The sequence below is a fragment of the Homo sapiens genome, chromosome 17 (genome assembly GCF_000001405.40).
Source record: "Homo sapiens chromosome 17, GRCh38.p14 Primary Assembly".
Lineage (NCBI taxonomy): Eukaryota > Metazoa > Chordata > Mammalia > Primates > Hominidae > Homo > Homo sapiens.
In genome coordinates this window covers 79,894,680-80,131,231 of record NC_000017.11, presented here as the reverse complement: position 1 = coordinate 80,131,231, position 236,552 = coordinate 79,894,680, and the positions used below count along the sequence as shown (strand labels likewise).

Here is a 236,552-nt window from a genome sequence, read left to right as displayed (position 1 = left end):
AGTAACCAAACTTTCAACAAAGGAAAGCCAAGGCTTGTGAATCCTGCCAAACTTTTACAGAATTATCACCATCACAATTTTTTTTTTTTTTTGACGCAGAGTCTCACACTGTTGCCTGGGCTGGTGTGCAGTGGCACAATCTTGGCTTGCTGCAACCTCCGCCTCCTGGGTTCAAGTGATTCCCTTGCCTCAGCCTCCCAGTAGCTAGGATTACAGGTGCCTGCCACCACATCTGGTTAATTTTTTGTATTTTTAGTAGAGACGGCGTTTTACTGTGTTGGCCGGGCTGATCTCAAACTCCTGATCTTGTGATCTGCCCCCGTCAGATTCCCAAAGTGCTGGATCACGAAATCTTTCAAAAAATATAAGGCAGAACATTTCCCAACTCACCCTGAGGCCAGCATTACCTGATACCAAAACAAAGCTACCACAAAAAAAACTAGATCAATATCATATGAATATAGATGTAAAAATCCTCAAAAAACTGGCAAAACAAATCCAGCAACATATAAAAAGGATTGTACACTGACAAAGTGGGATTTATCGCAGGAATGGAAAGTTGGTTTAATATCCAAAAATCTGTCAATGTAATACACCCTATCAATAGAATAAAGGACAAAGTCCACATAATGATTTACAGATGCAGAAAAAGCATTGGACAAAATCCAGCACCTTTTCAAGATAGAAAATAAGAATGGAAGGGGGCTGCTTCAACCTGATAAACAGCATCGATGAAAAACCACAGCATTACCCGCTAAGGTTGGGAACAAAACAAGAATGCTCTTGCCACGTCTATTCCAACATTGTACTGGAAGTTACGAGCCAGGACAATTAAGCAAGAAAAGAAATAAGGCATCCAGATCGGAAAGGAAGAATCAAAACTCTCTAGTCACGGATGACATGATTTATACCTAGAAAATCTTAAGGAATTTACACATTTAAAAAATCACTTATCAGAACTTATAAATGAGGTCAGCAAGGTTGCAGAATATATGTTCAACATAGGAAAGCCAGTGTTTCTGTACACTAGCAGTCTGAACAACCTGAAAATGAAATTAAGAAAATAATTCCATTTACAATTGCATCAAAAAGAGTGAAATATGTAGGAATAAATTTAACAAAAGAAGGGCTATACTTGTTCACCGAAAACTACAAATAGCTTGTTGAAAGGCATTGCAAACCTAAATATATAAATGTCCCAGGTTCATGGATTGGAAGATAACTTTCCCAAACTGATTGATATAGTTAGTTAGGCTTTGTGCCTCCACCCAGATCTCATCTTGAATTGTAATCCCCCTAATCCCCACATGTCAAGGGACAGACAAGGTGGAGGTAATTGAATCATGGGAGCAGTTCCCCCCATGCTATTCTTGTGATAGTGAGTTCTCACAAGATCTGATGGTTTTATAAGGGGCTCTTCCCACTTCACTTGGCACTTCTTGCCACCTTGTGAAAAAGGTTCCTGCTTCGTCTTCGCCTTCCACCATGATTGTAAGTTTCCTGAGGTCTCCCCAGCCACACTGAACTGTGAGTCAATTAAACTTCTTTCCTTTTTAAAGCACCCGGGCTCAGGCAGTTCTTTATAGCAATATGAAAATGGACTAATATACTGCTCTGCAGTGTTTAGGAGAATGTGGAGAAACTGGAACCCCCATACATTGCTAGTGGGATTGTAAACAGGCACAGCCTTTATGGAAAACAGCTTGGCAGTTCCTCAAAATGTTGAACATAGGAGTTGACCTAGCAATTCTCCTCCTAGGTCTATACTCAAGAGAATTAAAAAATCTGCACACATAAACCTAATGTGTTCATAGCATTGTTCATAAGAGCCAAAAAGTGGACACAAGCCAGATGTTCATCAGCTGTAAGCAAAACTGGTGAATCCACACAATATTACTTGGCAATAAAAAGGCATGAAGTGCTGACACACTACAACCTGGATGAACCTCGGCAATATGCTAGGTGGAAGAAGGCAGACACAAAAGGCCACACGTGGTGTGATTCCATTTACATGAAACGTCCTGAACAGGTAGATCCATAGAGAGATTAGCAGGAAACCATTCACAGTGGTTTCAGGAGCTTGAGGGGGGAGGAGGGGGATGGGTGAAACAAGGAGTGGCTGAAAATGAGTATAGGGTTTCTTTTGAAGGTGATTCTAATGTTCTGGAATTAGATAATCGTGATGGTTGTACAAGTGTACTAACAACTGAATTGCATACTTTAAAATGGTAAATGTTATGGCATGTGAATTACATCTCAGCACAAATATCATGAGGAATCTCATGCATCCTCTAAAATTACACTTAAAAAGCAAAAAGCACGAGCAAGGGAAAACAAGCAAATTGCCTACTGCAAAATTAAAAGACAGATATTGTTAGGCTGGATTATAAAGCCATACACAACTATATACTATTGCTTATGAGAAATATAAAGACAAAAGTGAAAAGATGGAGAAAAATACACCATGGTAACGCACACATCAAAATAAACCTGAAGCAGCTCTATTAATATTAGACAAAGGAGATCTCAGAGCAAAGAATATTGCAAGGGACAAAGAGAGTCATTTGATAATGATAAAGGGGTAATTCATTAAAAGGATATAACAATACTAAATACCTATGCACCTAATAACAGCTTCAAAATACAGGAAATATAGGAAGGAAAAATGGATAAAACTGCAAGGGGAAATAGACAAATCCACAGTGGCAATTGGGGCTTTCAGTAACCCTCTCAGGAACAAGGCACAGGTGTCCTCTCCCTTCTGTTCAATATTACACTGTGGATTCTGGCCAGTGCAACAAGGCAAGAGAAAGAAAAGGCCTCCAGGGTGGAAAGGAAGAAGGCTTTCTTCACAGATTATATGTTTCTCTATGTAGAAAATCCTAAGGAGTCTACCACAAAGCTACTGGAACTAATAATTGAGTTTCGGGAAGGTAGCATTCTACAAAGTCAATATAGAAGAGTCAGTTGTATTCCTATATGCCAGGAATGAACACTTGGAATGGGAAATTTGGAAAACACCACCATATACAGTACCATCAAATACATGAAATACTTGGGGGTATATTTGACAAAAGATGAGCAAGCTCTGTAATTGAAAGCTACAAAACGTTGCTGTGAGAATTAAAGATGTAAATAAATGAGAGATACACTGAGCAGATTGGAAGAGTCGATATTGTTAAGACATCAGTTCTCCCCAGGTTGATGTACAGACTCAACACAATTCCAACCAAAATATCAGGAAGCCTTTTTTGGGAGAGTGGGGATAGGGCTAAACATTGACAAGCTAGTTCTAGAAGTTATATGAAAATACAAAGGATCTAGCATAGCCAAAACAACTTTGGAAAAGTGCACCAAGCTACTACTCATACCAAGAAATATTATAAAGCTACAGTAGCAAAGGCAGTGTGGTATAGTCATAAATATAGACCTGTTGTAGATCCAGGGAAAACAGTAGAAAGTTCAGAAAGACTACACATTTATGGTCAATGGATTTCCAACAAAGGCACTTAAGCAGTTTTATGGGGAAAGCATAATGATTTTTGGTTGTGTGTGTGTGTGTGTGTGTGTGTGTGTGTGTGTGTGTGTTTTTGAGATAGTCCAGCTCTGTCACCCACACTGGAGTGCAGTGGCCACAGTTATAGCTTACAGCAGCCTCGACCTCCTGAGATCAAGGAATCCTTCCACCTTAGCCTCCTTAGTAGCTGGAACCACAGGCATGTGCTGCTGCATGCATCTAATTTTTTATTTTTTTATTTTTAGTTTTTAAATTTATTTATTTTGAGACAGAGTCTCACTCTGTCACCCAGGCTGGAGTGCAGTGGCACGATCTCAGCTCACTGCAAGCTCCACCTCCCGGGTTCACACCATTCTCCTGCCCCAGCCTCCCGAGTAGCTGGGACTACAGGCAGCCGCCACCACGCCCGGCTAATTTTTTGTATTTTTAGTAGAGACGGGGTTTCACCGTGTTAGCCAGGACGGTCTCGATCTCCTGACCTCGTGATCCACCCGCCTCGGCCTCCCAAAGTGCTGGGATTACAGGCGTGAGCCACCGCGCCCGGCCTAATTTTTTGCTTTTTGTAGAGATGGGGTCTTGCTGTGTTGCCCAGGCTGGTCTCTAACTCCTGCTCAAGAACTCCTCCTGTCCCGGTCTCCCAGTGTTGGGATTACAGGCAGGAGCCACCACACTGGCCCAATAAAGAAGCTTTATGTGGTAGGTAGAATAACTGTCCTCAAAGATTGCCAGGTCCAAATCTCTGGACCTTGTGAATATGTCACATTACATGACAATAGGGACTTTGCAGAAGTAAGTGCAGGATCTTGGATGGGGGATCCTGGATAATCTAGGTGGACACAATCTAATCTCATGAGCCCTTAAAAGTCAAGACTATTCTTTGGCTATGGTTGGTCAGAGAATGATGTGATGGAAGGAAGGACAGGCATGAGAGGGACTCAAGTCCCTCATTTCTGGGGTTGAAAAAGGCATGAGCCAAGATATGGGGGAAGCCTCTGTAGGCTGAGAAGGACCTCTGACTGACAGAAGGGAAACAGAGACCTCAGTGCTACAACTGCATGAAACAATTCTGCCAGTAGCCCATGTGGGCAAGGAGACGGATTCTCCCCTGGAGCTTCTGGAAAGGAAGGCAGCCCTGCTGACACCCCGATTTCAGCCAGGAGAGCCCTTGTATCAAATTTCTGACCTATGGAACTGTGATGAAATACATTTGTGTTATTTTAATTCCCTCAAACTGTGGTCATGTGTTACGGCAGCACTAGAAAATTGACGTATGTTATAACTCTATAATAAGGAACGACCCAGTTTAACAATGGGCAAAAGAGGCGAACAGACACTTTACCAAAGAAGATTTATGGCTGACAGATAAGTGGGTGAAAAGATGTTCAACATCAGTAGTCATTAGGGGAGTGTAAGAGCCACAGTGAGATACACAGTCACTAGAATGGCTAAAAGGAAACAGACCACGCCAATGCTGGCCCGGATACGCAGCCCCTGCCAACTCCCCTGCACAGTCGGGAGGAATGCAGAATGGTGCAGCGATTTGGAAACAGTTTGGCAGCCTCTTAAACAATGAATAGTTTACCTCCCGTATGAACTGACCACATCATCCTTGCTATTTGCCCAAGAGAAACAAAATAATGTCAAAGACTTGTCCATGACTGCTCATAGCAGCTTTATTCATAATAGCCAAAAATTGCAGAGAGGGGCTGAGGGTGATGGCCCTCGTTTGTAATCCCAGCACTTTCAGAGGCCAAGGCAGGAGGATGACCTGAGGCCAGGAGTTCCAGACAAGCCTGGGAAACACAGTGAGACACCATCTCTACAAAATATTTTAAAAATTAGCCACATGTGTTGGTGCATGCCTGTAGTCCCAGCTGCTCAGGAGGCTGAGGTGGGAGGATCAATTAAACCCATGAGGTTGAGGCTATGGTGAGCTATGATGGTGCCACTGCATTCCTGCTTGGGTGACAGAGCAAGACCCTGTTTTTGTTTTGTTTTGTTTTTTGAGATGGAGTCTCGCTCTGTTGTCCACGCTGGAGTGCAATGGCACGATCTCGGCTCACAGCAAACTCCGCCTCCTGGATTCAAGCAATTCTCCTGCCTCAGCCTCCCAAGTAGCTGGGATTACAGGCGCCCACCACCACGCCCGGCTAATTTTTGTATTTTTAGTAGAGATGGGGTTTCCCCATGTTGGCCAGGCTAGCCGTGAACTCCTGACCTCAGGTGATCTGCCTGCCTCAGCCTCCCAAAGTGCTGGGATTACAGGCGTGAGCCACCACGCGCAGCCAAGACCCTGTCTTTAAACAAACAAACAAAAAAATCAAAAACAATTCTGATATCCATAAAGGACAGATAAAGAAATGGTGGCATTTGCATACAGTGGAAAACTATTTAGCAACCAAAAAGGATGAGTTATTGATGGATAAATCTCAAAGAAATTATGTTGAGTAGTGTGTGACAAAAAAATTCCCCTTTATACAAAATTCTATAAAATACAAAGAAATATATTTTGACAAAAAACATACCAGTGGTTTCCAGTCAGTGGGTAGCTGGAGACTTTGAGGGTGATGGAGATGGTCACCATCTTAACTGTAGAGCTGGTTCACAGACATTCACATGTCAAAACGGATCAATTTGCACATTTTAAATATGTGCGGTGCATTGTCCATTGATTATATTCTCTCACGTGGGCATCACCGACAGGAGTTCTGTCTATTTCAGTCACCGTTTCACCCAACTCCTGGAACAGAGCCTGACGCAGAGCGGGTGCCCAGCACACGTGGGGAAGAACAATGAGTGTCCGGCTGCACGCATGGTTCTGACTGTGCTTCCAGCCCGGATGCTCTGCTCTTCCCACACACCCTCTTCCTTGTGAGGCAGCTGGAATCACTCTGTTGCCTGCATTCCCGGTTCCCGACGTCACACCTGGGTTGTTTGGGAGGCCAAGGGAACAGCTGTAGGTGCCACCGCAGAAGTCCGTCTTCTCTGCTAATGCTGAGCTTTTTTCTCTCTTGTCCCTGGCACGCAAATAACCAGCCTGTTCACATTCCACCCTCTCACCTGGGCCTTCCCTCTGGCCCTCACCCACCATAATCCTGGTCATGTGGCCTTCTGCAGGCACGTATGTGGGGGTGGGGTGGTATAGGGGCACCATCCCTTGTCCTAGCTCCTCTCTGAGCCTCCACCAGATCAGGAAGAGCAGGCATAAGGCCCACAGGGCCCCACAGTGGCCGCCAGAGGGCTTCTCTGCAGGCCATGTAACGGATTATTGATGTCATTGATTTGCAAAAAGGAAAGCTGGGCCTTTGTGGAGACACACCTGGAGGCTGCTGCCAGACAGCACTGATTCTTCCTTGGAGTGGGCTGGGAAGGCAATCGTCTTCCGAACGCTAAGGACCTGTGGGCTCCACGCCGGGCCTTTGACTAATGTCTTACACTTGGAGATTCTCTGCTGGTTTCTATCATCAGCCCTGGCTTTCTGATCCATTCCCCACCAGGCAAGGAAAGAAAGGAAGCGTTTATATTCATCTATACCAACGTAAACGGGAGAGAACGCACCACCCCTTGCAGGACCAGCCGCAGAATTTGCCGAGGGCCCGTCACAAAATGAAAGGCTGTGGGGCCCCTTGTTCAAAAGTTATTCACAATTTCAAGATGGTGACCGTGGAGCATTAAACCCAGCTGCAGCCTGCTGAGCTCGGGGCCTGTGGGCCTGCATGGGTCACACCTGTGAAGCTGGCCCAGCCACACGCAGTGACTCATTGCCCAGAACATGAGCCAAGAGCGTTTTGTCACCAACAGCAGGCCTTGTTTTAGAGGCTGAGCTGGGAGAGATATGAGAGGGCTGAGCCACGAGACCCCCAGGATGTCTTCTCCCAGGGCGGAGGGTGCCAGCTTGAACGCTCCCCGGCACTAAGACGTCTCCGCTACAAGGCTGCCTGGGGTCCACATCCACATTGCTTTATTTTTATTTGAGATGGACTTTCGCTCTTGTTGCCTAGGCTGGAGTGCAGTGGCGTGATCTCGGCTCACCACAACCTCCGCCTCCCGGGTTCAAATGATTCTCCTGTCTCAGCCTCCTGAGTAGCTGGGATTACAGGCATGCACCACCACACCTGGCTAATTTTGTATTTTTAGTAGAGACAGGGTTTCTCCATGTTGGTCAGGCTGGTCTCAAACTCCCAACCTCAGGTGATCCGCCCACCTAGGCCTCCCAAAGTACTGGGATTACAGGCGTGAGCCACCACACCTGGCCTATTGCTTTAAAATTCACCTAAGTTCAATAGGGTCCCACTGAGGCAGGGCCTGTATCAGGCACTGGTGAGAAACAGATGAAGCTGCCTTGAGGTGCCCACAGGCCAGCGTCCCATGTAATGGGCTGTACCGTTTGGACCACCCTGAGGAGACCCCTGGCCTCTCAGAGGATGGAAACAACTCCTCTCCCCCCTCCGACCCTGTCCCTTCCCACACAGGGAGCACTGTCCCACCCCATGCCAACCTCCTCACTCAGGACTCCTGATAGCCCTGTCCTATGGTCTGAAGGTTTGCCCCCGCCCCAAATTCCTGTTGAAACCTAATCCCCAATGACATGGTTTTAAGAGGTGGGGCTGGCCGGACATAGTGCCTCATGCTTGTAATCCCAGCACTTTGAGAGGCTGAGGCAGGCAGATAACCTGAGGTCAGGAGTTCAAGACCAGCCTGGCCAGCATGGTGAAATCCCATCTCAATTAAAATACAAATAAACTAAAATACAAATACAACTAAAGATCCAATTAGCCAGGCATGGTGGCGGATGCCTGTAATCCTAGCTCCTCGGGAGGCTGAGGCAGGAGAATCACTTGAACCTGGGAGGCAGAGGTTGCAATAAGCCAAGATTGCACCATTGCACTACAGCCTGGGTGACAAGAGTGAAACTCGGTCTCAAAAAAAAAAAAAAAAAAAAAGTGGTGGGGCTGTTGGGAGGTGATGAGTCCTGAGGGCCCTCCATCCTCATCAGTGGCATTTAGCGCTCAAGGGAGCTTGTCTTCGCCTTCTACCACGATGATGGAGAGTGCGCCATTTATGATACAGACAGCAGCCCTCACCAGACACAGAACCTGCCTCGATCTTGGACTTCCCAGCCTCCAGCCCTGTGAGAAATCCATTTCTGTTGTTTATAAATTACCCAGTCTTGGGTATTTCGTTACAGCAGCCAAGGAAGGGTCAGATCCTACAAGGGGCTAAGGCTACAGTGGCCCTGCCAGGCTGGGCGGTGGCACAGAAGGTGAGGACGCTGATGGTCGGTCCAGGCTGGCCGAGGCTACCACGCTCCATCAACCCTCCCTGAACGTCTTGGGTGTCAACTGCAGACCTGGCGAGCCTGGCAGAGCGTTAGGGCAGGTCGCCCTCAGCACCGAGACCAGGCACGCTGCTGGCCTCAAGACAAACATTCCTGCTTCTTAACCCCACATGGGACTAGGATGAGGGGAGGAAGTAACATATGTTATTGTCACTACTACGTCCACCTTACAGAGGAACTTTAGGGCGCGAGATGACTTAGTGATGTCAATCTGGATGGTAAAAGTGGCACACGGGGGTCAGGCCCTGGCCTGTGACATGGCAGAAGAGCAGTGTCCGCTTCTACAAAAGCTGACCCAGAAGACAATAGTGCTGGTCACCCAGGTAGACACACTGCCCCCCAGGGATGTCATGCTGCTCCACGGGGAAGTCACTGTACTTTCTGCTCCTGGTTTTCAGGAAGGTGGCAAAAGTAATCCATCGCTCTGCAGAGGACTTCGGGGTTGGCCACTTCTTTTGTTTTTTTTTTGAGATGGAGTCTCACTCTGTCGCCCAGGCTGGACTGCAGTGGCGTGATCTCAGCTCACTGCAGCCTCCGCCTCCCAGATTCAAGCAATTCTCCTTCCTCAGCCTCCTGAGTAGCTAAGATTACAGGCGCGTGCCACCACACCCAGCTAATTTTTGTATTTTTAGTAGAGATGGGGTTTTGCCACGTTGGTCAGGCTGGTCTCGGACTCCTGGCCTCGTGATCCGCCTGCCTTGGCCTACCAAAGTGCTGGAATTGCAGGCATGAGCCACCGCGCCTGGCCTTTTTTTTTTTTTTTTTGAGATGGAGTCTCACTCTGTCGCCCAGGCTGGAGTGCAGTGGCACGATCTTGGCTCACTACAACCTCTGCCTCCCGGGTTCAAGTGATTCTTGTGCCTCAGCCTTCTGAGTAGCTGGGACTACAGGCACACACCACCATGCCTAATTTTTTTTTTTTTTGAGACAGTCTCGCCCTGTCATCAGGCTGGAGTGCAGTGGTGCTATCTCGGCTCACTGCAACCTCCGCCTCCCGGGTTCAAGCGATTCTCCTGCCTCAGCCTTGCGAGACCAAGTAGCTGGGACTACAGGTGTGTGCCACCACACCCAGCTAATTTTTGTATTTTCAGTAGAGACGGGGTTTCACCATGTTAGCCAGGATGGTCTCCATCTCTTGACCTCGTGATCCGCCTGCCTCAGCCTCCCAAAGTGCTGGGATTACAGGCGTGAGCCACTGCGCCTGGCCTTAATTTTGTATTTTTAGTAGAGATGGGGTTTCACCATGTTGGCCAGGCTGCTCTCAAACTCTTGACCTCAAGTGAGCTGCCCGCCTGGACTTCCCAAAGTGCTGGGATTACAGGTGTGAGCCACTGCATTAATTCTAAGTGATAAACTGAAGCGTCTGACTGGCTAAGGGCAGTGATTTCTCCTGCTGTTATTTCAATAAAATGGGCTTCTTTCCCTTTCTCTGGGCTTGCCAGGGAGAACCTGGGCCTGAAATCCTCTCTAACTGCATCACTTGGGGACAGATTTCTGGCCTCTGCCTAAAGTCTTAGGCCCCACTGTTGGAAAGCCCCTTCCTTGCAGGGTCCTGTTGTCTACACAGCCCTGGGGGCCACACTCCCACCACATGCCTAACACCCACTGGACATTCCCCAGTCACCTTAGAGATGGGGGAAGCAGGAGTGTGAGGATGAATGGGGAGAGGAGGAGAGGAGGTGAGGAGGGGAGAGGGGGTGAGGTGGGGTAGGGAGGGGAGGTCAGGTGAGGGGAGGAGGGGAGGGGAGGAGGGGAGGGGAGGTGCGGTGGGAGGGGAGGAGAGATGACATAGGGAGGGGAGGTCAGGTGAGGAGGGGAGGTGAAGTGGGATGGGGACGGGAGGTTGGGAGGGGAGGAGAGGTGACATGGGAAGGGGAGGTCAGGTGAGGAGGGGAGGGGAAGGGAGGTGGGGTGGGAGGGGAGGTGGGGAGGGAAGGGGAGGTGACATGGGGAGGGTAGGTGAGGAGTGGAGGGGAGGGGAGGTGGGGAGGGGAAGGGAGGTGACATGGGAAGGGGAGGGGAGGTGAGGTGGGGTGGGGAGGGGAGGGGAGGGGAGGTGGGGAGGGGAGGTGAGGTGGGGAGGGGAAGGGAGGTGACGTGGGGAGGGGAGGTCAGGTGAGGAGGGGAGGGGAGGAGGGGAGGGGAGGTGAGGTGGGGTGGGGAGGGGAGGTGAGGTGAGATGGGACGTGAAGGTGACATGGGGACATGAGGTAGGCATGTGAGATGGGGGTATGGGACACAAAGGTGACATGGGGCTTTAGGTGATGCGGGGACATGAGGTGACGGGATGTGAGGTGAGATGGGGACAGGACATGAGGTGATGTCAGGCCTCGTGACATGGGAACATGACGTGATGGATGCCGGCTTGAGACAGAGGACGGCGCACACCCACTGTGGGAATGTCTGGGGGCCTGCTGAGGACAAAGGAGCTGCCTCTGTTCCAGGGCCCCTGGATACATCCTCCCTGCCCTGAATCCCAGAGAGACCCGCAGAAGCTGATTCCAAATGCCCCTTTTATTAAAAATAATTGCACTTAAGATTTAGAATCTCCCAAGTCCTGTGAATTTTCCTGAGTTCCCAGGCTTGCTCGGGGACCGGCAGGCATCCAGCCCTCTGGGCAGCCGGGCAGCGGTCGCGTTGGGGCAGAGCAGCAGGCGCGAAGCAGGAGCTCAGGTGCATACCCCACACCTCCACCTGAGCACCCCCTTCTCCGGTGCTGGGAACAGATGGAGGGGGGTGGCTAATACTACCCGCATGCCGGCAACAGGTGAGGAGGGCAAACCTTACAATCTTATTAACACAGAGCAGCCCTCCAGGGCCCCGGCCCACAGTGCGATCTAGGGAGAAAGCTCTCCTAGACACGTTGGGGGCCAGAGCCCCGGCCCAGGAGGTGGAAACAAGCGATGCGGCGGCTTGGAATGGTTAGTGCCCAGCTCCAGGTGACACATGCAACCCCCAGGCCCGCACACAGCTGCTGCCCGCACACAGGCTCTGCTTCCCTGGGGAACCAGCCTCCCTCTGGAGAGACTAACACACTCCGCCCGGCTAACACCAGCTGACGAGAAACTGCTCTCCCATCAACAGCGAGACACAGATGTCCAGGACCTGGAAAAGAGAGAGCACAAATGGAGCAGCCCGAGATCCCAGCAGCAGTGAGACCCCAGCGCTCAGAAGGCGGCTCCATCTGGCCCCGAGATCCCAGCAGCAGCGAGGCCCGGCGCTCAGGGGGCAGCTCCGTCTGGCCCTGGGATGCTTCGCACCCGGTTCCTCCCCGGCAGGCGCAGGGGGACCCCGGCTCTCAGTGCGGGTCACCTTAACGCACGCCAGAAACGCGGTGCTGCTTCAACACGGCTCAGAGGTCGTCATTGTGGCCCCATCACCCACGTGTAGACACAGGAGGAGGAAAGGCACAGCCTGTGTGGCCTGACCCTTCCCACTCCTCCCCAAAGACCCCCTTGGGAGGTCCCAGCATCCTCTGTTCCTGGCATCGGTCACCAGGACGCCCAGCACCTTCTGCCCCCTGCACCACGGCTGGGGGACGCGATCCCTGTGCCACTCTGGGCCCTCTTGCCTTGGTGTCGGGGCTGTAGGTGAAGTTGGAGACAGGGACACCGTTGGAGAGGACCTGCTGGGGCGCCGTGGCCACGCCCAGGACAGTCACCTTCTGCAGCTGCAGGCCAGCTCCCTCACTGGTCACACGTACCAGCTCATTCACGATCGTGTTCTGGGCCGAGCAGAGAGAGATGAAAAGGCAGAGAATGTGGAGGTGTCAGCAGACAGCTGGGGCAGGAACACCCATGAGAACAGGGACTCATGATGGCATCAGGGAGGTGACCTCCCTCTGTGTACACGAAAGGGCAGAGTGCACGGCCCCACTGCTCACTCTAGGACCCCAGGCCACCTGCTAGAGTGTCCTAGTGGCAGGTAGCCATCGTGGGACCCCCAAGCCCAGGTCCCCTCACCCCTTCTCAACCCCGAGCCGGCCCCTGCCCACCAGCCTGAGCAGCCCCAGGACTCACATTCCTGGCCAGGAAGATGACCTGTGTGTAGGCCCCTCGCTCCAGCACTTCCAGGCTCTCTCCATCGTCCCAGAACAGCTCCCCTCGGGCCTCCCCACCCTTGGTCAGGGCCACAGCCAGGGCCATGGGCTGCTGGCGGGACTCTGTGGTTGTGAGGCCAGGGCCCTGGAAAGGGAAGGACACGTGATGTCATCATCCCCACCCTGGTGGAGGTGGAGGCCTCCAGGGCCCGGGAATGCTAGGCTGGTACAGCACCAGGCTGCCAGTAACTAGGATCTGCAGGAACACCTGCGGCCGCAGGGGCTGGAACCCCGTGGTGATGACCCAAGACCTTCCCCACCTCAAGTGCTATCCCACGGCTGCCCGAGGCCGGGCCCGGCAGAACCTCCACCATGCAGACCACTGAGCTCCTGCCGGCCATGCTCCACGCCTTTGTGGGGCTGTGCCCTCCCCACCTCACTGGCCTGGCTGGCTCCTTGATAACCTACACTGCGGGGGGCGGCCCCTCAGAAGCCCCACCTGGGCCTCTCCCCCACCATCTCCCTGTGCCTCCCCCAGCTCTGCAGTGTGCTGTCCACACCCCCACCATAGCCGCCTGGCCCAGGTACCTGCAGGGGGATGATGTACCCAGCCCGGAGGTGGACGTTGATGGTGTCCAGGGGGGCCGGCAGCGTCACCCACTGCCCCTCGCTGTGGATGGCTGGCTCACGGGGAGCTGCAGGTGGGGGTGGGAGGCTGCCAAGGGCCTCTACTGGCACCTGGAGGGAGATGTTGCTTTGAGGATTCTGGGCCGTGCCGAGGCCCCCATGCTGTCCTCAGGAACCACGCTCTCCATCTCCCGGGGCTCCACGTGGAGGCCTAGGAGGCCTGGCACAGACGGGCTGAACTGTGACTTCAGGCGCAGACTCAGGGCTCACTGTAGGTAGGGACCCTCCTGGCTACTGAGTGGGGACAGTGCCTGAGAGGCCTGGGTATGCCAGCTCAGCACAGGCACAGCCTGTGATGGCCGTGGGACTTGGCCAGGTTCTGCAAGCAGGCCTCAGTCTGCTCATCTGGGAAATGGGGATGGTGTGAGGAGCGGAGAGGCTGATGGGTGCGGAGCAGCCGGGTGGGGGCCTGGCACATGGCCGGGACTCAACACATACGTTCCTCTTTCCGCCACCTGGTCACACCAACTGGGTGGAGGGGGCAGGTGGGAGGGCTGCTCTGGTCTCCCGTCTCCCCAGGGCTTAGGGTCCCCAGACTCACCGTCTGCAGGTCGTACCATGTGCCCAAGGGGAAGTAGCCAGTCACTTCGGCCTTCCCGGCCTGGAGCACTGGGGTGATGAGCAGGGCCTCCCCCCACAGGAGCTGGTGGTCCACAGTCCAGGTGCTAGAGTCCTTGGGGAACCTGCAAGGGGGATGGGCACACAGGCATACGGGTGATGAATGGGATGGGGCTGGCTCATATGCCCACCCTGGGGAGGCACAGGAAGAGGCTGAATTCTGCTCTCTGGAGCTCAAGGTGCCGGAGGACTTGGAGGACTCAGGTCAGACGGGCAGGGATGATTCCAGCAGATAGAAGTCAATGCCGGAGCTGGGAGAAGCCTTCTCCCCGGACATGCCGGCAGCTGGGCTCAGGGCAGGAATAGGGGCTTGTGCTTGAGGCACCAGGATGGACACAGCACTGGCCTCACTTTGCTCGCTCACTTATCCTCCGGTAACCAAGGCAGCATGTGCTCATCAGTCAAGTATTTGGAAAGTACGAAAAAGTATCAACAAAGAGAAAAGATCCTCCCAGTCCCACAACCAAAGGCAACTTGAATTAACATCTGACAAAAAGATGAATGTACATGTGCAAGCAGCTCTACGGAGGATTCTCCGTCTAACGGAGACTGTCCTGCCCTGTGACGCAGCTCTGCCCTGTCCTGTTTCCTGCCCCCGGACGTGCAGGGGGCATCCAGTGCTCAGCTATGATCCCTGCATGGATACATTCATGGAGCGTTCATGCCTTTTGAGGTGACTTCTTTAGGCCCTATTTCTATTTGTAAAATTAACGCATCAATGTGAATCTCAAAAACATTGACTGATATGTACTGTTGCTTTCCACAAATGTGCCAATTTATATTCCACCCTACTGTGTCACTGTGTTCTTGCCAGCAAGGGATAGTCTTATTTTCTCTAATGTATTCTAATTCATGGGCAAAATAAATGGTGTCTTTCTGCTTCAAAATATTTCTTGCAAAATACATTTCTTGGAGTGATGTCAGTGAAGATGGTGGAGTAAGCCCCTCTCAAGATCCTCTCCTCTGTGAAAACAGGAACATCGGCAAAAATGGTCAGAGTTGACATTTTTAGGACTCTTGAAACTAACCAAGGGTTTGCAGCCATCTGGGGAGCATGTATTTAACAAAATGGCTGAATCTTTGTAAGAACAGCAAGAATCCTTGGCCTAGCTAAGTGTTGACGGTGCTCCCCACCTCGCCCCAGCAAAGGCTGGGAGACTCACGGATGCCATCTGTGAAGGATATCTGACCAATTATTGGCTGTCCACTAAGCTAGTCAAGCAGAGACTTTGGTGGCCACACACAATGAAGAACACAGACCTTATGGAATTAGCTCAAGAAAGTCACAAAACAATCAGCAATAGCAACGAGACCTGAGGGGGATGGGGAATCTGATGACCACAGCAGCTGCGTTTAAAATGTCCAGTCTGAAACAAAAATGTATGAGACACGCAAAGAAACAAGAAAGTATGGCCCACAGATGGGGGGACAGTAGTTAATAAAAATTGTCCCTAGAGAAGCCCAGACATTGGACTTACTAGACAAAGAGTTTACGTCAGCTACTTTAAATGTGTTCAAAGAGCTCAGCGAAACCGTGTCTGAAGAACTAAAGGAAAGTGTGAGAACATGACTCACCAGATAGGGAATATCCTTAACGAGAGAAACGTAAAGGAATGAAACAGAAATTCTGGAGTTGAAAAGAGAGCAACTAAAATGAGAAGTTCACTAGAGGGGCTCAACAGCAGATGAGAACTGGTGGAAAAAAGAATCAGTGACCTTGAAGACAGGGCAGTCAGACTAAGCAGTCTGAAGAACAGAAAGAAAACACAACGAGGAAGGAGTCAACAGAGCTGCAAAGACCCCTGGGCACCGTCAAGCATACCAATGTGTGGAACGGAAGTCCCAGAGTAGAAGACAGAAAGGGGCAGAAAAAATATTTTATGAAGTAATGGCTGAAAAACCGCCCAAGTTTGATGAAAAACATCAATGCATACGTCCAAGAAGCTCAACAAACTCCCAGTAAGATAAACTCAGAGATCTACACCTAGACACACCATCGGGACTTCAAAGGCCAAAGACAGAGAATCTGGGAAGAGGCAAGACAGAAGCTACTCAGCAGAAACCACGGAGGCCATGGGCTGACAAGTTCAAAGTGTTCAGAGAAACGACCGCCAGTCAAGAACCCTACGTTGAGCAGAACTTTCAAAAAATGAAGGAGAAATTAAGAGACTCTGAAGTCAACAAAAACTGAGAGAATTCATCACTAGCAGAACTGCCCTACAATAAATACTAAAGGGAGTCCTTCTGCTGTAAATGAAAGATGTTAGACAAGAAGTCAAAGCCACATGAAGAAATAAAACCATGGGTAAAGGTAACTACATCAGTAAATATAAAAGGCAGACAGTGTGTATGTACTTTTTGTTTGTAACCCATTTTTCCCTCCTATTTGACTTAAAAGATAATTGAATAAGGCGGTCATTATAAATCTGCGTGGATGGGCTCATCATGGATACAGACGTGTAACAGCACAGAGGAACGAGAGGCAATGGAAACCACATAGAAGCAAAGCTTTTTTATGCTATTGAAAGCAAGTTGGCATCAGTTCCAACGAGGCTAAAATTAAGATGTTAATTGTAATCCCTAGGGCAACCACTAAAAAAAAAAAAAAAAAAGTGTAGTGACAGAAACAACAAGGTCATTAAAATAGTAATTAAAACACAAATTGCGTTTCTTGGATTTCCGGGTGAAGAATGTGTGGATACCATTCGTATCTCCTGTTTTGCAAACAGTGTTCCTCCAATTTGGTTCTTAGTCTTGGTCTTACCAACGTATGAGTTCTCTACCTATTAGGAAGAGTAGCTATTTGCTGTTTTATTGACAATGCCTTCTCTGCTGTTACAGTCCATGTTCAGAGCAGTTTTAATCTTTTTGTGTTTATATTCAGAGATTTACATTTTTTTTTCTGCTATGGTCAAATAAAGTTCACCTTTTTTTTTTTTTTTTCTCTAAATGAAACCTTTCCCCAGAGATACACATTCACTTATCTTTTCCTGTGGAGTCTTTCACAGCTTGGTTTTTTTTTTTTGAGATGGAGTCACACAGGCTGGAGTACAGTGGCGCGATCTCGGCTCACTGCAATCTCCTCCTCCCAGGTTCAAGGGATTCTCTGGCCTCAGCCTCCTGAGTAGCAGGGACTACAGGCGCCCACCACCATGCACGGCTAATTTTTGTATTTTTAGTAGAGATGGGTTTCACCATGTTGGCCAGGCTGGCCTCGAACTCTTGACCTCAGGTGATCCACTCGCCTCAGCCTCCCAAAGTTCTGGGATTACAGGCGTTAGCCACCGTGCCTGGCCTCCACAGCTTGATTTTTGACATTAACTATTTAATTTATCTGGAACTTATGTTTCTATGGTATGCAAGAAAAATAAATTGACTTCTGCAAATAGTTAACTAATCACCTCACTCTCTGGGAATCCTCCCTCAACACACTGATGTGCAGGGCTGTTGTTAGGAACTCCTCGTGTGTACTACGGCCTGTCTGGGGGATATTACTGGGTTTTCTTGCTGCCCTTCCCCCTTAAGCCAGGCCCAAATGTTGTCTCACTCAGCGGCAACCTGCTGGGTCCTGGGGAACACAGCCCACAGCAGGACAGGGCTGCCTGGGAGTTACGTGCCCCTCCCCCAGGGCACACATGGGCCACCGCCCCTGCCTAGGTCACTCACTCCAGGAAGAGGGGCCGGGCCACGGTCTCCCCCGCGACGTGGGCCTGGTGGAACAGTGTGTAGAGGTGGGGGAGGAGTGCGTAGCGCAGGGTGAGGGCCTTCCTCATGGCCTGCTGGGCCGGCTCGCTGAAGCTGTACGGCTCCTGGGGCTGCAGGGCAGGCGGGGGCAAAGGAAGCACTTGGGTGCTGGGGCCGCGGTCCCCTGGAGTCCCCGCCTCGGGAGAGCTGCACTTCTCAGCCACCCAGCATGGGGTGCTTCTCCAGCAGGGGTGGGATTCCCAGGGGAGAGTCTTGGGTGGGTGGGATCGCCCACCTGCCATGCCGCCACCCCCACCCTACCAGACTGAGCAGGCTGTTGTGGTTCCGCATGAAGGGGTAGAAGGCCCCCAGCTGGGTCCAGCGCACACACAGCTCCTCTGAGGTGTTGCCCAGGAAGCCGCAGACGTCGGCCCCGACCAGAGGCACCCCCAGCAGGTTAAACTGCAGGATTTCTGGGAGGGCAGAGTCAGGCTGGTCCTCAGGCTGCTGCAGCAGAGCCAGCTCAGGCCAAGTGACCCAGAGCCCCACCTGCTAAGTGGGTGGGGGGCCCCGGCAAGCCTCCCATAGAGGCCCCCGGCTCTACTCTGCTGAGCAGCCCCTCCTGGTAGGAGCTCACCTGGCACGGAGGAGGCGAGCTGCTCCCAGGAGCTCCACACGTCCCCCGTCCAGTGGCCGGCGTATCGGCCGTGGCCAGCAAAGGTCGAGCGGGAGATCACAAATGGGCGTGTCCCCCGAGCCTTCACCAGCGCCCTGGGGTGGTGGGGGACACCGTGAGGGCTGTGTGGAGCGGGGTCACTCGGGAACCCTGTCACCAGCAGGGCAGAGCTGGGAGCAAGGAGCTTTCTGGGATGAGGCAGAGGCTGGGGAGGAGGACGGCGAGGCTACTGCCCATGTCTGCGGGCACAGTTGCCTCTGTCTGGGCCACCTGATGCCTGTAGGTGAGCCAGGACCCCCCCCAGCCTCACAGGAGTCATGAGGTCCCCGCTGATGCAGACTCCTGTCAGCATCCAGGGTCCTTCCTCTCCAAGCCCCAGGCATGAAGTGGGAAGGAGCGCTCCAGCTTCAGGCTGGGGTGCAGGCAGCGGGTGGGGAGAGCACTCGGGCCGCCAGCGGGCCCCGGGTGGTCTGGGCCTCCGCTTTTCCTCCTCCCTGAGGCCCTGCAGAGGCCCCAACCTTGTAGGACAGGCTGTGAGGGCAGAGCCCAGTGGGGCGGGACGTGGCCCTCACCTGTGGGAGGCGATGGCTTCGGTCAGGCCGTAGAGGTTGTGCAGGTTGTAGTGTGTGGAGAGAAACTGGTGGCTGGAGGCACAGATGGTGGCCGCCTGGAGGGTCCCCCCAACCACCCCTGGAAGAGGCGGGGGCTGGTTTCCAGGGAGCTTCCTCCCGGCAGGCTCCAAGGTGCCCTCCCTGCCCCCCACCTCCCAGGAGCCCCTGTGCAGGTCGCTGCCTCTTCAGGCTGGCCCTGGAGGTGCACCTGCAGCCGCTCCCCACGCCTCTGTGGGGCTGGCGTTACCCGGGAACCTGGGTAATCATCTCCACTGCTTCTAAGACAGGGCTGGGCGGGTGCTGGAGCCTGGGCTCTGCAGACCCCCAGACTTCACATCCACCGTCTCTTGGCCCATTTCAAGCACTCCCCTGCCTGTTTACCTAAGCCCAAAACCCCATCCTCTCACTGATTCTTTGCTGGGCCAAACTATAGCCTCAGGCCCCCAAACCTTCTCCCAGGCCCATCCTTGTACTTCCTTGTAAAACCCAGTTTCTGCCATTCCTGCTAAGACAGTTTGGCGAGAAGCCCCAACCTCCACCACCCCTCAGGCGATGTCTGGTCACCCTGGCCTGCCTTCAGCAAGAATCCTGCTGGGTCAGTTCAGCCAGAATCCCCCTGACCCCCATGCTTCTTCTTGGTAATTCCTGCCTCTGAGCCCACCCTGCTCCCTGGCTAGAAATCCACTTGCCCGTGCTGCATTCGAGTTGGGCCTGACCTCTCCCCACGGGTGGGTAGGTCTCCGCTGCATGGTCCCTGCGCCTATCGAGACGGCTCTGAGTCGAGTCGGCCTCACTGTGCTCTGGCAAGCACCTGTGAGCGGCGTCTCCTCCGGCAGGGCCTGTGCCTCTGCACCCACCCTGTCTGCACTGCTTGGCTGAGTCTCCCAGCCTGAGCCTTTCTCCTGGGGATCCCCCCCCCGCCCCTTTCCCCGCTGGCCCATCTGCTTCTCAGAGATGAGGGTGCTAAGTCTCCCAGGCCAGACAAGGGAGTCTCTGATTTGATTAAGTCCCCAGGGTAGGTGGGGGGCGAGCTGACCAGGCACGTAGGGTGGGTTCTCCAGCTCATTGTTGGGGCAGCCGTCCTCAGAGCCCCTGATGAAGTTGGAAGGCTCGTTCATGTCCTGCAAGAGAAGCGCTGCTGGTAGGTGACTCTGCCCAGAGTGAGGAGGGTGGGGTAGTCCCCAGAGGCCTTGGGGATGCTCAGGAGGGGGCCACACTTACAATCCACATGCCGTCGAAGGGCACCTGGTCATGGAACTCAGCCACCATGTCCTCCCACCAGGCCAGGGCTGTGGGGTTGGTGAAGTCGGGGAAGGCAGTGGACCCGGGCCATACCTGGACAACGAGAGGCTGCAGTGGGGAGACCCGGCCCCACCCAGGGCCTGCATGGAAGCCCCACTGAGCCTCAGCCTGAGCAGAGGGGCAGCCTCACTCTTAGTGGACGCCCACATTTGCAAATCTGAGAGACCTGCACCCTGGAGGTCAATGAGCAGCTCTTTCTCCACAAGGCACTGATGCGGGGCCAAGGGGCCTCAACCCTGGGAAAACGAGGGGTCACCCCCAACACGTCCACCCAGGGGCTGGGCTGCAGAACCAGAGAGCGTCAGGGAGAAGGGCAGCGGAGACGGCCCCGTGCAAGCCCTGCCAGGCAGCCTCACATCCGCACCAGACCCTCCCTAGCTGCTCCCTCAGCGGGGGCCCTGCCTGGAGGCCCCTGGGGGGCTGGGAGGACAAGGAGGACCCTAAGGCCTCACTGAGGGTCTGCAGGGCTTGTGCCTGGGCCAGGCCCAGCTGCCCATGAAGTCAAAGGCCTGCTGATGGAAGAACTCACGGGGCCATTCCTTGTAGGAGCCACCATCGTCACGGGCCACTGTGGCCCATTCCTCTCAGCTGTCCCACTGGGCGTGATGGCTCCTCAAATCCCACCGTCTTCCTGAGCAGCTGCCGGCTCCCCCTGGCTGGAGGCCTCTGCTTTCTAACCCCCGTCCCCTGGACCCTCGCCCTACCTTCCCAATCAGCGGCTGGCCGGTCTCGTTGGTGATGAAAACCCCCCTCCGCAGACCCTCGTCGTAGGGCCTGTAGCTCCCGGCAGGGCCCGAGCTGCTGATGGCAGGATCCTGGGAAGAGGGAAACCTGTCAAGGTGAGGGTGGCCCAGAGCCCTGGCGCCAGCCACGGGGAAAACTGAGACAGTGAGAGGATGAGGCTGGGGATGACATCATGCGTGTGTACAGCATGCCTGCCTGTGTACCTGCACATGCCTGCACACGCCTGCCTGGAGAGGAGCCAGGGCCGGGCGAGTCAGGACCAGCTGGCTGATGAGGGGCGCGCCGGAATGGAAGCTTTACCTTTACCTTTTCTTTAAACCTCTAGAGTTTCCCAAGTGTTCTACAGTAATCACTTTTCTTTTATAATTAAAAAAATGTGAGAAAGAAAAAAGTCTGTGTTTCCACTCCTGCTCTTAAGGGCTACTACTGTTTGCTGCCTGCAGAAGGCAGGGATGGAAACAGGCAGCATCAGCACAGCCCCACATCTCATCTGTGCTTCCTCTGCTGAAGTGGATCTTCCGGGCAGGAACTGTTGGATCTTTTCAGCTCGCCCTGCCTCCCACCTCCTCCTCTGGCCATCGTGCCGGACACCAGACTCGGGCTGGACCAGCCCCCAAACTGCATCCTTCTGGCTGTGGGACTGGCTCAGGGAAGGGCCTCTTTGTGCTGGGTGACTCAAGAGTCCTGCTTTGGGACTTTTCTATGGGAGCTGATGGGAAGAAGTCTCCGCTCTGTGGTGCCAGCATGAGGGCTGGAAGCTGCCCTCACTCACGCCGTCCTTTCCAGGGATTCAGAGCCGGCCAGAAGGAGAGGCACGGCCAGAAGGCACACGGAGCCTCCACAGTTCCAGCGATACCCATGCCCAGGCCCACCGGGCCCTCCACTTTCCAGGACCAGGTGACATCAGTTTATCATGCCCCTGGCCTTTTGCTTTAAGGCAGTTCAAGTAACCTACATCTGACAGAACCCTGAGTAGCACCCGGCCATTTCTGGGGACCCTCAAACCCGACCTCCCTGGACAGCTGGGGCCAAGCCTGCAAACTTCTTGATATTCCCTCGATATCACAAAGACCCTCAGAAAACATCCTCGGCGACCACACAGGCACGAGGATGACGCTGCACAGAGAAGGAGCCACTGGGCACCGGGCGGCCCCCTTCCCAAAGACCCACAGTGTGGGGGCACACACCACGATCATCATGTAGCGCCGGCCGCCCTGGTGCAGCTCCTGCACCATGGCCGGGAAGTCCCGGAAGCCATCCTTGTTGAACGTGAAGTCCCTCCGGGAGTCCATGTAGTCCAGGTCGTTCCACTGGACGTCCTGCAGCCACAACACGGGACCGTCTGCTGGGGCCTGAGGAGACGCGTCCCGGCCAGCCCCTTGCCTCCCCTGCCACCACCCCAACTCACCAGGGGGAAGTGGGCCCTGGTCATGTTCTCCACCACCTGGCGGGTGATAGCGGTGGAGGAGTAGCCCCAGCGGCACAGGTGGAAGCCCAGGCCCCAGTATGGCGGCATGAACGGGTATCCTGCAGGCCAACGCCGACTTCATGAGGGAGGGAGGAGGGAGCCTTGGGGCGGGGGCCGCGGCCAGGGAGCAGGCCCTACCCACAACGTCCAGGTACTGCTGCACCACGCTCTTGGGCTCTGGGCCCAGGAAGATGTAGACATCCAGGATCCCACCTGTCGACCTCCAGCTAAGGGCAGGGCTCGGCTGCAGGACCACATCTGGAAGGGAAGCAGCTCTGGGGTTGGGGGACAGATTCTTCACTTGGAGGGCTCTGCACCCCACAGATGGGCCAATCACAGGCGGAGAGTTGAGGCTCTCTCCCCACGAGGAGCTCAGAGTGGCCTGGGGAAGCCGTGCTAAGCCTGACTCAGGAGGAACCTGGCATGGGACGGAAAGATATGTGGTGCCAGCCCACCTCCAGGCAGGGCCCCAGAACCCTCCTTAGGAGCACAGAAGGCCAGAGTTGGGAGAGGCATCAGCCCATAGGACTCATTTCCCAGAAAACACAAGGCCCAGCACCGTGCCCAGGGCCCCTCATGCGGACCTCCAGTCTCCAGGGCAGGCAGCACGGAGGAGACCCCGGCCCGGGCGCTGGGCGGCGGGCAGCTTACCCATGGCATTGCTGTTTAGCAGGAACACCCCGTGTGCCGACCCGCCGTCCTCCAGCGCCAGGTAGAAAGGGTGAGACCCGTAGAGGTTCGCACCGGGCTGGGACATGCAGGAGACGGCGCTTCAGCACCTGCGCTCCCCAGCTCAGTGCCCCCGCCCGCCGCCCGCCGCTGTACCGTGGGCGCAAGGTCCCGGTTCCACAGGGTGATCCTGGTCCAGCTGGTGCTGAGCATCAGGGGACTGAGGTGCTCGGCGAGGCCTGTGATATACTGCGAGGGCAGCGAGGTGGACAGCTGAAGGAACTGGTCCGCAAAGAACAGGGGCGCCACCGTCGTGTTCAGCCTGCGGGACAGAGGCCAGCCAGGCTTGCTCACACCCAAGGGGCCACACGAGCCTGAGAGCACCCAGAGAGCACCCCCGGGCCCTGGTGCCCTGGGAGGGCGGAGTGGCCTGGCCAGCCCTGCAGCACACTGACCCTGGGACAGGCGGCCGTGCCGAGCCCTGCAGCCCTTGGCACCCTGGCACCAGCGTGATCAACTCTCAGGGCATATCAGAAGAGGCGCACCGCCTGGCTGGGCCCACACCACCCCTGAGGGGCCCCCAAGGGGCTGACCTCCAGGAACTGGCTGGTACCGGAACTGGCACACATGCCTGTCCCATGACCCCAAGCAAGGCTGGGCAGGGGCTGAACAGAACCTTTCCAGGCCTAGGAGCTTGTGGCCAAAGTCCTCCCAGATCCCAGCCCAGCCATGCCTGAGAAGGACCCCTGAGGTTTGCTGGGGGTCAAGTGCAAGGCAAACAGCACCTCCGAGAAATGAAAGCCGCAGATAAACCCGGTCCACAGGAAGACGCGTCCTCTGTTAACACAGCACAGCTAATTTCGCAGGACGGGCTCACACCGCACCCACCCTCCCCTGGGCAAGACTACGCTGAGTGCTTTCAAGACCGAGATCTGATAAGATGCCTGTTTGTTGTTTGTTTTTTGAGACGGGGTCTTCAGCAAGGCTGAAGTGCAGTGGCAAAATCATGGTTCACTGCAACCTCGAACCCCTGGGCTCAAGGGATCCTCTTGCCTCAGCCTCCTGAGTAGCTGGGACCACAGGCATGTGCCACAATTCCCAGCTAATTTTTTATTTTTATTTTTTAAGAGATGGGGTCTTGCTATGTTGCCCAGGATGGTCTTGAACTCCTGGGCTCAAGTGACCCTCTCGCCTTGGCCTCCCAAAGTGCTGGAATTGCAGACATGAACCACCATACCTAGCTTGATAAGATGCTTTGAGAAACTTCTCTTGGGTCTCTCTACTCAGAGGTCAGCTCAGAGAGGCCACCCCTGTCCCCTGCATCTGCACAGCTGGTTTCCAGAGTGGCCTCCCCACCCCCCACTCCTGCACAGCTGGCTTCCAGAGAGGCCACCCCTGCCCCCAACATCTGCACAGCTGGCTTCCAGAGAGGCCATCCCTGTCCCCTGCGTCTGCACAGCTGGCTTCTAGAGGGGACCTCCCTGCCCCGTGTCTGCACAGCTGGCTTCTAGCGTGCTCTCTGCATGACCACTCCCTGACGCTGTGTCTGCATGGACTTGCTTATGGCTTCCCCTCACTGTGTGTCTGTCCCCGGGAGCAGGATCCAAACCACCCGGCACGGAGGGTCAGTGCGTGGACACTGAGTAAATGAATGAGCAAAAAAAGAAAAACGCATTTCCGAAGGCAACTTCTCTTAAGATTAAGGCAAATCCAAGTGCTGTCGTTCCTGAGAGTTTTCCTGAGTTAAATGACAAGCAGGGGCTTGGTGAGTCCTGAACACGTGTTTACATGGGATTTAGACCTATGTGAGTAAAAGACCCAGGGAGCGCCCTGTGAGAAATGCCCGTCGCCCTCCCCGCCGTGTGAGAAACAAACATGTGTCGCCCTGCCCATCGTGTGAGAAACAAACGCGTGTGGCCCTCCCTGCCGTGTGAGAAATGCGCGTCGCCCTCCCCATCATGCTGGCACAGAGCCCAGAACTCACAGCACGCGGCCGTCCAGCTGCCGGCGCACGATCACCCCGAAGGGCTCCTCGGAGAACTCCACGCTGTAGAGTGGGGACGGTGCCCGGCTGTGGACATGCGGGGTCTCCAAGGGCACCTCGTAGCGCCTGTTAGCTGGATCTTTGATCTAGAAGAGATGGGGGTTTATTGATGTTCCCCACAGCCACCTTACTCTCCAGAGAACAACCCGCACGCCAAGGACAGGTCAGGTCCTGGTGCAGCCACACATGGATGTGGGACCATGGGCAGCACATTCAGCCTCTCTGAGCCTCGGCTCCCTCATCTGCAGAGCCAGGAGGAGGACGCCTCCCCCAGGATGGAGGTAAAATACAGAACACCTGATAACTCTGAATTTCAGATAAACAACAAGCAGCTTTTCTAGTATAAATACATCCCAAATTTTGCATCCTTACACAAAAAAACAAAGTCATGCCTGGGGTATCTGCAATTCGGGTTTACTGGGCATCCTGTTTTCATTCGCAACCTCTGGCAGCCCTACTCTACCTGACCCACCTTTTCATAAAGATGAATGAGCCCCGAGCCCTGCCTTCTGGAGTACCTGTCACCGTGGTGTCCCCACTGCTCCCCGAGGGGCGCTGCCATTGTCTGCTCACACCTCCGCTCCCAGCAAGGGCCCAGCACACAGTGGTGCAACATGCACCCCACCCTTGTGAGGTGCGTGGGTGTCGATGTCCACGCGCACCCTCTGCCCTGGCCGCCGCCCCCGCCCCTGCCCTGCCCACCGTGAAGTGGAGGCGGTTCTCAGTCTCCATCATCACGTCCAGCCGCAGGGTCAGGATGTCCTTGGGGAAGAAGGTGGGGGTGGTACGGGTCAGGGTGGCCGTGTAGCCCATTTCAGAGGAGCTCAGGTTCTCCAGCTTGTAGCTGGGGTAGCTGGGTGGGAAGAAGCACCAGGGCTGCCCCATCTGGGCTCCCTGCAGCCCCTGCTTTGCAGGGATGTAGCAACAGCCGCGGGCCTCGCACTGTTCCTGGGTGATGGCCTTGTCAGGGGCGCAATCGAAGCGGCTGTTGGGGGGGACGTCGCACTGTGTGGGCACTGCTCTGGGACGGCCGGGGTGTGCCTGGGCATCCCGGGGCCCTGGTCTGCTGGCTCCCTGCTGGTGAGCTGGGTGAGTCTCCTCCAGGACTGGGGAGGAGCCACTCAGCTCTCGGGGAACCAGCAGGAAATCATGGAGTAGGATGTGCCCCAGGAGTGCAGCGGTTGCCAAGGACACGAGGGCGCAGACGGCCAGGAGCCGGTGGGAGCAGGGCGGGTGCCTCACTCCCATGGTTGGAGATGGCCTGGACAGCTCCTACAGGCCTGCGGGAGAAGAAAGCGGGCTCAGCAGGGAGGCGGGAGGGGCGGCACTCACGGGGCTCTCAAAGCAGCTCTGAGACATCAACCGCGGCTGGCACTGCAGCACCCAGGCAGGTGGGGTAAGGTGGCCAGGGTGGGTGTTGCCCTGCTGTCTAGACTGGGGAGAGGGCCAGAAGGAAGGGCGAGAAAAGCTCCAGCAGGGGAGTGCAGAGCACTTGCACAGTCTGCTAAAATGTTACAAATCAAACACGCTTAGAATGTCCCCAGGAAGACCAGCAAGGCAGGTAGACACTTGAAACAGGCCAAACAGCTGTCGCCTGGGCCAGAGTGCTGTGGTGAGATCCTGGCTCACTGCAACCTCCACCTCCCAGACTCAAGCAATCCTCCCACTTCAGCCTCCTGAGTAGCTGGGACTGTAGGCACACACCACCGCACCCAGCTAATTTTCTGTATTTTTGTAGAGACGGGATTTTGCCATGTTACCCAGGCTGGTCTCGAACTCCTGAGCTCAAGTGATCCACCCCCCTTGGCCTTCCGAAGTGCTGGGATTTCAGGAGTGACCACGCCTGGCTGGGAGCCCCACTTCTGCATAAAGGTGCGGCTTGGTCCACTGGGTGTCAGCGGAAGTGATTCTGGCAACTCGTATGTCCTTAGGGGGACCCAGTACCTTTCCTTGCTCCCTTTCCTATTGACTGGTGCACGGACATACCACAGTGGGGAATCCTGGGCACCGCAGCTGAGGGTGACACTCCAGGGGTGGCAAAGCCACAAGAGAGAAAGGACTTAACCTCTGGCGACTTTGCAGATCAGAACCCCTCCCGGCCCCCGAGGTACATGGGGAAGAAACACAGTCTCTGTAACAGTGGCTGCACCTGGAGCCTCGGGTACAGACACAACAAGGATGTCGCGTGCAGATGAGATATGGGGGTTCGCTTTCATTATTCTGCTGGTAAGGTTAACAAGTACCAACGACCTTTGTTTCGCTTCTCTGTACATTAATATTTTATGGCAAACATTCTATTAGCCTGGCTCCTCCCAGGAGCAGCCGGAACCCACATGCGATTCAATATGCATGGATTTCAATAGGGGAGTCCCTTTGGTGTGTGTAATACACCATGGGGAGGGCGTGGGGAAGGCTGGGAGAGCCACCGCACCTAGGCAAGTCTGACCCCAGGGAAAGGAGGAAGAAGGTGTCCTAGGAGCAAGGCCATGGGGGAGGGATGCAGAGAGGTCCTCAAACCAAAGTCAGCCATCAGAGGGGTCTGCGTCTCTGAGGAACGGGCCTTGGAGCAGAGGCAGGCAAGGATTTCAGAAAGCAGCCCCTGGCCAGTGAAGCTCCTTGGAGCAGAGGACTGTGCAACCTTCTCTGGTACTGGGAGCTGGTCACATACCAGGAAGAAGTGAACTCAGGGCCCGAGGGAGTCTGACCTGTCATGTCATGTTACAGAAGGCTTGGCTGGGAACGCTCTGCCCCCGGCCGGACGTGGTGTTCCACCGTGGGCCACTGGTAAATTAGGGCTCTCTGGGCTGGAGGGTGAAACATTTTACCCACACTTCTGACATTAAATGTGTAGGGTTTTTCTCACACCCATCAATTCTGCAACTTTCTGGACACGGCTGGGTGTCCTACAATTCAATTCAATCTTGACACTACCTGGAGTCAGCACAGACTCCACAGGTTAAGGGCTCAGTCCCACAACACTGCCTTCACTTCAGAGGCCAATGGCAAATCCCAGGTTGTCACTTGTACTTTCGATCAACTAGTTATAAATTCAGAGGTTCCCAGGACTCCCTCTTCAGGGTCACAGAACTCAGGAAAGTGCGTTTCTTACAGTTGCTGGTTTATTACAAAGGATAAAACTCAGACAGCCGTATGGAAGAGATGCGTAGGGCCTGGTGTGAGGTGGGGGCAGTGATGCTGTGCTCTCTGCTCGCACCACCCTCCAGTGCCTTGGTGTGTTCCACAACCCGGCGGGAAGCCCTCTGATCCCTGTGGTTTCTTACGGGGTTCCATTGTGCAGGCATGGTTGACTAAGCCACTGGTGATTCACTCAATCTCCAGCCCCTCACCCCTTTTCCATCCCAACCCGTCATCAGGCCTTGGTCTTTCTGGCCATCTGCTTCCATCCTGAAGCCACCTGGTGTCCCCGGTCATCAGTCACCTCATGAGCAAAAGGCTCTCTCATCACTCGGTTTCCAAGGGTTTCGGGTGCTATGTGCCAGCAACCAGGGACAAAGACCAGAGACAGTCACCCCTGGCCTGGCCTAAGGGGGTCTTTGTGATTGAGACATTCAGATTTCAGAGCTGGCCCAGGGGCCCCCTCTCAGGCCACGGTGCTCCTCACCCCAGGGATTCAGACCCAGCCATGTGCGTCCTGCAGGAGCAGGAGAGGTGGCTCGGGTCCCGGCCAGGACTGAGCACTGCGTCGATCAAAAGGGGAAAGGAAACCCTAGAAACGGGAAGATGCAGCCTCCAGCCCCAAGCCCAGCACAGGAGGGCGGCTCCCCGTTCATCTCTAAGCTGAACTCAGATAAAGACCGGGAGGACTAGAGGTCTGGGGCTCAAGCTCCGCTCAGGGGAAGAGGCTGGGGGCACGGCTAGGCACGTTCAAACCCGCTTCTGGGATGTTACCGCCGGCAGCGCGGGGCAGACGTCAGGTGTCTCACCCGCTCCGTGCCTCAGTTTCCCCGTCAGCTGCGGCACGCGCAGAGCCTCCCTCGCTGAACAACGGGCGGACGAGGAGAACCTAGAGGTGGCCGGGGTCCTTCGCGTCACCGAGGTCACTGTCCTACCTGCTGCCTCATCCCCGACCTCCACCCGCGGCCCCGGCGACAACCTCAGCTTTCCCAACTGAGAGGCCGCGCGGGCAGCCGACCGCCCCACCGACCCGGCCCGCGCTCAGGGAAGCCCCGCAGCCCCGGCCCGGCTCACCTCCGCGCACGCGCGCCCTGGCCGCCCGCGGAGACTCCGGGGTCGTGCCCGGGGGCGCGCAGAGGCGGGTCACGTGACCGGCGGGAGCTCGTCGCGGGGCGGGGCCGCGGTGGGTCACGTGACGCGGCCTCCCGCGCAGGCGCCCGAGGCAAGGGTGCGCGTCCGCGCTACGCCCCCCAGTGGCGGCTCCGGCAGAGCGGGCCTGGGCGCGTCCTCGCTCTCGGAGGGGGCCTGGGGAGCGCGTCTGGCTGCGCGTCCGGCGTCCCGCGGGGAGAGGCCCACGCGTGCTGCCCGCTGCCGGTTCCTCTGGGGTCAGAGACGGGGCGAGGCCCCCGCTGGCGCAGTCCCGGCCCGGTCCCCGTGGGGTCGGAGATGGGGCGTGGCCCCCGCTGCCCCGGCCTGGGTCCCCGCAGCTCGTAGGGCTTTGTAAGGGGCTGGCCCAGCCGCGCCTTGCGCCCAGGGATTCCTCCTGCCAACGCGTCCCGAGGGCATCATCGGAAAGGCGGCCAAAGGCGCTCAGCGCCAAGTTAGAAACAGCCAACATTTGGAAAGTCCTTAAGTGTGCTCCATAACTCACAGTTATTCCAGAAAGGAATAATCAAAACATTGTGATAACCCATAAAACTGACAATTGAGAAAACATTAAACTGACACAGGGGGAATTTTTTCATAAAATGAGAAAATGCTTACATTAAGAGGAGCACATTTTTACATGTGAGATACAAAAAACACACAGTATAACCTTAACTTGCCTAATAAAATGTATGTGCAGAAAAATACAAAAGGAGCCACACCAAAACACAGAGGTGTTGTTCCTGGGTAGGGGCATAGGGGCATTAAAAGCCCCCTTTCCAGCTTGCAGCGAGCCGAGACCGCGCCACTGCACTCCAGCCTGGGCGACAGAGCGAGACTCCGTCTCAAAAAAAAAAAAACAAAAGCCTCCCTTCCACCTCTGTTGTGGTTTCTGTATTTCTACAATGTTTTAAAATAAGTAAGGCTGACTCAGAAAGGCTTACTAGATATTCAGAAAAAAGATTTTATTCTTCTGCTGAAATGTTTGAAAGTGAAATTATTTTGTAGAGCATTTTCCCTTTAAACTGCAAAGAAGCCCCAAGGTCATTGGTACTTGGAAGTCCAGGGAGAAAGAGCGCTGGGTTAATGATGGAGAAAAGATAGGTGGGCAGACTGGGGCGTAGTCCCTTGGTGTGGACGCCCCAGCGTGCTCTTATTTCAGTGCTCACCCTGTTACGTGTGTCTGGGGCCACTGACTTTCTCCTGCAAGCTGTGGATCTGAATTTAACTCAAATGGGGACATGGGGGCAGGAAAAGGGACCTGAGAGTTCTAAGGGGTGGGGATGGGAAAACTGGTAAAGAAGGTGGTTTGTGGGTTTTCAGATGCACCTAGTAGAGGGAAGTGCTGGGGGGACCAGCCTCCCGGGCCAGGCTGGCTGGAGCTGCCTTAACTTTCCCACCTCTGCTCAGCCCACCAGCTTGTGGACCTGTGGCAGCGTTGTGTTGTGAGAGGCACGTGCAGATTTGGGAGTGCTGCAAACCAAAGTGTTACCTGGACGAGTAAGCCCAGTGTGGGAGTGTGGGTGTGTGGGTCTGCAGTCACAGGCTCTGTCTTTGCGATGGGATGCCATGGGAAACGCTAGGATTTTACCTGGTTTATTAAATTGCTGAGTGGCTAAAAAGATTCCTATGGGTGGGGCTGGCTTATTTCTCTTAAACGATGCCCTTCTGAGGGTACATGTGGTTTTTAGGAACACAAAAGATTCCAAGTCCCTCATGACAAACACAATTCCGGATCTCTTCCTGGAGGCCTTGCAAGGCGGAGTCCAGGCTGCTCCCTAGGAGGGCCCTGGTGACTCGAGCTTGTTGGCGATCATCTGGCTGACCTTGTGCAGGGCCTCCTGGAACTGGGGGTACTCGTCCCGCACGCGGTCCAGGATGGTGGCGATGAGAGCCAGTCGCTTGTCCAGGCGCTGGCGCTCCAGCACTAGGGACTGCTTGGAGCGGAACAGGAACACGTAGCGCCCCTCCTTCACAGCCTGCAGGTGCTTAAGGCGTGTCTGCAGGGCCACGATCTCTGAAAGGTTCTGGGTAGGAAAAGAGACTCCATATAGGGCTATGCAAACCAGAAGAAAGACACCTGCTGGCCCCCCACAAACTCAGATTCCAGGAAATGCCGAAGAGGAGGCGAGACCTACGCCTGAAAAGGGACGGCGTGAAGGTGTTGCGCCCCTGGATCTCAGGGAAGAGGCTGAGAGGCACTGGGTCGGTGCTTTATGGGTCACCCATCATCACCATCTAGGAGGCATTCTTTTTTTTTTTTGAGATGGAGTCTTGCTCTGTCGCCCAGGCTGGAGTGCAGCGGTGCGATCTCGGCTCACTGCAAGCTCCGCCTCCCGGGTTCACGCCATTATCCTGTCTCAGCCTCCTGAGTAGCTGGGACTACAGATGCCCGTCACCAGGCCCGGCTAATTTTTTGTATTTTTTTTTTTTTTAGTAGAGACAGGGTTTCACCGTGTTAGCCAGGATGGTCTCGATCTCCTGACCTCGTGATCCGCCTGCCTCGGCTTCCCAAAGTGCTGGGATTACAGGTGTGAGCCACTGTGACCCGCCGGCATTTTTTTTTTTTTTTTTTGAGGCTGTCTCGCTCTGTTACCTAGGCTGGAGTGCAATGGCACAATCTTGGCACACTGCAACCTCTGGCTCCCGGCTTCAAGCGATTCACCTGCCTCAGCCTCCCAACTAGCTGGAATTACAGGCACCCACCCCCACCACCACGCCCGGGTAGCTGAGATTACAGGCGCCCGCCACCATGCCTGGCTAATATTTGTATTTTTAGTTGAGATGGGGTTTCGCCATGTTGGCCAGGCTGGTCTCGAACTCCTGACCTCAAGTGATCCACCTGCTGCGGCCTCCCAAAGTGCTGGGATTACAGGCATGAGCCACCGTGCCCGGCTTAGGCAACCTTCTTGACACCTGCCGTGTGTCAGGCCCAGTGCCAGGCACGTTCCCCTCATCATCTCAGTTGGCCAGGCCAGAACCTTGGAGCCATTCTCCACCTCCGTCTCTGCTCACACCACAGCCAACCCAGCAGGAATCCCATCGGGCGATGTTGGCATAACGCATATGCAGAGCCTGATGGCTTCTCGCCAGCCCCACAGGGGCCGCCCTGAAGCACTGCAAATAGCCCCAGGTGCCCCCCGCATCCATGCTTCATCCACATGCAATCTTAGAGCGCGCGGGAGCCCGCTAAAGCCCAAGTCACCTCTCAGACCCAACGCCCTCCTCTGTGTGCCCACCTCCCCAAGAGAAAAGTCCAAAGTCATGATTGTGCTCTCCCTAAGGCCGCACACAGTCTGGGCCGCCCCTCTCTGCCTGGGTCTTACATACCCTAACCTCCCCAGCCTGCCCCACTGGCCTCTAGTAGCCCTTGCGCAGTCTCAGGCTTCTGCCTTGCCGGGCTGTCCTGTCCACCTGGGGTGGTTTTGTGGGCTGTCCCCTCCTTCAGGTCTGGACTCCAATGTCTGCTCCGCAGGGCCTTCCCGCATCACCCTAACTCAAAATGTCAATCCCTCAGTTCACCCCAATGACCCTGACGCTTCTTTCTCTGGTTTATCTTCCTTCAAAGCATTTACCACCACCTAACACACCATTTCCCTTTTTCTTTTCTTTTCTTTTCTTTTCTTTTCTTTTCTTTTCTTTTCTTTTCTTTTTGAGACAGGATCTCCCTCTGTCACCCAGGCTGGAGTGCAGTGGTACAACCTTGGCTCACTGCAGTCTCGACCTCCCAGGCTCAAGCGATCCTCCCACCTCAGCCTCCTGAGTAGCTGGCACCACAGGTGTGTACCACCATGCCTAGCTACAACACACTGTATCTTTTAAAATTATTTTGCTCATCATCTGTCCTCCTGCCCCAGGAGGTAACCTCTAAGAGCACAGGAATGTTTGTTTTTTGTGTTCTATTTTGTAACCCTCGCACGCTGAACATGAGCCCAGCCCATAACAGATACTCCATCAACATTTGTCAGTGGAACAAATCACAAAGCCACAAACATGTGAGCAGCCGGTGGTGCTATTACTGGCCTGGGATCAGGAGAGGCCGTGACCTGATCAGGAGAGGCCGTGACTCGCACAGAGGGGACGCAGGACCTCTGTGTGAGTGGCATGTTCCATGGCCGTCATCCCCAGGGACCTCCTGGGACACGTTTACCTGTCGTTTGAGGGCCCCAAGCCGGGTGAGGTCGGCCTCGAGTGTGTCGAAGTCTGCCTGAATCACCGACAGCTTTTCCTGCTTCTCTAGGAGGGAGCTGCTCACATTTCTTTGTGTTTCTTCCAGTTCCAGGACGGTTTTGGTGCACTCATCGGTGGCCTAGGAGAATCACAGGACCATGCTGGGCCCCTGCAGCCCGGCTACTTGGCGGACAGGGAAGAGTCAGGCTGGGAGGACCTGCCAGGCACCTTCCACACACTCCATCCAGGGAGGCTCCCAAAGAGGAATGGGAGGGCTGGAGAGGCGAGGCCTGGGAGATGCCAGGCCCAGCCAGCCCACACTGCACACTGCTCCTTTAAGGCAGGTGTGGCAGAGAGATGGGGGCCTGAGTGGTTCTGGGGCTCCCCGTGCAGTGGGTCTGTCCCCAGGCAGGAGACTGGCACAGTTCAGCAGCCGTGTGCCAAGGGCAGGGCTGAGGCTGTAAGGGCCGAGAGGCAGGCTGGGGAGCCTGGGAGAGAGGAGGGTGGGGGCCTCTGCTGAGGGAGGAGCGAGGCTGGGGCCATCTGTGTGGTGTTCGTTCCGCCTTCGGGGAAAGCAGCACAATTAAGAGAAAGAAAAGCCGGGCAGGCAGTGTTTGGCAGCTGACATGGTCCAGGGGGTGATGCAGGAGACACAGTGACTCTCAGGGCTGGCTGGGGACACGGAAGATCTTTGGGGTGGGGCTGGCAGGGGTGAGGACAAGGACCCATCAGTGATGGCGTCGTGTGGGGCGCAGGGCCTGGGGCTGGAGAACTTGAGTGTGGCTTGGAGCAGACAGGAGGTGAGGGGTGGGCATGGGGTCCTGGCAGGGGACTCAGGGGGTGCCCAGGGCAGCAAGGAGTGGTCAGGGGCCGGGCTAGGAAGCTGAGGGAGGGATGGACATCAGGAGTAGCCAATGTAGTGGAAAAGGACTGAGAAGAGGCCACTCTGCCGCCTCTCTCCAGAAACTTCCAGTTACTTCCAAATGAGCAGCCCATGCATGTCTGCCATTTTTGGCTAGCCTTTCCCTACAGGGATGACTTCAGCACTCTCCAGGGAACCCTCTGGGTGACTCTGAGAGGTGGGCACCCATTTCACAGGTCAGTAAACCAAGGCTCTGGGAGGTCAGACCGTATGCCCCAGTCAGGAATGGTCCAGCGTGGCTCCAAGCCATGCTGTCAGCTGTCCCCAAGGCCACCTCCCCACCCACGGCTGTGGTTGCTGTCACATTTAACTCTGCCCCTCCACCCCCCAGCAGACGAGGCCCTGCAGGTCTGGCAAGGCCCACATACTCCGAGGTCACACAGCGGGTCAGCGGGGCTGTGGGGCCAACCTGGGAAGTGTGAGTGCAGGGCCCCTGGCTGGCAACCGTTGAGGTGGTAAGCACCGGACAGCACCAGCTGGGCCCTCCCAGTGCAGGCCCAGTGGACATGGCCTGGGGTATGCGGATGCAGGCTCTCGAGGCGCCCACCCCGCTCCCATCAGCTGGTCCCCGGTGCCCACTCGGGCTCCCCAGCATGAGCTGGCCTCTTCCCCAGAACTCTATGCCTTCCCAATGCCACCTCCGATATGCAGGGAGGGGCTGAAACACGGCCGTCTCTGGGTGTCAGCAGCTCTGTCCGGTGCGGGCATTCTGCAGTCTCCCAGACAGGCCCCGTAGCAGCAGCAGGTTAGCAGTGCTGAGCACGCCCCTCTAACAGCCTCTGGATCCTCACCCCTGACCCCGAACCCAGCAGCAGGTTAGCAGAACTGGGGATGGTCTCTCTGCATCCTCACCCCAGACCCAGCACCCAGCAGCAGGTTAGCAGTGCTGAGCACGCCCCCACTGCAGCCTCTGCATCCTCACCCCGGACCCAGCAAGACGCCTTCCTGGAGTGTTCCTTGAATCCCAGAGAGAGGAGCAGGCGCCCTGTTTCCTTTCCGCTGCTCCCTACCTTGCGAACGTCCCTGATTTTCCGGCGCAGCTCAAGCTGCTTGTGGTGGAAGTCGGTGCGGGTGAGCGCCTTCCTGTCCATCTTGCGCTGCCCCTCGGCCTGGGTGGTGACGGTCTCTCTGCGGGCAACCGCCAACTCCATGGCACGGATCATCTTCTCCTGCTGCTTCAGCAGCTGCCCGAGCCTGACCTGGGAGACAGGACAGAGGGGCTGGGGCTGGGGCAGGCCTGAGCTGCAGCTGCAGAGAGAGTGGCCGGGGCGCTGGCCTCGCTCATCCTCCGGTGACACGCATGGGGATCGGCGGGGAAACAGTGAGGCCTGTGCCGCCAGGAGGAACAAGGGACATGGAGGCAGCAGCCCTGGGTGGGAACCCGGAATCCACAGGCAGACAGTGCAAGGTGGAGAAATGGCCGAGACCTGAGGCCACCAAGGAGATGTGAGAACTAAAAGCAACTAAGCCAGGGTCAGATCCTGCAGCAGAAAAAAATCTCATTGAGAAAATTGGTGAAATCTGATTAGAGTTTGTAGTTTGGTTAGCAGTATTGCATGAAGGTTAATTTCTTAGTTGTGACAATGCACCTTGGCTTGGGTGGAGGACCTGGGGCTGGGGACTGGGTTGTAGCGTGAGGATTGGCTGCGGGGGTGCACAGGAACTTTCTGGAGTCATAGAAAGGTTCTATGTCTTGATGGCGTCAGTGGCTACGTAGATGTGTGCGCGTGTTAGAACCCACCAAACTGTGCTTTTTTAAAAATTTTTTGAGACGGAGTCTTGCTCTGTCACCAGGCTGGAGTGCAGTGGAGCCATCTAGGCTCACTGCAACCTTCGCCTCCCGGGTTCAAGTGATTCTTCTGCCTCAGCCTCCTGAGTAGCTAGGATTACAGGTATCTGCCCCCAGGCCTGGCTAATTTTTGTATTTTTAGTAGAGATGGGGTTTCACCATGTTGGCCAAGATGGTCTCGATCCGCCCACCTTGGCCTCCCAAAGCTGGGATTGCAGGCATAAGCCACTGCACCCAGCCTTTTTATAAAAAAAATTTTTTGAGACACAGTCTCCTTCTGTTGCCCAGGCTGGAGTGCGATGGCACAATCTCGTCTCACCGCAACTTCCACCTCCCAGATTCAAGCAATTCTCCTGCCTCAGCCTCCCAAGTAGTTAGGATTACAGGCACCTGCCACCACGCCTGGCTATTTTTTTTTTTTTTTTCAGTAGAGACAGGGTTTCACCGTGGTGGCCAGGCTGGTTTTGAACTGACCTCAAGTGATCCACCCGCCTCGGCCTCCCAAAGTGCTAGGATTACAGGCGTGAGCCACCGCACCCAGCCCAAACTCTGCGTTTAAAATAAGCATATTTTATCTTATGAAAGTTATGCCTAAAGTTGATTTAAAAGAAAAAACAGGCAAGAATCCCGAAGATAAGCAGGGTGAAGGGAGACCAAGCTTACTCAGGTTTAAAATGTACCATAAAGTGACTTGGAGCCACACTAAGAAACACTAAAAAGTCTGTGTGGCAAAAGACCCCCTAAACAGAGGGCAAAGACAATGATAGGTCAGAGCCACTATTTTAATAGGTATTGAAGACAGGGGTTAATAACCGAATGTATAAGGAACTCCTAAAAAATGTTAAGAAATAAGAAAACAGGCCGGGTGCGGTGGCTCACGCCTGTAATCCCAGCACTTTGGGAGGCCGAAACCGGTGGATCACCTGAGCTCAGGAGTTTGAGACCAACCTGGCCAACATGGTGAAATCCCGTCTCTACCAAAAATACAAAAATTAGCCAGGCATAGTGGTGCACGCCTGTAATCTCAGCTACTCAGGAGGCTGAGGCGGGAGAATCACTTGAACCCCGGGAGGCAGAGGTTGCAGTGAGCTGAGATCGTGCCACTGCTCTCTAGCCTGGGCAACAGAGCGAGACTGTTTCAAAAAAAAAAAAAAGAGAAATAAGAAAACAGCCTAATATTAAAATCAGCTGGCCGGGCACAGTGGCTCACACCTGTAATCCCAGCACTTTGGGAGGCCGAGGCAGGTGGATCATCTGAGATCAGGAGTTCAAGGCCAGCCTGGCCAACATGGTGAAACCCCATCTCTACTAAAAATACAAAAAATTAGCTGGGTGTGGTGGCACATGCCTGTAGTCTCAGCTACTCAGGAGGCTGAGGCAGGAGAATTGCTCGAACCCAGGAGGTGGAAGTTGCAGCGAGCTGAGATGTGAGTGCCACTGCACTCCAGTCTGGACAACAGAGCAAGACTCTGTCTTAAAAAAAAAGGAAGTCGGAGGAATTTCGTAAGTATAGAGTTACAGAAATCAAGACAGCAGGGCATTGGTGAAGGGACAGAAACAGAAATCAGTAGAACAAAACAGCCCAGAAACGAACCCACACAAACGTGTCAGCTGATTTCAACAAGGACTGGACGGTAGTTCGGTGGAGGAAGGGCAGTCTTTTCAGGAAGCAAGCAGGGCTGACTCCAGTGGACATCCAAATGCAAAAAAAATTAACCCCAGTCCACAACTTGCACCATACACAAAAATTAACTCAAAATACATTATGGACCTAAATGTAAAACCTAAAAGCAGGAAGCTTCTAGAAGAAAACAGAAGAGAAGCTCTTCGTGACCTTCAGCTAGGCAGAGGCTCCTCAGATAAGCTACTGAAACGATCCATGAAAGAACAGACTGAGGGGTGGGTGCCGTGGTGTGTGCCCGTAATCCCAGCACTTTGGGAGGCCCAGGCAGGAGGATCCTTTGAGCCCACAAGGTCAAGGCTGCAGTGAGCCATGATTGCACCACTGCACTCCAGCCCGGGTGACAGAGCGAAACCCTGTCTCTAAAAAAAGAGAACAGACTGGGTAATTGGGCTTCACCACACAGAAGAATCTCAAATGCATGAGGCTAAGCAAGGAAAGTCAGGCTCAATATGTCTCACCCTATTTGATCCATTTATGTGACATTCTGGAAAAGCCAAAACGACAGGCATGGAGAGAGACTGGTGGCTGTCATGGCGGCTGGGGTATGCGGTGAGCTGACTACAGAGGGCATGAGGGAATTCGAGGATGAGGAAATATATCATGATGTGGCAGTGGCTACATGATTGTACGTCTCTATCAAAACTTGTAGGGCTGGCTGGGCACAGTGGCTCACACCTGTAATCCCAGCACTTTGGGAGGCTGAGGTGGGCGAATTGCCTGAGCTCAGAAGTTTGAGACCAGCCTAGGCAAAATGGCGAAACCCCGTCTCTACTGAAAATACAAAAAAATTAGCCAGGCATGGTGGCACACACCTGTAATCCCAGCTACTTGGGAAGCTGAAGCAGGAGAATCGCTTGAACTTGGGAGGCGGAGGTTGCAGCGAGCCGAGATCCCACCACTTCACTCCAGCCTGAATGACAGAGAGTCTGTCTCAAAGACAAAACAAAAAACAAACAGACAAAACAAAACAAAAAAACCCAGAAAATCCTTATAGGGCTGAATGCCCTAAGCTGTGAGCTTCCACTCAGCTGAAAAACCTCAATTAAAAAAAAAAAAAGATAGATAAATAACACCAGAACTGAGAAGAAGGTACAGATATGACTGCCGCCATGTGCTTTTTAGACAAGTAATCTGTCAGGCTGTTACAGTCAGAATTTATACACCCTTTGACCTAGTAATCTCACCTTTGGGAACATAGTCTAGAAGAAAAAAAAAAGAACCAGTAAGGAAGGATGTGATTATAATGCTGTGTGATGGCTGATTTTGGGTTAACCTAACTGGGCTAAGGAATGCCTGGATAGCTGGAAAAACATGATTTCTGTTTTGGGTAGAACTGTGAGGGTGTCCCTGGAAATGATTGGCATTTGAACAGAGTAAAGATCCCTCTTGCCAGGCTGGGTGACATCATCCAATCTGTTGAGGGCCTGAGGAGAAAAGGCAGAAGAAGGTGGTGGGACGGGGTGGGGGTGGGGGAACACTGGGCTGGGATGACACCGTTGCCTCCTTCTCAGGTCTTAGACTTGACTGAATCATGGGCTCTCCTGGGTCTGCAGATTAGATGCCGGATACTAGGACTTCTCGGCCCTCATAATCATAAGAGCCAATTCTCATAGTAAATCTCTCTTTCTTTCTCTCTCTCTCTCTCTGTGTGTGTGTGTGTGTGTGTGTGTGTGTGTGTGTGTGTGTAGTCTACTGGTTCTGTTTCTTTGGAGAACCCTAACACACATTGTGTCTAGGACAAAACAATAACACCAACAACAAATTGGAAACAACCTGAATTTTCACCAACCTGGGACTGGATCAATAAATTGTGAAATATCCATAGTATATATTGTAACTGTTAAAGAATGGGTTAGTAACCATGTAGGGCCAAGGCAAGCCCTGCCTGTGCATTTGTGTGAGATCCGAGAAGGTGAGAGGCCTTATCCCTGCAGCGGCTGACACAGTCGCCCTGGCTGAGGAGGGGGAGCCGGGGAAGAAGGGACAGGGAGGAGCAGCCCGGACCTTCTCTTTGGCCCCCACTCTGTGGAGGAGAGCTTGTCTTGCTCCAGCAAATACATGTGGCTTCTGTAATATGAAAAGTCAATTAAATTTGGTATTTTTAAACACAACATCTTATTAGCATATGCACTTGATCTGAAAAATAACTCAGCAGAGGAATTTCTATTTAGCATGGCATGGTGAAAGTGAGGCCCATTTATTTTATGAACTGCTCTTACTGTTATCCTTAAGGCCCTGAACCTTTAGCTTGATGACCACTTGCAATTTAATTACCAGCCTTTTAAAGGCAATGAAATCTAATTGTGACCATGGAGAGACAACGCGGCTGTGAAGGATGAGATGGGGGTGCTCTCTGAGCCCTTCTGTGGTGTGAGACTGTCTCACAGTGGGATACGTTAGAGGGTCACAAAGTTTGAGGGTTACAACCGGCATTTAAAAATACCAGCGTGCTGTGATTACATGGAGTAGGAATAAAACAGCGTTTTGTGAGATGACATGCACGTGCTTGTGTGTGTCCTGTGTTGTTCATGCACGTGCTTGTGTGTGTCCTGTGTTGTTCATGCACGTGCTGTGTGTGTCCTGTGTTGTTCATGCACGTGCTGTGTGTGTCCTGTGTTCGTGCACGTGCCTGCGCGCGTCCCTTGTTCGTGCACGTGCCTGCGCGCGTCCCGTGTTGTTCGTGCACGTGCCTGCGCGCGTCCCGTGTTGTTCGTGCACGTGCCCGCGCGCGTCCCGTGTTGTTCGTGCACGTGCCTGCGCGCGTCCCGTGTTCTTCGTGCACGTGCCTGCGTGCGTCCCGTGTTGTTCGTGCACGTGCCTGTGTGCGTCCTGTGTTGTTCTGCAATATTTCTGCACATTAAAAGCAAGCGTGTGGTAAAAGCTGGGTCAAGGGGGACGTGCGCTTTGCCAGTGCTCGGCTGGAGTGCAGGTCACTCTGCTGGAGCGGGTCGCTCCCTGGAAATCTCACCCATTGCCACCAGCCAATGTGGCCAGTGTGGTTCCCACAGGAGCCCCGGGAGAGCCGAGGCCTTGGTGTGGCCAGGTCTCCAGAGCCCAAGGGCTGGCACCCAGCAGGCCCTGCCACGCCGCTCTCCTCCCCTCACCTTCATCCTGTGGATCTCGCCCTTCATGGCCCGGATCTCCGTCTGGCCGATCTCGGAATCCACTGAGGAACGCATCTCTTTTGCCAGTTGGATTTTTTTCTCCCAAAGCATAATCTGGTGTCTTTAGAGGTAGGAGAGGCAGTGTAAGAAATTAGGAGTTTTCTTCTGATGCTTCGGTGAGCTCACACTCTAAGGCTTTACAAGGCTCTCAAGCTGCAATGGCAGAGCCAAGCAGCTGCGACAGAAAGCGTGAGGCTCTCAAAGCCTGAAGTGTTCACTACTGGGCTCCTTATGCAAACGTTTGCCAACCTCTGGCATACAGGGGGAGGGAGGGAGATGGGGGTGGGGAAGAAACAGAGAGACAGAGAGAGAGAGAACAGGGATATATAACTGTAGGAGCTGAGAAAGTCAGTATAATTGATAGAAGCTGACTTAAGAAAAAGTAAAAAGCCTGAATACACCAATAGTCTAAAAGCTATTTAAATGTCACCAAAGATACAAGCCCCCCAAAGCATTGGTCCCAGATAATTTTTTGCCTAGATTCTATCAAACCGCAAGGAACAGGCGATCCCTGCGCTATTCATCCCTTCCGGAGCACGCTGAAGAAAGGACGGTGCCTCCACACCACGCCTGCTCCGCACCCTTTCCACAGGGAGATATGGGCCCACGTGTGTGACACGGAAAGATGGCCATGAAAATACTAAAGTGCTTCAAGGGGGAACTTCTGAAACAATCCCATTTGTGTAAAAAACAGAGCAAAACAAGAAAGGAATATAGCTACACATTGGTTTTCTGGGAAGTGAAGGGCGTTGGAATTATATGCAATTTTCCCTGGGTACTTTGCACGCATTGTATAGTTTAAAATGTTTAGAGCTGGGTGTGTGTTACTTTAATAATCAGACACCATAAAATAATGGATACTTAAAAACTTTATCACAAAGGAAACCCTTCAATTTCTAGCAGTAACTCGTTTGGCTCAAGAACTGCCACCAAGGGGGGTAGACAGACTCTGTGGGGAATCTGGGATCCACTAGGGTGGGTTCCAGACCCATGCCCAGGTGGTCTTTTTCTTCTTTTAGAGACAGGGTCTCGCTCTGTCGCCCAGGCTGGAGTGCAGTGGTGCAATCCTAGCTCACTGCAGCCTTGACCTCCTGGGCTCAAGCGATCCTCCCACCTCAGCCTCCCGAGTAGCTGGGACTACCGGCATGCACCACCATGCCTGGCCAATTTAAAACATTTTTGTAGATATGGGGTCTCACTGTGTTGCCCCGTCTTGTCTTGAACTCCTGGCCCCAAAGGAGCCTCCTGCCTTGGCATCCCAAAGCACTGGGATTGCTGGGCACGGTGGCTCATGAATGTAATCCCAGCGCTTTGGGAGGCTGAGGTGGGCAGATCACCTGAGATCAGGAGTTCAAGACCAGCCTGGCCAACAGGGTGAAACCCCATCTCTACTAAAAATACAAAAATTAGTGAGGCATGGTGGCGGGCACCTGTAATCCCAGCTACTCAGGAGGTTGAGGCAGGAAAATCACTTGAAGCTGGGAGGCAGAGGTTGCAGTGAGCTGAGATCGCACGGCTGCACTCCAGCCTGTGGGATAGAGCAAGACTGTCTAAAAACAAAACAAAACAAAACAAAAAACAAAACAACAACAAAAAATGACCAAAGCACTGGGATATGGGTGTGAGCTGCCACACCTGGCCTCCTACATGGTCTTCAACGGACAGAGGCCTGTAGGTGCAGTGACCTTCATGACCCACGTGTGGCTGGAGACTGGGACTCACTCTGCTTCCACCAGTTGATTCAGGAGGGTCGCCTTCTCCTCGCTGAGCTGGTTCAGCTTGTCCTGCATCTTGATGGTCTCCCTCTCAGAGGCCTGCATGGGGGAGGGGGCGGGACAGCTGTGGGGAGGGCCATGGGATTGTGGATGCCGGGGCTGGTGCCCTCTATCCCGGCACCGAGGGCAGGGCTGCAGGCTGGATTTCTAATACCCCTACAAGCATCTTGAACGGGTGTGGAAATTACATCCTGGTGCAGAACGCCCACCGCAAGGACCGTACCCCCGCCCTCCATCGTCCTGAGCCCCGGGACTGCGTGGACACGGCCGGACCTTCAGCGAGCGCACGAACTCATTCTCTGTCACCCGGTTGTTCTGCTCCAGCTCCTCCGAGCTGCACCGGTTTTTATTCATCAACATGTTGAGCTTCTTCAGGTCGTTGTCCAGGTCCTTCATGTGGTGCTCGATCTCCTTCTGCTCCTTCTTCTCCTGCTCAATCTTGCCTATGGCAGAAAACAGAGACTCAGGGAGAGACCCCAGGAGGGTACGGGTCCTCGCCCGCAGGCAGCAGTGTCCGAGAGGTGAGCCAGGTTTTGTCTCTCCCTGTAGCTCCCTTCATCCCCTCCCTCTTGTCGTTCCTGGCGCTCCTGCCTGAATCTCGTCCCTGCCAGGACAGAGGAGAGGAGAGGACAGGGGGTCTCTTTTTGGCTGCTAAGCTCCCAAAGCCTGGTCCTCCAACGGAACTGAGAGGACCTGCCTGTGGGGACAGCCAGCAGGTGTGGGCAGGGCGTGTGGGAGGGCCAGGCTCCCTCCCCCAGACACTTGCAAATCTGTGGAGCACCGGGACCTGGTTGATGCTCAGACACTGTGAGTCTCCAGGAGAGGGAGGCCCTTAGACCCCTGCCCTGCCCCAGCCAAGCTCAGGGGTAGGGGCAGAAAACAACAGCTCTTCTTGATGTTAAGATGGGTGGAGGGCACAAGAGGCCACAGCTGGTTCATCCGCTGGCCACTCCTCACAGGGCTTCTCCAGCTCCTCCTGCTGTCCCCATGGTGTGCCCTGACTACCCCAGGACATGGGCATGTGAGCCCCTCTCTCTGCCCTCTCCATGGGTGATCCTCCCCATCTCACAGCATGGTATTTCGGCAGCTCTTGCCTTGGGACACCGATACTCAGCTGACAGCTCCATAGGGTCTTTTGGGACTTGCTACTCACCAACAGACGGGTTTGGGCAACCCAAGAAGGGCAGGGCGAGAGGCAGCAGGACCTCCGAGAAGGGCACATGATGTGTCTGGGCAGCATTTCCCATGGGGGCTCTGCTGCAGGCCTGACCAGCATGGATCCCCGACCCAAGACCGGGCAGGACCCGGGATGTCTCGGCAGGTGGACATGTGGGTGGAGAGTGGTCCAGGAAGGATGCCCGCCTCCATCATTCCAGGCACCCTGGTGCTTTGGCAGCCCCTTGGGCCTCAGAAGGGTTGGGGAGCCCCGGTGGAATGGTTTTCTAAGCCCAACTGGAGGTGATGTGGGGACAGCACCAGGAGCCTGCCTGGCAGGACCCTGGCTTTTCCCGTGCCAGTGTTTCCACCTGAGTGCCCTGGCTTGGCGGGGATGATAACCTTCCATGCTCCTCTCTCAAGGAGAGCTCTGAAGTCCGTGAGCTTGGAGCCATTTCGTGACATTTCTCAACCCTCCCGCTGTGACTGCGAACTGGGCAGCTGGGCAGGCAGTGGTTCACATTTACAAAATACAGGGAGCATGCGCGTTTGTTATTTGCTTTTAAGGCTGCGTGCAAATCCAGCGACGTGCCCCACTGAGTGCCCCTCCCCTGGGAGGTGCCCACGTCCCAGAGCTCGTCTCAGCATCACTGCAGGGCCGGGCACGGCGGCTCTTACTTTCTACTCGTAGTTTCTTCTGCTCCATGATGTGGAGCTCCTTCTTGGATGCGTCCAGGGAGGCCAGCTGCTCCTCCTGCTCCTGTGTCACCTTGACCATCTCCTGCTGCAGGCGCAGCCAGGTCACCTGGGCCTGGACCGCCTTGCCATCGTGCTCGTCGATCAGCTTGCTCAGCCTTTTGATTTCAAGCTCCAGGGGCCCCACTTCTTCCCCCTAGACCGGATATTCATCAAAAAGCAAAATTAGGGCTGGGCGCAGTGACTCACGCCTGTAATTCCAGCACTTTGGGAGGCTGAGGCGGGTGGATCACCCGAGGTCAGGAGTTCAAGACCAGCCTGGCCAACAGGGTGAAACCCCGTCTCTACCCAAAATACAAAAATTAGCCAGGTGTGCTGGTGCACACCTGTGGTCCCAGCTACTTGGAAGGCTGAGGCAGGAGAATCGCTTGAACTCAGGAGGCAGATGTGCAGTGAGCAAGATGGCACCACTGCACTCCAGCCTGGGCAATAGAGCAAGACTCCGTCTCAGAAAAAAAAAAAAAAAAAAAAAGCAAAATTAGCCTTCTTGGGCTCAAAGGTCTTTGTGAGTGGGCTGCAGAGGGCCTGGAACCCTGAGGTCATGAAACTGGACGAAGGCCGAGGGGCTCAAGTTAGCTCTCAGCAGGGCCGCAAGCCACAGACCCCGCTGGAGGAAATATGGCTAAGGGGCTCTGGAGCCCCCTCTAGCTTCCCCATGGTGGGTGCGCTGGCAGGGTGGGTGGGGCCTCTGGAACCCAAAGGGGCTTTGAGAGTACAGGGACCTGGATGACGTATATGGCATCAGGCCTCAAACGCATTAGGCCACTTTTCTTAGAGCAGCAGAATATTTCGTGCTGGGTGAAAATTATTTGGAATTCAGACTTCAGTGGCCTTGAATAACATCTGATTGGACACAGCCGTGCCCATTCCTTTACGTTTTACCTATGCTCCTTCTCGCTATGGAGGCAGAGCCGTGTCACTGCCAGAGAGACCAACTGGCCACAAAGCCGGAATACTCTCTGGCCTTGTGCAGAAAAATGTGACTTAGAGCGCTTGGCACACGTGCCATTTTGTCTGTAAAGCAGGTAGGGAAAGAGGCAGTTCTGTGCCTTCCAGGAGTTCATGTCTGACCGTGGGGGATCTGAGGGGGCTCTGCCCCACCAGGCACCACAGTCAGCCGGGGACCACGTCTCCCTGCCTGGGACCTCACCCCCAGCTCGGAGACCATCCGCTCCAGCTGCTTGTTGAGGAAGTTGATGAGCCCTTGCTTCCTCTCGATCAGGATCGTGCGCCGGGAGATCTCGCTCTGGCTGTTGGTGATGAGCTCGTTGACTTTCTTCACGTCCTGGTCCAGCTCCACCAGGGTCTTCTGGTGTGCGTCCAGCCTGCTGCTGGTGTGTGTGATGTCCAGGGTGGTCTGGGCAATGTCACCGTTGATTTTGGAAAGATGTGTCATCTGAATTGATGAAAAGAAATACCTGTGAATATTGCCCCCACCCAAGGCCCGGGACGAGTTTGCTGATCCACCGTTCCCTGACGGTCGGGATGTTCCTCTGGAGATATTCCAAACGCACAGTCACGAGTGCAGGAGGCTGGATTTCCCACTGTCTCCAGGACCCAGCAAGGGACCTACTTGTTGGAACCCAGATGTTGGCTTTTTACAGAAAAGAGAGATCATGGTATTAGCTTTTCTTATTGATGTGGTTTGGCTGTGTCCCCACTCACATCTCATCTTGAATTGTGTCCCCATAATCCCACATGTCAAGGGAGGGCCCCTGTGGGAGGTGACTGGACCATGGGGGCCGCTACCCCCATGCTGTTCTCATGATAGTGAGTTCTCATGAGATCTGATGGTTTTGTGTGTTTGACGGTTCCTGCTTCACACACACTCTCTCTCCTGCTGCCTTGTGAAGGAGGTGCCTGTTTCGCCTTTTGCCATGATTGTAAGTTTCCTGAGGCCTCCCCAGCCATGCAGAACTGTCAGTCAATTAAACCTCTTTCCTTTATCAGTTATCCAGTCTTAGGTATTTCCTACAGCAGTGTGAGATCAGACTAACACACTTCTTAAATCGTAGCACACACATTGTGAGGAAATGTGAAAATACAGGCCAGGACAGAGAACACATTCAATTGCCTGCAATTCTGACACAAGTTAGCTACCATTCCCATCTGAATCCATTTTTCCTCCCAGTCTTTTCTATATAATTCTCCAAAATAAAAATAGGATCACACCCTACACACTGGGTGCTAACCTGCTTTTTAATCTGGTAAGTCGGGTCTTATGTTCCTGTGCTCTGTAAGCTGTAATGGCTGTGCTGTACTCTATCACATTTGCAGCATAGTTTATGAAGCAAGAAGCAATTGTTAGACACTGGTTCCTCCATGCGTTCTGACCCCTCCTGCTGTCCGGCAGGTCTGAGCCGCCAGTGCTGGCCTCCTCTGTGGGCTCTTTGGAGGCATTAGACAGACTTTGGATCCCTTCTGGCAACGGGGGGTTTATCGAGAGGACGTTTGTGATAATCAGGAGTGAGGCAGTGGCAGTCACAGCTGCAATGGTGTGGCCAAAGCTGCTCTGGGAACAGGGAGATGCTGTCACCACCAGGACAGGGTCCTCTTCCCCAGGGCATGGTTCTAACAGGTGGCCTCGGGCCCTGTGTCTGCCCTGAGCACCCCTGCCCGTCGGCTCCTGCCACACAAGGCCTTGGCTCTCTCACGACTGTGGCTCCTGCCTACCCCAGCCTCCTCAGGGCCATCTGAGCTTCTCCTCCCGCCACGCCTGTGGGCTCCATGTCTCTCACTGGCCACCACGGGCGGCTTCCCAGGAGACCCAATGTCCCCAGGTGGTGGAACCCAGACCCTGCCCACCTGGAGTGGAAGCTTCCGGCATCTGGAGTTGTGTGGCAATGTCAGCTCGCAGCCTCCTCCTCTGCCAAGTTCACCCTGAGATCTGGGCCCCCCAAGGACTCCCTGCCTCCCCCCTCCCCAACTGCCCTGCAGGGGCTATGGCTCCAAGTCCCCTTCAGTCCCTCCCCGTCACAGCCGGGCCTGCACCCCCGCTCCACTCCTGGCTGTTTGTGGTCTCTGTGGAGCCCACCCTGGCTCCCCCTAGGCATCTACACCATCCCTGGATTAACTGCCTGGACCCCGTGGTTGACCCCAGCTCCGGATGGGTGGTCCCGCCCATCCACACTTTGCTCCTCCTCCCAGATATGCCTCCCCACCCCACCTTCTATCAGCCCATGAGGCTTTGAGCAGTTCAAACATCGTGTCGGGGGTACTCTTTTCAGCAGCTGGACTGGCATCGGTTGGAAAATTGTCGTAATAGACGAATGTGTTGGTCCAAGACTCTTTGCTGCCCTCTTCTGGAAACTGGCAGCAAAACACGTATGACCTATCGGGCTGCCCAGACAGGGGCTCGGCGGGGGCCCGGGGGCCTGGGGATTGGGAACTGGACTTGGCTGGTAGCAGCACGGCTGGATGGGCTCCTTCACACCCACCACGCCCTTCAGCTCTGCCTGGCCAGCTCCTTTCCCACCCCTCAGGAGGGCAAAACCGGCAGAGCTTGGCATCGGGAATCTGTCACCCTCCTCTGAGACTAAAATGGGGACTGTTGGGCAGGCCCCACTGCTAGGATGTGCTCTGGAAATGGTGGAGCCTGTGGTAGCCTCTGGGGGTCCTCCAAAGGGGCCTGCTTGAGGCGGGGTGTTGGGGAGGCGGTCACCCCTCGGGAAGAGGCAAAGAAAAAACAATTCAAGTAAGGAATTGTTTTTTCTAAGGACACAAGTCCCCTCCACCCCCACCACAGGTGATAAAGGATAAAGCAAGATCCCAGGGGATGCGAACATGAGCTCACAATTGGGGGTTCCCTGCCATGGACGTCGAAGTCACACTCCAGGTCCCCCCAGGGAAATCAGCCTTTGGCTGGCAGCTGGCCATGCGGTGGCTCACGCCTGGCCTATTTCTAGGTTTTCTACAGTAAAAATGTATCACCCTTACAACCTGAACACCATGGAAAGGAGTGAGCACAGGAGGGCCCTCTGCTCACACTGACTCCGCCCTCTCCGCCTCCAGGACGGCTTGCCCTCATATGCCCAGGCTGCAGGGGGCTTCGCACAGCCCCTCCCTGGGGCAGGGGCCTACCATGTTGGTCTTCTCCTTCTGCAGCCTCAGGATGAGCTGGTTGAAGTATTTGGTGGTCTTGTTGGAGGTCATGTGCTCCTGCAGCTTCTCCCGGATGGCAGCATCCGTCTTCCTCCTGAGCTCCAGCTCGCCCTGGATGGCTTGGCGGATGGCCTGCAACTCCTCCGTGAGTATCATTTGTTCCTGGAGACAAGGAGCCACAGGGTGCACGTGCCTGAAGAGGCACCACCGTGCGCCAGGTGTGACCTGTGGGGCGGGCCCGGCCTCACCAGCTGGTCCTGGCTGAGGGCATCCTCTGTGTCCTGCAGGGTGAGCCTGTAGGTATTGAACTGGCTCTGCAGGGCCACCTGCTTGGTCAGGCACTGGGTGGTGAGCTTCTGCAGCAGTGTGGCTTCCGTCTCTGTCCGGTTCAGGATGCTCGCCAGCTTCTCGTTCTTTTCTTCCTCCTTCATGATGGATTTCTTATAGGCCTCAATCTCGCCGTCGGTGGATTTGGCTTGATGCTGGCATCCTCTGTAGAAATGCAGCGGGGAGAGCCAGTTACGTGTGAGACATCAGAGAGCCAGTGCACAGAGCTGCGCCCCACACGAGGGAGCTCACTAAGGCGAACTCAATGCACAGAGAAATAAATTAGGAAGCCAACTCTTATTTATTTATTTATTTATTTATTTTTTGAGACAGAGTCTCACTCTGTAACCCAGGCTGAAATACAGTGGTGCGATCTCGGTTCACTGCAACCTCCGCCTGCCGGGTTCAAGCGAGTCTCATGCCTCAACCTCTTGAGTGGCTGGGATTACAGGTGTGCGCCACCATGCCCGGCTAATTTTTAAACTCTATTTGTAGAGATGGGGTTTCACCGTGTTGCCCAGGCTGGTCTCCAACTCCTGAGCTCAAGCAATGTGCCTGCCTTGGCCTCCCAAAGTGCTGGGATTACAGGTGTGAGCCGCTGCACCCAGCAGGAAACCAACTCTTTTAATAGCAGCCAAATCTTTAAAAAATTTTTATGGATAGATTGGCACATATTTGAGAGGTACATGCGATATTTTGACACAAGCATACAGCATGTCATGATCAAATCAGGGGAACCGGCCATCTATCACCTCACACATGATCCTTCCTTCGTGTTGAGAACATTCCAAATCTTTTCCTCTAGCTATTCAGAAATATACACTAACTTACCGTGAACTGTAGTCACTGTGACATGCTATTGAACACTGGGCCTTGTTCCTTCTCCCTCACTGTATTTTTGCAGCCAATAGCCAAATCTTGACTATTATTTTCAAATAGATCAAGAGAACTATTATCTATTGAAAGCCCAAGTTGACAACTCTTTTGTACTGTGATTATGGGGAGAAGGAAAGTGACGCATGGGTCAGACGTTGGGCTAGGGGTTCTCATCTGCCCACCTTCCTTAACCATGACAATAATCCTAGGAAGGAAATAGTCCAGCTTTACAGATGTGGCCATTGAGACTCAGAGCATTTCAATCACTAGCCCAAGGTCTGCAGGAAACAGCGTGGCTGAGGGAACACCAGTGGGCCCACTTCAAATTCTATTGTCTTTCCCCTCGGCATGCTGCGATGAGATACCTGTAATTAACGTCAAGCTCTAAAACACAGATATCGGATAATCAGATCTAAAATACTGATTCAAATGAAATAATCAGATTCAAATCCTGTATTTGTTGGAGTGCAGAGGCACGATCTTGCCTCACTGCAACCTCTGCCTCCTGGGTTCAAGTCATTCTTACGCCTCAGCATGAGGATTTGAATTTTGTGTGTGTGAGGCATGTTTTCCTATTATTCTGAGATGTTCTGCGGTACTTTAAACATTCCTTTCATTCCTTTCTTTCTTTTTTTTTTTTTGAGACAGTCTCTCACTCTGTTACCCAGGCTAGAGTGCAATGGCATGATCTCAGCTCACTGCAGCCTCAAGCCACTCAAGTAGCTGGGATTACAGGTGTGTGCCACCATGCCCAGCTAATTTTTGTATTTTTGTAGAGATGGGGTTTCACCATGTTGGCCAGGCTGGTCTTGAACTCCTGACCTCAAGTGATCCACCTGCCTCGGCCTCCCAAAGTGTTGGAATTACAGGTGTGGGCCACTGCGCCTGGCCATCCAGTATTTTTTTTTTTGAGACAGAGTCTCGCTCTGCCACTCAGGCTGGAGTACAGTGGCGCGATCTCGGCTGACTGCAACCTCCTGGGTTCAAGCGATTCTCATGCCTCAGCTGCCTGAGTAGCTGGGACCACAGGCGTGTGCCACCATGCCTGCCTATTTTTTTTTTTTTTTGTATTTTTAGTAGAGACAGGGTTTCGCCCTGTTGGCCAGGCTGGTCTCGAACTCCTGACCTCAAGTGATCCACCTGCCTCAGCTTCCCAAAGTGATGGGATTACAGGCATGAGCCACCGTGCCTGGTGATCCAGTATCTATTTTTAATGTGTGTGGATATTTATTGATCCACTGATGAGATCAGAAAAAGCCAAAAAACAGGAAAGGGCCTCATTATGGATCGATGAGGATGATTAAATTATGGCACAGGCATCATTTAGAACACAGTGTGAAGAGAACTGCAAAGAACAACGGTGATTTCTATGTGTTCTGACATGGAATAACTCTAAGACACAGCACAAGAAACACCAAGCTGCAGAGCGGGACACACTAAGCGGCCGCGGGTGATTTTTAAGTGGAGAGATAAACACCCGAGAATAATGCATATGTATGAACGAAATCTATCTGGAAAGACCTTTATGAAACAGTAACAGGTTGCTTGGGAAAGAGAATTGAAAGACTGGGGAGAGATGTGAGAAAAATATGGAAGGTATTATTCTAGTCCAAGAAGAAAGTACTTTCTGACTATTTGAATAAAAACTTATTCAAAGGATAAGACACTATCAATAGAGAAAGGAAGCCTGGCCCACATGACAAAACCCCATCTCTACTAAAAATACAAAAAAAATTAGCCGGGCGTGGTGGTGTGTGGCTGTGTTCACAGCTACTTGGTACACTGAGGCATGAGAATCACTTGAACCCAGGAGGCGGATGTTGCAGTAAGCTGAGATTGTTCCGCTGCACTCCAGCCCAGGTGATAGAGCAAGACTCTGACTCAAAAAAAAAAAAAAAAAAAGATACTGATACTGGAGAGATTTGCCATGTCCATGAAGCAGAAGATTTAATATTATTAAGGCCTCAATTCTCTTCAAACTGATCTATGGATTCAATGTAATTTCAGTTACATCCCAGAAGGCATTTTTTCCCCAGAAATTGACAAGCAAGTTTTAAAATTTAAATGGAAACCTAAAGGACCTAGAGTAACCAAAATAATTTTGTAAAACAACATCAAAGACTCAGACTATCTGATTTCAAGATTTTCCATAAAGCTCTAGTTAGAAAGACAATGTGGTATTGGTGAAAGAATGACAAAAAGATCAACGGAACAGAATAGAGAGTCTGGAAACAGACACACACACACAATACATTGATCTTTGACAAAGGTGTCACAGGATTTCAATACGGAAAGGACAGTCTTTTCAACAAGTGGTGCTGGGACAACTAGAGAGAGACACACAAAACCTGAGCCTGGACCCCGCTCATACCACAACAAACGTGAACTTGAAATGGACCAGATGCCTAAAAGCGAGACCTGGAAAACTTTAGTGGAAAACTTGGGAGAAAATCTTCGTGACCCTTAGACATTTCTTTTTCTTTCCTTTTTTTTTTTTTTTTTTTGAGACAGAGTCTCGCTCTGTTGCCCAGGCTGGAGTGCAGTGGCGTGATCTTGGCTCCCTGCAAGCTCCGCCTCCCAGGTTCATGCCATTCTCCTGCCTCACCCTCCCAAGTAGCTGGGACTACAGGCGCCCGCCACCACGCCCGGCTAATTTTTTGTATTTTTAGTAGAGATGGGGTTTCACCGTGTTAGCCAGGATGGTCTCAATCTCCTGACCTCGTGATCCGCCCACCTTGGCCTCCCAAAGTGCTGGGATTAGAGGCATGAGCCACACTGTGCCCGGCCTGACCCTTAGAGATTTCTTAGAGAAGACATAAAAAGCATGAATCAGGAAAGAAAATATTTAATAAGTTGGACTTCACAAAAATTTAAAACTTTTGCTCTTCAAAAGACACTGTAAAGAGGTAAAAAAGACAAAGCCACAGACTGGGACAAAAATATTTTCAAAGCACACGTCTGATAAAAGATGTCTCCAGAAGATATGAAGAACTCTTACAACTCAATGATAAGCCACTCAGCGGAAAAATGAGCAGAAGTTGCTTCACCAGAGAAGGCACAGGAATAGCGAATAAGCCGGGGAAGAGATGCTCACCATCGCTAGTCATTAGGGACACGCAGGCTCAGACCGCAAGGCGATGCACCACACATTTGCTAATGGCTATATTTGATGGCTAAAATTAGATGACTGATAATACCAAATGTTGGCGAGGATGTGGAACAACTGGGACTCTCATAAATTGCTGGAGAAAATGCAAATTGGAACCAGTCACTTGGGAAAACACCGCAGCAGCTGTTTTATTGTTTATTTTTGAGACGGAGTCTCGCTCTGTCACCCAGGCTGGAGTGCAATGGCGCAATCTCGGCTCACTGCAACCTCCACCTACCAGGCTCAAGGGATTCTCCTGCCTCAGCCACCCAAGTAGCTGGGATTACAGGCATGCACCACCATACCCAGCTAATTTTTGGTATTTTTGGGTAGAGATGGGGTTTTGCCATGCTGCCCAGGCTGGTCTCAAACTCTTGAGCTCAAGTGATCCGCCTCAGCCTCCCAAAGTGCTGGGATTACAGGTGTGAGCCACCACGGCCGGCAAGCATTTGTTATAAAGTAAAATGTATGTTGAGCCGGAACCTTGGAGATACTGCAGGTTCAGTTGCAGGCCACCGCAATTAAGCAAGTATCACAGTAAAGCAAGTCACACAATCTTTTTTGGTTCCCCAGTGCATACAGAAGGTGCATACTTTACTGTAGTCTATCAAGCGTGCAATAGCATCATGTCTAAAGAATGTACTTACTTTAGGCTGGGCGTGGTGGTCCACACCTGTAATCCCAGCACTTAGAGAGGCTGAGGCAGGCAGATTACCTGAGGTCAGAAATTCGAGACCAGCCTGGCCAACATGGTGAAACCCTATTTCTACTAAAAATACCAGGTGTCGTGGTGGGCACCTGTAATCCCAGCTACTGAGGAGGCTGAGATAGGAGAATCCCTTGAACCCAAGAGGCAGAGGTTGCAATGAGCTGAGATCACACCACTGCACTCCAGCCTGGGTAATGGAATGAGACTCTATTTTAAAAAAGAAAAAAAAAACAAACTTTATTGCTAAAAAATGCTAACAATCACCTAAGTGTTTATCAAGTCATACTTGATAAAGTATGCTGGTAGAGGGTCTTGCATTGATGTTGCTGGCTGCTGACTGATGAGGGTGGTGGTTGCTGAAGGCTGGGGTGGCTGTGGCAATTTTTTTTTTTTTTTTTTGAGACAGGCTCTGACTCTGGCTCTGTCACCCAGGCCGGAGTGCAGTGGTGTGATCTTGGCTTATTGCAAATTCAGCCTCCTAGGCTCAAGCCACCACCTCCCTCAGCCTCTCGAGTACCTGGGACTACAAGTGCACACCACCACACCTGGCTAATTTTTGTATTTTTTGTAGAAATGAGGTCTCACCATGTTGCCCAGGCTGGTCTCAAACTCCTGAGCTCAGGTCATCTGCCTGCCTTGGCCTCCCAAAGTGTTGGGATTACAGGTGTGAGTCACCCCACCTGGACGGCAATCTTAAAATAAGACAATGGATTGACTCTTCCTGCCACATCCATTGCCACATGGATCGACTCTTCTTTTATGAAAGATTTCTCTGTAGTATGTGATGCTGTTTGATAGGATTTTACCCACGCAAGACCTTCTTGCAAAATTGGAGTCAGTCCTCTCAAACCCTGCTGCTGCCTCATCAACCAAGTTTATGGAATATTCTAAATTCTTTGTTAATTTCAACAATGCGCATGGCATCTTCACAGGAGCAGATTCCACCTCAAGAAAACGCTCATCCGTAAGAAGCAACTCCTCATCCATTAAAGTTTGATCATATGAACACAGCAATTCCATCCCATCTCAGCTCCACTTCTCATTCTAGTTCTTGTTTCCACCACATCGGGAGTGACTTTCTGCGCTGAAGTCCTGAGCCCTCAAAGCCATCCACAGGCGTTACAATCAACTTCTGTTAATGTTGATATTAGGTTGGTGCAAAAGTAATTGCAGTTTTGCCATTAAAGGTGATATTTTGGGGCCGGGCGCAGTGGCTCAGGCCTGTAATCTCAGCACTTTGGGAGGCCGAGGCAGGCAGATCACCTGAGGTCAGGAGTTCGAGACCAGCCTAGCTAACATGGTGAAAACCCGTCTCTACTAAAAATACAAAAATTAGCTGGACGTCTGGCTTCAGCAGCGACCACCCCTGCCTCCACCCTCTGAGCTTTGCATGTTCCACTAACCCGGGGCGGGCGGCAGATGGAGGTGTCAGGCTGCTGGCACCTCTGCAAGGGCAGAACACTAACCTGACCATGAGCGGGGACTTGCACATCTGTCCCCAATAAAAGCAATTCCAACCTTAAAAAAATAAAATTAGTTGGGCGTAGTGGCAGGTGCCTCTAATCTTAGCCACTTGGGAGACTAAGGCAGGAGAATTGCTTGAACCTGGGAGGTGGAGTTTTCAGTGAGCTGAGATCGTGCCACTGCACTCCAGCCTGGGCGACAAAAGAGAAGCTCCACCTCAAAAAAAAAAAAAAAAAAAGTAATATTTTGGGCCAGGCACGGTGGCTCATGCCTGTAATCCCAGCACTTTGGGAGGCTGAGGTGGCTCATGCCTGTAATCCCAGCACTTTGGGAGGCTGAGGTGAGCATATCACTTGAGGTTAGGAGTTCAAGACCAGCCTGGCCAACACGGTTGAAACCCCATCTCTACTAAAAATATAAAAAATTAGCCAGGTGTGGTGGTAAGGACCTGTAATCCTAGCTACTCAGAAGTCTGAGGCAAGAGAATTACTGGAATCCGGGAGGCAGAGGCTGCAGTGAGCCAAGATCGTACCATAGCACTCCAGCCCGGGCAACAGAGCAAGACTCCACCTCAAAAAAACCAAGAGTAATATTTTGACCTCCTCTCATGAATCACGAATATCCTTAACGTTATCTAGAATGGTGAGTCTGTTCCAGAAGGTTTTCAACTTACTTTGCTCAGATCCATCAGAGTAATCACTATCTATGACAGCTATAGCTTTACAGACTGTATTACTGCAATAGTAAGACTTGAAAGTTGAAATTACTCCTCAACCCATGGGTTGCAGAATAAATGCTGTGTTACAGGTGTGGAAACAACATTCATCTTGCACAGCTCCAGCTCCATCAAAACTCTTGGGTGACCAGGTACATTTTCTTTCTTTCCTTTTTTCGGTTTTAGAGACAGGCTCTTGCTATGTTGCCCAGGCTGGTCTAGAACTCCTGGCCTCAAGCAATTCTCTCACCTTGCCCTCCCAAAGTGCTGAGATTACTTGAGCTAGCATGCCCACCAGGTGCATTCTCTTTTTTGAGACAGAGTCTCGCTCTGTTGCCCAGGCTGGAGTGCAGTGGCGCGATCTCGGCTCACTGCAACCTCCGCCTCCTGGGTTCAAGTGATTCTCCTGCCTCAGCACCTGCCGCCATGCCTGGATAACTTTTTGTATTTTTAGTAGAGACGGGGTTTCACCGTGTTAGCCAGGATGGTCTTGATCTCCTGACCTCGTGATCCGCCTGCCTGGGCCTTCCAAAGTGCTGGGATTACAGGCGTGAGCCACCGCGCCCGGCCGGAAGGTTTGATCTTCTGTCCATACCACCTGAACTTTCTCCAGACGCGCAATTAGGCTGCTTCCCTTTCTTTTGTGTGTTCATTAGAGCAGCACTTTAAATTTTCTTCAAAAACTTTTCCTTTGTGTTCACAACTTGGCTATCCCTTTGGTGCAAGAGGCCTAGCTTTTGGCTTATCTCAGCTTTTGACATGCCTTCCTCATGAAGCTTAATCATTTCTAACTTTTGATTTAAAGTGAGAGGCGGCCAGGAGCGTTGGCTCACACTTGTAATCCCGGCACTTTGGGAGGCCGAGGCAGGCAGATCATTTGACGTCAGGAGTTCGAGACCAACATGGTGAAACCCTGTCTCTACTAACATACAAAAATTAGCCGGGCACGGTGGCAGGCACCTGCAATCTCAGCCACTCGGGAGGCTGGGGCAGGAGAATCGCTTGAACCCGGGAGGTAGAGGTTGCAATGAGCCAAGATCGTGCCACTGCCCTCCAGCCTGGGGGACAGAGTGTCTCAAAAATAAATAAATAAAATAAAAATAAAGTGAGAGGCATGAGACTCTTCCTTTCACTTGAGCACTTAGTGGCCATTGTAGGCCTAATTTCAATACTGTTGAGTCTTGGAGAATAGGGAGGCCCAAGGAGAGGGACAGAAATGGAAGAACGCCAGCCGGCGAGCAGTCAGTACACACACGACATGTCTTGATTCAGTTTGCTGTCTTAAACAAGGGCAGTTCGTGGCTTTGCCAAAAACCAATTACAATAGTTAACATCAAAGGTCACTCATCACAGATCACCATAACGGACGATGACAATGAAAAAGTTTGAAATATTATGAGAACGACCAACATGTGGTGCAGAGGCAGGAAGTGAGCACGCACCGCTGGAGAGATGGTGCCGGTGGACTTGCTCCACACGGAGCTGCCGTCAACCTTCAATTTGTAAAAAATGCGATTCCTGTAATCCCAGCACTTTGGGAGGCTGAGGCGGGTGGATCATGAGGTCAGGAGATCGAGATCATCCTGGCTAACACAGTGAAACCCCGTCTCTACTAAAAAATACAAAAAATTAGCAGGGCATGGTGGCATGTGCCTGTAATCCCAGCTACTCTGGAGGCTGAAGCAGGAGAATTGCTTGAACCCGGGAGGTGGAGGTTGCAGTGAGCCAAGATCGCCCCACTGCACTCCAGCCTGGGTGACAGAGTGAAACTCATCTCAAAAACAAACAAACAAACAAACAAACAAACAAACAAAAGCGATTCCACGCAGTAGGAGAAAGCGAGGCACACTGAAACGAGATGCGCCTGTATTTACCCGGGAGAAACGGAAACACGTCTCCATGCAAAGATCTTTTCAGGACAGCCACAGCAGCTTTCTTCACGGTATTCCAAAGGTAAAAGCCAAATGTCCATCAGTTGGTGGATGGACAAATACATCTGATGTATCCGTGCAAGGGAATACTATTCAACAATAAAAAGGAACAGACTACTGATCTTGCAACATGGGTGGGTCTCAAAAGCATGATGCCAAGTGGAAGAAGCCAGACAAGAAAAGCTACAGACTGCGCGATTCCATTTATATGACATTCTAGAAATGGCAGAGCTATAGGCACAGAAGGCGGCACAGCGGTTGCCAGGGCTGGAGGTATGCAATTTTGTACATAAATTATCCCCAGTCATCCTGACTTCAAGTAAATAAGTTACTCATTTTCTTTTTTTAGGAAGGAGCAGCCTTATAAATGTCTAAATTTGACAATAAAAATAAGATGCCCAATTTAAAAAGATACAGTTACAAACTGTGCAACAGAACTCCTAACACTCGGGGAAATGTGTGCCTGAGAGTGTGCTGACATGCTAATGAGTCTTCTTGTCACAAAAAGAGAAAGTCGATGGTATTTTTAAATCCTTTTCTCTGTTTTTCAAATGTCCTGTAACGCAATCACTTATCCTTGATAAGGATTATTATTTTTTTAAATCGTACTTTAAAAACTCCGTAGATCAGCAGGCACCAATAGAAAGTACAGGTTCTCCTCAGCTTACGGTGGGGATGCAGCCCGGCAAACCCATCGTAAGTTGAAAATATCCTAAGTCCAAAATGCAGGCTGGTGCCGTGGCTCACGCCTGTAATTCCCAGCACTTTCAGAGGCCAAGTGGGGGCAGATCACCTGAGGCCAGGAGTTCAAGACCAGCCTGGCCAACATGGTGAAACCCCGTCTCTTTTAAAAATACAAAATCAGCCGGGCATGGTGGTGGTGCATGTCTGTAATCCCAGCTACCTGAGAGGCTGAGGCAGGAGAATCACTTGAACCCAGGAGGTGGAGGTTGCAGTGAGCTGAGATCGCACCATTGCACTCCAGCCTGGGCGACAAGAGTGAAACTTCATCTCAAAAAAAAAAAAAAAAAAAAAAGCTGAAAAACCCAAAATGCACTTCCTGCAGATTTCCTGCCAGGCACCCCGGCTCAGCCCAGCCTCCCTCAAACGTGCTCAGGACACTCCCATGAGCCTACAGGTGGGCAAAATCATCTCACACGAAGCCTGTTTGATAATAAAGTGTGGGGCATCCATGTAATTTATTGAATACCGTGCTGAAAACCAGGGAGGTTGTGTGGGACTCAAAGCCCAGTTTCTGTTGCCTGCCTGTTGCTTTAATACCATGGTAAAGTCCAAAAATCGTGACGTCGGGGACTGTCTGTAAATGAAACAAAAAGAACGGATGGAATCTGGAATATGGCCCAGGCATTGGGCACCGTGCCTCTGAGGATTAAGGGGGGGACACAGGAGGTGTCCAGCAGCCTGTGGTCAAGGCCGGGTTCTCTCCCAGGACACTGCCCGTGGCTTTTGTCCTTGGGTCGGCCTGCCTGGCTGCCGTGGCCACAGCTGAGGGCCTGGGAGGAGGCTGTGAGGCCGTGTGGCTGACCGAGTCACATCTTGGGGTAAAGGGGCTGTGGCTGCGGGCCAAGACCTGTCTGCCCTCTGTATTTCCCGCCAGGAAATAGGACAAAGGCAGGTAAGAGCACGGGTGCTTTTGGCTCCAAGTCCCAGGCGTGTGTGAATTCTGATTAGGTTATCTGCCTCCAAGTTAAGTGCGGTCCAGGCTTTGTTTTCTGAAAGTGAAAGTGACCCATTTCCCTGCGTATGTGATGGGAAGGGGCTGACCGTGGGCTCCTCGTGGTTATTCACCTAGCTTTGGGACCCACGTTGGATTGCCTGGACCGCTGCGGTCTTTGAAGGGTTGGTGTGGCAGGCCCGGTCTGGTCTTGAGGGTCACACACGGTTCCTTCAGGACTTCTGGCTGCTGGGGAGGGCAGTGTCCAGCTCCCACAGGCAGGCCCAGATGGACAGGGGGTGTGCCCACAGCCACGGTCATTCCCTGGTGGGAAGAAGGGACAGGACACCATGAGCTACCACAGCAGTCCTGACAGGCCTCACCCATGCCCCTGTGTCTGGGGACACTTTTTTATTTTTTTGAGACAGGCTCTGGCTCTGTTGCCCAGGCTGGAGTGCAGTGGCACCATCTCGGCTCACTGCAGCCTCGACCTCCTGGGCTCAAGCAATCCTCCCACCCAGCCTCCCGAGTAGGTGGGACTACAGGTCTACAGGTGCACACCACCATGCCCCGCTAATTAAAAATTTTTTGAGAGACAGGGTCTTGCTCTGTTGCCCAGGCTGGAGTGCATTCGTGCAATCACAGTTCACTGCAGCCTCAAATTCCTGGACTCAAGTGATCATCCTGCTTCTGCCTCCCAAGTAGATGAGACCACAGGCACACACCACCACACCTGGCTATTTTTTATATTTTATTTTAGAGACAAGGTCTTACTTTACTATGTTGCCCGGGCTGGTCTTGAACTCCTGGGCTTAAGGGATCCTCTTGCCTCAGTCTCCCAAAGCACTGTGATTACAGGCAGGAGCCACTATGCCCGCCCATGGGGGCACATTTTTAATGGGGTTGTTACTCTGTCTTTGGTCTGTGGCCTCAGGTCTGCTGGGTCACCAGTGTCCTTGGGTATATGGGGCATTGGTGGTGACTGGGACCCACCTGCCAGATCCCCAGGCTAGAAGGAGGCCTGCTGGGGACACTGTGGCAATGCCCACACCCAACCCATCCCACACTGCCTTCCGCTCCTTCCTCCTCCATCAACTGGGGGCAAGGACAGTGTCCCCTTTGAGGGGCTACACCAGACCGAGCTGAGCCTGGGGCTTGTTACCCAGGAAACAGTGAAATCACCCGCTCGTTGCCTAGCTCTAATTCTGCGTTCAGTGTCTTGCTCCATCCTGTCCTCCCTCCCTAGGGCAGGCTCCAGCACTCCATGCCAAGGGGAAGAGCCTTTGAGGAGTCGTCTCTGCCATCATCAGGACTGAGGGAAAAGGAAGTCTAGGAGATTAGGGCAAGCCCTCAGTTTTCTTTTCTTTTCTTTCTTTCTTTTTTTCTCTCTCTCTCTCTGTCTCTCTCTCTCTCTTTTTTTTCTTTTTCTTTCTTATTTTTTTGAGACGAAGTCTCGCTCTGTCACCCAGGCTGGAGTGCAGTGGCACCATCTTGCTTCACCGCCACCTCCACCTCCCGGGTTCAGGCGATTCTCCTGCCTCAGCCTCCTGAGTAGCTGGGACCACAGGTGCCCGCCACCAGGTCTGGCTGTTTTTTTGTATTTTTAGTAGAGACGGGGTTTCACCATGTTAGCCAAGATGGTTTCAATCTCCAGCTCCTGAGCTCGTGATCTGCCCGCCTCGGCCTCCCAAAGAGCTGGGATTACAGGCGTGAGCCACCGCGCCTGACCCCTTCAGCTTCCTCAGGTCGACTTAAACAGGAAACAGAATAACACGTTTCATGTTTCTCCTGAACTTTTATGACCGTGTGCAAAACTCCTGCAAAAATAGGGAAGACAGCAAGAAAAAGCAGCCAAGACAGGCACAGCTTCTGAGCTAAGCTTGCAGCTTGTGTATGAGACACGGGGGCAAGATTATGGTTACCGCCCCCCCCACGCAGCAGCAACCCCCTGACCAAGGACGGGGAAGTCAGTCTGTCTTCAAAGCATTAGGTTGTAGACTCGACATCAGACGAAGAGAGACACAAAGGCATGGGGAAAGAGAAAGGGTGAGGTTTGGCTGGAACCTAATCAAAGGTATTAACTTATCTGAAAAAATGCCATGGGTGTCAGGAGGGAGGAGGGGTGGGGAATGGAATGGAGAAAGCAGCCAAGGTCAGGGTGAGGGCTGCTCGCGGGACACCTCCCGCCCATGTGGACGGACAGGCCATGAACTTCGGGGAAGAAGCAGGAAGCAGACAGGGCCGGGGCCCAGGCATTCCGCCCTCTAGCCGGTCCCTGAGCAGGGGTCTGTGTCATCCGCTCCTGTGTCCTCCCCCACAGATAAGAATCTGCTAGTCCGAGCGTGGAGCATTCGGTTCTTTGGTGTTTATATTTCATCATGCACATAAATGGGCTATTATACTCAGTTACACGTCAGGCTCTGGTGAGCTCGATTCATGTAAACTAACTCCAGGACAAGTGTGCCTTCTCGGTGTGATGGCAAAACCAAGCTTCTGGGCCAGGGGGTCCTGCCCCATGGGGATCTCGCAGGGTGAAGGCTCCAGAAATGCCCAGACAGCCACCAGGGTACCGGCCTGGTATGCACCATCCTGACCATCAGCCAGGAATGTCACCATTTTCTAAGATGCTCTACAAATCTGAACATCTCAAGGTCAATATTTGAGGTATAGTTCAGTCACTGCACTCCTAGCTTGGAAGTCCTAAGCTATGCAATAATTTATTTCTGTAATAATGGCCCTGATCTATTAAACCTGTCTCCAAGTTGCTTCTTCAAATCTATCTGGGTGCAAACAGCAAATCTCTGTAATTACAGTTTATACTTCTCACAATGTTCTACACGGCCTGCACTTTTAAAAGACTGGCCGGGCGCAGTGGCTCCCGCCTGTAATCCCAGCACTTTGGGAGGCCAAGACGGGTGGATCACCTGAGGTAGGGGTTCAAGATCAGCCTGGCCCACATGGTGAAACCCCGTCTCTACTAAAAATACAAAAATTAGCCAGGCGTGGTGGTGCACGCCTGTAATCCCAGCTACTTGGGAGGCTGAGGCAGGAGAATCGCTTGAACCCAGGAGGCGGAGGTCGCAGTGAGCAGAGATGGTGCCACTGCACTCCAGCCTGGGGGACAGAGCGAGACTCCATTGCAAGAACCACAAAAATATAATAAATAAAAGTTGGGCCTCACTCCTCCCCGGGGCCTTGGTGTGGCAAGCTGCAGGTGAAGTCAGAGGCTCTCTCACTCGTTGTGAAGTGTTTGTGCGTGTACATAGTCCACTAAAATATTCACTCAACATTCTGCGCATGCACGTTTTATAAAACAAGATTATCTATTTTCTTCATCAATCGGATTGGCACAGTCCTGAAGTGTGACAACATGCTGAGCTGTCAGGGGACTTTGAAACACCGCTGCCGGGGGCGTGACTGTCACAATCCTACTTAGCAATACCCGCTAGACCCAGACATTCCGGGCTTGATAGGCAATATAAAAAAGGCTATATAGCATCCTGGTGAGCGTTAGCATTCGCGGATCCGGTTATCTACAGCAGCACCGCCATAACAGACGGACGCGAACGCCCTCGATGCCCCGGGCAGGAAGCTTCCCCGTAGAAGTATCCCAGCGGAATGCCATGTGGTAGAAAGGCGGGAACGAGCGGTGTTTATATTTTGACTTGGGAAGCGCTCTAGGGACACGCTGTTAAATGGAAAAAGCAAAGAGGTGCAGAACAGTGAGTGTGGTGTGCTCCCACGGAGCAAGAGAGGGAAGGAAGACTCCGGGTGAACGCATATGCTTTCTTGCAATTGCACACAAGTTAGGCAGGGGATCCCAGAAAACCAGGTGCCTTTGCTTGTCTTGGGAGGGGGTTCTAGTGACTGCGGGCCGAGGAGGAGGAGACCTGATCGAATACGATTTTTACAATGTTTGCAACCAAAAGGAAGCCATGTCTCTGAGGGCAATGAGGACGGTTTGCAGAGAGGACACTGGTTAGTCTGGGATGCAGGGGAGAGCTGGACAACAGGACCATCTCGGAGGTGACGTCTTCCCTTGGGGACGCTGCAGGGTTCACAGGCCATGAGCCTCGGAGAGCCAGGCCAGGTGCTGGACCCTCAGAGAGAACCTGGCCTTGACTTTTCTTAAGGCCCGTGGCAGCTGAGCCGTGTAATTAAACAGTCAGGTATCAAGTCCTAGCATTGGGGCAGGAGGAAAAAGACACCCAAGTGGGCAGATGGCCAAGTCCTCTCGTCCTGGTGTTCAGGCAACCCTGGTGACACAGGGAGAGGAGCCCTTGCCCGGCCACAGCTGGCTCTGGTTCCTCGACCTGCATCTTTACAGGGGAAACGAAGCTTCAGCCAAACATCGCCTGTATCAAACCACAGTGTTCCCTTTGGCTTTATGTTGTTGACTCAAGGGAGTGAAGGAAATGAGTATTATTATTATTTTTATTTTTTTTGAGACAGAGTCTTGCTCTGTCTCCCAGGCTAGAGTGCAGTGGCGTGATCTCGGCTCACTACAACCTCCGCAATTCAAGCAGTTCTCTGTCTCACCCTCCCGAGTAGCGGGGATTACAGGCGCCCACACCATGCCTGGCTAATTTTTGTATTTTTAGTAGAGACGGGGTTTCACCATCTTGGCCAGGCTGGTCTTGAACTCCTGGCCTCGTGACCCACCCGTCTCAGCCTCCCAAAATGTTGGGATTACAGGTGCGAGCCACTGCGCCTGGCCAGAAATGAGTATGGTTAATCCAATATTATTCATTTGAAAATGTTTTGGTCTAAAAACTTTTAAAAACAAAATGGTTTCATTTTGTTTCTTTAATCACAGCACCCAAAAGGAAAAGCATCTCCTGGTTGTGTGACTGCTGCTGGCTGCCTGGCTGCGGGTGCTGTGGGGCCAGCCAGACCCTCATTCCTTGGTCCAGCCTTTCTTGAGCGCTTGCTGTATGCCAGGCTCTGTGCTGGGCACAAGGGGTGGAGACTACGAAAGGTGGAGGGGAAGTTAAAGCTCAGCGGGTGAGACACGTGCCACCACAGTGCCCGGCTTTTTCTTTCCGCGTCCCGAGACCTGGTCACCCTGGGTGGTTTTAGGAATGAAGGCAGCACCTGTGTCTCCAACGCCCTGCCCTGAGCCACGCATCCATCCCCAGAAGTGAGGGGATGCCCAGAGGAGGCCTCTTCCTCCCCTTCCTTTGGAGATTAAAATAGGATTTCGGTTGGAATGCAGCCCTCAGGCAGAACAATCGAGAAGGGATGGGGTTTCCGCACTCAGGTGGTGATACTGCAAATCAAAGGGACACCTTTACCTCCCAAAGATAGCTTTCTCTTTACCCTGCTCTGTTTCTACTTAATCCTGCCAGGAAATCTGAGCAGAAAAGCCTCTCCCCTCCCAGCGCCGCAGTGTTGGAAAGGATTTAAGAATCGCTGAAATCTTACCAAACAATGAGGGAGCTTTCCGGACGGAAGCCCGGACCCGGGGATCAAGGTGCACCCTCTGTCCCAGAGATCCGGTGGACCCAGAGAGAGGGGGTGTGGGGCGGGCCTGCCACGGACCCCTGGGGTTCCCGCACATCCTCGCTGCCTGTGGCCCTGCAGTACCTGAGCGCCTCCAGCACCGCCCTGTGCGCCTCGTCGCGGTGCTTCATGCCCACCAGGCTGCTGGCCCATTGCTGCATGATGCGCCTCTTCTCCACGCTGATGGCGTCGATCTCGGTGCAGGCCTGCAGCCAACAGGGGAGGGGGCAGGAATGGCTGTCTCATTTCATTTGCGAGCAAAGCCCAAGAACACCAGAGCCTCACATTCCCAAATCTTCCTCTTTTCCTTCTATCACCGGTACTTTCCTTGATCATGCATCTGCAGAGGGGTAAACACGAGCCTGAATGTAGCTTTCAAGATAACCCGTACCCGCTTTGAGCCTTTGCTCAGGGCCTGCGGTGCTCAGTGCTTGGGAATGAGGAGGAGGAGGGAAGGGAGGAGAGGGAGGAAGGGGGAGGGAGGAGGGGGAAGATGAAGGAGGGAGAGGGGAGGAGAGGGAGGAGGGGGAAGATGAAGGAGGGAGAAGGGGGAGAGGGAGGGGGAGGAGATGAAAGAGGGAGGAGGGGGAGAGGGAGGGGGAGGAGATGAAAGAGGGAGGAGGGGGAGAGGGAGGAGGGGGAGGGGGAAGACGGAGAGGAAGAGGGAGAGGAGGAGGGAGAGGAGGAGGGGATCCTGGCCAGCATCCGTGAAACACCTCTGCAGGGTTGGTGGTGTCATTGATTCGGACTGAGGTCCCACAGGACGGGCCCAGCACCGCTTCCTGTAGGGAGGCCATGATGGAAGGAGGTGTTTGTCTCAAGAATGGCCAGGGCTGGATGCTCTCGTCCAGCTGGGGGAAGCAGGGCTGCCTAGACTGGGAATGAGGAGGCACAACTGGACAGCCAGGGGTGGGCAGGTCAGGCAGGCTGAGCGGAGGCTGGAAGTCTAGGGGCATCGTGGGGGGCAGTGAGGGGCCACCTGCAGTAAGGGCTTGGCCCATGCAGGGGAGGGGCTTGAAAACTAGGGGGGTGGTTCAGGAATTTACTCCAAGGGAAAGGGGAGTTCCTTTATGCTTGGGGCACAGAGGTTAAGGCTGGTACGGCTGCCTGGGCTGAATCTCACCCGCTGTGCCTCAGTGTCCCCAGCTGTGACATGGGTACAGGAGCGGCACCTCCATGGGTACAGGAGCGACCCCGGGGCTGCCGGGTCAAGTGAGTTGATGCCTGCATGCCCAGCACGGCCTGGATCGCGGTCTTGTTTTGAGTGGTGTTTGGGATTCTTGATGAGTCATCCCCAATGCAAGCACTGTGACTTGAGCAAGCTGGCGGCCCGAGTCAGCCAACTGGGGCGTCCTGTAGAACGCCAAGTCCCAGAAGTGCCTGCACGCCGTGACACCCAGGCAAGCTTGGTAGACAGTGACTGAACCACAGTGCGCTAGAACATCACGGGGGAGCCGAGGGCAGCGCCGGGCATGAGAGAGGCCATCGCCCTGGAGACACCATGCTTGGCTGTGAGGGTTTCTGAACCATCTATTCATTACGACGTAACCTAAAATGGTGTGAATTAAGTATACCACGATGAGGGGGACTTTTTTTTCCTCTCACAGACGCTTACTTAGGATTATTGGGCAGCCTAGGAAGGGACACTGTGTACATCCCGGGACTGACTTCCCTTTTGTCTGTAGTATTTCCTTTTATTTTAGCTGACATGTTACAGCTGTATATCTCTGGGGTACAGAGTGATATTTCGACACATGTACAATGTGTACTGCTTGAATCAAGGTAATTAGCGTATCAGTCACCTCCAGCAATTGTTATTTCTTTGAGTTGGGAACATTCAAAACCCTCTCTTCTAGCTATCTGAAAATGTACAATAAATTATTGTTGACTGGGCCAGGTGCGGCGGCTCATGCCTGTAACCCCAGCACTTTGGGAGGTCAAGGCGGACGGATCACCTGAGGTCAGGGGTCCGAGACCAGCCTGGCCATGGGGGTGCAGGTGTCTATTGGATGCACGGATTCCCTTTCCTTTGGATAAATGCCCAGTCGTGGGACTGCTGGGTCACAGTTTTGTATGGGGGTAAGTTATTCACTAAGGAGGCTGCTCTGTGCCATTGGGCAGTGGGAGCTGGCCCAGGCAGCAGGTGGGGACCCAAATTCAGCCAGGATGCACCTTAAACTGAGCCTGTGCGAGGCCTCCCCATGGTGCCCCTGAGGCTGCCGGCCACAGCCTGGTTGACTGAGGTGCAGGTCAAGGCATAAGGATGGAAAGATGGCTGCCGGGCTCAGTCACCTGTGCATTTAGACCCCAGTTTTTCACAAAGGCAAGTGTTCAGCCTATGCAAATAGAATGTGCAAATAAGCAAAAAGAAAATGAAAATTCAATAACCCTAACACTTAGAGATAACCATTTCTAACTTCTTACACCTGTGATTGTGTGTGTGTGCGAAATCAAATTCTATATATTGTTTCATAATCTCCTATTAATTTTTTTTTTTGAGACACTTTTACTCTCGTCACCCAGGCTGGAGCAAAATGGCACGATCTTGGCTCACTGCAATTTCCGCCTCCTGAGTTCAAGCAATTCTCCTGTCTCAGTCTCCCGAACAGCTGCGATTATAGGCACTCGCCACCACGCCTGGCTAATTTTTGAATTTTTAGTAGAGACGGGGTTTCACCATGTTGGCCAGGCTGGTCTCGAACTCCTGACCCTCAGGTGATCTGCCGACCTCGGTCTCACAAAGTGCTGGGATTACAGGTGTGAGCCACCATGCCCCGCCATATTAAAAATTAATGTATTGTGCCAGGTGCGGTGGCTCATGCCCGTAATCCCAGCACTTTGGGAGGCTGAGGCGGGGGGATTACTTGAGGCCAGGAGTTCCCAACCAGTCTGGGCAACAAAAAGAAACACCGTCTCTACAAAAAGAATAATCATAATAAAAAAATTAGCACGGTGTGGTGGCATGTGCTTATAGTCCTACCTACTTGAGAGGCTGAGGTGGGAGGATTGCTTGGACCCAGAAGTTTGAGGCTACAGTGAGCCATGAGGGCCCCAGTGCACTCCAGCCTGGGGGACAGAGTGAGACTTAGTCTCTACCATCATTCTCAGCAAACTATTGCAAGGACAAAAACCCAAACACCGCATGTTCTCACTCATAGGTGGGAATTGAACAATGAGAACACATGGACACAGGAAGGGGAACGTCACACAACGGGGCCTGTTGTGGGGTGGGGGGAGGGGGGAGAGATAGCATTAGGAGATATACCTAATGCTAAATGACGAGTTAATGGGTGCAGCACACCAGCATGGCACATGTATACATATGTAACAAACCTGCACATCGTGCACGTGTACCCTAAAACTTAAAGTATAATTTAAAAAAAATTAAAATAAGAAATTAATATCGAGACAGGTTTCCATGTCAGTAGAGCTCTTTTTGGTGTAGTGTATTCTGATGCACAGGTGTATGAAAATGGGTTTCACTAATGTCCTCTTCTTGGGGTCTTTCTTTCTGATGACACAACACGGTGATGAGCGTCATCTCCCCCATGAGTCTCTATTCACTGTATTTATTTCTTTAGAGACGGGGGTTTCACTCTGTCACCCAGGCTGGAGTGCAGTGGTGCAATCATAGCTCACTGCAGCCCTGACTTCCTGGGCACAAGTGCTCCTCCTGCTTCAGCCTCCTGAGTAGCTGGGACTACAGGTGCACCCCACCAAGCCTGGCTTTATCATTTTTAACATACAAAAATGTTATCTGCATAGGTCTTTGCTAGGTTCCTTGGAATGGAGTCTAAGCACTAACAGGGTGCGGGGTTAGGGTTAGGGTTAGGGAGGGAGTGGCTGCATATGATCATATCGCCCTGGATGAAGATCTTGATAAAGATAAAGGCCAATCTGTATTTTCATGGCCGACAGCAGGGAGGGCTCATCTCTCCTTATCTTTGCCAACTCTGTAGGGGACTCCCTGTCCTTTGGTTACTTGTGACTTCGCTCGATGAACAGGGGCCCTGCTGTTGCCCCCGCACTGTTCTGGGTACTGGAAATGAGAAATGAAGGAAGTGCGGGCGGCCCCCTTCCCTGGGGAAGTTGCATCGAGGGGAGGGCGGGAGGTGCAAAAGGAAGCATCTACCAAGTAGCCCACCTGCCTCCAGGGTGTGGAAGCACACAGGGCGAGTCTCCTTGGCTTTCAGCCTCTCTTCACAACCCCGGATTTACTAATGGCTGCGAGTTGTCTTCTCCTGCCTGTCTCCCCGCCTTCATCTGGTTTGTGGCGTCCTTAATCTACAAAGGTTTTATTGAGGGTGTGATTGTCCTCCTAGTCTTTTGTTTTGTTTTGTTTTTTGAGATGGATTCTGGCTCTGTCGCCCAGGCTGAAATGCAATGGCATGATCTCGGCTCACTGCAACTTCTGCCTCCTGGGTTCAAGCGATTCTCCTGCCTCAGCCTCCCAAGTAGCTGGCATTACAGGCGTGTACCACCACGCCCAGCTAATTTTTGTATTTTCAGTAGAGATGGGGTTTTGCCATGCGGGCCAGGCTGGTCTCGAACTCCTGACCTCAGGTGATCCAGCGGCCTCGGCCTCCCAAAGTGCTGGGATTACAGGCGTGAGCCACCTTACCCGGCCCCTCCTAGTCTTTTCCTTTAAGGTTCCTGCTTTTGGTGTTATACTTTGAAAGGCCTCCCCAGCCCAGGATTATATAAATATTTTCATTTGTTTTCGTCTGGCACATTTTCCCCCATTTAAATACTTGATTCCATCTGGAATTTATTTTAGTGTCTGGTATGAGGAAAAGATTTAATTTTTTCCCAAATGATTAACCAAATGTCCCGACATCATTGGATGCATAATTCATTAGCTCTCTGGTAATTTATAATCTACTAGGTTTTTATATAAACTCTGGCTTGCTTTGGGGCTCTCTCATAGGCTTCAATGTCTTGCCTGTCTATCTTGTGACACATTATTTTAGCCTCTAGAACTTTACGGTTTTGTTTTATTTTAGACAGGGTCTTGCTCCGTAGCCCAGGCTGGAGTGCAGTGGTATGATCATATTTCATTGGATCTTTCATAGTTCAAGGATCTTTCATGATCCTTCCTTTTCAAAATTTTCTTGGGTATTCTTGAGCATTTAGTCTTCTAAGTGAACTTTAAAATCAATTCGTTGAGAATAAAGTGTTGTTGTTCTTTTTTTTTTTTTGACCTCCCGGGCTTAAGTGATCCTCCTGCCTCAGCCTCCTGAGTAGCTGGGACCACAGGTGCACACCACCATGGTGGGCTAATGTTTTATTTTTTTTTAATTATTATTTTTTTGTGGAGACAGGGTCTCACCATGTTGCCCAGTCTGGTCTTGAACTTCTGGGCTCAAGCCATCCTCTTGCCTCAGCCTCCCCAAGTGCTGGGATTACAGGTGTGCACCACCTTGCCTGGCCAGAGCTTTACTGTATACTTTAATATTTGGTGCGGCGATGCTAGGGTGATCTGCCATCCTGCTGTGTCCAGGACCCCCTGGGCTTAGCATGGAAAGTCCCTTGTCTTGGGGACCCCTCAGTCCTGAGCAGACTGGGATGGCTGCTTGCCCCGTTTGAATCTTCTCTTCCAAAACCATTCTTGGCTAGCCTTCCTAATTTATTTTTCAGATAAAACTCCAGAATTGTTTTGTTAACTAAGGGATTGTTTGTTCCTGAGATTCTGATTGGGACGTGCTCTACTTTAATTGCATTTGTAGCTGGAGAGACCAGTGCTGAGTAACGCCCAGCCCCGGGCCCTCCCTTTACCCTGGGAGCCCAGCGTGCTCATCCGTTCCTTCAAGTCCTCTTCCTTCTTTTTCATTGGCTGGGCACGGTGGCTCATGACTGTAATCCCAGGACTTTGGGAGGCCGAGGTGGGTGGATCACCTGAGGTCAGGAGTTTGAGACCAACCTGGCCAACATGGTGAAACCCTGTTTTTACTAAAAATACAAAAATTAGCTGGGCATGGAGGTGGGCGCCTGTAGTCCCAGCCACTCTGGAGGCTGAGGCAGGAGAATTGCTTGAATCTGGGAGGCGGAGGTTGCAGTGAGCTGAGATTGTGCCACTGCACTCCAGCCTGGGCGACAGAGCGAGACTCTGTCTCAAAAAAAAAAAAAGTTAATTGTTTCCTCCGTGTCATTCCCGCACCCGTGAATGAAGATGGTGACTCATAGTTTTTTTTTTTTTTTTTTTAAGTTGCAGTAACTTTGGTTTCTGGTGCTACCACTACAGACCTGAATCTGGGGCCAAGAGGGAGCAGCTTTCACCCCCTTCGTTCCCTCCACTCCCTACTCCACGAGGTGCAGAGATGTAGGAGCTACCCGGAAGGCCGGCTGCCCACGGGGGTGAGAATTGTTAGAAAGACTTCAGTCCTCCCCGGAAGAGGTCCCTGCAGGCTAAGGAACTTGCTGAGCATCCCCGCAGCAAGCTGGCCTTGGCGGTCATGAAGCGACTAGAGTACCTGAACCCTGCGAGGCCTTCTGTCACCCACTAGCCAGGGAAGGAATAGGAATCCGGGCTGTCCACCTGTCAGTATCTACTGTGGCCCCACCATGGGGAGGGCCCGATGTTTGCAGATGTAAGCTGGCTGCAGTCACTCATCCAGCAGACGGGCAGGTGCAGTCTAGTAGACCCACCAGCACCCTGTGCGTGGACACTCACTGGAGGGTCGAACACTGAGAGCTGCGGGGACTGCTTTTACCTCACTCACTGCTTTCCTTAAAATCCGGGTGTCCTCAGCTTGGGCCAAGTACTGAGCCTCAAACAGGGCAATGTCTTCTTCCAGTTGCTGGGCTCGAGTGGTGAGCTGGTCCACATACAGGTCCTGGGAAACAGGATGAGAAGCAGCCCCGTCAGGAGGTGCCCGTGGCTGAGGGCCTGTTCTCCACCAACCCTTGATACAAGTTGACGCCACCCAGGCCGGCCGCCACCCCTCCGGCCGGAAGCCTTCACGCAGGAGGCAAAGCTGAGCCCCTTTTTGAAGCTCCACGGTCTGGTGATCATTAAACATGTGTCGAGTTTGCAGAATACCTGCTTTTTCTTCTCGATTTCTGCCCGGATCCTCTCCGTCTCGGCCTTCTTTACCACTTGTGTCATCACGCGGATGTCGTCACGCATGTCCTGGTCGATGTTCTGCATGTAGAAGAGATGCAGGGCCAAGTTCTCCATCTCAGTCTGCAGAGCCGCCACTGCGGGGCGCGGCGGGGGAGAAAGAGAGAGAGAGTGAGTGGGGAGGCTGTCCCAGCGTCCCCCATGCAGAGACCCAGGAGGAAGCAGGGAACAGCCGTTCTGGGCACCCTTCCTGCCATTTTTGGGTAAGACTGGGAAACTGCTTTTAAACTATCAAGACACAGACTTTGTCAGCAAAGAGTTTACAGTCTCTTGGAAGAGACAAAAATATACGGAATCTACATCCACAAATTGCAGCAAGCTGTTCCATTCCCCACCAAGTCTCAGAGATCCTCCTGGTAGTCTAAGGATACACTGAAGTAGTGCCAGGTGGTAAGGCTTCGGGTTGATTGCATAGATGTCTTACCACTGAAAGGCTGGCAACCTTAGGTGGAGTCTTAAGTCCCCTGGGAGGAGACGAGAACATCCAGGGCAGGCTGAGCTCCACAGATGCCCCTGCACTGACACCGCTGCACAGCAGTGCAGGCCAGAGAGGACGAGGCTAGAAGAGGCAGCAGCTTCCATCCTGTCCCAAGTTAAGTGACAGATTTATGTCAGTGCTCTCAGAGGAGGCCAAGGCCCGAGGAACTGATTCCTTTAACAAAACTTGCATGAGATGGATTTCTTTTTTTTTTTTTGAGACGAAATCTCGCTCTGTCGCCCAGGCTGGAGTGCAGTGGCGCGATCTCGACTCACTGCAAGCTCCGCCCCCAGGGTTCACGCCATTCTCCTGCCTCAGCCTCCCGAGTAGCTGGGACTACAGGCGCCCGCCACCACGCCCGGCTAATTTTTTGTATTTTTAGTAGAGACGGGGTTTCACCATGTTAGCCAGGATAATCTCCATCTCCTAACCTCCTGATCCACCCACCTTGGCCTCCCAAAGTGCTGGGATTACAGGCATGAGCCACCGCGCCCGGCCATGAGATGGATTTCTAAAGCTGGAGTGCAAATTTATTGAGGGAGCTACACGTGGGTCAGTACTTGCTTGCTCACTGCACAGAGCACTCCCTTTCAGTGGCTGGATCCAAACAGAAAACTGAATTACAGGCCAAAAGGCTGCTGGACGCATATCATCCTGGAGCCAGGTGTGCTCGAAGGATACAGCTTAAACTTGCAAAGCCATTTTGGCTGGGTGTGGTGGCTCACGCCTGTAACCCCAGCACTTTGAGAGGCCGAGGTGGGCGGATCACTTGAGGCCAGGAGTTCAAGACCAGTCTAGCCAACATGGTGAAACCCTGTCTCTACTCAAAATACAAAAATTAACAGGATGTGTTGGTGCACGTCCGTAATCCCAACTACTCAGGAGGCTGAGGTGGGAGGATCATGCCACTGCACTACAGCCTGGGTGACAAAGTGAGACTCTGTCTCAAAAAAAAAGCAACCTGTGCATTAATATAGCTTGCAGTAGCTAAATTCCAAAGTAATTTCCTCTAAGTTCTCTTTGAGGACTTGCTATTCTTCTTTTTTTTTTTTTTGAGACAGAGTCTCACTCTGTCGCCCAGGCTGGAGTGCAGTGGTGATCTCGGCTCACTGCAAGCTCTGCGTCCCGGGTTCACGCCATTCTTCTGCCTCAGTCTCCTGAGTAGCTGGGACCACAGGTGCCCGCCACCACGCCCGAGTAATTGTATTTTTTTTTTTAGTAGAGATGGGGTTTCACCATGTTAGCCAGGATGGTCTCGATCTCCTGACCTTGTGATCCGCTTGCCTCGGCCTCCCAAAGTGCTGGGATTACAGGCGTGAGCCACCAGGCCTGGCTAAGGACTTGTTATTATTCTTAAATATTTCTTTCATTATCCTTCCTTTTCAAAATTGTCTTGGATATTTTTGTGCATTTAGTCTTCTAAATGAACTTTAAAATCAATTTGTTGAGAATAAAGTGTTGTTGTTCTTGTTGTTTTCTGAGACAGGGTGTCACTTTGTCACCCAGGCTGGAGTGCAGTCGCACAATCATAGCTCACCGCAGCTTCAACCTCCTGGGTTCACCTCAGCCCCCCAAGTAGCTGGGACTCCAGGCACATGCCACCATGCCCGGCCAATTTCTCATTTTTGTATTTTTTGTAGAGATGGGGTTTTGCCGCATTGCCCAGGCTGGTCTTGAACTCCTGAGCTCAAACGATCTGCCAGCCTCAGCCTCCCAAAGTGTCAACACTACAGGCGTGAGCCTCCGCACCTGGCCCGAGGTGCTTTTTGTTTTGAGGTGGAATATCCGCAGCACGTGTTGCTAAGGGACAGCAAGCGAGGAACCGAGCAGTGGGTATAATATGCAGCCATTTAAGTTAAAGAGAGAGAGAGAGATACACATACACACACACCCTTGTGACTTTGCTTAGATATGCAAAAAATCTCCAAAAGACTCCACAAGGGCTGAACACAGTGGCTTATGCCTGTAATCCCAGGACTTTGGGAGGCCGAAGCAAGAGGATCACTTGAGCCCAGGAATTGGAGACCAGCCTGGGCAACACAGTAAGACCCTGTTTCTACCAAAAAAAAAAAAAAATATATATATATATATATATATATATATATATATATGAAAATTAGCCAGGCCTGGTGGTGTGTGTGTAGTCCCAGCTACTTGGGAAGCTGAGGTGTGAGGATCACTTAAGGCTGGGAGTTCGAGGCTACTCTGCCATTGCATTCCAGCCTGGGAAACAGAGCAAGATGCGTCTCGCTGTCTCGAAGAAAACAAAAACAAAAAGAATCCACAAGAATCTACGTTGCCTCTGCGGAGGGCCCTGGTGGCTGGGTGGGGGAAGGGGAAAAGAGACGAAAACTTCCTCTTAGTTGTAGAGCTCTTGCATTTTGAATCATTACTTTTCCAAAATAAGTAAATAATTATGTTGAATAAATTTAAGTTCACCCAAAACATCTCACCACGGAGGGTAACGGGAATTGCAATGGTTTTATTGCTAATTTGGAGGGAAATGGCATTTTTATATCATGCGTCTTCCCAGCTGGTAACGTGGGCACTCCATTTATTTAAATCTGTTTTATGACCTTTCATAACATTTATTGTTTTTTTTCAGACAGGCTCATCATTCCTTGTTGGATTTCTTCCTGGACTTATTTAAAAGTTGTTATAGCTATTATGAATGAGCTTTTTTAAAAATTGTAATTCCTAACTATATTACTGGTGTAGAAGAAAACTACAGAGCTGGTATCCAGCTACTTTATTGATTTCTTACTGTTTCTATTGGCTTTTATTTTTCATTAGTAGAGGTTGAGAATTTCAGTATTTCATTCCCAGATCCATATCTCATTTCTTTCTCTTGTTTTCTTTGCGTTGCTGGAGCCTCCAAAACAGTCTGGGGTAACTGCTATGCTAGCAGGCCTCCTCATCTCATTCCTGATTTTAAGTCTAGTCTTTCCACTGGGTAACATTTTCTTGTTAGTTTCTGATAAATACTTAGAACTCTCCTTCTATCCTACTTTGGGATGGATGATGAGTTTTATTAAATACCCATTTGGCACCCACCCAGGAAGCCTTTTTTTTTTATCCTTGTATTTTGTTTTATTTGATTTATTTATTTTTTTTTTTTGAGACAGTGTCTCACTCTGTTGGCCAGGATGGAGTGCAGTGGCACAGTCTCGGCTCACTGCAACCTCTGTCTCCTGGGCTCAAGCAATTCTCCTGTCTCAACCTCCTGAGTAGCTGGGATTACAGGTGCCTGCCACCACACCTGGCTAATTTTTTGTACTTTTAGTAGAAACAGGGTTTCACCACGTTGGCCAGGCTGGTCTCGAACTCCTGACCTCAGGTAATCTGCCCGCCTCGGCCTCCCAAAGTGCTGGGATTACAGGCGTGAGCCACCACATCCGGCCTCCATTCTTTAATTTATAAATATAATGCACAAAATTAGTAGATTTCCTAATTGTGAATTATTCCTGTGTGAATTCTGGAAGTAAATCCTACTTATTTTTGCTAACATTTTGTTCAGGATTTTCACTCCTCACATGTGGGGCCGCTTTACAGTTTCCTGCTTGTATGCTGTCAGCGTTTGCAGCCAGCCTTTCACTAAGCATTGCAGGACCAGCCTGTGGGGAGTTTCCGGAATCTTCCATGCCCTGGAGCTTTGATAACACAGGAAGTGTTTGTTCCTTGAAAGGTTACTAGAAGCCTTCCATAACATCTTCCAATACTGGTGCATTTAGGGAAAACAGATTTTTGACATTTTCAATTTCTTGCATGATGAAACCAGTACAATGCATAGCTTTCTTGCAATTAAAAACAAAAAACAAAACAAAAAAAACCCTCCCCCAAGTTGTCCTCATTCCCAACACTGTTACTTGCATGATCTCCTTTTTATTGCCAGATAAGCCAGCAGTGTGTAAGGTTTATTGGTCATTTAAAAAAAAAGCAGTTTATTTATCAAGTCAATTCATTTTTTATTTATTTCATCAGCTTCTGCTTTTGATCTTTATTGGTTTATTTTTCTGCTTCTTTCAGTTTATTTCCCTCTTTTTAGCTTCTCGAATAGAATGTCTGTTTTCAGGCTTGTTTGTGGAAATGTAAATAAACTCTGTCATGGGTTTTGTCTGAGCAGATTTGGCTGCAGCCAGAAGTCTTCATGCGTGGACTTCCCGTTGTTGTTAATTTCCAGAGTCTAACTGACATGTAGGTCAAATGCTAACCATCCTTCTCCCTTAGAATTCTGTATGCATTGGGAGGCCAAGGTGGGCGGATCACGAGGTCAGGGGTTCAAGACCAGCCTGACCAACATGGTGAAACCCCGTTATCTACAAAAATACAAAAATTAGCCAGGCATGGTGGCGGGCCCCTGTAGTCCCAGCTACTTGGGAGGCTGAAGCAGGAGAATCGCTTGAACCCGGGAGGTGGAGGTTGCAGTGAGCTGAGATCACGCCACTGCACTCCAGCCTGGGCGACAGAGAGAGACTCCATCTCAACAAACAAACAAACAAACAAAAAACACAAAAAAGAGAATTCTGAATTCTGTATGCATTGACATCCTGCTATTTAAATTTAAGATCTGTGATTCTCAGCCCTGGCTGCAAGTTAGCATCATCTGGAAGCTTAAGGGTCAAAAAGAAAGCCAGAAACAAACAATGCCTGGTCCTTCCCAGAACAAACCAATCTGAAATCTGGGCTGGGATAGGTCCTGGTGGTTTTGAGCTCTCCCTGGTTCCTCCAAGGCGCAGCTGATGGAGGCCTTGATGAAAGCGTAGCCCAGGCCCGGCCTCAAGAGGCCATCTGGGTTTTCCCGCCTGGAAGCCTGCAGCATTTTTTCTTTTGCCGTGGTATTTGGAAATCCCACCAGCTATGTCTGCGGAGGTTTATTTTCTCTTTCAGCTGCATGGCCCGTCACGAGTCTTTCTATCTGCAGATTCGTCTTTCCTGAACTCACGCATCTGTTCTCCTGGACATTGGCTATTGCCTCTCATCTCCTGAAATCTCCCTTTCGGACACTGATTCGATTTCCCTAATCTGTCGTCCATGTCTTTTACCTCCTCCTCAAGATATCAATCATTTGGGGTTTTGCTCTATTTCCAGGGAAGGTTCCTCGAACTGGCTTTTTAGTTAAGAAATTCAGTTTTCAACTGCATTCATTTGTCTAGTTAGTGCCTTTTGGGGGGATGATGATTATATTTTTAAATTTCACGTACCCCTTTTCCTAACACTTTGTTCTCTTTATGGATGCAATGTCCTCTAAAATCTCATGAGACTACCAGTTGGCGCCTCTGCACACTCTGGGATGATGATTATATTTTTAAATTTCACGTACCCCTCTTCCTAACACTTTGTTCTCTTTACGGATACAACGTCCTCTAAAATCTCATGAGACTACCAGTTGGTGCCTCCGCATGCTCTGTTTTTAGAATCAGGGCTGGGTTTGCCTGTCTGTCCGGCTCAGTCTCCTCTCAGGTCTGGGGATCTCGGGTTGGTAACTCATTTTGGTGTGAAGGTTTAGTGTCGGTGATGGTTAATACTGAGTGTCAACTTGATTGGATTGAAGGATACAAAGTATTGATCCTGGGTGTGTCTGTGAGGGTGTTGCCAAAGGAGATTAACATTTGAGTCAGTGGCCTGGGAAAAGGCAGACCCACCCCCAATCTGGGTGGGCACCATCTCATCAGCTGACAGTGCGGCTAGAGTGTAAGCAGGCAGAAAAATGTGAAAAGAGAGACTGGTGTAGCCTCCCAGCCTACATCTTTCTCCTGTGCTGGATGCTTCCTGCCCTTGAACACTGGACTCCAGGTTCTTCATTTTTGGAACTCAGACCGGCTCTCCTTGCTCCTCAGCCTGCAGACGGCCTATTGTGGGACCTTGTGATCCTGTGTCAATACTGAATAAACTCTCCTTTCTCTATATATCTATCCTGTTAGTTCTGTCCCTCTAGACAACCCTAATACAGTCTCCCTCCCAGATGAGGCAGGTGACCGTGGGCTTTCTCCAGGGGCCAGGACCCACGTCTCACCTAAGGGACTGTGCAGTGGTGGCTGCCCCCCGGTCAGGGCCGGGACCGTTGCCCAAATTCTTCAGTTCTGAGAAGGCAGAGACGGTGCTGTTTGACGCAGGCCTTGCTGGGTTGAAGAGCCTCGGCTCTGGCCCTCTCCTAATCTCCAGGAAGCAGAGTCCACCAGAGTGTTTGGATCTTTTTGGAATCCCACCCACTCTTTAAGCCCTAGCAGAGGGGAGCCGGAGGGCGCTCCACACCAGCTCCACGGCTCCAGCCTCACTGCAGGTGTGGGGAGCAGTTAGGGGCACGCGTCCTCCTTCAGGTGGGTGTAAATTTGGTTACTTCTGGAGGATGTGGCTCTTTCAGTTCAGTGTGGATGTCACTTTCTTTCCTTTTACTGTTTTCTGTTCATTTGATGCTAACTGGAGAGAGGTTCTTTTTTCTTTTTTTTTTTTTTTTTTTTTTTTTTGAGACGGAGTCTCGCTCTGTCGCCCAGGCTGGAGTGCAGTGGCGGGATCTCGGCTCACTGCAAGCTCCGACTCCCAGGTTCACGCCATTCTCCTGCCTCAGCCTCCCAAGTAGCTGGGACTACAGGCGCCCGCCACTACGCCCGGCTAATTTTTTGTATTTTTAGTAGAGACGGGGTTTCACCGTTTTAGCCGGGATGGTCTCGATCTCCTGACCTCGTGATCCGCCCGCCTCGGCCTCCCAAAGTGCTAGGATTACAGGCGTGAGCCACTGCGCCCAGCCAAGAGAGGTGCTTGATAAGTGCCCACTTACCCTAACTCTGAAATTTCCAGAACCTCTTCCACTTTTCTCAGGGTTTAAAATGTTTCTTTCCAGAACAGCTGGGATAGCCATGTGCTTCTGTTTTCCTCCAGGTTTGTGTAGGTCATTTCCCCATTATAAGAGTAATACACAGTTGATTGAGAAAGTTGAAAACATCAAAAAGCATAAAGACTGAAATACTCCGTAGTCACAAGAGGAAGCCACTGTCCCCGGTCACCTACATGACCAGCTCTGTGCAAGGACGTTGCTTTATCGGTAATGTTGCATAGCACGTGCTGTAGCCCCCACTGTCTCATCTGATTCAAAGCTACCCACTGACCTGCCGCACACATCCTACGGCGGTCAGGCCCTGGGCCATGGTCTGACCGTCGTGCCGGCCTCACCCTCGCATTCGCATCTATTGAAACCCTCCATCACCCCCGGTCTGCTCTCGCCTCCTGGTCTCATCTATCCTGGGACCTCTGCAGCTCACCCATCTCTCCCAGTTTTGAATCTCTACGCTCTGGCTGTTAGCAGCTTCAGCATTTGCTGCTTTGTCCTGACAGGTGCCATTTAACATATTTATAACCGGGTGCAGTGTCTCATGCCTGTAATCCCAGCATTTTGGGAGGCCGAGGCAGGCGAATCACCTGAGGTCAGGAGTTCGAGACCAGCCTGGCCAACATGGTGAAACCCCGTCTCTACTAAAAATACAAAAAATAGCCAGGCATGGTGGCAGGTGCCTGTAATACCAGCTACTTGGGAGGCTCAGCCAGGAGACTGGCTTGATCCCGGAAGGGGGAGGTTGCAGTGAGCCAAGATCGCGCCATTGCACTCCAGCCTGGGTGACAGAGTGAGACTCCATCTCAAAAAAACAACAACAAAAAGACATTTGATTTATGTGCCTTCCCCTCCTAAAAAGGGTGGGAACCCCTCCAGGATGCACACACATCTTACTTTTCTAGATGCCTGGCCATGGTACATGGAGACACCCCTGGGAAACCCTCCAGGACCGGATGGCGTGTGGGGCTGCCGGGTTGCCTTACACTTTTTGCGCTCCTCGTTGGCGGCTGCGCAGGTCTTGGTGTAGAGAGCGCGGGCGGCCTGCAGCTCCTCCTCCTTCTGCCTGCGCTCGCTCGAGGCCATTGCGTGGCGGTCGTGACTCTTCTCCAGCAGCTTCTGCAGGTGTACCAGGTGCTGCTGCACCTCATAGAGATTCACCCCCAGCTCCTGCCGCTGGGCTCGGCTCTGCTTGGTAGCCACAACCTGGACCAAAGAGAGAAACAGGGTCACCAGGACGCAGGCATCCGACCAGGGTGGGAGACTGGACGGATACACACCAGCTCTTGGAGGTCCAGCTTCAACTTTTCGATCTGTCGGTTCAGGTAGTTCTTCAGGGCAGCCTGGAATCTTACCATCAGGGGCTAGAACAATGGAAAACCACAGGTGGTTACCTTTCTGGTTACCCTCCTGCCCGACCCAGGGCTCAGCCCAGGTGGCCACAGGTCTCCCTCCGGTGGGCCAGAGACGACTTCCGTGTGGAGTGCTCCCTGCTTCTGCTTGGGATTCTTACTCTGGAAGCCACAAATTAAAGGCACCTCATGGTCTCATCTGAGGCACTTGCAGAGAACTGAGTGCATATTTTGGCAAAATGATGGTGAGCTGGGGCCAGAGGGTGGGGTGGAGCAGTGGTCTGGGGAGAGAACCTCCCTGTGCAGCCCCCAGCTCCTTCCGGCAGTTCCTGGAGCTCTGCAGCTGTCCTGATGGGTAAATGAAATCAACATCTGCCTTTTCCCCTTGCCAGTGGGTGGGGCAGGGAGCTGCGATCCAATTGGTGCCCTCAAGGCAGTGGCTGCGAAGATGGGCCCCACACCGCCAACATTTGGCAATGACTGGAGACATTTTTTTTTTTTTTTTTTTGAGACAGAGTTTCGCTCTTATTGCCCAGGCTGGAGTGCACTGGTGCCATCTTGGCTGTCTGCATGCAACCTCCGCCTCTTGGGTTTAAGCGATTCTCCTGCCTCAGCCTCCTGAGTAACAGGGATTACAGGTGCTCACCACCATGCCCAGCTAATTTTTTTTTTTTTTTGTATTTTTAGTAGAGATGGGGTTTCACCATGTTGGCCAGGCTGGTCTCGAACTCCTGACCTCAGGTGATCCACAGACCTTGGCCTCCCAAAGTGCTGGGATTACAGGCATGAGCTACCACGTCCAGCCTGGAGACATTTTTGATGATCACAACCAAGGCGGGGGGGTGGTGCTCCTGGCATGTAGCAGGGGGAGCTCGGGGATGCTGTTCCACACCATGCAAGGCACAGCACAGAATGACCCGGCCCCACGGGGCAGTGGTTCCGGGGTTGAGAAACACAGGCCTCACCTATACCAACCTCAGAGGAGAGTACCCTACGAAGAGGCAGGTCAATCAGTGCCAATAAACGGTGCAGTGAACAGGCGAGATACAAGTACAGCATTTAGGGTCAGGAGTGGGAGACAGTGCAGGCAGAGAAAGGGGCCTGAGTCATTCGCCATCCATGTAGGCAAAAGCAAAACCTGGGAAGGCTTCCTTACGTGGTCTGGGTCCAAAACCACCAGCTGGGACCCTTCGTCTTCTGCTTCCTCGTCACTCCCCTCGGACTCCACTCTCTCTGCCATGGCCCCCTCCTCGGTGCTGGGCTGCTGGATCTGGTCCTGGAACACTGGCAGGTCTCCTTCCCTGGGGTGGGCATCGGGCACCCCTGGGGGGATCACTGGGGGGAGAGACAGCGACACCATTGAGGAGCTGCTGGAGAGAAGCCTCAGTGATTCTATTCTGGGGCATCAATGGCACAGCTGCTGTCATGCCTCATGCAGCATGATGGGAAAGTGACAGCAAAAGCATCCCAACGGTCTGTGGGTCAGAAACATCATTCACCCCATCTTCTATTCCCTGACTCAATGCATCCCAGAGAAAGCGTCCCGTTTTAAAGGTAGGCAGGAAGGAAATTATTTTTGAGAGGCTTTCTTTACACATAAAGAGTGAACAGAAAGGTGGCCACTTAACTAGTGGATTGGATACAATATTTTTTATCCCCAGACAGAGTCTTGCTCTGTTGCCCAGGCTGGAGTGCAGTGGCGTGATCTCGGCTCACTGCAACCTCCACCTCCGGGGTTCAAGCGATTCTCCTGCCTCAGCCTCCCGAGCAGCTGGGGATTACAGGCACCCGCCACCACGCCCGGTAATTTTTGTATTTTTAGTAGAGACAGGGGTTTCACCATGTTGGCCAGACTGGTCTCGAACACCTGACCTCAGGTGATCCACCGGCCTTGGCTGGGATTCCAGGCGTGAGCCACCGCGCCCGGCTTGTTTTTTTACTAATTTAGACACGTGCTGTTTTCATGTCATTTGCAAGTAATGAAAGGTTTGGACCGGCTGCAGGTCGGTACCACAGGGAATTTGCAACTGCCTGATCTGCCCTCCCACGTCCACAACACTGGGATACTGGGACTACGTAAGAAGACAGGGGTTCTGGAAAGCCTTTGAAAGCCAGCAGACAGATTCAGGCCTGGGGTTGCTGTCACGGCACGTCTCGCTCTGAGACCAGGAGCCCGTGAGAAATGGCTGTCAGGGGATGGGGCTGGGCGTCACTGAATCTTGGTGAAGGCCGCGTTCTGTCACTTAATCGGACCAGTTCCTTAATGGCCTTAGGGAACCTGTCTGTTAAATGGAGAAGGATTCCTACTTCATCGGTCACTGTTAGGATTAAATGAGATAAAACAGTAAATGCCCAATAAATGTTATCCATATCTGTTAATAAGATTTTTCTCTTTCAGCTCACAGCCACTCAGGAAACAGGTAACGGATGACAAACGAGTGGCATCCCTTGCACAGAAGGGCCTGTGCAGGTGGCTCATCGCCAGGGCAGGGTGACCTCAGCAGGTGGGTGGCACCTGGCTCCTGCGAGACGAACTCCTCCAGGTCTGAGGACTCGATGTCGCTCCCGTGGCTCAGCCGGAAGCGGTGCTGGACGCCCATTGGGAGCACCTGCCCCTGGGGCTCCTCTGTGGATCCTGTCTATGGCAAGAACAACCAAAACTAAGTCAACAGGGCTTAATTGCCACTGAGAAGTTATTCAATTTTAACTCATTACATTTGTGAAAGTTGTCAGACTCAAAATATAGTCACCTGTGTGTTTTTTAAAAAACCTGGCCGGGCACGTGGCTCATGCCTGTAACTCCCAGCACTTTGGGAGGCCAAGGCGGGTGGATCGCTTGAGGCCAGGAGTTCGAGACCAGCCTGGCCAACATGGCGAAACCCCGTCTCTACCAGAAATACAAAAATTAGCTGGGTGCGGTGGCGGGCACCTGTAATCCCAGCTACTTGGGAGGCTGAGGAGGGAGAATTGCTTGAACCCGGGAGGCAGAGGTTGCAGTGAGCAGAGATCACAGCACTGCACTCCAGCCTGGGCAACAGAGCAAGACCCCTTCTCAAAAATAAATAAATAAATAAAGTTAAAATCGAGCCAGGTGTTTTTATGAAGGGAAGACATTTTCTTATTGAAATTTCCCTAAAGGGGGCTGGTTTGAAAGGAGAGAAGAGGAAACAGTCCTCTTGGGAGACCCTGGCCAGGAGCCGAGGCTTTTCCGCATGCTTTCATGAAGAGGGTGCTCAGAGTTGTGGTTTCCCATCCTCGAGGCGCTCAGCATGTGGGAGCAAAAGATCCCAGGACCCATGCATTCTCGTGCCTGGGTGTTTACACTTAGCTACAGATGCAGACACGCAGAAACCACTCTTTTATTATTATTATTATTATTATTATTGAGTAAGGGTCTCACTCTGCCACCTAGACTGGCGTGCAGTGCTGCAATCATAGCTCACTGCAACCCCCAACTTCTGGGCTCCGGTGATCCTCCCTCCTTAGCCTCCAGAGTAGCTGGGATTACAGGTGCACACCACCACACTGGTCTAATTTTTTAATATTTTACTTAGAGGTAGGGTCTTGCTATGATTCCTAGGCTGGTCTCAAATTCCTGGCCTCATTCAGCCTTTCCGCTTTGGCCTCCCAAAGTGCTGGGATTACAGGTGTGAGCTGGGGGAACCACTTCTGAATTCCCTGGGCGGGGGAGAGTTAGATGTTTTCCATTTTGGACATTTGCAAAAGTCAAATGATGATTTTTATATCCAAGTGATTTCCTATTACTTTAACAATCATGTTAAATTTTGAGCAATGTATCATCCTAAATAACAAACAGAGAGAGGTTCTGTAAAGGAAAATGACATTTATTTGGGGATAGGGCATTGCAATGGGAATACGGGTGTCATAGTAAATTATGTTTGTATTTGGGGAGGTAAAGGAAGATGAAAGTTGACACAGGAAAAATGAGGAGGATTACATAATTGTTTTGCGATAATTCTCCTTGGCTGTAAGGATCAATAACAGGGTGGCATCAGTCCAAGTTTCGACAGGCAGTTGCTGGCAGCTGTCCTAGCAGAAGTGTTTTTTTTTTTTTTGAAAGGTTATGATGATCTTTGTGCAACATTGTGGGGTTTGCAGAGTCTTTTGTGATAGTTTTTGTTATGAGAAGCCCTCCCCTTAATGCCTTTCCCCAGCTCTGTTTTTCAGCGTTTTTTGTAGTTGTTGTTGTTTTTGAGATGGACTCTCGCTCTGTCGCCCAGGCTGGAGTGCAGTGGCACCATCTCGGCTCACTGCAAACTCCGCCTCCTGGGTTCAAGTGATTCTCTTGCCTCAGCCTCCTGAGTAGCTGGGATTACAGGCACCTGCCACCACACCTGGCTAATTTTTGCACTTTTAGTAGAGACGGGGTTTTGCCATGTTACCCAGGCCGGTCTCGAACTCCTGACCTCAAGTGATCCACCCGCCTCGGCCTCGCAAAGTGTTGGGATTACAGCCACTGTGCCCGGCATCCATTTTAGCTTTAAAAGAGACTTTTGCAGTTACGACTATTGACAATAATTATCGCTGATGATGAACTCTTGGATATTAGTAACCCAGACAATGAGTCAGGGTTTTGCTGCCCATAAACAACACATTGTTACAAAGCTCATCTCATGCCACCCTCGCCATAACCCCACAAGTCAGGTTCTAGTCATTTCTGTTCTCCATAGTAAAGCAGCCACATGGAGGCTGAAGGGCTTGCCCCAGTTTGCACGGGCAGCCCCAGGTATGTTCGGCGCCGGCTGTCTCTGTCTCCAGCCCATGCACCGTCTCACGGCACTTCCGCAGATGGTGTTGACTCTGGAAGTTATTTCTGAGGCATCTGGAGCCACAACAACATTAACGGGAGCCCAGGGTCAAAACCCATCTCCAGGGTGCGCAGCAGTGGCTTCTCCTAATGAGAGGTTTCCGGGTGTCCGTGTGCACAACTGGACACAAGCTCCACTCACACTGTCCCAAAGACTGAGAGCCAGTGGGAGGTGGGAAGCAAGGCTCGCTCAGGGGCTGTCCCTGCCCTTTCTTCAATCATATTTGAAAACTACTTCCCAGTGTATTTTCTAGAAACTAGGCCCAAGGATGAAAATCGGGTTTACAGAGCAACAAGTGACCTAGACTTCACTTAAACAAAGGTGAAGACACTGGTTTTGCTGTTGTTGAGATATATATATATATATATATATTTTTTTTTTTGTTTGTTTGTTTTGTTTTGTTTTTGAGATGGGGTCTCGCTCTGTCTCCCAGGCTGGAGTGCAGTGGCATGATCTTGGCTCATGCAATCTCTGACTCCCAAGCTCAAGCGATTCTTGTGCCTCAGCCTCCTAAGTAGCTGGGACTACAGGTGTGCACCAACACACCCGGCTAATTTTTGTATTTTTAGTAGAGATGGGGTCTCGCCATGTTGGTTAAGCTGGTCTCGAACTCCTGGCCTCAAGTGATCCGCCTGCATCGGCCTCCCAAAGTGCTGGGATCACAGCCATGAGCCACTAGGCCTGGCCTGTTGTTGTTGATAAATTCTTAAAATAAGATTTTGGTTTTGGTTTTATATTTGTCACTTGTGATCATAAAACTTAATTAGGGCTCACCAAATACTGAATCATGCTGTTCTCCAAAGTGACTTTTAGAAACTCTTTCGGGTTTCCCAGGGTAGGGGAGTAGGAGGGATGGGTGCCTTGTGGTTCAGAACGGTGGCTTTGAAGCAAGAGCTACCGTTTGCCGCAACAGCTGGGTGACTATGCAATGACCTTGCACCTCTCAGTTTCCTCATCTGTACAATGGGCACAATCATAGTTCCTACCTCGTAGGGTTGTCAGGATTCTAAGACAACACAGAACAGTGTCTATCCCATAGTCAGTGCTAAGAAGTATAAAGCATCCTCTTTCCCTGCCTCCCTTCCATACTCCCATCTCCCCTCGCAGAACAATTGAAACCTAAGGTATGCTGGGAGTAGGGGGCAGCCAAGGCAGTAAAAGTGGGAGACAGGTTACATCCAGGAGGATTGACCACATCAGTGAATACAGTAAGGATCATGGGGCCAGGCTTCTCCCTGTTGGAGAAAGGAGCTACAAATATGGAAGAGGAGGCCGGGCGTGGTGGCTCATGCCTGTAATCCCAGCACTTTGGGAGGTTGAGGAGGGAGGATTGACTGAGCCCAGGAGTTCGAGACCAGCCTGGGTATCATGGTAAGACGCCCCCTTGTACAAAAAATACAAAAATTAGCCGGGCGTGATGGTGAGTGCTTGCAGTCCCAGCTACCTGGGCAAGACTCTGTTTCAAAAAAAAAAAAAAAAAAAAGGAAGAGGAGAAAACCAGGAGGGACTCCTTATGGAGGTGAGATGGAATTAGAGGTTCTGTTGTGAGCCAAGGCCGGCCGCAGGGGTGTGAGCCAAGGCCGGCCGCAGGGGTGTGTTCCAATAAATATAGATGTGAGCGAATGTCTGTGTACATGGTGTATGTATAAATGTGGGGGAAGTACGTACAGTACACGCACACAGGCCCTATCTCCTGCCGCTGAGAGGTCCTGGGGACAGTGACACCCCAGCATCAATGAGGACCCCAGCACCCAAGTGATAACTTCTAAATTCTATTTTCCACTAACAGAAACAGGGCTCCTGGAGAAATGTCTGATTCTAAGGCTGGGCAGTCTATGGCAGAAAGCAAGAAAGCCCTCAAAGAAGGATGGAGGTGCGTCCGATCACACAAAGGCTGGTTTAAATGGGCCCTCACTGGCCAAACTGAGCATCAAAATACATAATGACAGTAATGGGTTATAACCCAGTGAATCACATGGAGAGCCCTGAGTCTATGCAGATGTAAGAATATAAATAAACCAAGAGTTTAAAGAGGAACCGACATTCACATCACTCCAAAGTGGCTCCCTGTGTTTATCTCAGAATGCGGGGTTGCTTGAACATCTGAAAATCAATCAATGTAATCTACCAAATCAACTAACTAAAAAGGAAAATACAGTCTTCTTAACAGACACAGAAAAGGATTTGACAAAACCCAATACCCTTTTATGATTAAAAAAAAAAAAACAACCCAACAACATACAACAAACCGAGAATACAAGGGAACTTCCTTAACCTGATAAAGGGCATCTGCAACACCCACAGCAAACATGGCACTTTACAGTCAAAGACTGATGCTTTTCCTGTAAGATCAGGGCAAGACAAGAGGTCTGCTCTCACCGCTTCTATTCAACATGGTGCTGGCGGTTCTAGCCAATGCAATCAGGCAAGAAAAAGAAAGAAAAGGCATCTGGATGGGAAAGGAAGAAGTTAACTGTCTTTTTTCTCAGATGAGATGATTATCTTTGTGAAAAAGCCTACCGATTCTACAAACAAGCTAGTCTAACTAGTGAGGGACTTTAGCAACGTGGCAGAATATCAGGTGAGTATACAAAAACCAATTGTATTTCTATATGCTAGCCACAGACAATTGGAAACCATTTATAATGGCATCAAAAATGTGAAATACTGGGCAGGAGCGATGGCTCACACCTGTAATCCCAACACTTTGGGAAGCTGCGGCAGGCAGATCATTTGTGGGCAGGAGTTCGAGACCAGCCTGGCCAACATGGTGAAACCCCATCTCTACTAAAAATACCGAATTTTAGCCAGGTGTGGTGGTGTGTGCCTGTAGTCCCAGCTACTTGGGAGGCTGAGGCAGGAGAATTGCTTGAACCCGGGAGGCAGAGGTTGCTGTGAACCAAGATCATGCCACTGCACTCCAGCCTGGGTGACAGAGCGAGACTACATCTCAAAAAAAAGAGAAATACTTAGGGATAAATCTGCCAAAAGTTGTATAACACCTGTATACGTTTGTAAGCAAATATAAGAAGTCCTCAATAACTGGTTGGAATCTGTTGCAATTTTTTTCCCATTCTAAATAGTATTCGCCTTCCTATCTTAAACCAAAAAAGAAAAAAGCACCTTCCCACAAAATCTTCATTAAGTATAAAGGAGTAAAAGGTCGCTTCACAATGAAGAATCTTGGTGCTTTTAAATTTGGTGACAGAAGTGAACATCATCAGGAATGGTGGAAGCTGGAATCCTGCATCCCTGGTGGGACGCACTGAGAGCCCCACGTCGCTTCCGTGATAGTCCCACTAAAGCCTCATGACCCTAACCCCATCATGAGGAAACACGGGGCAAATCCAGGCTGAGGGGCGCTCTACAAGACAGCTGGCCTATGACCTTCACAAGGGTCAAGGTTGTCAAGGAAAGACTGAGGAGACTACAGAAATATGAGCACTCAAGGCAACATTTGATTCTGAACTGAATCTCTTTGCTACAAAAGACATCATTGGGACATTTGGTGAACCCTGAATGAGGCCTGAGCATTCCTTGGAAATGGAGCAAGGCAATTTCCAGAATTTTTTTTTTTTTTTGAGACAGAGTCTCGCTCTGTCGCCCATGCAGGAGTACAGGGGTGCGATCTCGGCTGACGGCAACCCCTGCCTCTCCAGTTCAAGTGATTCTCCTGCCTCAGCCTCCCGAGTAGCTGGGATTACAGGTGTGCACCACCACGTCCAGCTAATTTTTGTATTTTTAGTAGAGATGGGGTTTCACCATGTTGGCCAGGCTGGTATCGAACTCCTGGCCTCAAGTGATCCACCCGCCTTGGCCTCCCGAAGTGCTGGGATTACAGGCGTGCACCACCATGCCCGACCCAATTTCTAGATTTTGATGGTTGTGTCCCAGCTGTTTGTGGGAAACATACAGAAGCGTTCGAAGGCTTTGGTGACCAGATCCGCAACCCACTCTCCAGTGTTTAAGAAAATAAAAGATCCTTTTTATTGTACTCCATTTTTTTCTGTAACTTTGTGATTGTTTAAAGAAAATTGATGAAAAAATATAAGAACGCAGCTATTGTCATTGTTTTTATCTAGAACTGCACTATTCATTATGGCAGCCACTGGCAACAGGTGGCTATTTAAATGGAAATTAGAATCTTAAACAGTTAAAAGCTCCATTCCTCCAGCTCGCTAGTCACATTTGGAGAGCTCTCTGTAGCCACATGTGACTGATGGACCGTATTGGACAATGCTGCTCTGGAAGCCTGGGAACTTGGATGCCCTTACGTGGATGGCGGCTATGGAGGCCCCCAGCCTTGGGCTTGGGCAGACTGAAGCAGAGTCCAGGATCTCTCAGCATTTGACCGTGAATCCTGAGACCTAAGCTTGCTAAGAAATTTCTTTTCTTTTTTTTTTTTTTTTTGAGACAAGGTCTCACTCTGTTGCCCAGGCTATAGTGCAATGGTGGGATCTTGGCTCACTGCAGCCTCCGCCTCTCGGGTTCAAGCAATTCTCCCACCTCAGCCTCCTGAGTAGCTGGGATTACAGGCGTGCGCCACCACGCCTGCCTAATTTTTGCATATTTAGTAGAGACAGGATTTCACCACGTTGGCCAGGCTGGTCTCGAACTCCTGACCTCAGGTGACCCACCCACCTTCGCCTCCCAAAGTGCTGGGATTACAGGCGTGAGCCACCGCACCCAGCCTTGCTAAGACATTTCTAACAGGGATTGCAATTTGTATTTATAATGTATTCCCAAGTTCCTCACATAGGGTGACAAACCCCGTGGGCCGTGCGACACTGGCACAAAACAGAAGTCAGGGCTACTCACCAATCTGCCCACTGCTGGCCCAGAGGTGACCTGGCCCATTTGCTCCGACGGGCCTAAGACTCCGTGGGATGGCTCTGGGGAGGTGACCCTCCTTTCTCTGGATTCTGGTGGACCGGTGGCCTCTTGCTGGAAGCCTTGGAGACCAGCCTCCCCGCTAACACTATCGTATGCCTCCTCTCCAGGCAGTTCCTGAGGAGGACTGAAATACGGGTAAGTCGTATCTGCAGCACTGATTTGCCCTTCCGGGGATGAAGTTTCTGTATAGTAATATTCCTCTTCGCTTTCAGCATCTCCATAGGACACAGCCTCCTCTTCCCCTTCCACTGCTGCTTCCCCTTCTGTCTCCACCTCCCCCTCTTCAATTGCAGCTTCCGCTTGGGTTGTGACTTCCTCAGGATGCTCTGTGCTACCGACAGCTTCTTCACCTTTCTGGCCATCATCCTTCTCTGGTGGTGACACCTGTAAAGGTGTGGCAGGAAAAAAATCAGGAAACAAAGTATAAAGGACCTTGTGAGGTTTTATTCTTTATAGTGTAATTATATCAATGGGAAAACTGCATTTATACCCTTCTCAGCATCACTAAGAGATCATGTTTCACTTTGGGAGGCTGAGGCAGGCAGATCACGAGGTCAGGAGATTGAGACCATCCTGACCAACATGGTGAAACCCCGTCTCTACTAAAAATACAAAAATTAGCTGGGTATGGTGGTGCACACCTGTAATCCCAGCTACTTAGAAGGCTGGGGCAGGAGAATTGCTTAAACTCGGAAGGCAGAGGTTGCAGTGAGCTGAGATCGTGCCACTGAACTTCAGCCTGGAGACAGAGTGAGACTCTGTCTCAAAAAAAAAAAAAATCATGTTTCATGCTTCAGTTTATCTGTTCTTTCTTTTTTTATTTTTTTTTGTGACAGGGGCTCACTCTGCTGCCCAGGCTGGAGTGCGGTGGCGTGATCTCGGCTCACTGCAACTTCCACCTCCTGGGTTCAAGCGATTCTCCTGCTTCAGCCTCCCAAGTAGCTGGGACTACAGGTGTGTACCACCATGCCCAGTTAATTTTTCCATTTTTAGTAGGGATGGGGTTTCACCATGTTGGCCAGGCTGGTCTTGAATTCCTGGCCTCAAGAGATCCATCCGCCTCAGCCTCCCAAAGTGCCGGGACCACAGGCGTGAGCCACCATGCCTGGCCCTCTCTGCTTTTCATAATCATTTTTGCATCCTTTGTTACAGGAAATGAGTTCCGAAAAACTCAGGGCAACCCAAAGTTGGACATCCTTTGCATCCCTGACTAATCACTGACACTGTAGAATGGGGTAGGAAGAAAATGAGTCTCTCTTCAACTGAATTGAGTTTGTTCTGGTGCAAGATAATGTCATCATACAATATACTTGACCAAGTCCTAATTCTCTTTATTTATTTATTTTTAATTTAATTTTATTTATCTATTTTTTGAGATGGAGTCTCGCTCTGTCGCCAGGCTGAGTGCAGTGGCACAATCTCGGCTCACTGCAACCTCCATCTCCCAGGTTCAAGCCATTCTCCTGCCTCAGCCTCCCGAGTAGCTGGGACTACAGGCGTGAACCACCATGCCTGGCAAATTTTTGTATTTTTAGTAGAGACAGGGTTTCACCATGTTGGCCAGGATAGTCTCGATCTTTTGACCTCGTGATCTGCCTGCCTCGGCCTCCCAAAGTGCTGGAATTACAGGCGTGAGTCACCGTGCCCGGCCTATTTATTTATTTTTGAGATAGAGTTTCACTGGTCACCCAGGCTGGAGTGCAATGGTGTGATCTTGGCTCACTGCAACCTCTGTCTCCCGAGTTCAAGCCACTGTCCTGCCTCAGCCTCCCGAGTAGCTGGGACTACATGTGCGCACCACCACGCCCGGCTAATTTTTATATTTTTAGTAGAGATGGGGTTTTACCATGTTGGCCAGGCTTGTCTCAAACTCCTAACCTCATGTGATCCACCTGCCTTGGCCTCCCAAAGTGTTGGGATTACAGGCGTGAGCCACAGTGCCCGTACTCTGATTCTCTTTAATTCCTAGTAAATATAAGCCCGGAATAACTGCCCATAGGGAATTTTACCATGTGGCTTTCATTATTCCCTTCCTTCTCTCCCTCAGAAGCCGATCCATCTTCCGGATGGGACCTGGTTTTAGAGAAACAATTGAACAGTTTCAAGCAACAGCTTTCTTTTTCTTGGTCCTTATCCCCTCCTGAATTCTGCACATCTGTTTATTTACTTGTTACTTCTCTGCCACCCCCAGGCTGTTGTCACGTCTTTGTCCTGTTTGTCAGGAACCATAGCACTATATCATGCCTGTCAGGTGGCGGAGATGCCACAAAAGCAAAGCTCCATGAATGAATGAAAAATATAATTATTAAAACATCGAAGGAACAGCAGGATTAGATCACCCCAGAAAAGTCACCTCAAATATAACTTGTGTCTGGGACAAAACTGGGGAAAAGAAATACAACGTAGAGAAAGTAGCGCGATCAGAGTAAGTGTTCTGGGGACTCTGAGTTTCTCCACGATTTACGTAGCACAGGAATATATATATATATATATATATATGTATATCTTTTTTAAAAAATTAAAGATTCAAGCTATTTTTATCTGTCAAAGGAATATAGATATGTTCAAAGAGACAGACAGTGACAGTTCCCTGTGATCTTCCCTTTCCTTCCCAAGATAATCATTGATAACATTTAGGACCACATTCTTTCAACATTTTTCTATGTTTTAAACACACACACACACCCTGAATTAGAGATCATAGTATACCTACCCTTTTACATTTATGCCTATCGTTTTATTAATAATACCTTTAGTCTTTCCATGTCAATACATACAGACCCACCTTTAAAAAAATGAAACAATACCGATGTGTCTAAGGTAAAAAGGCCAAACTCTTTCCAATCGTTTCTATCCTTTTAAACAGAGCCTAAGCGAGCAGAGGCCCGGTGGCAGGGATCTTCACTCAGCCGCCCTCCCTGTGCGCGCTCAGTGCTTCCACCCAGGCCCCAGGACGGTGACCGCGGACTATCGCGGGCCGCCTAACCGCAGGGACCCCTCCCATCGCGGGTCACCCCCAAGCCTGCGAGAGGGGATCTGTCCTTGCAGGAGGGAGGCGCGGGGCCGGGCTGGTCTCCGGCCACAGCGAGTGGCCCCGGAGCAAGGTCAGGGGCGGTATCCAACAGCCCCGCGCCCTGCAGAGCCCTCTACTCTTAGGAGGACTGCGCGCAGGGACCGCCACGCAGAGTGGTTGCCATGGTGACTGCAGAGTGAGCGGTCCCGGGTTTTAGAGGGAGTCGCGCGCTTGGAGTAGGGGAAAGAGGGAGGCCGAGAGAGGACAAAGGGACAGGAGGGGAGAAGTGAGAAGGGTTGGCGGGGGGGTGAGGGGCTGAACGCAGTGGACGGGAAAGGCCAGCAAAATGGCGAGAGAAGGGACACAGGCGAGAGGAAGGGGGAGTGGAGGCGAAGGGGCGAGGCAGGAGCCGACGCGGGGGCCACCTGGAGCGGTGAACGGAGAGCGCGGCCTGGCGACTCCAAGACCCGCTGCCCCTCGGCCCGGCTTACCGGCCCGCCGCGCCGCCCGGTTCCGCCATTTCCCGTTGCTAGGCGACGCTGTCAACATCCGGCCGGGCCGGGACCACGCGCGCTGCGAGGGCGGGGGCCGCCGGGGGCGGCGCGGCCTTTGTGCCATCTCCACGCACGCAGAGGCGCGCGCCGTCTCGACGTGTCGTCCCTTAGACTGTAATGATTAGAGCACGACCATGCTTTTCCTTTATCGCTCTCTGCGCCCGGGTCCCGCCTCGGCTGCGCTCAATTTCTGTAAAGCGACAGCGGCGTCAGCGTGTGCCCAGCGGGCGGCTCGAGGTCCCGAAGGGACCTGCCGGGCACCTGGGGACCCCGGACTGCTAAGCGCCCGGGAATGGCAGGCGGGCTGGGGGCACCGGGGGCCGGGGACCCCGCGCATGGCGAGCGCTTTTCCATCTCCTGCCCTAGGGGGCTCCGGTGCCCTTCTCCAGGGGTCCTACGGAGACTCCTTGCATGGACGCCCGGGGGGTCTTCCGGAGCGTATCTTCCCTTCCTAGTCCGAAATAGGAGAAATCTCCCTGCAGAGGGCGGCAGCGGAGGGCCAGCGCGCACGCGGAGCGTCCGAGGAGCCCTGCCTTTCCTTTGGGGACGCCAGGCTCGGGACGGGGCACAGTCCCCGAGGCCGGGACGCGGCGAGGCCTGAGGGAGGGCCAGCAGGGAACTAGAGGCTTGGGCCCAGGGCTGGGCCAGAAGGTGGGCGGGGAGACCGGCGGGGGCAGGCAGGGGCCGGGCCGGGGGCGGGCCCGGGGGCGGGCCGGGGGCCGGGCCTCCCCGCGCGTCCCCGCCCCGCCGCGCCTCACTGGCGGCGGCAGCGGCGGAGGCGACGGTGGCGGCTCTCGGAGCCGGCGCGAATCCGGCCCCCGCAGCGGGACCCGGGTGGGTATCGGGGCCCGGACGGGGCCGCGGGGGCGGGGTCCGAGGGGTCCACCGCGCAGCGAGCAGCGCCCCCTCGGCGGAGCTGGGGCGGGGGCGCGCGGGGCGCGTGGGGCGCGTGGGCCTGCAGCCGCGGGACCGGGGAGGGGCCGGGGTCCGGCCGCCGTCCTCGGGGTGCGGGGCGCCAGCAGGAGCGGGAGCGTTGTGGGAGGACCTGGATCACGGAGGGGCACCTGGGGACTTTTCCCCGCGGCGAGTGAGGGCGCCCGGGCCCGGAATGGGCCTAATTCGGGGAGACTGGTCCCCGCCTGTCTGGAGCGGTGGACCGGGGAACTTGCGGTCTTTGTCTGGCTGAATCGGCGGAGCAGACGGATGAGAACTTGTGGGGTGCCGGCGCGCGCCCACACAGCCTCCAAAGTGTGCGTCCCCCCAGCAGCGCGCGCTCAGCTTTCCCGGCCTGTCGGGCTTGGTGGTCTGGGCTGTTTAAGATCCGCGTGTCGGGATACTCACTTCCGTTCCGCCTGGGCTCCCTTGTTCTTTCCTTTGGGAAAAAAAAAAAAAGAAAAAGAAAGAAAGAACGAAAGGAAGGAAAGAAAAAAAGGAAAGGCAACTGAAGATTGCTAAACATAACCTAGGGGATCCTGCCGGAAGCCGCTGAATCCTGAAATCCTGTGATTCCCACACTCGGAAGCTGGTGTCGTATATTGGCCACAAAGTAGTTCAGATTTGATTCAGAAATAGGAAATGAATAGAAAAGACATAACAAAAGTTAGTCTCGCCTTATGGTAAAGTTTGTTTTACTGTCTGGGTCAAGTTCAAATGAGAAGCTGGGCTGATTGGCCAGCCTCTGCGACTTGATCCTGAAGATCTGCTTTCTTTTCTACCAGAAGGCTCCTAATTCTTTTATCTGGAATAAAAAGGGAACTCCGTCTTAAAGATGCTCACGTGAGGCGGCATATTGCCAGAGGGTGGGCGCAAAGACTGGGGGCTGGAGATTCCATTCCAAATCTGTTACTGATTGATCAGAACACTTTTTCAAATCCATGCCTCAGTTTTAGAAAATCCTCATTAGAAACGCTAACAGTAAAATTGGTGAATACTAAACACTTTTAAGAACCATGAAAGCTTTTGTAAATAAAGAATAAAGTGAGGAGTAACTTTTGGTATTAACTACAAAGTTCATTAATGGATGTTGTTTGCATCCTGAGCGTGGTTATTGTGCGCATATTTTTTTGTAAGTGGCATGTTTATGGTGAGACTATGGCTAACGAAAGTTTTTATGGCGAAAGTTTTTATGGCTGGGCGCCGTGGCTCACGGCTGTAATCCCAGCACTTTGGGAGGACGAGGCGAGCGGATCACCTGAGGTCAGGAGTTCGAGACCAGCCTGGCCAATATGGTGAAACCCCCCATATCTACTAAAAATACAAAAATTAGCCCGGTGTGGTGGCGTGAGCCTGTAATCCCAGTACTCAGGAGGCTGAGACAGGGGAATCGCTTGAGCTCGGGAGGCGAAGGTTGCAGTGAGCCAAGATGTGCAACTGCACCCCAGCCCGGGTGATAGAGCAACATTCTATGTCTCAAAAAAAAAAAAAAAAAGGAAAAAAAAAGTTTTTATCTGTGGAATTATTTAATCCTCTAGCAATTTTGGTGATTGCGTTAGTAGTTCCTAATTATCATGCATGAATTCACTTAACCCACAAAACAAGCTCATGAAGTCAGGACTGCAGTTATGCCCATTTACAGATGGGAACACTGACGCTTAGAGAAGTAACTTCCCAAGCTCATGCAGTTAGGAGTGACAGAATTAGGCCTTAGGCCCAGGACGTCCCAGCTCCAGAAAACCGTTGTACAACTTTGCCCTCTGTCTTACAGAGGGTGCCCACCATTCATATACAAACATTCTTCCAAGTGGTTCATAACAGTGCAAGGAGGTGGGACTAATCCCATGTCACCACTAGCTGCTAATCTCAGTTCACTTCAGTATGGAAAGCATCCCCCAGGCTTCAGGATAAAGCCATTGAGTTTGCAGAACCTACCTACAATTGCACTGGTCTCTGTCCACAGTTTTGGGTAATAAGGTGCAGTGGTTAAGAACATGGCGTAGAAAGATGGACTGCTGGCTTCAAATACAAATCCTGGACTGGGCATAGTAGCTCACACCTATAATCCTGTATTTTGGGAGAATCACTTGAGCCCAGAAGTTCAAGACCACCTTAGGCAACCTAGAGAGACCCTATCGCTACAAAAAATGAACAAATTAGCTGGACATGCTGGTGGGCACCTATGGTCCCAGCTATTTGGGTGGCTGAGGTGGGAGGATAGCTTGAGCCCGGGAGGTCAGGGCTGCAGTGAGCCATGACCAGCCTCTGCATTCTAGCCTGGGTGACAGAGTGAGACTCTGCTTAAAAAAAAAACCTAAAAAACCCAAACAACAACAACAACAAAACAACAACAAAAACCCCAACTCCTCTGGCACTTAGTTAATTCTCCAGTGCCTTAATTTCCCCATCTATACTACCTACTTCAGAGACTTTGTGCAAGGATTATGAAAAGCATTGAATTCCTGACACATCCTGAGTTACCATTTAGGATGTGGTAAGTAATGTCAAATGGTAACATTTTAACACTGTTATTAATGACCGTTATTTGGATTTTCCACATTTAACTAGATTGACACAAAACATTTTGTTTTTGTGCTTTGACTCCTCACTCCCCTTTGTGTGGTCCATGAGGTGGAAAGTGATTCCAGGCAGATGTAGGATTTACTATTTGTGCGTATGTGTACCCTTATCTTTACAACTTGACCGGGGGCTGGGTCCCTGCAGGATGCTATGGGGAGCAGAGCTGATCAGGTTGCCTGGCAACACCACCTCCTGTGAAAATTTTAGCTCCCCTTCTTCCCTGGCTGAGGGACCCTGATTTTTGTCACAGGCCTAAATTCTCTTGTAAGATTAGCTACTTTGTTTCATCCAGCATTAAGCACCGGGGGCGGGTGGCTCTGGGATGTGAAGGTGACAGCGCAGAGGATGATTTTATGATCGAATTGTACACCATTTGTATTGCATTTGCATTATATTGCTGTTAATGAGGCCAGTGCACAGGAGAGAGCACACATTTGCACCCTTCCCAAAAATATGGGGCAATGATGTTGGAGGCCTTTTTCCGTTCACCTCAGCGGCAGTGTTTTTTATCCTGTTGGCTTTGTTGGTGTTTTTATCCTATCTGTCCTTTGAGCACCTGATGTTGCATCTCTAATAAATCTGCTTTTATGAGCTGTCTGGTGGCATCTGATTTGAAATACGTTCTTTACTCTGTCTTCGGAACTTACATAACCATCCTCAAAGGATGAGAGAAATCGGGCCACTGTAAGACTAAGTTCGATTTCTGCCCGTGGTGGCTTCTGACACATGAATAACAGAAAGAAAAGAGAAATAATCCAAATCCACTGTCCAGTCGGAATGGCCTGCCCTTCTGTTGCTGAGCCTTGGGCGGTGAGTCTGTGCAGGCGTTGGAAGGTGATACATGTGTCTGCTTGCCTGTATGGGCTGCAGACGCTGAGATGTGGCAGTATTTTCTCCGTGGTCTTTCTGGATTGGTCACTATGAAGCCAACGTACTGCGGGTGCCAAGCCCGCATCCATGCTGGCTTGCACACTTCAGTCGTGTACTGCTTTTTGCATGTTGAGTGAGCCTGAATTCAATGCTCCAATATAGTTCATCATTACTCTAGCCTTCTGGAAGTGGGGGAAAGGGTGAACTTTACAGATGTCATTTGACAGCCTTTTGCCTTTTCTGTAACTAAAATGCTTTCCAAAGCAAGATCAGTTGTGTTGCTTTTGGGTGTTGTTAATATGTCCCCCCAGTTTCAGTTTTGTTTTGCGGTGCATTCACTGCTCCTTCACTGACAGATGCTGAGAAGCTTTAGGCCTCCATGTTTACAGGCACAGCATAGAAGTAGGAGGTACCTGAGCCAGACTCAGGGCAGTTTTTGATTTCCTGGCTGGGTCTGCATCTTCCCTTACCCTTTGTGTTTAGTCTTTCCTTAGTCCCAGATCCAGGCTCACCTCTGAGTTGAGTTTCTTCTCCCAGGCCTGACCTCCTTGGCTCTTTGCGGGGGAAATGGGATTTTACAATCTACTATCAAGGGTGCACAAATGGCAGATGGTCTCTCCTTGGAGGCAGAGGCTTTGGGGTTTTCCAGGGAGTGGGTGCTAATCAGGGTGACCGCTGGACAGTTGCAAAAGGAGAGTCACAGCCACACAGGCCACCAGGTTTTCCCTCACCACCGTTTTGGTGATGGTCCTGCCCCGTTATAGCCTCTCAGGGGTCCTCTTTCCCTATGGTCCAAGATCCCAGCACTGCAGTGAATGCCCTAAGCCCTAGTTTCTTCATTTTAAATACAACTTGATGTCCCGTTCTCGCTTCTGCATAGAGGCTCATCTTTGGGCCCCAGGCTTTCCGGGTGTATCCTGAATGTGGCTTCTGTGTGCAGCCAGTATCTTTATTTTCTCAATTCATCCTGTAACTTGAAGTTCAGCGCAGCTGCGAGGAGAAATCACGGCGGCCCCGCAGGGGATTATCCTCCTGATGAGACTGAAGGAGCTACCTTCCCCAAGCCTGCTGCCCGGGGACTGGGTCCTGATCCTGGCTGCCTACAAGATTCCATATCGCCCTTTGACCCGCAAAGCCAGGGGTTCCCAGGAAGATGGGTAGGGCCCCTGCCTGGCTCTGGGCAGGTGGAGGAAGCTGGGGCCTCATCCAAGGCATGCCAGCAGCAGACGTTCTGCAGCGGGGGCAACGCGATCCTTGTTTGCGTGTGTCTGGCTCGTGTTTAATAAGGTGTCGCTGTTTCCCTGTTCTTTGTTGCTTGGGCTTTGAGGGCAAAGCAGATGAACCAGTTTCTGCCGGCCATGTGCCAGGTGACCGGGCTCAGTGCGTGTTGCTCCTGAGCAGTCTGGCAGTGACATGGCCATGGGAATAATCGGTGGTGGGCTGCGTCCCGTGGCCCCCACACCCTGCCTGCCTCTGCCTCTGCCCCTGCCTGTCACTAGTGGGCATGGGCTGCGTCCCTCTGGTGAGTGGGAACTGCCAGCTCCATGGGTTTCCAGGACCAGGTCTGTCCTGCTGACTGCTGCATCCTGGCCCCTAACCCAAGGTGGCCCTGAGGCCGGTGCACGGCACAGAGTGAGCAAGAGAAGAGGCTGGGGTGATACCTCTCTCCTAGTGGCTCCAGGCTACCTCCAGGAGGGTTCTGGAAGAGACTTTTGCACCTCTGTTCTTTTTGTTTTCCTGTTTGGGAACTGATGAAGCCCTTTAGGCCAGGACAGGAAACTAAGACCTTAGGTGGAGGCAGCCTCCACGGGCAGGTCCTGGTCATGAACCTGTAGCCCACCTGTGTCCATTCTCGCTGCCCTCACAGGGACGTCGGGGCCCAGGCGTGCTCCTCTCCTGGGTTCTAGGCCTCGGTCCTCATCCTACTGCTAAAAGAGTAGTCACTCTGCGTGGGGGGTTCACCGTCAGTGGGTGAGCAGGTCAGAGGCCGCCCTGCGAGTTGGAAATCAGCTCCTTACAGTGTCCTCGGTTTGGTGTGGTTGGCAGAAGAATGGCCCCCAAAGATGCCCATGTCCTAATCCAGGGAATTTGTAAATATGGTATGTTACGTGGCCACGGATTCAAGTTGGGGATGGAATTAAGGTTGCTCAGCAGCTGACCTTGAAATGGGGGATGATCCTGGGTTATATGAGTGGGCCTGATGCAATCGCAGGATCAGGCAGGAGAGTCAGGGTCAGAGAGATGAGGTATGAGAAGGACTCGATCGGCCACTGCTGGCCTTGAAGATGCAGGAAGGGGTCGAGAGCAAGGAGTGTGGGTGACCTCTAGAAGCTGGAAAAAGCAAGAAAACAGACTCTCCCTTAGAGCCTCCAGGAGGAACCAGCCCTGCTGATACCTGGTTTTAGCCCTGTGAGACCCATTCCAGATTTCAGACCTCCAGGACTGTAAGGTTATGCATTTGTGTTGTAGCTGGTAAGTTTGTGTCATTTGTCACAGCAGCCGTAGGAAGCTCATACGCGTGGAATGAGGGCTTTCAAAAGGAGACAAGAGGGGAGACGGTTGTGTCATTTCTTTATCTGTGTTTGCTCATTTCTGGTTTTCTGGTGACTTTGCCACTTTCTACATTGAGGAGGACTCTCTTTTCTAGGGTATAAGTCACCAAATCTTGGGCAGTGAATTTTGGGTAGTAGATGTCCTAACCTCATGCCCTGTGAATATTTGCTAGAGAAGACCCACCCCCACTGCTCACACAGTGAGTCACCAAATCTTTGGCTGTTCCAGGCCAAGTTTCAGTGGCCAAGTGGCTCCTAGGGGACGGGAAGGGAACATGTGTGGTTAACAGCAGGCTCACAGCTGCGCCCTGTGTCAGCTCCAACCCAACAGCCTGGCCAGTTCCCAACAGCATTGTGAAAGAATAGATCTGCTGCCCCTCTCCTCCCCTGCCCGCCCCTCTCTCCTTAGGGCTTCTGAGGTTTCCCACGTCTTCACCTTGCAGGCAGCTCCCCCTACTCCAGCCCCCTCAAAGCGCTCTCGTCCTGGAAGCAGACTTCAGCTACCTTTATCACCAGTTTAACACCCCTGCCAGCTGCAGGTGCTGCGACTCCATGCTTCTCAATGGTGCTCTAATTCTTAAAGAGTTGCAGGTTTCTGGGAAAGAATGACTCTCTGGTGGAGGAGTTTCTGCACAGTTTTTTGTTTTATGAGCCTGTGTATTTTTGTTGAGGAATGGCCAAGTTGTTCTTTCCTTTCGAATTACACAATGGCCTATTTTGCAGAAATCTGGCCCTACCTACTGGTCACCAATGGCTTTGAGCAGCACAGAAATCAACTGGTCGGCTCGGGGCGGTGGCTCACGCGTGTAATCCCGGCGCTTTGGGAGGTCGAGGTAGGCGGATCACGAGGTCAGGAGATTGAAACCATCTTGGCCCACATGGTGAAACCCCGTCTATACTAAAAAAAATACAAAAGTTAGCTGGGTGTGGTGGCGCGCGCCTGTAATTCCAGCTACTCTGGAGAATTGCTTGAACCCAGGAGGCGGAGATTGCAGTGACCTTAGATTGCGCCACTGCACTCCAGCCTGGGCGACAGAGCGAGACTCTGTCTCAAAAAAAAAAAAAATCAACTGGTCATCATGCCCCGGTCTGATGGTTTAGAATCAGCATTGACGCTTTTACTTTTTGCCTTCTAAAATCATTCTTTTTTTTCTTTTTCTTTTTTGAGATAGAGTCTCGCTCTGTCACCCAGGCTGGAGTGCAATGGTGCCATCTTGGCTCACTGTAACCTCTGCCTCCTGGGTTCAAGCGATTCTCCTGCCTCAGCCTCCCGAGCAACTGTGATTACAGGTGTGTGCTACCATGCTCAGCTAATTTTTGTATTTCTAATAGACAGGGTGTTACCATGTTGGCCAGGCTGGTCATGAACTCCCGACTTCAGGTGATGCAACTGCCTCGGCCTTCCAGAGTGCTGGGATTACAGGCGTGAGCCACTGCGCCCGGCTATTCTTTTTTTCTTTTCTTTTTTTTGTACACTCAAGCTGATGCAAATTGTAGATCTTGGCTTCAATCCATCTGTGAATTCTTTGTGCCAACTGCCAAGTTGGCATTGCTATCCTTTCCATCAACAAAAACAAGGCATTTGGAACCTTAACGAAGATGGCATTCTGGGAGGCACATTATAAAAGGAGCGTCTCGGAGGTGTCATGCACTCGGGAGCTTATTATTGAAAACACAAACCAACAAGGACATCACCGTTTCAAAATACAAATGTGAAGTGGATGCATTTGAGGAGAATGGGGGGTTCTTATTGTCAAGGATCTACCCTTAGCTGCTTCTCTTTTTTTTTTTTTTTTTTTTTTGAGTTGGAGTCTTGCCGTGTTGCCCAGGCTGGAGTGCAGTGGTGCGATCTCAGCTCACTGCAACCTCTGCCTCCCGGGTTCAAGCAATTCTCCCGCCTCAGCCTCCCAAGTAGCTGGGATTACAGGCGCCTGCCACCATGCCCAGCTAGTTTTTGTATTTCTAGTAGAGACGGGGTTTCGCCATGTTGGCCAGGCTGGTCTCAAACTCCTGACCTCAAGCGATCTGCCGCCTCAGCCTCCCAAAGTGCTGGGATTACAGGCATGAGCTACTGCACCCGGCCTCTTTTTTTTTTTGAGACAGGGTCTTGCTCTGTCACCCAGGCTGCAGTGCAGTGGCGCAAGTACAGCTCATTGCAGCCTCAACTCCCAGGGTCGAGCGATCCTCCCACCTCAGCCTCCTGAGTAGCTGAGACTATAGGCACAGGCCACCAAGCCTGGCTAATTTTTAAAGTTTTTTTGTAGAGACAAGGTTTCTCCATGTCCCCCAGGCTGATCTCGAACTCCTGGGCTCAAGCGATTCTCTTGACTCAGCCTTCTGAGTATCTGGGACTATAGGCACATGCCACCATGCCCAGCTAATTTTTGCTTTTTTGTAGAGACGGGGTTTCACCATGTTGCCCAAGCTGGTCTCAAACTCCTGGACTCAGGCGATCCGCCCACCTCGGACTCCCGAAACTGTTAGGATTGCAGACATGAGCTACCGTGCCCAGCCTCCTCAGCTTCTCTATCCATCTTCATCTCTCAGGATTTGGGGAGGGGATTTGTAATAATTGCCACAAGGTGCTTTGAGCATCTTGCATTGCTATTTTGATTTTGATGAACTCTGAGTCCTTCCTATAGATTGGAAAAGCCTGGTGTCTGTTCTTTGCTGCAGGCCTGTCTCAGCTCCCTTTCCAGTGTTCACTCATTTTGTGTCTTAGGAGTTCTGCTGGCTGCCCCCGCCTCTGTTCGTGTACTGATGAGAAGGCATCTGGCCCCTAGGAAGAGCCCCAGGCCCGCAGAAGGGAACCTGGATGTCCCCCTTGCTCTGAGTTCCATACTGGGGCAGCCTTCCTGACATCCAGCTTCCTTGCCTCCCAGGACGAATGGTTTTCTTTGCCCCCCTCAAACCCCGCAGGACTCCAGGTCCCTAAGGTCATGGGCATCAACTGCTCCACACTGCTGTGGGCAAGGGCCATTCAAAGTCTTGCATCTTGCAGATTCAAGGACATTAGGAAACTCTCCCATCAGACAACTTGGGCTGCCGGCAGCTGGGTTCTCAGTCCAGGAACCAAACGTTGTCTTTGACTCTGCTCTGTTCAGCCTGCCTCTAGTGCCTGCCTGTTCTCGGCATTGGTCCACACAACTCCACCCTCGTCCACGCCTCCTCCACACCTCTTTGGATGCAAGCTTCCTGATCTCAAGCCTCTTTTTATTTTAAACTAATAGATTCCCCCCTCCCCCAGAAGATGATGTTTGTTTGTTTTGGAGAGAGAGTCTCCCTCTGTCACCCAGGCTGGAGTGCAGTGGCACAATCTTGGCTCACTGCCACCTCTGCCTCCCGGGTTCAAGTGATTCTCGTGCCTCAGCCTCCTGAGTAGCTGGGATTACAGGCGTGCGCCACCATGCCTGGCTAATTTTTGTATTTTTAAATTAGCGATGGGGTTTTGCCATATTGACCAGGCTGGTCGTGAACTCTTGACCTCAGGTGATCCACCCGCCTTGGCCTCCCTAAGTGCTAGGATTACTGGCGTGAGCCACCATGCCCGGCCGCCCCTTTCTTTTTAGTATTAAATAATCCTCCATTATTTAGGTGTATCACAGTTTATTTATTTATTCAGCTGTTGGAGAACATCTCGGTTGCTTCTGAGTGTTGGCAGTTATGAGTAAAGCTGCTCTCAACATCCGTGTGCAGTTTCTGCGTGGCGGACTTCATTGTTTAGAGCAGTTTTAGGTTTACAGAAAAATGAGCAGAAGGTACAGAGTGCTGTATGTGAGGAGATAGGGGGCGGGGGGCCACTGCTTCCCTGTGGGGCTTCCTGTCTCATGGATTGAGAGTCCTTAAGGAGGCCTGGACGCCATTCTCTGTACCTCTGTTCCTGCTGTGTGAAGAAGGAACCGTGTGACACCGACAGGTGAACCTTCCAGGGTCCCTGGGTCTTAGGGACACAACCAAGGGACAGAAGTGGACCAGAAGTCACTGCCCTGGGCAAGCTCCTGGCCATTAGGCAGCAGTGTCTCCCTGGCACTCTAGCAGGAGGGTGCTCCTGGGTGGGGGTGGGGGGCTCCTGGCAGGGGGGTGCTTCCAGCAAGGAGGTGCTCCCAGCAGGCGGCTGCTCCCAGCAGGCGGGCCCCGAAGCCCAGGTGCCAGGACTGCTGCAAAACTCTCCAGGGCTCTCCGGGGGCATTTGCCAGGCCCCTTATTCAGCCCTCAGAGCCTAGGCGCCCCCTCCTCCAGCTCACAGAGCCTGCACTTCCTGCCGCCCGGTGACAGGTGGCTGACTTGTGTTTATGGACCCAAGACAGACCAGCATGGGGGCTGGGTAGGGAGGCTCCTGCGGCCCCGGATCCGCCTGGGGCTTCCCTAATCCTGGAGACAGCTGGGAAGGAGTGGGGCCCAGGCAGCCTCTGGCGTGTCAACACTGGCGCTGTCGGAGAACAGAGGCAAAGCTGGTAGAGCAGAGGGTGGCTGTGTGTGGTGTGTGTCATGGGGTGCGTGTGTGTCATGGTATGTGTGTGTCTATGGTGTGTGTGTCCTGGTGTGTTTGTGTGTGCCTATGGTGTGTGTGTGTCTGTGGTGTTTGTGTGTATATGGTGTGTGTGTGTCATGGTATGTGTGTGTGTGTCATAGTGTGTGTGCCTGGTTGTGTCATGGTATGTGTGCATCTGTGGTGTGTGTGTGTGTCTATGGTGTGTGTGTAGAGTGTGGTGTGTGCCTACGGGGTTGTGTGTGTGGTGTGTCTATGGTGTGTGTGGTGTGTGTGTCTATGGTGTGTGGTGTGTGTGTGATGTTTATGCAGTGTGCCTATGGTATGTGGTGTGTGATGTATGTATCTGTGGTGTGTGTCTACGGTGTGTATGTAGTGCGTGTGTCTATGGTGTATGTGCCTATGGTTTGTAGTGTGTGGTAGGTATGTGTGTCTATGGTGTGTATGTAGTGTGTGTGTCTTGGTGTCTGGTGTATGTGTGGTGTGACTATGGTGTGTCGTGTGTGGCATGTGTGTCTATGGCATGTGTGTCTGTGTGTCTATGGTGTGTATGTCTATGGTGTGTGTGGTGTGTGTGCTTATGGTGTGTGGTGTGTGTGTCTATGGTGTGTGGTGTGTGGTGTGTGTGCCTATGGTGTGTCGTGTGTGGTGTGTGTGTATATGGTGTGTGGTGTGTGCATGGTGTGCGTGGTTTGTCTATGGTGCGTGTGGTGTGTGTCTATGGTGTGTGGTGTGTGTGTCTATGGTGTGTGTGGTGTGTGTGTCTATGATGTGTAGTGTGTGTGTCTATGGTGTGTGTGGTATGTGTGTCTATGGTGTATGGTGTGTGTGTCTGTGGTGTGTGTTGTGTGTGGTATGGTGTGTGGTGTGTGGTATGTGTGTCTATGGTGTGCGTGGTGTGGGGTCTATGGTGTGTGTGCTTCTCGGCCTCTGACTCCTCCGGGGTGGGAGCAGCAGGCATGGGGTTTGGGATCTCCAAGGGGCTGGGGTCCGTGGGGCGTGCCCCGCTGCAGTCCTGCCTGGTGGGCTGAAGTGGGGCCTCTGGTTGGGGCCGGGGCTGCGGGTAGGGCCGGGCAGGACCGTCTGGCCCGGAGCTGCGCTTTGTCGCGGAAAGCCAAAAGCCGCTTCTGCTTAGCCGGCCGGCGAGGGATTTGGGCCCCGCCCGCACTCGCCGAGGGCTGCGTCCTTACCTTCTGCGCTTGGTCCTCCAACCTCGTCCTGGAGGGGCCTGGGAGCCCTGTCCGCCGGAGCTCTTTCCTCCCGCTCTTCTGACAGGATCGGGTTAAACTCAGATTTCTCTTCTCTGGCTGGAGGGCTCCGTGGAGCTGCAGAATGAGGGCGCTGCCAAGGTGGATTTTGGACCCTGAATGGAAATTCACACCAGGGCTGGAGGCGCCAGCTGGGCCTGGGAGGTGGGAGATGAGGGCGGCCTGACACAACCCGCTGTGACTGTGGCCGGGGTGGTGGGAGGGAAGCCCACAGCGGGGCCAGGCGGGCCACCGAGGAGCAGGGCCACCCCAGCCACGCCCTGAGCCGGTGGGGGGGGGCCCGGCAGCAGTTCTCGCTCCTGGCCTGCACCGAGGTGAGGAATGCCTGGAAGGGTCCCTGGGTGTGCACAGCCTGGACCAGTGGGCTGTGCGCTCTAAGTGGCACTGAGCGTCTCTTTCAGCAGTGGCCACACGAAGCAGGATTGAGATTCGGGGAAGAAGTGGCCGCAGGGGCTGTGGGCCTCCGCAGGGAAGGGTCTCTGACGAGCTTGCCCTGGGCTCATGGGGAACTGTGGCTTCATGCTGGGACTGCGGGGCGGAAGGAGGGCATGGAGGGCTGTGGCTGCCCGGGTACTGTCCCATGGTAGCCTCCGAGCAGCTGTCGCTGGAGCCCGTTCGCAATACCCCTGGAGGGCCGCCTGCCCATAAAGGGGAGGGGAGCAGCTGGGCTTGATCTTTGGAAGGGACATCTGGTGAATTTCTGAAAACGTATTTTATTGCAGGTGCTTTCAGCAGGGTGGAGGGGGTGGCCTGGGGAGGAAGTTAAAATGACCCCGCCTGTCCCATTTCGCGGTAAATCTTGCCTGTGATGAGCCATTACTCTCACCAGAGCGTGTGATAGTATGAGAACCGTGGATCTCACACACGTGTTTGTCACATGTGCAGCGTTGCGGCAGCTGAGAGGGTGTGGACCATGAGGTGGGCCAAACCACATAGGCCTCCGGGTCACGGCCAAGGCACCTCTTAAAATTGTCCATAAAGTTTTATATAATAAATGTCCCCGGCCAGTCATGGTGGCTCACGCCTGTAATCCCAGCACTTTGGGAGGTTGAGGCGGGCGGATCACCTGAGGTCAGGAGTTTGACACCAGCCTGGCCAACATGGCAAAACCGTCTCTACTAAAAATACAAAAATTAGCCAGGTGTAATGGCAGGTGCCTGTAATCCTAGCTACATGGGAGGCTGAGGCAGGAGAATTGCTTGAACCTGGGAGGCGGAGGTTGCAGTGAGCCAAGATTGTGCCATTTCACTCCAGCCTGGGCGACAGTGTGAGACTCCACCTCAAAAAAATAAAAACAGGGCCGGACGTGGTGGCTCACGCCTGTAATCCCAGCACTTTTGGAGGCCAAGGCAGGTGGATCACCTGAGGGCAGGAGTTCGAGACCAGCCTGGCCAACGTGGTGAACTCTGGTGTCTACTAAAAAAATACAAAAATTAGCCAGGCGTGGTGGTGGGCACCTGTAATCCCAGCTACTCGGGAGTCTGAGGCAGGAGAATCACTTGAACCTGGCAGGAAGAGGTTGCAGTGAGCCAAGATAGCACCACTGCACTCCACTAGCCTGGGCAACAAGAGAGAAACTCTGTCTCTAAATAAATAAATAAATAAAAATAAACGTCCCAGCTTTATTAATTTATCATAGATTTCAGTGTTTTTGTCAGATAACTGAGTAAGCAATAAAAACAGGGCCTAGCAATAAAAACAACATAAACACTCAATGAACTGCTCGATACTTTAGTTAACATGTGAGTCCCTTTCAGGTAAATATATGCTTTGAATTAGGCTTTTGAAACATTAAAAGTAGTTCATTGAACATAGAAGAAAATATAGACCAATGTTTAACGATCTTTAGCTTGGAAAGGATTATATTAAGTATAAAAGTAATAAAGGAAGTTACTAAGAAAAAGTTACCATCAATTTACATAAAAGTTTTAAACCTCCGTATGTCAAAATAGGTAATATAAATAAAAGGCAAACAACAAATTAGGAGAAATACATGTGTGTCATGGTATGTGTTTGTGTGTGTCATGGTGTGTGTCATGGTGTGTGTTTGTGTGTCATGGTGTGTGTGTGTCATAGTGTGTGTGCCTGGGTGTGTCATGGTATGTGTGCATCTGTGGTGGATGTGTGTGTCTATGGTGTGTGTGTAGAGTGTGGTGTGTGCCTATGGGGTTGTGTGTGTGATGTGTCTATGGTGTGTGCAGTGTGTGTGTCTGTGGTGTGTGGTGTGTGTGTCTGTGATGTTTATGCAGTGTGCCTATGGTGTGTGCCTATGGTATGTGGTGCGTGATGTATGTATCTATGGTGTGTGTCTATGGTGTGTATGTAGTGATCTTTACTATATAAAGAGTTCTTACATATCAATGAAAATTCCATCTCAGCTTAATCTCTGTATTAAAAATAATAAGAATTCCACCACGCCAGCAGAAAAATTGTCAAAGCACACCAACAGATAATTCACAAGTGAACACAAATGTCTAATAAATATAGGATAATCTGTCACCCAGGGTGGGGTGCAGTGGTGCAATCATGGCTCAATGCAGCCTCGACGTCCTGGGCTCAAGTGATCCACCTTAGCCTCCCGAGTAGCTGGGATTACAGGCACACACCACCACCCCCAGCTAATTTTTTAGAAGTGGGATCTTGTTATGTTGCCCAGGCTGGTTTGTTTGTTTGTTTTTGTTTTTTGAGATGGAGTTTCACTCTTGTTTCCAGGCTGGAGTGCAATGGCACGATCTCGGCTCACTGCAACCTCCACCACCTGAGTTCAAGCGATTCTCATGCTTCAGCCTCCCGAGTAGCTGGGATTACAGGCATGCACCACCATGCCTGTCTAATTTTGTATTTTTAGTAGACACGGGGTTTCTCCATGTTGGTCAGGCTGGTGTCGAACTCCCGACCTCAGGTGATCCACCCGCCTTGGCCTCCCAAAGTGCTGGGATTACAGGCGTGAGCCACCGTGCCCGGCCCTGCCCAGGCTGGTTTTGAGCTCCTGGGCTTGAGCAATCCTCCCACGTCAGCCTCCCAAATTGTTGGAATTACAAGTGTGAACCACTGTGCCCAGTCAGAAAACCATTTTTCAGTTCCCAGCCTGGTGGAGATTTAAATCCCTGGCAGCACTCTTACATTTCGGGGAACCCACTGGGCAATACGAGTTGGGGTCCAGTTTATCCTCCTGGGGAAACAGTAATCCTGGAAATAATGAGGATACAGATGAAGATTTATGTATTAAAATGTGGAGTTTATTATTTCAGTAGCCACTAGTTGGAAGCCAGATGCCTAGCAATGGCGGCTGATTCTATGAAGATGGAGGGTTGGCATTTATAATTTTTATTTTTATTTATTTATTTGTTTTGAGATGGAGTCTCGCTCTGTCTCCCAGGCTGGAGTGCAGTGGCGCCATCTCAGCTCACTGCAACCTCCACCTCCTGAGTACAAGCAGTTCTCCTGCCTCAGCCTCCTGAGTAGCTGGGACTACAGGCACCCGCCCCTACGCTTGGCTAATTTTTGTATTTTTTAGTAGAGACAGGATTTCACCATGTTGGCCAGGCTGGTCTTGAACTCCTGATCTCAGGTGATCCGCCCGCCTCAGTCTTCCAAAGTGCTGGGATTACAGGCGTGAGCCACCACACCTGGCCTTATACTTTTTAAATGTGTTAATAATGTGGTATATTTGTTTGCTAGGGCTGCCCTAACAAAGTACCAGGGTCCAGGTGGCTTGAGCAATAGAAATCTCTCTGACAGCCCTGGAGGCAGGAAGTCTAAGATCAAGGTGTCGGCAGGATTGTTTCCTTAGGAGGCTGTGAGGGAGGGGCTGCTCCAGGCCTGCTCCTTGCTGGTAGGTGGCATCATTGTATTCACACAGCACTCTCCTTGTATATAGGCACCTGCTACCAACTTCCTCTTTTTATAAAGACACCAGTCATATTGACCTCAAGGTAACTTGATCACCTCTATAAAGATGCTGTCTTCAAAAACAGTTTCATTCTTGGGTACTGGGGTTTAAGACTTCAACACAGGAATTTTAGGGGATGTACTTCAACCCTAAAGTTTGTTATATCATAAGTATACTTCACCTGGGAAAATATATTTATGATCCAACTGAAAGCAAGATATGATATAATTCCAAGGAGTGGGTTTTTCATTAACTCATTCATTATAGGGCACAAAATATAGTAGAGAATACATAAATGTCTTAGGATTATGTGATTTAAGGGACACGTATTCTTCCTTTTCCTTCTCTGAGTGTGTTTCATAACTAAAAAAAAGTTTTAAAAAATGGGCCAAGGATTCTCCACTTCTAGTTTGCTGGTGACCAGAGGTTGGGAACTAGGTTGGATTTCGATGAAATAGCCTCTTGCGAAACAGCAAATGCACTTTACAAATAAGGAGAATTGTTTTTAGAGAGCAAACAGTCCTGTCTAATGTTTAATAGACATGCTCCATTTCTCCAAAAAGAGCCCAGTCTCTCCAGAACAATCTGGGAGGGGCGGGGGGGGGTTGTCCTGGTGTCCCAGGTGGCGGGTGATGGAGGAGCCGGAGTTCTGCACGTGGGGGACGAAGGTCTCACGCTGCAGGGTTTCCCGCTCACGAAATGACCCTGAGTGGTCAGAACCTGTCTTCTCCTCCGTAAAGCTGCACTGTTGGGACGCACCTCGCAGAGCCACAGTGAGGTTCTGCCTGTCATGGTATGGGAGAAAATGCTGTATTTTGAACACTTGTATTTCGGAATCTCCTTTAAAGCTTCCAGCACATTCTTTTGATTATCCTCAGTGCTGGCAAAACATTTTCACTTAAAGAGGGTTTTGATTTGGGGAAGCAGCTGAGAGCTGTGTGCAGCCAGCTCTGGCAACTGGAGCGATCACACTGAGTAGAGCCATTTGAAACACAGAAGGAGGTGGGCTCCAGCCCCGCTGCGGCCTTGTCCAGTGTGGACACCGCGCAGGCTACAGAGCACCCAAAACGTGGCTGAGCAGAACTTTGACGTGCTTAAGTGCAAAATGCACAGCAGACTTTGGAGACTTTAAGGACATAAAATAGGCCAGGTGCGGTGGCTCCCGCCTGTAATCCTAACACTTTGGAAGGCTGAGGCAGGAGGATCACTTGAGGCCAGAAGTTCAAGACCAGCCTGGGCAAAAAAGTGAAACCTCATCTCTACAAAAAATAAAAAAATTAGCGGGACCTGGTGGCATGTGCCTTTAGTCCAGGCTATTTGGGAGACTGGGCAGGAGGATTCCTTGAGCCCAGGAGTTTCAGAATACAGTGAGCTGTGATCACACCACTGCACTCTAGCCTGGGTGACAACCTGTCTCTAAAAAAAAAAAAAGAATGTAAAAGATTTCATTAATAATTTTTTCAGGCTGGGCACGGTGGCTCACGCCTGTAATCCCAGCACTTTGGGAGGCCGAGGCAGGCGGATCACGAGGTCAGGAGATCGAGACCATCCTGGCTAACATGGTGAAACCCCATCTCTACTAAAAATACAAAAAAATTAGCCGGGCATGGTGGCGGGCGCCTGTAGTCCCAGCTACTCGGGAGGCTGAAGCAGGAGAATGGCGTGAACCTGGGAGGCGGAGCTTGCAGTGAGCCGAGATTGCACCGTTGCACTCCAGCCTGGGCTACAGAGTGAGACTCCGTCTCAAAAAATAAAAAAAAAATAAAGAAATAATGTTTTCATATTGACTATATGCTGAAATAATAATATTTTGGATATATTATGCTAAAAATTATTAAAATTAATTTCACTTTTTTTTTTTTTTTTGCTTACCAGAAAATTTAAAATTGTATCTATGTCTCCTGCAGTGTTTCTGTTGGACATGGCTGGTCTAGAGGACGGCGAGCAATTTTCTTGCAGGGCTTATTAACTGACCTTGCAATTCTTGAAGAATTCTTGAATTCTTAAACTATTCTGGATAACATTAGAACAGAACATAGCTTTTCCATGTGATTATTGGGAAGGACAATATGTTTTTTGATTTGTAGTTTGCAGTGTGATTTTTTTAATTAAGTTTCGTCACTTGGTTGTCATATGCCCCTGTGTGGGATGAAGTGTTTAGGCCAAGAGTGGCCAGAAGGCTTCCTGGAGAGGTTGGCAGAGAGCTGGTTTGGATAGGTGGAGAAGAATCCCCTGGATTTGGTCAGATGGTCTATGCCAGGGCACTGCCATCTGCAACCCACAGGCCAAAGCCAGCCTTCCACCTGTTTTGTACAGCCTGTGAGCTAAGGATGGTTTTTACTTTTTTTTTTTTTTTTTTTTTTTGAGATGGAGTCTTGCTCTGTCGCCCAGGCTGGAGTGCAATGGAGCGATCTAGGCTCACCACAACCTCTGCCCCCTGGGTTCAAGCGATTCTCCCGCTTGAGCCTCCCGAGTAGCTGGGATCACAGGCATGCACCATCACGCCCGGCTAATTTTGTATTTTTAGTAGAGATGGAATTTCTCCATGTTGGTCAGGCTGGTGTCGAGCTCCCGACCTCAGGTGATCCGCCCACCTAGGCCTCCCAAAGTACCAAGATTACAGGCGTGAGCCACCGCGCCTGGCCGGTTTTTACGTTTTTTAAGGGGGTTGAAAAATGGAAAGAATTCTTTTTGAGACACGTGAAAAATGATCTAGAATTTAAGCTTGAGTGTCTGTCAGTAAAGCTTCACTGTCACAGTCATGCCCATCATTTACTGTCTGTGGCTGCTCCTGCACTCCAAGGGCCGAGTTGAGTGGTCACGACAGAGACTCTCCGGCCCAGAGAGTCCAAAGCATTTACTCTCTGGCCTTTTGCAGAACAAGTTTGCTGACCCCTGCACCAAGGGGTCGACTTTCTTCTGCAGCCTTCATTGGACATGTTGAGGGAGCCTAAAAAGGGGTGGGCTAGGGAGAGCTGAGTGGATGAGGGCCCTGGAGACGGTTGAGATCAGGCAGAGGGCGTCTGTGGCTCAAGGCTGAGGAGGTGAGGATCTGAGCTGGGTCCCCACCCCCAGAACTGGTGATTTTCACAAGTGATGTTGACGTCGGGATCTCTGAGATGGGGAGATGGGGGTGATGGATCTGTCAGAGGAAAGACATGGGAATGGGAAGGCCACTCCTGGGCTGGCTGGAACATCTTTGGAATATTGTGCTTGGGAAGTCAGCAGCCATGGAGACAATTGGAAATACACAAACAGGGCTGGGGGAGGCTGAAGCATGGAGGGGGTCAGAGGAGAGGAACCCAGAGAGGCAGAGAGCGCTGAGCCGCCTGGTCCTGGGATGGTGGCCATCACCACTGACATCTGCCCCCTGCCTCCTGCCAGGCTGGGAGCCAGTTCTGCTGAGCCAGTGGGGACCCCTCCACCCACCCACCCACCCTCTGTCCCAGAGCCTAGCCAAGTGCTGGAGGTGAAAGGGACTTGATTTAGGGACCACCCTCAACCAGCTCTGGATCTTTGGAGAAATGTAAAAAATGCAGAAAGTTCAAAGAACAAGATCATATACCCGGAGACCCTCCACTAATAGATAATTTTTAACTTTTTTATTGTGGTAAAATACATATAACATAAAACTTACCACTTTAACCATTTTTAAGTATCAGGTTCAGCGGCATTGAGTACGATCATGTTGTAGAGCCGCCGCCACTGTCCACCTCCAGGACGCTTTCATCCTCCCAAGCTGAAGCTCTGTCCCCCTTAAACATGACCTCCCTATTCCCCCCACCTCACCCCCTGGCACCCACCATTCCACTTCCTGTCTCTGTGAACCTAACTGCTCTAGGGACCTCACACGAGTAGAATCCTACAGTGCTTGTCTCTTGTGACTGATTTGTTTCACTTAGCGCAATGTTTTCGGGGTTCATCCATGCTGTAGCAGGCGTCAGACTTTCTTTTCAAGGCCAAATAATATTCCATTATACTACATTTGGTTTATCCACTCCCAGTTACTAATTCTTTTTTTTTTTTTTTTTTTTGAGATGGAGTCTCGCTCTGTCACCCAGGCTGGAGTGCAGTGGCGTGATCTCGGCTCACTGAAACCTCCACCTCCTGGATTTAAGCGATTCTCCTGCTTCAGCCTCCCATGTAGCTGGGACTACAGGCACATGCCACCACACCTGGCTAATTTTTGTATTTTTAGTAGAGGCGGGGTTTTGCTATGTTGACCAGGCTGATCTCGAACTCCTGACCTCAGGTGATCCGCCCATCTCGGCCTCCCAAAGTGCTGGGATTACAGGTGTGAGCCACCGCTCCCAGTCAGAATTTCCTTTCTTTTAAGGCCAAATAATATTCCACTGTACCACATTTGGTTTATTCACTCCCAGTTGCTAATTCTTATCATGTTGGCTTCAAGTCTTTTCTTCCTTCAAAGAGGTGAAGGTGAAGCCCCTCTGTGGCTGTCGTCTCCCAGCCCCCTGACCTCTGCAGACTTTTGTGAAGCCGGCCTGCACGCAGCCCAGCTGTGGTCAGAGTCCTGGACATCCCCCATCAGTGATCAGGATGCAGCGTGGCTCTGTGCCTGTCTTTTATTTTTTTTATTTATTTTATTTTTTTGAGACGGAGTCTCACTCTGTCGCCCAGGCTGGAGTGCAGTGACTCAATCCCAGCTCACTGCAACCTCCACCTCCCGGGTTCAAGCAATTCTCCTGCCTCACCCTCCCGAGTAGCTGGGATTATAGGCTCGTGCCACCACACCCGGCTAACTTTTTTTTCTATTTTTAGTCAAGACGGGGTTTTGCCATGTTGGCCAGGCTGGTCTCGAACTCCTGACCTCAGGTGATCCACCTGCCTCGGCCCCCCAAAGTGCTTGGATTACAGGCATGAGTCATTGTGCCCAGCTGTGCCTGCCTCTTCACTGACACGGTCGTTCCTTGGCGTGGCTTGGTGTGTGTGTTTGTGAGCTCCATGTGTGTATAGAAGTCTAGTTGGTTCTCATCTGCTATCTAGAGGTTTGGTGGTTTCATTTTTGTTGGTAGAAACTGGCTGCAAAGCATTTGATTAGGTGTTTCCTTGGGTTCCTCCAGGCAGAGTCATCACATGTTTCAGGTCACAGCGCATTATATATACATTTCATACGTCCCAGGTCGTCTTACCCACATGAATGTGTCCTCACGGGGCAGAAGTTCTCTGACCCAGTGCTGAGCCTACCTATGGCCAGGGTTCAAGGGCATTTTCTATTTTTTTTTTCTTTTTTTCTTCTTATGCTGGTGTTGACCCACTAAATTGATTTCAGGATCTATGATAGGGCTGCAAATTGCAGTTTGAAGAACCACCCTCAGGTATTTCCTAAGGGAGGAATTTCAGGGGGCTTTGGGCCTTCTCAGTGGTGCCAGATTCTGCCATGTTGCTCCCGCATTGGAGGAGACAGGACTGGTGACAGCTCCCCTTTCCCTCATCCTCAGTATTTTTTGACTTAAAATTGCTTTTTGCTGGTTTGTTGGGTGTTGAATTTTTGTTTGGAACTGAGAATCTCTTTACATATTTATCAGTTCTTTGGTTTTCCTCTTGTGTGGAGCACCCATTTTTTTCTGTTGAGATGTTGCTCCTTTTCACCATGAATTTATAGGAGTTCTTTATATATTCTGTATACTAATCCTTTAGTTTATAAATTTTCCTTCTTTCTTTTTTTTTGAGACAGAGTCTCGCTCTGTTGCCCAGGCTGGAGTGCAGTGATGTGATCTCAGCTCACTGCACCCTCCGCCTCTTGGGTTCAAGCGATTCACCTGCCTTAGCCTCCCGAGTAGCTGGGACTGTAGGCGCCCGCCACCGCACCTGGCTCATTTTTGTATTTTTGGTAGAGATGATGTTTCACCATGTTGGCCAGGCTGGTCTCGAACCCCTTACCTCAAGTGATCTGTCTGCCTCAGCCTCCCAGAGTACTGGGATTACAGGCGTGAGCCAGTGCGCCTTGCCTGTTTATTTCTTTTTAATGAATTAGAAGGGCTCATTTGTGCTGATGCAGGTGGGAAACTGAGAAAAGAAAACGTTTTTTTTTGTGAAAAAAACGTTTTTGTGGAGGTTTTTGTGAAATTGCTAAGGTGGGAACAGAGTTTCTGTAGCTTAGTGGTTCTCCTTGGGAGGGATTTTGCCCTCCAGGGCACATTTGGCAAAGCCTGGAGATGTTCTAGTTTTCGTACTGGGAAGGGAGGTGCTGGTGGCATCCACAGGTTGAGGCGAGGGACGCTGCTCAGCCTCCTGCGATGGACAGGGTGGCCTGGCCAAGATGGAGAACGTGGCCTACCCTGTACAGAGCTGTTCACCAGCAGGACACGCTCCTGTGGTTAACCAGAACCCACCGGGTGCCGAGGCGACACGTACTGCTGTGAGACAGAACGCAAGTCCACAACCTTGACCATCTCCTCTCTCTTCCTCCCCCAGGCAGGTCTTGACGAGCCCTGCCCGGGCCGACGCATGCGGAGGATGGAAACACTTGCCCGGCAATGTCTCTGGGCCGCCTCCTTCGCAGGGCCTCCTCCAAAGCCTCGGACCTCCTGACCCTCACCCCCGGTGGCAGCGGCAGCGGGTCCCCCTCTGTCCTGGATGGAGAGATCATCTACTCCAAGAACAATGTCTGCGTGCACCCGCCGGAGGGGCTGCAGGGGCTGGGGGAGCACCACCCAGGTGAGCCAGGGCAGGCGAGGCTCCAGGGTCGCACAGCCCAGGTTATTTTCCGAGCCAGGGCTCTAAAGGCCCTGGGCCACAGCACGTGAGAGTGCATTTGGTTCCTCTTCCAGAACGTGTAACTAACAGCAGCTGTCCTCCCGGAAGGAGGGTCTGGGGGGTGTTAAGTCTGGCTCATGGCAGGCTGGGTGAGTCCCTCAGCCCTGCTGCTTCCAAAGGGAGGGACAAAAGATGGGTTAGTGATCCCTCAGGCCTGCCTGGCCCCTTGTCATTCGTGTGAATGACTTGCAACAAATAAATGCATTGCTTTGTTCATCTGTTGCTTTATTTAATTTGCACAACAACCTCATGGGAGTGGCCAGGGCCCCAGCAGGCCTCTTAGGTGGGTAAGGACGCTGGTGTTCAGAGAGGCTGAGCGACTCTCGGCTGCACAGTGCCAGTGTGTGGTGGAGGTGGGGCTGCAGGGCAGTCTCTGGACTCTCTCTTCTCATTTCTTCCTGTTGCCGTCCCCTTCCCTGGCTGCTAAAAGGATGTTTCAGGGCCCCAGTGTCCTGCAGCCTGGCTGTGGCCTGCCCCGGCACACCCTAACATTTGCTTGGCTTGGGCAAGAGTACAGACAGAAGTCCCAGACAAGATGGCAAAATAGTAAAGTTGTCATCTGGGCGAGGTGGTTCACACCTATAATCCCAGCACTTTGGGAGGCTGAGGTGGGAGGATTGCTTGAACCCAGGAGTTTGAGACCAGCCTGGGCAACAGAGTTAGATTTCATCTCTATTAAAAAAAAAAAAGTTATAAATTACAGTGAGATCTGGGCACTTTATGCAGATTATGTTTCAATCGAATACTGAATAAATAAATTTTTAAACAAGACAAAAGTTTAAATTATGCCAATGAAACATTTAAAGAGAGTGTTCTGTCCCCCTGCCTTGATAAGTGTATCTTTATAGCCACCGGCTGGTTGGCTGCGGCTGTGTGGGCAGGGGCTTCCCTGGAGTGCCCTAGAAAGGGGTGCAGGTTCTGGGCGATGCGGCCCCTCGACCCGGAGGTTGCCTGGCCTGAGGGTGTTCTAGAGAGAGAGACCAGGGAGTAGCCACCTCGGACCCTCTTGCCGATCTCAAAGGATGTGGAAACACTTCTCAGCCTCAGGCTCATGTTATCCTAATGCCCAGCTGGCTGACATTCCCCAAATTTCCCAGCCTGTTTTGGCAACAGGAGCAGTGCTTAGGAGATTCTAGGGGTCTGAGTTGTAGAGGCCTGGAGAGTGGGTGGGGGAGGCCCAGGAATCAGGATATCCTGAAACTGCGTGGTGCTGGGTTAGGAAATGCCACCTCCCCCCAGAACTGAGCACCCACCCACTTGCTCTGGCCCAGGAGAAATCCCTCCTCCCATGTCACCAGCAACCCCGTGTGTGACATCAATGCTCATCTGCAAAGGTGGCCCCTTCCTCAAACAATCTGCATTAAAAAAATGCCATGAGTGCCACTGATGATTGGAAAAGGCCCAAATACCACCCAGCTTGGATGAATTTTTTTTTTTTTTTTGAGACGGAGTCTCGCTCTGTCATCCAGGCTGGAGTGCAGTGGTGCAATCTCGGCTCACTGCAAGCTCCGTCTCCTGGGTTCACGCCATTCTCCTGCCTCAGCCTCCCAAGTAGCTGGGACTACAGGCGCCCACCATCACGCCCGGCTAATTTTTTGTACATTTAGTAGAGACAGGGTTTCACCATGTTAGCCACGATGGTCTCGATCTCCTGACCTCGTGATCCACCCGCCTTGGCCTCCCAAAGTGCTGGGATTACAGGCGTGAGCCATCACGCCTGGCTGTATGAATTCTTTTTGTGAAACAGAATGAAGTCTCCAGCCTCCATCCCTCCTAACAGTGCTGTAAAGCCATGAAGCTGGGCACCTGGGCCGCTGGGCTCACACAGACAGGGAGGCTGCAGGCAGGTGAGCCCTGGGGCCAGGGTCAGGGCTCTGAACACAGGGAGAGCCCCTGGTGTACTTGGAAAGGTGCATGGCAAGCCTGAGTTCGTGGCTCATCGCCTGTAATCCTAGCACTTTGGGAGGCTGAGGTGGGCGGTTCGCTTGAGCTCAGGCGTTTGAGACTAGCCTGGGCAACATAGTGAAACCTTATTTCTACCAAAAAAAAAAAAAAAAAAATTAGCTGGGTGTGGTGGTGTGCACCTGTAGTCCCAGCTACTCGGGAGCTGAGGTGGGAGGATTGCTTGAGCCTAGGAGGTGGGGGTTGCAGTAAGCTGAGATTGTGCCACTGCACTCCAGCTTGAGACACAGAGCGAGACCCTGTCTCAAAGAAAAAAGAAACAAACCCAAAAACCAAAAAGAAAGGCGCATGGCAGGCCGGTGCTTGGGGACCAGTGCCCCCTGGATCTGCCGGAAGTGTGTGTTCTTAAAAAACACGCATAGCTGGAATTCATTTCAAGCTCCACAGTTTCCCTCTAGTGTTTTTGCTCAGGGCCAGGCTGTATCTGAGGCCGGACTGGCACTTTACTAAAGGGCAGTGGCCTCTCCGAGCAGCTCGCCAAAGGTACCACAAGGGCCTCATCCACAGCCTCCTGGCCTCTAACGTGCCATCCCCCTGGCTCCTCACAGGTTACCTGTGCTTGTACATGGAGAAGGATGAGATGCTGGGAGCCACCCTCATCCTGGCATGGGTCCCCAACTCTCGCATCCAGAGGCAGGACGAGGAGGCCCTGCGCTACATCACACCCGAGAGCTCCCCCGTTCGCAAGGCACCCCGCCCTCGGGGCCGGCGCACCCGGAGCTCAGGAGCCTCCCACCAGCCCTCCCCGACGGAGCTGCGGCCTACCCTGACCCCCAAAGATGAGGACATCCTGGTGGTGGCCCAGAGTGTTCCAGACCGCATGCTCGCCAGCCCTGCGCCAGAGGATGAGGAGAAGCTGGCGCAGGGCTTGGGGGTGGATGGTGCCCAGCCAGCCTCGCAGCCTGCTTGCAGCCCCTCCGGGATCTTGTCGACGGTCAGTCCGCAGGATGTCACCGAGGAGGGGCGGGAGCCGCGGCCCGAGGCCGGGGAGGAGGATGGCTCTTTGGAACTGTCAGCCGAGGGCGTGAGCAGAGACAGCTCCTTTGACTCAGACTCAGACACCTTCTCCTCGCCCTTCTGCCTCTCGCCCATCAGCGCGGCGCTGGCCGAGAGCCGCGGCTCCGTGTTTCTGGAAAGTGACAGCAGGTGAGTTCCTGGTTCTGGGCGTGGGCTCTCGGGAGGCCCCCAAGGCCTGACCTGGGCAGGAAGCACTCACCTGCGTCACCTGTGATGCCAGGTGAGCGCTGGAGGCATCTGCCCGACCTGCCCGCGGCTGTGGCCGTGGCTGTGGCAGGAGCCCCTCCCTGAGGCAAGGGCTTCAGCAGGGAGTCCCCACTTTACACCCCACTGAGAGGACTGTGAAGGGTGCGTCGGGGTGTCCACATTCTTCTCTCTCCTTGAGACTCACTAGGACTAAACAGGCCCTACCAGGTCTGATGGGCCCATGACCAAGGCTAAGCCCCCGGGAGTCCTGGTCCCTTCTGTTCCCATCACCGGAGGGGCAGGAGATTTTCAGTCCCCAAGCGAGTGCCCAAGAGGCCCGGGTGGCATCATTAGGCTCACGCACAGGGCTGGCCCAAGCCCAGATGTGCTGGTCTCCAGCTCCCCGCTCTGCCCTGCAGCCCACTGGGCACGTGACCTGGCCCCCTGTGGTCCCCGGAGGCTTCAGCCTCCCTCTTTCTCATAGCTGTGGAGGATGGATGTAGTCCCGGGGCAGTGTTGACCATATTCACCCGACTTGGCAGCCGCTATGCACCCTGGGGAGTCCAGCCAGAGTATCTGGACTCCTTGCTGGCCACACTTGCAGGAGCTAGAGTTGGGCCCGTGCCCTGCGGTGGGTTCCCTGGGCCTTGGAACCCAAAGAGACCTTCCTGAGTGGGGAGGGTTGCATGGTGCCACGAGGGCCCTCATGGCCTTGGGGTGAGTGCCCGTGTGGTCGCATAAGCCCGGAGCCCCAGAGCCAGCACAGGGGGCCTGCATCCGACTTCCACAGCCCCTTCCTATGCCCCGGCTGTGGTCCTTACGCTCATTAGATTTCTGGGCAAATAATGGTGGTGACCACAGACAACAGTAAGAGCCGACATCAGTCAGCGAGCAGGTCATTAACTGTTGAGCTCGTGGTGTGAGCCGGGCGCATGCTGGACGTGGGTGGTCTGGGTCTCGCCTGGGCGCTGGACACCGTGGGCTATGGATGGTACGTGTGTGCTTTCCACAGCCCCACGCCCCGTGAGGTGGGCCCTCCTATTATCCCCTGCTATCGAAGGGGAAAGGGCGGCTCGGAGAAGGTCAGCAGCTTGCCAGGGGTCTCCCAGCCAGTGCCCGGGCCAAGCTGGGATGTGAACCCAGCTGGGTCTGCCCCAGGGCTGCAGCATAAAAGGTCACCCCAGGCCGATTAAGCCGGGGAGTGGTGGGGCATGAAGTAAGGACACAGGCTTTGCTGGCCTCAGCAGGGGTGACTGTGGGACGGGTTCTTCCCTGATTTTATCCCTCCAGTAAAGATGCAGTCCATTAGAGCCCCAGGGTGAACCGATAACATTCATCTCAGTTATTGGAGAGTGCAGATAAAAGGAAGCCGTGAGCCGTAACTGAGGACTCCAGGTGCCAGGAGGCTTGCTGAGCTGGGTGGCGTCAGGCGCCAGGGAACCCGAGGAGGTGTGGGGGAGGCGGGGCCCGAACTCTGGTCCTGGCCTGGGTCCCGCAGGCCGGACTCAGTCGGAGCTCCCCCTGGTGGTGCCAGGCCAACAGTGCAGCAGAACCTGCAGGCGTCCCCGTGTCCCTGCATCCCCAGGGCCCAGGCGAGGGGAAGGTCCCAGTTGTGTCTCAGAGAGGTGGTGGGGTTGGCCCACGGTCTTGGGGCTGAGGATTCTGTGGCAGAACCACAACCAGAAGCTGGCCGGTCAGCTCTCTGTCCCGCAGCCCCATCTCGTAGGGAGCTCAAGTTTAGGAGTTAGGGAGTTGAGTGCCGGTTGAGTCCTGGCATCACTGGTTAGTGTGAACCTGGGAAATTCTTTCTTTTCTTGGAGCCTCGGTTTCCCTGTTTGTAAGATGAGGCTGGTAATATCCACTTTCTGGGGGTATTGTGAGAATGCACCCCGGTTCGCTTTTCCCCGCCCTTCGCCTTGCTGGTTCTTCAACCTGGCTGCATGTGGGGGTTCCTGGGGGAGCCTTTAGACGCTGATGCCCAGGTCCCTCCAGGTTCTTCTAGAGCAGTGATTCTCACCCGGGGCCGAGTCTGTGCCCAGGGGGTGTATGGCAATGCCAGGAGACACTTTTTTTTTTTTTTTATCACAACTGAGGGTGGGGATGTATTGGCATCAGTGGGCAGCGGACAGGCGTGCTGTGCACTCACTCTGGAAGCCAGGCTGTCCCTCTGCCTGGGACCCACCGGGGGCCGCCCATCATTTTCAGGATGAAGCACCATCTCCTTCACTCGGGGTCCAAGGCCCATCACCATCTGGCCCTGCTGAGCGATGCTGCCTGCCTCCCCACCCCCCACTGTGCACACCTCCAAGTTCGTCGTCCTCTCTGCCTCTAGATCTTGTGGGGCTCTCTCTGCCTCATGCCTTTGGCTAGGGATCCCCTCTACCTAGGCTTCCTCCTTCCCCTCTCTCCTAACCGGCCAGCTTATATGTTTGAGACTCAGCTCCTGGGGCGAGGCACCTTCATGTCAGCTTTTGGGGGAGGCTTCTCTATTCCCCCGAACCCTGGGCTGAGGAGGGCCCTCCCCATGGCCCCCTTCTCTGCTCTGACACTCGAGTCCCCACTGAGACACCCTGTCCGCCTGTCCGTCCCCAGCTGCTGGGAGGCAGATGGTGGTGAAGGAGTAAATTTTGGGGTCCGACAGATCTGTTTCCAGTCCTGGCATCATCCTGAGTTATGTGTGATCTTGTGGCCATTACCTCCCACATCCAAAACGCAGATGCCTCACGGGTGTGAAGTGCGGCCAAGAACCCCCTTGTAGGGCAGAGTCGGCGTGAGGGTTGAGCACCAGCCTGGGGTATGGGGTCAGCGAGCCTGGCCTGGGACTCGTCCCCACCCGGAGACCGTGCTGGGGGGTGCTTACCACAGCCCGGCCCTGCTCCTGATGAAGGCTCAGAAAATGCCTCTTGGCCACATGGCCGCGGGCTCGGTGTGGCTCGCACCTCAGGCCTGTGTCAGCCCGGTCCAGGGGAGGCTCGCTGAACGTGGCGAGTTGCAGCTTTGTGCTGGGACGAGGTGGATGTGGATGGGACTCTCCCCACCCCGCCAGAAGCGTGTGCTTCAGTGCAAGGCTGGAGTGAAAACAGCCTGTCTCCAAGACAGACTGCTGAGAGCTTTCTTTTTATTTTTAAAAAGTAGATATGGAGGCCGGGCACTGTGACTCACGCCTGTAATCCCAGCACTTTGGGAGGCCAAGGTGGGTGGATTGCTTGAGCCTAGGAGTTCAAGACCAGCCTGGGGAAAATGGCAAAACCTCATCTCTATAAAAAATACATAAAAATTAGCTGGGCATAGTGGTGCATGCCTATGGTCCCAGCTACTCAGGAGGCTGAGGCAGGAGGATGGCTTAAGCCTGGGAGGTGAAGGCTGCAGTGAGCTGTGATCATGCCACTGCACTCCAGCCTGGGTGACAGAGAGATACTCTGTCTGGAAAAAAAAAAAGAAAGAAAGAAAAAGAAAAGCAGACATGGATTCTGAAAGGGGCTGGGCGAGCCCTGGAATCTGCATTTCCCTGGTCTTTCCTTGCTCCTGTGCGCTTCTGGCCCCCACCACATGGTAGACCCAGGAAGCAGAGGTGGTGCTCCTTGCCCCATCCCCATCCCCCGGGGCCTTCGTATGATGGGACTGGAGATCCTTGGCTAAGGTGGTTAATTGTCCTAGACGCTGTAGAGCAGGCGTCCCCAGCCCGGCTGCCCATGAGAATGCCCTGGGCAGCTTTAAAAATCCTGATGCCCAGGCTGCACCCAGACCAATTAAACTAGGATCGCTGGGGTGGCGCCCAGGCATGGGAATGTTTTGAACTTCCTGGGGGTTTCTGAAGTGCACGTAGCGTTGAGAACCCCTGCTGTGAAGGGGCTGAGAGAGAGAGAGAGAGAGAGAAAGAAAGAGAGAAAGAGAGCGAGAGAGCGAGAGAGAGCGAGAGCGCTCCTGGTGCTCTGGGGTGGGGAGGGGTGTCAGGGCCGAGGACCCCAGATGACTGGCCATCCCGCCAGGCAGGGGTGTTGGTGAGGACTCGGGTGCACCCATCGCCACTCTGAGCGGTGGGGCGTCTATTAATAATTAACCCGGAGTTGAGTCCCCCCGGAGGGCAGAGCAGGTAGGCTGGCTCGAGGGTCCCCTCTAGTGGTGGATCTGAAGAACTGCATGTGCAGGCTGCGTGTCTGGCTGAGATTGGCCAGGAGGGACAACTCCCCCACCCCACCCCGGGGGCCTAGGGTCCCCCAGGTATATGGTTATTTGGCAAGTAGTTCACAGAAGAGCTTAGGGGTTAGAAATGGCAGTATCCCCCGGGCTGCCCACATTCGTGTGCTACCTGTAGAGTATGGCCAGGTGGGGTCTGCATGCTGGAAGGTGAGCCCACCTACTAAACCCAGAGGTCTCCTTTGGAAGCCCCAGGCCCCAGGCCCCAGTCCAGCGACGGCCTGGAAATCCTTGACCAAGTGAGTATTCGAGGCTGACTTGGGGGATGGGGTGATACGGAGAGCTGCTGTCGCCAATGCGTCGTCCTGCCTCCCCGCCCTGAGACCCCAAGACCCTGAGCTTCCCCGAGCCGGGGGTGAGCCCTGGGCTATCTTGGTCCTGTGCCCTCCTCAGTGTCAGAAAGCAAGGCTCTCGGGTGTGCTGGGGAGGGTGACCACCAAGCGCGACTGGTCATCCTGCCCTTGGTTTCTGTGCTGGAAGCTACCGTCCAGCCTAAAAGGCCAGTTGGGCGAGGGTGTGGAATAACGGGGCGCCATGGGGCTGGTACCGTGTCCACTGACCCTGCCCCGGGGATGTGCATTGGTGACCTGGATAAAGAACTGAAACAAGCCTGGGCAACATAGCGAGACCCCGTCTCTACCAAAAAGAAAAAAAAATTAGCTGGGTGTGGTGGTGCACACCTTTAATCCAAGCTGCTACTCCGGAGGCTGAGGCAGGAGGACTGCTTGAGCCTGGGAGGTGGAGGCTGCAGTGAGCCATGATCGCACCAGTGCACTCAAGCCTGGGTGACAGAGTGAGACCTTGTCAAAAACAAAAACAACAACAACAAAAACAAGAACAACAAAAACACCAGATTCTGCTCCCTAAGTGAAAATGTCTCCTCTGGACCTCATCCTAAGAAAGAATCCAAATTACAGATAGAAAGGCCAAAGTGGCCGGCACGTGGCTTAAGCCTGTAATTCCAGCGCTTTGGGAGGCTAAGGTGGGCAGATCACTTGAGGTTGGCAGTTGGAGGCCAGCGTGGTCAACACCGTAAAACCCCATCTCAACTAAAAATACAAAAATTAGTTCAGCATGGTGGCACATGCCTGTAATCCCAGCTACTTGGGAAGCTCAGGCACGAGAATCGCTTGAACTTGGGAGGCAGAGGTTGCAGTGAGCCGAGATGGTGCCCCTGCACTCCAGCCTGGGTGACAGAGCTAGACCTTGTCTCAAAAGAAAATAAAAGTAGAAAGACAAACGCTTCTGCATGAAGATGTTCATCGTGGTATTCCTTACAGTGGGGAAAAAGGAGCAGAACATAAGAATCCAACGGCAGAGGAGGTGGACCGACTAAGGTCCCTCTAAGGTCCCTCTGTTGGATCAGGGAGTTTTCAAACCTGGGCTCACGAACCCCTGAGATCTTACCCCACTTTTTTTTATATGAGGAGGAGGCACCATCTGACTTCCCAGAAGGTCTGTGACCTGTAAAACGTTCAGAAGCTCGGTGCTGCCAGATAGGAGAAGATGTGGTATTGACAAGGACTGTCAAATGGTCCATGCAGTGTTGCAGTGTGGAAATTTAGAGTGAATCAGACGCAAAGCAGGAAACGGGTTATGATTCTGCCCGTTGCAGTTAAACTCTGTGAAGAGGCCTGAGGTGCAGATGAGGCTCTCAGGGCAGGGCTGCCCAGCAGAGCTTCTGCCAGGGCAGACAGAACCCAGGTCTGCGCCGTCCCGCACTGCGGCCACTGGCTTCATGCAGCTCTTGAACCCTTGAAATGGCGCAAGTGCAACTGAATTTTTAATTTTACATAATACGGATTAATAAAATTGTTTTTAATTTTAAAATGTTTTTAAGTTTCGTTTTTAGAGACAGAGTCTCACCGTATTGCTCAGGCCGGCATACGGTGGCGGCAGCACAATCACAGCTCACTGCAGCCTCCACCTCCCGGGCTCGAGCGATCCTCCCACCTCAGCCTCTCAAGTAGCTGGGATTGCAGACATGCACCACCATGCCCCGTTCATTTATTTTATTTTTTAGAGACAGACTCTTGCTCTGTTGCCTAGGCTGGTCTCAAACTCCTAGGCTCAAGTGACCCTCCTGCCTGGACCTCCCAAAGTGCTGGGATTACAGGCATGAGCCGCGTGCCCGGCCCTGATGAATATAAATGTGGATAGCGCCTGTGGTCAGTGGCCACGGCAGTGGATGGCAGAGGTTGAGAGGAAGGTGTGCCCACGTGTTAGCCTAGTGTGATTATGAGCACTTTTTTTTTTTTTTTACTTTTCTGTTTTCAAAAATGTTATTCTGTGATTATATTAAGCTTAGAATGAAAACCAATGTATAAAAATAGACAGAAGGGGAGAACCTGCACATTTGGGGACGCTAAGCATCTCCCACTGCGCTGCACGCTGCTAACTAGTGAAGAGGCCTCCAGGGCGAGCTGGTCACTGAGGTCCTTCCAGTGACACCAGTGCCGCCGGCCTGCCACCTTGGGTCCCGTGCCGCCAGCGGGGCCTCCCCCTGGGGAAGTGAGTGTTTCGTTCTCTCTCTCCCTGGGTCCTCTTGTCATTCCCGGCATGCGTTCCCGGGGTGGCCAGCCTAGGCAAGATGGTGTTTGGGTGTTGGGATGGGCTGGGTGGCCTGGCCTCAGAGTTTGGCCACTTGTTACTGTGGTTTCTGTCATGCAGTTCCTGCCAGGTCAGACTCAGTCCAAGCGGGTTGGCGCGGCCACAGGTGGGCAAGGGCCAGGAGCAATGTGCTGCCCACCTGGGGGTGCTGCCGGGACCCCCTGCCCTCCCACTTTCCTCTTGCCCTTTCCTGCACACACACTGGGCACTTCACCCCAAGCATAGCCGCTTCCCACCTTGCTGCCCGCAGCTGGAATGTTCTCCTCTCTCCTGCTGAATCCCCAGCCCACCTGCAGGTGGAAGAGACTTTCTTCTCCGTGACCCCTGCTGGGACCTGAGCTTTCTCTCTGGAGAGCTCCTATCAAGGCCGCGTGGTGTTCCCTACGTGCGCCACCGTTCCCGGGTGCTTCCTCACAGGGTCCTCCCAGTGCCTGGGCCAGCGCCGTCAGCAGAGCGTCCTGCAGTGCACGCGGTCCTGTGCCTGTGCCCCACTGTGTGTGGCCACCACGCCCTAGAAATGCAGCAGATGTGGCCAAGCAACTGGACTTTGGTCTTTCTTTATCTTCAATGAATGTGAAGTTTGGTGGTCACAGCGGGAGGCCTCCATGCCTGACAGCACAGGTCTGGACGGAATGTTCCTGGGAGGATGGAAGGTGGACCCTAGAAACGTAGCGACCCTCCCAGCAGGACAGGCCCGAAAAACTCTCTGTCCAAAGTAATGGGGGAAAGACGAGATGATAAGACAAGGCCCCTCTACTCCCTCAGGGTGGCCCCTGTCATGGGGGCGATGGCACAAGGGTTCACCTGGAGCTGGCCAGTGCTTGGACAGCAGACCCCATGGGGCGGCCGCTCCCCACCTCACATGGCTTCCCTGGCAGGTGCCAGCCCACCCCGCAGGGCGTGCGAGGCAGTAATAAACGGCATCTAAGTGCTTTCTGCCTTTAGGAGGAAAAGGCTCCTTGTCGACCGAGTATCAGCGGCAGCGGCTGAATTATTAACGGCGTTATCGTTCATCGTTGGTGTAATGGCCCCTGTCCTCCTACACGGCACAGAGGACAGAAATGAGGCTCTCGGGGAAGAGTCCAGTCTCTGAGAATGAGCTAGAGCCAGTGCGCTTGGTGGGCCAGGACCCAGTGCTGGGAAGCATCCTTGCAGGAGCTCCCACGGAAGGCCCTGGGGGTGTCGCCCTGGACTCACAAAGCTCTGCTCGTTCCGGATCCCTTCTGCGTTTCCTGCCGTTCCTTTTCTGCCCAACCCTCCAGGCAAGCCCGAGGAGGATTAGAAACTCCTGGAGGTGGGCGAAGAAGTGAGCGGTGGCACACGAATCAGGACACACTTTGCCCTTCCCGTCTTTGTTCCGGGGCGCAGCAGCTGCCCAGCAAATCAGAGCCTGGAGCAGGAGACGGGGACACAAAGCAGGGGATGAGGAAGGGAGCAGGAGGCGGGGGGTGGAGGGAAGGGCATGTGAGAGGGTCCAGGGCAAGAGACAGCAGGGAAGGGGGCAAGGGGTGAGTGGGGAGGGTGGGCCGTGCGTGTCTTAGGGGCCACTCCAGCAGCAGCAGGGACCAGGGGCAGGTGCAGCACAGATATCCAGGAGCTGCCGCCACCCAGGGGAGGGACAACTGGGTCCCAGAGAGACCTCGGAGGTGGGATGGCCAGGAGCTGGGAGGGCTGCATCCTCCATTCCTCCCAAATTTCAGGATCAAACCCCTGATCCCGGTCGTGGGCCAACCAGGGCGCCCGGGGATACCCCGAGAGCGCCCGCCGCCCCCTGAGGATGCTCCAGGAACCCCCGCCCACCCCTCCGGGCCCAGCGCAGCCTGGCAGCCGGGAAGCCAGCAGCTCCTGAAGGTCTGTTGTTTGGGTTTGTTTGTGCTTCTGTAACCGGGAGCTGAGATTTATTTCTTTAAAACATCCCATTGCCCGACACCCTGCAATCTGTTCTGTGTGTCGTTCAGACTAATCTCGTCTTGTTTCTGTAGCACTTGGCAGGCTCTGTGTGGCGTTCCTCCCTCCCCCAGACTCCCCCCTGCCCAAGCCAAGGTGGCCACCACCAGCTGCTCCGCCTGCACCCAGAGAGTGGCCGATGCCAGGGGTCTGAGGGAAGCTGTTACGGGAAGGGCAGCTGGCTGGTCAGAGCCCCATGAACTGGCATGTGGCCATAGTCAGTCTAGAAATGGCCACAGGACATAGCCTCGCCCCAGCAGTCTCACTGTCAGGCGGAGAAGCCAAGCAGGCGCCCAGCCGAGCACTGGTCCCCTCCCTGGCTGCCCCTCAGCTCTGGGAGCTTGGAGGGGCTGCCAAAGAATTCGACTGGGATGCCACCGTGCCCAGCCCTCTGGTGTGCAACTGTGGCATGGCTGTTTGGCTCACACATGATGTCTAGGCAGAGAAGGGGCTGGCGGGCTTGGTTGGGTGAGGCCTGTAAGTGAGCTTTGGTCAGAGACCCAGCTGTGAATCCAAGCTCCACTCAAGACCCGCAGGGGGTGGCCTTGGACGGTGTTGAACCACTCTGTACCTCAGTTTACTCCTCTGTGAAGTGGGGGCATTGTGGGGGTTCAGGAAGGCCGTGCGTGTAAAGCTCTGCACAGAGGGCTCAGTACAGGGCAGATAGACAGTCATCATCACTGTGTACCTGACTGAGTTGCCAGCCCCGTTGGACGTGCTCGTATCAGTGTCCTGGGGCTGCTGTGACAAAGGACCACAAACCGGGTGCTTGAAACAAGAGAAATGTATTCTCTCACAGTCCTGGAGCCAGAGGTCCAAAATCAAGGTGTCTGCAGAGCCACGCTCCCTCTGGAAGGTCTAGGGGAGGGTCCTTCCTGGTCTCTTCCGGTTTGAGTGGCTGCAGGCATTCCTTGGCTTGTGGCCACATCATTCCGACCCCTGCCTCTGTTGCCACATGGACAGGGTGTGTCCCTTTGTGTGCCCTCTCTTCTTCTCATACGGATGCCAGTCATTAGATAGGGCCTACTCAAATCTAGGGTGACCTCATCTTAGCTTGGTGACATCTGCTGAGACCCTATTTCTGAATAAGGTCACATTGGGAGCTTCTGTGTGGACATGAATCTTGGGGGAGCACTGTTCACCGCGGCATATGCTCTATGGGTGCCAACCTGAATCCCAGAAACAGCTCCCGACATCAGTGTGGTCATCACCCCGTTTTAGGAAAGGGTGACGCAGAGCTCAAGCCTTCAGCACAAGTGATGGCTGAGCAGTGACTCTGGTTAAAAACAAAAAGCAAAAAACCAAACACAATCAGGGCCCTGAGAAACTCCTTGTTTCTGTCATGTCAGTTGCTCCTCATGGCCCAGCCTCGTCGACCCCTAGAGCTGAGCGAGTGAGTCTGGTCAGGAGTCCCAGACAGGTTGCTGGGGCCCCGGCAAAGACACTATAGAAATGGGCTTCCAAAGAGACAAAAGAGATTGTGTTCATTTTAGAAATTCGAGGGTGGCCAGGCCTGGTGGCTCAGGTCTGTAATCCCAGCACTTTGAGAGCCCAAGGCGGGCGGATCACCTGAGGTCAGGAGTTCGAGACCAGCCTGGCCAACATAGTGAAACCCCGTCTCTACTAAAAAGTACTAAAATTAGCCAGGCGTGGTGGTGGATGCCTGTAATTCCAGCTACTCGGGAGGCTGAGGCAGGAGAATCACTTGAACCCAGGAAGCGGAGGTTGCAGTGAGCCGAGATCACGCCACTGCACTCCAGCCTGGGCAACAGAGTGAGACTCCATCTCAAAAAAAAAAAAAAAAAAAAAAAAAAAGAAATTTGGGGGAAAGGCAGAAGGGAAATATTTGTGATCTTTGATCCCTCTGGTGTTGCCGTTATCATTTTGGTTGGTTTTCTTCCTGGACTTTCAAAGTTGGGAATTGTAATTGTCTATTCCAGGGGTTGGCAGGTGGGCCAGACAGCAAGTATTTTCTGCTTTGGGGGCCAGATGGTTTTGGCTGCAGCTTTTCAATTCTGCCCTTGTAGCATGGAAGCCACCACACAATGTATGTTAATTGGCATGGCTGTGTTCCATTAATTTTTTTTTTTTTTGAGACAGTGTCTCACTCTCTCGCCCAGGCTGGAGTGCAGTGGTGTGATCTTGGCTCACTGCAACCTCCACCTCCTGAGTTAAAGCAATTCTCCTGCCTCAGCCTCCCGAGTAGCTGGGACTACAGGTGCCCACCACCACACACGGCTAATTTTTGTATTTTTACTAGAGATGGGGTTTCGCCGTGTTGGCCGGGCTGGTCTCAAATTCCTGACCTCAGGTAATCCCCCCGCCTCGGCCTCCCAGAGTGCTGGGGTTACAGGCGTGAGCCACCGCGCCCAGCCCCATTCACGTTTTATTAAGGATACTGAAAGTGGAATTTCATATAATTTTCATGTGTTGTGAAATATTCTCCTCTGGATTTTTTTCAACATTTAAAAATGTTCAAAACCATCCTTCACATGAAACCTGCACGCAGGTGTTTGTAACCACTTCATTCATACGGGCGCGGTGGAAGCAGTCAGGATACCCTGTGGTGGTGGGTGGATGTGCGAACGGTGGCGCTTCCCTGCAAGGGAATATTGTTTATGGATAAAAGGAAATGAGCTGTCAAGCCTTGAGCAGATGTGGAGGATGCTGAAATGTACATTGCTACGTGGAAGAAGCCAATCTGGGCCGGGTGCGGTGGCTCACACCTGTAATCCCAGCGCTTTGGGAGGCCGAGGTGGGTGATCACTTGAGCTCAGGAGACCAGCCTGGGCAACATGGTGAAACCTTGTCTCTACAAAAAAAAAAAAAAAAAATTATAATAATAATACAAAAATTAGCCGGGCATGGTGGCTCACACATGTAGTCCCAGCTACTTGGGGGGCTGAGGCAGGAGGATTGCTTGAGCCCAGAATGCGGAGGTTGCAGTGAGCTTAGATTGCACCACTGCCCTCCAACCTGGGTCACAGAGTGAGACCCTATCTCAAAAAAAACAAAAAACACCAGTCTGAAAAGGCTGCAAGCTGCATGATTCCAGCTCTAGGACATTCTGGAAAAGGCAAAATTGTGAAGACAGTAAACAGATCAACACCTGCTGGGGGCTCAAGAGGAGAAAAAGATAAATGGGCAGATACTGGATTCCAAAGGCAGCGACACTATTCTTTTTCCTTTTCTTTTCTTGTCTTTTTTTTTTTTTTTTTTTTTTGAGACAGAGTTTTGCTCTTTGTGCCCAAGCTGAAGTGCAATGGCACAATCTTAGCTCACTGCAACCTCCACCTCCTGGGTTCAAGCGATTTTCCTGCCTCAGCCTCTTGAGTAGCTGGGATTCCAGGCTCCCGCCACCACACCCAGCTAATTTTTGTATTTTCAGTAGAGACGGGGTTTCACCACGTTGGCCAGGCTGATCTTGAACTCCTGACCTCAGGTGATGCACCCTCCTTGGCCTCCCACAGTGCTGGGATTACAGGCGTGAGCCACCGCGCCCGGCTGCAGTGACACTATTCTGTGTGAGGCTGCAATGATGGACGCCTGCCACTGTGTCTCTGAAACCCCATAGACTGTACAACACCAAGAGTGAACCTAGTAGAAGCCCTGAACGTCAGTTATTACTGATAATGTATCAATATTGGCTCATCAGTTACAGCAAATGTACCACGCAAATGCAAGACATTAATGGTATGGGAAAGTGTGTACATTGAGGGGAAACTCGCTGTACTCTGCTCAGTTTTTCTGTGAACCTAAAATCGCTCTAAAAAAGAAAGTCTATTCATTTAAAAAAGTCTTCGTTCATGGGCTGTACAGAGGCAGAGGGCAGCCTCAATTTGGCCCTCGGGCCATGGTTTGTGGATCCCCCGGTTTAGGCTAACAGTGCCCAATAGAAATGTAACGTGAGCCACCTCTGTGATTTAAAATTTTCCATTAGCCACGTTTAAAAGTTTTTATTTCGAAGTAACTACAGGAAGTTGCAAAAAAAAAAAAAGTACCGGGAGGCCCTATACACCCTTCACCCACTTCCCCCCATGGTGACATCCTGCATAGAAGCATAGTACACTCTCCAAACCAGGAAATTGAGGTTGGTACAGTCCACAGGTCTCACGGGTATTACAGGCACCCATCTGTGCTTGTGTGTTTAGAATCCTGTGCCACTGGGATACATGTAGCTTCCGGCAACTACTACCACTAGCTAGACGCAGAACCACTCCCCCACCGCAGGGTTCCTCCACGCTGCCCTGGCACAGGGCAACCACTCCTCTGTAAGAATTTTACGTAACTGGAACCCTGCATGATGTCAGCTTTGAGATGGACTTTTTTTGGTTCAGCATCATCCTGTGAAGCTCTATCCAAGCTGTCCTGTGTGTCAAGAACTTGTTCCTTTCTACTGCTGAGTAGCAGCACCCCACGGTCCACGCGCTCACGGACTGATGGACATGAACCATGGCTTCCCATTCAGGGGCGACTGTGAATAAAGCTACTAGGAACATTCATGTGTGGGGTTTTGTTGGAACCTAAGTTTTCGTTTCTCTAGGATAAATTCCCACAAATGCACTTGCCGAGTCATATGTGGATTGATTGTGTGATTAGTTTTTTAAAATACGTTTTTTATCTAGTAAAAATAGAGACAGGGTTTTTGCCATGTTGCTCAGGCTGGTCTCGAACTCCTGGGCTCAAGCAATCCTCCCGCCTCGGCCTCCCAAAGTGCTGGGATTGCAAGCGTGAGCCACCGTTCCCGGCCTATGTGCTTAGTTTTTAAAGCAATTGCTAAACTGTTGCATAGAGTGGCTGGGCCGTTTTACACTCCCACCAGAAATTTACGAGTGCCTTGTTTCTCCACATCCTCATCAGTATTTGAGGTTGTCACTATTATTTTTTTTAAGCATCCTGATGGGTGTGTAGTGACATCTCATTGTGGTTTTAATCAGCATTTCCCTAATGGCTCGTGATGTCGAATATCGTTTTGTGTGTTTATTTGCCATCCAGGTATCTGATTCTTTGGCGGAAGATCTCTTTGTCTCTTAAGCATCTTCTTATATCTTAATAATATATATCGAAAGGCTTATGGGGACAACCTTTGGTTGGAGGATTTTGGAAAAAGTCATAATATGATTTATTGTGGCAACCAGAAGCGATAATATTGTTCTAGTGACAGGTAACAACCTGCTTTTTTATTCCTGTTAATACATGATTTCTTTTGTGACTGTAATAAAACAATGTATACAAACGATTCACTGCAATGAAGACAGATACCCAAAGAGACAAAGAGACATCGTCTAATCCATTTTTTGTTTGTTGACTACTGAGTTTTGAGAGTTGATTATACACTCTAGAAACTAGTCCTTTGCTAGATATGAGGATTGCAAATATTTCTCCCAGTCTGTAGTTCTTTTTTTCATCCTCTTAACAGGATCTTGCACAAAGCAAAAGACTTTAATGTTGATGAAGTCCAGGTTATGAGTTGTGCCTTTTATGAATCATACTTTTCATGTCAAGCTCAAGAACTCCTGACCTAGTCCTAGATCCTGAAAGTTTTTTTCTTTTTTTTTGTTTTTGAGACAGAGTTTCGCTCTGTCGCCCAGGTTGGAGTGCAGGGGCGCGATCTCGGCTCACTGCAAACTCCGCCTCCCAGATTCACGCCATTCTCCTGCCTCAGCCTCCCGAGTAGCTGGGACTACAGGCGCCCACCACCACGCCCGGCTAATTTTTTGTATTTTTAGTAGAGACGGGGTTTCACTGTGTTAGCCAGGATGATCTTGATCTCCTGACCTCGTGATCTGCCCACCTCAGCCTCCCAAAGTGCTGGGATTACAGGCGTGAGCCACCGCGCCCGGCCGATCCTGAAGGTTTTCTCCTGTTATTTTCCTAAAAGTTTTACGGGGTCGAGGTTTATTTATTTATTTATTGCCTATGGATGTGCAATGACTCCCGCGTCGTTTGTTGAAGAGGCTGCTCTTCCTTCATTGAGACGCTTTGCTCTTTTGTCCAATATCAGTTGGGCATATTTGTGTGGGTCTTATAGGTACAATTTTTTTTTTTTGAAACGGAGTCTCAGTTTGTCACCCAAACTGGAGTGCCGTGGTGCGATCTCAGCTCACTGCAACCTCCGCCTCCTGGGTTCAAGCAATTCTCCTACCTCAGCCTCCGGAGTAGCTGGAATTACAGGAGTGCCTCACCACACTCAGCTAATTTTTGTATTTTTAGTAGAGATGGGGTTTCACCATGTTGGCCAGGCTGGTCTTGAACTCCTGACCTCAGGTGATCCGCCTGCCTTGGCCTCCCAATGTGCTGGGATTACAGGCTATGAGCCACGGTGCCCGGCCATAGCTACATTTTTACAAGTCAAAAAACAAAAAGAAAACAAACAAAAAGGTGAAAATTTTTGTAAATTACCCAGCTTGTTCAAAATAGTATCATTCCAATGTGGGATCAGTATACACGGCCGCCGATGGGAAGTGTTTTACATTCTCTCTGTTTACCAAGTCCTGGGAATTTCGCGTGTACTTTACACCTAGACCACGTCTCAAGTGTGATGCCACATGTGGCTTGGGGTCACTGCCTTGGCCAGCACGAGTCTACACAGATTGGCGACCTGCTTTTTTGAAAAAACATTCTCGGCCGGGCGCAATGGCTCACGCCTGTAATCCCAGCACTTTGGGATGCCGAGGCTGGTGGATCACCTGAGGTCAGGAGTTCAAGACAAGCCTGGCCAACATGGTGAAACCCTGTCTCTATTAAAAATACAAAAATTAGCCGGGCGTGGTGGCAGACACCTGTAATCCCAGCTACTTGGGAGGCTGAGACAGGAGAATTGCTTGAACCCAGGAGGCAGAGGTTGCAGTGAGCTGTGATCACGCCATTGCACTCCAGCCTGGGGGACAAGAGTGAGACTTCGTCTCAATAAAAAAATAAACAAAACAAAACAAAACAAAATATTCTCTGGCCAGCCCTTCTTCATGGACTCCCTCTTCCTTTGTCCTTGATGGTTGGGCAGCCTCTAGGAGGAGGGGGTTTCATTGCCTCTTGTCGGGGGTTCACAGCCCTGGCACCCCCCCGGCCCTGAGCTGGGATTCTAGAAGTCACCAGCCAGGTATGTCCCCCAAGGGAGCTGGATTCTAAAGAGATGGGGGCGGAGCCAGTGCATCTGGTGGGCCGTCTTAAACCATGCTGTTATTGACTGTCTTCCGAAGGACTGACAGCTCTTTAAAAAGCTGACCTTTCTAGTAAAACTGTCAGGACAGGGAGGAAATAAGTGCCTCAAACCTCCTGAACCAAAAAGAAGGAAGTTCAGGCTCCTGGAGAGGCAGTGCTCCCCAGGGATGGGCGCTCCCTGCATCAGGAGGGCTGTCCAAGGTCAGGGAAATGAAACTTGTCAGCCTTTTCCACCGCAGCTCAGAAACCATTGACAGCTGCTCCGGGAGGCCTTGACGCAACCCCGGCCGGTGGTTGCATGGGGGCTGGGGGCTCCTGGTGCTCTCGAGGGGCTGAGCTGCTCTGAATACACAGAGCTGCCCTTGGGAGGCTCCCGAGCCCCAGCTCTTGCATCAACAGCCCTGGCAGGGGCCTCACAGGCCACGTGAGCTTCTGAGAGCTCTGAGCATGAGGTCACGGGCTCCCAGAGGCAGTGATGTGGCAGCGCCTGTCTCCCGGTGAGTTGGGGAGCTCACACCGTACCTCTGGGGAACCACGCCTGGCTGTTGCAATGTAACCCAGCACCTGATGAAATCTTCCCTGAAAGTTGCAGGTAGTGGGGGCAAAGGACCTTTTGTCTTGCGGTCGAAAGACTCCCGTAGCTGGTTCTGTTTGGCTTCATATCCTTCCCAGCAGAGTAAACAGAAAGGGCATTTTCACGTGGCTCTTCCTTCCAGTCTGAACAATGTTCCCTAAACACCTGCAAGGCAGAGGACACAGGGCTCCTGGTGCCCGTCCACCTAAGTGCCTCCTGGCCTCAGGGAATCTGCTTTGGGGACCTGAAAGTAAGGTTCCCTGACCATCAAGAACAGACAGACACTCAGCCACACTTCTGGAAACCTCCGCCCTTTGAAAGGGACTGGCTGGTGGAAGCAGGCGGCCTGGGGCATATCCCTGACCTTATTACCCCCAGGTGGTGACAGAGATGATCTTTAAGTGTGGGAGCCTGGAGCCAAGTCCTTGGCCACATCCCAGCTCTGCCTGGCTGTGTGCTGGTGGGTTATTACCCTCATTGCCTCAGTTTCCCCTCTGCACAATGGGGCTGGCGCTAGTGCTCCCCACCCCATAGACTGTCATGAGAAGTAGCATCTGGACAGGCCCTGAGAGCAGTGCCCATCTCTGTGCCATCCGCTGGGACTGGTGTTGGCCTGGTACTGTACCGTCTCACCCTTGTGTCCCCAGGAGGGGAGTGGGGTCGAGACCAGCCCCAGGGGTTACATGGACAATGGGGTTACATGGACAAATGCCTCTTGTTACATTTTGTTCACTGGTTCCCAAAATGAGGTGCAGGCTCTGCAGAGAAAGCAGGCTTTCCCCGAGGGGCTCTGGAGCAGAAAGAGCTGTCTCAAGGTAGGTGCTGGGGCTGGGGTGATGTGAGAGCAGAGTTGGAAGTGGGAATGTTCTGGAAGGAGGGAGAGGGCTAGTGGCAGATATGTGGTCACCGGAGGAGGAGCCCTGCGATATATATCAGGCAGGGACAGGGAGAGGAGAGGCGACCTGGGACCCCGAAAACCGGGTGGGTGGTCGCTGTGGCCTCTCCTGGGAGCCTCGGACTGGCGGTTAGGGCAGACTCCAGTAGATTGTAAAGGCATCAGGATCTGTCTTGCTTCTGTAAATATTTAAACACTGGGAGGATTATTTTTGGTAGCTACGGTCTCTCTCCGAGCCTGGCGGGCTGCCGGGACGGGTGTCAAGTGACATCGGGTGCAAGGATACCCCACCCCCTGGCCCCACCGGCCCCAGGCTCCGTGTGTTCACCTTTCCAACGGCCACAGTTTGATGTGGGTCACGGTTTCCCCTTCTAGGAGACGCAGAGAGATGGTCTCGGGCGCGACCAGCAGGGATTCCTCGTCCACACAGTTTCCTGACAGCGGTTGAAAGGGACGGGTCTACGCAGGCCAAGAACAGCAGCGGAGTGTGGGGTCAGGGGCCCAGCGGGGGGCACCCCGGGGAGGGGCCGCCTCCGCCAGACCCACCCCGGGTGAAAGGACGCATTGTGTGCCCGCAGCATGAGGGGAGCCTGCAGAGAGGCGTCTTTGTAGGGTCCACGAGGGGGAAAGCGCTTCCCGGCAGGCGGAGCACACAAGCCAGCCGGTGGCCACGGCCGGGACAGGCTTGTACGCAGGACATTGAGGTCCGGCGAGGATGGGGGGGCCACCAGGCCCCCGGCCCTTTGCAGAGTGTTGCTCGTTTTCTCCCACCCCAGAATTGGGCTTGGCCAACACGGCCCCCCCAACCATCCCCCCACCCCCGCCAGCTGCCCGGAGCCTCTGTGAAGATGGCGGCACCGCCCCTTGCAAACTCCATCTGCGTGGAGGTGGCACTCCTGCTCCGGGAGGGATCCCGGTGCCCAGCAGATGGCAGGCTTCCCCTAGATCAGCCCAGGGCTGGCCGCTGCCTGCGGTGCACGCCCCCGCCCTCCCCCTCCCCGCCCCGCCCCGCCCCACCCCCACCTGCCTGTGGCTGGAGGGCAGCACTGCCTGCGCGCCTCCCCACCTGACCTCCCTCTTGCCTCCCTGCCTCCTTCCAAGCAGATTTTGGTGAATCCTAAATCACGTGGATATTAACTCGCAAGTGCCTGCAAGCAGTTCTGAGGGCCGGGCTGGGGTGCACACTCACTTGGGCCAGGTCCCCCTGGTCAGGGTCAGCCAGACGCCACTCCTGCATCCTGTCCACTCTTAGCAGCCTTCTGCCTTCCCTGCTGACTTTCCGCCTCTTCTCTGGGTGTCTGGTGGGTGGAGAGGTGGAGAGCCTCCAGCACAACCTCACCCCACCCCACCTCGCGTCAGCCTCAGCCTCCCCTGAGACTACACGGAACCCAGACACGTTTGACCTCTGGCCCCAAAGCAGAGATGCCTGGCTGATGGGATGGGTGGGAGGCCTGACACAGCCAGATGCAGCCTGCTTTGTGTCATTCCTGCTCTCCCGGCGTGGACGCAGGGACCGCCCCCGGGACAGCCCAGCTGGGTCTCCAGGGTGGCTTTGTCTGGAATTTACTTTGTGAACCTCTTGCTTGTCAAAATTATTTCATAGATGATTCATGGTTATATAGAAGTGTCAGAAATAAAGAGAAGGAGCTCAGATACATGACCACCCCTGCCCATAGCAGCACCGTCCACAGTAGCCCATGGTGAAAGCGTCCAAGTTCCCCCGACGGGTGACTAGAGAAACGCGGTGTGTTCACACACATGTTCCACACACACCCAGCGGAACGTTCAGCCTTGGGAAGGCAATTCTGACACGCGCCGCAACACGGATGAGTTGAGGACGTTACGCCGAGTGAAATGAGCCAGACATAAGGGGCCAAATCTGTGTGATTCCACTTGTGTGCGACCCCTGGAGTTGTCAGGCTCAGAGAGGGAAAGATTGGGGTGCCAGGGGCTGAGGGAGGGGACGTTGGGGAGCTGGTGTTTCATGGAGACAAAGCTTCAGTTTGGGAAGAAGGAGAGTTCTGGAGATGGGTGGTGTCATGGTTGCACAAAAATAGGAATGGTATAATGCCACTGGGCTCGACGTTGAAAACGGTTAAGGTGGTGAATTTTATGTTATGGACATTTTACCACAATAAACAGAGAGAAGGAAAAATCAGTTAAGACCTTTTAAGGTGACTGGGACTGTGAGACTGGTGCACGTTTTCCCATCCTTTTGAGAACTGCCTTCTTGGATTAGGTCTGTAAGCCTGTGTAGGTTGTCCCCACCCCAGCAATTGGTCGTGAACTTCAAGCATTGGGAAATCACGTGGGAGGTGGCTGCCCAGGCTCACCTCTGCCCGGGCTGCAACAGGAGGCTCTCATGGGGCAGGTGCTGCGCTGTGGCCAGAGTGCTGGCCGGGGGCGTGGGCTCCCACCACCTGGAGCCGGCCCCTCGCTGGCTGGGCGCCCGAGACCCGTCACCGCACACGCCTTGTGAGGGCTACGGCTGCTGTCCACGCGGCTAGTTCAGGCTGAGTTGAAGCCTCCGTCCGAGCAGCTGAAAGTCAAATCTAGTCGTTAGACTCTGAAAGCTGGTTCATGTCAGAGACCTGACATGGAGTGTGGGAAAACCTTGACGGAAGCTTCCAGAGCCTGGCAAGATTAGATCAGGAAGTAACACTTTACCTAGTGAGCTTAGAAAAATAGACTCTCCCTGTTGTCTTCTGGGAACTGGGAAATCTGAGCGCAGGTTTCTGGGCATGGATGCTGCACACAGGCCTGCCCCTGGGGGTGGGCAGCAACACCCCAGCCACCCCAGGAGGGTGGGGACCCCTCGGCTGACTTTTGGGAATCCAGAGGGGGTCATTACAGAAGGGCTGGCGCTAGAGTGGCCATGAGGGTACAGTGGGTCCCTCTCCGCACCCCTTGACCCCAGTCATCTTTTCAATACCGTTCTCTGGTGGGACTTGCGAGGGCCGATGCTGAGGCTGCTCTGCTTGTGCAGAGAGGACATTCGTGTATTTGAGGATGTTCGTGTATTTGAACAAAGGTTGTAGTGTCTTGGCCTCTCGGCCTTTGGCATTGCCAGGTATCTGGGCAGAACCAGCTAGAGCTGCTGGAGAATACATGAGCAGTATCTAGAACAATTCCGAACTCCACAAGGCCAGTTTGCCATGCCAGACTGTTGGGAAGAGGCAACGACAACTCGTATTTATGACTCTGTCCATGGCAGGCAAAGCGAACCGTGGCTTTTCATCCTGGAAATACCCCAGCACAGTGTTTTTGTGGGAGCCTGTTACTCAAAGCAGGCACAGAGTGGAAAAGGGCCCGATCAAGGCCACAGTGTGGGAGCTGTCAGAGCAGGGCAGGCCCGAGGCCCAGGGCTCTGCTGAACCAACCACCAGTGAGAGGGGCTTTGATGCGTCCAGTGATAAAACCCGTCGGGCAGGTCCTGGGAGGGATTCTGGCTTTGGGGACTTTGCTGTGCTTAAGTCATGGGCAAAAGTTCCTGCGCTGGCCAATTTTGTTTTCATCGAATGTGGGGATCCCTGTTCAGGGGGCACACGGTGCTGCATTTGAGGGTCTTGAGTGGTCCTCCACATTTGGGGTGTCCTTTGGGCCATGTGGAGCCCTGAGAAGGATTGACAGGTGTTTGGGAGTTTGTGTTTGTATCTTGGACGATGGAGGAGTTTCCCTAATCATGGTGTTTTTTCAAGTTAAGAAACTTCCTTTGGAGAAGCCGTTTTCTCTTTTACTGATGAAAGGCTTCTTCTCGGCAGGAGGACTGAAGGTGCTGGGTCCTGAGGGAGGGCCTGGGGCCGGCGGGCAGGTGCGGGTTGGGGAGGGTGGCACCGTCCAGCCCAGCAGAGCCCAGAAGACGGGACCAGGCTGAGGACTTCCACGGGGCTGGCCGGGCTACACAGCACCATGCTTAGCGGGATTGGACTTTGATTTTCTGTGGCTCTAACTGATAAAACAAGCAGGGGCCTTCTAAGTTTTGCTTTGAGGTTGACTGCCAATTAAAGAGCCAACATCTGGTGCATAGGACCCTCCAGAAAAAGTCTTTTTGCCCTTAATGTTAATTTTTTCCCCTTTGTTGGAGTTGATTTGTTAAGTTGCTGGTGTGTGTTGACAACTGTTTGGTACAGAACGCAGGCACGTGCGTTCACCAGGACCCTGGCTTGCCGAGCGGGAGGTGGTCGACTGTGGACTCTGGGCGCGTTTGACTTTCAGCCATGGTCTTATGATTGGGCAGCTTCCGTCCGGTTGCTGCCCCCTCTGCCCCTTGGGCATACGCCCAGTGGAGCTTGGACCTGACTCATAGCTCTCTACAGTCGACAAAAGGAAAATGTTTCAGTTTGGGTAAATCAGCCACAGCTGGAGCCAGGGAGAGGCCCATGGGCTGGTGACTTTTCAGGGTGGTGGTGTTTGTTCAGCGTGTTGTTTTGCTCTGTGACTTTGGAGAGTGCATCAAAGGCTCGGCGGACGCCCACTTGCCGAGGAGCCACGGCCCTGGCTGGTGGCCAGGCAAGCACCTCCCAGGTAGGCGTCAGGGGAAGCATCCAAACTAGTAAATAAAACGGCTTCTGGCAGGACGTGCTATCATCCCCCTCTCCCTTCTAAACACACACACGCTTTCACAGAGAAGAACTTAGAAGTATTTCGTTTGAATCAGAAGGAAATATTGAATATCGTCTCATTCTCCCCCACCTAATTTTTTTTTTAAACCACATTCAGAATTGCTGGGCAACCTCATTTCCCCACATTTAGGATTCTTCCCTCGAAATCTCATGCAGGCGTAAAATCCGAGAGCCTCGGAGGGTTTTTCTGAGCCTCTGCATCTCCCAGCACCCCGCCCCCACCCAGCACTCATGTGTTTGTCTGCTTTAAAAGCTTCAGGATGGGAAATTCCTCACCAGCCCGTAAGCCGCTGTTTGTAGGAGCCCCTAAACTCTGTGGAACCCAAATCTCCCAGTACTGACTTAATTCCCTTTTCCCTGAGAACCAGCTCCCTGCAGCACCCAGGGTTCTGCCCGCAGAGGGAGGCTGTGGCTGGGAGTGGAAAATGCCCAGCCAGGGGCTACCTTCATGGGGACATTCCCTACCCCCATCCCCACCTTCATTCGGAAAGAGTCATGACTCCTGGTCACCAGGCAAACTTCTGTACCTGCTTATTCTGGTTTAAAAATAGGTCAGGCATGATGACTCATGCCTGTAATCCTAGCACTTTGGGAGGCCGAGGCAGGAGGAGCGCTTGAGCCCAGGAGTTCAAGATCAGCCTGGACAACATAGCGAGACCCCATCTCTATAAAAAATAAAAAATTTAGCTGGGCGTGATGGCGTGCACCTGTGGTCCCAGCTACTCGGGAGGCTGAAGTGGGAGGATCGCTTGAGCCCAAGAGGTGGAAGCGGAGGTTGCAGTGAGCTGTGATGTCACCACAGCACTCCAGCCTGGGTGACAGAGCAAGACCCAGTCTGAAAAAAAAGTAAAAAAAAAATTCCTTAAAGAAATGCTTATTCCCCGCTCCCACCCAGACCGAGACGCTCTGGAACAATTTTCTCCAGTGCTTGAGTTTGGGATGAGGGCCTGGAAAGACCATCCAGTCTCCTGCCCCTGGTGGGCAGCCAGTTCTGCCTTGGGCAGCGACACTGGGCACAGCCCGTGACCCATCCTGGCCCTGATCTCTTCTGGCTCTCAAGGGAGGTTCTGTGGCCCCACCTCAAAATTCAGGGTCCCTCTGTGGAAACAAAACATATCCCAGATGGATTTGCTACAAGGCCATCCCGGGAAGGGAGCCAAGTAAACACAGCAGCAGAGACCGGAGGGCGCGAGGGGACGGCTGACCGCAGTCCAGCTCCTCCCATGCATCACGCCCTCCCACCGGCCCGGCCTCAGGCTTCTCGTTCACCCCCATCTTCCCGTGGACCTGATCGGAGGTGTCATCTCCCGCTGCGGGCTGAGGCTCTGAGGAGGGCCGGGTGTGTAGAGCCTTCCTTGGAAGGGAAAACCCAACCAGGATGTTGGTTTCCGAGAGGAAGCCCGTTCACCCACCATGGTGGCTCTGCCCTTTAATAAGAGGCAAAGAACTCGGGTGCTGCGGGTACTGGTCACTCTGTCAGGGCAGACATACCCCTTGCCGTTCATCCTTCAAAGGCCAGGCTTCGGCAGGGGGCGGCACGTGTGGTCTCTCTTTGGCCTTTTCTGGTGGAAGGTCCTGGGGTAGGGAGTCCTCACGTGGTTGCTCTGCAGGGAGGGGCCCTCCAAAAATAATCCCGGGGCCTCTTACCCACCACTGCAACGCTGACGATACTGCACTGAGGAATCCACTCTTGAGCTTTGCTTTGAAACGCTGCACATTTGCGTCTGCCCAGACTTCTGTCTAAGAGGTGCTCAGAGATCACCTTGCGTTTATGAAGCGAACGTGGCCTTGGGATATAGACCTGGGGCCCCAAGTCCAAGACCAGTGAATAAAGTGAGAGATGGCTTTGCCCCAAGTGGGTGAGGTGGACCCAGCACCCATGCTTGCCGCCTCCTGCCCTCCCTCCCGCACTTTGGGACCACGAGGAAATTGGCACTGCAGTGATTCATGCAGCTGCTAATCAAAAGCTTTTATTTCCTGATTATCTCTCCGTTTGAGGGATGGCAGATGCCAGTGCAGTCAAAATATAAACAGATTCTAGTCAGGACCTTTCAAAGCAGACACCAGCCGTTCTGAAGAGCGGAGGGCCGCGCCCCTTATGCCGCCTGGCAGAAGAGTTTCGTTGGGAAAAATGGTTTTTCATAACCTTTCTGCTTTCTTATTTAAATTAAGCTTTGCCGGGAGAGTTTGGTAGTAGCAGAGGGCCCCTGATTTGGTCCCCTTTGACCTCCACAGCCTTGATTGGCAGTTTGTTGTGGGCATTGAAGTTGTGGCTGCGAGGTGGGAGCCAGCAGAACAAATACTCTAGGACAGCTGGGCATCCCCGAGGACCCAGCCGAGGGGGGAGTGTGCGCAATTAGAGAGGTCTTCACACAGAAAGTTAATTAGCTACTAAATGGCATTTAGCACAGTTTATGAGAATTGCATGTTTGAAAAGCAAATGGAGATCAATGCGGAATGGCTGCCACCGGATGGGGACCCTTGGACCCAGCACCAGTCTCAGGGCCTGGGATGCCCCCCACCCCGAGCGTGAGTGCCAGGCCAGTGCCCGCTGAGACTGGACTGGGAGATGCTCCTCGAGGACCTGCCTGGCCTTGGGGGGCAGTCCTGCTTCGCACCCACAGCCGAGCTTCCCTGTCCAAAAAAAGTGAGTAAACACGTCTTCAGTTTCGGGGAACTGTGTCTGCCGTGGCCTGGATAGTGACTCCCTTCCCCGCAAATTCATGGCCACTCAGAACCTCAGAATGTGACTTTATTTGGAAATAGGGTCTTTGCTGATGGGATCAAGGGAAGGATCCAGTTGAGGTCTTCCTGGATTAGGGTGGCCCTAAATCCAACGGATGTCTTTAAAAGACACGGACGGACACACAGACACAGGAGGGGCAGGGAGATGGAGGCAGAGATGGGAGTGATGCTGCTGCAGGCTTGGGGGCTTCCAGGATCCAGGACGAGCACCTCCAGCTGGAAGAGGCAGGAAAGACTCTTGCCTGGAGCCTTCAGAGGGGGCGCGGCCCGACTAGCACCTTGACTTTGACCTCCAGAACTGCCAGACAATACATTTCTGTTGTTTTCAAGCTTCTGGTCTGTGGTCCTTCATTACAGCAGCCCTGGGAAATGCTGTGTCACCACCAAAACGCAGCCCCCAAAACATAGCCCCAGCTCCATCGCAGGGCTGTGTCCGAAGCTGGAGGATGGTGGGGTGGGTGGGGGGGAGCCAGAGGGAGGCCTTAGGACCTGCTTTTTGTTTCTGTTATGATCTGAGGTCTGACTTCAGTGTGGTCTTTTCACCTGCTTGTCTTAGTTCCCTGTTGATCCTATGGAGGGATTGCTTGGGGCTATTTTTGTTTTGGGGAGGGTGGTTTTTGCTCTTTTTAACTGTTTTTTTTTTTTTTGCCTTTACTGTTTTCCATGTTTTGGAGGGCTTTTGTTTGTCTCCTTTCCTTCCTTCCTTCCTTCCTTCCTTCCTTCCTTCCTTCACTCCCTCCCTCCCTCTTTTCTTTCTCTTTCTTTCTTTTTCTTTCTTTCTCTCTCTCTCTTTCTTTCTTTTTAATTATAAAAGTAGCACCTGCTCCTAAGGAAATTCTGGGAGATAGGGAAAAGACAAAAGAAGGGTGTGAAGCCCCACCATACCCAGCTCACCACCGTTAACTTTTTGGTGTATTTCCTTCAGCCTTGTGTTTACTTTTATTTTTTATTTTTGCTTCCGATGCCTAAGTTATTTTACAGAGTTGTAGACAGGCAGGCTGTATATAAAATTCACTTTCTTGGTTTAAAATTTTTTTTGATTTTAGGCCAGGCACAGTGGTTCACACCTGTAATCCCAGTGCTTTGGGAGACTGAGGTGGGAGCATCACTTCAGGCCTGGGCAACATTGTGAGATCCCATCTTTACAAAAAAGTATTGAAAAATTGGCTGGGCGTGCTGGCAGATGCCTGTGGTCCCAGCTACTTGGGAGGCTGAGGCAAGAGGATGGGCTTGAGTCTGGGAGTTCAAGGTCAGCCTGGGCAACAAATGAGACCCCCGCCCCCCCACCCCGCCATCTCTGTAAAAAATACAAAATAAATAGTCAGGTGCTGTGGTGCCTGCCTGTAGTCCCAGCTACTCAGGGAGGCTGAGGAGGGAGGATCCCTTAAGCCTGGGAGATCAAGGCTGCAGTAAGCCGAGATCATACCCCTGCACTCCAGCATGGGTGACAGAGCATGACCCTGTCTCTAAATAAATTTAAATTTTTTTTAAATTTTGTCATATTTGATACATGCCAAAGAATATTTGTAGCATGTAAACCATGAAACACAATCATAAATGAACCCCGTGACCCAGCGCCCCCTGTGTCTGAACTAGAGCTTCCTAGGAGGCCAGTGCTCCACTCCTTCCTCCCCAGTCTGGTCGTTCCGTGCCCCGGTCTCCAGAAGGAACCACCTTCCGGAATGCCGTGGGCGGCACTTCCTTGCTCTCCTAAAGCAGGCTTTGCACACATGTGCACTTCTCAACATTCTGCCTTGCTTTGAGCCCTAGGAAAGCGTCCCCGTCTTTGTAGCCGTCGGTGGCTCAGCTCCCCGTGCCTGAGGTGCTGCGGGTGCTCACTCCAATAGGGGGACACTGTCTCCATGGCTGTTCCCCAGGTTGTCCACACTCCTGTTGATGACCATGTGGTTTAGTTTGGGTTTTTCTCTGTGAATGATGTCACCTTGACAGCTTCTGTGCACACCTTTGGTGCAGAGGGACAGGAGCCCCTCCGAGGGGCCCCTGGGCCCTGCAATGTGCACTCAACCTCCTAAGACACACCGACTGCATTTCCTGGGGTGGGGCCAGCTGAGAGTCCCTGAGATTACATGGTCTGTCTTGCCATTCTCAATTCATGCCCTGCCATAAACCCCTCCCGCGCTGCCACGTCTTCTGAACCGCCACTGGGTTTCACGCCTGCACAGCGGCCTGTTGGTGAGGGACGTAGCATTTCACTTGCCCATGCCCCTTCCATGGACATGGAGCTGTTCCCGGCTTCCCGCTTGTCCTTGATGAACACGTCTGTGCTTGGAGCTCTGCACACAGAGGCTCGGGGTGGATGCGTGTGCACACACACAGGGATTCCGCACAAACGTGGATGACGCAGGTTCAGTATTTACGTGTACACACATATGCATGCACAAAGAAGTTCAATGTCATATTATTTATTTTACAAAAAAGTGGAATGAGTAACATCCCAATTCTTGCCTACAGGGAATTTTTTTGTTTTGTTTTGAGACAGAGTCTTGCTCTGTCGCCCAGGCTGGAGTGCAGTGACGTGATCTCGGCTCACTGCAATCTCCGCCCCCTGGGTTCAAGTCATTCTCCTGTCTCAGCCTCCCGAGTAGCTGGGATTACAGGCACCGGCCGTTACACCCGGCTAATTTTTGTATTTTTTTTTTTAGTAGATGCGGAGTTTCCCCATGTTGGCCAGGCTGGTCTCAAAGTCCTGACCTCAGGTGATCCACCTGCCTCAGCCTCCCAAAGTGCTGGGATTACAGGCCTGAGCCACCACCACGCCAAGCCTCAGGGAATGTTTAAAGAGATGCACGGTACCTGTACACACGTGCACACACAGGTTCGGTGTATTGTGTGCAGACGTGAACACACAAAAGTTCAATGTGATATTATTGACTTTACAGAAAAATGAAGCTGGGCACAGTGGCTCAGGCCTGTAATCCCCCTACTTTGGGAGGCTGAGGTGGGTGGATCACGAGGTCAGGAGTTCAAGACCAGCCTGGCCAACATGGTGAAACCCCGTCTCTACCAAAAATACAAAATTAGCTGGGCTTGATGGCGGGCGCATGTAATTCCAGCTACTCAGGAGGCTGAGGCAGGAGAATTGCTTGAATCTGGGAGGCAGAGGTTGTGGTGAGCCGAGATCGTGTCACTGCACTCCAGCCTGGGTGATAGAGTGAGACTCGGTCTCAAAAAAAAAAAAAGAAAAAAAAACCACACAAAGAAAAACGACAATGGAAACAACCCAAGTCTTTGTCTATAAGGAATGTTTAGAGAAAACGTGGAAGCGGCCCTCAAAAAGAGGTGCAGCTTATCCCTGCATACCGACAGGGCTAAGGCCCTGGATATAGTAACTGAAAAATTCCAGGCGTAACACAATGTTGACAGCACAATCTCACTTTTGCTTTAATACATGTGCATGTGTGTGTGTGTGCGTGTGTGTGTGCGCACAGGGAAGCCCCGGAGGGCCGCGTCCTGCTGTTCCCTGGCGCGCCCTTGGAGGAGTGGGATTGAGGTTGGGCCGAGGCTGCTGCTGCAGGGACGGATGTGGGTCTGCTTCGTGCCCGTGGCAGGTTCAGCGTTATGTGCAGTGAGCACGTTCTTGCTGAGATTACAGAAGAGCCGAGGGAGCCGCTCCGAGGGTGGCGCGTCCCTTGCCTCCGGTGTGGGAGGTGCTTCTTTGACTGTAGCCCTCCCAGCTTTGGAGGTTTGGCCTCCCCGCTTTGGAAAACGAAGTGTTGCTGGTAGGATGGCTTAAAAATCATGTTCATGCGCATTTCTTTATCACCGACGATCTTGAATATGTCTCTGCGTGCTTGTTCACCTGGTGTCTTCTTTTGTGAAGTGTGTGCCAAAGAAGGAAGGGGTTAAACTTGTCGGGGGCACCCAGAGCTTCCCTGGCTTCCTCCCTTCTCTCCGGAAAGCTCTGAGGAGGTATTAGAGGATTGCTGGAGGTGGAGGCCCGAGGCCTTCTCCCAGCAGGGCCCGGGCAGATGGAGGGTCTAAGAACATACCCGCCGCTGGTGAACAGCCATTTTGCTCTAAGAATTTTCTGTCGGCCAGGGCCCCAGTCCTGGTTTGCGTCAAATCCTCTGAGCCGGGCCAAGCAGTGCATTGGTGCGGAAGATGCTGGCTCCCCTGAAACTAGGCCCAGGGGATGGGAAAAGCCGAGTGGAGATTAAGGAGGGAGCGAGGAAACGATGCCTAAACAAGTTCTGTCCTTCCGTCACTGCTGCCACGAGGGGCTAGATACAGAATTCAGCTTTGCTGTGACAAGTGTGTGGATGGAATTTAAATGAATATAAATGAGTAGCCAAGGTCTTATCAAAGGATGTTGGTGATTGGTATCATGACTGTTTGCCCTTTGGGGTTGGGGTGCTGGAGAGTACCCACCAGTTCCCTCAGGGCCTCCCGGGGCCCAGGTCACGTCACAACCCCTAGCCATGGTCCCAGCAGCTCCCGGTCAGCTCTGGCTCAACTCACAGGCTCCCCTTCCAGCCTGCAGGAACAGTAACGGGGACCAGGGCACAGATTCGGGCAGTCCCAGGTGTGCCACTGAGTCCGAGAAGATTTTTGGGAAGCACCAGTCAGTCCTGCACGTTACGTCTCTGCTGTTGGGGTGCGCGGAGGCGGTTCGAGTGAACCCTGGGGGGCTGAAAGGCGGGACCAAGCCATGTGGGATGTCACAAAGCCCAGCAGCTCAGAATCTAGAAGGTTCTGGCTTTCTGTTCCCCGTTCCTGCCACCCACTGTGTCTCTTCGCCAGTCCCTACACTGTCTGCACCACAGTGTCCTGGTTAGGGAGAGGAACAGACTGGGCCTGGTGATCTTCAGGGTCCTCCAGGGCCTGCGGGTTCTGTGTCTTTTTCTGGACAAACCCTGGTTACACCACCCCACAACGTAGCGGCCCAGACTCCCACTGCATGTTCCCCTGGGAACCTCTTCTTAGTGTCTTGTTCCTCCGGGAAGGAAGGAAAGCTCCGGCTTGTTAGGCGGAATTTGCTGACCCTACATGGTGGTCAAGAAGCCCGTGCCGTGAAGCCAAGAGAGAAGGGGAATTTGGGCTGCAAGCCTGAAAAAGAGTTCATGAAATTTAATCAGATGCCTAAGGGGAACACCTAAATTTAGTCAAATTATTATCAGTATTCACTCCATTTTTAAATTGCCTAGGGGAACGTCACGGAAAAGTTGGGAAGCCACCAGCCTGGGTGGTGATTATTCTGTTTCTGCAGAGCAGTGGGATGCGCTGGGAGGCTCGGAGGCCCAGATGAACCTCGCGGCCACCCTCCACGGCACGGTGAGCTGCTCCTCCAGGTGCAAGGATGGGCTGCCCAGAGGGTCTGGGGAGGCACCGGTGCCCACAGCCGTGTTGGGCAGGCCTGAGGGCTTCTTGTGTTTGGCCATAATGGATGTGTCTGGGACCTGGACCTTGGCCTCCTGCGCCCCAAGCTCTGGCCCGCAGAGCCCACCACCTGGAAGCCAGAGCCCACCCATAGCAAGGCCTCTGTCTGTGAAGACCCCTCCCCTCCTTGCTACTTGGTTATTCTCTGGCCTCAGTCTCTGCTTGGTTCTCTAGTCAGGGTGAGCTTTTGGTGGATGTGAAGGGAGACCAGGGTCCTTTCCTGCTCCTAGTGAGAACCGTGGGATTTGCGGCCTGACAGGTTACATTCCTTTCCGGGCTGATGTCCCAGCTGTGTTTGCAGGAAACAGTGAAGGTCGACGTGTGCCTTTTTATGGCACCGAATAACCTGGACCTGCGACAGGAACCGTGAGCGTCTTTCTGTCCCCTAAAAGTATTTGGATACTAATTGACTGTTTGGTCCTGCAGAGATGACACAGGGACGTCTTCACGCCCAGATGCATTTGCAGCTATGCGGTCCTCCCGCCTCCCGCTTCAGGCCTCTCCCATCTCCCCTGGGTTTCCACACAGTGTCGCAGCTTCACCTCGAGAGGGCCACGTGATTGGCGGCACTGGGGATGCCTGAGCCCTTGATCCCTCTGCTGGGGTCCAGGGCGTGGGTGTGCATCCCTGGAGCGTGTGTGCTCTGGGCGTGGGTGTGCGTCCCCGGAGCGCGTGTGCTCTGGGCGTGGGTGTGCATCCCCGGAGCGTGTGTGCTCTAGGCGTGGGTGTGCGTCCCCGGAGCGTGTGTGCTCTGGCCTTCCCTGCCCAGCTCCTATGGCTCCTCCTTTCCCTAGGTTGGGCAGAATCTCCCAGGTGTGCTGCTGATGGACAGGCTGAGAGCGTGGAGCCCACGAGGGCGCTTTGGTTTAGAATCATCTCATTGGTTTGCCCACGTTAAGCTCCTATAAAATCTAGGGGAAAAAAAATAAACATTCTTTTTGGGTTCAGAAAAATCTCTTGGCTGTTTTCTTCCCAGTAATGTGTATTTCAAGGACGAAGTCGAGAGGGAATGAAAACAGAACGATTGGCTCTCAAAAGCCTGGTTCAGGAGCAACTGGGAGTGGTCTCTAGACTGCTTGAGCTATTAATTATTTTGCTTTATTTATTAGATGTACCCAGCGTCCCTTTGCCTCCAAGCATATTTGCAAATGCCTTAAGGGAAAAAGAAAAACAAATGATTCCTGCCATCAGAGTCTCCAGCCCTTAATGAATAACACCGTGTAATCACGCTGAATGGAAAAAGCCCAGTACGGCATCACGTGCACGTCCTGAGTCTAAGTCGTCACAGTCGTAAATGCACGGGACCCACGGAAGCTCAGAAACTCGTAACAGCTGTGAGATCTGTTCAGTGGAATTTTTCTTAATTTCCCTGGGAAATCCACAAGGTCACTCCATATGACTAAGAAAAAATTAAAACAGAAACAGCACTCAAAGGCCTGGTACATTCTCTCCTCCTACCTGCCGCGGATTGTTGCCCGCCCGCCACGGCCCCCACCCCGCCCCCACGGCTGGCAAAGGAACAGAAGAAAGGCCGGGCCTGGTTATCTTTTCCTAAACCGTGCTGGTAATCAACCTGAAGGATGTGCCTGCCCGCTTCCTCCCAGTGATTTACACCTTCCCTAATTAGCCGTGATGTTGCAGATCGGCAGAGTTAATCGCCGGAGCGGAGACCCTGCCTTCCCAGTTCCCAGCAGCTCTGGCTCTGGGAGTGTGCCGCCCATGCCGCGAGGAGCTGCGATTCATCCCCGCCCCGCTTGGCCCTGTATTTTCCGGCCTTGCTGCTCCCAGTCCCTCTGGCTGGAAAAGCCAGGCTGTCTCGGTGCATGCGGGATGTCGGCGCTCCCGAGCTCGACCGTGACCATGGGGCAGGTTCTAGGCCTGGGATGGCAGAATCCGGCCGGCTGTGCGCCCATCACTTAACATTGCCACTTATGTCAGAAATGGCAGCTTGAGCCTAATAGAGCCAGCTTCCCGTGGGCCCCCCTCAGCATCCAGGCCTCTGAAAAGCTTAGGGGTCCCACCCCGGCAGCAGAAGGCACCGCAGTCGCCGAGGCTTTATTGCTCTGCCTCTTCGAACTGGCAGCCGCATCAATCGCCCTCCCGTGCACAGCCGGCTGGGCTCTGCGAGCAGACTCCAGAGCTGGGTCTGGCTGCCTCTGTGGTCAGCGGGAAGCTGGCAGAGTCCAGCCTCTCGGCTGGATGAGTCCAGTACCGCCGTGTGCACATGTGTGTGTGATGCTAATTATGCCAGACGTGCTTCAGTTTTGCTGGGAACAGTTAGCTTACTGTGCATTTTAGAAACTGCCAGGATTTTAGAGCCTAATGGGGTTCCTAGAGATCGTAGCGTCCAGCCAACTCATCGCCGTCTCACAGGTGGGGGAAGGAAGGTGCGGAGAGCTCTCTCTCCTCCGTCACCCCCATCCTGCTGCGTGCCAGGCCCTGTGGGGCAAGGGTTGCAGAGATGGCTGAGACATCACCCTTGCCTGGGGGACCAAGACACACCAGTGGGTTGCAGATGCTGGGAAGGGGCCAGGTGGAGGGATGAGGCGTCAGGGAAGGTGGTCTCTGCCTCGTTGGAGTCAGAGACCCGGAGGTGGAGGCTGCTGCTCCACACGGACCCCTTCCCATCCCATCCCCTCCTCAGCCTTGTAATCTGTGTGACCTGCACGTCCCTGTGCACCGGGCCGTCTCTGGGATGGGGCGGGGCTCCATGCATCTTCCCTTCTCTTCGCTTACTGAGGGTGGTGGAGGCAGTGGGGCTTCAGGAAAGCTTTGGACGTTGGGCTGGGGTTCGCCTCGTTGGGGAAGGCGTGAAATGACCCAGGCAAAGTAGGATATTCTGGTGGACGGATCACTGAAAAGGATGAATTCATGGGCAACAGAGATGCTTGGGTTGAATGCTGGATTTTATTCCTCCCTTCCTCCTGCCAGAGGCTCCTGACACTTTTGTTTTAAGTCACCAGAGCAGCTCAGCAGGCAGGTAGAAACTGCCCCATCCCGTGTTCCCTGTAGCCTTCTGCAGGGCAGGCCTCACCTGGGCTGCGTGAAGCAGGAGAGGATGGGATGAGAGGGGCTGGGATGGAGCAGCAGCCTCCACCTCTGGGGACCGATTCCATAGAGAGGAGTCCTTCAGAGTTTGTTTCAGATGAATGGAAAGGCACTGTCAACGGAAGAGGCTTCAGAAAAATCTCAAGCTTGCTGTTCCCTTTGGCTCCTGCCTCGGGGGACTTAAACCCTCCAGGATAATGACGTGGAGAAGACCCCAGGGCCCAGTGTATCAGGGCCAGTTTGCATCCAGCATCCCTGCTGAGTCAGGAGCGGCGGGGGTCTTGCTGTTTGGATCTCTGGACATTCACCAGAATCCCCTAAGCTGGTCTTTGCACGGTGTGTTTCCCTCACGCTTTTGAGCTCATCTTTGTTGGGAAGGATGTGGGCACACCGCACATGTGACCGACGCAGTCATTCGTTTCAGGCGTGTAAACACACACACGTGCACACACAATACCGTGACTCTAGCCTTCCTCCATCCTCTTCTCTCTAAAACTCCTCTTCCCAAATGTCCAGTGGGCTTCTTGTCTGTGGGCCAACATTGGAAAGCCCTGCGTGAGAAAATGCCTTATGGTTAAAACATAACAGAGGCTAAAGAGCCATTTTCCCTTGCTGCAAGAGAGACAGCCTGGGACAGTGCAGGGGCCGGTGTGAGCAATGACCAGACCTCTCTGAGCCTCAGTCTCGGCATCGACATGTAGGGTACCAACAGAGGAGCAGGGCTCTTGCATAAGCTTTTAGAGTAATCACTGCCCAGTATAGGTTGGTTCTTATTTGATTCCATCTCGCTCCCAGGTTTGCCTAGACAAGGGTTAGTAAGGCCGAGGTCACAGGTTGACCTGGATGTGCACCTGTTCTGCCTGGCGGGGACAAGAGAGAACTTGGCAATGGCCAAGTCTGACACTGCTGCCTGGCGTCCCCATGCCCTGACTGGCTCCGTTGCCTGGGGAGCCGCAGAAGCTGTGAGGGTGCAGGAAGGTCTGTGCCCATCTCGTGGCCTGGAGAGCCGCCTGCCGGAGCTGCTGCTGCCATCCTGAAGCCCAGAGCTCTGCCCGGTCTCTGCACAGACCCCGTCATTCCAAAGTGGGGCTCATGCTCTGCAGGTGTGGGCAGACGCAGGCATTGCCTGAATTTGTATTGTACTAAGGGCTGCTGGGAGCGTTAGTGGGCAGCCAGCGACAGGTTTGGGCTGGCTGGGGGTCCCGAAGCTGTGCACAGTTGGTTGCAAACTGGAGGAAAAATGATATTTGTCTTTTCACTTCAGGGTGGACCTGTTGTGGGCGGTGGCTGTCTTCATGCACGACCCCCCCAGTCCCCAACCCTCTGTCACTCGTTGATCCTTTGAAATCAGGAGCTGGGTCTCCAGAGGGCATTGCGGTTGCTCCCGGTCCCATTCTTTTGAGCAAGCTTTTTGTGTAACTGATCAAGGAATCTTCACAGGGGCTTAAAGAACACCTGGCTGGCTCTCAGCAGCCTTTTAAGTAGGCCATGTAGGAGGCAAGGGTTCCCAGGAAACCTCACAGCCAGCTGGGGCCAAGGGTGTGAATAGGACCTGGCAGAAATTCCAGTCGGCCAGAGCTCAGGCTGTACAAAGCTGGGCGTTCCAATCCAGGTAGATTACAGGAGATCGGGTTTGTTTTGTTCTTCCTTGAATCCCAAAGACTAGCTTTCCTGACACGGAGTTCACCAAATGCAAAGGGAAAAACAAAACAAAATGAAACAGAACTCGCTGTCCAAAAATCCAAAGCCCTGCTGGAGGGTGAGGAGTGACGCGGCCTGGCGGATTGTTCCGGGTGTTTGTGGCCTTGCAAGTAACGTTGCGCCCACTGGCAGTGGGGACGGCATGGCGAGGAGGTGACGGAGCAGAGGGCTTCTTCCTTGGGCCTTCTTACCTATAGAGGGCGCAGTGGCTGCGGGGGTGGCCCCAACCCCAGGTCAAAGGCAAAAACCGAGGCCAAATCAGGAATCGGACAGGGAGGTAGCCACAAAGTCACTCTGAAAGCAAGGCGCCCAGGCTTCTCCCTCTTTCAACGTTTTTGAACCTATTCCACAAACTCCTCAGCATCATAAGATAAACCTGAGCGTGAACCCAGCCTCCTACCAGCCCCACCTGTGAGTTGGTGCAGCCTTTGCTGGGTCCCCAGGGTTAGCTAGCCCTACTGTGTGGGTGCCACGCCTGAGAAGAGCCTGGGAGAGCCAGGGAAGATAAGGGAATGTGCTTTAGGGTGGAGGAAGCCAAGAAACTCTATGGTTCACCTGTTTTTTGGTTTTTAGTTGCAATAAAATACATATAGTCCCCCCTCACTGCAGCTTTGCTTTTTGCAGTTTCAGTTACCCTCGGCCAACCATAATCCAAAAGTATTAAATGGGGCTGGGCACAGTGGCTCACACCTGTAATTCCAGCACTTGGGGAGGCCAAGGCAGGTGGATCACCTGAGGTCAGGAGTTCGAGACCAGCCTGGGCAGCATGGGGAAACCCTGTCTCTCTAAAAATACAAAAATTAGCCAGGCGTGGTGGTGTATGTCTGTAATCCCAGCTACTTGGGAGGCTGAGGCAGGAGAATCGCTTGAACCCGGGAGGCGGAAGTTGCAGTGAACCGAGATTGCACCACTGCACTCCAGCCTGGGCAACAGATGAGACTCCGTCTCAAAAAAGAGAAAAAAAAAATTAAATGGAAAATTCCAGAAATAAACAATTCATGAGCTTTAAATTGCATGCCATTCTGGTAGAGTAATGAAGTCTCCTACCCTCCCCCTCCATCCCGCCAGCTGTCTGGGTGATCAGATCGGCTGCCCTAGGATCTCAGTGCTTGTGTTCAAGTCACCTTTATTTGACTGAATAATGGCCCCACAGCACCAGAGCAGTGATGCTGACAATTTGGATATGCCAAAGAGAAGCCATAAAGCGCTTCCTTTTAGCGAGAAGGCGGAAGTTCTCAACTGAATAAGGAAAGAACAGAATTCTGTGCTGAGGTTGCTACGACCTCTGGTAAGAATGAACTTTTATTACAGTATATTGTTTTGGGGGAGGGTTTTGGTTTTGTTTTTGTTTGAGACAGGGTCTTGCTCTGTTGCCCAGGGTGGAGTGCAGTAGTGTGATCATGGCTCACTGTAGCCTCCCAAGTAGCTGGGATGATGGCATGCACCACCATGCCTGGATAATTTTTTGTTGTAATTTTTTTTTCTTTTTTTTTTTTGAGACAGAGTCTCGCTCTGTCGCCTGGGCTGGAGTGCAGTGGCGTGATCTTGGCTCACTGCAAGCTCCGCCTCTGGGGTTCATGCCATTCTTCTGCCTCAGCCTCCTGAGTAGCTGGGACTACAGGCGCCCGCCGCCACACCTGGCTATTTTTTTTGTATTTTTAGTAGAAACGGGGTTTCACCATGTTAGACAGGATGGTCTTGATCTCCTGACCTTGTGATCCGCCCGCCTTGGCCTTCCAAAGTGCTGGGATTACAGGCGTAAGCCACTGCGCCCAGACTTTGTTTTAATTTTTTTTATAAAGACGGGGTCTAACTGTGTTACCCAGGCTGGTTTTGAACTCCTGGGCTCAAGTGACCTACCCGTCTCAGCCTCCCAAAGTGCTGGGATTACAGGCATGAGCCACCGCGCCCAGCCACTTCTATTTTATTATTATTGTTGTTCATCTCTTACTGTGCCTAATTTGTAGATTAAACTTTATCATAGGTGTGTATGTATAGGGAAAACATAGTATTTATAGGTTTTGGCACTATCCAAGGTTTCAGGCACCAACGGGGGTATTGGGTTGTATTCCCCTTGGATAAGGAGGTACCACTATAACATAAAATTTACCATTTTTGTGTTTTGAGACGAAGTCTCGCTCTGTTGCCCAGGCTGGAATGTAGCAGGACGATCTCGGCTCACTGCAACCTCTGCCTCCCAGGTTCAAGTGATTCTCCCGCTTCAGCCTCCTGAGCAGCTGGGATTACAGGTAGGCACCACCATGCCTGGCTAATTTTTTGTATTTTAGTAGAGACGGGGTTTCATCATGTTACCCAGGCTGGTCCCGAACTCCTAAGCTCAGGCGATCCACTCCTGCCTCGGCCTTCCAAAGTACTAGAATTACAGGTGTGAGCCACCGCACCCAGCCTTAATCATTTGTAAGTGCACAGTTGAGTGGCAGTGGGTATATTCACATTGTTATGCAGCCATCACCATACTCTCCACCTCCAGAACTTTTTCATCTTCCCAACCGAAACTCTGTTCCCGTTAAACAACTCCCCATCTCCTCTCCCCCAAGCCCCTGGCAGCCTCTATTCTACTTTCTGCCTCTGAGATTGACTGCTCTGGGGACCTGATAGGAGTGGAATCATGCAGGGTTTGACCTTCTGTGTCTGGCGTCTTTCACTTAGCGTAACGTCAGGTGTCATTCATGCTGTAGCCTGTGTCAGAATCTCCTTCCTTTTTAGCAGGGCGCAGTGGCTCACACCTGCAATCCCAGCACTTTTTTTTTGGGAGGCCAAGGCGGGTGGACCACGAGGTCAGGAGTTCGAGACCAGCGTGGCCAACATGGTGAAACCCTGTCTCTACTAAAAATACAAAAATTAGCCAGGTGTGGTAGTACACGCCTGTGATCCCAGCTACTCAGGAGGCTGAAGCAGGAGAATCGCTTGAATCCGGGAGGCGGAGGTTGCAGTGAGCCAAGATTGAGCCACTGCACTCCAGCCTGGGTGACAAAGCAAGACTCCCTCTCAGGGGGAAGAAAAAAAAAGAATTTCCTTCCTTTTTATAGCTAAATAACCTGCCATTGCATGCAGGGACAACACTTTCTTTCTCCATTCACCCATCGATGGACACTGGGCTGCTTCAGCCTCTGGCCATCATGAATGATGCTGCTGTGAACACGGGGTACACATACCTGTTCGAGTCCCTGCTTTCAGTTCTTTTGAGCGACCCTTTTTAAAAATCAATGCCAGGGCCGTTTTCAGAGCACTCCGACCTGTCCTCCGCAGACCTTCCTTGTCCCTGCACCCACTCAGGCTCTTTCTTCCCCACAAAGACCCCCACAGCCAGCCCCCATGCCACCTGCTCCGAGAGGAAGCCTTCCAGAGCCCCCATCCCTACCCCGTGGGATGCTCCTGTCTGACACCTCCCAGCAGCTCACAGTCCAAGTGGTGTCCAAATTATCCACATCCTCAGCTCACCTCCTATGAGGTCCATGTCTCCTGGTGGGTCGGGCACCAGCTTCCTCAGGTCTTCCTTGAGAGAAGTTGACTGTTGTAGAGAAGAGTGATTGACTCTACTTTTATGAGTCAAGTTGAAGAATACGTTAAAGACTCTTCTTTTCTAATTGCCCCTGAGCCATTATTCCAAAATGGTGTCTACCAGCAACATGGGAAGATACCTTCAAGTGTGTGTAAACCTGCAGAACGAACTTTGGAAGAAGAGTCACTCAACTGCTGACCAGGATGACCTGGGGGACAGGGCTTCCAGACCAGGATGACCTGGGGGACAGGCTTCCAATGCCGATTCTGCACACTTCAGTCTTTTTAAAATTTTTAACCACAACGTGAATTTATTTACCACTTGCAAATGTTAAGCAACTTAAAAAATACTGGGAGTGTGGGCCGGGTGCGGTGCCTCACACCTGTAATGCCAGCACTTTGGGAGGCCGAAGTGGGTGGATCACCTGAGGCCAGGAGTTTGAGACCAGCCTGGCCAACATGGTGAAACCCCATCTCTACTAAAAATACACAAATTAGCCGGGCTTGGTGGTGCACGCCTGTAATCCCAGCTACTCAGGAGGCTGAGGCAGGAGAATGCCTTGAACCCGAGAGGTGGAGGTTGCAGTGAGCCGAGATAGCGCCACTGCACTCCAGCCTGGGCAATGGAGACAGACTCCATCTCAAAAAAAAATAAAAAATAAAAATACAGGGAGTGTATATTAATGTAAAATTATTTACAATATGAGATCACTTCCATTCCCACACTGGGAGGAACGTAAAACTCAACAATGCAAGAGCAAACTGCATCTCTGTTTCCAGAGGGTGGCGCTGTTTTTGCACCGGGCTGACTCTCCGTTTCCAGGGTGGCGCTGTTTTTGCACTGGGACTCGTACAAGGACTGGTGCTTTCTCTGATGTGCTTAGCTTATTTCAGGCATGCATTTCCCCTGGGCTCTCTGCTAGCTCTTCACCTTTCTGCAGGCTTCACTGAGGACCCCCAGGTCCACCTCTCTAGAGTGGCCGTGCCCAGCCCCTCCACCTCCCACCCTGTGCTCATTCCCTTAGAGCACCCCATGACCCGTTTACCGTTTGCTGCCTGACTTCCCACCACAATGAAGCTCTACACAGGTGGCAACCTTGTCTCGTTGTCTGCAGGTTGAGAGGGTGGGGGACACCCAGAACTTTTTATTGCAGAACAAATATTTTCTGAGGCCATGCTTTGTACAAGACCCTTTGGTGGGAGATGTACAAGATAAATCAGACGGGAGAGAGCGGGTGCATAGTGACCTTTTATTCACATAGCATAAAAGTCACCCTTTTAAAGTGTACAATGCAGTGGCAGTTAGTACATTCATGAAGCTGTGTAATCACAACCTGATTCCAGAACATTTTCATCCCCCCAAAAAGAAACCTCATACTCTAGCAGTCACAGCCCAGCCCTTCCTTCCCCAGCCCTGGCAGCCACTAACCTGCTGTCTGTCTCTATGGATTTACCTATTCTGGATATTTCATATAAATGAAATCATAGAACACGTGGCCTTTTGTGACTGGCTTCTTTCGCTTAGCATCGTGTTTTCAGGATTCATCCGTGTTGTAACAGGCCGGTACTTCATTCCTATTTATAGCTGAACAGTATTCCATTGTATGGATGCCACGATTTCCTTATCTGGTCATCAGTTGATGGGCATTTTTCTCTTTTTGGATATGATGAATAATGCTACTATGAACATGTGTGTACATGTTTTTATATAGACATCTATTTTCTTTTCTTTTCTTTTCTTTGAGATGGAGTCTCGTTCTGTTGCCTAGGCTGCAGTGCAATGGCGTGATCTCGGCTCACTGCAACCTCCGCCTCCCGGGTTCAAGCGATTCTCCTGCCTCGGCCTCCCAAGTAGCTGGGATTACAGGCATGCACCACCACACCTGGCTAATTTTTGTATTTTTAGTAGAGATGGGGTTTCACCATATTGGGCAGGCTGGTCTCGAACTCCTGACCTCAAGTGATCCACCTGCCTTGGCCTCCCAAAGTGCTGGGATTACAGGCATGAGCCACCGTGCCCGGCCCTATTTTCTATTATCTAGGATATCTACCTACGAGTGGAATTACTTGGTCAAATGTTAACACTGTGTTTAATTTTTGAGGACCTACCAAACTGTTTTCCACAATTGGCTGCTCCATTTTATATTCCCATCACCATGGAATGAGGGTTCCGATTTCTCTAGGACCTCCTCACCAACACTTATTATTTCCCATTTTTTTATTATAGCCATCCCAGTGGGTGTGGAGTGGTATCTCAACGTTGTTTTTGACTTGTATTTCTTTTTGTTTGTTTGTTTTGAGATGGAGTCTCACTCTGTTGCCCAGGCAGTAGTGCAGTGGTGCAGTGTTGGCTCACTGCAACCTCCACTTCCTAGGTTCAAGCGATTCTCCTGCCTCAGCCTCCCGAGTAGCTGGGATTATAGGTGTGCACCACCACACCCGGCTAATTTTTGTATTTTTAGAGAGATGGGGTTTCACCATGTTGGCCAGGCTGGTCTCGAACTCCTGACCTCAGGTGACCTGCCCACCTTGGCCTCCCAAAGTACTGGGATTACAGGCGTGAGCCACCACGCTCGGCCTTGATTTGCATTTCTCCAGGGAATAATGATGTGGAGAATTTTTCATGTGCTTATTGGCCATTTATATCTTCATTGGAGATATGTCTATTTAAATTATTTGCCCATTTTTAAATTGAGTCATTTGTCTTTTTATTCTTACATCTTAAGTGTTTTTAAAAAATATTTGGGTACTAGTCCCTTGTCAGATATATGATTTGCAACTATTTTCCTCCCATTCTATGAGTTGTATTTTCACTCTTTTTTTTTTTTTTTTTTTTTTTTTGAGACGGCATCTGGCTCTGTGGAGTGCAGTGGTGCGATCTCAGCTCACTGCAAGCTCCACCTCCCAGGTTCCTGCCATTCTCCTGCCTCAGCCTCCCGATTAGCTGGGACTACAGGCGCCCGCCACAATGCCCGGCTAATTTTTTGTATTTTTAGTAGAGACAAGATTTCACTATGTTAGCCAGGATGGTCTTAATCTCCTGACCTCGTGATCCACCTGCCTCGGCCTCCCAAAGTGCTGGGATTACAGGCGTGAGCCACCGTGCCCGGCCTCACTCTCTTGATAGTGTTGAGTTTTAAATTTTTATGAAATCAGATTTATCTATTTTTTTCTTTGGTTGATTGTCTTTTTGGTGTCATATCAAAGTATCTATGTTTTCTTCTAAGAGATTTATAGTTCTAGCTCTTACACTTAAGTCTTTGATCCATTTTAAGTTAATTGTTGTAGACAGTGTGAGGTTATGGTCTGACTTCATTCTTTGTATGTGGCTATCCAGTTGTCTCTGTGCCATTTGCTGAAAAGACTATTCTTTCACCCGGTTGGGTGCAGCGGCTCATGCCTCGAATCCCAGCATGCCTATAATCCCTTTGGGAGGCTGAAGCAGGCAGATCACTTGAGCTCAGGAGTTTGAGACCAGCCTGGCCAACATGGTGAAATCCTGTCTCTACCAAAAAATACAAAAATTAACTGGGTATGGTGGCGCACGCCTGTAATCCCAGCTACTCAGGTGGCTGAGGCATGAGGATCCCTTGAACTCAGGAGGCGGAGGTTGCAGTGAGCCGAGATCTCGCCACTGCACTGTAGCCTGAGTGACAGAGTGAGACCCTGTCTCAAAAAAATTTTTTAAAGATTATTCTTTTATCAATTGAATTGTTTTACCAAGCTTGTTGGAAACAATTGACCATAAACTTGTGGATTTATTTCTGGACTCTCAATTCTATTCCATTGATCAATATGTCTATCCTTATGCCATTATCACACCATATTGATTACCGTAGCTTTGTAGTTAAGTTTTGAAATTAGGAAGTGTGAGTCCTAATTTTTCAATGTTGTTTTGGCTATTCTGGGTCCTCTGTATTTCCGTATGAATTTTAGGGTCAACCTGTCAATATCTGCAAAAACGGTAGCTGGGATTTTGATAGGAACTGTGTTGAATCTGTGTATCAATTTGGAGAGTATTGCCATCATAACAATATTAAGTCTTCCAATCCATGAACGTGGGATGCCTTTCTGATTATTTAGGTCTTTAATTTGTTTCAACTTTTATAGTCTTAAGTACACAAGTCTTGTACTTGTGTGTGTACGTGTATTGTGAAGAGAATTGTTTTATTAATTTTATTTTTGTGTCGTTCATTGCCAGTGTATAGAAATACAATTAATTTTTAGACATTGATCTTATATAATGCAAACTTACTGACTTCATTTATTGGTTTCAGTGGGTTTTCTGTGTGTGTATGTGTGTAGATTCCTAATGATATTCTATATGCTAGATCATGTCATCTGTTAATAGAGATAGTTTTACTCCTTTTTTTCCAATCTTCTTCCTTTTCCTTTTTAAAATTTTATTTCTTTTAAAGATTTTATTTTTAAAATCTTTTTGCATTTTATTTCTTTATCTTGCCTAATTTCCCAGGTAGACCTTCCAGCACAAGGTTGACTAGAAGTGGTGAGAGTGAATATCTTTGTCTTGTCCCAGTTATATGGGGGAAAACTTTTAGTCTTTCACACTTAAATTTGTGGGGTTTTTTTTATAGTTGTTGGTTTTTCATAGATAACATTTATTAGATTGAGGAAGTTCCTTTCCGTTTTTAGTTTAGTGAATGTTTTTATTTTGAAATGCTGTTGGATTTGTCAAATGTTTTTCTGCATCTGTTGAGATGATCTTGTGTTTCCTGTCTTTTCTTTTACTAATCTAGTGTCTTACATCCATCTATTTTCATATGTTGAACCAGTCATGCATTCCTGAGATAAACCGCACTTGGTCATGGTGTACAACTCTTCTTATATGTTGTTGGGTTCAGCTTGCTAGTATTTTGTTGAAGATTTTTGGGTCTATTCAAATGGATCTAAAGTTTTATATTCTTGTAATGTCTTCGTCTGGTTTTTGTATCAACAAATGACTTTTATACAAAGTCAAAAGCAAAACACATGAAAAAAAAGACTGATAAGTTTCTAAGGATTTTCCAAGGGATAAAGGGAAATTAGCATATGTTGGACCTGCTGTATGTTTCAGACACTTTGCTTAGTGGCTTCCCTGGGGATTGAAGGGAAGCAACCTGGAGGAAGTAGTGTTTGAGCGGGGCCTTGGAGAGTGGGAAGAATTAGAAGAGAGAGAGAGGCAGAGCAGGCCGACCAGAGAGAGGGACCCACATAAGCAAATCCTGGGGAGAGGAGGTCCTGGGGTATGGAAAGGAAGTGAGCTGTCATGTTTGCCTGTGATCTAGTGGGGGCATGGTAAGGGGTATACTGGATTGAAGAGTGTTCCCTCAAATTCATGTCCACCTGGAACCTCAGATTGCAATCTTACTTGGAAATAGGGTCTTTGCAATTAGTTAAGATGAGGCCATTCTGGATTAGGGTGGTCTCTAATCCAGTGAGTGGTGTCCTTCTAAGTAGAGAAAACAGAGACACAGTAGACCCATATACAGAGGGAAGAAGGCCACGTGATGATGGAGCAGAGACTGGAGTGATACAGCTGCAAGCCACGGAAGGCCACAGATTGCCAGGAACTGCCCGAAGCTGGGGGGACTCAAAGGAGGAGTCTCCTAGACTTTCAGAGGGAGTGTGGCCTGCTGGCACCTTGGCTTCAGGCTTCTGTCATCCAGAAGTGTGAGAGAGCACATTCGTGTTGCTTTAAGCCATGCAGCTGTGGTGTTTCCTGCAGCAGCCCTAGGAAACTCATGCCAGGGAAAACAAGGAAAGAGGCGACCAGGCCAATGTGTGGGGCGGGCTCAGTGCCCATCTATGGATGGGAGCTTGACTGGCAGACAAAGCTGACTGTTGATAGTTTCTGAGCCAGGAGCAGGGGTGAAGGGGAGAAGTGGACACAGTTTCAGAGGCATTCTTTCATAGATGTTGTTTTTAGAGTGTTGTCTTCTTTTCCAGTTGATGTGACTGCTGTCTCTGGAAGGCATATGCCAAAAGAGTCAGGAATGTGAGCTTCCCATAGGTCACGCCTAGCTGTCCATCCTGCCCTGCTGTGGGCCATTCTGAAACCCGGGGACATGATTCCTGGCCTCGGTCTCCTTAGCTATAAAATGGAGTGCTGTCTCACCCACAAGGTTTATGTAAGGAAGTCTTCAAAGCAATTAGGAGAGCTCCTGGCACACAGGAAGCTCCAATAAATGGTAGCCATGACGATAATTGGTTATTTTGCCTCACCTTTTTCTTTTCTAAATTATTATTTTTTTGTTTTATAATATTAAAAGAAACACAGGCTTCTTTTTTTAAAAATTAGTACAGGCCAGGCGCGGTGGCTCACACCTGTAATCCCAGCACTTTGGGAGGCCGAGGCAGGCGGATCATTTGAGGTCAGGAGTTAAAGACCAGCCTGGCCAACATGGTGAAACCCTGTCTCTACTAAAAATTCAAAAAAATTAGCCGGGCGTGGTGGCACATGTCTGTAATCCCAGCTACTTGGGAGGCTGAGGCAGGAGAATCGCTTGAACCTGGGAGGCGGAGGCTGCAGTGAGCCACCAAGATCACGCCACTGTACTCTAGCCTGGGCGACAGAGCAAGACTCCGCCTCAAAAAAAAATTAATACAGAAAATTAGCTTATTATTTCTGATTATCAGAATGATACATTATGCCTTTTAGAAAATTCTTTTAATGCGGTGAAAGTATATTATAGACATGCCATCTAGATATGATCACATTATAGTTTTAGTATTATTTTCTACTTCTACACTTGCATAGGTATAAAATACCTGTCAATATATATTATATATAAAACAGTATTGATAGTATATTTTTATATAGTTTTGCAACCTACTTTCCTCATTCAGCATAACAGTGTGAGGATTTCTCTGGTCATCACATACTTTTATTAAATATTTTATAAGTGCTTAATGGCGTTGTATCATATGAATGTGCCACAATATATTCAAATATTCTCCTATGGTTGAAAATTTAGCAATAGTACTGAGAGTTGAATATTGGTGGTATTTTTTACAAGTTTATTGAAGTATAACTGTACAATCAACTGCACGTGTTTAAAGTGCACAATTTGATCAGTTTGGACATAATATACACTCATGGAGCCGTCATCACAATCAAGATAATGAACAGATCCATCACCCCCAGAAGTTTCTTCGTGTCCCCCCAATGTCTTATCTGCAATTTGGCAATGATTTCTTGGCTATGACACCAATAGCACAGGCAATAAAAAAAATAAACTGGACCTCATGAAAAATTTAAAAATGTGCGCATCAAAATATACTATCAGCAGAGTATAAAGATCACTCACAGAATGCGGGAAAATATTTGCAGATCATGTATGTTTAATAAGGAATAATTGTCCAGGATTTATAGAGAACTCCTAAAACTCAACAACAACAAAAAACAACTGGCCGGATATGGTGGCTCACGCCTGTAACCCAGCACTTTGGGAGGCTGAGGCAGGCGAAATCACCTGAGGTCAGGAGTTCGAGATCAGCCTGGCCAACATGGTGAAACCCCGTCTCTACCAAAAATACAAAAATTAGCTGGGCGTGGTGGTGCATGTCTGTAATCCCAGCTACTTGGGAGGCTGAGGCAGGAGAATAGCTTGAACCTGGAAAACAGAGGTTGCTGTCAGCCAAGATCATGCCACTGTACTCCAGCCTGGACGACAGAGCAAGACTCTGTCTCCAAAACAAACAAACAGACACACACAAAAAACAACCAAACAACCAAACAAACAAAAACAAACCCCAAACAACCCAATTCAAAAATGGTCAAAGGATTTGAAAAGACGTGTCTCCAAAGAAGAGACACGAATGCCCGATAAGCACATGAAGGTACTCAATATCATTAATCATCGGGGAAATGCAAAATCAAAACTCCAATGAAATACGACCTCCCACCCATAAGGATGGCTACTATCAAAAAATAAAAACTAACAAGTGTCGGTGAGGATGTGGAGGGATTGAAATCCCTATGCATTGCTGGCGGGAATGTAAGGTGGTACAGCTGCTGTGGAAAACAGTATGGCAGTTCCTCAAAAAATTAAAAATAGAATGACCATATCATCCAGCAATTCCATTTCTGGGTATATACCCAAAAGAATTGAAAGCAGAGACACAGAGATATCTGGACACCATGGCTTCACAGCATTATTCACATAAGAACATAGAGCAACCCGTCAATTGGTGGATGAAAAGATAAACAAAACGCGGTCCATCCGTACAATGGAATATTATTCAGCCATAAAAGGGAAGGAAATTCTGACCCACGCTACGGCATGGATGAACCTGGAGGACATTGTGCTAAGTGACATAAGCCAGTCACAAAAAGACAATACTGTATAATTTCACTGAGATTAGGTGCTAGGAGTAGTCAGATTCATTGAGACAGACAGTTGATGTTGCTTGGAGTGTGAGGGGGGAATGGGAAGTTATCGGGCTTTTTTTTTTGCTTTTTTTTTTTGAGATGGAGTCCCACTCTGTCACCCAGGCGGCAGTGCAGTGGCACAATCTCGGCTGACAGCAACCTCCAACTCCTGGGTTCAAGCACTTCTCCTGCCTCAGTCTCCCCCAAGTAGCTGGGATTATAGGCGCCCACCACCACACCTGGCTAATTTTTTTTTTTTTTTGAGATGGAGTTTTGCTCTTGTTGCCCAGGCTGGAGTGCAATGGCGCGATCTCGGCTCACTGCAACCTCTGCCTCCTGGATTCAAGCGATTCTCCTGTCTCAGCTGGGATTACAGGCTCATGCCACCACACCTGGCTAATTTCTGTATTTTTAGTAGAGATGGGGTTTCATCATATTGGTCAGGCTGGTCTCGAACTCCTGACCTCAGGTGATCCGCCCACCTCGGCCTCCCAAAGTGCTGGGGTTACAGGCATGAGCCACCATTAATTTTTGTATTTTTAGTAGAGATGGGATTTCATCATGTTGGTCAGGCTGGTCACAAACTCCTGACCTCAAGTGACCTGCCCACCTCAGCCTCCCAAAGTGCTGGAATTACAGGCATGAGCCACCGCGCCTGGCCTGGAAGCTATTGTTTAATAGGTATAGAGCTTTTGTTTTACAAGATGAAAAGAGTTCTGGAAATGGAAGGTGATGATCATTGTACAATATTAGAAATATATTTAATACCTGAACTGTACATTTAAAAATGGTTGAGATGGGGCCGGGTGTGGTGGGTCACACCTGTAATCCCAGCACTTTGGGAGGCAAGGTGGGCGGATCACCTGAGGTCAGGAGTTTGAGGCCAGCTGGCCAACATGGTGAAACCCCATCTCTACTAAAAATACAAAAATTAGCCAGGCGTGGTGGCGGGTACCTGTAATCCCAGATACTTGGGAGGCTGAGGCAGGAGAATTGCTTGAGTCCGGGAGGTGGAGGTTGCAGTGAGCCAAGATCTTGCCACTGCACTGTAGCCTGGCCAACAGAGTGAGATGACTCTGTCTCAAAAAAAAAAAAAAAAAAAAAAAAAAAATAGGTTGAGATGGTAAATTTGATGATAAGTATTTTTTAACACAATAAAATAATTGGAAAAAGGAAAAAAGTTGCATCTGCTTTGCATCACTCTAGATTTGTTTGCCTTTTCTAGAATTTTATGTAAATGGGATCATGCAGTATGTGCTTGTTTTTTGTCCTGCTTCTTTCAATCAGCATAATAATTTTGTCATGCGTCCATGCTACTGCGTGTTACAGCTGAGTAGTATGCCATGGTATGTACAGACCACGATTCATTACTGCATTGGCTGTTGATAAACCCTGGGTTGTTTTCAGTTCTTATCTATTTTATTTTATTATTTTTATTTTTATTTTTTTGAGATGGAGTTTTGCTCTTCTTGCCTAGGCTGGAGCGCAGTCTCGTGATCTTGGCTCACTGCAACCTCTGCCTCCAGGGTTCAAGCAAGTCTCCTGCCTGAGCCTCCCGAGTAGCTGGGATTATAGGCGCCCGCCACCACGTCTGGCTGATTTTTTGTATTTTTGGTAGATACAGTGTTTCACCATGTTGGTCACACTGGTCTCAAACTCCTGACCTCAGGTGATCCACCAGCCTCGGCCTCCCAAAGTGCTGGGATTATAGGCGTGAGCCACTGTGCCTGGCCAGTTCTTAGCTATTTTAGATAAAGCTGTTACACACATTTATGTGCAAGTCTTTGCACGTGGACATATGTTTTTATTTCTCTTGGTAAATACTTGGGAATGGAATAACTGGAAACAGGCATGTGTTTAATTTTTAAGAAATTACTGAACTGCTTTCCTAAAGTGGTTTGCCGTGTTGCATTCCCACCAGCAGTCCGTGAGAGTTCCAGTTCCTCCATGTCCTCAGCAACACTTGCTATGATCAGTCTTGTCCACTGTAGCCATTCTAATAGGTGAGTAGGAGTATCTCATTGTGGTTTTAATTTGCATTTTCCTGACTACAGAGGATGCTGAGTATCTTCTCATGTAGCCTTTTGTGTCTGGCTTCTTTCACTTAACATAATACAACTGAGATGCTTCCATATCGTCATGCATATCAGCAGTTTGCTCCTTTTTATTGCTGAGGCGTATGTATTCCCTTGTTAAGATGTACCATTGTTTGTTTAGCCATTCACCAGCTGAAAGACGTTTGTGTCATTTCCTGTTTTCTGCAATGATGAATAAAACTGCTATAAACATTCACACACAGATTTCGTGTGAACATTTTCCATGTATTTTGGGTAAATACCTAGGGGGCATTGCTGAGTCATATGGTAGGGGTGTGTGTGACTTTATAAGACACTGCCAAACAGTTCTCCAGAGTGGTTCTGTCATTTGACTTCCCGTCACATTGTAGGAGAGTTCTGTTGCTCGCCTCCTGGCCAGCACTCACAGTGTCAGTTTCATTCCTTCGTTTTTTTTTTTTTTTTTTTTTTTTTTTTTTGGGTTTTTGTTTTTTGGGTTTTTTTGAGACAGAGTCTCACTCTGTCGCTCGGGCTGAAGTGCAGTGGCATGATGTTGGCTCACTGCAACCTCGCCTCCAGGGTTCAAGTGATTCTCCTGCCTCAGCCTCTGGAGTAGCTGGGATAACAGAGGTGCACTGCGATGCCTACTAATTTTTTGTATTTTTAGCAGAAACGGGATTTCGCCATGTTGCCCAGGCTAGTCTTGAACTCCTGAGCTCAGGTGACCCACCCGCCTCAGCTTCCCAAAATGCTGGGATTACAAGCTTGAACTGCCTTGCTCGTGGCCTCATTCATTTGTTTTTTAGTCATTCCAATAGATGTGTAGTGGATCACATCATGTTCCTTTAGATTGCATTGAGGTTTCTTTCTATTTGCATTTCTCTAATAATGAATGCTGTCGAGCACCTTTTCATAGGCTTCTTGGCCATCTGAATATCCTCTTTGGTGAAATGTCTTTTCAAATCTTTTGCCCATGTTTGGATTGTGTTTTCTTATTACTGTTTTGAGGACCTTTTCTATATTCTGTATAGAATGATGATTTAAAGCATATTACTGACTTATATGATAAGCCCTTTATCATATAAGCATTTGGCAAATATCTTTTTCCCAGTCTGTGGCTTATCTTTTTATTTTCTTAACAATATCTCTTAAAGAGTAGAAGGTTTTCATTTTAATGAAGATTAATTTTTTTTTTCACTTATGGTCATATGTTGGTGTCTGGTCTAAGAAACCTTTGTGTAACAATAGTATTTCATTTTAACAGTTTCTTATACATACTCTGGATACAAGTTTTTTGTTGACTATATGTTTTGTGAATATTTTCTCCCAGTCTGTGACTTGCATTTTTGTTTCCTTTAATGGAGTATTTTGATGAAAAAAAAAAGTCTTTAATTTTCCAATTTATTATTTCTTTTACAGTTTGTATTTTTTGTGTTCTATCTAAGAAACCTGGGCCTATTCTAAGGTTACACAGGTTTTCTCTTACGGATTCTTCTGGAAGTTTCCTAGTTAAGGTTTCACATCTAGGTCCGTGATCCGTTTTGAGTTAATTTGGGGGAGTGATGGGAGAAAAGAGTTGATGTTAATTTTTTTCATGCAGATATCCTGTTGATCCAGTATCGTTTATTGAAAAGCCATCCTTTCTCCACTGAATTGTCTTTGCACTTTTGTAAATAATCAATTGATATTTTTGGACTCTGTTATGTTCCATTGATTATTTGCCTATTTCACCATAGTTATCTTTTCACCAATACCAAACTTTCTTGATGATAGCTATGTAGGTCTCAAAGTCAGATGCATCCTCCAACTTTGTTCTTCTTTTTTATAGTCGCTCTGGTTATACTAGCTCCAAATTTTAGGGTCAACTTATCAATTTTCACTAAAAATTCCTGTTGGAATTTTGATTGGGCTTGTGTTGAATCTGTAGATCAGTTTGGCAAGATTGTCATCTTAACCAAGTTGACGGTTTTATTCTATGGACATGGTGCATTTCTGCATTTCTTAAGATCCTATTTGACTTATCTCAGCAATTTTTGTGTTTTTCAGTATGACGTTCTTGAATGTCTTTTGTCAGGCTTATTCCGAAGTATTTTATGTGGGGATTTTTTTGCTACTATAAATTTAATGTTTTATTTATTTCATGTTCCAATTGTGCATTGTTACTGTTTAAGAATACAATTAATTTTTCTCTATTAACCTTTTATCCTGCAGTTTTATGAAATCCAGTTATTAGTTCTAAAGATTGTTTTATAAATTCCATGAGGTTTTTCAGATGAACAGTTGTATCAACTGAAAATAGGGGCAGTTCTGTTCCTTCTTTTCCAGTCTTTATGCCTTTTATTTCCTTTTCTTGCCTGATGCAGAGGCCAGGGCCTCTGTGAGAGCATGGACTAGAAGTGGTGGGAGCAGAGGCATTCTTACCTTGTTCCTGCTCTTGGGGGAAAACAATTCCATCTTTTACCATTCAGTATGACGCTAACGGTGGAATATCTGTGGGTGCCTTTATCAGCTTGAGGAGCTTCTCTTCCATTCCTAGTTTGTAGACAGGTTTGTCATAAATGAGCATTGGATTTTTGTCGAATGCTTTTCTGCATCTGTGCATGTATGCCTTTATTGTGGGCACCTCTGGCTATGTCCTTAGGATTCATTCCTAGGAATGGAAGTGAAAAGTCAAAATGTATAAACATTTTTAAGCCTTTGGCATCTTGTTTCCAAATTGCCATTCAGAAATATTTGGTCAGGGCTGGGCGCGGTGGCTCACGCCTGTGATCCCAGCACTTTGGGAGACTGAGGCAGGCGGATCACGAGGTCAGGAGTTCCAGACGAGACTGGCCAACATGGCGAAACCCCATCTCTACTAAAAATACAAAAATTAGCCAGGCATGGTGGCAGGCGCCTGTAATCCCAGCTACTCGGGAGGCTGAGGCAGGAGAATCGCTTGAACCCGGGAGGTGGAGGTTGCAGTGAGCCGAGATCTTGCCATTGCATTTCAGCCTGGGCAACAAGAGCAAAAAACTCCATCTCAAAAAAAAAAAAAAAAAATTGGTCAGTTTATATTCTTTCTCCCCCTGAGCTGAATGAGAATGTCTGTTTCCCCAAATCCTTTACCACACTAGATTTTATAATTTGTTAATTGATGCCAATTTCATAAACCATCCCCCCACCATGTTATCCCGTTTCTATTTCCATTTATTTCATTACCCTGGGCCTGGAAATTTTATTCATTATTTGTATTTATTCTCTACTAAATTTTTTTATTTTCCTTTTGCCAGTTTTCTGTTGGGCATTTATATTTTTCTTTTTAATTTACATACTTTTTTACATACTAAAGATGTTAATCTTTATCATATATGTGTCCCAGTTTCTTTGGCTATTCATTTGTTTTGTTGGTTTTTTTTTTTTAATAGATGTTATTTTTTGAAGCTGTTTTAGTTTCACAGCAAAACTGAGTGAAGGGTACAGAGAATTCTCATCCACCCCCTCCCCCACCACACGCACAGCCTCCCCCACCAGAGTGGGACACATGTTACGACTCATGAGCCCACACGTCATTGTCACCCAGAGTCTATAGTTTGTCGGCATTCACACTCGGTCTTGTACATCCTATGGGTCTGGACAAATGTATAAAGACACCTGTCACCGTGACCACTCTGGTGTCATGCCGGTGTGTCACTGCCCTAAAAGTTCTCCGTGCTTCACCTTCCTACCTCCCCGCCAGCTCCTGGCAACCACTGGTCTTGTCACTGTCTCCATGGTTTTGCCTTTTCCAGAGTGTCCTAGAATTGGAATCCCACAGGGTGCAGCCTTGTCACAGTGGGTCCCTTCACTTAGTAAACCCCTTCGTAAGACGCACTGAAGTTCCCTCCGTGTTGTTCCACAGCTCGACAGCTCATTTCTTTTTAATGATGAGTAATATATTCCCTTGTCTGGCTGCACCACAGTTATTTAAACTTATTTATCCATTCACTACCAAAGGACATCTTGGTGGCTTCCAGGTTTTGGCAATTATGGGGGACCACCAAAGGGTGTCATTCTTTCCAGCCTCCTCTCCCATCACAGCCTCCTCTCCCAACCCAGCACACCGAACACGCCCTGCTCACTCCTCCAATACCTACACATCCCTCCCAGCATACTGTGTCCCACCCACCCTACAGGGCAGGGCAAGGTTTCCAGAAACCAGACAGAACACAGAGACTCGCTTTGGCAGTCACGGGTGGAGGGCCCCCTCCCTGCTGCTGTGGCCACAGAAGACTGGTCCCCTGGAGGGCCAGTGCCAGTTTCTATCTAGGCAAGAGTCCTGGACCCAGGAGCCACCGCACACCTCCCCCAGCAACGTGCCTCCAGGCAGAAGTTGGCTTAAACCCTCTCACAACCCCTTAGGGGCAAATTATTTGCATTAATTAATGGATTGATTCATTAATTCAGGACACTGTGCTTGGGACCTACAGCTGGGTTCTCATCGACTTTTTTCAGCAAACTTAAAAGGCTCAGGATGAAGAAAAGCAAGAGGAAATTTAGCAGTTTAGGTATTTTAAATAATGCTAAAATCTGGCCCTGGTAACCTTGAGAACCACAGCTCAATATGTTTGAAGGTTTCTTCCTCCCCTTCAAGCTTTTTCTGAGAGCTGGCTTGTCCTGCGTGTGTCAGTGATCCGTTGCTGTGAAACAAACCGCCCTCAAACTCAGCAACTTAAAGCGACCACCGGGCCCAGCGTGGTGGCTCACGCCTGTAGTCCCAGCACTTTGGGAGGCCAAGGCAGACAGATCGCTTGAGCTCAGGAGTTTGAGACCAGCCTGGGCAACATGGCAAAACCCCATCTCTATAAAAAATACAAAAATTAGCCAAATGTGGTGGTGAGTGCCTGTAGTCCCAGCTACTTGGGAGACTGAGGCTGGAGGATCGCTTGAGCCCCGGAGGCTGAGGCTGCGGTGAGTTGTGTTTGCACCACCGCACTTCAGCCAGGGGGATAGAGGGAGACCTTGTCTTTAAAAAACAAACAAACAAACAAAAAACCGCTTCTTTGCTCACAGACCTTTGGTTTGGGCTGGGCTGGGACAGGCTGTTGCGCTGGGCTCCCTGGAGTTCACTCAGGTCGCTGCAGCCACCAGGAGGCTTGGGTGGGCGGAGGGTCTGGAACGGCCTCCATTGACAGGTGTCGGGGCTCTGGTGCTGACTGCCAGTTGCGTGTCTCTCTCATGAGCTCTCGTCTGTCTGTCTTGCCTGCACTGTGCCAAGAGGAAGAGTGAGGGGCTGCCTAGGCCCCAGAACTCACCTAACACCATGTTTGCCACATTCTATTGGTCAAAAAAGGCCCACCTAGATTCAGGGGTGGAGAGACAGGTGCTATCCTTGATAAGATGAGCTGTGAAGAATTTGAGGCCCTTTTAAATCTCTATCTCTGTATCTGACATGGCATAGTTTACTGTGGTGGAGGGAGAACCCAGTGTTTGTGTTTGTTTTCCAGTGATAGTGCTGACTTTTTTTCATTACTGCTTTTACATTTGGGTGATCTTCAGAAAATGATAGAAATGAAGAACTGCTACATTTCTTAAAGTTTAGCGTCTTCTAGTTTTATGTGTGAGATCTTTCTAATGTAATAGCATCTTGGGAGTTATCGCCTGCAAAACCCATCCTTTTAGTTCCAATGCATCACATAATTTTATGAACAAGCTAAATTATTTGCAGCATATATGAATATTCTTAAAACTAAATTGCTTTACGTGTGTAGAAAGATAAGCAAAAATAAAACACTGTACATATTTCGTTTTCCCTGTAGTTTATTTTCTTTAAACATTTTTTTCTGTGACTTCAAAATTCCCAGACACTTTACATTTTCACTTCAGGCATGAGTATTAAATGTCTGTGTGTTCTGCGCCAAGCCAGGGCTGGGAGCTGAAGATGAAGAGACACGATGCAACCCCCACCCCACAGCAGCCGGCCTCGAGGGGCACCAGACCTCGTCCTCCATGACCACACAGGGCCTGGGGTACCTGCCAGACGTACCCCAATGAAAGCGAACTGAGGTCTCCATCACCTTCGCTCTAGTTTGAGCTTATGGAACCCCAGCTGTAGGTCCCAAGCACAGTATCTTGAATTAATGAATCAATCCATTAATTAATGCAAATAATTTGCCCCTAAGGGGTTGCGAGAGGGTTTAAGCCAACTCCTGCCTGGAGGCACGTTGCTGGGGGAGGTGTGTGGTGGCCCCTGTGTCCTGGACTCTTGCCTGGTTTGAAATCGGCTCCGGCCCTCCAGGGGACCAGTCTTCTGTGGCCACGGCAGCAGGGAGGGGGCCCTCCATCCGTGACTGCCAAAGCGAGTCTCTGTGTTCTGTCTGGTTTCTGGAAACCTTGGCCTGCCCTGTAGGGTGAGTGGGCCACAGTGTGCTGGGAGGAACAAGCAGGTTTGGGGGATTCTGCTGTTGGGTGTGGTAAGAAGGCTGGGGGAGGAGGCGGGAAAGGATACCACCCTCTGATGGCCCCACTGGGTGGGCCGGGCCAGCAGGCAGCACACGGGGCAGCAGCTCTCACAGTCACAGCAGCCCCGCGGTTCAATGAGCAGATGACAGAAGGGGGCACCCATGGGTGCGGTGGGGCCTCAGACTCGAGACCTGCCCTGTGTTGTGAGCAACGATTCTGAAGCGCAGCTCCCGCAGGGTCCACTTGGGAAGATGTCAGGAGCCCTCGGTCTTCTGGGCCCGTCCGCGGCGCAGCCACGGCAGTTCAGGTGATGGCCCCACATGCCCATCTCTGATCTAGTTTTACCTGACTCAGTTTCCTTGAGAGCCCAGGGGCCCCAGCAGTGGGAGGACCTGTTCGGCTGACTTCCTTAGGCAGGTGGGGAAGAAAGGCCACCTGCCACTCACCAGGCCCAGGGCTATGCCTGACGCAGTAGAGGGCTCTAGAAAGGCCAGTCAGGTTTCTCTGTGTGAAGTTCCCAGTGGGGAGGGATTGTGCTGGAACCCTCCAAAGGAGCTTTATTTACTTAGACCTGGTGCTTCTTGGAGGAGGAAGTGCCTCTGGATTGATTGCCTCTAATAGTTTATGTTCTGAGCTCAAACGGGAAGGCAGGTGCGGTGAATGCGGCTGAGTCTCTGTGGGGTGCTGCAGTTGGGGTCCAGAGCTGAGTCTTGCCTGTACTCCGGTTTTATTTTAGCAGACATTTGCTAGACATTAAATCTCAAGAGAGTGTCAGGCGCGATGGCTCACGCCTGTAATCCCAACACTTTTGGAGGCTGAGGCGGGTGGATCACCTGAGGTCAGGAGGTCAAGACTAGCCTGGTCAACATGGTGAAACCTCGTCTCTACTAAATATATAGAATTAGCTGGTCATGGTGGTGGACGTCTGTAATCTCAGCTACTCAGGAGGCTGAGGCAGGAGAATCGCTTGAACCCGGAAGGCAGAAGTGGCAGTGAGCCGAGATCGCACACTGCACTCCAGCCTGGGTGACAGAGCGAGACTCCGTCTCAAAAAAAGAAAAAAAAAAGAAAAAAGAAAAAAAGAAAAAATCTCAAGAGACAAGATTTAACCTGTGAGGTGGCTGAATCCATATAATAAGATATTTTGCAATTTGGAATGTAACAAACTCATAAAAAATAACAGAATAAATGGGGTTGTACTGCTGAACTGCAGACAGCTGCACAGTATGCTGGTGAGAACATGGGCCACAAAGCTTGGGTTCTAATCTCAGCTCTACCACTTGCCAGCTGTGTGACCTTGGGCAAATTACTTAACCTCTCTGGGCCCCAGTTGCCTCTTCTTTACAATGGGGTAATACCACTATTCATTTCAGAGGATTTTTGTGAAGATTAATTGCAATAAAAGCACCTGAGAAGCATTAGCTCAGGGCCAGGCCCATAGTCAGTGTTTTAATAAATGCTGATGATGTTATTAATAGTACTGAGAACCCAAATGTTTCCTAACCAAAAGCATAAACTGAACCAGTACTTTTCAGGAATACAGTGAGCTGGTTTAAACCACGCGGAAGCCCCATGCTATCTAAAATCATCCCAAAACAACCAGTTTTAGTAAAGCCCAGCCCCACGCTGTAGGGAAACCCAGCCTTGTTATTCTCCTGCCTTCTTTATCCATGGGAAAACGAAGGCTGAGAGAGGCTTGGTGGCTTGGCCAAGGTCACACAGCGAGGAACCCCAGTCAGTGTGACCTTGGCTGTCAGGACGATGATGACTTACTGCCTCTATTGAAGTGGAATGGAATTTGATCATGAAAATGCTTTCCCATCCAAGTGGAAGTAGAACTGTGCAGTGGGGTTCATACATTCATTTATTCACAGGTGTTTACAGGGCATATTCAGCCGTGCCTGTATGTGTGTTTAAGCTTGGTGCGTAGGTTTAAATGACTCCCCCATGACCCCCGTCCCCCTCTGGGTAGTGTGGGCAGGGAGAAGTGTGGCGATCATCACATAACCTGTTCCACCAGCCCCCCGTCCAGCTCCGACGCCGGCCTGCGGTTCCCGGACAGCAACGGCCTCCTGCAGACCCCACGCTGGGACGAGCCGCAGCGGGTGTGCGCCCTGGAGCAGATTTGCGGCGTGTTCCGCGTGGACCTGGGCCACATGCGCTCCCTCCGCCTTTTCTTCAGGTAGGAAGCATCTCTGGGCGCCTCCTGGGAGTTGGCCTGTGTGTGTTTTCCCTGGCAGCCTGGGCTTTGCAGCCGGTGCAGTGCACGGCTTGGGGACACAGGGCCCTGGATGGAGTCTTCCCAAGCGTCTGCTTTCCTCCCTCGCTGATCTTGTGGGCAGTGATTCCCCACTGCAGCTCCCTGACAGTTCTCAGGCTGGGTGAGCTACCGAACTCACTCCCCTACCTTCAGCGTGATGGTAGCCAGCGGTTGCTTGCAACTCTGGCTTGGGAGAAGAAACCAAACCAGGGCAGAGGGTAGCAGCTGCCGGCGGCTCTGATCGCCGGGGGATGCTCTGGAGCTCGGCCACCTGTGCGGGACGGGCCGCAGCTTTCCGGATGGAGGCTCCCTTCCTTTCGTGATGGGTGGGCGATGCCTAGTTTCCTGCAGTCATTCCCCACACCAGATCCTCCTCCTTATAGTCAGGGCTGCCCAGCCGCAGACATCACCAATGAGAGGCCCGGGCTTAGAAGAAGCCGGCGTGTCCAGAAGCTGGGGGGGTTCCCAGACCCAGAGCCACATTCCAGCCTTTCATCTAAGGGCAGCCGGGGCTGGGCTGACAGCACTGACGGATGTTTACTGAGTTTCCCTGGAGGGTTCTCCCAGAGTTCCACCCACACGCAACGAAGGAGGTCTGTTCCCAGGAGGTTCTCTTAGCACATGGCCTGCCAGGGCTCAGAACTGGATTCCAGGGCACTCAGCGTTGGGACCCAGGTCTCCCGGACTGCAGGGACCATGTTGCCGGGCAGGGGGTGGTGGGGAGAAGGCCACTCTGGCAGGTCTCCAGAGAGGAGCTCCAGGGCCCCCCAGGAAGGAGCAGTTTTGCCATCTTCGGCAAAGGGGGTGGTGGTTTTTGTTCGGTGTAGTTCTGTCCCCTCCCGCTAGCAGCCAACTCCACTGGGACTCACTGTTTCCTGCTTCTGAGGTTGGCGACAGTGGCCTCTGATTATACTTGGAAATAAAACCCCCGTGTTTACATATTCATCGGGCTTCCCTCTCCCCCTTCCAATGGCCCTTCAGCGACGAGGCCTGCACCAGCGGCCAGCTGGTCGTTGCCAGCCGAGAGAGCCAGTACAAGGTTTTCCACTTCCACCACGGCGGCCTGGACAAGCTGTCTGACGTGTTCCAGCAGTGGAAATACTGCACCGAGATGCAGCTCAAAGACCAGGTAGCCCAGCAGACGGCCCCAGAATGCCCAGCGGTTGACACTCCCCACCCCCCACGGGCCCCATCTCCCTCCTGGGTCCTGTGTCTGGGGTCCCCGGGCCCCGGGGGCTTACGGGGTGTGACCCACGGTAGTTTTTGGCCGTCAGAGCAGCAACTTTGGGTTTGAAACCTTTGCCCAGGGCTTTCGGTAAAGTCAGTGCCCTGCACTTGAAAAATCATGTTTTGACAAGACTTCCTGCCATATTTTGCTCAATCTACGTACAAATGTAATAAGAGCTCTTTAATTATCTGTTTAAGGTACTGTATGTGCTTATTAGAAATGGGGCCGATTTTAAAATTCCCTTCCTTCCCGCAGAGCCTCCTGCTGGCTTCCCTTATTACAGTAGCATGGCTTTTTTTCCCCCTACATTGAACAACCTTTGATTTTTGAATTAAATGTCAGCTGCAGTTTTGCCCTGGATTCGTGACTGCTCGCGGAGGCAATCTGACAGGCTGGCTCCCTGCTCGCAGAACAGCGATCCCTTTGTATGTGGCCAATCACATGTAATTCATTGCAGGCCCTCCCGGCAGAGGGAAGTTAGGCCGAACGAGGCATTCATTCCGTTTTTGCGGCTGGGGTTGGAGAGAGTGGGGGGCGGCGGCACAGTGGGCCGGGGAGGAGAGAGCCGCAGAGGGAAACCGATTTTAAGATGAAGGTATTTTCATTTTAATTGCGCCTAATTACACTCGCCATTTAGGGGTTTGTATGCAGGGGACGGCCCTTGCCCTCCTTTCAGAAGAGAGAGAGGCTTTTATTCCTGGGAAAAGCACTGCTGGCCTCTGAAGCCGCGCGGCTGAGATCCTGACCTTTGCCCAGTTTTCCTCCCGTCCAGCAGGTCGCCCCCGATAAGACATGCATGCAGTTCTCCATCCGCCGCCCCAAGCTGCCGTCCTCCGAGACGCACCCCGAGGAGAGCATGTACAAGAGGCTCGGCGTCTCCGCCTGGCTCAACCACCTGAATGAGCTGGGCCAGGTGGAGGAGGAGTACAAGCTGCGGAAGGTGAGGTCCGGGTCCGCCCAGCTGGCCCCGCGGAGAGCCGGCCGGGAACCGGGAACGAGCGAGAGGGAAGGAGGGCCGGGGCCTGGCCGCCCGCCCGCACCCACGGGCCACCTCCTCGTGAGGGCCCCGTTTTCTTGTGTGAGGCTCTCTGTGAACACACCGATAAAGCAATCAAAGCTGCTGCGTTGAAAAAAAAAAACAAAACACAACACCTCCCTCGAGGGTTTGGGGGGATACCGTGTCAGCCTGCATAGAAGGGTTTGCAGTGAAATGCAGCATTTCCAAAACCAGGGATTAGGCCATGACGTGAGAACGACACGTTAATCTGAGCGCCACCCCAGGGGGGGCATTGACATTGAAATGAGCCGGGTTTGTGTCCTGTATGGGAATTGAAGGCCACTGCTTTCCCCTTGTAAATATGTGCAAATTGCAGAGATCTGAATCAAGGCGCACCAAAAACCACCAAAACACACATCTCTGGGGATTTGGGGGTTCTTTGAGCTGCCCCATTTTATCCCCTCCCCAACTTTTGCCGCTTCCTCCAGGCCATTTTCTTTGGCGGTATTGATGTGTCAATCCGCGGGGAGGTCTGGCCCTTCCTGCTGCGCTATTACAGCCACGAGTCCACGTCGGAGGAGCGGGAGGCGCTGCGGCTGCAGAAGCGAAAGGAGTACTCTGAGATCCAGCAGAAAAGGTAACCGCCGGGGCCAGCCCGGCCCACCCCGCCGAGCCGCGGAGGAAAATGTCATTTGAAAAGGCAATTTGAGGTGCAATTCAGCATTGATAATATGTTTCGTGACCCATAGTTTCTTTCAAAAATGGGTCTCCCAGGAACGTGAGTGATAGGGTGGGATAAGTGCAGTCATTAAACCAAGCACTCGGGCCTCGGAGCTGCGGGGCTCGTTAGCTCACATGTCAAGGTTTTAGAATTCTCGTTCAACAGACTTAACTAGGCGCTGACGTCCCACAGCTGAAGGCTGGGGCTGGGAGCAGGGCCTGGAGGGGTGAAGGCATCCGGAGACTGTGTCCCACTTGGGATCTGCTAACCCGGGACTGGGCTCAGCTCTCTCTCCAGGAGGCTGGGACTGGGTGAAGCCCCTGGGCTGTGCTCAGCTCCCCTCCAGAACGCTGGGCCAGGGCCAAGGCCTCATTACCCACTGGGCTGCAACTTGCTCTCCTTCCTGGGACGCTGGAGACTGTGAGGCTGAGTTAATATCAAGGAGAGCCTTGGATACACGCCACCCATCCGCCGCATCCGGGGAGGGTCTGCAGCCGGCAGCAGCCGCCCAGCTCCCGTCCAGGGAACGGGGGTTGGGAGGAAGGGTGGCTTCCTGCAGTGTGTGCGCCACACGATGCCTCTGGGTGCCACCCGCTGACCCCGGCTGGGTGCTCGGCTCCACACAGGCTCTCCATGACTCCCGAGGAGCACAGAGCGTTCTGGCGTAATGTGCAGTTCACTGTGGACAAAGACGTGGTCCGGACAGATCGGAACAACCAGTTCTTCCGGGGGGAAGACAATCCCAATGTGGAGAGCATGAGGTACTCCCTCCCCAGCCAGCTCCTTTCCCATCTGCAAGTCTGCAAGCCTCACCTGACCGCTCTGGGAAGTGGATGAGCCCCCAGCGAGTTTCTGCAGGGGCTCTCTTCCAGGTTCATACATCAAAGCCCCAGAAGTGAAGGATACGCTACTCATGAGCTACGTCAGTTGGCATCTCAGAGCCATGGCATCCCAGGGAAGCCACCCAGGTCCCTGCCCACAGAGCCCCTCTATCCCCTGGGCACCACCAAGCCTGTCCTTGCTTGGCTCACACTAACCATGGACCAGCTTCCCCATGCACCCCCTCCATCTCCCCGTGGGTGGTCCCGTAGTCATACAGCCACACAGAGCCAGAGGCTGGCATCTGTGACATTCTGCTACAGCCTAGCAAATAATTGCACAAAATTAGCAGCCCACAGAAATGTCCCTGCCAGCCCACCCCTTGTCACAGGCAGTCCACCCTTCAGAAAATCAGAGCCATGTTCCCCCTTAACCCCTGCTCTCAAGATTCTGGGCCTAGACAGCAGCTAATAGCAGGCCATTACTTTTTTTTTTTTTTTTGAGACGGAGTCTCGCTCTGTCATCCAGACTGGAGTGCAGTGGTGTGATCTCGGCTCACTGCAACTTCCGCTTTCCGGGTTCAAGCGATTCTCCAGTCTCAGCCTCCCAAGTAGCTGAGATTACAGGCGTGCACCCCACCATGCCCGGCTAAGTTTTGTATTTTTAGTAGAGACAGGGTTTCACCATGTTGGCCAGGCTAGTGTCGAACTCCTGACCTCAGGTGATCTGCCCACCTCAGCCTCCCAAAGTGCTGGGATTGTAGGCGTGGGCCACCGCGCCCGGCCAGGCCATTACCTTTTGCAAAGCAAGGGTCTGTGTGTCTGGAAGCTAAGCTTGGGCTCTGAGATGGTGGCACAGCTGCCTTCCACTGAGGTGAAGGCAAGCGAGGGAAGGCAGGGTCCACGGCCCAGGGTTCTGCAGGCTGGGCAGTGTGCCGCGGTGAGGGTCATCCCCACCCACTGCTGTCTCCACCGCCTCCCAGGAGGATCCTGCTGAACTACGCCGTGTACAACCCTGCCGTCGGCTATTCCCAAGGGATGTCGGACCTGGTGGCGCCCATCTTGGCCGAGGTCCTGGATGAGTCAGACACCTTCTGGTGCTTTGTGGGTTTGATGCAGAACACGATCTTCGTCAGCTCACCCCGGGACGAGGACATGGAGAAACAACTGGTGAGGCTCAGGGGGATGGGTGCGTCCAAGGGCATGTGAGGGCCCGTGTTGCCTCTCCCGTTGTAGCCGGGGTTGCCGTGGTGATGCGTGGCTTGGCTGCTGTAGGTCAGTGGGCAGTGGGAACGCCAGGATAGGACTTGCCCGTGGGATATGGGCGGCTTAGCCTATCTCGGCCTCCGGGGATGGCCCTCTGACTCCCTGCAGGTCCAGAGGCCGCGTTGTGTGGGCCGCTCTGGTGGCCTTCCACCCCTGCACGTGACAACCTGGCCCAAGCTCCCTGGCTGGCAAGGAAGACGTGGCACCATCACACCCAGCCCCCTCTGAGCCTTAGAAAATGGGTCCTCAGGTGTGTCTAAGCTGCTCCCTGCAGGAGTCAACACAGCCAGGGCTTCTGAGTGCAGACAGGAAGAGGAGGGGCTCCTGAAACCCCCTGAGGTCTCTGGGGCAGTCCTCACACCCCACCCCTCCCCTGGGGTGCCCTGCTGACACCTCTCCCGTCAAGGCCTCCTCAAAAGGACCAGCCCTATGTAGACCAGGAAGCACTGAATGTCGGTGGTGGGGCTGAGCCCAGCTGGGTAAGGCAGCGCCGGAGGGCCAGCGTGTGGGACCGAACCAGGGCTGAGCCAGGGCACCTGCTCACTGTTCTCAGCACACATCACCCATGTCAACCAAGTGCCTGCCGGGTGCAGTCACCAGACATTCACCCTCCTGGCTGGGCCAGGAAGCTGGCATTGTGAGCAGAGGACGCTGGGTGTCGGGGAGCACTGTGGGAGGTGCCCGTGATAAGGACAAGAGGGCTCCTGCACCGGGGACAGCTCCAGGGTGTGTGGGGTCTGGCCCTGAGTGTCGCTAAGGCTGGGCTGAGCAGAGCAGTCCCAGTGGTGGGACTGAGTGACCTGGTCTTCCTGGACCAGACCCGTCACAAGTAGTGAGGGTGGAGCTGATGGAGGGCCTTGAAGGCCAGGGCCACAGAGTGTGTCTCATAGAACGGGGGTCCCCACCCCCAGGACACAGAGCGTGTCTCAGAATGGGGTCCCCACCCCAGGACACAGAGTGTGACTTGTAGAATGGGGTCCCCACCCCAGGACACAGAGTGTGACTTGTAGAACGGGGTTCCCCAGCCCCAGGCCACGGAGTGTGTCTCATAGAATGGGATCCCCACTCCCAGGCCCAGGACTGGTACTGGTCCATGGCCTGTTAGGAACTGGCCGCACCGCAGGAGGTGAGCGGTGGACGGGCCAGCGAGCATTCCCGCCTGAGCTCCACCTGCCGTCAGATCAGCGGCTGCATTAGATTCTCACAGAAGCTCGAACGCGAGAACCCTACTGTGAACTGAGCATGTGAGGGGTCTAGGTTGTGTACTGCTTATGAGAATCTAATGCCTGATGATGTGAGGGGGAACAGTTTCAACCTGAAACCATTCGCACTACCTTGTCCGTGGAAAAATTGTCTTCCAGGAAACGGGTCCCTAGTGCCAAAAAGGTTGGGGACCGCTGCTATAGACTGACTGTTAGTGGGTCGCTGATGACAGGCTGGGAGAGCTGATGCCAACAGAGAGGATTTGAAGGCAAAGGAGCCCAAGCAGGGAGGTGCAGGCACCTGCACAGGGGGCGGGAGTGGAGCATCTGCAAGGGGGTCAGCCACACGAGTGGGCTTGACCTGGCCGTAGGCCACAGGGCGGAGGGCTGGCCGCACAGCTTCAGCGCAGTCTCCCGTGGGAACAATGGGCCACCTGTGTGGGAAGGGGGCATGTGGCCCCGAGCTCTGCCCCAGGATCCCCCCAGCTGTGATCTAACTCCACCTGGGCCGGGGGGCTGAACCCAGCCAAGCCTGCTCACTCTGCATCAACGGGTGTGTGTGACGTCGGGTGTCCACATTGCTTGGGGAGGCAGTTACAGTGTCCAACGCCATTCGCCTCTGACGGCTCATGGCAGCGCATGGCTGGGTGACTCACTGAATGCTGGAGATTGATTTTCCAGCGGCATTGATGAAGTCAGCGGCCTGGGCCCGAGTGCTGCCAGAAATAGCCCCGATCTTGTCCCACATCATTGGGAGATGACCTTAATGGCAGGAATCGAGCATCCTGGGGCTCAGATACGTCCCCTTCCTGCCCTAAAACAGCTCTGGAAGATGATAGATCTGGGTGAGCGTAGCCGAAGAGGGGTGGGGGGGCTCCCTGGATGATCCACTCACCTCACCAGGAGGAGTGGACGTGGGAAACAGCCCCCAAGTGTGCACTGAGGGTGGGGAGCCTTCCTGGCCATGGAGCGGCTGCCAGCGTCCTGCCACGCCCGGGCACAACACTCTGCCTCACCCTGGACCACACCACAGCCTCCGGAACAGTCAGATCTGGGAGGAACTGGCAGAGGCAGGTGTGAGCCGATTCCAGCGGCGGAATGGAGCGTTGGGGGGGCAGGCACATGCAGCAGGTAGAGGCCCCTGGGTGTGCTTTTCCAGGCTGGGGTGGCCCAGGGAAGGGCCCCAGTGGGAGTGGGCTTCCTGGGCAGCAGGCCGCATGGGACCGGAGCTAACTAACGCGTGACGGCCTCACCCCCAGCTGTACCTGCGCGAGCTGCTGCGGCTGACGCACGTGCGCTTCTACCAGCACCTGGTCTCGCTGGGCGAGGACGGCCTGCAGATGCTCTTCTGCCACCGCTGGCTCCTTCTGTGCTTCAAGCGGGAGTTCCCCGAGGCCGAAGCGCTGCGGATCTGGGAGGCCTGCTGGGCCCACTACCAGGTGACCAGGGCAGGGGCCAGGGCTGGGGAGGTTGGGACCATGGCCCCTGAACCACCGTGGCCACCCTGCCTGCTGCCCCTGTCCGCCTCGCCGCCCCCCACCCACAGCCACACATTAGCCCCCCATACGGCGACTGCCTTCCCGTCCCACGTGGCTGGCTTCAGACCTTACAGCTCGCCTCCCCAGTCACTGAAATCGATGCAAATTGCCCGCTGACTGCACTCATTACCACTTTCTGGGGCTGAGCTCCCTCCTGTCACAACCAATCAGTGTGAGTGACACTGTGGGGGGCCTACACTAGGCCACAGCAGCCCAGGACGCTGGTGCCCACGAGCGTGAGCCAGCACCGCTCCACCCCCTCGGGACCGCCCTGCCACGAGGGCCGACTCACCCGTTACCCTGCTGTGCAGAGAAAGGGCCTGAGATCCCACTTCCCTGTCGGCCCCTCCAGAGGGCCCCAATCAGTGATACCGACTTCCACTCTCCGTCCACCGTCACCAGCATCTTCTCAGCAAATTCCCCTTGGAGCACAGCACTGGCTCTGTCACATGGCCTTAACGCCCAAACTAGGGACAAGCTGGAGATGTCAAAAGATAAGCAAGTCTCTTTGAGTCCATCAGCCTTTTAAAAAAAAAACTCACATCGACGCATCCAGGAGGGCTGGACCCTTTTGCAGGAGCTGGCTCTATCCACCACGGCAGCTCCAGCAGCCTCCGTCAGAGAACCCTGAAGATGGAGGCAAACACCCATCTGCTGGAAGACATTTGCGTCAGCGTCTCCTGTCCTCACTCACACCGCAGGGGGCTGATGTCTGATGAAAGCGAGTCTGAAGCCACCGAGTGCCGGTACCACACGCCGCCTTTGCATGCGGTCATCGGCTCGCCCCTGGCCCGGGTCTAGGTTTCCCTCCTGGCTCAGCCTGCTGGACGTGGACGTGCAGGGTGGACGATCTGCATTAACGAAGGGAAGCACGGCATGGACGGTCTGAGAGGCTTCATTCCCACCACTCCCGAATTAAAAAAAATCGTGCCTCATTGCACGTTTTCCCAGTGGCAGATTTGCCGCCCTCATTCCTTTACGTTCAGGCTGATGTTACCCGTGAACTCAGCGCGTGGCCCGGCAGATGGGTCCCTTTCCCATGGACACCTACTGTGTCCCAAGTGTAATGAGATCTAGTCAGAATTCCAGCGGGAGGCCCACGTGACGTGGGATCTCTGTTGGCTGCCATTGTGTTGGAAGTCCACAAAGCAAGTTTCTGTTGTTTTCAGACTGTGGGCTTGATTTAGCCACGGTCGGTCCCATCCCTCGATCAATTTGGTAGTATTACGGGGTGGGGGTGGGGGTGGGCTGCTGATGAGCTGAGAGTGAGCTCTGTGGAATGGGAAGGTTGCTGCCAGGTGAGGCCTTTAACTGTTCAGTGACCCCTGAGCGAGAAAGGCTTTTGATGCTATCCGTCCGCTGTCAGCATGTGGTGGGGCTGGACGGCCCTACGCCCTGCCTGTCCTGGGAACTGAAATCTGCCTATGCTGTGCAGGCTGTGGAGATCGTGCCCTCCCTCTCCCTCCCCACATTCCTCTCCCAGAGAAGCTGGGCGTCCACCTTCCTGCAACCCCTCCGCTGTGTCTCGCACCAGCCACAGTTCAAATCACTGCAAAAGGATCCGTCAGAGCCAAAACAAGACCGTCCCAGATTAGTTCAGAGGAAGCAGCCGGGCAGCCTGGTGCATGGTCTCTCCAGGAGCAGGCTGGGGCGTGGGAGTCACCTGTAGCCTCTGCCCTCATGGTGTGCTCCGCTCAGCCTGGGCCGGGGACACCGTTCCGTCTGGTTTGTGTGGTCGACGTCAGGAGACTAAACATGGACTTCCCAGTGCCCCCGTCCTTCCTGTGCCTCCGGAAGCGCGTGTGCATCAAAGGTGGCGTGTCTTGAGGCGGCCAGGCCGGAGAGCACACAGGATGCAGCCGTCAGGACCTGGCGTGGGCTTCCTGCTGCACACAGCGCGTTGCTGGCAGGCCCCGTGAGGCGGTCTTTAAAGGGAGGGCTGCGGAGTCCTCAAAGTATGCCCGAAAAGAGGCTCAAGGACAGGGCGATCATTTCAGCCACCCTGTGGGTGAGCTGCTGTGCCCGCTCTGTTAGGATCTTCCCACTTTTCTAGCCACAAACCCTAGAGTCATCTCTGGGGCATGATTGGGGGGTGTGGCCTGGAGCCAGGAGGACAGGCTGACCCGTGGGTGGCTGCCAGAGGCGCATTCCATGACCCGCTGGAGTGAGTTCTGACCCAGACTTCCGCACACACCGTTGCTCAGGACCATTACAAATGAGTCCTCCCCATGAGCACAGGCCAGGCCTTCTGAGGAAGGGTGCTCTTTGTACCCCCCCACCCCCACCCTGTCATGGAGACCACCCACATCACCACCCAGGAGAGCAGCAGCAGCCCGTGGGGGCTGAGCTCAGCATCGTCCCCTCTGGATGTCACAGCAGCCTGGGCATGCGGGTACTGGGACAGACCCCATGTGCAGGTGGGGAAACTTAGGGCCGAAGAGGCGGTGCAGCTTGCCCAGGGCCACACGGCCCCCGAGCTGGGCTGTGAGCCCAGACCCCTCGCCCTGGAGCCCTCACTCGCACCCTGGCACTCAGTTTCCCCCTGAGTGCAGGGCCTGGGGCTCGGTCAGAGCCCGTGTCTGAACTCTACCCGCCTCCACAGACGGACTACTTCCACCTTTTCATCTGCGTGGCCATCGTGGCCATCTACGGGGATGACGTCATCGAGCAGCAGCTGGCCACGGACCAGATGCTCCTGCACTTCGGAAACCTGGCCATGCACATGAACGGGGAGCTCGTTCTCCGGAAGGTGAGGCTGCCCCAGATGTGGGCCCCACCCCGCCCCGCCCCCAAAGCCCCACCCCACCAGCTCGTTCTCAGAAAGGTGAGGCTGCCCCAGATGTGGGCCCCGCCCCCAGAGCCCCATCCCCACCATGGCCCCCCAGCACGTGCCCTCCCCCACCCATAGCACTGGGGGCTCCCCACTAAGGCCTCGTGGTCAGCACCTGTCTCGGCCTGGCTGTGTCACCTCACTTTCCTGGGGTGCCAGCCCTGACACAGGAGCCTCCCTCGCTGGCTGAGGAGGGAACGAATTCACCGGGGCTGACGGACAGGACAGGTTCCCTACCCTGGGGTACCTCGCTTACAACCCAGAACTGGGAACACTGAGAAGGAGGCTGGACCTGGGGACAGGGTGGCCAGAATACTGGGGACCTTGGGCTTTGGCCCCCTCCCCCACTTCCCAGACGCCTCCTGGAGATGCTGCCCGTTAGCTCTCTGGTGGTCCTCAGGGCACTGAGCGGGGGTCCCGAGGTCGGTGGTGTCCTCTGGCACAGGACACAGATCCTGCAGGAGCTGAGAGGCTGCTGGGGGTGGGGGGTGGAGCAAGGTGCGGGGGAAGAAGAGAGGGGTGCTGCCAAAGGGACAGGTGGGCTTGGCTGGACGCCACCCGGCCCTGTGCTGGTGTTGGTCCTGTTCACCCTCCTGAATGAAGCCCATTCAAGGGCCTTGTTCACCTCGAGCCACCTGTGAGCACAGCCCGAGTGCCTTGTGGGTCCCATCACTGCAGCCACCTAAGACCCAGGGCCCCGTGGTGCCGGTGATGGTGGGAGATGCAGGCAGAGCCCTCAGTCCAGGACTCGGTGAGCCCCCGAGGTGCAGGCCGTTGTTGCTGCTGTTGCTGTCTTTGGCCACTCCCATGGGGACCCTAGGCTGCCAGGCTGTCCCCCGGCCCCTCCTCACCCCCCGTCCTCTGTCTGCAGGCGAGGAGTTTGCTGTACCAGTTCCGCCTCCTGCCCCGGATCCCCTGCAGCCTGCACGATCTGTGTAAGCTGTGCGGGTCAGGCATGTGGGACAGCGGCTCCATGCCCGCGGTGGAGTGCACCGGCCACCATCCCGGCTCGGAGAGCTGTCCCTACGGGGGCACGGTGGAGATGCCTTCCCCCAAGTCCCTGAGGGAAGGCAAGAAGGGCCCAAAGACGCCGCAGGACGGCTTCGGCTTCCGCAGATAGGTCGGGCCCCCGACACCGGACAGGGGTTGAGGGGACCTCCTCAGAGGCCCTGGGCACGGGAGGGGGTGGGGCTGGGCGTGAAGGGGACAGGGGACGGTAGAAACCTAAGGAAAATGCTTTTGGGCAACATGAGAGGAACCTTTTCATATTAATGACAAAATTAGAGTCTGGAAGTGACAGAAGTCAGATCTACAGCCACCCAGAGGAAAGTCAGCTCCTGAAACGCTGCAGTGGAACGCGCAGCCACCGCACCTGAGACGCAGGCTGGCTGGGCTCTCCTGCTGGCTGCCCTGGAGGATTTCAACATGTCCCAGGATTTGCTCCACCCTCGAGGGCAGCCAGACAGCGTCGCCAGGCAATGAGGAAAGCAGAGACAGGAGAGGAAGGCCTCACTCACCCACTGCGTCGAGGGCTGCAGAACACAGCGGGGTCCTGTCCAGGCCCAGGGACATCTTTGCAAGCCAGACACACTTCCTCTTGAGACCTCGTTCTCTCGGAGTGAGCCAAACACACTTCCCAAAACGTCCCCAGCCACAGCTGGGATGCCGATGGAAAGGCATCTGCCATAAAAGAAAAGCAAAAGATAAAAAGCCCAACCGATGTGGGGATAGAGAGGCGGAAGAGCAGTCAGGCTTGAGGAGCTGGCGCTTGTAATGTTTATCCGTTTAAACATTTCGTCCTCCTGGTACACGAAGGGAACTGTCTGCCCAGGAGCCTGAGCCTCAGGCTGTTGGAGAAGCATCTGATGCCTTTTTCTTTGCTGGGGGTCTTCTACGTGAGGTTCCTTGGCGTTGTTTAAGGTCAACTCCACCAAATACAGCAACCAGCTGGGGCTTGAATGGGTCGATGTGTGCGTGTGTCCCTGCGTGCATGCATGCATGCACACGTGCGTGCGTGTTTGTGTTTGCAAGATCCTCTGACAATGATCTGCTTTGTCCCAGGGACGTGGTAGTGTATTAGCTGACCAACCAAGACAAGGACACCTGGAAATAGTTAGACTCTTCCACTTCCCTTCAGGACCTGTGAACTCAGATATGTAAGTCAGCTTCTCAGGTGGTCGGACGTGAGAGCGACCACAGTGAAGGAGCCAGCACTCAGGGCTCTCTGCCTTCTATGTGGGAATGAGGTCTTCCCAACAGACTCTCCCTCTTCCAAAAGATTGTGTATCAGTTGCTCCTTCTGGGATTTAGAGATGGACAGAAAAGGGTGTGCGATCTATGCTGTGAGAACTCCCAGCCAGCTTAGAAGTGTCGAGCCATTTGCACAGAAAGCCACTCCTTGAGCGAGGAGACCAAATCCCTCCTGAAATCCTCCATCGCGTCCTTCTGGGGAGAAAAACCCTTGATGTGCTGAGAACCATCATGGGGACCAGGATAGAAGGCTTCTTCCCACTCAAAGCTTTTCTCCCTGGAGGGTGGGCACTGCTGGGCCATGCCACTTCAAAGCAGTGTTCCTCAGCAGGAAAGCGGAGGTCACCACTTACCGGCCTCCTCCACCTTCTCGGCTTCTCTTTTCTCCATGAACCCAGGTCGTCCAGCAGGTACTTCCAAGTTCCCAGGTCTGTCTGCCTAAGAGCCTTTTGAGGAGACCGTCCTGGAGCCCCATCAGTGCCCAGATCCTGGGGTACCGACCATTGCTGTCTAGCAGTGGGGGATCCTGTGGTGGGAATGGGGTGGGCTTCTCATCCATGTTGCTTCTGGGAAGAGAGGGTTGCCTTTCTGGGCTAGGGAGGTGGCTGGAGCTTCTGCCCTGACCCTCCGCTAGAAACCAGTTATATCCATTGCCACAGCAATACTGTGTAACAAATCCGCCAACACTCGGTGGCCTGCAACAGTCAGCACTGATCTAGGGCAGGAGTCAGCAGTCTGGGCAGGGTGATTCTTCTGGTCTAGGCTGGGCTTGTTTGTTTAGGGCCAGTGGGTTGTTAAGTCCCAGGGGATGCTCATGGTGCAGAGGTCGGACCTGGCCCTGCTCTGTGGTCTCTTGCATCCCTCCTGCAGGCCAGCCATGGCACAGCCAAAGGCACGGAGGGAGAGACAGCAAGTGCCTTTCCAAGCCTTGGTGGACACCACACCTGCAGCTCTCCCCTTGGCCACAGCAAGTCACGTGGCTGGGCTCAGCATTAAGGGGTGGGGGACAGGCCTGCCACTTTATTGTCCGCTCTGCACAGTCGGGTGGCAGTAGGCTGAGAATTTGGAGGGCTAAACAACTGGGACTCTGGAGAGTCTGTGTCCTAATAATGCCTGCTTTGGAGCACTCCTTCCCCACCCGCCTGCTCCAGGGGAATAGCGTCCCTGGTCCTAGCATTTCACTAGATACCTCGTGCCTTTGAACCGCTGTGTTTGGGAGGGAGGAAGAGGATAGACAGGTCCAGGGCTCCCCTCACTTGGGAAGGTCCTAGTAGAAGGCATTCCTTCTGAGTCTCCTGGCCCTACAGCTTCTCACCCCTGCTGCTCCCCAAGACCTGACCCGGACCAATCAGCTGCATCTCTGCACCAAGTGCCACCCCCACCGTGCACTGCTCGCACCTCACGCTCCCCATGGGCTGGCCCGGACCCCAGTGAGGTCTGCACCTCTCGGACCAGCCAGGACCTCGGAAGCCATGAGCTGGGTGTTCAGGGCTTGGCGGAGGAGACGCTGCTCCGCGGGGGATGGAGAAGCCCCGCCCCTCCACAACTCCCTTAATCTGGATGCAATTAGAGGAAACCAGCCAAAAACCCCGCGGCAGCTGTTGCCCCGGGATTATTCCCAGCCAGCGAGAGGCATTAGGGCGATAATTCAGTCATTAGACTTCTAGCCTTCCCACCGCCAGAACGTGCAAATAGGGGATAATCAGCCCTGCACGGCCATCCTCAGCAATGCTGCTTATTTAACCCATTTTTTAAAATGACACTTAATGTTATTGGCTGGCGTACGTGTGTGCGCATACTTAAAAGTTGATGCGTGGTGCAGCTCTGCTGCTAATGTCTGCTGACAGCGTCGCCCGATGTTGCTCAGGGCCTCTGGGAAGAGGGGACACCTTTGATGTGGGCGTGCTGGCACCCAAGAGGCAACGTGGTCAGGCTCGATGCTTGCCAGCCCTGGAAGGTCCCGCCAGGGTTGGGGGGTCGGGTGAGCACTCAGAGATCTGGGGAGGAAGCGAGGAGCCTGGTGTCCTCACCAGGTGCAGAGGGGAAATGCGTACTGCTCCAGAAGGTTCTGACTCAAGTCTCGGCCCTGAGGACTCAGAACTCACAAGTCATGGATCAAGTACAGAGGGAGGGAGGGCCCCAGCCCACCCCTGCGGGGGAGGAGGAGGGTCTGAAGGTGGGAGGGCAGCTCCATGAGCAGCCACTGTTCCTGACCAGCCGAAGTGCCAGGCAGGGGGAGGTTTCCATGTCCAGGAGGGAGAGGACCTCCACCCTCTGACCTTTCAGTTTTCCATAGCAGCCCAGTGTGAAGCTCGGCGGGGGTGGGCAGGGCATCAGGACAAGATGAAGATGCTGGCTCTGGAATGAGGACTCCCCTTGGGCTAAGGGGTAGTGGCTGGCAGAGGTTGCCCAGCTCTTTTGGAGGCCACAGGGAATAGAGGTGGGGTGGTGCTTCCGTTCCTGTGAGGCCCGCCCCCCTGAGCCCCCTCGTCTGCTTCTTGTTTGGCAGAAATAGATGTGGGGCACAGCCCCTAGATGATGGGAATCTGCCCAAGCTGTGCCCTCTGGGGAATGAAATCTTGCTCCTCGTGCAGCTTCCCCTTTCCCTTGCGGGGTGGGGGCTGGGGGTGCCAAGGCTCCACCCTTGGAGGGGGTTGCTGGGGGTGCCAAGGCTCCACCCTTTGCTCGCTGGGCAGAGGGAAGGAAGCACCTCCCTGTATGCTCTGCAGGGGCCCCTGCAGGCCACTTTGCCTCAGAGGAAGGAGGAGAGGTCCCCTGGGAAAATGCGCACACACACACACACACACACACACACACACGCACATGCACACACGCACGCATGCACACACACACACACATATGTGCAGGGGTGCAGCCTAAGTCAGTGGAGCCAGGACTGGCTGCGCAGCTGGGCCTGCCCCATTCTTGGAGTCCCCAGGGAATGAGCCTCAGGATCCACTTCGTCCCTTGTTTCTAAGCCAGGCTGCACGGCCGTTCCTGGGTGTGAAAGCATTCTGTCCTGTCTCCAGTCAGAGGGAACCGCCCCCAAACTAGAAAGCTAATTTCCCCCGAAGGTTCATGAAGCCAGAGGCATGCCCTTGGGGGTTGGTCGGGAGAAGGGTGAGAGGCAGTGCTGTGGAAGGGGCCTGGCCCCTGCTGCCTGCGATTCTCCCCGGGTATGTGGCCTTCTGCCTCCTTCAGCCTCAGTTTCCTCACCTGTAACATGAGAATAATGATGCCTGCCTGCCCAGGCCACCTCCTGGGAGTGCATTGGGGACTCTAAGTGTAAAACTGTCATGAGGATGGTTTATGAAGTCCCAGGGACCACACCTGCCACTCAGGGAAGAGACCGCTGACCTCAGCCATCAGCCGTGTGCATCGTGAGGGGCAGCGAGCTCAGGACGGAGAGCTCTCCCTTGGTTCGGAGTCAGCACACCTGCACTCCCACACGCCCACCCAGCTGTGTGTCCTCCGCCGAGGGCGAGCCTCTCTGTGACTCTTCTGTAAAATGCACCCCATTCTGCCCACTCCTGCCACGAGACCCATCCTCTGCGATCCCGCCAGGCATGTGTGTGTGAATGCATGTGCAAAGCTCTCCATCAGAAGGGTGGTGTGGGCCCTGCAGGTCCTACCCCTCGGCCTTGAAGCTCCCTCGGGCTGCGGACTCTGCCTCCTGGGTCTGAGCATTAGAACCAGGAGAGGGGTGTCCCTGGGCAGAGCCAGGGGTGCAAACAGCCTGCAGCCATCTGGCCTTTTAAGTATAGTGTGTCGCATTTCCGGGTAGGAAGGTAGCATTTCAAGTTCAAAGAGAGGTCAAGTCATGCAACCATCTTTCCTCCAGCACTTTTGGGGTAAGGAGGACAGTTTTTGTTATGGTTTAGGGGAAATTTTCATGAAATTTCCACCATTACCAATAGATTACTGATGTCCATGGCAAGTGATCTGTTCTTGGTATTTTGTTTTGTTTTGTTTTGGTTTTTAAATGTAATCACCCATTGGTCAGGCCCAGGACTGGTCACCATGAGCTCTGCTAGCCACGGCCCCAACGATGCTTCCGGCTCTCATGGATTCCACAGCAAATAAAACTGTACTGACAACAGATGCACGCTGTACAGTGCCTCTGGAAGGTGCGGTGGGACTTGCTGGGTCAAAGCACGGCAGGCTCTGTGCTGGGCAAACAGGGCCCCGTGGCAGCCCAAGGGCAGCCTGCAGACGCCAGTGTGCCCGGCTTCTCCCATGTTCTGAGATGGGGGAGGGGAAGGTGTAAAAGAGAGCTGGATGGGGGCTGTGGGGACTGAGGGTCCTGGGAGGCTGGCCAGGGGCTCAGCAAGCGCCCACTTTGGGAGGCCTTGCCCTCTGGGCTGTGGTTGGACAGCACTAGGCCTGCAGGCTGGGCTGCCAGGAGGAAGAGCAGCTCCGGACCTCAGGCCCCCCCAGCAGGCGGCGATGGAGGGTGATGGGAGAATTGACGAGTGCTCGCGGGGTCTCACTCGGGAAAGGGCCGGTTAACTCTGAGCAACTGGGAGCCTCGCTCCCACCCCAGTGCCTGGAAACACAAACAGTATTTTATTGAGCCTTGGCTGCCGGGGCTCTGGTTTCAGGAAAAGCCTCAGTCCTGCATTTGTGAATTTTTAAGGAGGCAAACAAGGTGAATTTGACCTTCCTAGGAGTGGGAGTTAGGGAAAATTCAGGCTGCCCTACCAAGCCCTTGGAACCGTGCAGCAGGGGTCAGGGGAGGGATGGGCAAAGGCGGTTTGGCCCATGGAGCAGGTCTCCTGGTCCTCCCGGAGCACGGGGGGCGGGGAGCTCCAGCTCTTCATCAAGCGCCCTTTGGGGTTTCCAACTGTTTTCTGTTGTTCTCTGTGTGTCTTTTCCCCTTTTGCCTGGGGGCGGGGGCTGGAGGGGAACATACCTCTTATCTACATCACTCGGGTCTCATGTCTGAAGGGCCTGTCTCACCTGCCACCTACCTGGCCTTGGCCTCGACATCTGAGCGCCTCATCACCTCCTCTCCACATGCCCAGGGGTGCCCCTCCCAAGGCTGGCTGGGCAGGTCCCACGGACTAGGCCCCAGGAGGAGCAGTGGGCTTCCCCCAGGAAAGAGCAGAGCCAGCACTGCCTGCCTAGGGAGGGCACCCACTACCAGGCATGGCTGGTGGCTCCGTTTAAAGAAATCTTTGTCCATGTGGGAGTGGGAGGTGCTTCCCCATCCTGCCTGGAAGCCACGTCCTGGCTCTTACCGTGGACTCTGCAACAGCCGTGGTGGCCACATGAAGATGGAGGAACCTGGTGGCTCAGGGGCCCCTGATGTCACCGCCTCCAAGGCAACGGGACTGGGCAGGGCAGCTCCTCAGGAAGGATGATCCCACCTGCACGGGTCAGCCCTGCAGGGGGACAAGGCCCACCACAACCCCACCTCAGGCCACCAACTGGACCTGTCCTGCCAAGAAGGTCCCTTCCAATTTGTCCGGCAGCTGGTTCCCTGGATACAGCCCAGACGCAGCATCATCCTCATGTTCACCTCTGCTGTGCCCTACTTCCCCCGTAAATGACAACTGTGTAGTCACCCACGCCGGGCAAGAGAACATAGGTGCCACCTGGCGGGCCACACTTTTCAGGGGCCGTGCCTCGGGCAGGCCCGGCTCTCTGTTGTCCCGCAGCCCTCAGGGCTGGCGGTGGCTGCTCAGTGCCTAGGGAGTGCCCTTGCCACACAGCTGGGCAGCGAGCATGACTCAGCGTTTACACTCAACCAGCCGCACAGGCTCCAGAGGGGAAGTTCTCTGGGGTCCTTCTATGAGAGAGCATCCTGTCTGCAGCCCTGTTCTGGCTCCTTCCACATCATTCATGCATTCATCCCACGAGGACTATGGTACCGTGGGCTCGCTCTAGGGAAGCAAGGCAGGAGCGCACTGGGGCTACTTGGATTCCCGGGGCAGACACATATGTACCCTGCACACCCTCAAATGAGCAAAGCCACCCCACTGGCCCCTGGGTGAGGCCATGTGGACCCCCACACCTTTGGGGCCGGCTGGGCAAACCTTGAACCCCCAATTTCTGCGTGGCCTTTGGCTGCCCTCCTTCTCCAAGGCGTGACTCTTACTCCAGAGACTCAGGCGAGCACGTGTCCCTTACCTTATTTTCTCTCAATCAAACTGAAACCCATTGTGATCCCCCATAGTCCAGTGCGGTCTCTGTTATTATTACGGGTGTCTCCCTTCCTCCCCGTGCCCAGGACAGGCCATGAGCCAGAGATACAAGGGGCCCCAGGCAAGATGCAGGGCTCTCTGCTCCTGGCTCTTTATCGTCGTCGGGACACCCTTTGTCCAAACTCAAGGAATCCCGGGAGGTCTGGCTTTGCCGCTTTGGCTGGGACTCAGGTACCTGGGCATACCTGCATCTGTGCCCCCTCTTCGTCCCAGTGAGACGGACCCTCAGTATCCCCCCCAACATAGAACAGGAAGGTCTCAAGCCAGCCCCCTCCTCCAGTTCAATCACCCTCCCTCACATCCACCCAGAGAAGTCCAGACCTGTGGCCACTTCCATGCCCTCTCCAGACCAGGAGACACCTGCTGCTGACCTCGTGGAAAACTTAGATTTTGACATTCTGATGCTTCGGAAGTGGTGGCTCCTCCTCCTTCACCCCTCCGCCACCTGTGGGCCTCCTCTCTGCATCTCAAGAGAACAACCAGATCTTTGGGCTCCTGGGGTGTGTGCCATGCAATTTAGACGAAGTGCTTTGAAAATATGCCATTCAGTCTCTGACTAGGAAAATAAGTCTGACCTGATAGGTCCGATGTCATCAGCTCTTCAACATGAGACAAAAGAGGGGATTTTATGTTTTGAGTCATTAGAATGATATAATAATTTTCTGAATTGACATCTGGATGTTGAAATTAGGATGGTGCAAAAGGGGTCCAGGGCCTCAGGCTGGGCGCAGCAGCCAGCTCCCAATGACGCAGAAGCTGCTTCAAAACCCCCTCAACAAAGAGGGGCACATGCAAGTCACCAAAGTGGGAAGCCTTCACCAAGGCCACACCCAAAGTCTACTGATTGTCTGTCCAAAGTTCGTTGATTCCTGGCCATGAACAAGCACAATAGAAAAAGACACAGGGTCCTAGTGGCTACAAGTCAATGTGAATTGGCACATGGTCTAGCAGTTTTAAAATCTGACAGTAGAGTATGGCAATGGGCAAGGGCCAAGAAGTCCTGAGATGGGAGGTCAGCGCTCTAACTGGGCTCAGTGGAGGTCTGTGACCAGTGTCTGGACACTAGCTACAGGGGACCGGGCAGAGGATTCTGGGCAGAAGGAAAATGTCTAAAAGTACTTTGGGAGGGTAAAGGACAGGGGCCTTATTTAAAATAAAGACTGAAGGATAATAAGTGTCACCCAGGTTTGTGGATTATTGGAGGGGGCACCATCTAGCCATTCTCCACTTTTCCAGTGTGGAGAACCTGGGCAAAGGCGCCAGTGGTCACATGAGGTGCTGCCACGGGGCGGGCTCTGGGAGACCCACTCTAGACCGCTGACCTCTTGGTGCCATCCATTCTGCCTCCTAGAACTCTGGGGTTCTGAGTGCGTGCTCTTGGTGGGGGCCTTCCTCTTTGTTGGGAGAGCCGCTGCTGAAGGGGCCTCTCCCTCTGGCCCAGGATGTAGAGGACACGTGAGGACTACACAAGTGCAGGGGTGGGTGCGGGGGTGGGTGCGGCTTTCCAGCCCTCGCCTTCACTGCACTGGAAGCCTGCTTTCTGGTGTGACCTTTGGGTTCCCTCTCTGCAAGCAAACAACCAGCTCAGACAAAACCAACCATGACCACATCTCAGGTGGGTGGCACCTGGGTCACCCTCCCACCACAGCCCCTGGAGCAGTTTCCAGGTACCTGGCCTCCACTGTCTATTCCACTCACCTCCTGCTGATGTGGACAACTTTAGAAATAAAGTACCAGGGACCCCAGACCACTAGGCAAGAGCCCAGGTGCCCCCTGGGAAATGCCACCACCCACCCCAAGAGCAGGGTGGGGTCTAGCTCCTGAAACAGTCTCCTCTGGGCAAGTGCTGCCTTTCTTCAAAGTCCAGGCGCCCTCTTGGTTGTTGGATAAATCCCCAGGTTCTGCCCCATGATTCATGTAGACGGGAGTTTCCCCCGGTTCTCTGTCTTTCTGCCTGGCTGGGCCACAGATGAGTGCCCCAACCCGGCAGACAAACAGAATTGGACTTTTAGGGTCAGAGGCAGCCAGCCTGAGATGGAGTAGGGTGGGGGCTGGGGAGGGTGTTGGGACCCCGGGAAGGGGATGAGGACATTCCAGGGGAGGTGAACTGTTTGTTTCCCTGGAGGGTTAGACAAAGAACCGAGCTCTTGCAGATTTTGCCGGAAATGCAACTAGAGCTATTGATAGGGTTGAGGATGGGGTCTTTCAGGGTGGGTGAGTCCCTGGAGCTGACTAAAGATTAGTGTTAGTGCAGGTCAGATGAGGAGCTGCCCCCACAGGTGTCGCTCCAGGTGCCCACAGCAGGGACAAACCCCCGCCGACCCCCTGCCCCACGGGAGCTGGTTGCAGCTTCCCCTCCGCCTCCCCCACCCCACCTCTCTCTGTCCCTTCCCCCGTGCAGTGGCCTCAGGGTGGCCACCCACCTGCTCCCAGGGGACGTGAGAGTGTTAGCAAAAGCACCATGCCCTTCCCCTCCACCCTCTGGAGCCTTCAGGGCAGCCCCAAAGCGGTCCCAGTGTCTCTGAAGGGGCTGGGGACCCGGAGTCTGAAATTCAGCTGATGGGTCACCAAACTGGCCTGGCCTCTGAGCCTCTGCACCGATCCTCTCACCCCATCAGGTACCTGAAGCTGATCCAGGACACCAAGGTCTGTTTGTGTGGGGGGGCTGCCAGCTCCCCAGAATCTGGCCCACGATGGTTTTGATTAGAGGAAACACCCCACCAGAAAGCATCCCAGAGATACCTAGAGACCCCCTGTGGCTTCCCCAAAGTGTCCCCTCCCCTCCCCACGACCTGAGAGGCTGCCATGCCCACGGCACGGGCCCCCTGGGGTGCTGTCCTTTCTAGAAAGCAGGTTCCAAAGGTGGGGTTCGGGCCTACTTGGCACAGGGAGGCTTAGACAGAAAGCGGGACTCCCCTCTGCCACGGCCCCCCAGACCCCGGCCGGCTCCTCGCGAGGCTGGACCCGCCTCCCCACCCCCTCCTTCGTGCGGTCCTGATGAAGGCGCCGCGTTTTCCGAGACGCAGAACTGCTGTGGGGTGTCTGCAGAGCCCGGGCTTCTCACCGGGAACTGCTCTCCTGGGACGGAGGGCGGCGGAGGCCTCCCGGAGCCCCCGGCCCACCTGAGGCCTTGGGGGCGGGGTCCGTGCGCCGCGAACCCCACCGAGCCGGGCAGGAGGAGGCGCATTTGGGCACAAAGGGACCTCGCGTCCTCAAAATAATCCTCGCCGCTAATTCCCATTCCAGCAGGAAGAGGCCGGCGCCGCTCACATCCACCCCATTTTCCGCGGAAGGGGCTTTGTTGCTTTTCTTTTGATTTCACCCCAGCGGGCGCGCGATCCCGCCCGGCACACGCCTGGCCTCCGAGCCGCTGCGTGCGGTTCTGCCCAAGTCGGGGAAGGAGGGGCGCGCAGAACGGGAGAGGGCTGGAGACGGGCACAGAAGGAGAGGAGAGGAGAAGAGAGGAGGGGAGAGGAGGGGAGAGGAGGGGAGGGGAGGAGAGGAGAGGGGAGGGGAGGAGAGGAGAGGGGAGGGGAGGGGAGGGGAGGGGAGAGGAGAGGGGAGGGGAGGGGAGGGGCGGGGTGCGAGAAGGGGCAGCAGCCCCCGGGCCCAGTCATCCAGCCACGTCAGGTGTGCGTCGGGTAAAGGTAGTAACCTGGTGGCGGTGACGAGGAGGCTGGAGAACGTGCAAGAGGAGGCCGAGCCTCAGAGTCCCAAAAGTCGGAGGAAACTCCCCACCTCCTGGAGCCTCCCACTTGCTGTAATTCCCTGCAGTGACCCACCCCACCCCAACCAGGGCAGCGAAGGACCCACCGGGCCCTGGCCCCAGGCCCCTCTGAGCCTTCCACCCACCCTGCCCAAGCCCTCACCCAGCCCAGCCCTAGAGCCCGCCTGTAGCCGGGACACCGCACCACTCCCTCCACCCTCACCCTCAGCCGCCAGCCCCTGTCTGTCCCTGTCCAGCCCACCCTCTCTCTATAAAACCTGAGCAAAGGCAGGAGACCCTCCCGCCTCAGAAGAGCAGCAGCACCCCGGGCTCCCTGCAGCTCTCTACGGGGCGGGGGTGCAGGAAGCCACAGCGGTGACCACCAGGGCCAGGGCCCAGCAGGCTGGGAGCTGCTGGCGGAGTGGGACAGAGTCCTCACCAACCGAACCGAAGTGCAGTCTGTCTGCCTGATGGATCCCTTGTCATGGGGACCCACAGGCTTGCAGGGCCTGTTTTTCTTGAAAAGAAGGTTTATTTGGGTCACTCTTAGGAGTTCATGCTGCTCTTTGGCCTTCGGCAGCTTGGCTCGGCCAAGCTGGAGCAGGAGGAGAGAGACCAGAAGACAGGCAGCCTGCGGGCAGGCTCAGATCCTGGGCTCCGTGCTCCCACAGTCTGACTCCAGCCCCTCGCCCAGACCCTGGCCCCAGCTCCCAGTGGAGGGACTGCCCGTCAGGGTGGGTTACTCGGCTCTTCCTTCTTGTGTGGGGTAAAGGGACCTCCCTGTCCAGTGCCACGCCCCTCCCAGGTGGCTGCAGGAGAAACCCCCCAGGGGCAGATCATCAGATGGCCCGCCTGTGTGAATAGGCCTCCTTGGGGAAACTCCGGAAGAATTGTTAAATATTTCAAGGTGGGAAGGGGACGTCAAGGTCATCAAGGCCCACTCCAGGTGGGGCATGACCCTCCCTGCTTTGGGCTGCCTTTTCTTTCTCCAGGGCGTGAGGAGCAGGCCATGTGGTCTAGACTCACTGTGTAGCCTTGGACGTCATGTCTGCCCCCTCTGGGCCTCAAGACGTGCCACCTCCATCCATGGTGGGGGAGGCTGGTGGGGGTCCCCAGCCAGACCGTTGGGTTTGGCCCTTGCCTTGGGAGGTGAGGGTGGGAGGCTAGGGGAGTGCTGAGCTCTGGGCTGTGTCCTGCTTAGCTCCCTCCTTTCCTGGAGAACGGTAGGAGCACACATTGAGCACCTGTTGCATACTAAATAGGAAGAGGATTTTTTTTTAAGAGGGAGCAGGCTGGGGAAGGGGATACTTGTTCTTGTCCCTGTGGATGGGTAGGAGCGGAAGCTGTCACAGACAGATTAGGGCCACAAGGGCCAACTTCCCAGCACCTGCCCCTTCCTCCCCTCCCACTCCCACTTCCCCATTTCACCCCCACTTCACTTCTCCCACATCTTACTCCATCCCCTACCTCATTCCCCATCCCACGCCCCCTACTTGGCTGCCCCCACACAGGACCACCTCCCAGGGCCTCCCACCCCACTTTTATGTTCTTGAAACCACAGACATGGAACCTTCATGCACCTGTAAGCTTAGAACTTGGCTGACTTTCCAAAGTGCTGAGCCACAAGAGGCCTCACACCTTTCCTGGAAGAGGAGCCAGCCCCAGGCCAGGCCTGGCAGCCTCTGGGCCAGGACAGCCTCTTCCACGACCCCGCCTAACCCTGCCTGCCAGACCTGCCCGCCACACCATCGGGAAAGTGTCTCCCTCCCCCTCGTCTCATGGCCACTCCTAGATCGCAGCACCCCTGGGGGTCAATGCACAGGGAGCTGTCACCACATGGCCAGGCCAGGGGTGTCCCTTCCTCTTGTCCTCAATGGTGTATGTGAAGAATAGTGCAAGGAGGGTCCCTGCGGGGCTGGCTCTGGCCCCAAGGCCTTGCATGGGCTGCTATGGCAAAGGCCCATCCCCACATACCGTGAGATGTTCCTCACTGGGGGCTTTGGATCAAGGGCACCCCATGGTACCAGGAGAGGCCCGTTCAATATGAGGAGAAAGGCCTGGGCTTGAACCCTGAACTCCTGGTTCCAGCACGTCCTGTGACCTCCCTGAACTTAGTGTCAGACGCTAGGATCCTGGTTATCCCTGCCAGAAACTTTGAGGGCTCCAGTGAAAGGAAGTTGGTCTCTCCCCCACATTAGTGCACCCACAGCCCTCAGTTTCCGGGCCATGTGCTCAGAGAGACACCCGCTCCTGCACCCCAGCATCTCTGTGCACACCTAGCACGTCCCTCCCCATCACGACCCTCCCCACATCCGCCACGCAGTGCCCCGTGATGCCCGCCCCCACCCGGGAGCCCGCACCGAGCCCGGCCCCAGCTGGCAGCCGCCTCGCGGTGTTTGCTGGATGATAAATGAATAAACGGGGGCCTCCTGGATGCTCAGCAAATATTGCCTGAATGAAGGAACGTCGCACGAATACAGACACACGAGAGAACACAGACCATAAAAGTGGCCGTGACCAGTGCTGATGGGCTGATAAGCGATCTCGGCGCATGGAGGCACTCCACAGGTCACCATGGTGGGCCCGGGGGGGCGGGAGAAGTTTCTGCTCACAGCCGGATTTGAGAAGGCCCTGGTCGCTCTATGGCAACCTCTGCCTGTGCACCATGGGCCCTTTAGTTCTGTTCGAGGCCCCTCTTTTGCTGTGTGACCTTGGACAAGTCACTTAGCTTCTCTAAGCCTCACTTTGCTCACCTGTGAAATGTGGACAGTAACTGTGCCCACCTCCAGTGCCCATTTCAGGAACCAGAGGCAAAGCATGAAGGGCCAAGCACAGAAAGCACTTCCCGTGGGCCCGCCTGTTGGAGACCCTCACGCGTCAGCGCCCGGAAATGACACTGGGAGCTCAAGGCCAGTGGTGGCCCTTCCAGCAAACCGGACACCCCAGGGGACGTCTGGGCAGTGGGGAGTGGCCTAAGCAGATGAAAAACCTGGGGCCCACAGCTTGGAGTTCAGGTCCTAGCCATCGGCCCCCATCTCTGTGCCGCCGTATCCCTGCCCGGGCAAGGGGAGGACAGTCATGCCATCTGTGCGGGGTGGACAGGCAGCGTCTGTGGGAGAACCAGCATCACTAAAGCAGACAATGTGGGAGGCCCTCACCCGGGAGTCCCTCGGGGAAGGGCAGCTGCTTCAGGAAGGAGGCCGGAGGGTCCCCTCAGTGCAGGAAGCCAGCTCAGCCGCCCCAGGCCCAGATGGGGAGGGGGCGAGGTGGGGGATATGGAGCCGGGCCCCCTTGCAAGGAGCCCTGTGCAGATGCATGCAAGGACAGGGGCTGGCCAGCCCCAAAGCCCAGCTGTGTGGCCTGGGGCTGCTCTGGAGGGGCTGCTAGCTTAGCTATCTCGGGGCCTTGAACTTTCTATTCTGTTTTGCAATCAGTTCAGAAGGCGGCATTGCTAGATTCCCTTCTTATCACAGAGAAACTTCTAGCACAACAATAGCTGATTGTACTGCTCTCTGGGGTGCGGCTGCATTCCTGGACACCCCCCACGTTTTTTTTTTTTTTTCGTGGTATCTTTGGAACTATAATGGATCTCATTGTGATTGGTCTGTTCAGGGGACAGTGTGGCCCTTGAATTTAGAAGCGTGAAAGGGTAGTGGGGGCTGGGGAGAGGGTGGCAAAGGAGAGTGGGGGTGGGAGGGAACCCAGAGACAACCCGTGAGACAGCCAAGGGACATCTCAGAGCATCTCGGCGGCGTCCTGTTGCATAACGCACCTGGAAACTGCATCCCCTGGACTGGCTGGGTTTGAAAATATGTAGTTATTTGTCAAACCACCAATGTTTATTTTCATTCAGTTATTAAGAAATAAAAAGGGGTAGATAATTTTCACTCCCTGCCTGTGCCTGTCCGGCAGGACTCGGCAGCAGGTCGATCCGGCGCAGACTCATCTGAGTGCGACGTAGCGGCAGCCAGTCACATCGTGTCCTCCGGAGGCCGCCTGCTGCTGCGCGGAGCCAGCGTCCAGGACCTGGGGCCGGGGGACCAGAGCTGGGACAGGCCCAGCCCCTGGGCGGCATAGCTATGTGGCCCCGGGAACACTGGCTCTCCAAGGCACAAGGTCTGTGAGTGTGTCAGGTGGGGAGCCCAACCTGCTGGGGGAACCCCCAGCCCCACAAGTAGGTGCCGGCCACTGGCAGGAGGCCCTACACTAGGCCTCACAGTCCTGCCTCTGGCCCAACAGCCTGGGCCCCAGGAGAGTGCTGCTCTGGGTGCCACCTGCCGCCACGGTCCCCTCAGCCCCTGGGGACTTCCTGCCCCACCCGGGCTCCTGAGAAAACCCTGGGAGGGATTTCTTAGAATGTTCAGCAGTTGCTGCCCAGCCCAGGACTTGGCAGGAGCCCCAGTGTCCGGAAGAGGGAGCAGATCAAGTTCCGAGGCCGGGAAGCCAGGCGTGCTGGCAGGGAGGCTGCGGGCCAGCGTGGTGCCTGCTGGGTGTGGATGCTGGTACTGCTACTTCATGGGGAACGTCCGGTGGGCCTCCTGCCACCCTGCCCCTTGGTGCCCCTGTCTGTAAAGTGGCACCTCCCAGGCCCAACCCTTTCTTCACTGGCTGGCCAGGGTTCAATGGGAGCAGGTTTCGTTGGCATGTAGCACCGTGCCTGAGACAGAGAGATGGCTCACAAATGGTCGTCACTGTTGTTAAAGAAATAAATATGCTTAGAGAAAATGGCGTTTACTCTCTTCCAGGCGTTTTCACCGGCTGCGTCCCATTCAGTCTTCCCAGCATGATCCCAGCTCGGAGAAGGTAAGGGGCCTGGTCAAGTGTCCTGGCAGGGGCTGAACCCAGATGCATGGCTGGCTCGAGGGGCCATGTGCCACAGAGGCTCACCTGTCTGAGGCTTTATTTCTGCTCTGAAACCCCTTCTTATCAGGGGCAGGGGCACCCCAAGGCCCACAAGACAAAACACAGACATCAGAAGAGAACCCTGCCCCAGTGTCATCTTTCCAGGTGGCAGGGGCCTCCGAGGGCTTGGGCTCTGGGTGGGCTCGGACTTGGAGAGCAAGAGGGGCAGCCAGGGAGGGGCCCACATTGGGGACATTCAGAGGCCACTGAGTAGGGGGTCTGGGAAACAGGGGACAAGGCTTGCTCTTCCACAGGCAGGGCAGGCAACCTTGCACTCTGTGGAGGCCCTGCTGGACTCGCTCTGAGACAGAACTCCCTGTCACTGTCCCGTGCAAGAAGGCCTGGAGGGGGCGCTGCAGAGCAGGTGCAGGGTCCACCAGACGCCTTTGGAGGCCCTGCAGAAAGGCCAAGGGTTCTGAGATCTCAACTCAGAACGAGAGGGCTTTCCTTTTCCACCAGTCTTGGGTGCCAGAGAGGTGGGGAGCCCAGGCCAAGGGACGGCCAAGGGCTGAGGAAGCACCCAGGATCCCAAGAGAAGCTGGCAATACATGCATGCACGTCTCATCCTGACTCCTGGGAGAGATAAGAGCACCTGTCCCCCGGTGTTGTGGACAGAGCCCGTGAGCCACCGGGCAGAGCCATGCATGATGAGGCTGTGGCCTGGCCAAGAACAGCCTGTGTCCCAGACACCAAAGAAGACATGGTGTTTGAGAGGTGGAGACTTTGGAGCTGGTGGGGACAGCCAGGAATGTTTCCTGGGAGAGGTGACGGACGCTCCTGCTGGGCAGAGGATGTCTCGACGTCTCTCCTGCTAGCACACAGACCGCATTAGGAGAACAGCTGAAGACGGCCTGTGGGGACACCCAGACTCTTGCCAAACAGGTGGCAGAAAAACCTAAGCTGGTTTTTTTTCCAAATAATTTATTTTTTATTTTTTATTTTTGAGGCGGAGTCTTGCTCTGTCACCTAGGCAGGAGTACAATGGCACGATCTAGGCCCACTGCAATCTCTGCCTCCCGGATTCAAGCGATTATCCTGCCTCAGCCTCCTGAGTAGCTGGGATTACAGGCATGCGCCACCACACCCAGCTAATTTTTTTGTATTTTTAGTAGAGACGGGGTTTCACCATTTTGGTCAGGCTGGTCTCAAACTCCTGACCTCAGATGATCCACCCATCTCGGCCTCCAAAAGTGTTGGGATAACAGGTGTGAGCCACCGTGCCCAGCCTCAAATAATGTATGGAAGGGAAGTTCATATAACATAAAATCAACCAGTTTAAGGTGTACCATTCGGCGGCATTTAGTACCCTCACAAGGTGGCACAGCCATCATCTGCAGTCGCAGAACATGCTGGTCACCCCAGGAGGAAACGCCCGCTCATTCAGCAGTTCCTCTTCACCCCCTAGCCACTGGCACACGGATCTGCATTCTGTGTCTATGGATTTGCCTATTCTGGATATATCATATCCTAAGGTGTTTTAAAAAGAGGATTAAAGGGCCGGGCACGGTGGCTCATGCCTGTAATCCCAGCACTTTGGGAGGTAGAGGTGGGCAGATCACCTGAGGTCAGGAGTCCGAGACCAGCCTGACCAACATGGGGAAACCCCATCTCTACTAAAAATACAAAAAATTAGCCAGGCGTGGTGACACACAACTGTAATCCCAGCTTCTTGGGAGGCTGAGACACAAGAATGGGTTGAACCCGAGAGGCAGAGGTTACAGTGAGCTGAGATCGTGTCACTGCACTCCAGCCTGTGCGACAGAGCTACACTCCATCTCATAAAAAAATTAAATAAAAATAAAAAGAGGATTATAGAGCCAAAGCGGGTAATTGGGTTCCAGTCCCCAGCCCACGTTTCCAGCTGTGTGGCTTGTGCACAACACTGCATCCGCCCGTCTCAGTTTCGTCATCTGTAAAATGGACATAAGAATGTCCACAGTGGGGTCGTCATGGGGGTACAGGGCTCATCCAGGCAGAGCACTGAGTGCGGTGTTCCAAGGCCGTGGTGCACTGTAGCTGTTGGTGACACGGGTGTCAAGTATCAGGTGTCAGGGTGGTGTGGGACATGGACAGCCAGGGGCCTGGGAGAGCAAAGGCTGGAACGGTAGACCTGGCTCTCCACGGAGCACGGCTCATGCACGGAACCTCGAACAGGCCACAGAATCCTTCCAAGTCTACGTCTGCCCCTTCCTACCTCCGTGACATTGGGCTTCAGTTTCCCCATCTGTGGAATGGCAATGTAGACCTCACAGTGCTGGAGGGACTGAGCCTGGCATCGTGGCGGGCAGAGTGGGGGGGGGCGGGCGACGCCCAGGGAGGGGTAGGGCTGTGGTGGGGACCAGTGAGGCCTTGAGGGCAAATTCCTGGAAGGCATAACGGCTGGCCGATGCCAAGGCCACAGTGATGGGGAGTTGAGGGGAAGAGAGGGGTGGGCCTGGGAGCAGGCAGGCAGCCCCGGCTCTGCTTGTAAGCAAGTGGCTGAAGGCCTCCTGTGCTGGCTCCCCTGGCAGGCGATCCATCAGCTCAGCTCTTACTGTCCGGAGCCGGCGAGGGCCCATAAATGCGCCCGACCCCACCCCCGCTGCAAGTCACCCAGGTTTTATGTTGTAAGAACACCGTGGGGCGTCTCAAACACACCACTAATGACAGGCATCATGAAGCAATAAAAGTGATGGGGCTGGTGGGAGGGGCTGGCGGGAAGGGCGGGGGGCTGCTGGAGCCCGGCTCCCCTGGCAGCGGCAGGAGCTCTCCGAGAATTGATTAGTCTTGGACGTGCTGACCTTTTTGTTCTTGAAAAATTGCTTTTGAGCAGCTGAGGCAATAAAAGTGAATTGATTCAGAGAGAACGAGGATGAGATTTGCGTTGGGCAAGGAGCAGTGCATAAACGCCAGTGATGTCAGCACAGCCGCCCCCAGCCCCAACTCCTGGGCTACAGGAGGGCAAGCCCCGGAGAAGCCGGGCAGGGTGGGTGCTGCGGGGAGGGCCGGCGGGACAGTGGGGCGGGCAGGGCCTCCTCAGAGGTTTCAGCGGAGAATTGAAACCGATAGCGAAAAGGGGAGGGCAGAGGGACGGAGATGAAATAAAACAAAGTGAGAGCGTAGGGAGAGGAAGAAGCCGAGAGAAATAAACACCCTGCAAGAGAAGCAAGGGGGACTTAGGCTAGACCTCGGGACCGCAAAAGGGAGGAGCTGGAGGGGACCTGGGGCAGGAGTGAGAATCACATAAGCACTCACAGGCACGACAGCCACACTCATCCTCACAAAGCCTTGTTTGTGCCCATTTTACAGAGTGAGAAAGCCGAGGCCCAGAGAGGTCAAGGAACCTGCTCAAGGTCACGCAGCTGGGACGTGGTCAAGCCCCACTGAGTCCCTCTGAAGCCAGGCTGGGGCCTCCAGTGAGTGGGGAAAGCCTAGAGGGGGTGCCGCAGAGCACGCACAGGATCCACCAGACGCCCTCGGAGGCCCTGCGGAAAGGCCAAGGGTTCTGAGAGCTCAACTCGGACCTTGGCAGGTGGGGAGCTCAGGCTGGGTCACCGTTGGCATTGAGAAGGCACTGGGGCAAGGGGATGTCCCCCGGGTTCCAGGTTAGAAGCCACAGAGAAGCATCACAGCCAAGGTTTCCGGGTGCGGAACGGTGGCGCTGGGACTCAGCCACCCTGGCCAAATGCCCCCACTCCTATGCGCCCCCCTCTCAGCACCTAAGCCCGTTTCCTCACCAGAGCCCTTGGGAAACCGCAGAAGCCCAGGTGTGTAAAGGCAAAGGGGAAATGCTCGCCTGCCCCAGAGCCAGCCGGGAAGTCCTTGCTGGAGCTGCTCTCCGGCGCTGGGGTACCTGGGCGGCCACATGCTGCCACCCAGGAAGGCAGGAGACCCAGACGCCTCCCCAGGATGCTGGCAAGCCCCTTCCCTTCTGAGAAAACAGAGGTGGCAAGGCCTCCCCGGCCTTCTCTGGGGGCTGGGCGTGTGTAAAAGCTCACCTGTGTTTGCAGGTGCCTCAGGTGGGCTGCTGAACTGGAGCCTGCCCCAGTCCCAGGAGAGAAGCTAAGCCATGTTTCACACCTGCAGCTGCCCAAACCCACTTTCTACCAGGATCCTGGCACAGGCTGCTTGGCCAAGTTCATCGGCCCCACTGCTGGGTTTGGTGCTAGTTAAGATGGGGACGCCTGTAACTTTTTGGTTGGAATGCATGGCCCTGAGTGGTGACTAAACCCCAAATCAGGCTGGCGTCAAGGGTGGCTAATGTCTCCCTAAAATGCAGGCACTGCATGGGGGGACCCCTAGTCACAATGACTGCCAGCAGCTCCTAGCTTGGGCTCTGTAGGCGACCAGCTCCCAGGGTCCAGGAAGAGGCATGTCCAGCTGCTGCCCTTAGCCCCCAGCCGACCCCAGAGGGACCAGCCCAGAGTTGGATGTCACTTTGAACATCCTGGATCCCACCTGAAATGACCCTGCCACCCACCACCCACAGGCACTGTGTTTTGCTGAGCTGAGCACAGCCTCTGGTTTGTGCCTCAACAGATGCCTCACACCTGCAGGCCCTCTCTCCTCACCCAGCCCCCGGAGAAGGCCTTGCTGCCTCTATTGTCCCAGAAGGGAAGGGGCTTGCCAGGATCCTGGGGAGCAGCCTGGGTCTCCTGCCTTCCTGGGTGGCAGCACATGGCTGCCCAGGTGCCCCAGTGCCGGAGAGCAGCTCCAGCAAGGACTTCCCGGCTGGCTCTGGGGTGGGTGAGCGCTTTCCATTTGCTGCCTGCACCCCTCCCCTGCCCGCTGCAGGAGGGGCTTCGCTGAGCCGCGGGGCACCCCCGCCCCACTCGGGGCTCCCCGGGGCGCAGGGGCCTGGGGCGTGCGGGTTGCCAAGCGACCGGCTGTTGCCAGTGGAGACGTTTGCGCAAAGGCCCCCCTGGGGCATCCCCAACCCAGACGGCCTCGTGGGGCAGGGGTGGCGAGGAGGGTGGGCTTGGGCCCCCGTGCTGCTCTGGGAAGCTCCTTCCCCCACCTCACCCACCCCCGTGAGTCCCCTCACACCTGTCCATGCCCCTCGGACCCTCGATGGTCCTCACGTGCCCTTTCTACTCTAGGGGCCCAGGAGGACGACAGGACAACCCCCAGGCTCCTCCCTGCCTCGGTGACCCTCCCCACCCCACCCCACCAACGTCTGAGCAAGACTTGCTGGAGCCAATGCAGGAGAGAAAGCTGCTGTTGCTACCGCCAGCCCAGCTCAGCTCCAACCTTCCTGGCTGTTGGCCTGCGAGGGCCCCGGGAGGATAGAAAGGGACATATTTCAAGGGAGAAGGGACGTTTCCTTACAGGGAAACAAGCTGAGTGGTCCGTAACATACCTGAGGCGTTATTGCGAGGGACAGGCAGAGCTGGACTGGGGACCCAGGCTGCTTGACATCCGGTGAGGGCCGCTCCTCCCTCTGCCCACTCGGTGACTAGCTTGCTGGGTAGCACCGGGCAAGGCTGTCTCCCTCTCTGACTGCTCACTCCCAGCTGTAGAGAGAGGTGGTTCCTGGATCACGGAGCAGTGCCTGCCTAGGGTGCAGGCCTGGGCTCGGCACAGGGCCGAGAAGCTGCTGCTCTGCCCCGCCTCCGGGAGAGGTCCTGGCACTGCCAGCCCATGAATAAGGCCTGGCAGGGCGCCGGGCGAGGGTGTGCAGAGGTCAGCGGGGAGGGCCGAGTGGCAGCGTTCTTGGGACTGGCTGCCAGCTGCAGCTGGACCTGTTTGCCTGGGCTGGGCTGTCTCACTTCCCCTGGAGCGGAGAGAACACTGGGGAGGAAGATCAGGCGTGGGCAGTGCTTCAGGGGCCCTTGAACTCCAGGATGGCCAGCTCCTGCCACAGGGGACCCAGCCAGCCGTGGCCAGAAGCCAGGGAGCCACATGCTGGAGCCGAGGACAGGCTGTCGTGAGATCAGTTCCAGCCCCTAGCCCCCTTTCCCTGCAGGCCTGGCCTGGGGGGCTAGCACAGGCTGCCAGGGGAGGTCTCTTGCCCTGTGTGACAGGGGGTCCCAGCCTGTGGCCTGCAGCCATCGACACCACAACAAGATCCTTGCTGGGGTGTTCTGCAAAACCTCAGGAACCCTGTGCCCACAAACACTGCGTGAAAGTCACCAAGTAACCCTTCTGTGATTATTCATTCATCTGAGGTTTGCTCAGCAACTTTCAGTCATCTCAATCCTGTTGCGATGAAATGCAAAGTCCTCTGACAGCGTTGTGGGATTGGGAGTAAGTGTTGCCTTTAGCAGGTACCAAAAGTGCTACTGTTATCTCAAGCAGGTGTGTGACTTTCTATGACTTTAAAAGGGACCCTCCCAACTTCTGGGAAGCCAGCCCCCTCTGATCTAGCCAATGTACCCACCACTACCCATATTTGCCTCTCTCCCTGGCACCCAAGACTGGTGGAAGAGGAAAGCCCTCTTGTAGAGACAGCCCCACTTGTCCTGATGGAGGCCATGGCTCATCCCCTCACCACATGGCCTCACTGGGCTGGACCCTGGTGCATGGCTTGGGAAGGGAGGGGCAGCTCAGGACCTGAGACAGCACAGGCCGACCACCCCGTAAGGATGGGAAGGAAGTCAGGAGTCCATGCAGTGGCACAGGCCAGGGAGGGTGGACGTTGGGAGGGGGAATGGAGGCTTGGCCTGTGCTGAAGGAGAGGGGTGGAGGCGGGCATTGGGGTGGACCATGCTCTAGTGGGGAGGTCTGGCCAGAGCAAGCAGGTAGATGCAGTCACGGGGAGTCCAGTGAGGCGGACAGCCCTTCGCCCTCATCCGGTGCTCAGTGGTGGGGTGCAGTGCGAGCTTCCACCTTCATCTGTCCCCCACACACCACCACAGCCACAGACCACATTGCCCTGCCCTGGATGCAGGAGGACACCTGCACCTCACAAGCCAGCTTGGACAAAACCAAACTAGAAAAACGAAATGCCAGGGTCACTACTGTGCCTTCCACCGAGGAGGTGACGCGATGTGTGGATGGCGGCTTGCCTCTGTGTCTGTGCAGGGTGGGTGTGTTTGTGTGTACACCATCCACAGGCAGGTGCTCGGTGTGCAGTACATGCACACACACACACATGCACACACGCACACACATGCACACACACGCACACACAGACATGTACACACACATGCACACACATATGCGCACACACACACGTACACACACAGAGGACAACATTTGGGTCAATGTCTTGCTGGGGTCTATTGGTAACACACTAAGCACTTTGCAAGGGAAGGAACTTTCCAGGGACCCTGAGCAGTGTCCAGTGGAGAGGCTGTCATCTCTGCCCCACAGCCGGAAGTGGCACCTCCCCACCCTTGTGCACAAGAGGCAAATGGACACAGGCTCCCTGAGGCCCCACACTTCCCACAGACACCCCCCTTCCCTCACAGTCCTGGGTAGCTGGCATTTTGGGCCAATCCACAGTGGCTTTAGTGGTTGACCATGGCTGAGAATATTTTGGGAACTGCCTTTTAGAATCCGTTGACAAGACACACAGACGCTGCTGTCCCGGTACTTTGCAGCCTTATCCAGGTTCACGTTGGTTTTCTCTGGATTGGGCAGTAACTCCTCCTTCCCAGGGGATGGTCATCTTTGTGACCCCACCCGGGTGGCTCTTTCCGACCATCCTCTCCATCATGGGAGAATCATGGTTTCCCACCAGAAAGGCCACCCTGGTCACATGTGCTGGGATCTGGGAGAGGAGTTCCTGATGCAACCCTGGTGTCGGCGGGGCCACGGCACCACACAGGAAGGCCAAGCCAGCTGGAGAGGCCACAGTCCTGAGGTGTGTGTCACCCCGATGTTTGTGGAGCCCCTTACAGCCAATGCTGGCAGTGCTGGGAACGCCCATGTGGAAAAAGGAGATGAGTTCCTGTCCTTGGGGAAGAGCTCATGGCTGTGTTCTTCTTGGGGAGCACCGTGGCCGGGGAGAGGAATACAAATTCTCTCTCACCTTTTATAACCCCTCCTTCAGGCCTTACGGTGAGGACCCATCCAAAGCAGAACCATGCCCAAAACAAGATACCAACAAGGAAGCATGGTGTAAGCACAGCTCACCGACAGCCGTTTCATATGGGGCTTCAGAACACCCAAGAGAGCTTTGTGTGACTCCATTGACTTGAGGTGTCCAGAATGGGCCAATCCATAGAGATAGGAAGCCGATTTGTGGTTTGCCCAGGGGCGGCGGCAGGAGGGGAATGGGAGGCAATGTCTCATGGGTGCAGGCTTTCTTTGAGGGTAGATGAAAGTGCTCCAGAATTAGATTATAGTGATGCTTGCACAACTAGAAATTTACTAAAAACTATTTAACTGTATACTTTCAATGGGAGAATTTATGGTATGTTAATTATATGTCAATAGAGCTGTTAAATATTTGAAGTATCATGGGGAAATGGCGCTGAAGGTATTCATCGGTATGTACTTTCTGATTTCATTGTTTAAAAAAATATGTGCTCATATATAGTAGAAAGACTAGAAGGAAACACATCGAACGTTAACGGTGGCTTTGTCTGAGTAAAGGAACAAGAGAATGTTTTATTCTGCACGTGCAAACAGCCAGGGGGCAGGATCCGTCTAAAGTTGGGGTGATGCTGCCATCCTACAGCCCAGCCTCTGGACCAGCCCCTCCCTGCCCAAGGTGACCTGTGACTCAGCTGCAGCGGCATCCAGCGGCCAGGGGTCAGCCCCTCCCTGGGAAGGGAATGCTGTGGGCCTGCAGGGCGGGCAGGTGAGGCCACAGCGGGCGTGGCTGGCAGGTGAGACCTGCGGGCCCCTCTGGCTGTGAGCTCCAGCCGGCTCCCCTCAAAGCAAGCAGGCAGGAACCGCTGTAATTACCGCACAGGCAGGCGGGCGGGCGGGCAGCACCCCTCCCTCATTCCCGAGGAGAGGTCACCCCAGTGCCCTGGCCTGTCCCAGTGGCATCGTCCAGCAGCACAGTCGCCAGGCTGCGCTTGACCCTCCAGGAGGGGCCAGGAAGTGGAGCTGGCCCAAGAGGGAGGCGGTCAGGGGACTGAGGCTGGGGCCTGGCCTGACCCTCGCTCTGAGCCCCCTACAAAACCACAGCCCCTGAGCCATGATGTTGCCCGTCTTGCGCCTTCTCATCTGTCCTCACCTGGCTTTCCACCTCCACCCCCAGCTATACCCAGAGCCTTCCAAATGGCTTTGAGGCCCTCCTCCACCTGCCCCTCGACCCTCCAGCCCCTGGCCCCACCTCCTCCTCCTGCGTCCCTCTGCTCCCTCACTAGCTTCCTGCTGCTTTGCAAGCCCCCGGACCCACCTTCCACCTGTGGCTTCATGCTGCCACCCTCTCCCTGACACTCGGTTCCTCCAGACATGCTCATGCCTGGCCCTGCCGCCCCACCCAGCTTTTCCCCAAGGTCATTTGCACGGCAGCCTCCTCTGACCACCCACCCAAGCAGGTGCACACACATGTGCTCACACACATGGACACGCACCTGCAGTCCTGCTCTCCCAGCCCCTCCTTGTGCTGCCTCTCCCCAGCTCTGCTCTGTCCACTGTGTTTTGCCACCTGGTCGTTTTGCTGGCTGCCCAGCTCTGCTGTTAGGACAGAAGCGCACGAGACAGGGAGTCCTACCTACCTGTTCCCAGTTGTGACCCGGAGCTTTGCAAAGGAGCTGGCTCAATAAACGTATGGTGGATGAATGAATGAGTGAATGAATGAATGAATTAGTGAATGGATGAATGAATGAGTGAATGAATGAATGAAGTGGGGCAGTGGTCCTGCCTAGTACTCCGGACTGCACACAGCCTTGTAAGGGAAAGTTCCTGGGGAGTGGGGTCATTGCTGCAGGCACTGCCTGAGTCACTTGGTTATTCCTGGCCACAGAGGACATCCGAGGCTGGAGTGGGGCTGAGCTAGGGGGGCCTGAGACTGGGGCGGCCACCTGACCACACAGCGGGTTGGGGGGGCTTGGGGAGGCCATCGTGGGTGAGTTCAGCCCTGGTGGGAGCAAAGAAGGGGTGTCCAGGCCCCAGGTGGCAGGTTTTCAGAAGGCAGGTGGGGTGGGCCAGGGGTCTGGGGTCAGGCCTCCTGGACACAGCGCTTGGGGACAGGAGGCCGAGGTCAGCCTGGCTGCTCTGGGAGCTCCCTGGCCCTCAATCAAGGGAGTCAGTCTCTAAATTGGGAGCTGAGTCCTGCTGATGGGGATGCAAAGGCGGATGTCTCTGTCTGCTCAGCCCCCGTGCAGCTGGCCGGGGAGCCCTTCCTCAGGCCCCAACTGCGCAGGCGACAGGTATGTGACCATGAATAAATAGCCACAATTATCCCTCCCCTTCCGTTACCCTGCTGCAGGCTGGTGGAAGGGAGGAAGGGCAGCCTGGCGGCCCCTGCTGCCTCCAGAACCCAGGGGAGCCCTGGGGATCACAGGTGCAGCCAGCAGCGGGCACTGGCCGGGGAGGGCCAGGTCGATGGTAGGCTCACAGTATGGACCGGCTATGGGCTCACCTCAACATAGAGAAGTCACTGGAGGTAGTGACAGACACCAGAGACCAGGGTCTAAATCCCAGCTCTGCCCCTTTCCAGCTGTGTGACCTCAGGCAAGTTGCCACACCTCTCTGGGCCTTGGTCACCTCCACTGCCAGAGAGGGTGAAAAATACTGATCTCTCAGGGTCAGGGCAAGGCACAGCCAAACAAAGAACAGATGCAAAATGCAGGGGGTGGCAGGGGATGGCAGGGGGTGGCAGGGGATGGCAGAGGGTGGCAGGGGTGGCAGGCATTGGCAGGGGGTGGCAGGGGATAGCAGGGGCAGAGTCTGTGCTGAATATGTGACCGCTGCGGCTGTGCTTCTGCTCCTTACTCTTGTCAAAACCATCATCATTCTTACCACCCATTGTAGTATCTCCAACCGCAACACGGGATCGGTCCCCAGGGCCCACCCCTCGGTTGCTGAGCCTCCTCGCCGAGTCTATACACGCATCCCTGATGACCCAGGATATGTTAAGCTCCTTCTCATGGAGCTGAAGGATTTTGCCCCCAAACCTTTGTCCACTTTGCAAAAGCTCCCAGCCCCCTCCCTGCCTCCTTCCCAAACGTATCCACTTGCTCTGCAGCCACAACTGCCCCCTCCCCCTGCTTGGACAGCCCCCGGAGGATGGAGGATGCTCTCAGTCCCCAGGGTGGGCTTCCCAGTCAGCTCCCTCAGGCCCTTGGTCCCTGCAGAAAGATCCCCAGTCTCCAGCATCAGATAGGCCAGCCTGAGCCGAGCAGCCTCCGAGCCAAGGAACAGGCTGGTACTCCAGTTTCCCCAGACCTCGGCTTCCCCTCCTGCAAAATGGGATGACAACGCTGGCCTAGTGAGAGCGATGAGGGAGTGTGTCCCAGGGCCACCGGCAGAGCCTGCCCAGCAGCCTGCACTCTGATCTTGGGGGGCACACTGACAACACCTGCGGCCCCTGCTGGGTCCTGGGGGGCACAGGGAAGCCCCGTAGGGGCTGGTTCTCCACAAACTCCCCCACCTTCAGGGCTTTTTCCAACACAAGGCGAAGGGGCCACCCAGCATAAGGGTGGCCACCCTGAGCCCTGGCCCCACAGGGAGTCAGGAGCCAGGAGGTCTGTCCTGACCTCCTCTTGCACCCTGAGAGATACGTGGCAAAAACTCAAACATGGATGTGGCTCCCGTCCCTCCTGCCACACATCCTTTGGCAAATCTGATGAAGAATCTGCAGCCTCTCCATGAACACTGGCCTCCTCGTTGGGTCCCCAGTCAGGTTCCACACAGGAGGCCTGGCCGGGGTTAGGGTGAGTGAGGCTGTGAGCCAGGGTGGGCGTGGTTATGGGGTGGCATGAGCATGGCCAAGGGGCAGGGTGGGCGTGGCCACAGGTCAAGGATGGGTGTCCTGTCTGGTCAGGGGGTCAGCACACTGACTTGCTTGGACAAACCAAGGCCTGCAAGAACCAGGGAGTTTCAGAAACAGAAAGATCCACCTAAGGGCCCGTGGTGGTGGACACCAGATCCCGCTTCCAGAATAAAGGGCTGATTATCAGAAATCAAGTGGCCCTCGGCCATGGGCCCAGCTAAGGGCACACCCCTCTGAGGGCAGGGGCTTCCAAGGACCATTGAGGCTAATATGAAGGCCCAGCCCTCTTTCCCCAACTCGGGGTAGTGCTGGGGGCCTCCTGTCTACAGAGCTCCTGCAAGATGGATGCAGTTCCTCAGGACTGACTGCGTGGCCGCTGCCTCTGCCCTCTGCTGGGTCCTGCCTCCTGATGCTGTTCTCCGCACAGGAATCCAGAACTGATTACCCCCCCAACCAGGAGTCTCCCTGTGAGTCTGCTGCCCAGGGCACCCCCAACCCTGCAAGCAAACGACAGGACTTCACAAAGGTCCACCCCACTCACCCTCAATCCTGAGAACAGATCCAGACACCTGCCTCAGTTTCCCCAACAGCATATTCAGCCTCCAGGATGTCTGTACTGGGTTGCCTGGTGGTCCCGACAAATTCCTGTCCACCCAGAACCTCAGGAAAGGAGTTAATAAGGTCTTTGCAGAGGTAATTAGTTAAGGATCTTGAGACATGGCCATCCTGGATTTCAGGTGGACCCTAAACCTCATCAGTGGTGACCTTGTAAGAGGAGGGGAGGACACAGAGACTGCCACACACAGGGAGAGGAGAGAGGCAGAGACTGGAGTCATGCACCTACAAGTCGAGGCATACCAAGGGTTGCCTGCAGCCCGGAGAAGACAGGAGAGAGGCCCAGAACAGACTCTCCCTCCGAGCCGCAGGAGCCTGCCCTGCTGGGCCCTGGACCTGGGGCTCCTGCCCCCAGAGCTGCGAGACAGTAGATTTCCATTGCTGAGGCTGCCTCATTTGTGGTAGTTTGTTAGGGCAACCGCAGGAAACTAATGCAATTTCAGAGGCAAAATCATCTAAAGACATAAAGATGTAGTCTGTCCTGCACAAGCCTGTTTGCCACCTTTTCCCCAAGACATAGCATTTGGTGCGGAACTGTCTCTGAAGCACCAGGATGGGGCGGGGCAGGGCGGAGGCCCGAGGCGGAGGGTGAAAGGCCTCTGTGCCATGACATGGCTGGGTTTTTTCATTAATTCATGTGTTTTTGTTTTTACAGTCCCCTAAACCCTCTGGGGTGGATTTTATCCTGAAAGTGCTTTGGAGTCTCAGGCAGGAGAGAAAAGAGAAGGAATTTGAGTTATAGAAAGAATTCTCTTGCAACCGTGGCCGAGTGTTTGTGGGAGGAAAGCTGGGAGGATGAGGGCCACACGTTGGAGGGTGTCTAACCGTCTGTGTTAGCACTGGACAGCCACTCCCCGAAGGACCCTCAGTCCCAGCCAAGCCAGCTCGGTGGGTCAGCCTGGCTGGTCTGGAGGCCTTTACGGTACATCAGGTAGAGAGACAGAGGCTGGCAAAGGACGGAGCAGACTCTGGGAATGTTTGGGGACAATCAACAGATCTTGGAGGAGTCAAGACTGCAGGAGGAAAACATTCATTTTGGCCACGTAGAGACTGAAGTTCCAGCGGGACACCTGGATTTCAGGACAGGCCTGGGAACTGCCATCACAGAAATAATAACGCAATGGAATTCTAAGAAACATGAACGGCCAAGGCAGCCCATGAAGTCCTTCCTGACTTGTGTCACTTCCCTGTATCAGGCAAGCACTCACGCTGACGTGATGGCATAGAAGGACAGGGAAAGGCGGGACCCGCTCCGGCTCTTTTCCTCTCAGCCCTTCCTTACTCATAGCCAGCCCCTGCCAAAGGCTGCTACCAAGACTGGAGTTGAAACCAGGGGCCGCAGGGCCGGGGCACTGAGGGCCCTCACCCACGCGGGCAAACGCCCCGAGCCTTGGGTAGTGGGCAATGCAGGGAGAGGTGATGAGAACTCAGCCATTGCCCAGCACCACGGGCAGACCAGGGAGAGCCGCTCTGCCTTGGGGTTTCAAGAGCTTATTTTCTGATACATGAATCAAATGAGAGTGAAACGAAAATGTGGCAGGGCAGTATGAAAAGGGGGAAAGAATAACCTGTCCGTGGAAAAACCTGACACCTCCCGCTCAGCCAGGTGATCCGGGCCCACATCACAGCCGCATGGTGGGTGAGAGCTCGGACCCTTCACGTGGTGGGGTGAGAAGCGCACTTCACCTCCGTGCTTCTGGCCCCGGAGAAAAACCGAGACACATCCCAATAGAGGGACGGTCTGTAAAACCCCTGACCAGGCTGGGCGCAGTGGCTCACGCCTGTAATCCCAGCACTTTGGGAGGCCAAGGCGGGCGGATCACTTGAAGTCAGAAGTTCGAGACCAGCCTGGCCAATATGGTGAAACCGTGTCCCTACTAAAATACAAAAAAAAAAAAAAAATGTTGGGCATGGTGATGCACACCTGTAGTCCCAGCTACTCGGGAGGCTGAGGTAAGGAGAATCGCTTGAACTTAGGAGGTGAAAGTTGCTGTGAGCTGAGATTGCACCATTGTACTCCAGCCTGGGTGACAGAGCAAAACTCCGTCTCAAAAACAAACAAACAAAAAACACAAGGAAAGTCCGAGTACTGTCACAGCCAAGAGGAGCCTGGAGACCCGAACACTGCATGTCATGTGAGATCCTGGAAAAGAAAAAGGATAATAGGTAAAAACCAGGGCAATGTGGAGAAAGTGTGGACTTTAACATCAATGCTGGTTCTTTAATTGTGACAAATTTCCCACATGAATGAAAGGTATTAATGGGAGGGGAAATGGTGTCAGGTAATGAGAACTCTGTACAGTCTGCAACACTTGTCTGCAGGTCGAAAACCATTCTAACATGAAAAGTTTACTGTTTCTTTTTTAAAGCAACGGAACATCATTCAAAGAATACAGATAGTTTACAAGAGAAGAAATACAAATGAATCAACAAACGTGATAAAATCCTCAATCTTAGTGATGATTTAATACAAATAAAAACAGCAATGAGGCATTTTTGCCAAGATGCAAAGATCTAAAACTCTGATAATATCACATGTCGGAGGAGGCATGCGGAAACAGGTGTGCACTGTGGCAGGTGAAGAAATAAATTGGTAAGGTGTTGTTATCTCTTATAATATACAATCTTCATACACTGTGAGCCAGCAACTCCACTTCCAGAAACTTCACCCATAGAAATATTGGGACAGAAACATTTACTCAAGTGCACGAAGATATTTGAAGCAGTATTGTTTTGTAAGGGGGAAAAATTGAGGAAAAGGGAGTCTATGAAAAGAAAATTGGCTAAATAAATTTTGATACATTGAATGAAATGTTATACATTCTCTTAAAAGCACTAAGTATATTTTTAAGGAATATGTAAGGCATATTCTTGCATAGTATGATTTTTGAGCTATGTTATTAAGTTAAAAAAAGGAAGTTGTAAAACATTTCAATAGTGTGTATACACATAGGTGTACGTGTGTATAAACAGGGCTGATGTTGCAGGAACACAACGGCTGTGGTCACACAGGGCCCCGAGCCCAGAAGGACCTGTGCTTGGCTTAATGCCCTGCCACTGCCAGCTCAAAATTCTTAATAATTTTATCTTTGTTGGGTGCAATGGCTCATGCCTGTAATCCCAGCACTTTGGGAGGCTGAGATGGGGGGGGGTCACTTAAGCCCAGGAGTTCAAGACCAGCCTGGGCAACACAGTGAGACCCCCATCTTTACAAAAAATAAAAAATATTAGCCAGGCACAATGGCATGTGCCTGTAGTTCCGGCTATTCAGAAGACTGAGAAGGGAGAATGGCTTGAGCCTGGATTTTTGTTTGTTTGTTTGTTTTGTTTTGTTTTGAGACAGAGTCTTGATCTGTCGCCCAGGCTGAAGTGCAGTGGTGCGATCTCCGCTCACGGCAAGCTCCGCCTCCCTGGTTCACGCCATTCTTCTGCCTCAGCCTCCCGAGTGGCTGGGACGATAGGCGCCCACCACCAAGCTTGGCTAATTTTTTTGTATTTTTTTTTAGTAGAGACGGGGTTTCACCGTGTTAGCCAGGATGGTCTCGATCTCCTGATCTCGTGATCCGCCCGCCTTGGCCTCCCAAAGTGCTGGGAGAGCCTGGGAGTTTTTGTTGTTGTTGTTGTTGGTTTTTTTTGAGACAAGAGTTTCACTCTGTCATCCAGGCTGGAGTGCAGTGGTGCAATCTCGGCTTACTGCAATCTCTGCCTTTCGGGTTCAAGCAATTCTCCTGCCTCAGCCTCCCGAGTAGCTGGAATTATAGATGCCTGCCACCATGCCCGGCTAATTTTTTTTTTTTTGTATTTTTAGTGGAGACGGGGTTTCGCCATGTAGGCCAGGCTGATCTCAAACTCCTGACCTCAGGTGATCCATCCACCTTGACCTCCCAAAGTGCTGGGATCACAGGCATGAGTCACTGCGCCCAGCCAAGCCTGGGAATTTGAGGCTGCACTCCAGCCTGGGCGACAGAGCAAGACCCTGTCTCGACATAATAACATAATAATAATAATGATGATGATTATTTTATCTTTGAGCTTGTGTTTTGCAACTGAGGTCTCTGGGGTGGTGGAGCGCACGTGTGGGCAGAGACTCACAGGACGTGCCCTACTGCCATATCACATTGGCAAAGCCCCATGAGCACAGTGTCCCAGCAGACCCACGCCCGTGGGTGTTCAGTGAGACTCAGTGAGCAAGGTGAACATATCATGTCTGCAGCTGAGGACGAGGGGACCCAGGTGGTTCCAAATGCCCACGCTTTCTGTTCCAACCAGAACTTGCTTCAATCACAGAAATAATAACGCAATGGAATTCTAAGAAACATGAACGGCCAAGGCAGCCCATGAAGTCCTTCCTGACTTGTGTCATTTCCCTGTATCAGCCAAGCACTCACGCTGACGTGATGGCATAGAAGGACAGGGAAAGGCGGGGCCCACTCCGGCTCTTTTCCTCTCAGCCCTTCCTTACTCAGCAGGAGGCTGGAGGCGGGGAGTGTTGGGAGAATGTGCATCTCAAGAAGTGAAATACACGCAGCTGAGTCTGGTTTGTGGGGCGTCTCCACTCCGCTGCTAAACACGAAGTACGTGTCCATGAACAAGCTACGCAACGGGGGTTGTGAGGTTTCAGCGATTCCACATGAGTTAAATGCTTTTGTATTTGCCATTAAAACTGTCATTGCACCTTATAAAGGCCAGTAGTGAAATATGCATGTAATAATTTAAAGTTTTAATTTTTCTTTACTTAGAGTGGCCTAAATTAGCAAATAAAAGCACTGTAAATAGAGAGAGACTCTGCAGAGGGAAGAAAAGGGAAGGCCTCCTATTTCAGTGCCTTTAATGGCTCTTTTTCCTGTTTGGAGAAAAGGGTTATCTACATTGAGCAAAGCAAAAATCCCAGACCAACCGTGGCAGATGGCAGAGGAAGAGACCAAAGGCTGAGAGACGTGGCGGGGCTGGAGTGGCGTTCCACGTGAAGGCTGGACACTGCACTCAGCACCTGTGTTCCATGGGAGACTCAAGCAACGAGGGACATGGGGAGGGGAGACACACTGGAAAGCCCGTCTGTGGGCAGGACTGCCTGTAGGAGGTGCTGGTACAGCACAGGCTCCCAGACACCAGTGGGGATGGTAGACCCCCAGGACAACCTTACAAATTCCCATAAAAAAGCAACAAGGGCAGATTGGCAGTGCAGTGAGGGTGCTGACCCAGAGAGAGCTCTGAGGGTGGTTAATAGAACGCAATGTCCCAGCCGGGTGCGGTGGCTCACGCCTGTCATCCCAGCACTTTGGGAGGCCGAGGTGGGCGGATCATCTGATGTCAGGAGTTCGAGACCAGCCTGGCCAACAAGGTGAAGCCCTATCTTTACTAAAAATACAAAATTAGCCAGGTGTGGTGGTGCACGCCTCTAATCCCAGTTACTCAGGAGGCTGAAGCAGGAGAATCGCTTGAACCTGGGAGGCAGAGGTTGCAGTGAACCGAGAACTCACCACTGCACTCCAGCCTGAGTGACAGAACGAGACTCTGTCTCAAAAAAAAAAAAAAAAAAAAAAAGAGAAAGAAAGAAATTAAAAAAGGAAAGAGAACACAGTGTCTGGCCAGGCGCGGTGGCTCATGCCTGTAATCCCAGCATTTTGAGGGGCCAAGGTGGGTACGTCACGAGGTCAGGAGTTCAAGACCAGCCTGGTCAAGATGATGAAACCCCGTCTCTACTAAAAATACAAAAATTAGCTGGGCATGGTGGCAGGTGCCTGTAATCCCAGCTACCCAGGAGGCTGAGGCAGGGAATTGCTTGAACCTGGGAGGCGGGGGTTGCAGTGAGCTGAGCTGGGTGACAGAGCAATGGGAGAATGGCTAGAGTCTGGGAGTTTTTGTTGTTGTTGTTGTTTTTGAGATGGAGTTTCAAACAAAACAAAATAAACAAACAAAAAAGAACACAGTGTCCCAAGGGGTGTGATAGGCAGCCAGGAAGGGGGCTGCTTCACTTATACAGCTTCAAGGAGCCAAGCGTGGACAAAGGAGATGGAGGGCAGATGCTTATCAAAGTCATGGTCCCCAGCCCAGTTTTCAGACCTATGGCAATTCTCAGATCCAAAACGCATCGGCTAAGGAGAGGCTAGGTTCCATGTGTAACCCCATGAACAGTGTGTATGGTCATGACTCCCCCATCCTTCTGCAGGGACCTGGGCCGCTGACTTAGGTTACCACACATAGAGAAAGGGGACCATTCACACAATGTCTGAGTTGATACTTGGGGACTCAAAGTGTAAGCGTGGTCTTTCTGTTAGAGTGTGAGGGCCAAGTGATAAATATCACCCTGCCCCAGTGGCTCGCAGCAGGTTCACTGGCACCAGGGACCCATCCAGTGGTCATTTCCTGGTCCCTGAATGTAAAGTTGGTGTGGACATAACCTCTGCCCTCGTCCGTTCATCCCAGTAAGAGCTGTCAAAACGAGGAAGGCAGGTGGAAGCCTTTGTCACTGCACCCCTGGTGGGCAGCGTTAGTCCGTGCAGGGCGCTGGAGCAAAATACCATAAACTGGGTGGTGTAGAAACAACAGAAGTCTATGACTCACACTTCTGGTGGCTGGAAATCCAATATCAAGGCTCCAGCAGATTCAAGGTCTGCTGAGGGCTCAGTACCTGCTTGATAGATGACAGATTCTCACTGTCTGCATGGAGGCGGAGGATGAATGAGAACCCTTCAGTCTGTTTTATGAGGGCACTCATCCCTTCCAAAGGCCCCACCTCTTAACACCATCACCTTGGGAGTTAGGATTTCAACACATGAATTGGGGAGGGGGGGGACAAAAATATTCGGAGCATAGCAGCAGAATATTGGCCCTCCAAAGAAGTCCCCACTTGAATCCCCAGAACCTGTGGCTATGTCACCTTACATGGCAAAGGGGAATGAAGGTTGCCGTTGGAATTAAGGTTGCTAACCAGCTGAGTTTGAGATGGAGACATTGTTTTGGATTACTTGGGTGGGCCTAATGTAATCACAGGGTCTTTAGACTTGAAAAAAGGAAGCAGAAGAGTAAGAGGGAAGTGTGACCATGGAAGAAGTCGGAGCGATGTCGTGCGAGGAGGACTCAGCCTAGTGTTGCTGGCTCGGAGGATGGAGGAAGGGGTCATGAGCCATGCAGGAGGCTTCGAGAAGGGAGAAAAGGCAAGAAAACAGAGTCTTCCCTACAGCCTCCGGGAAAGAACATAGCCCTGCTGATACCTTGATTTTATCTCCGTGAAACTCGTTTTGGGCTTCCGAGCTTCAGAACTGTAAGATAATAAATCTATGTTGTTTGAAGCCAATGTTGTTTCAAGTGTATGGTGCCATGTTACAGCAGCAATAGACGTCTAATACACCACCACCCCCTAGCTAAGACTGTGCATACACAAAGTGTTGCATCCTTGGGGGAGCCGCGGAGATTGCGCCACTCTCAGAGACCTCAAGGTTGCAGGACGTGCAGTCCTCCTGCACACCCAGACATTGTGTGAATGGTCCCCTTTCTCCATGGATGGTGACCTAAGTGGCCACAGGTCCCTGGGGAAGAACTGGGGGAGTCATAACCGTACACACTGTTCATGGGGTTGCATATGGAACCTAGCCTCTCCCTAGCCAATGAGTTTTGGATCTGAGAATTGTCATAGGTCTGAAAACTGGGCAGAGGACCATGACATTGATAACTGACTAGACTCTCTCAAAAGCACAGATAAATCCTGGAGGCTAACAGTAGACTGCAAACCCAACTAAGTGGTAGCCCCAATGGCAGCTGTTCTTCCAGATGTGACATCTCGGCTAACGCAGAATGACATGGCCACAGGTCCATGATTGGCAGCCATTGACCCGGCAAGTGCGTTCTTTTCCACCCTGATCACAAAGGAGGCCAGAAGCAGGCTGCATTCACATGGAATGGACAACAGTAAATGTTTACTGTGTTGCCCCAGGGCTCTGTTAACTCTCCTTCCATCTGTCATAATACAGACCTAAGGGACCTGGACTTCCAGGAGAATACCATGGAAGTCCACTATACCGATGCTATCACATTAATGAGATAAGATGGGCAAGAAGCGGCTAGTACTTTGGAAACCTTGTAAGACACCTGCACTCTAGGGACAGGAGATAAAGCCTATCAGGGACCGGGTGCGGTGGCTCATGCCTGTAACACATTGGGAGGCCAAGGTGGGCGGATCACCTGAGGTCAGGAGTTCGAGGTCAGCCTAGCCAACATGGCAAAACCCTGTCTCTACTAAATATACAAAATTTAGCTGGGTGTGGTGGCATGGGCCTGTAATTCCAGCTACTCGGGAGGCTGAGGCAGGAGAATCGCTTGAACCCGGGAGGCAGAGGTTGCAGTGAGCCGAGATTGCGCCACTGCACTCCAGCCTGGGTGACAGAGTGTGACTTCATCTCAAAAAAAAAGGCCTACAAGGTTTGTATGGGTCCGGATGTCTAAGGCATGCTGAGACATTAAAAGTAGACAAATACCCGCTCCCACCGTGGAGGGCTGCTTGGAGATTACTTGGACTCTGGAGGCAGCATGTTCTGTACTTGGGAATCCATGAAAGGCAGCCAGCTTTGAGAGAACCCACAGGTGGAAGGGGCTCTGCAGTGGGGACAGCTGTGCCACCCAGGCCACATGGCTCTGCAGACCCGATGGTTCTAGAGCTTGTGCAGGAAAAAAGATGCCATGCATTGCTGATGACAAGCCCCAACTGGAGAAAGGCCATGCCATTTGCAGCAGAGAATTATACATAGTTTGAAAAACAGCTCCGGGGCCCTGCTGGAGATGGAATGTTTGGCTATCAACCATCAACAGGCACGCAACTAGAATTGCCTGTCATGAGCTGGGTCTTTTCAGACCTGCCAAGCCAGAAGGTCAGGTAGACCCAGCAGGATCCACTGTGAGATAGAAATTGTCCATCAAGGCCGGGCGCGGTGGCTCACGCCTGTAATCCCAGCACTTTGGGAGGCCGAGGCGGGTGGATCACCCGAGGTCAGGAGTTTGAGACCAGCCTGGCCAACATGATGAAACCCTGTCTCTAGTAAAAAAAAATACAAAAATTAGCTGGCTGGTGTGGCGGGTGCCTGTAATCCCAGCTACTCAGGAGGCTGAGACAGGAGAATCACTTGAACCCGGGAGGCAGAGGTTACAGTGAGCAGAGATCATGCCATTGCACTACATCCTAGGTGACAAGAGCAAAACTCAAAAGAAAAGAAAGAAAGAAAAGAAAGAAAGAAAGAAAAAGGAAAGAGAGAGGGAGGGAGGGAGGGAAAGAAAGAGAGAGAGGGAGGGAGGAAAGAAAGAAAGGAAGGAAGGAAGGAAGGAAGGAAGGAAGAAAGAAAGAAAGGAAAGAGAGGGAGGGAGGGAAGAAAGAGAGAGGGAGGGAGGAAAGAAAGAAAGAAAGAGAGAGAAAGAGAAAGAAAGAAAGGAAAGAGAGAGGGAGGGAGGGAGGGAAAGAAAGAGAGGGAGGGAGGGAAAGAGGGAGGGAGTAAGGAAAGAAAGAAAGAGAAAGAGAGAAAGAGAAAGGAAAGAAAGAAAGAAAGAAAGAAAGAAAGAAAGAAAGAAAGAAAGAAAGAAAAGAAAGAAAGAAAGAAAATTGTCCATCAAGATCGAGAATGAGCATGACTAGAGGCAGAAGCAAGCTACCCTTGCTACCCTCAAGAGTCTGGGAGGTGGAAAGTGAAAATCCCCACATTGGACCAAGGGACCTATTGATGGCCAAAGGGCTGTTGGAGTAGACCAGGGGTCCCCTGACTCTGTCACACGCTGCACCACCCAGAAGCCACTAGTCTCATAGTGTGATGCAACAGCGTTTTGAAGGCATGGCTAAGATGATGCAAGGATGTGACCTCAGCCTCCTAGATGCAGAATACACCTGAAATCAACAACCATTCTAGGGGCGTGTCCCCAGTAGGCAGAATGCATTGATCCAGGAAGCAGGGGGTGGAAGGAGGAATGTCTCCATTTACTGTCACTCCAGTGGTCTCCCTGGGGGAATTTCTGCCTTCCAACCTCACAACTCTAGGTTTGGTGAGTCTGCAAGACCCGATTCCCAGAGCGGTACCCTTCCAGCAGGATTTGCATCATGGGTCCCATTACACTTGGCACTACGGCTGCTGGCTGAGCACTTCGGGCTTCTGTGCCAAGGAGCCAGCAAGCAAGAAAAGGAGTCACCATCTTGGCAGGGGCAGCTGACCGTGGTCCGTGGGGAGAAAGGGCTGCTGTTCCCTAGCAGGGAAGGGGAGAATGGGAGGGGTGAATCCAGCAAAGCATCTCTTCTCACTCCCATGCCCAGTTTTTACAGCAAATGCATGAAGACAGCAGCCATAGCTTGAGAGGACGTGGTGACCTGGGGCTCATAGCCTTGGCATTCGAGTCTGGGTCCCCCCACCAGGTAAACCACCTAGCCAGCACAGGTACTCACTGAAGGTAAAGGGGCTCTTGGGTGGAGAGTGGAGGGGAAGATGACATCACCTCTGGGTGCCACCTGCAGTGGCGGGAGCTTGAATCTGAACCATGCACTCCCCTCTGTGAGTTTCCCCAGGAATAGAGACGAGAGTGGGCTGAATGGTGACCCCCTAAAAAGATAAGCCGAAGGCCTAGCCCCAGGAACCTGTGACTGTGACTTTATTTAGGAAAAGGGTCTTTGCAGGTGTAATTAAATTAAGGATTTCGAGATGAGATTGTCCTACATGACGAAGTGGGTCCTAAATGCAATGACAAGTATCTCTGTAACACAAAGAAGAGATGGCACAGACACAGAGGCGAAGACCCTGTGACGGCAGAGGCAGAGATTAGAGGGACGAAGTCCCAGACCCGGAGCCCCAGAAGCTGGAAAAGGTGGGGAAGGATCCTCCCCTAGAGCCTCTGGAGGGACGCTGCCCTGCTGACACCTTGATTTCAGCCGTCAGGCCTCCAGAACTGTGAAGAATACATCTCTTTCCTTTTATGCCAAGTTTGTGGTAATTTGTTGCAGCAGCTCTGGGAAGCGAATACAGGGACCAACCAGAGTCCTGGAGGTGTTGCTTCGGATGGGATGGAGTGAGCTTGCCACACGGAAGTGCATGCTGCTGGGGCGAGGGGCAGGGGTGTGGACGCTGTGCTGTGCTGCCCACTGTCCCTCCTCAGGACCTGGGTGCTTATCCTCAGCTGCAGGAGGGTTGCCCCTGGCTGAGTCCCTCCCCAGGCACTGCCTCCCTTAAGGCTGCACTCCTCCAGGGCTGGCTGATGTGATGGGGCAAAGGCCAGGGCCTCTGGCCTCAATCAGGCCTCTCTGTGGGGCCGCCCCAGCTCCAGAGCTCCCTGTTGGGAGCAGAGGCTGCTCTTCCCACTGCACTGTGGCCCAACTTTGCCCTCTGCCCAATCTTTTTTTCTTTTTCTTCTCTTAGGAAGGGTCTTGCTCTGCCACCCATGCTGGAGTGCAGTGGCGCGATCTCGGCTCACTGCAACCTCTGGCTCCTGGGTTCAAGCATTCCTCCCACCTCAGCCTCCTGAGTAGCTGGGACCACAGGCACGCACCACCACTCGTAGCTAATTTTTGTATTTTTTTAAAGATGGGGTTTCACTATGTTGCCCAGGCTGGTCTCGAACTTCTGAACTCTAGCGATCCACCCACCTCAGCTTCCCAAAGTGCTGGGATTACAGGTGTAAGGCACTGTACCCGACCTTCCTCTGTCCAATCTTGCCTACCTCGGCCTCCACAGGTGTCATTCCCAAGAGCACCCCACTAAACCCATGGTGCACAGGCCTTAGAGTCTCAGAGTCTGATGCCCAGGAACTGACCCATGAGGGATCTCAACCCAGAGAGGAAAAGATGATGATGTAATAAATGGTGATGGAACGGCCCAGACATCATCAAAAAAAAAAAAAAAGCTGAATCCAAACCTTGCACCTGACACCAAATAAACTCCAGATGGCTCAAAAATCTAAGAACCTACAGAGAGCTCCAAGAAAGCATGGAGGAATTTTTAAACGATCTTTCCAAATCTTACTCCAAAACCAGGTGCTGTAAAAGAAAGAATAATACATTTGATTGTAATTACTGTATTATTTTTTTAATATTCAGAGCAAAATTCACCATAACCCAATTCAGAAAAAAAAAAATTAAAAACTGAGAAAAAGATTTGCAATCTATCACACAGGATCATTTTCTTTAAAAAGTGGAATTACAAATCAGTTCTAAAAATCAATAACTCAATAGAAAAATGGTCAAATGATATCACCAGGTCAAAGACAAGGAAGTACATATGGTTCTTGAACACATTAAAATAGCTCAACTTCACTTTTTAAAATCGAAGTGAAATGGACTTAACAAAATCGATCATTTTACAGTGAACAATTCAGTGACGTTAAGTTAAGTACCTTCAAGTTGTTGTGAAACCATCACCTCTATCTTGTTCCAAAATATTTTCATCACCCCAAAAGGAAATTTTGTATAAATAGAATCATACAAAATGTAGGCTTTTGTGTCTGGTTTCTTTCACACAGTTATGTTTTCTGCGTTTCAGCCATGCTGTGGCATGTATCCGAATTTCATTCCTTTTTATAGCTGAATAATATTCCATTGTGTGGACAGACCACAGTTTATTCATTTATCCATTGATGGCATTGGGTTGTCCTCACCTTTTAGCCATTGTGAATAATGCTGCTATGAATGTGTGTGTATCTGTCAGAGTTCCTGTTTTCAGTGCTTTAGGGAATATACCTAGGAGCGGAATTGCTGGGCCGTCTGGTAATTCTATGTTTAACTTTTTGAGGAAATGCCAAACCAGTTTCCACAGCAGCTGCACCATTTCACATTCCCACCAGCAATGTATACAGGCTCCAATTTCTCCACATCCCTTGCCAACCCTTGTTATTCTCTCTTTTTAAAAAATAATAGCCATCCTAGTGGGCGTGAGGTAGTGTCTCATAGAGGTTTTGATTTGCATTTCACCAATGATTGTGACGCGGGACATCTTTTCATGTTTCTTGGCCCTTTGTGTACCTTCTGTGGAGAATATCTATTCAAGTCGTTTGCCCGTTTGTTAATTGAGTTGTCTTTTTGTAGTCAAATCTAATAGTTCCTTACAAATTCTGGATACTAGATACTTATCAGATACATGATGATATGGGTTGGCTCTGTGTCCCCACCCAAATCTCATCTCAAATTGTAATCCCCACCTGTCGAGGGAGGGACCTGGTGCGAGGTGACTGGATCATAAGAGTGGTTTCCCTCATGCTGTTCTCATGATAGTGAGTGAGTTTTCACAAGATCTAATGGTTTAAAAGTGGTTGACACTTCCCCTTGGATCTCTCTCTCCTGCCACCATGTAAGACAAGCCTCGCTTCCCCTTTGCCTTCCACCATGATTGTAAGTTTCCTGAGGCCTCCCCAGCCAAGCAGAACTGTGAGTCAATTAAACTTCTTGTCTTTATAAATTACCCAGTCTTAGGTAGTTCTTTATAACAGTGTGAAAATGGACTAATACATATGATTTGCAAATATTTTCTCCCGTCCTGTGGGTGGTCTTTTCACATTCTTGATAATGTTCTTTGATTCACAAAAGTTTTCATTTTGATAAAGTCCAAGTTATCCATTTCTTTCTTTTGCCGTTCACACTTTTGGTGTGTCATCAACTCTGCTTAATAAGGCAAATAAAAATTAAAACTATTCTGAAATACAAATTTTCAGTTATTTATTTGGTAAGGATCAGAAACTTTGATTACACACTTCATTGGTGGGTAAACACGTTTCTCATGCATGTAAATTAGTACAACTTCTGTTTTAAAATATTTTTAGAGACAGGGTCTCTGTCAATGTAGTGGCATAACCATAACTCACTGCAGCCTCGACTTCCTGGGCTCAAGCGATCCTCCCACCTCAGCCTCTAGAGTAGCTGGGACTATAAGCATGTGCCACCATGCCTGGCTAATTTTAATTTTTTTTTTTTGTAGAGACAGGGTTTCACCATGTTGCCCAGGCTGGTCTCTAATTCCTGGGCTCAAGCAATCCTCCCACCTTGGCCTCCCAAAGTGCTGGGATTATAGGCGTGAGCCACCACACCCAGCCTAACTTCGTTTTTTTTGTTTTGTGTTTGTTGTTGTTGTTTGTTTGTTTTGAGACCGCGTCTCACTCTGTCGCCCAGGCAGGAGTGCAGTGGTGTGATCTCAGCTCACTGCCACCTCTGCCTCCTAGGTTCAAGCAATTTTCGTGCTTCAGCCTCCCGGGTAGCTGGGACTACAGGCACCTGCCACCACGCCCAGCCAATTTTTGTATTTTTAGTAGAGACGGGGTTTCACCATGTTGCCCAGGCTGCTCTGGAACTCCTGAGCTCAGGTGATCTGCCCACCTTGGCCTCCCAAAGTGCTGGGATTACAGGCTTGAGCCACCGTATCCAGCCTAACTTCTTTAAATTGTCTCTTTGATTCAGCAATTCCAGGTCTAGGAATTTTTCCTAGATGCGCCGGCACACTGAGAAATTGTGTACCTGCAGCTGGTGTGCACTTACAGACACTGCCACGTCATTTGTGTTATCAAAAGTAGGAAACCACCTAAAGGCTCATCAGTGGTAGTACAGTTTAATAAATTGTGACATCTCCCTACAATGGACGATTTGGGAGCTGTCAGAGAAATGAGGACGCCCTTTCTATTCTGAGATGGAGCAATGCTTAAGGACACAAGGTGAAGCAGCCAGGTACAGAGGTTTGCGTGCCCTGGTTTGTGTAAGCAGGGCAAGGGGAAAGTAAACAAATCCACACACTCATTGCGCATTCATGGGATATCTGTGAACAGGGACAGAAGAGAGAGTACTGGCTGCTCCTGGAGAAGCCCCAAGGTGGTGAGGGACAGACAGGTTTGGCTTCATGAGCATGACACCTGCAAAGCCACAAAGCCTGGCTCCAAAGGGCCCCGTACACGGTTTAATGCTCTCCTGTCACTGTCTTGAAATTCCTGATTTTTTTTCTAATTTTTTATTGTGTTAAAATATGCATAACTTAAAATGTACTATTTTAACCATTTTTAAGTGTGCAGTTCAGTGGCATTAAGTACATTCACATGGTTGTGCAACCTTCACCCCCATACATCTCCAGAATTTTTTTTTTTTTTTGAGACAGAGTTTTGCTCTTATGACCAAGGCTGGAGTGCAATGGTACAATCTTGGCTCACTGCAACCTCCACCTCCCGGGTTCAAGCCATTCTCCTGCCTCAGCCTCCCGAGTAACTGGGATGACAGGCACCTGCCACCACGCCCTGCTAATTTTGTATTTTTAGCAGAGATGGGGTTTCACCATGTTGCCCAGGCGGGTCTTGAACTCCTGACCTCAGGTGGTCCACCTGCCTGGCCTCCTAAAGTGCTGGGATTACAGGCGTGAGTCACCGTGCCTGGCCCAGAACTCTTTTAATCTTTCCAAAACTGAAAATCTGTCCCCATGAAACACTGACTTCTCATTCTCCCTATCCCCAGCCCCTGGCACCCTCCCTTCTACTTTCTGTCCCAATGAGCTTGATTATTCTAGGTACTTCTAAAAAGTATTGTACAGTATTTCCTTTGTGTCTGGCTTATTTCACTTAGCATGTGAATGTCCGTGAGGTTCATCCATGTTGTGGCATTTGTCAGGTTTTCCTTCCTCTTTGAGGCCGAATCATATTCCATTGTCTGGATAAGAGCATTTGTTAATCCATCCATCTGTCCATGGACACTTGCCTTGTTTCCATGTTTTAGCTACTGCGAATAGTGCTATGTACGTGGGTGTACAAACATCTCTTTAAGACTCTGCTTTTGGCTAGAGTGGCCCTAATCCCAGCACTTTGGGAAGCTGAGGCATACAGATTGCTTGAGTCCAGGAGTTTGAGACCAGCCTGGGCAACATGGTGAAACCCTATCTCTACAAAATATACAAAAAAAATTAGCCAGGCATGGTGGCGCACACCTGTGGTCCCAGCTGCTTGGGAGGCTGAGCTGGGAGGATCACCTGAGCCCAGGAGGTCAAGGCTGGAAAGAGCTATGATAGCACCACTGCACTCCAGCCTGGGTGACAGAGTGAGACCCTATCTCAAAAAAAAAAAAAAAAAAAAAAAGCAGAGCAAAGTGGATCACACCTGTAATCCCAGTACTTTGGGAGGCCAAGGTGGGAGGATCACTTGAGGTCAGGAGTGTGAGACCAGCCTGGGCATCATGGTGAAACCCTGTCTTTATTAAAATACAAAAAATTAGCCAGGCATGGTAGTTAGTGCCTATAGTCCCAGCTACTTGGGATAGTCCCAGCTACTTGGGAGGCTGAGGCATGAGAATTGCTTGAACGTGGGAGGCAGAGGTTGTAGTGAGCATTACCCCACTGCACTCCAGCCTGGGCAACAGAGTGAGACCTTGTCTCAAAAAAAAAAAAAAAAGACTCTGCTTTTAATTCTTCTGAATATTGTCTTAGTCCATTTGCGCTGCTATAACAAAATACCTTAGAGTAGGTAATTTATAAAGAACATACATTTATTTCCTGTAGTTTTGGAGGCTGAGAAGCACAAGATCAAGCCCTGGCATTGGTGTCTGGTGAGGACTGCTGTCTGCCTGTTGCTATCTGCCTTTAAGATGGTGTCTGTTGCTGAGTCCTCACTTGGTGGAAGGTGGAAGGGCAAGACAGCACTGCCTTCAACCTCCAGACCCTTTATAATGATGCTAATCCCATTCACGAAGGATCTTCCCTCACGACTTAATCACCTCCCAAAAGCCACACTTCTTAATATTGGTGCATTGGGGTTTGAGTTTCAACATAAATTTTGGGAGGGACACCATCATTCACGTCATAGCAAGTATTCCCAGAAGTGGAGCTGCTGGATCATATGGTAATTCTATCTTTAATTTTTTGAGGAACCACCATCGTGTTTTCCACAGTGGCTGCACCATTTTACTATTCCCACCAACAGTGCGAGAGAGTTCCATCTTCTCCATGTCCTCACCATCCGACACTTGTAATATTTTCTGTTGTCGTTTTGTTTTAATAGTAGTCATTTTAACAGGTTTGAGGTGGTATCTAATTGTAGTTTTTTGTTTTTGTTTTTATTTGAGACAGGCTCTCATTCTGTCACCCAGGCTGGTGTGCAGTGGTACGATCACTGCTCACTGCAACCTTGAGTAGCTGGGACTGCAAGTATGTGCCACCATACCTGGCTAATTTTTAAAAACTTTTTGTAGAGATGGAGTCTCACCATGTTGCCCAGGCTGATCTCAAACTCCTGAAGTCAAGAGATCCTCCTGCCTCGGCCTCCCAAAGTGCTGGGATTACAGGGGTGAGCCACCATGCTTGGCCCTGATTGTAGTTTTGATTTGCATTTTCCTAATGACTCTTAATGACTTTTTAACAAAGGGCCCATGTTTTCATTTTGCACGGGCCGTGGCAGCCCCAGCACAGGGATGGAAAGATGACTTCAAACCTTTGGCATATTTTCAGTTTTGAAGCAAGTGATTGTGTGACCTATTCTAAAGCAATTTCAATTTGAATGGAAGGAAGAAAGAGGGAGGAAGGGAGGGAATATCTTCTAAAAAACAATGACAACAAAGTCAGGCCCAGGTTAGGTGCCCCTCACAAGGGTGCACCCCACCTCAAGACTCACATCCTATACTCCATCTGCTACCCTGTGGGTCTCTCCAGAGCCCTCCAGCATGGGTCAGGGCCAGGACTGTGTCTTTCACTGATATCTGTGGAAGCAGCAGATAAATTAAAGATCGACCATCACAAAGATCAATCTCAACATTGAACCTATGAACCATGAAGAATCAAGGTATCTGAAATAAGCCCCACCAGAGTTCCCCAAGGAGCATTCAGACTGACATCCTTG

The 236,552-nt window shown here is 52.6% G+C and overlaps 3 protein-coding genes, 5 long non-coding RNA genes and 1 other non-coding gene across 47 annotated transcripts, besides 38 other annotated features; 4 read left to right on the top strand and 5 right to left on the bottom strand.

The window, feature by feature from the left end:
- Window positions 7,107-7,729: an enhancer, noted in NCBI's record as "H3K27ac-H3K4me1 hESC enhancer chr17:78097302-78097924 (GRCh37/hg19 assembly coordinates)". NCBI's record gives its function as "activates a minimal SCP1, AML or CMV promoter by ChIP-STARR-seq in naive H9 embryonic stem cells {active_cell/tissue: H9 hESC(naive)}" and the evidence as "EXISTENCE:reporter gene assay evidence [ECO:0000049][PMID:30033119]".
- On the bottom strand, window positions 11,351-29,651 carry GAA (alpha glucosidase). Of its 7 annotated transcripts, none has more exons than NM_001406741.1 (21): window positions 29,512-29,651; window positions 29,342-29,421; window positions 26,100-26,677; window positions 25,338-25,483; window positions 23,510-23,675; window positions 23,336-23,432; window positions 22,823-22,942; window positions 22,625-22,743; window positions 22,404-22,535; window positions 21,177-21,287; window positions 20,392-20,505; window positions 20,207-20,291; window positions 19,132-19,249; window positions 18,521-18,654; window positions 18,205-18,356; window positions 17,866-18,014; window positions 14,123-14,264; window positions 13,483-13,632; window positions 12,875-13,039; window positions 12,427-12,579; window positions 11,351-11,960 (listed from the first exon to the last, which is right to left on the bottom strand). In NM_001406741.1, the coding sequence occupies exons 3-21, from the start codon at window positions 26,643-26,645 to the stop codon at window positions 11,901-11,903; spliced, it is 2,859 nt and encodes a 952-aa protein (NP_001393670.1). In that variant the 5' UTR covers window positions 26,646-26,677; window positions 29,342-29,421; window positions 29,512-29,651; the 3' UTR covers window positions 11,351-11,900. The 7 variants fall into 7 exon arrangements, 6 of the variants coding, with proteins under 6 accessions (NP_001393670.1, NP_001393671.1, NP_001073271.1 ...); NM_001406742.1 differs by having other exon boundaries at window positions 29,307-29,421; window positions 29,607-29,651; NM_001079803.3 differs by having other exon boundaries at window positions 29,607-29,651.
- Window positions 13,007-13,508: an enhancer, noted in NCBI's record as "H3K4me1 hESC enhancer chr17:78091523-78092024 (GRCh37/hg19 assembly coordinates)". NCBI's record gives its function as "activates a minimal SCP1, AML or CMV promoter by ChIP-STARR-seq in naive H9 embryonic stem cells {active_cell/tissue: H9 hESC(naive)}" and the evidence as "EXISTENCE:reporter gene assay evidence [ECO:0000049][PMID:30033119]".
- Window positions 17,904-18,416: an enhancer, noted in NCBI's record as "H3K27ac-H3K4me1 hESC enhancer chr17:78086615-78087127 (GRCh37/hg19 assembly coordinates)". NCBI's record gives its function as "activates a minimal SCP1, AML or CMV promoter by ChIP-STARR-seq in naive and primed H9 embryonic stem cells {active_cell/tissue: H9 hESC(naive and primed)}" and the evidence as "EXISTENCE:reporter gene assay evidence [ECO:0000049][PMID:30033119]".
- Window positions 20,446-21,421: an enhancer, noted in NCBI's record as "H3K4me1 hESC enhancer chr17:78083610-78084585 (GRCh37/hg19 assembly coordinates)". NCBI's record gives its function as "activates a minimal SCP1, AML or CMV promoter by ChIP-STARR-seq in naive H9 embryonic stem cells {active_cell/tissue: H9 hESC(naive)}" and the evidence as "EXISTENCE:reporter gene assay evidence [ECO:0000049][PMID:30033119]".
- Window positions 29,045-29,154: an enhancer, noted in NCBI's record as "active region_12928". NCBI's record gives its function as "activates an Ori minimal core promoter by ATAC-STARR-seq in GM12878 lymphoblastoid cells {active_cell/tissue: GM12878}" and the evidence as "EXISTENCE:reporter gene assay evidence [ECO:0000049][PMID:35858748]".
- Window positions 29,485-30,104: a silencer, noted in NCBI's record as "silent region_9099". NCBI's record gives its function as "represses an Ori minimal core promoter by ATAC-STARR-seq in GM12878 lymphoblastoid cells {active_cell/tissue: GM12878}" and the evidence as "EXISTENCE:reporter gene assay evidence [ECO:0000049][PMID:35858748]".
- On the bottom strand, window positions 30,619-94,590 carry CCDC40 (coiled-coil domain 40 molecular ruler complex subunit). Of its 3 annotated transcripts, NM_017950.4 has the most exons (20): window positions 94,541-94,590; window positions 93,046-93,109; window positions 90,962-91,420; window positions 83,830-83,953; window positions 82,471-82,649; window positions 81,243-81,326; window positions 80,949-81,168; window positions 72,581-72,738; window positions 72,252-72,374; window positions 65,626-65,747; window positions 49,443-49,686; window positions 49,174-49,356; window positions 46,244-46,489; window positions 45,016-45,229; window positions 43,456-43,625; window positions 43,130-43,221; window positions 41,348-41,468; window positions 35,781-35,969; window positions 33,829-33,987; window positions 30,619-31,705 (listed from the first exon to the last, which is right to left on the bottom strand). In NM_017950.4, the coding sequence occupies exons 1-20, from the start codon at window positions 94,567-94,569 to the stop codon at window positions 31,457-31,459; spliced, it is 3,429 nt and encodes a 1,142-aa protein (NP_060420.2). In that variant the 5' UTR covers window positions 94,570-94,590; the 3' UTR covers window positions 30,619-31,456. The 3 variants fall into 3 exon arrangements, with proteins under 3 accessions (NP_060420.2, NP_001230271.1, NP_001317437.1); NM_001243342.2 differs by lacking the exons at window positions 30,619-31,705; window positions 33,829-33,987; window positions 35,781-35,969 and adding an exon at window positions 40,404-41,093; NM_001330508.2 differs by lacking the exons at window positions 30,619-31,705; window positions 33,829-33,987; window positions 35,781-35,969; ... (5 more) ...; window positions 49,174-49,356; window positions 49,443-49,686 and adding an exon at window positions 61,815-63,727.
- On the bottom strand, window positions 32,355-32,404 carry MIR1268B (microRNA 1268b). Its single transcript, NR_039607.1, has one exon. It is a non-coding gene; the product is annotated as a microRNA 1268b (primary transcript).
- Window positions 40,451-41,010: an enhancer, noted in NCBI's record as "H3K27ac-H3K4me1 hESC enhancer chr17:78064021-78064580 (GRCh37/hg19 assembly coordinates)". NCBI's record gives its function as "activates a minimal SCP1, AML or CMV promoter by ChIP-STARR-seq in primed H9 embryonic stem cells {active_cell/tissue: H9 hESC(primed)}" and the evidence as "EXISTENCE:reporter gene assay evidence [ECO:0000049][PMID:30033119]".
- Window positions 48,275-48,776: an enhancer, noted in NCBI's record as "H3K4me1 hESC enhancer chr17:78056255-78056756 (GRCh37/hg19 assembly coordinates)". NCBI's record gives its function as "activates a minimal SCP1, AML or CMV promoter by ChIP-STARR-seq in naive H9 embryonic stem cells {active_cell/tissue: H9 hESC(naive)}" and the evidence as "EXISTENCE:reporter gene assay evidence [ECO:0000049][PMID:30033119]".
- On the top strand, window positions 59,696-72,966 carry LOC124904074 (uncharacterized). The gene is made up of 2 exons (XR_007065931.1): window positions 59,696-60,000; window positions 71,747-72,966. It is a non-coding gene; the product is annotated as an uncharacterized LOC124904074 (long non-coding RNA).
- Window positions 64,516-65,340: an enhancer, noted in NCBI's record as "NANOG-H3K27ac-H3K4me1 hESC enhancer chr17:78039691-78040515 (GRCh37/hg19 assembly coordinates)". NCBI's record gives its function as "activates a minimal SCP1, AML or CMV promoter by ChIP-STARR-seq in naive H9 embryonic stem cells {active_cell/tissue: H9 hESC(naive)}" and the evidence as "EXISTENCE:reporter gene assay evidence [ECO:0000049][PMID:30033119]".
- Window positions 86,067-86,568: an enhancer, noted in NCBI's record as "H3K4me1 hESC enhancer chr17:78018463-78018964 (GRCh37/hg19 assembly coordinates)". NCBI's record gives its function as "activates a minimal SCP1, AML or CMV promoter by ChIP-STARR-seq in naive H9 embryonic stem cells {active_cell/tissue: H9 hESC(naive)}" and the evidence as "EXISTENCE:reporter gene assay evidence [ECO:0000049][PMID:30033119]".
- Window positions 93,788-94,082: an enhancer, noted in NCBI's record as "tiled region #13982; K562 Activating non-DNase unmatched - State 4:PromP". NCBI's record gives its function as "activates a minimal TATA promoter and a strong SV40 promoter by Sharpr-MPRA in K562 cells {active_cell/tissue: K562}" and the evidence as "EXISTENCE:reporter gene assay evidence [ECO:0000049][PMID:27701403]".
- Window positions 94,982-95,101: an enhancer, noted in NCBI's record as "active region_12927". NCBI's record gives its function as "activates an Ori minimal core promoter by ATAC-STARR-seq in GM12878 lymphoblastoid cells {active_cell/tissue: GM12878}" and the evidence as "EXISTENCE:reporter gene assay evidence [ECO:0000049][PMID:35858748]".
- Window positions 95,292-95,361: a silencer, noted in NCBI's record as "silent region_9098". NCBI's record gives its function as "represses an Ori minimal core promoter by ATAC-STARR-seq in GM12878 lymphoblastoid cells {active_cell/tissue: GM12878}" and the evidence as "EXISTENCE:reporter gene assay evidence [ECO:0000049][PMID:35858748]".
- Window positions 95,360-198,889, top strand: TBC1D16 (TBC1 domain family member 16). 31 transcript variants are annotated; one of them, XM_024450578.2, is made up of 14 exons: window positions 95,360-95,437; window positions 117,623-117,865; window positions 120,475-121,072; window positions 178,414-178,575; window positions 179,635-179,782; window positions 180,654-180,821; window positions 181,367-181,515; window positions 182,226-182,360; window positions 183,401-183,587; window positions 185,789-185,959; window positions 186,145-186,324; window positions 189,026-189,172; window positions 190,125-190,373; window positions 190,538-195,604. In XM_024450578.2, the coding sequence occupies exons 2-13, from the start codon at window positions 117,685-117,687 to the stop codon at window positions 190,371-190,373; spliced, it is 2,475 nt and encodes an 824-aa protein (XP_024306346.1). In that variant the 5' UTR covers window positions 95,360-95,437; window positions 117,623-117,684; the 3' UTR covers window positions 190,538-195,604. The 31 variants fall into 31 exon arrangements, with proteins under 31 accessions (XP_024306346.1, XP_024306345.1, XP_024306347.1 ...); XM_024450577.2 differs by having other exon boundaries at window positions 117,627-117,865; window positions 190,125-198,889; XM_024450579.2 differs by having other exon boundaries at window positions 180,657-180,821; window positions 190,125-198,889.
- Window positions 100,131-100,300: an enhancer, noted in NCBI's record as "experimental_47575 CRE fragment used in MPRA reporter constructs". NCBI's record gives its function as "activates a minimal promoter by MPRAs in K562 erythroleukemia cells, with activity observed for both the introgressed and non-introgressed 17:78004816 variant alleles {active_cell/tissue: K562}" and the evidence as "EXISTENCE:reporter gene assay evidence [ECO:0000049][PMID:34662402]".
- Window positions 100,699-101,568: an enhancer, noted in NCBI's record as "H3K27ac-H3K4me1 hESC enhancer chr17:78003463-78004332 (GRCh37/hg19 assembly coordinates)". NCBI's record gives its function as "activates a minimal SCP1, AML or CMV promoter by ChIP-STARR-seq in naive H9 embryonic stem cells {active_cell/tissue: H9 hESC(naive)}" and the evidence as "EXISTENCE:reporter gene assay evidence [ECO:0000049][PMID:30033119]".
- On the bottom strand, window positions 105,128-107,332 carry LOC124904072 (uncharacterized). The gene is made up of 2 exons (XR_007065929.1): window positions 107,218-107,332; window positions 105,128-105,421 (listed from the first exon to the last, which is right to left on the bottom strand). It is a non-coding gene; the product is annotated as an uncharacterized LOC124904072 (long non-coding RNA).
- Window positions 107,463-108,328: an enhancer, noted in NCBI's record as "H3K4me1 hESC enhancer chr17:77996703-77997568 (GRCh37/hg19 assembly coordinates)". NCBI's record gives its function as "activates a minimal SCP1, AML or CMV promoter by ChIP-STARR-seq in naive H9 embryonic stem cells {active_cell/tissue: H9 hESC(naive)}" and the evidence as "EXISTENCE:reporter gene assay evidence [ECO:0000049][PMID:30033119]".
- Window positions 117,852-118,018: a silencer, noted in NCBI's record as "fragment chr17:77987013-77987179 (GRCh37/hg19 assembly coordinates)". NCBI's record gives its function as "represses an EF-1alpha promoter that drives an FKBP-Casp9 reporter gene in an ReSE screen in phorbol 12-myristate 13-acetate-treated (for megakaryocytic differentiation) K562 erythroleukemia cells {active_cell/tissue: K562(+PMA)}" and the evidence as "EXISTENCE:reporter gene assay evidence [ECO:0000049][PMID:32094911]".
- Window positions 128,353-129,213: an enhancer, noted in NCBI's record as "H3K4me1 hESC enhancer chr17:77975818-77976678 (GRCh37/hg19 assembly coordinates)". NCBI's record gives its function as "activates a minimal SCP1, AML or CMV promoter by ChIP-STARR-seq in naive H9 embryonic stem cells {active_cell/tissue: H9 hESC(naive)}" and the evidence as "EXISTENCE:reporter gene assay evidence [ECO:0000049][PMID:30033119]".
- Window positions 137,136-138,335: an enhancer, noted in NCBI's record as "BRD4-independent group 4 enhancer chr17:77966696-77967895 (GRCh37/hg19 assembly coordinates)". NCBI's record gives its function as "activates an origin of replication core promoter dependent on BRD2, P300/CBP, MED14 and CDK7 cofactors, and independent of BRD4, by STARR-seq in HCT116 cells {active_cell/tissue: HCT116}" and the evidence as "EXISTENCE:reporter gene assay evidence [ECO:0000049][PMID:35650434]".
- Window positions 137,285-138,156: an enhancer, noted in NCBI's record as "H3K27ac-H3K4me1 hESC enhancer chr17:77966875-77967746 (GRCh37/hg19 assembly coordinates)". NCBI's record gives its function as "activates a minimal SCP1, AML or CMV promoter by ChIP-STARR-seq in primed H9 embryonic stem cells {active_cell/tissue: H9 hESC(primed)}" and the evidence as "EXISTENCE:reporter gene assay evidence [ECO:0000049][PMID:30033119]".
- Window positions 137,409-137,601: a silencer, noted in NCBI's record as "fragment chr17:77967430-77967622 (GRCh37/hg19 assembly coordinates)". NCBI's record gives its function as "represses an EF-1alpha promoter that drives an FKBP-Casp9 reporter gene in an ReSE screen in phorbol 12-myristate 13-acetate-treated (for megakaryocytic differentiation) K562 erythroleukemia cells {active_cell/tissue: K562(+PMA)}" and the evidence as "EXISTENCE:reporter gene assay evidence [ECO:0000049][PMID:32094911]".
- Window positions 139,500-139,559: a silencer, noted in NCBI's record as "silent region_9097". NCBI's record gives its function as "represses an Ori minimal core promoter by ATAC-STARR-seq in GM12878 lymphoblastoid cells {active_cell/tissue: GM12878}" and the evidence as "EXISTENCE:reporter gene assay evidence [ECO:0000049][PMID:35858748]".
- Window positions 142,514-143,385: an enhancer, noted in NCBI's record as "H3K4me1 hESC enhancer chr17:77961646-77962517 (GRCh37/hg19 assembly coordinates)". NCBI's record gives its function as "activates a minimal SCP1, AML or CMV promoter by ChIP-STARR-seq in naive H9 embryonic stem cells {active_cell/tissue: H9 hESC(naive)}" and the evidence as "EXISTENCE:reporter gene assay evidence [ECO:0000049][PMID:30033119]".
- LOC124904073 (uncharacterized) lies at window positions 149,065-152,230 on the top strand. Its single transcript, XR_007065930.1, has 2 exons — window positions 149,065-151,172; window positions 151,704-152,230. It is a non-coding gene; the product is annotated as an uncharacterized LOC124904073 (long non-coding RNA).
- Window positions 152,858-153,037: a silencer, noted in NCBI's record as "fragment chr17:77951994-77952173 (GRCh37/hg19 assembly coordinates)". NCBI's record gives its function as "represses an EF-1alpha promoter that drives an FKBP-Casp9 reporter gene in an ReSE screen in HepG2 liver carcinoma cells {active_cell/tissue: HepG2}" and the evidence as "EXISTENCE:reporter gene assay evidence [ECO:0000049][PMID:32094911]".
- Window positions 155,817-156,721: an enhancer, noted in NCBI's record as "H3K4me1 hESC enhancer chr17:77948310-77949214 (GRCh37/hg19 assembly coordinates)". NCBI's record gives its function as "activates a minimal SCP1, AML or CMV promoter by ChIP-STARR-seq in naive H9 embryonic stem cells {active_cell/tissue: H9 hESC(naive)}" and the evidence as "EXISTENCE:reporter gene assay evidence [ECO:0000049][PMID:30033119]".
- Window positions 156,253-156,302: a silencer, noted in NCBI's record as "silent region_9096". NCBI's record gives its function as "represses an Ori minimal core promoter by ATAC-STARR-seq in GM12878 lymphoblastoid cells {active_cell/tissue: GM12878}" and the evidence as "EXISTENCE:reporter gene assay evidence [ECO:0000049][PMID:35858748]".
- Window positions 174,474-174,974: an enhancer, noted in NCBI's record as "H3K4me1 hESC enhancer chr17:77930057-77930557 (GRCh37/hg19 assembly coordinates)". NCBI's record gives its function as "activates a minimal SCP1, AML or CMV promoter by ChIP-STARR-seq in naive H9 embryonic stem cells {active_cell/tissue: H9 hESC(naive)}" and the evidence as "EXISTENCE:reporter gene assay evidence [ECO:0000049][PMID:30033119]".
- Window positions 179,161-179,744: an enhancer, noted in NCBI's record as "H3K27ac-H3K4me1 hESC enhancer chr17:77925287-77925870 (GRCh37/hg19 assembly coordinates)". NCBI's record gives its function as "activates a minimal SCP1, AML or CMV promoter by ChIP-STARR-seq in primed H9 embryonic stem cells {active_cell/tissue: H9 hESC(primed)}" and the evidence as "EXISTENCE:reporter gene assay evidence [ECO:0000049][PMID:30033119]".
- Window positions 179,745-180,328: an enhancer, noted in NCBI's record as "NANOG-H3K27ac-H3K4me1 hESC enhancer chr17:77924703-77925286 (GRCh37/hg19 assembly coordinates)". NCBI's record gives its function as "activates a minimal SCP1, AML or CMV promoter by ChIP-STARR-seq in naive H9 embryonic stem cells {active_cell/tissue: H9 hESC(naive)}" and the evidence as "EXISTENCE:reporter gene assay evidence [ECO:0000049][PMID:30033119]".
- Window positions 180,913-181,496: an enhancer, noted in NCBI's record as "OCT4-NANOG-H3K27ac-H3K4me1 hESC enhancer chr17:77923535-77924118 (GRCh37/hg19 assembly coordinates)". NCBI's record gives its function as "activates a minimal SCP1, AML or CMV promoter by ChIP-STARR-seq in naive H9 embryonic stem cells {active_cell/tissue: H9 hESC(naive)}" and the evidence as "EXISTENCE:reporter gene assay evidence [ECO:0000049][PMID:30033119]".
- Window positions 181,497-182,080: an enhancer, noted in NCBI's record as "H3K27ac-H3K4me1 hESC enhancer chr17:77922951-77923534 (GRCh37/hg19 assembly coordinates)". NCBI's record gives its function as "activates a minimal SCP1, AML or CMV promoter by ChIP-STARR-seq in primed H9 embryonic stem cells {active_cell/tissue: H9 hESC(primed)}" and the evidence as "EXISTENCE:reporter gene assay evidence [ECO:0000049][PMID:30033119]".
- Window positions 182,081-182,664: an enhancer, noted in NCBI's record as "H3K27ac-H3K4me1 hESC enhancer chr17:77922367-77922950 (GRCh37/hg19 assembly coordinates)". NCBI's record gives its function as "activates a minimal SCP1, AML or CMV promoter by ChIP-STARR-seq in primed H9 embryonic stem cells {active_cell/tissue: H9 hESC(primed)}" and the evidence as "EXISTENCE:reporter gene assay evidence [ECO:0000049][PMID:30033119]".
- Window positions 183,034-183,860: an enhancer, noted in NCBI's record as "H3K27ac-H3K4me1 hESC enhancer chr17:77921171-77921997 (GRCh37/hg19 assembly coordinates)". NCBI's record gives its function as "activates a minimal SCP1, AML or CMV promoter by ChIP-STARR-seq in primed H9 embryonic stem cells {active_cell/tissue: H9 hESC(primed)}" and the evidence as "EXISTENCE:reporter gene assay evidence [ECO:0000049][PMID:30033119]".
- Window positions 186,471-187,196: an enhancer, noted in NCBI's record as "H3K4me1 hESC enhancer chr17:77917835-77918560 (GRCh37/hg19 assembly coordinates)". NCBI's record gives its function as "activates a minimal SCP1, AML or CMV promoter by ChIP-STARR-seq in naive and primed H9 embryonic stem cells {active_cell/tissue: H9 hESC(naive and primed)}" and the evidence as "EXISTENCE:reporter gene assay evidence [ECO:0000049][PMID:30033119]".
- Window positions 187,197-187,922: an enhancer, noted in NCBI's record as "H3K4me1 hESC enhancer chr17:77917109-77917834 (GRCh37/hg19 assembly coordinates)". NCBI's record gives its function as "activates a minimal SCP1, AML or CMV promoter by ChIP-STARR-seq in naive H9 embryonic stem cells {active_cell/tissue: H9 hESC(naive)}" and the evidence as "EXISTENCE:reporter gene assay evidence [ECO:0000049][PMID:30033119]".
- Window positions 188,055-188,334: an enhancer, noted in NCBI's record as "active region_12926". NCBI's record gives its function as "activates an Ori minimal core promoter by ATAC-STARR-seq in GM12878 lymphoblastoid cells {active_cell/tissue: GM12878}" and the evidence as "EXISTENCE:reporter gene assay evidence [ECO:0000049][PMID:35858748]".
- Window positions 199,501-199,720: an enhancer, noted in NCBI's record as "active region_12925". NCBI's record gives its function as "activates an Ori minimal core promoter by ATAC-STARR-seq in GM12878 lymphoblastoid cells {active_cell/tissue: GM12878}" and the evidence as "EXISTENCE:reporter gene assay evidence [ECO:0000049][PMID:35858748]".
- On the top strand, window positions 204,507-215,980 carry LINC01979 (long intergenic non-protein coding RNA 1979). Its single transcript, NR_110850.1, has 6 exons — window positions 204,507-205,531; window positions 206,161-206,218; window positions 209,130-209,282; window positions 209,606-209,828; window positions 211,396-215,045; window positions 215,819-215,980. It is a non-coding gene; the product is annotated as a long intergenic non-protein coding RNA 1979 (long non-coding RNA).
- Window positions 207,222-211,875, bottom strand: LINC01978 (long intergenic non-protein coding RNA 1978). Its single transcript, NR_110851.1, has 2 exons — window positions 211,656-211,875; window positions 207,222-208,541 (listed from the first exon to the last, which is right to left on the bottom strand). It is a non-coding gene; the product is annotated as a long intergenic non-protein coding RNA 1978 (long non-coding RNA).
- Window positions 228,465-229,446: an enhancer, noted in NCBI's record as "H3K4me1 hESC enhancer chr17:77875585-77876566 (GRCh37/hg19 assembly coordinates)". NCBI's record gives its function as "activates a minimal SCP1, AML or CMV promoter by ChIP-STARR-seq in naive H9 embryonic stem cells {active_cell/tissue: H9 hESC(naive)}" and the evidence as "EXISTENCE:reporter gene assay evidence [ECO:0000049][PMID:30033119]".

What these genes read in the sequence shown, in the direction of transcription:
- GAA (XM_047435719.1), bottom strand. Translation starts at nt 26,645, where the DNA reads ATGGGAGTGAGGCACCCGCCCTGCTCCCACCGGCTCCTGGCCGTCTGC. An exon ending in GGCGCTACATGATGATCGTG is followed by an intron (nt 21,288 to 22,403) that starts GTGTGTGCCCCC and finishes CCCTCTTCCCAG; the next exon opens with GATCCTGCCATCAGCAGCTC. An exon ending in GCCCGGCCCCTCTTCCTGGA is followed by an intron (nt 14,265 to 17,865) that starts GTGAGTGACCTA and finishes TCCCCCTTGCAG; the next exon opens with GTTCCCCAAGGACTCTAGCA.
- CCDC40 (NM_017950.4), bottom strand. Translation starts at nt 94,569, where the DNA reads ATGGCGGAACCGGGCGGCGCGGCGGGCCG. An exon ending in TAAGGAAAGCAGTGAGTGAG is followed by an intron (nt 65,748 to 72,251) that starts GTAAAAGCAGTC and finishes TGTTGGCTGCAG; the next exon opens with GCCTGCACCGAGATCGACGC. An exon ending in AGTTCGTGCGCTCGCTGAAG is followed by an intron (nt 43,222 to 43,455) that starts GTCCGGCCGTGT and finishes TCCCCCATGCAG; the next exon opens with GCCTCTGAGAGGGAGACCAT.
- TBC1D16 (XM_024450577.2), top strand. Translation starts at nt 117,685, where the DNA reads ATGTCTCTGGGCCGCCTCCTTCGCAGGGCCTCCTCCAAAGCCTCGGAC. An exon ending in AGATGCAGCTCAAAGACCAG is followed by an intron (nt 179,783 to 180,653) that starts GTAGCCCAGCAG and finishes CCTCCCGTCCAG; the next exon opens with CAGGTCGCCCCCGATAAGAC. An exon ending in CCTGCTGGGCCCACTACCAG is followed by an intron (nt 186,325 to 189,025) that starts GTGACCAGGGCA and finishes CCGCCTCCACAG; the next exon opens with ACGGACTACTTCCACCTTTT.